This window comes from Myotis nattereri (genome assembly GCF_964212035.1).
Source record: "Myotis nattereri genome assembly, chromosome: 4".
Classification (NCBI taxonomy): domain Eukaryota; kingdom Metazoa; phylum Chordata; class Mammalia; order Chiroptera; family Vespertilionidae; genus Myotis; species Myotis nattereri.
This window is the reverse complement of record NC_138079.1, coordinates 4,591,663-4,874,677: the sequence shown is the minus strand read 5'-3', so window position 1 is coordinate 4,874,677 and position 283,015 is coordinate 4,591,663. Positions and strand designations below refer to the sequence as shown.

General features: G+C 47.6%; 4 protein-coding genes across 5 annotated transcripts; 1 reads left to right on the top strand and 3 right to left on the bottom strand.

Annotated features, from left to right (window-relative positions):
- Positions 1-10,352: 10,352 nt before the first annotated feature.
- DNAJC21 (DnaJ heat shock protein family (Hsp40) member C21) lies at positions 10,353-28,445 on the bottom strand. Its single transcript, XM_081090515.1, has 12 exons — positions 28,129-28,445; positions 23,587-23,680; positions 22,015-22,138; positions 21,371-21,493; positions 20,702-21,006; positions 19,713-19,864; positions 17,817-17,904; positions 15,292-15,450; positions 14,603-14,645; positions 13,566-13,738; positions 11,517-11,592; positions 10,353-11,016 (listed from the first exon to the last, which is right to left on the bottom strand). The coding sequence occupies exons 1-12, from the start codon at positions 28,223-28,225 to the stop codon at positions 10,852-10,854; spliced, it is 1,599 nt and encodes a 532-aa protein (XP_080946641.1). The 5' UTR covers positions 28,226-28,445; the 3' UTR covers positions 10,353-10,851.
- A 2,523-nt stretch (positions 28,446-30,968) lies between these two features.
- Positions 30,969-40,872, bottom strand: BRIX1 (biogenesis of ribosomes BRX1). 2 transcript variants are annotated; one of them, XM_081090513.1, is made up of 10 exons: positions 40,690-40,872; positions 37,690-37,801; positions 36,240-36,283; positions 34,098-34,168; positions 33,757-33,806; positions 33,581-33,654; positions 33,372-33,422; positions 33,133-33,234; positions 32,042-32,170; positions 30,969-31,780 (listed from the first exon to the last, which is right to left on the bottom strand). In XM_081090513.1, the coding sequence occupies exons 1-10, from the start codon at positions 40,846-40,848 to the stop codon at positions 31,511-31,513; spliced, it is 1,062 nt and encodes a 353-aa protein (XP_080946639.1). In that variant the 5' UTR covers positions 40,849-40,872; the 3' UTR covers positions 30,969-31,510. The 2 variants fall into 2 exon arrangements, with proteins under 2 accessions (XP_080946639.1, XP_080946640.1); XM_081090514.1 differs by having other exon boundaries at positions 30,996-31,780; positions 37,690-37,757; positions 40,690-40,853.
- Positions 40,873-41,015: 143 nt separating this feature from the next.
- Positions 41,016-48,071, top strand: RAD1 (RAD1 checkpoint DNA exonuclease). The gene is made up of 6 exons (XM_081088578.1): positions 41,016-41,141; positions 41,560-41,804; positions 43,240-43,348; positions 45,596-45,854; positions 46,557-46,655; positions 46,979-48,071. The coding sequence occupies exons 2-6, from the start codon at positions 41,610-41,612 to the stop codon at positions 47,160-47,162; spliced, it is 846 nt and encodes a 281-aa protein (XP_080944704.1). The 5' UTR covers positions 41,016-41,141; positions 41,560-41,609; the 3' UTR covers positions 47,163-48,071.
- A 24,968-nt stretch (positions 48,072-73,039) lies between these two features.
- RAI14 (retinoic acid induced 14) lies at positions 73,040-200,201 on the bottom strand. The gene is made up of 18 exons (XM_081090119.1): positions 200,102-200,201; positions 179,955-180,037; positions 122,967-123,097; positions 102,998-103,086; positions 97,442-97,506; positions 93,509-93,566; positions 92,741-92,811; positions 90,456-90,562; positions 88,856-89,034; positions 88,596-88,624; positions 87,484-87,570; positions 86,302-86,388; positions 84,780-84,834; positions 82,105-82,223; positions 79,886-81,427; positions 78,438-78,587; positions 75,501-75,566; positions 73,040-74,914 (listed from the first exon to the last, which is right to left on the bottom strand). The coding sequence occupies exons 2-18, from the start codon at positions 179,988-179,990 to the stop codon at positions 74,837-74,839; spliced, it is 2,949 nt and encodes a 982-aa protein (XP_080946245.1). The 5' UTR covers positions 179,991-180,037; positions 200,102-200,201; the 3' UTR covers positions 73,040-74,836.
- Between the last annotated feature and the right edge of the window lie 82,814 nt (positions 200,202-283,015).

Genomic DNA, 283,015 nt, shown 5'->3' with positions numbered 1-283,015 from the left:
CCACAGCATCGATGGAACTGGAGAGCGGATAAATACCACAAGATCTCACTTATTTGTGGAATATAATGAACAACATAAACTGATGAACAAGGACTGATCCAGAGACGGAGAGGCTTTGATTGGACTGTCGGGCCTTGGAGGGAAGGTAGGGGAGGGTGGGGGCAAGGGGGAAGGATCAACCAAAGGACTTATATGCAAGCATATAGGCCTAACCAATGGACACGGACAACGGGGGGTGGGGGTGGGGGGTGAGGGGATGAGCGGGGGGGGGGGGGGGGGGGTAGAGGGTACACATATGTAATATCTTAATCAATAAAAAAATATTAAAAAAATACATTTATGGTAAGCATTTAGAAATTTAGTAAAATATGAAGAAAAAAACAATAAAACACAAACTTAAATTGAGTTTTCATGCTGAGGCCAAGGTCCCTGCCACTACCAAGACATCCACCCCTAGAGGAAGGGGCTGAAGAATTTCACTGTTCAAATGAATCCATGGGACATATTCCTGGTGGCTTCCCCAGGCCTATGGGATCTTGTGTGTACCGAACAGTGTACCCCGGTAGTGTCTCACCTCGAGGGGGCATTGTACAGTGAAACTCAGCAGTGGAATTCCAAAAGGCAGCCCAGCCCTGGGTCTCATTCCTTGACCATGAGGGTTGCATGGCTCTGTCCTGGGCCTGTTGGTCAAGCCAAAGTGCTCCTCGTTCTTGACCAGCAGTTGGGGACTTAAGATGCGTAAGCCACCAGAGACATGGAGCAGGAAGGACAAAGATGGTGGCCACAGATCACGTATTTATCTCCTCCACTCACTAGTTCATAAACACGATGGTTTCCTATGGCTTTCCATGTGGAACCGTGGGCAGGAGGTTAACACCACCATTTCTCTCCCTCCCTCTTTCTGCGCTCCCCACGGGAGGTGGGAGGTGAGCCAGCTTGCATAAGACAAGGAGCCCACATTCTCGCCAAGCTTCATTTTATTTCCTCTCTTGTTAAAAACTGTCTAAAGTAAAGATAAGGAACACTCAGCTCAAGTAAACTTTTATCCACCCAAGGAACATATTGACAGTTAATCATGTGGTTAGAATACGACATTAAAATATTGGCAACTATTTAAAAACCCTTGGACTGACAATCCACTCAGGAGGGCCTAATTTTTTTAATCACATCAAGCTTGGTGATACCATTAGCACTTATTATTATAAAAAGATTTAAAATAACACTTAAAATTGTTAATACAGTAATAAGCTATGTTATCCTCTATTTGTGTTATAAAACTCCATCTTGCCTGGACAGTGTGGCTGTGGTTGAGCATTGACCTATGAACCAGGAGGTCACCCTTTGATTCCCAGTCAGGGCACATGCCCGGGTTTCGAGCTCGATCCCCAGTAGGGGGCGTGCAGGAGGCAGCGATAGATGATTCTCTCTCATCATTGATATTTCTATCTCCCTCTCCCTTCCTCTCTGAAATCAAAAAGAATATATTTTTTAAATAAAAACTCCACTTTACAAAAACTACATCAGTGTAGTTTTTAACTCTCCAGGAAGTCAAACTAACCTCCAAAAGTATGGGAGGACTTCATTCTTCTTCCACCTTCAGGTCTCACTCAAATCTCACCCTTCCTGCAAAGAACAATAAAAGAAAACTAAACACCATCGCCACCGTAGGGCATCATCATGGTAGCTCAGAAGCGGGTTTCATGGCCCTGCGAGCAGATGGCTCCGTTAATTCCAGCTGAAGCCTCACTTCCCACCGGTGCGAACAGTAAGAGCAGCACAGCTCCGGCTCCTTGAAGAACACCACGCCAGGAAGTACCTCACCAACACAAAGCTCCGCCCGGGTTAGGCCTGGAGACAGAAACAGAAGCTTCTTCTCCCCGTCCCTTTGGGCTAAGGCAGAAGCAGGCCAGCCTGGGCCTGCCGGTGGCAGGTGGAAGGGGCGCCCGGTGGGACGGAAGGCGCTGTGCCGGTCATCCGTGCCGGAGAACGGCCATGGAGAGACGTCAGGGACACGGTTTGATCAGCCTGGTTGGAGGGTCGCTGCAGAGCAGCTAATGAAAGCACGAGCTGGTCATTAGGTGGGACAACACCACGGATGGAGGGAGCCCCATGCGCTCTCCAGTTGATGCGTTTTGGGCAAATAGACTTCTCTGAGCTGAAGTTGCCTGGGGCCCGGTGGAAACCCCACAGAAACCTCGTGAGGATTTCCATGAGAAAATACATGGGCAGCTGCGCAATTAACATGAACTCTTTCCTTAGCGTCCCTTTCCCTTTGACATGGGACGTCCTTACGTGGCACTGGGTTCGCACCATCTTGGGCTCATGTTTCTTCTCCTGCGTACACCTCATCTCCCTAACCAGGCCCTGCACTGCTGGCAGGGCGACCCTGTCTTCTCCATCCTCACATGCTCAGGGCCTAACGCTGGGCTCCTCTCAGAAAGGCAAGAACTAGGTCCTCAGGCTGCTGTGTGCGTTTTACCCATAGATGCCACAACGTCACCAGCAGCTGAAGCCGCAAGTAGCACATCTGAAATAAACAACGATCCACCTGATACACCTTTGATATGTATGTGTGTGTCTATTCAGAAACACATATATTTACAATGGAGAATATATATTTAGAAACATAATATGTAACTGGAAACATATGCACTGCAATGTAAAAAAAGATACGTATTTAGAAATATTTAGACATCTCATGGATTGGTTTTTATGCAGTTTGCTTCCCGATGCTGGTGTGCCACAGAGATTTCCACCTTGACCTCTTTTGTTTCCCTCTCTGTATACTTTACCTGGGTGATTTCATCCATTAGGTAGGAGGGCTACAACCAGACGCTGAGGATTCCCAAACACATCTCCAGGGCAACCTCCTCCTGGCCTACAGACTCGCCTTTCAGCAGCTCCTGCGACACCTTGCCCTGGGCACCCACTGCATGCTCTTCCTCCTTCCTGGCGTGCACATGCCCTCCTGGGCGCAGGGAGTAGTATTTGAACCAAGTGCCTTCCTGCTGCAAGTGCCTGGTGCCAGGAATCCCCCACCCACCCAGCCAGTCTTAACCAAACTTCTGATTCTTGCTTGCCTCCCTGCCCTCCCTGTGAGCTGCCCCATCTACCTGCTGACCTCAGCTTTCTTATCTATTCTCATTGCCCCAGCCTGGCTTCAGGGCTGATGGGCAGTTCTGTTGCTGGCTCTTGGCACACTTTGAGACTCCTTGGTCCTGCTCTGCCCTGTTCCCTACCTTGTCCCACTGCCCAGACTGGACGGTCAAGATCCTCATCCAAGTGAGAGTGAGCCAGGGCTGTCCCTGTTATCTAACCCTCCGCTCTCGCTAAAAGCCCTGCTCACAGGCCTCATTGCTTGCTACATGAAGCAAACTTGAAAAAGCAAGAGGTGGGAGGGAAGAGTGTGGACATTGTGCCAGAAATAAAATAGTGTTAGGATGTGATGGTACTGGGGGTGAGGTAGGTCAATGTAGTGTGTGAACTCTAGCAGAGGTGGCATTAAGAACCAGTGTCCCGCTATGAGGGAAGGGGGTGGGGGTGAGAGGGTAAGAGATCAACCAAAGGACTTGTATGCATGCATGAGCATAACCAATGGACACAGACAGTAGGAGGGTGAGGGCATGTGCTGGGGGGTGGGGGCAGCCGGGGGGAGGTCAATGGGGGAAAAAGGCAACTTATGTAATACTTTAAACAATAAAGAATGTTAAAAAGAATAAATAAATAAATGCATACATACATACATACCAGTGTCCCAGCTGAGCTGGTCTCCAGCTAGTTCCATGCGGCACTACCACCACCAGGACCGGGTGCCGGGGCCTGGTCCACGCTCCTTGGGAGGTGCTGCCAGTTCCACCAACCTGGGCAGGAGGGCCCTTTATTCTCGGTAACATCCCTGGAATCAACTCCTGGACGCTGGGAACCAGCTCCAGGGAACTCCTGCTTCCTTTCTTAAAGCAATACCCTCTCTCGGCCCCCCCTTTCCTCCCCTAGAGCACTGCCTGCTCCTCTTCACATATTTCTCCAAATAGGATCTTTACACCCCAAATCCACTCCTCCCCTACTCCCCCAGCTCTTCCAGAGGGGCTGCGGAGGGAGGTGAGGGGGGAGGGGGGGAGCTTTGAAACAGGGAAGCAAGAAGTGTTTTCAATCCATCCTTCCAGCGCAGCAAAGACGGGAAGAATGTTGGGGGAGGGCATGACTGCATTCTCTCCCAAGGTGTGGCTGTGCTAATCCTGATGGGATGACAAGGAATTAAAGTTGAGTTAACTAAACTTTAAGTAAAATGAGACCTGGATCTAGCAAGCTGAAGTTTCCACTTGAAGATGGATCATGGGGTCAAAATAGAACAATTATGTACAGCTCGTATGAAATCCCAAAAGTATAAAAAGGTAGACAGTGAAGAGAGAGCCTCCAGCCTGACCTTTTCTGATAAGGGGCAAATATCCAGCATATATAAAGAACTCCTACAGCTTAACAACAAAACAGCCCTATTCACCTGGCTCACCTTCCTTCAACCATTATAGATCACAAATGCATTGGTTGGTTTGTTTAATTATTTTTAATGTATTTTTATTGATTTCAGAGAGGAAGGGAGAGGAAGAGATAGAAACATCGATGAGAGAGAATCATCGATTAGCTGCCTCCTGCACAGCCCCCACTGGGGATCAAGCTCACAACCCAGGCATGTGCCCTGACCGGGAATTGAACCCTGACCTCCTGGTTCACAGGTCGACACTGAACCACTGAGCCATGCTGGCTGGGCTGTTTTTTGTTTTGTTTTGTTTTACTTAACATGATATCTTACAGCTTATTTTGTACAGTAGTTTATTAGCTCCTAATGGATAGTGAGGTTATTTAGAATATTTTGCTTTTATCAAAAAAGGGGGGGGGGGAGGGCTGCAATTAAAACCTTTTTGTATAAGTGTGACTATAGCCCCAGAACACATTTCTGGAATTATCCATTTTAAATATATTCTTATTGATTTTTTGAGAGAGGACGGGGCTGCCGATGGGCTGCCTCCTGCATGTCCCCTACTGGGGTTTGAGCCTGCAACCTGGGCATGTGCCCTGACCAGGAACTGAACCGGCAGCACTGCTGCATGGAATGACGCCCAACCAACTGAGTCAGACCGGCTGGGGCCATGACATTTTAATGGCTATCCTTGTACTGGCCTTTACACTGCTTGCATTTTATTTCCCCCTTAGGATAAATTCCTAGAAGGGAAAGTGTTGAATCAAACGGATTCCCCATTTAAAGTGTCGATCCGCACTGCTGTGTTGCCTGCCCCAAAAGCGTGTCTGCTTGCATTCTAACCGCAGTGGAAAAGCAAGTTATAAAATGGTATCCAGAGGACAAGTTGTGTTTGAAAAGTACCTCTGCCTAGAAAGAGTCTTGGAAGTACACATTACAGCTGGGTCTGTGTGTGATTCTAGGTGAGGTCGCCTTTTTTAAATTTGATCTTAGAGAATGGGAAGGCGGGGGGGGGGGGGGGGGAGAGGAAGAGAGAGACATGGATTTGTTGTTGCATCCATTGGTTGCTTCTTGTACGCGCCCTGACCAGAGATCAAACCCACGACCGTGGTCCATCAGGATGGCACTCCAGGGCCTGGTCTTCTTTATATTATTCTGAATGTTTCCCCAAATTTTCTAATTCCATTATTAAAACACACACAATTTTCAAACTAAAATGAAATCAGGTTTTGAAAAACTATAGCTCCTTTCTGAACAATGAAGATTAAACTCCAAAGTAGAAACAGGACAAATTGCCCCTGACAAACTTGCCAGCAATACAAGAGCATGACTTGAAGACATCCAAAAGGGGAGGGGAGGGATTGACCAAAGAATGTATCTGCATATATGCATAATCCAGGAACACACAATAGTGAGGAGAAGGCCTGGGGAGGGGTGGGAGCAGAGTGGAGGGATGTCAATGGGGGAGGAAAAGGGGACATCTATCAGTGTTACTTTCAACAATAAAGATAATTTTTTTAAAAAAGTATTTCCCAAATTGTCAATCTGGCAGATTAGAACAAAAGCATCATTGTGGGAATTAAGAACAATTAAATCAGTGCACATGCAGACGTCCTAAAAACAAGGCTGCTAGTAGAATAGAGCTGCAAACTGCATCCGAGTCGCTGTGACAGGTGGACGCTGGCATGGGCCTAGCAGGAGGCGTGTCATCAAGCCTTTGGCTTCTCCAGAGCTGCCGGTAGCCCAGCCCAGGCCTGGCTGCCCTCAGGGCATCTCCCATGGTCCAGCATCCTCTGCGGCCCTTCTGATGGACTGCAGTTCCAGGAACAGGGAGCTCATTGCGTCCTTAGAGACTGACTCCCCTGCTGGGTGAAATGATTGACAATTCTGCTTCATAATATGCTGAGACTACTGGTACCTTTGGGCCACAAAAGTCTGAGTTCTTACTCAATTTGAAAAGAAGAAAAGTGCCCCAAAAGATATATAAACTATATACCATTTAATCTAAATGTTAAGACTATGACCTTTTCAGTTTTTGAAATTGTTAGAGCCTCTGACATTCATACGATTTGTAGGGCAAAGGATAATTGGAGCCTTTTCTGTTTTCATGAGGCACACGGTGTCCGAAAGGACATGAATGATGCTGGAGCTCTGACTGGTTTTTCACAGTAATTATCTGTACAAATGAACTGCACCTGTAGCTTAATTAGGGTCACCGACCTTCAAGACAGGTTCCACAGGCTGGGACGGTAATTAATATTCTAGTGGCTCTGTGCCCAACTGAAAATCAGAATTTGAAGAAGGTGAGAGTGGATATTGAGGAAGTGATAGCCTTTGCTACAATGCATTATGGAACATGCAGGAACAAAATGGAGATCTTAACCCTCCTATTTCCCCTTCTACGTGGGTGTATTTTGTTAGCAAAAGTTGGAACATTGATTTGTACTTCTGGATATTTGAAGTATTTCATGAAAACCGTGGTAGTCAACCCTCGTTACCCACCACCCAGAATTAACTAACACCTGCTAACATTTTCCTTCAAATCTTAAAAAAAAAAAAATTTGACTCAGATGAGGTCCCTTTTGTTGACACCCCCATTCCATTCCTCTCCCTTCCTTTCTAACTTTTCTGAATGACGATTTTCCCATTGATGCCTCTATATTTTCTCTTTACAAATAACTATTTTTAATTGCATAAATGGCATACATTTCATCTTCTGGCAGCTCATTCAATATTTTTCCAAGGGCTGGCCACTGACACCACAGCTCAAGCTCACCCATTTTAGCTGCTTGACCGTTTGGCATTTTATAAATAGGCCACGATTTATCCATTTTCTTGCTCAAACATTTAGGGAGTTTCCATCTTTTCGTGGATGCAAACAGTTCAGCTTTGAACATCCATATCAGGCTCCCTGCACATGTGGACACGGGTCCTCGACAGCCCTGCGTCTCAAGCCTGAAGCACGAGTGTGAATGCTGCACACTTTTGCAGCAAGCGTTCAGGATCTGGAGAAGGGGCTGACACACAAATGAAGACACTAGACCAGAAATATGAATTTAGAAATCATGGGGGAGCCAGGTGGAAACTTCTCTCTAGCGGAGAAGCTCCCCGAAGCCCTGAACTGATTAGCATTTATTCAATTTTAGATACACATCTTGCCCTCCGTTAGGCATGGCAATCCGGTAGCAGACAATCTCAAAGGTCAGTCAATATTAATAAAGATTTACTTTGAGACTATTAGGTCAGGAAATTGCTTTGAGCCACCACTATCTCGATAAAACAATCGGTGCATAGCTTTAGCTCTTGCTAAAGCTCAAGGTTCACCAGCCTTCCGAGTTCCTTGTTGCACTTTCATGATAGTGTTTGACAATAGATAGCTTCCGGCACATGAGTCTCCTGAGAACCTGTTAACCACAGACCTTCCCTCTGCAGGTCAGGGTGGGTCTTAGAGCTGCATTCTGACAGAGCCCCCAGGAAGCCCGTGCTGTGCGCACTGAGAGAAGTGACTGCAGGCATGACCTAGGGTTGCTGGGTCAACTTTCAAAAATCATCCAACGGAACCAGTTTTACTCCCAAAGAAATGAATGTGTTCTCTTTCCTCCACCCTCACCAACACTCGATCTTATCAGGACTTTTGCCTTTTGTCAATCAGAAAGCATGAAATGAGGACTCAATCCCATTTCCCTCATTATTAGTGACAATGACCACCATTTCAAGTTTGACCATTTAAGCTTTCTCTGTTCGTATATTTTATCCGTTTTTCAAATGCAGTAGTTCTGTTGTCTGAGGACCCTCAGGGCCCAGTGGGGAAGGGCGTCCACTAAGTCCCTCCTTTTCCAATTTCCCATCGTGTGACGTCCGATTTCCTTCATCTACTTTAACACAGTGACTGGCTGCAGAAGTGGATATGCGGATCCAGCTGTCTCCTGTTCAGCTAGACATTACAGAGGTTTTCAAACACGTGACATAAAGCCTCTTCTCATTAAAATTGTTTTGAAAAATAGCTGTTTTCTATCATTGTTATTTAACATGTATTTTTAAATAAATTATTTAAATTTAGTACTTTAATTTCTAATGAGTAAATACCAATAGAATACCAATAACCTACCACACAGAAACCCTTTGGGATTCTCAATTCTAAGAACATAGATGGGTCTTGAGACCAAGTCTGTGAACTGCTGCATGACTGCGCACTGTCACTCGGTCATTGGTTTGTAGGAGGTTCTTGTGTTGTAATGTATTCTGGACCCTAATCCTTTGTCAGTTACATGTATAGCAAACATTTCTCCCAGTCCGGGCTTGTCTTTTTATTTATGGTGCCTACTGTTCTACAGGACTTTTCATTTTGATTGAGTCCTATTTTCCTGTAGTGTTATACTTTTTCTAAGTACATTAGGAAGGAAATTCCTATAAAACTTTATGCACATTAAATGCAATATGTTCACTTCTGTCTACAAATATTTTAACTGAAAAAGATTTAACTCATTTCAAATCACCATTATGTAGAAAGCTTTTGTATTTAAAAAGCACTTTTATATGTGATTTTATTTGACCTTCAGAATAATCCTGCATGATAAATGGGGACAACATTATTATGGAAAGAACTGTCACAAACAAGGAAAATGAAGAGCTGAGAAGTGAAATGATTTCGCAGTGTCACGCACACAGGGTCAGCAATGAGACCTAACTTCCAGTCACAACTGATGAAGATCCCTTAAAAATTATGGCTGGTTTTTGTCAATCAGAATAAAAGTGACAAGTAACCACAATCAATGCTCACATGAAGCAGAAACAATTAAATGCCTGCATGGTTGGCACAGGGCAAGCAAGGGAGGTCTAGAGGGCATTTGTGGGACATTCAATGCCTTTCAAGATGATGTCCTACTTCTTACTGCATAATAACATGTGACTACATGCCTGCCTGCGCATTCATATTCCTATTTCATAACTACAGGCAATTCGTCTAGTTCAAGTTAGAGGAAGGTGGAGTGTTCAGATGGAGGCTGGGAGAAAGAGACCAAAGACAGAAAAGTGACCAGTATTTCCCACGAAGGGAGCAAGGAAGAGGGGGAAAAACAATTAGGAGGAAGTAGTGATAGAAGTTAGACACAGAAGGGGAGGAAGGTAAAGACATATATATCTAAGGGAAATAGACAAAAATGAAAGCGTAAGGAACGAAAGCACGGAGCCAAGACCAGCACAGATGTACCACATCCGTACAACCCCCGAGGCTGTCAGAAAGCCTCAGCATCAGGGGCTCGCTCTCCAGCTTACACGTAACTGAAGACTCCTTCCTTTGGAGACACAAAGAGAGAAATAAGTTCACTGAACGGAAAGTGAGGAGTTTGAAGCGACTTTCAAGACCAATGAAAAGAACTGCCTATTTATTTAATCCATCCTAAAACCGACTCATCACTGAACATGTTTGACCACACTCACTTGTAATGACTCTCCATATCTCTTTGGATTTAATATTCATCTTTGCTACAGAAGGCATAAATAGCAACTTTCTTAAAAAATCTTTCATTAAAAACGTTTTTCTCCATTGAATGATGTAAAAAAACAAAACAAAACATTTCTAAAAATAGTGATGAAAAAGCTCAAGGCAGAATATCCCTAGTTAATGTATCAGTATAAATTCTGCACCATCTGCTACACTTTCCAGCTGTCACTGTGCCTGAGGAGGAAGCGCCGTATAATTAATTTGCTTCCACCTCCACAATTCAAATCAAAGCAAGAAGCCAAGCTGCATGTCGATAATCACCAGTCAAATCTCAAACTGAATCAACATAGTCATACCTTGGAGAGACAGTATTCTTGAAACACAACCATATATGTTCACACAGTTTCTATCTTTCATTGTCCTTGAGGAGGAAAATATATAGTAATTAACAATAGGTTCTTTAGAAATAATTTTAAAATTAGAACCAGAGTCATGGTATCAGGTGGAAAAATAAATCTATGGAAATTTTAAAACAATCTGGAATCAATGACAAAAGCATTAAATCACATAAAAACACTTAATGAGAAATTCACAAAATGAAACAGAGAGGGGCATTTGTATGTGTTAAAATAATTTAATTCTCCCTGTACATTCTGTCCACATGAGCCAGCAGAAACCAAGAATATGCACTTTACAATATTTACCTGTTTTGAGATATTCAAGTCCGTTCAGATGGCAAAGTAGAATTCAATCACTAATGAAATGTTTAAAAATATATATATTAAACAGAAAAATGTTTTTACAAGATAAAAAATAATCTTCCACATGCAACAAATTGCAGATCACTGAGACTTTAACTCTTTAGATGATTTCAGTTCAGTTTTTGGTTTCAAAATCTAGAGACAATCAGAAAGAAAAGGCGTTGGCAGAATGTCTATCTGTTTTTGCGTTTGTCTTTCTTGCTTCGACTACTTGTTACACCATTTAAAGAAGACGACGAGGGTGCTCTTGCATGCCCCGTGGCCTTTAGATGGTCAAACAGTTTATTCCGGGATGGAAACTCGCTGTGGCAGGTGGTACAGCTGATCAGAACGTCACTCTGAGAGGGGGAAACCAATAATAGAAGCAAGTGTTATCTGAGAGCAGTATGTTTTCATGTCCTGATTAAATAGCAAACAATCGCAAAATAAAGATCTTTTAACAAAATGGACAACTACCAAGACAGGCTCAACAGGGGCAGCTGTTCCTGAAAGTTAAGTCCCATTAACCACCACCGTCAACCTTACGAGTTCTGAGCCATGCAATAGCCTGCCCCCCTCAGACTAGACCAAGGCTTTACAGTTCAGAGTAATGGGAACAGAGCAGGAACTGTTCACACAAGCTGGTATTTCCCATACGTGTCTTACTCCTTTAAAGGAAACAATGAGAGTGGCACAAGTCTAAACTCTACATTGTCCAGGGAAAGTGCGGACAGGCCCACACGTATCAGCAGGTGCAGAGGGCTCACCGAACACACACACACGTTCGGAAGTGGAACTAGGAATCTGGGCTACGGCGCTCAAACCCCGTACAGGCTTCCGCAGGCACACTGTGACCTACCAGGGTCTGCGGCCCAGCAGGCGCTCTGACAGATTTCTTCGGGTCTTTGGCTTTCTTTCCTCTGGGTGTAGGAACACTGGCAAATAAATGGAAGAATTCAGCATAATCCAGTAATTATCGTTTTGCTCCCAAGATGACCCAAATGAATGACATGCACTTTAATGGCTAATTCATTCATTTTAATGGCCATGTTAATTAATTTTCACATTTCAAATAAATAGCTTTAAAGAGCAACTTTAGAGATCACATTTTATATCAGGTTTGTCACAATTAAGAAATTTACCTAAAATGGTTGAAACATAAGCTAAAACGAGACATGTCAAATTCTCTAAATTTTCAGACTGTGTGTTTTTGTTAAAAAGCAAAGCACTTCATATTCCATTTGGTGAAGCAAACCATCGTCACTGCCAACCAGTACTCCTCACAGATAGTCTGTGACATTAAGTGTGGCTCCTACAAGTGCTACTTCTTGGACCAGATCCCGCCTGTGTCTCAATGAAGTGAAATGAGGAAAATGGCGACACTGTCATGCACTTTTCGTAAAGTTACATTTGTCCCACGGAGAGGATTTTCTTTTGTTAAGAGACCATGTCGTTTCTGCTGATTAGTGGGCTTCCCCGGACTCTTTCTCCCAGAAGCTGCCACCAGGACAGCCGTCCACTCCTGGTCCACTTTCACTCTGAGCTGTCCTCTTCCCAGCCCTTGAGGTGAATGGTAGCTTCCCCAGTTATTTCACACTCCCCTCATGTGTGCTAACCACGTTCTTAGGATAAAATCCAAGTGCAACTACACAGAACAGACAGCCTGGGTTACAGGGATGAGCTATGACAATGCTGCCCTACTATTCTTCAAGCAGAAACCAAGAGTCTATATTAAGTTAAATGGCCTATACAGGCACACATCATTCTATCGCACTTCACAGATGCTGTTTTTACAAACCGAAGTTAAGACCCTCCACAGCAAAAAGGTTACAACGGGCTTTACTGTGGTGGTCAGGAACCAGGCCCGCAATAGCGCTGATTAGGGTGTAACACAACATTGGCAGCATTCAGCCAGCTTTGAAAGCATCAAGGAAAGGACATAATGGCATACAGGCTACAGATTAAAAGTTACTAATTTACTAAGTATCATCATAGATATGCCACAAATATACCCAAGAGCACTTAGGGTGACATTCCTAGAGAACAATTTATCATGTTATGAAAGACAGCAGCTGCATCCCTGAAGCTCAAATTGAAGAGCTTTATTTTTTTTTAAAGGACTTTATATACATGAAGGTTTTTTAATGAACTTCTCACTAGGTTACCAGCATCACAGGGGCCCCAGAAAGGCAATGGACACCCGGGGGTATGTGTGAGGGTGTGTCTGTGTGAGAATGTGTGTATGTATGTGAGTGTGATTATGTGATTATGTGTGAGAGTGTGTGTATGTGACAGTGTGTGTGTGTGAGACGGTGTGTGTGTGTGTGGGTGAGAGTGTGTGTATGAGAATGTGTATGTTTGTGTGAGATTATGTGTGAGTGTGTGAGTGTGAGACTATGTATGTTTGTGTGAGGGACTAAGAGTGTGTGTGTGTGTGTGCATGTAAGAGTGTGAGACTGTGTGAGTGCGTGTGTATTCACACCCTAGCCCTGACACTCCTCAGCAGTGAAGCCAGTCAGACCAAGTCCTGAACAGAGAGCAGCTGTCACAGCCTGTGGATTCCGGCGGCGATGCTCCAGCTGAGTGGGCACAGCCTCGTCAGTAGCTTGATCGCACGGGAGCTCGGGGATGACTGACACAGGGATAAATACGCGCCTCAGCGGGATAAGGGAACAAAACTGGATCAAAGCGACTGCTTCGTGATTTCGGCCATTTGCTGAAATGGCTGTGAGCGCGTCCTCTGGCATTCTCTCCAACACCCTTCATCTGTATACACGTGCCTGGATATATACACACTGATAGACACATCCACTTCCCCCCACCCGTCATGGGAAAGAAGCTTCTACTTGACATATGACAAGATACCCGCACCACCAGGATGTAGACAACCACATGCACCTTGGCCTACCTTCTCGCTTCACTTTTCGGGTCCTCACACAGCTGACCGGCCTCTGGGACCCTGACACTCTCCTGGGGACCACCTTCTAATTCTTTGGCACTGTCTTGATTTAAGTTGGTATCTTCTGGATCAACTTTTACTCCTTCTCCTGTTCCATTTTCATTGCAATTATCATCATAATTCTAGGTTATAAACATGAGTGCATTACAAAATAAATACTTTAATAGTACTGGCTTCTTAGGTTATTCGGCCAAATAGTTAAAATAAACAATGACAATGTCCCAAGCCCCCTAGTAAGGGTGTATCTTCAGGCAATAAAAAGAAACAGATAATTTTAAAACATGAATGCTCTCCCTCTGGTATTTCACCATTTTCTTTATGCCATTCTATTTAAGGGACTTGAGCATCCATGCATTTTGGTATCTGGAGAGTCCTGGGACCAATCCCCCACAGACACCAAGAGAGAACGGCAATTCTTGAATTTGGACCCCAGGTATGAAAAACTTAAACTACTTAAATTTCTGAGTATATCAACATTCTTTCAATAACCACAATCATTGCAAGTTTCTAAACAAATGTTTCTTCTGTGAAATTTTAATTATGTTGTCAACAGAACAAACTTGATTATACAATGAGAAATCCCAGGGGTCACGTGTCCAGATATTTTTTTAAATATGGTCACTCAGCTAATTAGTATTAGGAGAATTCCACATGCAAAATTTTAAAACACCCTGACAATAATAATTAAATTAGCTGCATATATATAAGGGGGGGGGGGCTTAAAAAAGAAAACATTTTCAACTCCTTTTAATCGTTTTACAATTGACATGAAATTAGAGCAAAAGTCCTTCTCCTTAATACTATTCTCCTAATACTAAGGGTTTCGCTAACATTAAACAGCAAATCTAGAGTTGTAATGCTCTTGAATTTGGACCCCAGGAATGAAATATTTAAACTACTTAAGTTTCTGAGTATATCAACAATCTTTCAATAACCACAATCATTGCAAGTTTCTAACCAAAAGTGTTCTCCTAATACTAACATACCTGTGCTGGTCTCTGTTTCTTTTTCTTCTGTTTTTTAGAAAGCCTAAGAGCAAATATAAATCAAAACGTCAAACACTTGATTCTATAAAGATTTATGAAGTAAAAAGAAAAACAATTAAGCACTAGTGATACAGAGAGAAATAAAAAAAATTAAAATTATAAATATCATAAAGCATTAAAAGGAAAATGTTCACATTATTTTAGAATATTGTAAGTGGCTCAATTGACAGGAATTAGCATATCAATTACGTAGGTATAAAACTGCTTTTAAATATAGTCATAATATAGTGTGTAAAATTATATTTGACATCACGTCTTTAACCATTTCAATACTATAAAGTTCCCTTCACTAGAAGAAATGCAGAAAATACGAGCATAAGAGGCTGACTTCTTCGGGATGAAGCAGCCTCTACAGCAGTGGTTCTCAACCTTCTAATGTCACAACCCTTTACTACAGTTCCTCATGTTGTGGTGACCCCCAATTTCATTGTTACAAATTGAACATAATTAAAGCATAGTGATGAATCACAAAAACAATATGTAATTATTTATGTGTTTTCCGATGGTCTTAGGCAACCCCTGTGAAAGGGTCATTCGACCCCCAAAGGGGTCGCGACCCACAGGTTGAGAACCGCTGCTCTACAGGCAAGCCCAGGGTGGCAGTATGTCTATGAAATCTTTGGAAGTACCTTTGTTTGGGTGCATCCTCCACTTCTTCCTCAGAATTGGCATTCAGCAGATTTTCATCCGTCTGAGATCCTGAAAAACTTTCTTCCTCCTTCTCCAGCTGTTGTTTCAGCAAGGCCACCATTTCCCGGTGCCTCTTGGATTTTTCGTGATTCCGCATGCTGAAAGGACAGTGCAACTGAGTAACTGCAACAGGCTTACGTCAGATGTGCCAAGTGTGGCTGGGGGTGCGACTCAGTTAATGTTCTCCTTTCTGATCAACCAGGCAGACGTTCGTGACTACGGAGAGAGAGCACCCTGTCTTCTTAGACCTCGGACCCTAGGAACCCAGCACTCCATCCATGTTCCTGCACCCAGAATTCCCCCTCCTTCTGTCCTTTCATCTGTTCTCCCTTTTTTCCCCTCAAATTCTCTATTATTTTTATTTTCCAAGTCTTTAAATTCAAGCCTTCTCCTCTATTTCCCTTTAATCACTGATTACTTGCAGGGGCCTGGAGCGATGACTGGGAAAGTACAAAACCACATTGTAACTTTAAAAGGAGACACCCTGGATTTGAGAGACGGTGATGTGAGGCCGTGACGTCGAAGAGTTTACCTCCTCATGCTTTTTCCAGCAGCTGCCTTCACCTTGTCTAGAGGCATCCCCCTCTCACTCCACCACCGAAAAGTGAGTTCAGACACGTGTGCCCTGCACACTCTGTGCCCGTGGCCACTAAGTAACACTACACAACATGGAGTCGGCAACCCTTTGGCTGTGAGAGGAGCGACCCCTGAAAGCAGGAAGCTTGTGTCTCTGTCAACCTTCTCGCATCTGCTCAAATTCTCGTGTGCTGCTCTGCCCCCCACTAGTATCTCCTGCAGATCAAGGTTCCTTGGAGAAATGGGGACATTTCGTGCCAGATAGGAAGTGCTCGGCAATGACTGGGCATGTCAAGGACACAGGAGCAGGTGGAAGGACTCTCACTAACCACTGACGGGAAACTGGAGCAGGAAAAGGGCAGTAACAAAGAGAAAACACTGAAAAAGTCCCTAAACTCAGACTGACACAGACAGGCCCACGGGGAAGTGAGGCGCCTGTTTACAGCAGAAAGCCACATGCTGGTGACCGTGTGACACGTGTACCGCAGTACATGCCCCTCGACCGGGTCCCAGATCCAAGTGAGAAAGATGCCACACGGGACACGACGAGGATCACCTGACGAAAGTGGAAAACGGCAGGAAATGACAGACGTGCCGTGTCAGTGGCACCGTTTCCTCCCGCTGACAGCTGCACGCTGACTGTAAGAGAACGTGCCCAGGAGCACTGCACGTCCCGTACTCAGAACCGTGTGTAGCGGGACAAGCACACGCACATGGGGCAGCCTGGCAGCCGTGAGTGGCGGGCCCTACACGCTGTCCTCGCGACTGGTCTGAGTTCGATGTCACTTCCAAGTAAACAGGGCTTTTTAAACCTCCTTCCCTGCGGCTGCTTCCTGTGCTGCGTCTCCAGCTCGCCCACTCCTCACTGCTCCATGACCTCCGCGGGGCTCATCCCGACAGACCGTTTCTGACGCCCACATCCTCACTGTCATCCCTTGGTCCCCTTTTCTCCTTTCTGCACGTACTTTGCTGCTTTTTCCCTTGCTGGTTCTACATTCCCCCCTTATTCTTTACTCTCCTTATACCAGTAGCCGTTTCAATACTTCTGTCCCCACTGTTCCTGCAAGGGCAAGCCTCCGCGCTCTCCCGCCCGGGAGCAGGCCTGTGCTTTTCCTCGCCCCTCGCTCTTTCCCTCAGGTGTCGTACCTATGTCATGCTAAGCAAAATAAGCCGGTCGGAGGAAGATAAATATCACATGATCTCACTCATATGTGGGATACAATGATCAACATAATTCTATGAACAAGAATAGATCAGAGACAGATGGTAGGGGAGGGGGTGGGTTAGAGAGCAACCAAAGGACTTGTATGCATGCATATTAGCATAACCACTGGACACAGACACTGGGCGGTGGGGGGTTGCCCGGGGTGGGAACGGCTGGTGGTGGTGGTGGGGGGGTGGTCAACTGGGGAGAAAGGAGACATATGTAAAACTTTAGACATTATAATAATAAATAATTAAAAAACAATAAAAAATAAGAGATCAAGGAACCAATAAATAAAGCCCCTCCTCCCCTCAGGAAATGAGTAAATGTCCCCTTGAAGGACACGATGAAGCTCCTGGGTGGCAGCAATGGCAGCGATGGCTGGAAGTGAGTCTGCCACCAACAGAGAGAGATGGTGTAGCCTCTTGGCCCATATGACTGCACCTTCTTTGCCAAAAAAGCAACATTTCTTTCTGAAGACCACGTGCATGTTTACAAAGCAGCTGCCCACAGGAATGCTGGCATGACTGGTCACTCCAGGGGCTGACCTGCTGCTACAACGGCCTTCTCCCCAGGATGCTGTGAGGACTAGGGAGCTGCTACCAGCAGCATTTTCTTTTCAGGACTTGCAAAGCGTTACACTCGCCTCAAAAGAAAAGGTGAGTTCAAAGACCTCAAACTTACGCCTTTTCCGTCTTGAAAGATTTGTCACACGCTGGGCAGTACAGTCCCTCATAAAGCTCCACGCCATCGGCCTCGTCGCTGTCCTTCCCTGCAGGAAAGAGGTCGCAGTAAGAAGCCTGTGCCATTCGAACACAGACCCACAACATGCTAACATAACGTTTACTTCCTTACCAAGGAAAACAATGGCGTTAGAGGATTCGAGCTGACACTTTAAAAGCAACACTAAATTATAAGAGATGAAAAGTCCCTTTAACTTTCTATTTCTCTTTATAAGTCTACTCAAAAGACAAAAAATTCTCAGAACCCTGGGAGTGAGCAAAGTTCAGAAAACCAGATGTCCATAGTTCTACCACAAAGCAACTTTTTCAACAAGGTGTTTTTAACTTCCCTCTTGAGCAAGATTTGGTACAAACACATTTATATAACTGTACTCTATTCTTAAATGCTTAAATAAACTTAGCTCACAACATTCTGTCATTATTGGACAAGTCATAAAATAGCATACTACATGTAAAGTTTAACACTGTCTCTACAGACTATTTTTTATAAGCCTGAAGATTTATTACACTGGAATAATTACTACCTATACAGTCCAAAAATCTAAGCAATTAAAAAGTGCAATGAAGTCTTTGCACAATACCATCTTCTATCTTTATAGGAAATAATATTAAAAGTGATGTTAATATGGTTTTGAAGGACAATCTCATTAAAATCATAAATGATCAGAATACATGCAAAGTTCAGCATATGGTATTACTGTCTAATTAAGGGTACACTTTCAAGATATCATATACATGAAATAAGCTTTGATTAATCAAAGAGTTAATAAAGAATGCTGGATTTGAAGCCAAAATCTGGATTTAAAATGGTCATATACACCCAGGCATATGCCACAGCTTCTGTCTTAGTTTCTTCTTTAGGAAAATGCAGCCAATTATATGAGCAAAACCTACATTTAGGGGCTATTGTGGGAGGGCCAAGCAGCAAAATGATGTATGTGAAAGCATGTTATAAATTATTTAACTCTACGTAATTACACCACCTCACGTTTGTAGAGCGTTTATAATTTCCCAAACACTTTCACATTTACGTCTTATTTATTAATAAAACATTCCATTTCCTAGTCATTTTGATTAATTAAAAGTTGGTCATTTTATCACTTGGTTTATTAGTCTGAAACAGCACACCTGTAGGTATGTCAGTGCACCAAGCGCCTTCTATGAAGTCACAAATGAAAGGGAGAATCTACCATGTATACACACCACACAGGCTCCCACACAACAGCAGCTTTTCTGGAAAGAGCTGCTATGAAAACGTGACCTACTACTTAACTGCATTTTTTAAAATAACCAGTCTGCAGTCACGTCACACCTGTCAGCATGTCCACCTATTTATCAACATACTGGAGGCCCGATGCACGAAATTCGTGCAAGAGCAGGCCTTCCTTCCCCGGCTGCTGGCACCGGCTTCCCTCACAGCCCTGACTTTGTCCGGAAGGTCTTCCAGAGGACGTCCAGTCTAATTAGCATTATGCTTTTATAGATGTATACGGCCAGAAGCACAAATTGTTTAAAACAATTTGTCAGAAAAGAGTTTACCAGAATTAGCCAGCTTCAATAGACAACCTTTCCTTGGTCCATTCAGTATTGTTTTTCATGTTAATTATCTGTCACACTTAAAAACTGGGAGAGGTCACATAAAAATCCAAAGTCCCAGCTTCACTTAAACCAAACAGATGTGAAAACTCTGGCAACAGCTGCTGGAACAGGTGTCCCAGGTTCTCCTCCCTCCACGCTCCCATTCCACTGTCTTATCCCTTCCCAGGCCCCTGTGAGCACCCGAGTGCATCCTGTGCACAGAAACATGACTTCCCAGCGTCCCAGTGAGTGCAGTTACCATCCTGCCTGTCTCTGGGCTCGTGCTCCTCCGCTTCGTCTTCCTCGGAGCCGTCTCCGAACTCCTTCTCGTACCGCGCCTCCATCTCCCGGAGCTCCTTCTCCAGGTCGGCCAGCGCCATCCAGCTCTGCTCCTTGTACTGCTCGGCCAGTCTAGACACAGACAGCACAGTCTCCGCACTGCGCTCCCCGACCCTTCAGGCTCCGAGTCCATCCCCAGAGAGCTTCCTACCACCCCCACCCCACCCCCAACGCTGACACCCCAAGTTAAAGGGCAAAGTCACTGGAAAACTGTTAGCTGTCCTGGTTGATTTTAATTGTTCGACTAGATAATGGGTTTTGAAACATATAACTCTTAGCAACTCATTAAATGGTTTCAAGCGATGTTAAGTTGTAAGTGCTAATTTTCAAAAGTTGAGGGGTGGGGCAGGAAGAATTTTTAAGAAGTCGTTTTTTTTAGAGAATGCCGTAATGCTCTGGACACAATGCTTTTACAGTAACTCAAAAACAACAACCCTTTAAAGGCACTAGAAGAGACTAGATAGCTGAGAGTACACCGACTAAGAGGCAGTCCTGGGTGGCGGTTAAAAGCAAGGCCCTGGGCTGACTCCCCGGGTCCAAGCCCGCCTCTGCGATTCGCTGGCCGTGCGACCTCGGCCTGTCTGCCTCGCACCCGCAAAGGAACGAGGATACAAACCAGCACTTGCTCCCAGAACCGCTGGGAGAAAAGCCCGGACGGGGCCTTGTGCAGAGCGAGGGCTCGGGGCCTTAGTTACTCTTAACTTCCACAGGCGTCTGGAAAGGTCTCAGGTATAAAGGGCCTCGGAAGGACAACATCCAATTCAAACACCTTCTCGCAGATGAAAAAGCACTGTGCAACGTCAGGCTTTAAAAGGTGAAGCCAAGATGCCTCAACCCGATGTGGAGGCACACGGCAGGTACCTCCTGCTGTGGCCCTGGGCCCCCCGCGGCCAGGCCCCCGGCACGTACTTGGCCTGCTTCAGCTTCTGCTGCCGCCGCATCTCCTCGGCCTTGCGGGCCTTCTCGGCGTTCTGCTCCTCCACCAGCCGGCGATGCGCCTGCACCCTCTTGTCTCTCTTCCGAATGAAAGCCACCAGCTGGCGGACAAGCTCATTCTTCTCCTTCCTCGCCTTATCGCGAGTCTTCTTGTTTTCTTTCTCCATGGCGCGCTTCTCCCAGCGGTTGGAAGCCTGCCGGGTATCATATTCCTCTTTCCAAGCGAAGTTCTTCTGCGTGCAGAAGCTCTGCCAGTAGGCGTAGAAAGGGTGGACTACCTGGCGACAGAGAAAACAGGCAAAATGCTCGCCTCTATGTAGACTGGTTTCGGTCAGGCAGCAACGTTAGTGACGCAGAACATCTTTCGTATTTAAAACATTGCTATTAATCAAAGGAGAAGACAATCCTCTTAAGGCTTTAACAAAATCAATCTCTATTCAGCACGAATTTAATGAGGAAATGAATGGGATGGGACCACAGTCAATTAGGGGGGAAAGATCAAGAAAAGGGGAGGCTGCTGGGAAGAGAAAGGAAGCAAGTCACAGGATAGGAGCGAGAACTAGGATCCATTTGTACAAATAAACCAGGATGTGAGACGCACTGATCCACGCTAAGCATACAACGGCCGTGCACCCTCCTCACCGTGTCATAGTCGCTCTGGGAGTCCCCGAAGGTCGGGAAGTCCTCCGCATCCTCCTCCAGCACGGATTCCAGCTCTTCCTTCGCAATCATTTCAAACACATTCCGATACACCGCGTAAAAGCCCTAAAGCAGGAGACAGAAACACACATTCCCACACTTTATAGTCTAATCCAGCCGTGGGCAAACTACGACCCGCGGGCCGGAGCCGGCCCGTTTGAAATGAATAAAACTAAAAAAAAAAGACCGTACCCTTTTATGTAATGATGTTTACTTTGAATTTATATTAGTTCGCACAAACACTCCATCCATGCTTTTGTTCCGGCCCTCCGGTCCAGTTTAAGAACCCATTGTGGCCCTCGAGTCAAAAAGTTTGCCCACCCCTGGCCTAATCACAGAGTGAAATTTTAAAATGCAACGTGAAAAACTTTATTGCTAAAGGATGACAACCCCAAACTCTGTCCCTGTAAGTACATCTACGTTCCAATTGGAGGTTTTTAATATGCGGGTACTTTAAATATGAAGGCAATGGTGGCTTTTTGTTTGTTTTCAGAATGAACAGTTTCACTTTCGATTATAGAATTCTCTGCATTTGAGAGTCTCACTTAAGTGCTTGGTAAGAAATGGTAAGGGAGTCCACGCCTTACCTTCTCATCATCTCCATAGCCAGAGTAGCAGGTGACGGTGAAGAAGTGAAGCAAGTCTAAGCTGTCATCTTGATATTCCCCATCAAGCCCACCTTTGAGCAGAGCCTCTCTATGATTATCATACCTGAGCAGACGAAGAAATGAGCAGCGTCAGGGAAGGCGAAATGCATAAGAATTCAAAAGGACTTCTTACTCGGAAACAGCCAGAATGCTATTGCAGTCCATTTTAATGTGTCCAACCCACAACCAAAAAATTTTAAGAAAAAAATGTCAACATGAAAAGACAATCTATCGTAAAATTGCTGATTAAAACTCTGGCTAGGCCACTACCGGCATATACAGCACTAGGTCATGGGCACAAGGGACTGTCATGCGCCAGGGAATCTCCACATCACTCCCCGCAGGTGGCTGCAGTCCCAGGAAAGAAACATTCCTGAGCAGGACGGGGTGGACATAATCTCGTCCACAAACTACTTACACAGGTGGGATCTGAGAATTTAGCAGCATGTCTACATAAACAATGGAGTAGCTTCATGCACATGCAATTACCCACAGAACAACTCCGTAAAGTTTGCTACAACAGGAAGCTGAGGCTCAGGGACATTAAACAGCTTGTTGTCCACAATCATAAAGCCTGTAAGCAGCAAAGCTAGACGTCAGAGCCAGGTCGGAGCACCGGGAGGACTCAGAGGGCAGTGCCGCCTACACACAGCAGCAGAGGAGAAACATTAGGCCTCTCTCTGTGATTTCCATGTAAAAGGCGATTTTATAGGAACTTCCTTTACAACCATTCTCTCTGGAGGCCGGCCGTGGGCACACTGACCCCGAGGACAGGCACAGAGCATGCGCACCATCCGGGCTGCGGATGAGCAGCAGGTCCTGCAGTTGTAACAGGCTCAACACCTATCCCTCTGCAGCAAAAGTCCCAACACAGACACTGTTCGGAAATGATATTCAATGTCCAGGTCATCGTTAACAAAAGATGTAGAAGCTTAACTCGATTTCTTTATAGAGTGTAATTGTAGGGGAAATATTACAATTCTTGTATTAAAACACTGTACCTGTGTGTTAAAAAAAACAAAACACTCTGATTTTATTTATTTTAAATGATGAGAGAGAGTTGTCCCACATATTTCTGCATTCACTGGTTTATTTCTGCATGTGCCCTGACCGAGGATCGAACCCTCAACCTTGGTGTATCAGGATGATGCTTCAACCTACTGAGCAACCTGGCCAGGGCTGTACCTGTTTTTGAAAGACAAGTCAGCATGCTTCCGTGTCTGACATCAGAAAACTGTCACACACCAAAGAGACACCATTTAATGAGAAGTCACTTCATATATCAAAGTTAAAACTACCTTAACTGCCAAGCTTTCTGCATCAGGAGCTATAAAATCAGACAGTTGGAGTAGGAATTCCCTCCTACTCAAATACTGCATTTTATATGAGTAGGTGACATTAGTCTCAGAACACACCAAAAACCATTAACAATTCAAATGTTTTTAAAAACCCTCTATTGACAATTCTTCCCAACAACATACACAAGGACGAGAGGGACAGCGTGCTGCTCACCATGCTCTTTCCTGAGGGTCACTCAACACGTCATATGCTGCTTGGATTAATTTAAATTGTTCAGCTGCTTCTGCGGCGTTATCCAGATTTTTATCTGTGAAAATAAAGTCACAGAAATTCAGTCATCAAAAAAGTAGAACAAAATCTAAAAGGGAGCTCACCCATCACAAAGGCCAGAAACACATGAGGAGTGTGCAAAACAAAGGAAAAGGCAGAGATACTGGACGATGGTTAATAATCAGAACCTAAGTGTCTACTCGAGTAGAAAGCTCAGGCTTCCCTAAGCCTGGTGCCTCCCCGCACTCACCCTGAGCCCTCACCCTGGGTCCACAGATGGAAAACCCTGAGTAGCGTGCACCTTCTTTTTAGGAGAAACGAAATATACGTATATAGTTGTTAGGAAGAACTGCTATTATTTAGTGCTAGGTTATACTTTCTGTTCACAGCCTGTTTGTCTTCCTTATTAACATATACAAAAATAAAGTTTTAATTAGCTATACTAGTCTTCTTAGCTGTGTTTCCTTAACCATGGAATTCAGAAAGCAACTTTGCCTCAAGATGGCAGACACCTTCCAAGACGACCCCCAAGAACCCCCACCTCCTGGCATCACACCGTGTGGTCCCCAGGGGTGGTGTGTCTGGCCGACAGCAGGCAGCAGTGTGAGCAGTGACATGGGGGACGGCACGGTATGGTGCTTCTGAGATGTTCTGATGAAGACAGCAGTTTCCATCGCGGGCTCTCACTCCCTCTGGGCTCGCTGCCATGGCATGACGACACCCAGGTGGCGATGGAGAAGCCACGCGGTGAGAATGGAGGCCTCTGGCCGTGGCCAGCAGCGACTGAGGCCTGCCAACACCACGTGAGCGAGCTTGAAAACAGGTGTCCCAGACAGTGAAGACAGCCTCTTAAGAAACCCTGAGCCATCACCACCCAGCTAAGCTGTTCCCAGGCTCTGATCCTCAGAAGCTGTGTGAGTCCATCTGATGAATGTTTGCAGGGTTTGTTGTTTTAAGCCCTGAGTTTCTGGTAGTTGGTTACACAGCAATAGGTAACTAATATGCTCAGAAAGTAAACTATTTGAATCCACTGCAGAGCACACCAGTGCTCTTTAAACTATAGCTCCATAGTTGCCCTCTAAGAGGCGAGAGGAAAATATGACAGATGTGTATTCCCTACAATAGTCTGGCAGCCTCAGAGCAAGGCATCCTGCCTCCTCCTCTCAGGTACCATCGCACGGATCCCACGTCCTTCAGGTGGTTGGTTGTCTGCTCAACAACTGACAGTGACAACACTGTCTCAAGGCAGCAGTTGGCCATGGCTCTTTTTGCTAAGATGCTTTAGCACAAAAAGCTTTCAATATTATTTTAAAGCTAGAGTCCCGGTGCATGAATTCGTGCATGGGTGGAGTCCCTCAGCCTGGCCAGCAATCGGGGCCAATTGGGGCCGTCTCACCCAGTCCCGATCAGGGCCCCTCAGGGCCAACCAGCCGGGGGGGAGGGACCACGGGAGATTGGCCAGCCACAAGAGATTGGCTGTGGGAGTGCACTGACCACCAGGAGACAGCTCCTGCATTGAGCGTCATAGCTACTGGCTGGTCGTAATGTTCGCTTAGGCTTTTATATATATAGATCATGGTCCCTTAGTACTGAAAGGAGGACGAAAGTCCCCATCCCTGTTTGTGAGCATACAATGCAAGTCTAAATCCATGTCCACAGTGCAAGCCCATCTGAAGCAATAAACATCTCTTTGGGGCTACAATGCTTACACTTGGGGCAAGGACACAGCTGTATGGTCAGGAGGATGGAGCAGGTCTTTGAACGATTCATCAAGCAGCTGGAGCTATCAAGATGGGCCACCTCTGGATTCGCTGATATGTGAGATTAATAAATGGCTCTGGTTTAGCCACTGTAGGCAGCCTCCTGTCACCTGCAGCTAAACACAAGCCTGATACGCCCTGAGGGTGAGAGTCCAGCTAAAAACAGTCATGATTTCCAAGTCTTCCTCAAATCACTAATCAGAATCTTGTCAGATAAGTAAAAAGCACAGTTGAGATGGAGGCTGAATGGCAGAAAACGGCAGCAAAACAAAGCAGGTGATGCCTGGGAGTGGGGGTGGGTGGCTCTTCCTCACCTTTTAATCAGCCCCGCACTGGGTTGTCCTGCTTCTTCCCACTCCCTTCTCGCCTCCCCCAAAGAAGTCTGAAGAAAGCTAAAGCGTTTAAATGCATGAAACCCACTAATGTACCACCTGAAAATAAGATCTAAACTCTCACTGAAACATCTTTCTTAAATAATTTTTTTCTATCTGTCATATGGCTTTTTATTCCCGTTAAACATGCCTGACCTGGTTGACTAGCAGGTTGAGCTGAGATCCAAAAGCATGAGAGCGAGAAGTTAAAAAGCACTGATTTAAAAAATGGAAAGCCCACGTGATGTATTATTCACCAAGTGCAAAAAGCCACAGGCATCGCGAATCCAGCCATCACGGTTTAAAAGGCATTCATTCTCACATCATTCTCTGCTTTTCTCTTCACCCACTATGCTCTCTTTCACTCCCTTCCAAGCCTTTATACAGTGCCTTCTGGAAAATTCCATGGATCGTGCCACTTAAGCCAGGCTCCCTGAGAAGGCTGCTTGCTACCCTCTCAGACTCCTTCAGCCATAGCCTTCACAGGGCAGGTTGTGCGAGAGCTGGTGTCCCTCACTCAGACAAACTAGCATTGCTTCCTGATCCACTCATTGGCCATCCCTTCTTCCCCGCCTGTCTGCTCCCCTCCCAACCACTGCACTTACGCACGGAGAACCTAGCACCTGGCCAGGCTTCCACCCCAGGTCCTGGTGGCCATCCTGAGGACTGAATGTCCCTTGGCCTCCAGTCTTGCCTGCTCCAACCTACTGTCCCCACGACAGCCAGCGAGACACTTGAAAAACGCAAACCTACCATCTCGCCCTGCTTCCGGCACTTCACCGGCTTCCCAGCGCTCTCAGGTTAAAAGCCAATCCCTAGTCCAGCCCCCCCGCCTTCAGGACCTGGCCCGACTCCCCTGGCCGTCCTGGACTCGGCCATGCTGGCTTTCTCCTGCCCCCTCCGCCTGTCTTCTCTGTATTCCCGCATTAGGTCTCCACGGAGATGTCCATTCTAGGGAGGCCCATCTCTCCCACAAATACCAAAACCCAGTCCGGGTCGGTACCTGTGCTCAGGGGCACCTGTTATTTGCCTTCACGCTGCCCTTACCTCACCGGACTGACATCGCCCGTCTCCTCGCAGTGTCGCCCCGAAGACCGCATGGGCCAGCAGGGCAGGGACCACCACTCCTGTCTCTACCCACTGAGCCAAACTGGCTAAACCAACCCATGTTTTCAGACTTTGGTCCAGCTGTCCACTGGGCCACTTCTGTCCACCGCGTGCTCTTCCCCATTCGGTTCAGCTCACCCTTCCCAACTGCATCCTCGGGGACCCAGGATCCTGCTGAGGGGAAGCCTCACAGCCCCTCAGGCAGCGGTTCTCAACCTGTGGGTCGCGACTCCTTTGGGGGTGGAACGACCCTTTCACAGGAGTCACCTAAGACCATCGGAAAACACATATATAATTACATATTGTTTTTGTGATTAATCACTGTGCTTTAATTATGTTCAATTTGTAACAATGAAATTGGGGGTCACCACAACATGAGGAACTGTATTAAAGGGTCGCCGCGGCATTAGGGAGGTTGAGAACCACTGCCCTCAGGACCCAGGGGGGCTCCCTCTCCTCCTGCATTCCCGGGGGTCACCGGTTCCTCTATCAGTCCACTGACCAACTCCATCCGCTGTGCCCCCGTATGTAACTCTTTTCTGCGTGTGAGGCACGTTTTCCCAGCAAGACGGAGGCATTTCAGAACCCAGTGACTTGCCCATCCCGGAGGCTAGAAATGTGCTTATTGATCAGTGCCTATAGGAAAGCCCCTTATCAGCCTGGAGATGCCGAGATCCCACTCCTGCCCGAGCTCCCCGGGCTGGGAGATCACCAGGCCACAGTCACCCGGCCGGGGCTACGGTATGAAAACCGCGCCACTGAAGACACTTCTGGGTCAGACACAAACTTCCCGGGCAGAGGGGTCCTGGCCTCGGCCTTGATTTCAAGGGGACGGGAGCCATCGTTACACTAAGTGGCAGGGGCTCCGGGACCAGTTCAGGGAGGAGGAAGCACGAGGAACCTGGGCGCAGGGGACTCGGGGTCCGGGCGGGGCCAGGGCCGCCTCACCCCGCCGCCCGCCGCCCGGGATCCGGGGTCCGCGAGGCGCTGGGAGGAGCCGGCGAAGTCCCCGGGGCGCGGTCTCCCCACCCAGCGGCCATAGGGGCTGTGGGCACCGGCGGGGTGGCGCCTGGAAAGGACGGGGTGCCGGAGCTCGAGCGCAGCCTGGGTGGAGGGCTGCGTCCACCGGGGGCTGGGCGGGGGGACGGCGCAGGGGCCACCCGCCGGGCACCGGGGTCTCGGGCACGGGGTCCAGGGCGAAGGGGGTCCAGGGCGAAGGGAGTTACAGGGCGGGACGGCGGAGTTACCCGGGTGCCATTTCAGGGCCAGCTTCCGATAGGCCTTCCTGAGCTCCTCCTCGCTGGCGTCGCGCCGCACCCCCAGCGCCTCGTAGTGACACTTCATCGCCCGCGCGGGCGGGGGACCGGGGCCGGGGCCGGAGCCGGAGCCCGGGGCGGGGCAGGGACCCGGGCCCGGGCTGCAGTGGTGGTGGCAGCACTGACTGTCCGGACTGTCCTCTCTCGCGGCGGGAGCCGGACGCCACCACCGGGCCAGCCAGCGAGCGCGGCGGCGCGGGGCGGCGGAGGCGCGCGGCCGGGTCGGGCGGCGCGGGCTGCGGCACGCGGATGCGCGGAGGGGGCGGCGCCGGCGGCCGCGGCTCCGCATGGGAGGAGGGCGGGCTCTGCGCCGGAAAAAGCTGGGGGAAGGAGGCGGGGCCTTGGCGAGGAGGAGGTGGGGCCTCGGCGCGGAGGCGGCGGGGAGGCGGGGCCTCGGCGCGGAGGAGGCGGGGCCACGGCGGGCGGGAGGCGGGGCCACGTGGCTGTCATTGTGAGGGGCACAGAGGGCGGTCTGAGTGGCACTAACTGGGCGGCCGTCCTGGGGGTGAAATGGGTGGAAGAAAACTGGAAAACATCTGGTTGTGGTTCTGATGATAATTTCTTAACTGAGCCCCGTTTTTACAGACGAGGCGACTCATGCCGGAAGTAGTCCAGTAGTTTGCTCAAGCCTCCACAACTAACCAATGCCAGAATTCGGTTGGGCCGAACAATTAAGAAACACCAGTTTTTTAACTCTTCCATTCTCTTCAGCTGCCATTTAATGAGACCACTATTTCCCATTTTGACCAATAGGCATAGGAATAACATCAAATAAGATAACTTAAACTAAATTTGAGAGAAGCATCACTTTTTTAAAATAACATACTAAATGTTTAACCACCAGTAGGAATGAAATTGTACCGACCCCCCATCCATCACTCCTTAATCCTAACTTTCTAGCCTCTAAACCACATTTCCAAGATTGGTTTAGGTTAAGAATTGCAGTTAAAGCATAGTATTTAACTAGGTCTTCCTGATCTAACAGATACATTGTATTACAGGATGGAAGATCTGTACAACTGTTCCAATTTGGTAAGGTGTCAAAATAGTAACCTAATTCTCATTAAAATGCACCAACACAGCAACATATTTCACTGTAATGTGGAATGTTCACATACACCAGCTACTAGTAGGCTTTATTTGTAACTCACGTATCGTTAGAGAAGGGTGGGCTCCCCGACACTTATTTTAAAGTTGGGGTGCTGAAAGTTTAGGAAGATATATCCTGCTCCCTGCACAATCAAAACAAACCATCTCTAAACTTCACCAAGTTTATCCACACAGCACGATCCAATCAAACCTCTAACTTGTGCACTTGCCTGCTTTCCAAAGAAAGAAGGTACTATACAACCTTGGTTTTTAAATTGCTAGTGCATAGGAATTGAGAAGTTTGAAAGCAGGGAGAAATGGGAACATTCCCCCCTCTGAGAATGGAATTAGGTGTTGGGGGCGGGTGGGGAGGGAGTAACAAAGGGCTTTTTTCTTCCTTCAACTACATCTTATTTTGCTTACAACCTCTGAGTCACTTGCCTTTTTCCTTAAAGGGATCTATTTTTGCCTATAACATTGCATAGAAAATTCAACTATTACACTAGACATAAACTTCAGTCTAAAGGAATATCTTTATTAAACGGGTTGGCTTCTAAATGAACGTGGACTCGGGCGATGAGGAATTCTCAACCAAATGAGGTATTCATATAAATGACTGAAAGAGAATTTTGGCAAAGGAAAATGTGGAAACTGGTAAGTTATTAAATTGGAAAGCCCACAGAAAACTCTGCAACACACACATCAAAAAGTATTAAGTACTCAAACTCACATCTTATGTTCATAACCTGTAATTAACTTCTTGAGATGTGGGTGTTTTTTAAAAAAATCCTGAATACAGTTATTTTCATACAAGGCCAGATTTATCAAGATAACCTGACCTGAATTACCTGCATAATTTAGAAGACTTCAAGTAGCCTCATCATTTAGATTACTTTCAGATCAAGTAGCCTAATTATATACTCAGGAAGGTGTTTCTTAGTCGAAAACTAAGAGAAAATGAAATGAGGAAAAATTTATCATCCTGCCCATATATTTAAAAAAACAAAATTAAACTACAAATGAACCAGGAAAGTCATCTAGAATGAACTTACTATATAAGAGCTCTTACAAATTAGTAAAAAATAATAACCAACACCCCAAAACAAGATGTCATAAAAGAAAACCAACACCTAACCCCGCCACCCGCCCCCCCCCCCCCAAAAATAGTATTATTTTTAAACTATCCAATAGACAAAGGTTATTTCACCATTGCAAAGGTACAAGGAAATGAATGCTCTAACTTCTGGTGAGGTATATTTACGGAGGCAATCAGAATATTTTAGTGTTCTGACCCGAGTCCTACTACTTACAGGAACCCACAAATGTACAAAATAATTTGTGTATACTGCACAAATGTTTACTGCAAGCACCTCTACAAGAAAATATATAACTGAAATACTTAATAACAATAAAAAACTGATATATGATAGAGTGGAATACTGTACAATTACTAACCATATTGTAGAACACAGACATGGGAAAATGATTGTGAAATAAAGTGGATGACAGACCACCACATGCATGACCCAATTTTATTAGTTACTAGTATGTAGTATATATACTACTGCTGAGGATATATATATATATATATATATATATCCTTTTTGCTGCAAATCATTCATAAGGAGATTAATTCCAATATTCTAGTACCTTCTAACAACTGCCTTGTATTTCTTCCTTTTACTATCAGTAATTTATACCCACTGCTTCTAAAATGTTTGTAATTTACAAAATGCTTTCAATGCAAGTAATTTTTATTGCACCTTTTTGAGATGAGAAAACAAGATGAGAGGTTGGCTCGTCCAAGGCTCATTAACTGGTGACTCAGAGACTCAAAGCTCGTAAGACGCTCTCTTCCCTCCTGGTCAACCCTACCTCACCATTGGAAACGACTCTCAAAGCGCCTAATGCTTTGTTTTACTAGTAATGACCCAATAAATTTAAATTCCAGCTTTGCTAAACCAAAAAAAAAAAGTTTTTTTAATCCAAGAGGGCAGGCCTAACCCTTAAGCACTCTAAATTTTTAGTAATACCAAATAAGCTTTGAACAGAAATTGAGTTCTAGGGATATTTTATTTAGAAAAAGATACTCCCAAAGCCACAAGATTTTAATTTTTTCTTTTAAATGCCACACTAATTAGACGTTAGTCCTGAATAATAAAAGTATTTACACATTGAATACAAAATAAATATAAAATAACTGAAAAATTAGTTATCCAGTGATTCATTTTGCATTTCCACTGTTCACCTTCTGTTTCATTTTTCTTTGTCTTTTGTAAACCCTTTTCTTTCTTGCCTTCAAATCAACTTTTGGCTCTGGTTTTATCCACTGTATTTCTATAGGTTTTTCTTCAGCTGGTGTAACAAAAACATCTGCAGTGGGATCATGTGGAAGAATAGTCTTTGGTTCTTTCTTTCTCAGTTTTTGTGCCTCTTTAACCTGCTGTTTCTCCTTATATTTTGCAGCTGTGATGGATCTTATGACACGCCGATGCTAGAAACAAACAAAAAAAACACATTAGATGTTTCTGAAATGTGAACAAGCATTTTACATATGGTAGCAAGAACATAAACTTAGGACCTATTTCCCTTAAATCCTGGGAGCAATTTAAAAAAAAAAAAAAAGTAATTTGCAAGACTGTATGCAACAAAACCCAAAGTCAGTTTCACAGTTAACAGAATAGTAATTACCTGACAAAAATACTTTGGGCCAGACTTCTGGAACATAGAAGACCACTAAACAAAAACAGCTTACCATGTTTGGTGACTGGTAGTGAGGATTTTCATATAAAGTTGGTCCTCCAAAACTTCCCTGGAAAATCTTTATGAGATTTAAGACAAAGCGAGGTCCTATTTCTACAAGAGCAGCATCTTCTTCTATGATCTTTAATAAAAAGAAAACATTTCATTTTGGTTTGGATATACTATTCCTAAAAGGTATATTGGCTATAACCTCACTACAAATAAGCCTAAAAAACTGAAAATAAAATTAAGGTAGAGGTGAAACCTGGTAGGTGCCAAACCATCAGCATTTCTTGAAATATATTAGTTATAGTAATCAGGAAAAAATATAAAGGCTTTTAAGTATTCTTTTAAATCTGAGTAATTTAAATTTGGTTCATATCCTGCTTCTCACAATGCATGCATCCTTGAAAACCACTGGTTAAATGTTTTTAAAACTGCGGTTACTGTAATAACATGTATTGAAGCACACTACAGGGGACCCTTTAAAAACTGTAATCAATTCCTAAGTTTTTATAAACCTAATCAAATGAAGTTAAAGGTATATAAAAGTATAGTACAGGGTCAAATTTATTTTTGAATGGCTACTGATTGGGCCACTTCTGAACTACAAATATGAACACTGTATATTGTTTCAGATACGGCTGCCCTCAGAGGTTAGGGAGTTGAGCTCCCTTTGCAAGGTACCCGGTATAACAACCCATGAAGAGCCCAGTCTGCTTCACATGCTGCCTGAAACCTTGAATGTTTTTCCACCTCCCCACCTCTCTGCAGATTTATTATCATCCTGCCAAATTCCTTCTTCAAGATTTTCAGAATCACCTCTCCTCCTGAATGAGTCACTGTGTGACTCACCTAATAGGTCTCATTAAATGCCTTCTATGGAGGTTGTTTTTCTAAGTTTTAACCCTACCCCACGGAGATTCTAACTCCGCTTACATTGTACTGTGTCCTTTATAGCACATAGCACAAATTTAGAACTCAATTGCTTCGTGGATCTTCAGACTATCTCCTTTAAAAAAAACTAAGTATATGGTTAATATGTAGCGGTATTATTTGTCCCAATTTATTTCAAAATATAATTAAAAATTAATTAAAGCTAACCTGAAAGTTCCGAAACCATATCCTATTATCCAAAACAGTAAAAGTAAACACGTGGTCCACAAATGGTTGGCTTTTGGGATGGTAGCGTGGTGTACTAAAGATCTAGTGGGGGAAAAAAAGAGTATGTTAGTTCCTTATTCTACGATCCAAACCGTTTTAGTTTTAGATCGCTGAGTTAAGAAAAAGTCCAAAGGAAGATACCGATGTATAAAATATTACCAAAGGTACTTTCTACTTACCTGAATTAAGAGTTCTTTTAGCAAAGCATAATGTGGTGATTCATCAAAAGCCTATAAAAATAAAGTGAGCATATTAATTGTCAATAGCAAAGTGCTTTGTTTAAAACTGTTTTATGTTCACTAAACTGACCTATACAACTAACTATACCCTCGAGAAACCACCATGCAGAGTAAAAAGTTAGACTTCTTACACTAACTGCAAAACTTACAGGGTCAAAAGACAAAAGGGGCCGAGAACCTTTCAAACAGTTTCCAGTCATCTTTAGTTCAGCGAGGGTATGAACTAGAAAAGATTATATTGACAAGAAAAATAGTTATAATTTTAGCACAATTATTCCAAAAGTTTTTCAATGTTCTCATAAAATTTTAAACTGAGTCAACTTACTATTTTGAACTAGGAATTTAGCAGATGGTCCATGAGGTGAATTTGAAAGCCTGAAAAACAGGAAGAAAGCCTTTTAGTTACAATCTAAAATGTAGCAAATGTTTACTTTGTATTTATAGTTAAAAAGATACTATAATGTGCTCATAACATGCATACATTTAATTTATTTGAAGGTTTCAACTTTTGTGAAATGAGTTCACTTCATCCCCTGGCCCTGTCTTTTTACAAAAAAAAAAAAAAAAAAAAAAAAAAGCCTGAAAGGCATCTCTGTAAGAGGTACAAAGAATAAATCCATTTAAAGAACAAGTTTCACACCAATCTTACTTAATACATTCTCTTACCACATATAGAGATCTTGTTTCTTCTTAGCTTCAAAATAGATACATTTATTGCAGTTTTTCATCTCACAAACCTAAATGGAGCAAAGTATAAAGAAATGAAGTAGATAAAATGAGATCTACAGCAACTCAATGCAATGAATACCAATATTCTTCCAAAAAACTTAAGCAAATTAATGAGCTACAAAAGTCTAAATCTAGTAATTGTATTTACTCACAAAAAGAAACCTTTCCAATCCCTCTGGGTGCTCTGCCCAAGGTAAACTCGATTCTCTGCCTGCCTCTGATGTAAACATCTCCTCTTTCCGGCCCAGCATTTTAAAGTAAACGGGCCTCACTTCTGACTGCTGGGAACCTCTTCTTCTGATCAGTCATGTACAAGCTACAAAGACTGAAAACAGATGCCCTAGGGGTGCTGCACACGATAATGAGCCTCACTACAATGAGCCTCACTACTCGTAGGAAAATACAGTCCTTACGGAACCAAACACATACTTGGTAATGGTAATTCTGATTTTTAACTCTTTCATTTTTTTAATTTTAAGATCAAGAAACTTAGGTTTTTTTCTTCTTCATTTATACTATCATTTCTGTGGTTCGGTCCTGTAAAATCACTCAGGGATTGGTGAAAAACAGAAGTGTACAAACCCTATCTTAATCTGAATTAAACCTCAACATCTTGAAGGTTTACAAAGTCACACTTGAGAAATATACAAAAGCAAACAGGAATAAAGTCCTGTACTATTGTAGTAATTCATAAACTACCTGGTACCTGATGTAGTATTCATAAACTCTAAACTTTAAACCTAACAACTTAGAAAGTTCATAGGTCCAATGCTTTTCTTTCTGGTCTTGGAATGAACCCGGCAACACTACGTTGACCATTTCCCAGTCCAGCCTGAGCTGTGGGGAACCCAGGCCCTGCTTCAGTCTCCTGTGTTCACCACTATTCTAAGGCTCTGCATGGCCTGCCGCCCCCGTAGCAGGCAGCTCCACGGTGACAAGGGGGCTGCTCTGCAGACACTGTTTCCACAGCACCTAATGCCATGACCTCGCACAGGTTCAAAAACGTGTGCTGAATGGATCAAAAACCTAACAGCTAAAGAAAAGTATCTTTAAAAAATTCTTCTAAGTTTTAACCTCATTACTACTTTGTAGTATCTTAAGAGCAAGTACGACATACATCACTCTACTTAACACATTTCGTACCGCTCAGGAGTTTTCTCGTGTTTCGCGCACCATCTGTTAAGGACCGCTCACGAATGTTCTTGTTTTCACACCCATGGGAAAAGGAGTGAATCTAGATACTTATGTAAATTTTGTTTGGTCCCTCTTCATAGAGGAAAATGTTTTACGCAGTACCATACGTTAAAAAAGTACTAGGAACTTTAATTGTTTAATTGTTTTTGTAAATAAAAATGTTATAATTATTGAAAAACAACACCTAAAGCGCAGTATGATGATTTAAATAACGTGCAGTTTGCCCCAAAACGTGCGGTCCCTGGCGTATGTCTTAGAGATTTCTATGCGGTACGCAATGTGTTAACACTGGCAAAAAGCTTTCTACAATGTGGGGTTTTAAAAATACTTTTATTTTATCTTATACATGTTGACTGATAATTCTGTATGTGTACCCAAGTATGATAAAGAGAAGGATGACCAGGAAAGAATACAGAAGCACTAAACTATAAGACGCAGACAGTGAGCACTATTAACAATGTAGAACAGTGAAGGCGAACCTGTGACACGCGTGTCAGAGGTGACACACGAACTCATTTTTTTGTTGATTTTTCTTTGTTAAATGGCATTTAAATATATAAAACAAATTTCAAAAATATAAATTTTTCAAATTCCTGACAAAATGTTAACTGGAAAAATCTTGGCACTGAAAAAGATATTTTTACTATGGCTGCAAATATCAAAAAATTTCTGTCTGTGACACGGCACCAGAGTTAATTAAGTTACGGTTTTTCAAAATGCTGACACGCCGAGCTCAAAAGGTTCACCATCACTGATGTAGAAGGTAGATTATTGAAGATTTAATAAAATCTGAGTATCTTTTATAAAGCAATGTAAAAGTCATTGAATAATTGACTTCCTAAATATAGTGTTCCCAGCACATTTTACTTTACTTTCTAAAATTACCTCATTAATCACAAATAACTTATCTTTACGATCCATTTTAGTATCTATAAAAAGAAAAAAAGAAAAAGAAAGTAAATACAAGATTTCTAAGCACCTTCAATCAAATCACACATGCTTTCTAGAAAATTATTTCTAAAGTGTTTTTGTAATCTTTAATGCAATTTTGTCAATATTCAACATGATTAGATCTGAAAACACATAGCCTCTTGAAAATCTTGATTCTTTTTAAATGTGAAAATGAGTAATGAGTCCTGGCCAGGTGGCTGGATTGGCTGGAATGTCATCCCGTGCACCAAAAGGCAATGTGTTTGACTCAGGCGCAGGGCCCATGCAGGAGGCAACCACGTGATGTTTTTCTCTCACATCAATGTTTCTTTCTCTCTCTCTCTCTCTCTCTCTCTCTCTCTCTCTCTCTCTCTCTCTCTCCTCTCTTAAAAAAGTAAAAAAATTCTCAGAACTGAACACCATGTTCTACGACTCCAGTTTACAAAACACTCGAACTAAAATTTGAAGTAATGAAAATTTCTTTTAAATATGAATCACAGTTGCTAAAGGAAACTAGTAAAACAAAGAATTTCAAATTATCACAGGAAAAAAGAAAACTGATATAAATTAAAATTTTTTTCTTATTACTGTCAGAGATCTGAAGATGTAGTAGCAGACCCGAGTTCAAGTTTAAGAAACACTAATTAGTAAAGAAAGACCTAAGTTACTATCTAGAATCAACACAGACACAGACATAGCTCCATGATGGCGCTGGCCACAGTTCCAAACTTAAAACTAGATGTTCTTCACCTGCCGGTAAGATATCTCAGTGCTAAAAAGATTAGCTGGACACCGAGGAGGAGGAGGAGTCCCACCTAAAGGTGCCTGAAATCCTGCTCCAGGTCCATTAATCTGTAGATGGGGACAGTTGTTGTTTGTAATTTAATGCAGAAAGCAACACATGGCAGTCCTGAGTCATTTAAAGGACAAACCAGGACGGCTGAGAGCATTACTACGGAGGCATTTCTTCTGGACCTTCGAGAATGTTCCAGGAATCAGGATCTTTGCTTAAGAAAGTGAAGAGAATCTAAAATAATAAAAGCGTAATATGCTCATTAGACAGATGTCCTTCCTTCGGGACAAAACAGCAGCGGGCGGGGGGCACAGTGGGCAGGGGCCGAAGCAGAGGCAGCAGACGCCCCCGGCGGTGGTGGGACGGGGCCAGGGGGGCCCAGGCCCTTGCAAAAATTTCGTGCTTCGGGCCTCTAGTGTTCAATAAAGTTTGCAAAGAATTCCTGACAAAATGTTAACTGGGAAAATCTTGGCACTGAAAAAGATATACTTTTGAGAAAAGAGTACTGGTTCTTGACCTCACAAGATTGAAAAACTAATGTGTGACTTGAACTGGAAATATATAAATATGCACTTTTATGAACATGAAATTATAAGTTTAACATAAAGGCACCTGCTTTAGAATGAGGCATCAACATTCTTAAGTCTTGCATTAAATGTCTTGTTCTGAAATTTATTCCTCTGGAAGAAAAGATGAGAATCCGTTCCTTATTTTTCCACTTGCCCTAAAGAAAAATAAAATGTTAAAAGATTTTTAAATCTCAGAGTGAGCCTACCTTATTTGTTTAAAGCTTCCAAGTAGCAAGCCAACAATCCTGACCAAAACTTTAATTCAATCTCTCAGTAGCATTCAGACCTCAACTGCCACCCAGAAATCCTCTCCTTGGCTTCCTTCCCTTGTTTTCCTTCAGTGTCTAAAATTCCTCCTCCTCGCCGAAACCGGTATGGCTCAGTGGACAGAGCGTCGGCCTGCGGACTGAAGGGTCCCAGGTTCGATTCCGGTCAAGGGCATGTACTTGGGTTGCGGGCACATCTCCAGTGGGAGGTGTGCAGGAGGCAGCTGATCAATGTTTCTCTCTCATCGATGTTTCTAACTCTCTCTCTCCCTTCCTCTCTGTAAAAAATCAGTAAAATATATATTTAAATAAAAAATAAAAACAGCCCTTCTCACCCATTACATTTCTTGTTAAAAAAAAAAAAAATCCTCCTCCTGACTCTACAGATTCTTTCTTAGCTTCTTTTACTTCTGTCTCCCCAGATTTCTCATAATCATTCCCTTAGCATGAACTGTCAACTCTACAAAAGGGTAAAGAACTCCGTCCAGTCCTACTAACCTCAAACTCAAGTCTAGAATGCTAAATCTCAGATCTGGTCAATTCCCGTGTTCTTCCTTTTTCTGATGATGTCACCACCATCTCAGTCCCCCAGGCTTTGAATCTTCCTTGCCCTTATTCTTTCATCCCAGAAGCACTACTAAATGCTGTCAATTTCCTTTCCCTCACCCACTGCACTCCTTCAGACCCTCATAGTCCTATTCCTACTGCTAATCTCCTAACTGGCTAGCCTTCCTGGCCTGGAGCCCCTCCAATAGACAAGGCTGACAGCACCAGCCTAACCTTAAAGCTCAGCTCCCATCATCCTGCCTCCTAGGTTTTTCAAGACAAAGTCCAAAATGGCATAGCTTTCCAGTGGATTCTAAAACACATTTATATTTTCACCTCATATTGTCCCAAATCAACCCTACACTTTAGCCAATCGGGCTCTCCTTTTTTTTTTTTTTTTTTTGAGAGTGCGCTTATTACAGCTGCGGAGTAAAAGAAGGAAGGGCTTAAGGTAGACGAAGCTCTGGGAGAGAGACTGGGTGGAAATGCTTTGGCTCTCAAGAAACATTACGGGGAAAATACGAGCCGAGGTGGGGCCATGTGAGCTCACAGCCAGAGTCAGAGAAGGGGCCTTGCGACAGGTTCCGGGGTTGGCCCGGATGAGCTGTTGCTGCCCACTGCGCCCCTGGTTCAAGTCCCAGGGGGTCCCTGACAGTTCAGGAGATGTGTGCCTGAGGGAAGGGGGGAGGGGGGAGGGGGGAGGGGGGAGGGGGGAGGGGGGAGGGGGGAGGGGGGAGGGGGGAGGGGGGAGGTGGGAGGTGTGCTCCTGGAGAAAGAGAACCTGGATTAGTTGTTTTAATTCTCAGCGTTTCCCGCACTTCAACACCCCTGATGGGTTTTCTCTCTCTCTCCCCTGTACAGTTCCCTCTCATCGCTGAATATCAGAGTTCTGCCCTTACTTTGAGATCCAGCTCAAAGGCTAAATAATTCCTTTACGATCTCTTACCCTATATCATCCTCGGGTAAAAGTAACCTCTATCGTGTGTCCTTCAACGGCATTTTTCAAATCAAAACTCATTGATATCAGATTTCATATCAGATCACTGCGACTATCATATTCTTTCTTGGTCCTTAAGGAAGAATGAGAGCACTAACATTTACTGAAAATATACTACGCTCTTCACAACAAAAAAAGGCGATCACATTTCCTTCCTCTGAATAGGCAGATGAGAAAAAGAGTCCGGGATGTCACTGTAATTAATGACAAGGCTAGAACGTAAACTGGTCTTTTATTCCTCGGAGCTCCCTCCCTCCGCAGTGCCGGCCCCTGCACCACAGAGGGCACCTACTCACCACTGATTAGGGACTAATCACAGGACCGCTCGAAGCTCTCATTACTCTTTAGGGTACACGCTAAGCCGGGGGGCCCGGGAACTAACCAATCAAAAGCACTTCCTGTCTGCACAGTCTGCGATCTAGCGGCTCGCTTCCTTTAGAATAAAAACCACCAACTCAAATGAATTCTTTCTTGGGTCTCTGTCTAAACTCCAACGTTTCGGGGGGGAAAGGAAGAGGTCGCGGTCCAGCGCTGCCACCCGAGGCCGGGAACCTGACTCCGCACAGCGCCCGGCCCGCTGGCTGCGGAGTAAATCCCACCTCCCACCCTCGCTTCCGCCGGTTCCCCTCGAGCCACACACCCAGCAGGTCGGCGCCGGCCGGGGCAGCGCTGGTCCGAGCATCGTCCCGACCCCGAAGGGGCGGCGGCTCCCTTCCTGACGCGGAGCCGTAAGGGGGCACCGGGTCTATGTTTCCCTCGCATCGCTGTTCCTCTCTCTCCCTAAGAACCAACAAACATCCTCGGGTGAGGATTTAAAAAATACCTAAGTCCCGGTCCCAAGGACAGTCCTCTTCAAAGCACCACATGGGCTTCCGGACCCCAGCCGCTGGCGACGGCAGAACATGGGAAGACTAGTGACTGTTCAGGGATACGGCCAACATCTCGAAACAACTGTAAGGGGGGCGGGGGGCCTAGGAAACAGAACCGGAACCGAGTGCTCCCGAAGTCGTCGATTTCCCGCGGCCCCGTAAGAGCTCGGAAACCTGCACGGTCGCTCAGCCGGACGCCTCCCGGGGGCAGCCCCGTGCACGAGGGTCAGATGGGAACGCGGTGGCCGGTGCGGCCGGGAGAGCGGACACCCAGCTCCCGCAACACAGAGCCACTCGGCCGCGGCTGGGTCGGTGACCCCGGGGAAGATGCCGGCCGCCGGGGAAACCAGGGGGCAGCCCTCTACCTTGCAAACGGGGCCTGGGATGCGATTCCTGTCTTCTTCCTCCGCCTCCTCTGCCTTGTCGCGCGGCTTCGCTGGAGGCCTGGCATCTTTTCCGTTCTTTCTCGGCCTCTTCGCCGGGACCGCCAGGCCTCCACGCCGCTTCCTCTTGGTGGCCGCCATCTTGCCGCACCGCCCCCGCTCTGGGCCTTCCTTCCGGCAGTGCCGCTCGCGCCCCTTTCCCGTCTCTATGGTCCCGCGCGCTCGGCGCTGGGTCCTCCGCCAGCCTTTGGCGCCCTCTTCCGGTCGCCTCTCTAGGCCGCGCCCAGCTCTATGGTGACGGTGGCCGAGACGGCCCGGCGGTCTGAAAGCTGTGGCGGGAGCGGGTCCACTTCCTCCCCGTTTCCCCGGGAGCTGCACCTCGCCTACCCGGTGACCTGGGAAAGGCTCCCAGGCGTCCGGACCCCACTGCTAAGGTACGGTTTCCGCGCCTGGGACCCGGGGATCCCGGGGCCAGTGAGCAGATGCCCCGGCCCCCTCCATCCCCCCGCGGCGGGCTGGGGAGTCGAGTTGCCTGGGACTCAAGGGGGGTCCTCTGAGAAATCGGGGCCCGTCCCCGGGCAGCTCACACCGACTCGGTGGGGATCCTTGGCCCCGGTTCGACGTGGCGAACCTGGCCGTAAGAGCTGTTACCTTACCGGTTACCTATTTTCCCGGTTCACAACCTTTCGTGTATTACTGTCCTCTTACCAGAGACCAGGGAGCCGTCCGGCACTTCCCGCCAGTCACAGAGGCGGTGGGGTGGCAGGGATGGGGGGCAGCGCCCCTACCCCCCGGCGCAGCGGCGGCCGCGGGGGGTCGCGCCGGCGTTGACGGGTCTTGCGGGCCCCCCAGGTGCTGCGGGCCCCCGGGAGCCGGTGCGGGAGCCGGTGCGGCGCCGGACGATGCCCCTCGTCAGCCAGCGGGTCCCCGACGACGGCGGCTGCAGCCTGGTGGCCAGCCTGGACAACGTGAGGAACCTGTCCACGGTCCTGAAGGCCATTCATTTCCGGGATCACGCCACCTGTTTCGCCACCAAAAACGGCATCAAGGTGACGGTGGAAAATGCCAAGTGCGTGCAGGCGAATGCGTTCATCCAGGTAGGTCCGGGGACAGCTCCGAGCCGGTGCCGCGGGTACGCCGCGCCCAGATCAGTGAACCCCACGGCTCTGGCGGACGTCATCGAGCTGGAAAACAGCAGGGCGTTTGTTGGGCGTTTTTGTTTTTTTCTCTCCGTTACAAATTCTTTCCCCCGTGTTTTACAGAGATAATGGTTAAAGCTAATAATGTCCACGATTGATTAAGAGTCCACGCACTCTTGTGAGTGTTTTCTGTATTGAACTCGTCTAACCCTGGCAATGTCCTGCGAGGTGGGCTGCTATTCCCGTGTTCCGTGTGTGGACACTGGGGCGCAGCTTAAGTGCGCGGCCGACAGTCCCGGAGCTTGCAGGCGGCTGAGCTGGGAGGGGAACCCAGAACACTTGTCTGCAGAGTGTGTGCTCTGTACCACTCGTTCCCTTATTAAACACTAGTTTCCCTTTCATTGGTTATCATGTAACGTATTTGTTCTTACAAAGTTGCATCTGTATGGTTCAGATTTCAGATTTAATTGAGCGTGTTTTTGAACACCTCAGTGCATAGCATGACTTCAGGGATAAATGAGACATGGTTCTTGTTCTCAAAAGAAATTGAAAACTGTTACCCATGCATGATCAGATTGTTTGGCAGCTTTCCAGGTGACCTTAGCCGTATTGATGGCTCCAAAAAGGAGACTGGAGAATCCTGTGGGGGACAGTTTAGATCCAAGAAACTGGATGAAATGTTGCATGGACCTAAATCCCTGTTATACCGTTAACTATTGACTAGTGTTATTCTTTTATTTTTATTTTTATTTTATTTTATTTTTAAATAAATCCACTTTTCTTTTTTTAATATATTTTATTGATTTTTTACAGAGAGGAAGGGAGAGGGATAGAGAGTTAGAAACATCGATCAGCTGCCTCCTGCACACTCCCTACTGGTATGTTCCTGCAACCAAGGTACATGCCCTTGACTGGAATCGAACCTGGGACCCTTGAGTCCGCAGGCTGATGCTCTATCCACTGAGCCAAACCGGTTAGGGCTATTCTTTTTTAAAAAATATATTTTTATTGATTTCAGAGAAGAAGGGAGAGGGAAAGAGAGATAGAAACATCAATGATGAGAGAGAATCATTGATTGGCTGCCTCCTGCACGCCCCCTGCTGGGGATCCAGCCCGCAACCCAGGCATGTGCGGTTAACTAGAATCGATCCCAGGACCCTTCAGTTTGCAGGCTGATGCTCTATCCACTGAAACAAACCAGCTAGGGCTTGACTAATGTTATTCTAATGGATGATAGTTGAAAAAGCTTAAGATGTGTTGATTGATAATCAGAAATTATTTTCATGGGGTTAGCATAATATTTTTTTAAAAACATTAAAGTGAAATCTAGAACCTTATGTGAGGTCTCATTCTTAAGTATACTTATTTTTTCATGTTTATTTTTTTTTCATAGGCTGGAATATTTCAAGAGTTTAAAGTTCAGGAAGAGCCTGTTACTTTCCGAATTAATTTAACTGTCCTTTTAGACTGCTTATCTATTTTTGGATCAAGTCCTATGCCAGGTGAACCATTTAATTATCATTATAATAATTAACTATTTTTCTGGACATAGAATGGCCAGGAAACGTTATTAGAATATAAGTACATTGGGGCCTTGACTTACGAGTTTAATTCTTTCGGAGACCGAGCTTGTTAAGGAGCTCATTAACTCAAATTACTCTATCAACTCAATGCAAAAAATCTGCGGAGAGACAGCTAGTATCTCAAAAAGCTCGTTAGTCGGGACACTCGTAAGTCAAGGCCCCACTGTACTTGTAGGGAGCGGCTATAGGGTCAAGCCTGGGACTGACCTGTTGCAGGGCCACAAACAAGACCGTTTGGAGGGCAGAGCCCTCCTAGCATAATTAAGCTTAACCTTCTAGTCCTCTTTAGTTCCTTCCTAGGTAGCTGATGGGCTGTGGGAGGTGTAGCAAGTGCTGCCAAAACAAGTGAAACTCACAAAAACATTGTAAACTGTGTTGACCACTTCCCTTGTTTTGCTTTGTGTGCTCTGACTATAAAATAAAGCTTCGGCTTGCAGACGGTGTCTCTCTGTGTCCTCATCCAGGCTCAGGAGATCCAGTAGCCCCAGCTGTATTCTCTTTGTCTTGAATCCTTTACCATCCCTCCTCAGGCTCACTGAACCTGGCCGTGCTGGATGTGGTTCAAGTACTATCAGCATTTCTTTAGAAAATGAATTGTCAATTCATTTTTCAATGGTGAAGTCATGGATTCTGACTTTTTATAGTATTAATAGAAAGTGTGCTTATGGTTCTTTTCATATTTGCAAAAGTATTTACATTCATCTTTTTTCAACTTACAAAGCTTTTAAATTTGAACTAGTGCTTGTTTCAGCAGCACATTAAATTTGAACTAACCAAAAGAAGACTTGAACTTGTCTTAATTGTCTTTAACATTTGTGAAATGTTTTATTTGCTTCTCTTCCCTAACTTACAGTTAGTGGTAGAGTTACAGTTAGTGGTAGAGAAAAATAGAAACCAATTCTCCTGACTCTCAGTGTACTGCATTCAAAATGTTTTCCCTTTTCTCCCATTAACTCCTGTTTATAAATTGTCTATTTTCCTAAATGCTTTTCTTTAAAATATTTATGTTTTATTTGTTTAGGGATTGTTTTATGAATAGGGAATTTGGTTGCTATGGATATACTAGTAAAACTACAGGGAATTCCCAGAAGAATGATTTTATTTCATAAGAAAGGAATTGAGATTAACTCGAGAAAATTCAGTTATGATTCTCTAGAAAATATACTTTAATTTTATACTGATACTTCCATTGTTAATTATACATTTTCTTTTTTTAATCCTCACCCGAGGATATTTTTCCATTGAATTTTAGAGAGAGGGAAAGACAGAAATATCGATGTGAGAGAAACACATGGATTGGTTGCCCCCTGCACGAGCCCTGACCAGGGCCGGGACAGCGGAGGAGCCTGTAACCTAGGTACATGTCCTTGGCCGGAATTGAACCCAGGACCCTTTGGTCCGCAGGCCAAGGCCCAAACTGGCTAGGGCATTCGTTACATTTTTTTAATGCAGCTGGTTTTTCATAAAAGCATCTGCCTTCCCCCCTTCCTCATTGTGGCCCTCAGTCTTTCAGGAAGCTAGAGGAGCTAGAGTGTCCTGTCATACCCCTCTCTGTCTAATGGTTTGCAGTGTTAAAACCCTAACCACCATGAACCATCCTCTCTTTTTCTCCCAATTTGATCTTAAAATTTTGGAAAATGTAAGAATGTCTCCCAAAAGAAAAGATTGGAAGGATCCTTAAAGTCAAGCACGTCAAACTGGTGGCCTGCGAGCTGAGAGTTTGACATGCTTGCTTATAGTGAATACACTGGCATTTAGTACAGATAATATCAACGCAATCCACTGTTGTACAAATTAGACCTTCAAGAAACAGCATGGTCTATTCTGCAACAACTCTGTGACTTGCAGTATCAGACCATGTACTCTCCGTCCTGAAATTGTGTGTACATGTAATCAAGAAGGTATTTCAGAGGTGTTCTGCCAAGCTGTAAAAGGATTTCAGAGTTACATTACACTTTGTTCCCAATTTTCTTGCAATTATGTTTGGAACTTGCTGATGACAGCATGTACATCAGGAAAGATGTGATCCTTTCTTATAGAGACACACATTTATGCTGGAAATTGGGCAGGATAAAGTGTTCTTGAGGAGCCTTATGTGTCATTTGACAAAAACCTGAACCCAGAGGATTACAGCTAAGTCCAAAGTGTGATGCGTTTCCATTGCAGGGAATTTAACCGCACTTCAAATGCGTTACCAAGGTTATGGTTGCCCCTTGATGCTATTTCTGGAAGAAGGAGGAGTGGTGACCGTCTGTAAAATCAATACCCAGGAGCCTGAGGAAACTCTGGATTTTGATTTCTGCAGCACCAATGTGATTAACAAAATTATTCTGCAGTCAGAGGGGCTCCGTGAAGCATTTTCCGAATTGGACATGACGAGTGAGGTCCTGCAGATCACCATGTCTCCTGACAAGCCTTATTTCAGGTACTTAAAGGCAGTGCACTTCCAGCCCATGTCCTTTCCTCCTCCTTCCTATTTACACATTTGCTAAGGATGTAGGCCTTACATAGAGTGTTATCCAGGGTCCTAGAGTTTTCAGCACTTGAGCGAGCTTTTACTCCTCTCCCATACTTTTATTGATCAGGGCACTTAAGATCGGGAAAATTAACTCACGAGTTAATCTTCATGGCTGCATAGTTAGGCAATGTTGGTTTCTAGATGAGTAGCTTGGTCTCCTACTTTAAAAACTAGTGGTCTTTTCATTGTTGTACTACTTAAACTGGTGTAGAAATAATGTCAGAATATTAATGAGTAAAGGGTTTTAAATATCTACTTTAGAAGAACTGAAGGCCCCTCTCGTGGCATTAGGTAGTTAAATATTTGGCTCAAGGTCTATTAAAATATTAACCAAAATGCAAATCAGTGGAACCCTACTTAAACAGTGATATGAATTAAAATTCCAGGCACTTACTAGTAAACAGCGTATTTCAGAGGGACCCCACCTATATGATCTCGCTCAGCATGGGTAGCTGGAAGGTTCCTGGTTGTCTTTCATCTCCGCTGTGGGAAATGATTCCGTGGTGGAGACCCGAATGCACTTCTTAAGGCAGTGCCTTCTGTACTTGGATCCTGGTGTGGCTTACTGTTGGACCAATGAATAAATGACTTCCTCCTTTTCTACTGTAGGTTATCTACTTTTGGGAATGCAGGAAGCTCCCACCTTGACTATCCCAAAGATTCTGATTTGATGGAATCCTTTAATTGTAACGAAACCCAAGTTAACAGGTCAGTTCTGGTGATGAAGAGGTGGTAAAATACCAAATTTCTTTTAAATAAATTTTTAAAAAGTTTTAAAACTTTCGATCTGTTGAAAAAAAGTGTAGTATTTTTAAAAAATGATCAGTAAGTTCTGGGTTTACTTGGGGATTTGGGGTTATAGTGGATGAAATTACTTTTAATGAAGAGAAAACATTAGTAAATTGACTAGGTATTGGATTTTATTGTATTTGCTACTTGGAAGTTGTTGGCTAACTTTTGTTCTTTTCTTGGAGTTCTGAGCACAGTTGGGTGTGCGTCCAAATAACAGGTGTTTATTTATTCTCCTACAGATACAAGATTTCTCTACTGAAGCCCTCTACGAAGGCATTGGTCCTGTCATGCAAGGTGTCTATTCGGACAGATAACCGAGGCTTCCTCTCGTTACAGTATATGATTAGGAATGAAGATGGACAGATATGTTTTGTGGAGTATTACTGCTGCCCGGATGAAGAAGTTCCTGATTCAGAATCTTAAGTACGACTGTGCACTGTGACATTTTATGTCGACATTCACAATAGGTCATTCTCATTCTTATGATTTCATACTGCATTTCCCAAATGGAAGAGGCATGGAGGAGACTGGAGCAAGATCCCTGTGCCTAAGCCACTGTGGGAGTAGATGTTTCTTGTAGTCACAGATGACCCAGTACTGGACTCTCCTGTGGTCCTGTTTTTTGAACTCATAGGAATTATTATGAGCCATGATGAATAAGTTATATATTCTATTTAAGTAGGACATTTCAAAAGGCTGAAAATTTAAAGTTTGATGGAGCCATATGTGAAATGTTCTTTTATTTATTTATTAGAAAAAGCAAAGGCATATGAGTATTGCTTATTAGTTTGAATTCTGGAGAATATATCTTAAAGCAGTGGTTCTTAAAGGGCTACGCCCAGACCAGCACCATCAGCATCACCTAGAAACTTGTCAAAAACTCTGCGAGTTGCCCAGCAAAGCAAGCCCCTAACTCCGGAAATTCTGATGTATGCCAAAGTTTGAGAGCCACTATGTGAAAGGATACTTTAAAAAAAAAGCATTTGATTACATTGAAGTGATTGCTTTTCTTTGTGATTTCTCCACAAAATTTCTGAAACTTAGGCATCACCAAACAAGTCTGAATATATGACTTATTTTTAAAGTATTCATTTTGAAGACATGAACAAGATATAAAACAGTCTTCAGAGTTAGAGGTTTTCTTGTTCTCCAAACTACCCAGTATAGTGAGTCCTGCAGTGAGTACTTTATAATTCCTTCTATTTCCCTGTAAGCGTTTCTCAACCAAACCAAGGTGGACCAAGCCATTGCGTGATTTTGTATTTCTTGAGTAATTCACAATGAAATAATTTTGTGGGATGTAGATATTTAATAAAGTATAATACTGAAATTATCCGACCTGTTTTCTAGTAGGAAAAAACACGTATCTAAAGTGAAGTTTCTGTACCAGGCGACAACAGCTTCGTGTGTGTCCGTGGGAAGGCCTTTTGGGTGGGATGGTTCTAGAATCATGGGGAAAAACTCATCCCACTGCAGGATTCATCTAGCCTCCCTGGTCCTGACCTACTAAGGCTGTCGTTATGACCATCCTCCCCCCAAATAAAAGTGGCCCCTCCTATTGATGGTTGAGAACCACTAAATAATATTCACCACAACTGGAGGGTATATTTGGAATGCCATCCTTTAAAATGGGCCACACAGCATCCGGGAGATTGGTTTGGAGGGAATTGGAGCCAAGCACTTCAGAGAAAGGCCCCCTGGACAGCTGTGAGCACTGTTCCCAGACATATTCGCAGTCTGTATTGAGCCCAGGGTGAGTATGCACCAGCTAACACGTCCCCCAGGCAATCTCAGCATGCCTGGCAGGTAGGCACAAAAGAAGTTGGAGTTTTGTAAAGAATAGTATGTGTTCAAGAAGGAAGTGAATAAATCTAAATGTCCAAATATTTTTTGTTTAGATAAACACCAAGAACAGAACAAATTAAAACATAATTCACGTGCCTGGATTGCGGGCTTGATATCCAGTAGCGGGTGTGCAGGAGGCAGCCAATCAATGACACTCTCATCATTGGTGTTTCTATCTTTCTCCCTCTCCCTTCCTCTCTGAAATAAACAAACAAACATAATTATGAAACTGTTTCATCAATCAACATGTCAAGGACTACAGTTTCCCTTTAAATTGAAAACAGTGCGGTTATTTTTGATTTTTGTTCACTGGTATGTCACTAGAAAGGTGCCCAGCATATAACAGGCATTCAGTAAATATTAGATGATGAAAGAACTTCTACTTTCAGATTATTGTTTAGCATCTTATTAGTCACTACTTAATTCCCATTATTTAGCTCTGAATTTATTTTGGTCTAGTGTTTTTTTAAAAGTTGAACCTATGAAGAATTTAAAATATAAACTGGTTTAATAAGAGATTGGCATTTTTGCACATTTAAGACTTATTTTAGCTACATCTATCTTTAGCTATTTAGAATTTAGAAGCTAATGAATTTGATTCTTTTTTAAATCGCTAACATTGAGGTACTACTGATGTAATAAAGACTCCCCTATATGTGTGTTCTCTGTGACCTAGGAATTGGCTAGTTTAACTTCGTTCTAGCTCCTATGAAAGAGCACTAGGGGGAGCACTTCCTCAGTCAAATTCACATCAGACAGAGAAGAACATAATCTTACTTTTAAGACCTTTAGTTTTGCCTTTTTGAAGTTTATTTCATTTCCGTTTCAGTAAAATTGTGCTTATCATGAATGGGTCAGTACTGTTTTTCCATTTTTAATATGCTTATTCCCTATTTGATAATGTACTTACACCCAGAATCCTATATAATAAAAGGTTAATATGCAAATTGCCCCCTCAACCGGGAGTTCAACCTCATGTTCAACCAAGGGGCAGGGCCTTCAGCCCACGGCCCCTCCCCCTGGCCAGAGGGCTGGTCAGACCCCCCAACCCGTGCACAAATTTGTGCACCGGGCCTCTAGTAGATAAAATGATTCAAAATAATAAAAATCATTTGTTAAATTCTACTTTTTATAATAAAAATAAGTAACAATCATTTTATAAGAAGCCCTGGGATTTCTGTGGTGTCATCAAGTAGTCCTAGTGGGAGTTAGTCACAGTGACTGCCCAGCACATCTTCCCTGCGCTCCTTCCCTGTCCCACCTCCACACTGCCTGTGCCTACCCCTTCCCTGCCCTGCCCCACATTTCCTGTGCCTGCTCCCTGCCCAAAACAAAACGTTTGGGGTCCTGAGAAATTGGGAAATGGCATAGTCTTCTCCTTTTCCCAGTTATGTATTGGATGGGGTTTTATACCCGTGTCAGCTTACATGCTCCCCGCAGCAGTTGGCAGCTCTGCCATGGACTTCCTGCTCCAGGACTGGACAGCTGTGCTCTGACCAGAAACGCCACAGGCAGCTGCTCCAGGTGATCCTGGTGCCATGGATCCGTCACCGCCAGAGGCTTGGATAGTTAACAGAGCAAATGTTTGAAGTAGGTTTTCCTTTTGAAATTAGTAGTTTGTTGATCAATCTAGTAGATATTAGGAGTGACTCTCATTGGTAAAACTACAAGTATTCAGGGTATGTGAACTTAGTAAATTATTTCAGAGTAGTTCCCCATCCTTGCAGGAAAAGGAAATAAGGATGTAGTGAAGCCTGTAGCCCAAGCATGACAAACTCAAAGGCTAACATGGGCCAAATAAATGAGGCATGTGGCCCATGGGCCTCGAGTTTGACATGCTTGCTAGCCTGTACCTCAGGCCTCGTACCTGATGCTTGCCCCTAAAAGGTCTTGCTTCTTATCATGTTGTCCAAGGATTTCTGGTTGCTTCTTGTTGACGGTGTAGGACAGTGTCCTCCCTGGAATATTATCAAGTTCATCTTAAGTGGGCCTTTCCTAGACTGTGGTGAGTGAATGGAAACAGAGAAGGGCTTCACAAAGCACAGGACAGGTTGCTAATAAATGTCTATTAAAACCAGTGTGTGGAACAGTCTATTCTGGGCTTGGTTTTTGTTTTGTTTCTAATTTGGCACCGAGATTATAGGAAAATAGCTAACACTCATGACCTTAAAAATGTCAGTGCCATTAGCTGATTGAGAAGAATGTAAGAGTTCTGTGTAACAACATTGACTCAGCCAGTTAGAAACATCAGAGATTAGATTGGATTATCCAGGTTGCTCATTCCACTGAGTGGATGGAAAGTAACTTGGTTCCCATCTAATTTTCCCAGTGAGAATGCAAGTCTGCATTAGGTTGTAGTGTACTGAGCATTCTCATGTGGTTTCTTAAAAGTGGGGGACTCCATGCCCTAGCCAGTTTGGCTCAATGGATAGAGCATCGGCCTGCGGACTCAAGCGTCCCAGGTTCGATTCCAGTAAAGGGCATGTACCTTGGTTGCGGGCACATCCCCAGTGGGGAGTTTGCAGGAGGCAGCTGATCGATGTTTCTCTTTCATCGATGTTTCTAACTCTCTATCCCTCTCCCTTCCTCTCTGTAAAAAATTAATAAAATATATTTTTAAAAAATTTAGTGCCACCCAAAATGGAATCTGAATGGCCACTTTCTCTGGTACTTTGTTTTTCATCACAGTTATTGTTGAAACTTCATTTTCAACTGGATCTGTGAAAATGGAAACCACTCAGAATGTTCTGGGTAAGAAGAGCAGCCCTACCTCCAGGCAGGGATGCAATTAGTGTGACGTACTGGGCTCTGCCAGAAGGGCCATGGAATAAGCGCCCTTCAGCCGGGCTGCAACCGAGACCTGGGTCCTGGGGCCAAGCCTAGAGCATTCTGGGAAGTAGCGAAGGGAGAGCCATTGGTGAATTAGCGCGTTGTGCTTCCGCCACAGCAGAACACTGCTCAGCGCTATGCCCTGGGTGCTGACTGACTATTAGGTTTTACAGGCTGAACAAATGACTGAAATAAATTTCTTAAATGAAATACCAAAATGTGGTTAGATAAACACTGAGTGAATGAAATTGACATTTGGATCCCCAAAGACACAGGGACTTCCAGCTCTATTAAGTCAGGCCAGGTAACAGAGAAAGGCTGGAACGGGAGAAATACAAGTTTTTATAGTGTCACCGCAAAGGAATCTGATTTCTCCTTTGTCCCTGAACACACACAAAAAACGTAAAGGTCATAATTCGAGATTGCCAATTTTTCTTCTTCTAGATCAGCGTTTCTCAACCTGTGGGTCGCGACCCCTTTGGGGGTCAAACGACCCTTTCACAGGGGTCGCCTAAGACCATCGGAAAAACACATATATAATCACATATTGTTTTTGTGATTAATCACTATGCTTTAATTATGTTCAATTTGTAACAGTGAAAATACATCCTGCATATCAGATATTTACATTACGATTCATAACAGTAGCAAAATTACAGTTATGAAGTAGCAACAAAAATAATTTTATGGTTGGGGGTCACCACAACATGAGGAACTGTATTAAAGTGTCACAGCATTAGGAAGGTTGAGAACCACTGTTCTAGATACACACTTACTTGTTCAGGGGCTAAGAGTGTGTTTTTTTAAACAATCTCCATGAGCATTTCTTTCCTAAAACAGTGTATTTAATTCAGTTTTATGGGGTCAGTACAGTGGGATGGGAAGAGTATTCATCTGTGTGATCCAGGGAGTCGGCTTTGTAATCACCAGGCTGACCTTGAAGAAGCTGATCTCTCCCGTCCCTAGCTTCTTCATGGTTAAGAATCGAAAGCCCTGTATGACTGACATTGGATGACTTTAGTAAATCAGATCGGGGCAGGTGTTTAAGATTAAACAAAGCTGTTTTGCTGACCTCAAAATACTTTCAAATAGTATATTCAAATATTCACCAATAAACTACTTAGTTATTGTAGAATGTCTGAGAGAGAGAGAGAGAGGGAGAGAGAGAGAGAGAGGGAGAGAACTGAAAGGAATGGAATTAGAGTTAGAAAAAGGGAAATGGAAGGAAATGGAGTCCCAGTGAAAAGAAACTAACCCAAAGAAAGCGTGTGTCTAAAAACATACTGCTGTCCCGCAAATCACAGATCCGGTCCCTGGTTTCCAACAGCTCTGGGTCATTTCACCCGTAACGCTGCGGCGGCGGCTGCAGAGACCTCCTTTCCCTGGCGTCCTGAGCTCTGCTTTGATCCGCCTCTGCGCTCCGTGTTGACAGATACACGTTGTGGCCAAGGGTTTCTGGTACCGGCGAGGTTGGCTTTATCGGCGGCTGCCTTGTACAGAGGTTTCCTCTTTCTGCCACGAGAAGACGGTTAGTGCACGTTCTTTATAAGGTTCTGGCCTCCTCTTCCTCCTTCCCGCACCCAGTCGCTGCCTTGCAGAGCCTGAGGGCTGGATTCAGTCTGAGGCGGCTATTTCCCCAGGAGACCATACCTCTAAAATGCCAGCTCTTCTAAAAGGCCTCGGGAAGTGGTACTAGAGCAAGCATGTCAAACTCAAAGGCTAACACGGCCCAAATAAACGAGGCACGTGGCCCGAGGGCCTCAAGTCTGACCTGCTGTGCTAGTCTGGTTTTCTCCCTAAAGACCAGGGAGCTCTTTCCTTGACTTAGATGGCAAGCCAAGGGTATCTGAGCGGCCGCGTTACTTTGAATCACAGCTGCAGAACAAACATTTGATGTAGGGCCTTTTATCTAGTTCCTGATTTTCAGGTGATTTCTTCTCCGGAGCACAGAGATTCACAGCCGGGGCCTCAGAGGTGCTGAAAAGAGGATCCGTCTTCCCCGTCTCCAGTCATAAGGAGCTCTGGGCTCTGGGCTCCTGACACTGGAGGGCTGGCCTGGAGCCGCAGTAATCTGGTCCAGAAATACGGTTTCCATTAAGTGTTCCTCGGTCACCTCCTGTGGAGAGCTCAGGCTGCACAGTGCGGTCTTCATAGCCCTATTTGGGGAAACAGTCTGTCCCACAGAAATATGAGATACCAGGTTTTATGAACAACTTGAGGTTTTTTCATATGTAAAACCCACTAAGACTCGGATTCATTCTCTACTAAGATACAGAACCCTACCTGCCACTTTAACTTCCGTCTCAGTAAACCAAAAGGTCATGTGAATCCGTTTTGGAGAATGGGCACCAATGAAATCAATTGCCAGGGGCTCTCATCAAATCAGATGCAGGCCAAGGTCTGAGCGTGGCCCCTGGCGGGGACAGCAACTGGAGACGAGCCTTGGGCCTCTCCCACCACAAGATGGCAGGATGCCCTCGCCTAAAGCCCGCTGGTCCCTGGGAGGACACTAATTTCCACAGCGAATGTGTTATCTTCTGTGGATTCAAGTAACTGTGCCAGACGTCGTGTCCATGGGGCTCACTTCTGAGATGTCTCCCGTCAGTGTGGTGGTAGCTGTTCGTTTCCTAGCCTCTGTCTCCTTTGCTTCATACACCAGGGGTGTGACCAGAAGGTGGTAAAGTCAAACCCTGTGTCTCAGTAAAAATGAAAATAGCTGTTATCTGTTATGTGTTACATGACCACTATAGGGCCAGGCACTGTGCTAACTACATACATTATATCCTTCTCACAGCAACACGAAGAGGTAGTACTACTCTCAGCCCCAGCCTATGGATGAGGAAACCAGGATTACACGTAGCTACAAAGTGTTGGGACTGGGGTTTGATCCCAGGTTTGTCTGTCTCCAGAACGAGAGCTCTTCCCTACCAGGAACCTAAAGGAACACTCGCATACGGATGTGTTGAAGTCATGTTTTATGATCAGATAAAATAGTTTGCTGGTGAGATAGTCATTGGTCATAAAGACTTCGTTATGTGCTGAATTGGGGCCTAAATTCTTCACCAACCTATAAAAGTCTTCTTTTTCTAAATGTTGTTATTTATTGATTTTATAGAGAGAGAGGAAGAGAGGGAGGGAAGGAGAGAGAGAGAGAGAGAGAGATCGATTTGTTGTTCCACTTATTTATGCATTCATTAGTTGATTCTTGTATGTGCCCTGACTGGGGATCGAACTTGCAACCTTGGTGTAACAGGACAACACTCTAACCAACGGAGCTACCCGGCCAGGGCTCCAAAAGTATTCTTGCACCTTTAATGTAAGCATGTGCTACACCCCTTTGCATAAAACCGAACCTTAGGTAGCTTCTCTATGTTGGTTCTAAAGACAATGTAAGGTTTTATTTGCCAAAATTCAAATCTCTGACTATTTCTAAAAGAAATATATATATTTTTTAATTTTTAAAAAGCATATATGTATATACTAGTATATATGTGTGTATGTGTATATATATATTCATGCACTGGTAGGGTCCCTAGGCCTGGCCAGTGATCAGGGCCAATCGGGACCTTCCAGCTTCGCAGTGGCGGACAGGGCCTAAGGTGGAAGTGAGGCCCGCACTTTCCTGATTCCTGGTGCTTAGGAGGAGCTTGATATGTAAATGATTAAAACTGAAGAACTTGTCTGATTTAGGGAAAAGTTAGACTAATCTGTCTCAGAGTTTACTTCCACATCTGAGATTGTCGGCGCTGTTTCTATACAGTAAAATCCTACCTGAGGCCCCTGGAACCAGCATTTCACCTTGGGATGAACTCCTAGTCCAAGGGGCTTGTTCTGCTTGCTCTTCTGTGCAGAGGCTCCAGGAGACCATACCTGGGCTCCTGGCTGCTGAGAGTGCAGGAGGGCTGCCCTGGGCTGCAGAGGAGGCGGGGCAAAGCAGAGGAGGCGGGGCAAAGCAGAGGAGGCGGGACAAAGCAGAGCCAGTGGGGCAAAACGCACATGCTCACCTAGGGACCCAGCTGAGCTCAGGCCATCTGGGATGGATTATCCCAGGACACTCTGAAGCCAAGAGAACAATTCTGGTGCTGGTTTTCTTTCTTTCTTTCTTTCTTTCTTTCTTTCTTTCTTTCTTTCTTTCTTTCTTTCTTTCTTTCTTTCTTTCTTTCTTCTTCTTCTTCTTCTTCTTCTTCTTCTTCTTCTTCTTCTCTCTCTCTCTCTCTCTCTCTCTCTCTCTCTTCTCTCTTCTTTCCTTTCCTTTCCTTTCGTTCCTATCTTTCTATCTGGGCTTTGGCACAGACGCCTACAGGAAGTGGTACTAGAGCAAGCATGTCAAACTCAAAGGCTAACACAGGCCAAATAAACAAGGCATGTGGCCCGAGGGCCTCAAGTCTGACATGCTGTACTAGTCTGGTTTTCTCCCTAAAGACCAGGGAGCTCTTTCCTTGACTTAGATGGCAAGCCAAGGGTATCTGAGCTGCCGCATTACTTTGAATCACAGCTGCAAAACAAACATTTAATGTAGGGCCTTTTATCAAAATACCATGATTCTTCGTTGTAAAGCCCTTTATACTTGCTGAAGATCTAAGTCCATTGCCACATGGCTTTTTCCCTGCGCCCATGCAGTGGGCTCCCTCTCCCAGCACCGACGGGGTGGGGAGTTGGGAGGGGAAACGCTGCCTCCCATCAGGTCACGCAGCAGATGCACCACCCTGCGTCCCTGTCCTCTGCCCGGGCCCCTGAAGGCTGAGGAAGCGCTCCTGTGTGAATCTGGAGGGAAGTCGGGGTTAAAATGGAAACCAGTCCCACCCCTTGTTCTTCGCAGAAGCCTGAGCTTCCCTGGCCCTGGGAAGCAGGCCCAGGGCCAAACCAGCCATCTGGCTGGGGCTCCAGCCAGCCCACCAACCGGCAGCAAGTACTGGATGGCCTGGGCGGGGTCCTCCCTGCTGCTCCATCGGAGCCCTTTCCGCGGGTGGAGTGACCACAGGCGATGTCCTATCACCCTCTGCAGCAATAACCTTGCTAGTTGCCTTTGCGAAGTAGGCCAGAGCTAGGTTCCACCTGTGGGCGGCCAAGGACGCTCTCCGAGAAAAGGAACAAAGAGCCCTGGCCGGGTGGCTCAGTTGGTTGAGCTTTGTCCCATGCACTGAGAGGTTGCTGGTTCGATTCCCGGTCAGGGCACCTGCCCGGGTTGTGGGCTCAATCCCCAGCACGGGGCGTGCAAGAGGCAGCCAGTCATTGATTCATCATGTTTCTCTCTCATCCTTTCTAAATGCAATAAAACCATTTTTTTTTAAAAAAAGAAAAGGAATGAAGAGGGAATGTCAGAGAGGCCACTTGCTTTGCAAACAGAAAACTGATTCTAAGAACTAAACAATTTGGCCTTCATAGGCCAATCGTCTCTGTGGTTGGCTCAAAACCCAGCCTTGCTATAAACAAACACCAATTAACCTGCCTTCTACCCCCTGGATTCCACTGCCTGCCATTCATCAAACCCATTAATACGTCCTGCTGCAGCCTCATTTTATAAAAAGCAAATGGCAGAGACGACTTCCAGCAATTCACAAGACGGGACAATTTACCCACAAACATAAATTTTCTAAAATCAAAATAAAATTTTATTGCCTCTGGCTCCCTCTCTTCAGGCCTAAGAAAGTTTTGCTTTGTTTTGTTTGATTTAGCTTATTCCTCCTTCGTTTAAAATGAGAGGATAGAGAAAACATTGTAACTATCCTCCCCAACGGAGGAGGTTAAAGAAATCATGGTACATCGTCCAAGAAAGTACTTCAGACATTAAACATCATGTATTCTTCTTGGACTCAAAAATAAGGGGGTACATTCAAAATACACTAAGTTTAAAACAGTTATAAAACTGTACTTAAAATATGATATTGACATGCATATTTACATAACTGGTATGAACATTTTATATACATACACAGACATATATATACAGTGGGGCCTTGACTTACGAGTGTCCCGACTAATGAGTTTTTTGAGATACCAGCTGTCTCTCGGCCGATTTTTTGCATTGAGTTAATAGAGTAATTTGAGTTAACAAGCTCCTTAATAAGCTGCCGGGAGCCGGTCCATCCTTGCTGTTTCAAAGGACCTGGCATATATGGCATACTGTTCTTAAAATGTTTGCTCACCTTCTTGGCACTATGTGTTTTAACCAAGGTCTCCTCTCTGAGAAAGATTGTTTCCCCAGGTAGGGATTTTCCCCTGAAGTTAGGGAGGGAATAAAACCCTCAACTAAGTGCCAGGCGGGTAATTAATCACTTTAACTACGAACAATCATGCTTAAGCTACATAATCTTTACTCCCTGGAATGGAGATAAGAAACGCCCTAACCTTTGTAATAGAGATTGATAGGATTGAATCAACTGGTATAAATACAGATGTAACAAGACAGCAGGAGACAGAACTAAGAGACAGAATCTAGGCACAGAACCTACACAGAACGTTCTCTAGAGACAGAAGAACTTCGCTGGAGAGAACATGGCAAAAGATCCTGGACAGAAACTGGCCTCAGAACCTAGCGAGAGAACATGGCAAAAGATCCTGGACTGAACTTGACTACAGAAATTGGCAAGAGAACCTGACTAGAACCTGGTGACTGAACCTGGCTGGAGAACCTAACGAGGGAACTTGGCTACAGAACCTGGCTGGAGAACCTGGACAGAACCTGGCTGGAGAACCTAGCAAGAGACCATGGACACAGAACCTGGCTAGAGATCCTAACCAGAACTTCGCTGGAGATCCAGACCAGAACTTGGCTGGAGATCCTGGCTAGAGGTCCTGGCTAGGCTGCTGATCAACTGAACGCTGTCTCCATGTCATTCCTTCTTCGCCGACTCCGTCCACACCTTTGGGGACCCCTGGACCCGCTGGGGCTGGACTCCGGCAATAAGCTCCTTAACGAGCTCCGTCTCGGAACGAATTAAAATCGTAAGTCAAGGCCCCACTGTATGTATATAATGTTCATATAATTTATTTATGGGTGGTGATATTACAATTGATTTTTATTTTCTCTTTCATATCTGCCCAATTTTCAAGTTACCCCCCTAAAATGGGGAATGTAATATTTTAAATGAGAATAAGCTAGTATTTCAGTACGGTCTATCTTTCTAGAGATAGCATGGCACAATGAGAACATGAGGAGTTCAAAGCTGGTTTCCACAATTATTAGCTTTATTTTTTAAAATTTCTTTATTGATTAAGGTTTTACATATGTGTCCTTATCCCCCCATTGCCACCCCCGCACCCCCACTCATGCCCTCACCCCCCTGTTGTCTGTGTCCATTGGTTAGGCTTATATGCATACATACAAGTCCTTTGATCTCTCCCCCTTACCCCCACCCTCCCCTACCTTCCCTCTGAGGTTTGACGGTCTGATTGATGCTTCTCTGTCTCTGGATCTGTTTTTGTTCATCAGTTTATGTTGTTCATTATATTCCATAAATGAGTGAGATCATGTGATATTTATCTTTCTCTGACTGGCTTATTTCACTTAGCATAATGCTCTCCAGTTCCATCCATGCTGTTGCAAATGGTAAGAATTCCTTCCTTTTTACCGCAGTGTAGTATTCCATTGTGTAGATGTACCACAGTTTTCTAATCCACTCATCTGCTGATGGGCACTTAGGATGTTTCCAAATCTTATCTATTGTAAATCGTGCTGCTATTAACAGAGGGGTGCATTTATCCTTTCTGATTTGTGTTCCTAGTTCCATGGGATATAGTCCTAGAAGTGGGATCAAATACTCCATTTATGGTCAAACTCCAAGAGCCTACATTTCCTTCCAAACAAGGTTAAGAATACCTACATTGCTTCAAAGGTTGCTGTACAGATTAGATTAAAATTATGTGTAAAATCACCTACCATGCAGTAGATACACAGTCAATACTCCCCCATATCTTTATATTCCCAAGTTGAATTAAACATTTATGTGTATAAAATTGTGTATGTGTATAAAATTATCTTATGTAAGGCATTCTGCAGTAGTTACATTTATTTTAAGCGGAAAGGTTTCTCCTTTTCTGAAGATTACAATTAACAATCAAAAGATCACCAGCATGTTATCTGATAATTCTTTACAAAAATGTTTTTGACCAATCAGACCACTCATTCCCTTGACCATAAGAGCAGAAGTTAGAGAATGATAACACCTCTCGTCCAGAGCCTGCGGGGAGACGTCAGCCCAGTTGTCTGGCCTGAACAATGTTGCCTATTTCCCGCCTTCAGAACGGGACGTGTGATTTGCCCTCACCAGATATTTGGTCACCATTAAACATGACTCTGTGATACAGACAGTGAGCTACGGATTCAGATGACCCAATCCTGGCTCTTCTCTCCTTTAGCTCCATTACAATGAAAATACTAAACATGCCTCCTCCTAGGCTCATGGTGAGGACTCTATAGAATAAATTATGGAAAGCACTTAGAACAGCGCCCAGGATGCAGTGACACTTGGTTAACATTCAAACACTTAAGAACAGTGTATGCACAAACCTGGTACTCAATACATACTGTGGAATGAATGAATGAGTGAATGAATGAATGAATGAATGAAAAGTACACTAGTATTTATTCTGAAAAAGAAACTCGGCTATCTTTCACATTAGGCTCGGAAAGCTTAGGCAATGCCCTGTATGTCTGACAGTAGTAGACATTCACTAGGTGCTCATTTATGGCCGTGGACTTAGGTCGGTAGTTCGATTTAAGTCTGGACATTTAATCATCTCCCAGCCATTTCCCACTTGATTTCCAGACTCACGGCTGTTTGGAGAAGGCAGGCATGCCTCATGTGTTTCATTCACTTACTGTTCAGTCATCGACCCTACCGATGCCAAGTGCTTAGTTTTGGAAACAGATCACTTCTTAGGATGTGAAGATATTTGGAAATCTAGGGCACAAAACACCTTTCATTATTCTTTTCTTCTTCTGATAAGCTGATGGGACACTGTCATATCTAGATATTCTGATTCTCAGAGGATCCCTCACTCAAATGCAAAGCAGTTAAGTCTTGTTCGGGCATGAACAACTCCCAGGAACTTTGTTTCCACAAGGAACAGAGAACTTCCTTAAAAATGCACATGCTGGGCCTAGCTTTCACGGGCCGCCAAAAAATTGTCTTCATTAAGTGTTCCTTCCTCATCTTTTTAAAAAATCCTCACCCGAGGAGGTGTTTATTGATTTTTAGAGAGGGAGGGACAGGGAGAGAGAGAGAGAGAGAGAGAGAGCGAGCACATGTGCCCTGTCCAGGAATCAAACCCAAGACCTTTCGGTGTATGGGACGATGCTCCAACCAACTGAGCCTCATAGGTCAGGGCCGCCTCCTTCATCTTTTAATGACACGTGATGACAAAAGTAGGTGGCAATTCATTAAAGAAAAACACACATCATTTTAGAATAAAGGTAAGAGGCAGTATGCGGAAGGACTAAGGGTCCGTGAGGTCAGATCATGGACCCAACACTGAAGCCCACCCACTCAGTGCGCTCAAACCCAGCTTCAGTTTCCTTGCCTTCTCTCTAAGGCAGTAACAGCTGTACCAACGACCTCACCCGTGGTTCTGAGGGTTAAATGGGGTCGTGCACATAAAGCTCAGGCCCGGGTGTAAGCGTTTGGTAAATACAAACCTCTTTTATTATCATTTTAGTCTGTTTTTTTGTTTGTTCTCCCTGAATATTTTCCCACCAAACACAGAGCCCAGAACAACCATGCAGTTCCAGGCCTCAGCGTCTCTAAGCTCAGCTCTTAACTGCCAAAGCAAGTGTTAGGTCTTTCGCTGAGATGTGCAATCCACCAGGGCCTCCCTGATATAGTTCTTCCAGCTGCTTCCTGCTCCTCTCTGCTTCTGCAGGTGGAAATAGGCCCCGCTGCCAGTGAAAAGTCCAGCCCACAGACGCCCCCACTGCCCAGGGTCAGCAGGTGATAAGCAAACAGAAGGGCCCGTGGGAAAACACAGCAGCACTGGAAAATGGCGCTTCACTGTTCTCTGGTTCCCCTGCGTGCACATCGTCAAGAAGGGCGAGTTCTTCGGAAGAGGGTCAGGGCCTCGGGTTTCCTGTGGAGGTGGGGTGAAGCCAGGCTGGGGTGGCTGGAGAGCCTGGGAAGAGTGAACGGGAACTGGAAATTATACTAGATCTTCGCTAGAGGCGTCTCCTGCAGGGCAGCAGTTACTCTCGCTTCCCAAGTCGGATCCTATGATGGTCAGAGAGGAGCTCATTCTGCTGAAAGGGACTTTCGGGGTAATGTAGAAAGGCCAAGCAAAGCAGGTTTTTGGCGAGAGGCAAATAGCAGGAAAGAAAATCCCCGTAATTCCCAAACATCCTTCTATTTCCCACATTTTCAACAGCCCCCAGCTAAGGGCACATGGCAGATTCTGCAAGTTGAGCATCAGGCCAAAAAAGATAGGGGGACGTGTAGAGCTTAGAGGGACTGGGACACAGGGGCTCAGGGTGATCCGTGAACATGAGATACCCTTCACAGGCTTCGAGTGGCCCGAGAAATCATGGGGTCTGGCCCTGCCAAGGCATTAGGGGTGAGTTAGTTAAATGTTTGACCAAACACTGCACGCTATTTTTTTAAGTTGATACTTTTGTATGGCCTGCAAATCCTAAATAATAAAAGGGTAATATGCAAATAGACCGAACAGCAGAACAACCGAACAACCAATCAACGCATAATATGCTAATAAATGCCGAAACCGGTTTGGCTCAGTGGATAGAGCGTCGGCCTGCGGACTGAAAGGTCCCAGGTTCGATTCCGGTCAAGGGCATGTACCTGGGTTGCGGGCATATCCCCAGTGGGAGATGTGCAGGAGGCAGCTGATCGATGTTTCTCATCGATGTTTCTAACTCTCTATCTCTCTCCCTTCCTCTCTGTAAAAAATCAATAAAATATATATATTTTTAAAAAATATGCTAATAAATGCTAAGGCTGCTCAACAGCTTGCTATGATGTGCACTGACCACCAGGGGGAAGATGCTCTGACTGGTAGGTTAGCTTGCTGCTGGGGTCTGGTGGGTGGGGACTGAGGGAGATGGGCCGGACACACCCTGGAGCCTTCCCTTGGTCCCTCCCCAGCCTGACCATGCACTGGTGGGGTCCCTCAGCCTGGCCTGTGCCCTCTCGCAATCTGGGACCCCTCCGGGGATGTTGGAGAGCCAGTTTCAGCTCGATCCCACAGGCCACTCCCCTTGGGAGGGTGCTAGATGCAGGGCAGCAGCACTCACCTCTGCCGATGGGGGACTGATTGGGCTCGAACCCGTGGCAGGCACAGTGGGGCTGTGATGAGCGGGAGCAGCAGGTAGGAGCTGGAGGTGGCATTGGACTGCGGGTTCCAGCCTGATCCCTGCAGGCCATCCAGAGGGACCCCACCTGTGCATGAATTCGTGCACCGGGCCACTAGTGATGTTATAAATATCCAGATGGCCCTTGGCAGAAAAAAGGTTCCCCATGCCTGCTGTAGAGGCACGGGCTCCAGGAATCTCCCCAAGTGCTTCCTTGCAACCACCCAGCAACAGTCGGAGGCCTCTGTTTGAAAATCTCTGACAGACCGGAGTGGGAGCCGAGTATCCCACCCCCAATTCTGCCGCTGATGCCACGTGACTTTTTCAACCCACAAAGCTTCTCCATCCTCCAACTGTAAATGACAACAATACTCACAGAAGCTGTCCCTTTACAAAACGCACGGAGGTGGTCCAGGAAGGAGCCGGGCTAGGCCAGAGCGCTGTGTTTGAGCTTGCTGAGAAAGGCCCTCTGTAAGCACAGGCGCTTATGAGCACAACTACCTCCATCCGTTTCCACAGCCAGGTGGGCCCCGGGGAAGATGTCAGGAGGGAGCACAGGAACCAGACCGAGATGCCTCCCTGGGTCGGTGGGAAGGAGAATGGTGAACCTGGGCTCGTGAATGGAAACGAGGGAAGGCTGCTCTGGGCTCTGCACACCGGCCCCTCCGGCCCCCAGTGCCCGGTGCCCGCTGAGAGCCCAGGAGGAATACTTCTCCTCTGAGCTCAGCAGCTAACGAGTCCTGGAGTTCCTCGTCTCCACTAGACCGTGCCCACATTTGGGTCCTCCAGGTGAAGCGGAGCTGGTGACCAATGCGGCTTAAGCAAACCGAACGAGGATCTTGATTTAAAACAGCTCATTAAACTTTAAAGCCAGCCCCAAAGGGGGAAGTCAGTCCTTTCACCTCCCAGCACCCACCCTGGTCTGCAATGTGAGGTGCATATACGTCTGCAGGTGTGCCAGGTGCCACAGGTGCAGGGAAAGTCAACACTTCACTGCTACTCCCTTATCTTAGCTTTGTTTTTTATTTTTATGAATATTTACGTTACAGAATATATCAGTACCATTGTATGTCGTGAATACTGTACAGAGTGTGTTTGTTCAGGTTCTTTTTAGTGATAAGGAAGCTAATTCTCGTTTGGAGACCACTGCTCTAGACAAGTGTTTTCCAACCTTTGCAAAGAGCACTTTTTTACGCTTACAAAAATCTCACCTTGTGGTAATATTTTCATGGCATTTCCTACATGAGAAAGTTCATGGCAGTCTCAATACTCTGAAATGAATTTACTTTGTATTAATTTTAAGAAAACACCCTTTTTTTAATGGAAAAATACCAGTGCCTCTAAGTATATGTATGAGACTTTTTTCTCTCTCCAGACAAGATGCTCAGATTGGAGATCTGGTTCCCTAATCGCCTCCCAGTTCCACTGTCTGCTCCAAGATGAAGCAATTTTCCTCTCCTTGCCCTCCCAGGCTGGGGACACCCCCTCCTCCTGCACCTACAGTGCCGCAGTTCCCGAGGTGAAAGTCAGGGTGGCAGCGACGCCCGCGCTGCAGCCTGGGGTTCAGGACCCGCAGGGAGTATTGATGAGCTGGAAACGGGGTCCAGAGGCTGGCCACCCAGCATCGTTTGGCTTTAGTTTGGGATGTGATTCCGCCATTGATGCCTCTTACTCTGACTCAGGTCAGATGGGACCTGCCCAAGCCACCCAGTCTTCGCAGATTCTTACGTCATCTTTGACCATCATCTCCAGCGTGGCACGGAGATTGAAAGAACAGGCGGGAGAGCCAGACTTCCTGGGGACAGATCCTGGCTTAGCCACTGACTACTACCCATGTGGCCTTGACAAGTTCCTCTACCTATCTGTGCCTTATTCACTTATAAGATGGTAATGACAATACCTTCTGCATTGTATGGTTGTTGCAAGGATTCATTTCATTAATCCATGAGAAGGGATTAAATGGTGCCTGACACAAAGGAATGAAGAGTGGGTGCCTCCTGTCGTGGCTGTCCGTAGCTCACCTTCCGCATGAGCTTGTAAATTCTTTGAAGGCAGAGCCTGTGCCTCCTGTACCTTATACTCCGTTTCCCAAAGTGCTCTCCACAGAATTTCCTGTACGTACTTCAGTCTCTCACTCAATACTTGCTGGAAGACTGTTTATGGAGAGAAATCCGCCTTTTGGCTTGACCCCTAGACCCCAATGCTGGAAAAGTCTTGGGAAACGAGGCGAGCAGGACTGATGGCTATAAAACACACACATGTGCAGCAAGGCATGAACACACACAGACGCACACGTCCCGCCTACACAGAGAGCCGGCTCATAAATCCTGTCCGTTTTAAAGCAGTTGCAGGATTAATGGCAACAAAGCTAAGTGGAGCTCAGCAAGCACTTCATCCCTCTTGAAGGTTTGCAATTTTTCAAAGCTTTAGTTGTTTTAGCCCATTTTAGGCTTTAAAAGAATGAAGGGATGTCCTGGCCGGTGTGCTCAGTGGTTAGGGCATCAGCCTGAGCACCAAAGGTCACAGGTTTGATTCCTGATTCCTAGTCAAGGGCACGTACCTGGGTTGCAGGTTTGATCCCTGGCCTGGGTCAGGGCACGTTTGGGAGGCAACCAACCAATGTGCCTCTCTCACACTGACATTTCTCTCTCTCTGTCTCTCTCCCTCCTGCCTCCCTTCCACTCTCTCTAAAGATCAATGGAAATCCTCAGGTGAGGATGAAAAAAAAAAAGTAGGGTACCTTCATGTCCTTCAATCACCAACTAAGGCAGAGCTTCTCTAATCGTGGACATACTTTAAATGGAAACGAAAACACAGTGAGTTTTTATTTCACCATTTTTTCCCCTTAATCGGCTGAGCTATTGAAGAGCCATGCAGTGTAGGGTCTTCTCCTTGGCTTTCGTATCTTCAGTCTCTTTAGACCCAACTTGTGTTTGCTGGTGTGCTGGGATCTTGTTCTGCTGACTTGTGTGTCCAGAGAGACACGGAACCAGATTTGACCTTTGCATATATCAAGCAAGGGAAAATTGGAGGACACAGCTCTCCCGACCAGAGGCTGTGGATCTGATTTCTAAAATAACTGTGACGGAATAAAGCCACAGGCTGTAAACTCAGGTCACCCTCAACGCCCAGCATTAGGACGGCAATGTGGTGGTTCCGATTAAACAGGTTGGGTGAACCATCCACCTACATCAGGGCCACAGCCCCACTGTTTACTAAGCATGACCCTAAGCAAGTTATTGCTTGATTGCCTTCTCTAAAAATGAGTCAATACGAATACCTACCTGATGAGGTTATGGGATTAATCAGATAATACTTATAAACCACTGAGCATGGTACCTGCTATTAGTAACTGCTCTTTTAACATGGGCTATTATAGTTTTGATTAACTCCATGACTTGAGGGTGGTTGAACTGGACGATCTCGAAGATCCTTCATGTTATAAAATTCTGATCCAAACCAGGAAACAGATATAATGAAATAAGGTGAAGGGAGCTAACATTTTGAAGCTAGACTTCCCATGTCCTCTTTCCTATGTCTTAAAAGCTTCCACATGCAGTGGCCAACTAACTAAAGAGAATATTGTCCCACCAAGGAGAGGCAAGGGAACTCACACTGGGTCAAGTGCAGAGAACGGCCTCCTCAACTGTGTTAGAAACACAGGTGTTGAGAAAGAGCTGAGGGGGCTGAAAATCTTCCCTCTCTCCCCCTGCATTTCTCTCTCTCACACAAACACACGCGCCCACACACAACGTAGATGTCTGACTTCATTCTGAAACATAATTATGAATGGTAATTGAAATAGTAAACATAAAAGTCAAAAGAGCCCTGGCCATGTGGCTCAGTTGGTTGGAGCGTTGTCCTGGTCGCAGGTTTGATTCCCTGTCAGGGCACATACCCAGGTTGTGGGTTTGATCCCCATTTGGGGCCCATACCAGTTGGGTGAGAATTTTTTTTTTAAAGTCAAAAAAGTTAATTTTATACAATAAAAGAGATAACCCTATCTTAAAATGAACAGAAAAACCAATTAAGTGATGCGGAAGAAATAGAATTCTGAGAACTTAAGAGCAATAACAAAGGTTTTTAATTAATTATAATTAAGTCCCCCAAAGGAATCATCTTTGTATTCATAAAACAGCTTTTAAAAGTTCAACCACTGCATAGTTTTAAACAAACTTTTAACTTCCTTTTCCACTGATTAGATAAGTCACGAATGTTAACTGTTAAAAAAAAGTGTGTGTGTGTGTGGGGGGGGGGGGAATAAATGTCAAGTGTAATCTTTTATACCAGGTTTGAAAAATGGTATGACCAGCCATCCAGAGCCCTGTTCTAACCAATCCAGAGGCATTCTGGAAAACCAGGTGTGTTCTAACCTATCCAGAGGCATCCTGGAAAACCAGGTGACCAGGTTTGCCTCCAGTGGGAGGGCTGGATGTTTCATGTGAGTGAGTGAGTGTGATGTCAATGTCCTGTGGTCCATGCAGGGAGAAGCACAAGTCCCAATTAGTACCACTGCTCACAGCTGGGATTCCAGTGGGGTTAGCCCACACCTTCTTCCTACCAAGACTCACACGTGAAGTCGGCTTTGGAAGAGAGGGCTTAGAAGTTAGCTCTGTTTTCCCTGTGTTGGATGCTACTATTGACATGAAACTGTCCATACCAAACCCACAAACAGACTATTCACACTCAGGTACGGAGAACCGGGAAAGCAGAAATTAAAGACATTTGTCAAGTCTCTTAATTTAATATATTCCCCCTAATTGCTACTCCGCATTACCTCCAAAATTCCCCTTTTATACATCCTTAAAGCCAGTCCATTTACAGCCCCTGAGTCATAAAAACTCTGATCTCCTACTCAAGTCTGATATTGCTATTGCAGGTCTGAGAGCAAGATGGATCCAGGCAAAGCAATCAGCTCTCAGCGACTAAATAAGGTATGGCCAGTGCATTGGTTAATTCTCCTAATCCGCAGGCCATCCCACTATAAAGAGCTAAAACAACGTATATATATAGGGGTTGCTATCGTTAGCTGATGGAGTAAATGGTTGAAACTCATGACAAAAAATTTGATTTATAGTTATTTTTGAAATTCAACTCTCATGGCTATTCCTATCGCTTAAGTCAACCCCAGATAGAATACACAGTTATTTGTTAGACAATAACACCCCCAAGTCGCTCCCCATTTCCTGGAGCAGCCGGTCACGCACTCCCTGAGCGCTGAGTAGCTAGTTCTCTCTGACTCGGGCTCCAGAACATCTCCAATCCCAAAACCAGAAGGCAAGTTTCGTAATTTTTCTTGCTGCTCTCTACTTTCAAGCCTATGGCCAGGGCAAGGGGTTTTGACTCTCCAAACTCCTAAATTCTGTTGTTCGTGGGAGGTTCACCATGGCCCTGAATTATAACACCCAAACTTTGGCGCATCCGTCTCTCTCTCTCTCTCTCTCTCTCTCTCTCTCTCTCTCTCTCGCAAATCGCTCACTCCTTTTCCGCAGTTGTTTGGCCACGTGCCATTGGAAACCACATCCCATCCGAGATTCCCCAGGTTTCTCTCCTGCGGCTTGTACCCTGGCCACAGAGACTCACGCGGGAAAAGCCCGCGAGGGGACTTCAAGGCCAGCGTCCGGCAGCGGACCAGGCCGAGGGCGGAGAAGCCACGCCCGGAACCTGCCTTCCCGGCTCCCAGGCTGGCGGCTTCGCTCCCTTGGGCGGCGGCGGCGGCGGCAGCGGCGTCCAGGGCTGGGCGGACCTTGTTCGGGACGCTCAAGGGTCCTTTGCAGAAGCAAGACGCTCTGCGAGGTCGGCTTTCCTAGGCCGCCCGGGTTCCGGCTCCGGAGACGGGGTTGCCATGGGAACAGGACGCGGAGGACGCGCTGGAAGCGTCGGCGCCTGTAGCCCAGGCGACGCGGGGCACTTCCGGCCTCGTGGGATCCAGGCGGCTCTGGCTGCCCGCAGCTCCGCCCGCGCCCTCAGCCTTCCTGTCCCTGCGGGGGGCGTGACGCTCCCGACCTCAGGGTCGCTCCCAAACTTCCTGTTGTCTCAGAGATGAAGGCACAGGAAAAGGTGATCAATCCCATTGAAGGGTGGACAGGAGCGCTGCTCCAGGACCTGCCTGTTGAAAGCTGCGATGTCTGGGCTGTATTCAGGTACACCCTGCACCGCCCGTGCGCCCCTCTGCGCATCCTGCACCCCAGTTGCTCCCCGGGCATTCAGGCTCCACGACCCGGAGGAAAGGCTCAGAGGTAACTGCTGAGGGTGCTGGCTCCGGCTGTGTTGCCCCTCTGGGTAAGACTTGAGCCATCCTGTTAGGGAGGCGGAGTGTCAGGCTCGAGCAGCTAAAGAAAGGACCACTGCTTCTGCTTCCGCGTATGGTTAGCAGTTCAGAGAATATTTCGAGGGGAGAGTCACATTTGGCAAATATCACACAGCCCTAAATTTCGCAGCCACATATTCTTCTTAAAACATACCCTTATCCCAGGGTATGTTTTTGATTTGAGAGAGAGAAATTTCGATAGGTTGCCTCCTGTGCCACCTTTAGTCTACAGGATGAAGTTCCAATCAACTGAACCGCCGGGCCAGGGCCCAGGTATTCTCATACTACACCTTTCAGTGGCCCTAATTACACACAATAGTAACAGTAACACGTCTGCAGAGGCAACTGTGGCCAGCTCTGGCTCTGGCAGCCCCATGTTTAAGGGTGGTGTCATCATGAACCCTACAATGAATTAGGGCCTATGACAAGGCAAGTTGGAGTTGCTATGCCCGTCCCATTTTCAACAAACAAACAAACAAACAAACAAACAAACAAACAGGCTTGGTAGAGAGAGAAGGAAAATATTTACTAGGAACTTGAGAGATGGCGTTTACATTTGGTGTTTGTTCTTCCCAGCGTTAAGGCTGAAGTTTCATTGCAGATCCAGGACTGCCACGCTATCTAGCCCTTCTGAGTTGGGCTGGAGGAGTTACTTCTCTGAGTTGCTTAAATATATCTTGGGTAAAACTGGGAAGACCTATCGCTTAAGGTTTAAATCTGTACCCTAAGTTCCTGAGCCCACATGTTCTAAAGATCCCACGCCCTTTATCCACTGTTTCCAACGAGAATTCTCAGCATGGAACAATAATGAGAACATGAAGGTGCCTTCAAGACCTTATGGTTTAGGTTTTCACTGCGTGGTCTGGGGCAAGTCCCAGACTATGGGTCCTGATTTTCTTGCCTATCCATTGAGAGCATTTGTACCTCTTATTTCTAAAACCCTCCCCAGGTCCAGGATTCTGGGAGAGTAAAACTGCAGATGTTTGTGACTGTGAACAATATCTAACATCTATAATAATAAAAGGGTAATACGCTAATTAGACCGGACATCCTTCCTAACCAAGCCGGGCCGGAGGGAAGCCAGCCCCGGTCCTGGGTGCCTGTTGGTGGCCTGAGGAGGGAAGCCCGGGTCCCAGGTGCCAGAGGGAAGCCGGTGCCGGCAGCCGGGGAAAGGAAGGCCTACTCTTGCATGAATTTTCATGCGTCGGGCCTCTAGTGTATGGCAATAAAAAAGGAAGAATGGTTTCTTGTTCTCTAACACTATGTCCCTAACCCCTTAGGTTGCCCTTCATTAAACTGAAAGGGCCAGTGTCCTGTCATTTTAGGAAAGGGCCACGAGGATGTTTCTGTGTGTGTTTAGCGCAGCTCCCGTCCTGAATACCTGCTCGTGCCGAGCACTGTGCAGGGAAGTGCAGTACCAGGGCAGGCGCCGAATTCCCGTGGGACAGCGGGTGCTCTGCTTCCCCCTCCAGTTAACTAGCGCTGGCCAGAAGCACGTGGCCCTCCTCTGTAAAGGTAGAAACCAAAGTAGAAGGACTGTAAAGACGGAGAGGTCCAAATCTGGGTGGTACCTTTTCCTTTCCTTGCCATCTTCACCCTGCCCCCAAATGTAAGCCATATAGTAACTGTGCTTCAGGTTCGTTCGCTCACTCCGCAATGGGCTGCTAGCAATCTGGGTGGACAGTGGTTGTAGAGGGTGCTCACCCACCTTCCCTCGTGGATCCCGAGGTGGGAGAGGCAAGCGTGGCCATTGCAAAAGTCACATAGAGGAAGCATGTGTAGAGGGTACTTCTACTCTTCCAACCCCAAGGCAAATGTGATTATTTCCAAACTATTCCAGCCCCAGGAACTGTGACACTTAAGAACAAAGAAATCCAAATAAACTCTCTCTTGTGCAATTTCTTAAAACACATTTTTCTGGCCTCTCAAGACAGGACGAGTGTTGGGTCGCCACCCCCTTGGGAGCTTCCTGGGTGTAATCAGAAACAGGTCCCCATACTTGGAGGGCAGGGAGAGGCCAAAGAAAAAGGCAGATCACTCAGAGTGGGAAGGTGGTGGGTTTAATAAGCAAGGGAACTGACTCACCAGGCTCGTCTTGGGCAGCGGCAAGACCAGATTTCTGCACCTTAGAAGTTTATATGGAGGCCTTCCCTGGGTTCAGTCCAACTTAGTGACTTAACACAAATGTATCATCTCCTCGTCCTGGAGGTCAGAATCTGCAGTGGCTGCCGCTGGGCTGGAGACAAGATGGTTCTTCCTAGGGGCCCTGGGGCAGAATTTCATTTTCTTGCCTTTTTCAGCCTCTAGAGACCCCTACATTTCCCTGGTTCCAGGCCTCATCCTCCCCCTTCAGAGCCAGCAGTGCAGTATCTTTAACACGGACTCCTCCCACTTTGAAGACCCTTCTGCTCACCTCAGGCCCACCTGCACAACCAGGGTCATCTCGTCCTAAGGTCAGCTGATTGTGAACCTTAATTCTATTTGCAAATGTAATCCCCCTTTGCCACATATCAAATACTCACTGGTTCTGGGAATTAGGGCATGGACTTCTTTGGGGAGGGGAGGGATATTACTCTGCCTTCCAGAGTGGTTAACCTGAATTCAATGGCCCAGGTTTAAATACCTGGAGGTGACACATAGGGAACTGCCTATCTCTTCCCCTATTAAAATCTTAACATCATTTGGCTGACCTGCTCCTTTTTCTCCCCTACACATGCTCCATTTATAATCGGGTGCATCCAATCTCGAATATACTGTTTCTTCCCATTTGGGGGCCTGGTTTATAACGAATGTGCAGAATGTCTCTTTTCTTCCCTTTCACTCACCTCCATCTCTGGGGGGGGGATTTACTCCTCAGGGGACCCTTCCCACCAGCTGGAACCCACATGGATTGCTCCCTCTACCAGCTCCCATGGCTCACGTGTGGCAACAATCTTGTCCTGTCCCAAATATGCCGCCGACTCCCACGATGCTTGGCAGTTCTCTGCTGTGCTGGGGAACAGAAATCGCTACTCCACACGCCCGGGTCTGTTGCTTTTCCGGCTCTTTGTCCTGCCCGCTAACTTTGCTCAAAAAGTGTCACCCCGTCTCCGCTGGATAATGTTTCTGCTGCGATCAGCACCCGGCATGCACAGCTGTGTCGCATGGAGAAAGGCTGTGCTTCCGCATGTTGGGGAGCGTGCTCTCCACACAGTGCATCGTGTGTTTATCTTACGGAGGGTGGGGTTCATTGTTAAAAGCTGTGGAGTCCAGCTTAGGCTTAGGTTTATGTACGGAAAATAAATTGATGATTCTTAACCAGTGTGAAGAAAAAGGCCATTCTTTCTCACTCGCTGTGATGATGCATACACTGCCCCACTGCTTTTCCTCTGCGCTCCTGTATCACAGGGTGAGAGGGAGGGTGAAAATCCTCACGCGTATGCATAGATGTTTACAGATAGGACAGTCATCGCATCGTTGTCAGGGCTGTAAACTACTGGAAGCAGATTAAATGCCCATCAGCAAGGAGCTAGTTAAATAAAATATAGCACAATCAAAAAAAAAAATATAGCACAATCATACTATGACATATTATGCAACAGTTAGCAGGGGTGGGGAACGTCTGGCCCACGGGCTGTGTGAGGCCCGGGAAATCATTTGGTCTGGCCCTGCCAAGGCATTAGGATTGAGTTAAATAAATATTTGACCAAATACAGCAGGCTCATTTTTAAGTTGATAATTTTGTACGGCCCTCAAATAATGTTATAAAAATATTCCAAATGGCCCTTGGCAGGAAAGGGTTCCCCACGCCAGGTTTAAAAGCATGAGCTGTGTGTGCTGGCAGAGAGCAATCTCCAGGACGTTTAAGTGGAAAACCAAGGCGAGAAGAGGGTGTGAAGTATGCTTCTCCATTTAAAGGGGAAAGTAAAACACACGCCCCACGGACACTCCGACTCGGAAGGTCTCAGATCACACGAAAATAGCTGTGGCCTGTGGGGACGGGAACGCAGGGCTGGGGGAGCAACAAAAAGCAGCAGCAGAGATGCAAAATGGAACAGAAGTTTATTTCCGTCATACCTTCAGTACATCACAAAGGCAGAGTGCTACCCTACGGCACACGGCGTGCCAATATCTAACCGGAGTACTTGCAATAAATATGCATCCCGAGACGCGCTAGGAGGCGGCTGTGTCAAGCACCCTGCAGTCTCCCAGTCTCCCACTCCGCGGCGTTCTGTGCGGGGCGCGGGGGGTGTTCCGTGTCTCCGTAAGTGCTGTGACGGAAAGTCCTTTCACATTTCTTTGCAGCATTTTCGAAATTGCTTAACTATAAACAACTTAGGGAAAGGAACATGGAGCTGGGCAGCCGTCTCTGCTCGGCTGGCCTTGGTCGGCATCCAGTGCAGCCAAGCTCCCTCGGCCGGGGCGGCCCTGCGGTCCGGGCCCTGTCGGAGCAGGCCTGCGCTTTCAATTACACACTTGGCAGATTTCCGTTTTCTGTTTACATCCCTCAGGAAGATCCACGCTGACAGGGAAGTGGCAAGCAAGTTAGAAGCATTTTCTTTTTTTAACCTGAAAGGAAAGAAAGGGAACAGAAACATTTCCCCCCCAAAGACCTTTGCCATGCACCCCGATGTTTACCACATCGGGGTTTCTCGTCTCCAAGTTGAAACACGGACTGTTACTAACAGTTCTTGCAGAGATCCTCTCTGGGCGCTGGCAGAGCCGGGCATGCAGAAGTGTTCACCGGGTACAAGGAGGGTTCACTCTCTTCAGAAACGCGCTCCAGTGCTGAGGGTCTGGCAGCTCACACTGAGCTCGGAATATATAACTACCTTTTGCTATCGCTGAAAACGTTCAGGAAAAAGTCCTATTTCTAAAAAGTCTTAAGCATGGTTACCTAAAAAATATTTTGTTAATAGAGTCTCATGTGAATTTCACTTAAGGGGTTTAGATATGAAAACATCTTTAAGAGCCAATAAAAATACTGTAGAGAGAAAAAACACACACCACTTTTAAAAAATTGAGGTTAAGAACAATGAGGCATTTCTTTTGGCTGTAAACACGCAGTTTACTGTCCCTTGTTGAAACACGACTGTTTGGATTTCCTGAGCTTCGCGGGTAACGGCAGAAGGCAAGTTTGCATAGAGAATTTGCAACACGTCCACGATTTACTTAAAAACGTTTTAAGGGCAGCTTGCTTTTGTTTCCAAGCTTCATGTTTTAGTGAACGGTGCTCATCAAGCTCAGACTGACCAGCCGGTGACGAGCCACCTAAGGCAGATGGGGGGAAAGATGGGATTAAGAGTTTTCAAACCCACAGGACATCGGGTAAAGGGTCCTAGGCGGGCACCGCATCACTAACACTGCACTGATCTGCTTAGAAGTCAAATCATGTCTGCGGATTGGAAACCAGAGGCAAAGGGGGGCGGGGGGGCTCCCCTGCGCTGGCGGCCCAGCCAGCGCGGAGGAACCCGGCGGCATTCACTGCGCGGAGGTGTCCACAGGTCGCTCAGTGAGGGCGGAGCCACACAGCTGGTCAGGCGCCAGGCCGGGGCCCACGCACGCCCCAGCACCAGGCCCGGCTCCTGGGCACGGCCGACCCAGCTCTGGAATCAGAAGCGATGACAGCGCCTGTCCCCTCTGCCGCTGTTCAGTCTCCCCGCAGTTCTGAGGGGACAGTCTTCTCCCGGGGCCAGTCCTCAGAAAGCAGCCTTGCAAGGGCAGAAGCCAGGCCAGGACCCGGTGCACACCACGAACGAGAACAATGGCAGTGGTCGCCAGCAACCCCGGTCCAACCCCAAGGTGGACAGCGAGGGGCAGTGTCCCCGCAGGGAACCCACTCTACTTCTTCTGGGCCTGGGTCTTACACATGGTAAGGATCTGCTTCAGAACTTTCTGGACATCTTCATCCATCTGGCCCTAGAAGGTCGAACAGAAGACAGTCATTGGAACCTCAGTGAAGTCCTGTCTCGCCGAGGGAACGAGATGGCTGGCTGGGATGAAGCCCCGAGCCCCCGATCTTCCCAAGGAATGTTAGTTACCCCTAGCAATCCCCACATTTCTCTAGGGAACTGAGACCGGGAGGGCCCTGCTCTCGAACCCCTGGAGGATGACGAGGCCGAGACTGACAGAGCCCCAGCAAAGGGTGTCTGGGGTCTCCGTAGCACATATGAGCCCAGAGAGCCAAACCAGCGGCAGTGAAAATATGGACAAGCCTCGAACATCAAGCCCGGGCTCCCGATCCTGAGGGTGGGCAGCTGGCGGGTGGGGGAGCGGCAGCTGCGTCCTCCTGTTTCTCGAGAAATGCCGAGGTCACTCTCAGCAGTTAGGACAGGGTTCCCGACACAGAATCCAAAGCCGGGCGGAAGGCATTTGGAAGCTTTCCTAGGTACAGGGTTCTCCTCGAATTCTCATTCGTTCTGCTAGTGTGATGACGGGACTTGGGGCAACGTGGACTGCAGTATTTCTTGCAGGCATCCGGGCACTTCGCAGCGCGTTACCATACCTGCACAGCGTACAGAAGATGCATCCTGTAAACCGATATGACCTCCTGGTGTTGCTTCTTGCACTCCTAGGAAGAGGTGATTTTACTTGGTTACAGAGAGCTGTGGCCAAATGCTCCCCAAGCGACTCCCTCCATCCAATGCTCACATAGAAGCTTTTAGATTGTTGTGAGCTCACTGGCTTGTGTGTTTCTGAATACTTGTCAATATTCTCAGGGGGGAAAAAAATCTATTTTATGACTTTGTATGTCAACTCTAGAAGAAAATTCATGTAAGAAGTAGTTATTATAATCCCAAATTTGTTGCATATATATGTGTATATATGTATATATATACACACACAAACACACACACATATACATACCTTATGCAAATATACAGATACATTCACACAAGGTAAATAGTGCAAGGAAATATATCAAATGCAAAAAGTAATCATCTCTGAGTGGTTGAATAATTAGCAGTTTTTGGGGGGAACTTTTTCAGAGTTTTTCTACATTTTCTAACTTTTCTACAATAACCAAATATTTTAATTAAGAAATATATTTTTTCAAAGGGAGTTATTACCACCCACTCCATAGCTGGTACCATATACTCCCCGGGAAGCATGTTGATTGAGCTGTTGGGGCACCGAGGAGGAGTTGGGGCATCGATCTCCATGGTCCCTCAGCAGAGCTGCTAATGCTTCTACGTCTCCTTGTGGAGAGATCGTTCCAATTCCTCTCAGCGCCTACTTCAAGGAGCCTCACTTAGCTCTTAGCTCTTCTAAAAAGAGGCCGTTCCTCCTACTTCACTATGAAAACCGAGACTGCCGTAGATGGATCTCTTCAAAAAATCTGCACAAGTCTCCCAATACTCCTTGTTGTCGCCTTCCTATCATCGTTGACATGTGCCCTCCCTACTCAAAGAGAACCCTTCAACCTCAGCCCTTTGACGTTCATGCCATCAGAAGGCGTGCTTGGTATCTATCTGCTGTTTCCTCCCACCTTTCGGTTGCCTGCACGCAATCATTGATAACTCTCTCTGGTCACTGCCTTCCTTCCCATCCCGGCTTCTGTCAGCAGTGGGTTGACTGCAGCATCTGCATGGAGGAGCCACCTAACCCTGGCCTCCCAGTTCCTACACTTCAGCTTCAATGACTTGCTCCTCCTCCTTCCAGCCACTCACTCTCATGGTCATGGCCCTGCCTCTCTTACTGCCTCTGAAATCTCAACCGAGAGCATCGCACCCTCTGACCACCATCTCCTGTCCTTCTAGCAAACCTATCTCAGGCTTCCCCACCTCGCACTGGGATTCTTCAGCCCCAACGGACACCTCACCACTCACTCACTTCTCCAGCAGGCTGTGCAGATCTGGCTGCCACACCATTGAAGGTGTTCTCGCCAAGGCTACCCAGGCCACTAAATGCCACATCTCGGTCCTTGCTGCCTCCTACTCATCCCTTCGAGACTCAGCACGAGCACCACCTTCTGCAGGAAGCCTTTCGAGACTCACCCAGGCTGGGTAAGCACACATTTCTGCTGCCCTCAGCATGTTGGGCGTCTCTCTATCGATGAATGCTGACCACATCAGGAATCTGGCAAGCCATATTACATATCAACTGTGAGGGCAGGGGCTGTGTCTTATTCATCTTTATACCATCAGTACCTTGGACAATACCGACACAGAAGAACTCCTTAAACACATGTTGAGTAATTGTAAGAACGCCCGTTGAAACCATGAGCACTTTATCTACCCATCTGTGATCACCACTTTCTCAAAAAGTTACCCGCAGATCACAGTGGGGAGCATCTTCTTCTCCCCTGATTGCTCCTCCAGTGCTAGCGCTGGGAGCACAGAACAGCTGGTGTTGGCCTTGGTGGCCAGCCACACTCAGGACGGCAGAAATCTGAACTCACCAGTGCATCAACTGTGCCCTGAAGAAATCATAAAAGCCAGGTCCTGTTTGTAACAGGAAGCTAGCGATGGCCCAGGACAGACTAACCCTCGATTTCACATGGAAAACATATACCCTTGTCAACCGAAACCTTAACTGATCCTGCAATAACTAAACAATGGCCCTCCGAAGATGCCCACGTCCTAATCCTAGAGCCTGTTACCTACATGGTAAAGGGACCTTACAGTGTGACTAAGGATTGTGGGATGGAGAGAGAGTATCCTGATTATTTGGGTGCACCTTATGTAAATGCGATCACAAGGGTCCTTAAGAGAGAGAGAGCAAGGTCAAAGGTGGGAGAAGGAGATGGGAGGACAGAACCATGGGCTGAAGTGCTGTCCTTTGAACATGGCGGCATGGACTATGTGCCAAGGAATTCACGTGACCTCTAAAAGCTAGGAAGGGCAAGGAAGTGGATCTCCCCTAGAGCCTCCGGAGGGAACCAGCCCTGCTGACATCCTGACTTTAGTCCAGCAAGACTGGTGACCTCCAGAACTTTAAGATAATAAATATGTGTTGTTCTAAACCAAGTTTGTGCTGCTCTGTCATAGGAAATAGTCATCGGAAACTAATCCAGATATGAGAGGACTTTCCGGGTGAAAAGGGGGTGGGGCCAAGAAACGGCTTCAGACCCGTAGATATGCAACTACCAGAGATCCTGGCCCCTAGCAAGAAAAGTGCTTGCCACTGTGAGAGATGGTTATGGCTGTTGCAGAGAAATGGACAAGGGGCGATAAGCTGGTGGATGGAAGAACAGGCCTACTCCACTGTCCTGCCGGTTCCTCGTCCTCAGAGATACATCCCCCTAACTCACAGCAGATAATAAGTGGAAATTTGACAGTTCCTTCTTTTGCCCTCACCAAAGAGGGCACCAGTGAGTTGCTCCCTGAAGTACACGCTCCTTCAGGTTGGGACTCCGACCATGCCCACCTGCCCTCCTAGCGGAGTAGGCATGCAGTCCGCCTCGCCCTCCACCCCACCAGGCGGGGGCAAGCCCACTCACAGCCAGCTGGGTCTGGAGCTGCTTGACCTGCTGCTGCAGCCCGTCCAGCTGCTGGCTCTGCCTCTTGGAGGAGCTCGCCGAGTAGGACAGCTGTGAGAGGCTGTTCAGGGCCTCCTTCAGCTTGGTGACTTCCTTCGACATCTCGTTTATCTAGTGAAAAAGGAAAGCTATTACCAACAGGCAGGAACGTGCCTGCAGAAGCAAAATTCCAGGTATTCCTACGCCTTGAACACTGTTAGCCTCCAGGACTTGAGACTCTGGAACAATTCCTTTTATACATTTCAAAGAAAGCCCATAAAATGAAACACATAACAAAATCAGACAAACCCATGAGGCCTTCTAAGGCCATTATATTCAAACTAGAGGCTCAGTGCACGATTTCGTGCATGGGTGGGGTCTGGCCAGCCAGGCCCGGGGAGGGGATTCGGGAGGTTGGCCAGCCAGGGGGAGGGGCTGCGGGCCATTGGCCGGCTGGCCCCACCCTCTGGTTGAACTCCCAGTCAAATTCCTGGTAGAGGGGACAATTTGCATGTTAGCCTTTTATTATATAGGATAAGGGCCCCCAATTAAATACTCTGTTTTGATGTATAAAGATAAACACTATAACATTAATTTCCCTTTCTTGTTTTTTCTTAACAGAAACAGGATTTTAGGCATTCTTTATTTGCTGGCATGGGCGATTAGGAATAAGTTATAGAAACCCTGATATTTCTGGACATCTTGTCTTAAACACAATTTTCCCCCCTCCTTCTCCCACCTCCCTGCCCCCTTGGCTCTTGGAGCTCGTTGGAAGCATCCATCATCATAAAGGAATAAATGATCACCAGTGCTCTAGTCCATGCCACTCAGAGCATCCGGCCCAGGGGACTGGCAGCAAAGCAGATTTGGCACAGAACCATCCTCCGCTCCGCTCTCCCCTCTTCCTCAGGCCACGCCTAGTCTATCTCTCATCACCCACACCCCACATTCCTCCCCAGCTCCCCTCCCATGCACGGGTGAAAATGAGGGCCAGGAAAGGCAATTTTTATTCTGACTCGGGAAAGCCCATGGGGCTTAGGGAAGCGGGATTAAGTCTGGAAGTATTTGGGTTCCATATGACAGAGGAATCTGTCTGGATGCCAAGAGTTCAAGTTCAAGATCGGTCACAAGCGCTTTTCAGTTTGTGGGGTTACTTCTGAGCCCTGACACTTGGCAGAGCTTCTGTAAAGTCATTTCACAAGAAAAATTATGCACCACATATGTGAAAATGCTTTACGATAAGGGAAGTGTCGTTCTTTTAAATAAATGTCTAACCTACTACTCTAATGTGGCTTTGGGGACAGAGGGATTCCTGTGCCGAGCCTCTGGGCATTCGCAGCAAGTTAGTGTGAACAAATGGTAAACATGCGAACGACAGAAGGTCCCAGGGCTCACTAGCTAGAAGCTCAACAGCAAGGGCCCTCGCCCACCTTCCTGTCTTTGTCCTCCTCCAGCCGCGAAGAGCTCTCCGAGTGCCGCCTCAGCTCCGCCAGCTCCTCCTGCGCACGCTGCGACTTCTGCAGGAGTTCCCCGGCTTCTTGCTCTTTGGATCGCAAGAGAGTCTGAAGCGACTCCTTTTCCCTTTTCAACTGTGAGGCCTCACTTCTAACCTGGGCGACCTCCGACTGGGCCTTCTCTTTCTCTTTCGCGGAATCCTTTAATTTCGAGGCCAACGCGCTCACTTCACTCTCCAGCGACGCCTGGAGCTTTTCGTAGGCGGCCCTGGGCACCATGGCCTCGGTCAGCGCCGCCTTCTCTTCCACCAGCTGCTTCTCCAGCCTGGCCACCTCCACCTCCCTGCTGGCCAGGAGCTCCTGGAGACCGCCCAGCTTCGCCTCCATCTCCTTGGCGGCCGTCCGCAGCGTGGTGATCACCTGCAAGTGCTCGGCGATGGACACGGAGTTCTCCTTCTGGGCGTCGGCCAGCTGTTTGAGCTGACCCAACTCCTGCAGCGCCTTCGCATACTGGGACTTCATCTCGGACAGCGCCTCCTCCGCCTGGGCCCTGGACAGGCTGGCCACCTGCATCAGTTTCTCATGCTCCGCTTTGGGGACGTACTCGGCGGTGACGGTGACGTCTTCCAGAGACTTCCTCTTCCGGTAGTCCTCCAGCTCGGCCTGCGCCTCCTTGTACAGCTGGGACAGCTCGCTCACCTGCTTGTTGAGCTCATCGATCATCCTGTGCATGGTCTCTTTCATGTCCCCGGCGTCATCGCCGGGCTCCTGCGCCACCTGACTCTTCAGAGTATCTTTCAGTTGCAAGATTTCTTCTTGGGCCTCCTGGTATTTCTCGAGCAGAAACGCTTTCTCCTTGTTCATAGTCTCAATAACAGAGCAATAGGAACTTTTCATTGCCTCGTACTCTTCTGCGGGCGGCTGATTCCCCGCCCCCTTCTCCCTCTTGGCCAGTTTCTCCTCCAACTCCCTCACTTTCTCCTTGTTCCTCTCACTGTCTTCCAGTGCCTTCTGGAGGTCCTGCCTCAGCGCCCGTACCTCCTCCTCGGGGACCCTCGGCTCCCGGAGGTGAGAGTAAGAATCCGCGCCCTCGGGCGACACGAGGCCCAGCTTCATCTGCTTCTGCACGCTCAGGACTTCTTTCATCGCCTCCTCGTACTTGCTCTGAGTTTCTTTCAGTTTCTGGCTGAGGTCGGAGCCGTTCTCGGAAATGTCGGCGTTGTTCAAGCGCACGGGCTCTGGGCTCCGGGACTGGAGCTCGGCCTGCAGCTGCCGCCTCTCTGCCTCGGAGCTCTCCAGTCGCTTCTGCAGGTCCTGCAAGACCTCCTGCAGCTGCTGAAGCCTGACATCGCCGTCGACTGGGGGTGTACTCAGGGCATGGGCAGAGGCCGGTGGAGGGGATCTGGAGTTGGGGGGAGAGATTTCACTAGGTTTCCCGAGAGCCGGGGCCAAGTCAGTGTGAGTGGAGTGGAAGGAGTCAAAGCTCAGGTCCGCTTCTGCCTCTTTGGGGGTTTTGGCCTAAAAAAAAAAAGCAAGAATAATGAAATGGCACCCAAAGTGCGGTTCGGTGAGCAAGCACCTACAAGGAGAGCACACACCCAGAACCTACGTAGGGGCGAGCAGCGGGATCGTCTTGCGGGTGTACTCTCGCCTCAAAAAATATCACCTGAGACCCGGGAGTCAGATTACCGACACTAAGGCTACTATGCTCTGTTCGAACAGATTTTTAGCGCCACTTGAAAAACAGCAGATTTGCTTTGGCTGCAAAGCCTCCGGCTCAAAACTTCCCTTTATTTCTCATATTATTTGTGCTGAAATGGGCAATGAATGGGCTTAGTACAGTTACTTCTTAAATTTGCTAAGTGATCAACTTTACTAAATGAATGGCTAATCACGTCTTTACACTTATCTATCTATCTATCTATATAATTTGTCATATTATATATCATACTATGTATATAATTATACATAATTTACCAATTTAGAAACTTACAGAAATAGGGCTAATGAATAATTCTTTCAAAAAAGAAATAACTCGGAACTATAAAGGCTTGGATCTATATAGTTGAGGCTAACTATATTAAAAAAGAAGAAACGAATGTAGCTGTTTAAAATAAAATATCATCTGACTAACCCTGAAAAACCCAGTATCTTAACCCAACAGAATAGTCTGTGGTGGTGATGGATCTACCTACCTGCAATTTATCTTGTAATTCCTTATTGTGTAGAGTTAGAGATGCAACTTTTGCTTGTAATAGGACAAGAATATCTGGTTGGTCAGCTTCAGAACTGATATCCAGTAAGCTATCAGCACCTGGGGAAAGAGAAAGGCAATGCAAACTAATATTTAAAAATTAAACCGTTATTTCTCTGGCCTCTAACAAACCCCCTTTCTGCCCAATCCAGTTCTTCCTGGTCCTAAGAATGAGAGTCCCATCAGCTAGATAAGTAAACAGCAATTCTGGGTCCTGGGTTTCCTTACTGGGGTATCCCCAGCACAACCCTAGATGCCTGGATGCACAGCACCTCACCTGAAAATTGATGGATTTGATCATGCATTTTCCCATTCACTTGATTAAGTATAGCTTGTCTGCTTTTTGTCCCTCCCATACTTAATGAGCCCCATTTCTGTGACTCCTTTTAGAAACACGTCTGGAAGATGGCTCACTTCTTAACCCCACCGCCATTACACAGGTTCAAACGTAATCAGCTACTTTGAAACTTTGCAAACAGCTTCCAATAAATGTCTCTCTGCTCCCCCTCCCGCTCCCTCACCCTAGTAAAAATGTAGCCTGCACACCACTGTCCCACTAATCTCCCTAAAATATGCTTTGATCGGGCCATTCCTTCAGGTCAAGTGCTTTAACTGCTCTCCCTCCACATCTTCAAATCCCTTTATCTACATTAAGACCGCTATGATCTGGCCCCAATCTACTGTGTCAGGTTTATGACTCATGATTTCTTCCTCTGGTATCCCATACTCCTCCGATTCAAGGTTCCCATCAGACCCTCTATATTCTCAACACAAGGCTGCTTCTTTAATGCTTCATCCATACAACCGCCCTTGCAACATCTCTTTGGTTAGAAAACTCTTCGGCATCCTTCAGGAGAGCCATGTCAAACTCTGCCCCCTCCACAAAGTATCTGCTGACCACTGCAGCACGATACGGTCTTCTCCAAATCCGCAGTAAACAACCGTGGGCAAGCCACAACTTGGAGACATCCTACTGACCATCACGCTGCAATAGCATCGAAAGCAATGCCATTCACTGTGCTCACTGACGGAGACAAGGAACTTGCTCCAGGATATAATTCAATGTACCGCTTTCTTCACCTGGAAAGTCTTCTCATGAAAAAAAAACGTCAGCCGGACAAAACAGTATGCCTAGTGATATGGCTGATGATTGTCTGGTGCAGATTCCTTATGTTTATCGTGCAATGGCAGCAGTTTATAGGCTGATCGGAATAGCACTGATCTAAATGTTTTCCTGTTATTTAAAAATTTTTCACAGCCATTTAATGCCACGCAAAAGCTTTTCTCTTCATTTGAAAAGATACAAACTGACATTTCTTCATAGATACGCTCACTTCTGACGTCTAGTGCCCAACCTGCAGCTTTATGACATGCAGTCACGTGAGCATGGAATGAATCAGGGTATTGGGAGCAGGATTGTAATTCTAAGCAACAGAAATCACCTCTAAGATACAATGGATGAGTTTTAAAGTGTCCCATGTAACAACTGTTACAGTGATGTTAACATTGGTCTCTACTAGGAATAAGAAAGTTAATATTTATAAATTCTAAATGTTTTTTAATTGATTTGAGAGAGAGCAAGAGAGAAAGAAACATGAATGTGAGAGAGAAACATCAGCCGGCCGCCTCCTGCCCACCCCCTGCTGGGGATCGAGCCCCAAACCCAGGCAAGTGTCCTGATCGGGAATGGAACGGGCGGCCCCTTTGGTGCACAGGACAATGCTCAACCAACTGAGCTGCACCACCCAGGGCCAATGTTTCTCCTCTGTTTGTGAAAGGCTCCAAACACATGAAATGCTAAGACTAAGAAACTGAATACTGGAGCAAAAAAGGACCTTTGCAATAATCTATATTTTAAACTGATTCTAAAGGAACTACACTACATTCTTAGAGGACAAACCCGTAGGATGGACTCAACGCCATGAACGAAACCCTGACCCGATGAAGACAATCCGATTGTGTGGTTTCATCAGCACACCGTTTTGCGTGTGTCCACCGAAAACCCCACGTAGCGAGTCAGGCTGTGGCCGACACCGGGGGCTGGGCTGGCTCTCCCTTCAGGAAACCACCTGCTGCTCACCTTCCAGGAGAGCTGCCAGCTTGCAGCCCACGGACCTCATCTCAAAGCAAGCGCTTCAATACGCAACACAGAATAGGCAGCTACCGTAATTTAAGGACTTGTTTTGTGACAGAACGAATGACAAGATCTGGCAGCAGGGCTTGGGAGGCTACGATTTCTAGCAGGTACTGAGAATGCTATTTCAAGCAGCTGTAACAACAGCCAGGTGAGAGGACGCGGCCTGCGAAAGCTCTTGGTGTCCAAGTCCCTGGTCCGCCTATGCCACTTGGGTTCCTGTCTATGATCATAATTGCAGGACGTGCTAAAACTTAGTTTGGGACAAATGACCACAAAGATACATTTTTTTTCACATCCGGGCTCTGAGACGCCTTAAAATCCAGGTGAAGGTGCCTGAGGTACAGCGGGCCTGAGCCGTGTGGCAGTGGCAGCTCTGGGGGGGCACGCCGGGGTTCTCCGGCCTCCCACACAGAGGAGCCCCGCTCGGCCGCTGCGCTCATGGGACAGAGACGGACAGAGGCAGATGCCTCCCAGCTTACCTGCAGTGCTGTCACTCGGTCCGTCTTTGTTTTCCCGTATGGAGCTGATCTCGGCCTGCTAGAAGACAAAGATGACTTACAAGAGCGTTCCCGAATGTAACGTCCCGCAGAGGAATCAAGCAAAACTTCCTCGCTGGTGTTATCTTACTAGAAAGCCAGTGACCACATCTCAAGAAAAGAAGGTATACTGGTAAACGTTTGTGTGTAAGATTTTTCTGAGACATACATTTTAGTTTCTCATCGGTAAACATCTAGGAGTGGATGGCTAGATCATATGTTGAACTTTAAAAAAAACCTGTGGCCAACATTTTCCCAAATAGTTGTAACATTTGACATTTCCACCAAGAGCATCAGAGGTCTAATTCTCCGTCGTCGTCACCAACAATTGGTTTTTTTAACCTCTTTAAATTTTAGCCATCATACTGGTGTCACTTCTTATTTTCTTATGTTTTTTAAAGGTCTTTATGCACTCTATTTCAAAAAAATAACAATTGTGCTATTATTGCCTCGTTGGAGCCATAAGCATATGAGAAGATATTAGGGTATTAACTGTAAGAGTGTAACTTCCTTGCCTTGCATATGTATTCATCTTAAGAGTTTACTAGTAAAATCTAGTTAAAGTGAGGGAAATGATGGGTTGATAGAATATTTTTCAGATCAAAGTGCTTCCAAGTTAAAAGAAAATCTACCTTTAGTAACTCTTAAATGGGGGGAAATAAATATACAATTAAACCACTGAAATTTCATTTTAACATTAATAAACTACTTTCTTCCCAAGGGCAATTTTCTAGTGATTATTAGGTAAATAGATATTAAATACCCTCCCATTCCTAAAAATAATTTCCAACCACAAGTCTACAGAACCAGGTGGAATAAAACCTAGTGGATTTTTAAAATTTTTCTAAAATAAATATGTTACTATTATAGTCAGGAAAAAAGATTAATTAAAAACATACAATTACTTCTCAGTAAGACATCAGAGAACAACGTAACTTTTCATTTGATTGGCATTATATCAACTCAGTTTAGTAAGACTAGCCCTAACTGGTTTGGCTCAGTGGATAGAGCGTCGGCCTGCGGACTGAAGGGTCCCAGGTTCGATTCCCATCAAGGGCTTGTACCTCGGTTGCGGGCACATCCCCAGTGGGGGTTGTGTAGGAGGCAGCTGATGGATGTTTCTCTCTCATCGATGTTTCTGTCTATCCCTCTCCCTTCCTCTCTGTAAAATAATTCGATAAAATCTATTAAAAAAAAAAAGACGACTGATTGTCAGGTAAGCTTCACCTTTGTCCCTTTTTATTGAATGAAGAAATTAATTATTAGCTAATGCATGTAATGTACTCATCCTATTCTTTTGGGATGGAGTCCACGCCAGGAAAATAACCAAGGGTGCTTCGGGATGAGAAATTTGTAAACCACCCCCTGAGAAGTAATTCTGTTTTGCCCAGTGTCGCATAACTTAAAGCAAACGTACTATGTTTCATACAATTCAGTAGCCAAATTGAACACAGGAAGGAAATACCTTGAAGGGTGGTTCAGCAAAAAATGCTGATTCCTTTCCCGAAATTGGTGTTGAAGTTATTGATCTTGGGGAAGACACATCACTCAACTAAAAAGAGAAAATGAAAACCACCGGTGAAGGCTTCTTCAGAGTCTTTTCTCCATCGGTGTCAGAATTTCAGGAATGCAAACAAATCCAACAGTAATTCTCAGGTTCAATTATTTGGGTGGTAACAGATCTTCAGTGCGATTCAGAAACCTCAAATACTTTCTGAAAATTTGCAGGACATAGCTAAACGGCTTTGCTCCTATATGTACTAGAATCAATTTTAAAAATCGATGACTTATATGGCAGGTTGAGAACATTGTTAATGAACATGCTAACACAGTTAAAATTACTTATCAGATGAGATACTGCTCTCAACTATTTCAATATAGATTATTCTTTTTATGGCCCATGATTCTTTTAATAACAAACCCAGCCTGCTTTTATTGCCATTTCAAAGACATCTGCGCTTCCTCCCCTCTGCGGTAGTCACTATAACCAGAAATGAAAGCTGCTTGTAAGTCAACCTTAAATGTAATTAGAAAGGCAAATAGAATTTAACAGTATTTTCAGGAACCAATTACAATTCATTTTTAACTAACCGCTTCGCCAGCTACCCGTTCTCCTGCCCTGCACACTAGGGCTTGAGGGCCCAAAGGAACTGAACTTGTCAACTTCAGGAAAAAGTCTCCGTCATAAAGACGTTGAGAAATTTCCTTGAGGCTTAAAAAAAAAGGTACCGTTCGCCTGGCCAGTGTGGCTCAGTGGTTGAGCATTGACCTATGAACCAGGAGGTCCCTGTTCCATTCGGTTGGGGCACACGCCCGGGTTGTGGGCTCGATCCCCAGTAGGGTGCGTGCAGGAGGCAGCCAATCAATGATTCTCTCATCACTGATCTTTCTTCCTCTCTCCTCCTCCCTTCCTCTCTGAAATACATAAAAACATATTTAAAAAATAGATACGGCTCAACTTTTCCGTTTTGAAATAAGAATCAACCTTATTTCCATTCTAATCATTAAAAGCCTCCAGATCACAATTTGTAAAGAAAAATCTCCCATGTGCGCTGAAGGCTCAACTCTAAAACATTCTTTTGGCGACACACAGAACAAGACGGCGCCTCTGCCGGTGCGAGTTCCCGGCGGGCTGCGTGGTGTTTACCTGGGCAGGACTGATAGGAGGTGGTGGAGCTTTGCGTTTTTTTGGAGTTCCACTTCTCTCTGAGCTTATTTTAGACACTTGGTCATGCTGAAAGTTGTCACAGGCCAGAGAACGGAGGCGGGTTAGTGAGGTTAGTAAAGTCTGAGCACACAGCTTCATCAAACAGGCACAAACACCTCCACAGGTCATGCATTTCTCACGGTATCGAGATCAGAAATCTGCTCCCCACATACAAGTAAGGGATGCGCATGCTCACAGTTTCTCTCGGCAGCCCATGCTTTAATAGCAAGAACATAAAAACACAAGACGAAATCAGCTGACGGTGGTGTGGAAACTGGGGGAGAGGAGGGTGAGGAGCTGTGGGCCACCGTTTAGAACCCAGGATACAGTCCGTCTAGCTTTCGTCCCCCGCTCTGCGTCACCTCCACTCCTTTCCTCACAGAACGTAAACATGGGGGAAGGGAGAACCTCATCTCTAAAGGTTCTGGATGCATAAGTGACACAGTTAGTGCCTGAAACATCCAGTGTTGAGTTTGTGTTTATAATCTTTTCAAAAAACTCTGATGTGTAAATAAACAGCCAAAGATACATCTCGATAATAATAAACAATAGTGGCTATGCTTTTAGAAAAAACTCCAAAATATCAGGGCAAATTTCTCAATTTCGGTGTAACACTAATGACATTTTTAAGCAGCCCCAATTAAAAGGAAAAGCTAATCTATGATTTTCATTAACTATCTAACTTTGCCAGGGATGTGGCTCTATAATCCGTATGACAGCCCAAATATTTAAAATACTGTTAATCATTCTGAGCTTAAGCCACATCAAACATTTTCACAACAATAGGAAATATTAGTACATTTCAGAAAAAGATACATATATAAGCAGCAGGTTTAAAGTGACACGCTTTGGGAATAGGGTAAACCATTTAGAAAATATTTACCACCTTATAACGATGAATCATTTATGCTAAAGATATTTCACTCCTTAAATGTTCCCAACAGAGTCTTTATGACTTTGCTAGGACCACAGAGTGGTTTAATCAGAACATTTTTCAAATTCTCACAAGCAAAGATGAAAATAAAAAAATTCCCTCTCCCAAAGATAAATACCTGCTTTGGTTTTGTTGGTGTCTTTAAATCTATAGAGGAAAAAGTGGGGGGGAAAAAACGAATTGTAAGAGGCATAATAATTCATATCCACTTTGGGTGGAGGGGTACACACAATACACACAATACTTAGTACTTCATTTTTCTTCAAGAATATGCTTAAAAGAATAATAAAAGATATCATATTGCACAAATTCCTTTATCCTTTGGGGAAAATGGGGTGGACAAACTTAAAACAACACCGGCTATTTTCTTTCACATACCAGCATCCTGAGAGATTTTTGATAACAGAAGGCTTTGAATTCCTGCGTTTTCTGAGAGTTTGGAATAATGTAAGGCATTGTGTCCGAGAGAATCCACAAGGGTTAGGTCTGCACCCTTTTTAATTAAGGCCTCCACAACATGAGAGCTGCCGATCTCACAGGCCACCATCAGAGCAGTTCTAAAGAAAAGGCAAACACCAAGTTAGTACTAATTAGCATGGATTCCTGGGAAATCATTTCATTTGTCTTAAAAAAAGGGAAAAGAAGATTAGGTGACGTTAAAACTATGCTCTAAATCAGTGGTCCTCCACCTTCCTAATGCCGCGACCCTTTACTACAGTTCCTCATGTTGTGGTGACCCCCAATTTCATTGTTACAAATTGAACATAATGAAAGCATCGTGATGAATCACAAAAACAATATGTAATGATATATGTGTTTTCCGATGGTCTTAGGCGACCCCTGTGAAAGGGTTGTTCGACCCCCAAAGGGGCCGCGACCCACAGGTTGAGAACCACTGCTCTAAATGGACTCAGGACACTGGGGAGAGGGGTGAGAGCATGTGTCGGGGAGTAGGGGAGACTGGGGGAAGGTCCATGGGGAAAAAAAGGAGACATATGTACTAGTATTTGTAATACTTTAAACAATAAAATAAAATAAAAAAAGAAAGGAAAATTATGACCATAAAATATGGTATAAATTTAAGTGATAACCAAAAAAAAAGTATATATTAGTACATTTTGGTTTTTTTCTCTTGTATACCCCATTCCTAAACCCATTCCCCTTATCAACAAAGGCACTAAAACATTATTCAAATGAACCTTTTATATTTATTTATATAAAAAATGTGTCTGAAAAAACAACAACTGTGCTCTATGGGAATTCAAAATGGAATGCTATCAAGATAAAATTAGGTAGTTGTTTTTAAAACCTCAAATTCATTCAAAACATTAAGCCATATTAGGCCAAATAATATAGACAAAATCTTCTAAATATGATGGAATTTTATAGGACTGGCACAAATCTCATCATTTTTTTTCACCCCAAGCATTTCAAACTACCTATACATCGTTAGGGTTATTTTTAAAAAGAAACCAATAGCCCTAACCGGTTTGGCTCAGTGGATAGAGCGTCGGCCTGCGGACTGAAGGGTCCCAGGTTCGATTCCGGTCAAGGGCATGTACCTTGGTTGTGGGCACATCCCCAGTACAGAGTGTGCAGAAGGCAGCTGATCGATGTTTCTCTCTCATCGATGTTTCTAACTCTCTATCCCTCTCCCTTCCTCTCTGTAAAAAATAAATAAAATATTAAAAAAAAAATAGAAACCAATATGTTTACTTTAATTCTGCATGAAGAGGCATTAAAAATGGCTTATTCACTTTAGTACTTAATAATCTCATCACACATTCAATGATGTTCCCAGAGATCTGGGAAAATATTTTTATAAGTCGAAACAGATTCTTGATTACTAAGGCAGAAAATAAAAAAGCTAAGTTAAAAACCACTTCCTACAAATGGTCTAAAACTCTGCTCTGATATTTTGAAAGACTCTCAGGATGTGCATATCCCTGAAGTCACGTGGTTTCGCATTCTGTGGTACCTTCCATTTTTGTCCCTGGAATTTACATCCGCTCCATGATCCAGAAGAAAGCGACAGACCTCACTGTGGCCATTTTGCACTGCAAGAAGCAGGGGTATATTCCCATCCTAGGAGGCAAACTCAGAGTAAGATTTTTATTTTTTTAAAATATATTTTTATTGATTTCAGAGAGGGAGAGAGGGGGAGAGAGAGATAGAAACATCAGTGATGAGAGAGAATCATTGATCGGTTGCCTCCTGCACAGCCCACACTGGGGATCGAGCCCACAACCTGGGCAAGTGCCCTGACCAGGAATCGAACCGTGACCTCCCGGTTCATAGGTTGATGATCTACCACTGAGCCACGCCGATTAAGATTTTTAACGCTGACACCAATGCCAGAATTGCAAAGGTCCTTTTCTGTCTACATTTATTCCTGAATTGTCCTGTTGGTCTTATGGCTGACCCCTACCCCCCACCCCCGGGCGATAGTCTGTGCTCAGTTGGGCCCCTACATCTTAGTGTAACTCTTCTCATGGGATTTCACTCAGCTTTTCCTAGGAGCCTCCGCCTCCTGAGTCGCTTGTTCCTTGGGCCGAGAGAGAGAGAGAGAGAGAGAGAGAGAGAGAGAGAGAGAGAGAATGTTGAGGCTCCAGGCACGTACAGATCCCAGGTTTGCTGAGAGATGGTTCTAGACAAATGAAGGACTTGCTTCACAAGGCAGCTGGAGGTCCCACCGCCCTCCTGCAGCCTCCCTGAATGAACACATGGGTCCCCTGCCACTACTATGTCCTTGGAAGGCATCCTCTGTCATAATCTTACCAGGTACCAAGACATAACATGAAGGAAGAGTTTGTCCATCACTGACAGGACTAGATAAAGAGCTGGATGGAAGGAATGACTGGCTCAATATGCTACAATATGACAACTGGCAATTCCTAAAAAGAAAATTAGATCCCCAACTCATACACATACATTAAGAATTCAAACACGACAATATAAAGCAAATGGAAAAATACTAGAAGAATACATAAGCAACTATTTCCATAATCCCAGAGTGAAGGGGCTCGATTCAAATGACACGGACCACAAGAGAAGTTTTCCTTCTGAACTGGGGTCGACCGTCCTGTTCAAGGTAGATGTTTTCAAATAGGCAAAGGAGAAAGGTAAGTTACAATAGCGCCAGTTATTTTAACATGGGAATCTATAATAATAAAATGTAATATGCTAATTAGACCGGACGTCCTTCTGGACAACCTTCCGAACAAAGCTGGGGCTGCAAGGGAAGCTCAGGTCCGGGTGCCTGCTGGGGGCCGAAGGGAAGCCAGTGCTGGCAGCCGGGGGAAGGAAGGCCTACTCTTGCATGAATTTCGTGCATCGGGCCTCTAGTTTGTCATAATAGATTGCTGCTTAAGGATTAAGTTTCCTTTTAAAAGTAGAATTTCAGACACATTTCTAAAAAATTATCTCTGAGCAGTTATAACTCTTTCTGGTTATCAAGTACTGAAATCCAGGGAGTGTGAAATATGCACAGATTCCATATGCTCACTTCACAATATCTCCATGAGGTGTAGGTGTGCATATATCCATTCCCATGCAGCAGCAGGAAATGGAACCCTGTCAGCAGGAGCAACAGGCATGTGAACTGATTCTCCCAATAGCCCAGGAGGGTTAGGATCGGCTAGAAGTGGTCTTCACAGCAGGGAAACTCCGACCAGCAGTACCCGGTGATGCATGGACACCAAAGGAAAAGAATAAAACTCCTCCTCAGACTTATTTAAGACACTGCGCCTTATTAATATTTAAGTTGATGGGAGACCACATATATATCCTTAAATACAAATATGCACACATGGGAAGTGCATGCAGAAAACGTTTGATTTAGCCCTGGCCAGGGTGGCCCCATTGGTTGAAACATTGTCCCAGACACCGAAAGGTCACGGGTTCAATTCCCGGTCAGGGCACATGCTGAGGTTGCGGATTCGATCCCCAGTAGGGGTGCATGTGGGAGGCAGCTGATCCACGTTCTCTCTCTCTCTCTCTCTCTCTCTCTCTCTCTCTCTCTCTCTCTCTCTTTCTCTCTCTCCCCCCTCCCTCTCTCTAAAATCAATTTTAAAAACTGTTTTATGTATGATTTAGGGAACAATGGGGGATAATACTTACAGCCACTCTGCAGAAGAGTTAGGTTGAAAAGCCATGGAATTCGCCAAACACTGAGCTCTCTAAAGTGCCAGTGGCCTCCAGGAGCACCCACAGTGCCCCAGAAACCATGTCCACCTCCACCCCGCGTGGCCACCTGCCACTTACCAGATCCTTGAGGTTCACCGGGCTCTTGTGCTCGCACAGAACCTGCACAGCCTGGAGGCAGCCCTGCGCCGCTGAGGAAGGGAAAACAAACACCAGCTGATCACAAAGCCACACTCACAGCCTGGGCACCCCGCCCCCCTCGGGCAAGAGGTTGGGGTTCTACCCAGCTTGCCTCCCCTCACTCTGGCTGCATAGAAGAGAAATGGAACCAGGAAGGTAAAATTAGAGACGTTTTCAATGACTGTTTCATTTCAGTGTTAGCTGGCCCTGAAGCCAGCGACTGCCAGTTGCCTGGAGGCAAACATTGGCCCTAGCGTTTCCATAACCAGCCCTAAAAGAAGCCTGTCAATCTCATCATCCCAGAGCTCAGTGTCAACATTTTGCCACTTGAAGCTGAAAGACAGTTAGTAAAACAAAATGTTGACAAATGGATTGATGTTATTAATGAATGCCAAACAAAAGACTCTGTATCACACGTTACTTGAATTCTACAGATGTTTATGAATACCCCTCCGTTTAAAAAAGAACCTTTAAGTTAATTAAAATATAATTAAAACAATTTCTTTTTGGTTGTTTGGAGGGCAATGGGTGAATTCTAGGTTTATTCCTTGGTAACGCCACACACTTTGAAAGCTGAATAAAGTAGGAATGTCTAGGAATGATGACAGAAAACAGCACGAGGAATACTATAACATGGTCAGTGCAATGGCTTGAATCAGGAAGAGTTAGTGTGTCTACGGCAGAAGACAAACAAGGAATGGAAGTTACCTGCGTAATGTAGAGCTGTTTTCCCAAAGTTGTCAACGTTTTCAGCTGGGCATTTAGACTACAAGACAAAAATAAACATATCCATGGACTAGAGTTCAGTTCTACCCAGCTCATCTTTTTCCTGCAAAGCATGATGGGACTTATTGGGAAGAATATAAACATGAATGGGTCCCACCTGCCAAGCTCCAGGGTCTCCTAGTTTCTCATGGGGAAGGAGACTCACCTCCAAGTATTCAGGACCCAGCCACCCGTCCTGTCCCTTCCCCGTCACCGCATTCCTCCTGGACCCTCCCCACCAGCTAACACACGCTCTCGAATTTCTCATCTGATGCTCTCATCCCCCACCCAATTCCTGCCCTAGTGCTTGTCCCCTGTACAAAACCCCCTTCTTCTCAAGACCCGCCCCCACACAGTCCACGCTGCCTCACCTGCCATTCATTCCTGGACCCACAGCCCGGTGTTTCCCCCCAAGATTCCCCAGAAACGTCCTAGTCAGTCGCCAACAGTCCTCGCGCTTCCTGTGACAAGGAGCATTTCCATCCTCCGGCCAGCCTCTCACCTGCGACCCAGGCCCTCTCTCCTAGCCCTGACCGGCCCATCCAATCCCGGTTTCCCTCCCACTGCCCTGGCCACTCCTCCTCCCTCAGTGCTCGCTCCCTAAGCTCTCTCCCTCCCCAGTCTCGATCCACAGCCAGAACCTAATGACTCCCTAGTGCAGTGATGGCGAACCCATGACATGCGTGTCAGAGGTGACATGCGAACTCATTTTTCTGGTTGATTTTTCTTTGTTAAATGGCATTTAAATATATAAAATAAATGTCAAAAATAGAAGTCTTTGTTTTACTATGGTTGCAAATATCAAAAAATTTCTATATGTGACATGGCACCAGAGTTAAGTTAGGGTTTTTCAAAATGCTGACACGCCAAGCTCAAAAGGTTCGCCATCACTGCCCTAGTGCATAACTGACCAATGACAACAAAAATAGTGTGTAAGTATTAGCTGTTGTGTGCCAGGCATTGTTCGAAGAACTGTTGTCAGGCCCCTAACAGCCCTCGTTGGAGACTGTCATTCGGCCCCATTTCCAGATGAGGAAACGAAGGTACAAATCTGTTGGGGTCACAGTGAGCGGCAGAGCCGAGACTGGAGCCCAGACAGGCTGAGCTGGAGCCTGTGTACCCAAGAGAGGAAATCTCTGAGCGCCAGGCTGGCTCACCCCCTGCCCAGTTCCCATTTGGGTCCTGATGTCTCACAGGCACTCGAGCCTGGCAGAGCCAAAGCTCTGGTTCCTTCCCGCTCTCCTGTGCCTGATCCTCCGACACCTCCTCATCTGTCAAGCATGTCACATGAATCTAGTCAATGAGCCAGAAACCACGGCGCCATCTCCGATTTCTCCTCCACATCCTCCTTCCACCATGGCCTGTCAATTCTGCTCCCAAAGCTACCCCAGTTCTGCTGCCTCTGCTTCTCCATGACAGCCTAGCGTGAAACAGCACCTTCTCACCCGGGCAGGTCCGACGGCCTCCCTCCCGCAGGTCTCAATTCTGCGTTTTTCCCCCTTTAACCACCTCTGCACAATTAGCGCAACCTTTTGAATCTGTGACTATTGCTCTTTCCTTAAAAGCTCTTCACATTGCACGCTGTACTGAGTAATCACAGCCTACACATCATGACATGCAAGGCCCGTATCCTGTATCTTCATTTCTCCTCCTCAAGTGCTTTGCCCCAGGTCCTCTCAGTGGCTTTCTTTCCTCTCTGACAAGTGCCTTTCTCTCCTTAAGCCACTGGTACTTGCTGTTGTGTCTGCTTGGAATGCTTTCCCCTGGGCTGTTTGCATTGTTGAGTTCTCAGTTTGTCACCTCCTCCAGGAAGCCTTCCCTGAACACCACCCCTCACCTCTCTCAAGTGCCCGGTAGTTGCTTTTTAGTGCTGTGCAATTTTTAACGTGTATTTGTGTGCTTGTTTACCAGACTGTAATTTCCATCAGGATAGGGGCTGCTCTGTTCATGAGTAGATAGTATACGCAATGCTTGGGGCATGGTGCTCAGGGAACACTTGCTAGAAGAAAGAGTGGGGGGAATAGCGCTATCAGGGGAGGGAGAGAGCTTATTTGGAATTTGAAGGATTTCAGAGGCTCTGTTTGTACTCACTGCTTTGGGGATGTAGCCACTGGAGAGGGCAAGTGTCTCTAGCAGACAGATAGTAAGAGCCAAGGTCTTGAGGGCCCAGAGAGAGGAGTGACAGAGGGTGCAGGGGTGAGGAGTAGCAGGGGAACAGCATGGGTCACATCACAGAGGGTATGGGTTGCCAAGAGGGGAGGTGAAGATGACTAGAGAGGCACAGGCCCCAAGGGAAGCGCCCCATTAGGGGGACATCAAAGCCTCAGGTTTTAACTCCTGTCTACAAACAGCGTTCACACGAATGGTAAGTTAGGGGAGGCAAGAACAGGCAACATTAGAGGGAGATGCCTGCCTGCCCTTGGGGGGGGGAATGAAGGTCAAGTTACAACTTACCAGGCGGTGGCCTAATTTTAGAACAGCACAAGGAACTGTTTAAAGGCTTCAAAGGTTCCACAGAGAAACCAATCCATTTGCATAACCAGATATACGATTACATCAGGGGCTCGAATATCTGGTCCTTGCCCAGGAGGATCCCTGGCCTGTCAGCTTCATTCTCCTTAAAATCAGAGCCAGATGCGAAGTCTGGGTCTCCACGCCAGGGTGGGAGTGGAGATTTGAAACGCACGTAGGTTTTAAAAACCGAGATAAGACCAGGGCCTTCCTCGGGCTGGTCCGTGCCTCCCCCTGCCCGAGAGGAGGCGGACGGACAGGTCCTCTTCTCCCCGTTCTCAGGGAGAAGCCTCCTCATAAACATAGCAAGCAGCCCAGGTGCCGGCCAGCTTCCCTTGAATTCCGCGTCAGCCCCGGGAAGGCTAAGCATTCCTGGCGCTGGCGGCAGCTGGCACCACGTCAGGCAAGACAAGCAGCTGCGTGATCAGCAGAGCCGGGCAAGCTGAGGACTGTGAGCAGGTTTCTGCCCCAGAACCGCAAGGCCCGAGAAAGCAGGATGCGGGCCCCAGCGGGGCGCCCAGGGCGAGCCAGCCGGACGGACAGGACTCGGGGCGCCCGGTTTACTGCTCTCTGCTGTTCCTGGAAGCAGCCAGCTTGCCTCTGCCTGGCAGCAGCTGGATGTTTGGGAAGGGGGCTATTGGGATTGCACTAAATATTCACCTTTAAAGATCTCCGGAAGTCGTCACCCTAAGCGATCACTGTAAGCTTCCCGGCGAGGTTGTGGAACCAGGCACTTGGCTTAAAATTATTCCAAGGGTAAAACAAAGAACTTAAAACCTAAGAACTAACAACTCATCGAGTTACGCACAAGGAAGTAACGGCTGGGGTTTTGCTTGGCAAGAACTGCCGGGTACTGATGACTGGAGAGAGAGGACCAGGGGAGCGGAGGGCTTGTCCTGAGGGGACCCCCGCCAGCAGGGAGAAAGGTTTTTAAGGGATTCTGTAAAGGGCACAGGCCTTCAGAAAAGAAAACGAGGAGCTGACGAAAGGAAAGAAAAAGGCTGGATTCCAGGAAGACACTCCAAATCCCCGACCAGTGCCGTTGCTATGGAAACCATCTCCTCCTCCCTGTCATTTCACAGTGACTCTTCCCAGGAAACCCAAGGTCTGGGGTGGAGTTTAAAGGAGAAAGAAAGAGGGAGAGAGATGGTGAGAGGGAAAGGGGGGAGGGGGTGGTGAGGAGCAGAGGAAGGAGGCGAGGAGAGGAAGAGGGAGAGAGACAGTGAGAGGGAACGAGAGGGGGGGAGGAGGAGAGGAAGGAGGGAGCAAGAGGCAGGAGGAAGAGAATTTGTTCTTTCGCAGCTACGGTTACAGTCACACGTTGGAAGTGACAGGTGTGTCACGGTAAGCTGTTGCCTGTCTTACCTGAAGGAGCTTCCGGATGCACTCATGGTGGCTGTTCTTGGCGGCGAGGTGCAACGCACTGTGTCCTAAACAGATTTAAGGGGGGGGAATGGGGGGGAGAAAAGGCCACACGTGTTAAATCTCTTATCTCTGTAATGAAGACAACTATGAGGAGATACACTGTTCCCCAGCCAAGATGGGGCTGCTGTTCTTAAGAGTCAGGCCTCAGCTTCTTATCTGGGAAGTTCAGGGTGACAGCGGTGGGAGGACACAGCGCACCTGCCCCCCGGATGACACGCAGGCTCCGCGCTGTGCTCTGGTGTGACTCGGCTCTGGAAGTTCTGCTTTCAGCAGCCAGTACACACGCCAAAGGCCCCGTGTCCACAGCCCCGCCAGGCTGGGCACGCCACCGGCGAGGGCACCCCATGAAGGCCTCCAGCAACCGGCAGAGAGCACACTGACCTCTCGTTCTCTCCCCTCCGCTTCTCCTCCGGCCCTGAATGGGAGTGGCCGGGGTTCTCAGCGTCTAGGTCCCCGCGTAGGAGGAGGAGAAGCACATAAAGCACGCACATGACAGCAGGCTTCTCTCCATTTCCTTCAGGAGTGCAACCCCGAGGTGAGGCTGATGGCTGTGCACGGGGAACTGGGAACCCTGACCTGCACCCACCTCCTGCCACGGCCCAATGGGCCTATGGGATTCCTAGGGCAGAGGCTGAGGGGCAGCCTGGGGACCTGCCGGCCCAGCAGCGCCCCCTGGCATTCAGGGGTTGCTCTCGCTGCCTGGGCTCTCTGCCTCTGGGACAGCCACCCGCTTGCTCTCTCGCCCGCTCCGATGCCCCGGAACCACTGCCTTCTGATGAGGACCCTCCCGACCTCCCACTTGAACCCCGATTCCTCCCAGGCCTGTGACTCCTGCTCCCTGCGTCACAGGTCCTTCTTCACGGCACAGAACAGGTTCCCGGCTTCTTTCCACTGCCCCCCACCCCCATCTCTCCCCACAGCCACAGGGTTAGGTAGCTGACTGTTCTCCTTTCCCCTCTAGAACGTAAACTCGGTGACACAGGACTTGCCTCACTCCCTGCCGTACGCCTAGTGCCCACGGCACGGCCGGCACGGAGTGGGCTCTCCACACACGCGCGTCACTCTGAATTGTCGGGCGTGCGCATCACAAACGCCTGCGGAGGGAGCCAAGGTACCACCGGCCAACCTGGCACACGAGGAAGCTCTACCTCCTGCGCTTCCCCGACCCCCTGACCCAGCCACCCCCACCTGGCCCCTGGGCCTCAGCTCTGTTGGCACCTGACGCTGTGGGTGTTGTCTTGGGCCATGAAGGCTGCTAAGCAACATCTCTGCCTCTACCCATCAGATGCCCATGTCGGTTCATCAGAAATATCTCCAGACATTGCAAAATCTCCGGGGGGGAGGGGGGTGGGGTGAGGGGCATCAACCCCGGCTGAGAACCACTGGCTCAGAGGAACAATTTCTTTTACATGATGGTCCCGTCTCCAAATACCATTTCTCCTTTCTGAGCTAGTCTTCACTCCGCAACACTGAGCGGAAATCCCCTGATTACCAAAGGACGACATGTCTAGGAAACACCATGTTTAAAACCCGAGGGTTTAGGGTCACAGTGGACTGCACGAAGCCTGTGTAAGGTCCAAAGGTCAGGTTCCTGTTGTCTGATCTGAGCTGGACTGAGATTTGTTTGTTGTTTGTTAATCCTCAAGTGAGGATATTTTTCCATTGATTTTTAAAGAGAATGGAAGGGAGAGGGAGAGACAGAGAGACATCGACGTGAGAGAGCGAGACATCGATTGGCTACCTCCTGCATGCACCCTGACCAGGGCTGGGGAACCTGCAACCAAGGTACGTGCCCTTGACCAGAATCGAACCCGGGACCCTTCAGTCCGCAGGCCAACTCTCTATCCACTGAGCCCAACCGGCTAGGGCTGGACTGGGAGGTTTTAAGGGTATTTGGAGGGAGGCTGTTTTGTGGGGGTGGGACCTCAGAGGCGGGAATCCCTCCGTCCCCCATGAGGGTGAGGATGAGGAAGATCAGGAAACGAAGGAATGACTCTGGGAAGCAGGAGGACAAAGGTCTTCCTCTCCCCTTCCTACTCTTCCTGCACGAGCCCCTCCCAGGCTGTGGTGTGAGTGAGTTACGCTATCCGTTAAACAGGCTTTGGGGGGCTGCCTGGCTCCCAAGATCATGTGGACCAGAGTCTGCAAGGACAAGCACAGCCTGCATTTGAAACAGACGCTTTACAGATGAGCGTCTGGGGCCCATCCTGAGTGTCGGCAGAAGACGGTTCACGCTGCGTAGGCACGTGTTAACGATCGTCTGTGCCGCGGACCAAAGCTATTGCACATAAACAGCACCCCCTGCACACAGGCTCAGCTCCCCACACAGGGGGTAGGGGATGTCAACCACTCACCACAAACAAACGACGGCTTTCACTGAGCTCCCAGCGTCCCGGGCATGAGACCCGGAGAACGTGCTGTGCTTCTACAGAAACTAGATCCTTTCACTCCTTGGCCCCGGGATCTACTTTCCTAACCAGGAGCACGCAAGTATTTTTCATTTAAAATGGTCACAGAACTCGAATGATGCATCATTCCCTGGACAATATCCGAGGCAAGATGCCTCTCGGTGCTAATGTTAAAAAAAAAAATCTCTTCCCCAATGCTAAGTTTTCTGGAGAGAATATATGAGATTAGTGAGTCTCACGGGACCAAGACAGTGTGTACGTCTGGCCCATTCAGCTGTGGGTCTGGAATATCAGGAAGCAACTTCCCTGAGGCACATGGCGGGGCGATGCTAATTCAAGGGCATTGCAGCAGAACTTGGCTCTCAGGAAAAAGGCCAGTGTAACTTAGAAGGCAAGAGTCGTGGGCTGTTCCAGGGCTAGCTCCAGGGGGTGCCGGGATGAACAATGGCCATCTCTCAGGAATGGTACTGCAATACTGAGGCAGGTTGACTGCAAAGACCACTCCTGTGAGAGCCGGGCCTTTCGTGCAGACCTTCACCGTGCAAAAATGTTTTGGATGAATGATGAGCATGGAAGGCACAGTGACTCACGTCCTGGTCCTTGCCTGGGACTCTGATAGGCCTTCTTGAGAGGGAGAGATGGGGGCAGGAGTTTTAGCCGCAGGAAGGAGCTGGGCCTGGGCAGTCAACGCCATCACATTTATCTTGTCTGCTGTGACAGGAGAAAGGCCGTGTTGCTCTAGATAACACAGCAGACGTTGCCACGCACATCCTTTGCACCCAGCTTCTTCCTTCCTTTGTTCTTGGGCCTCTCGCAGGCTCTCAAGAAATCATGACAAATCAGCGCCTCATTCAGACGAATGTGAAACAGTAAGCCACGGACCAACGTGCTGACCTCGTTGCTAAAAATGCTGGGCGAGAGGGAAGGGACTGGCAGCTCTGAGATGTTTTCTACTCGCCTGGACGTCTGGCCAGCGTCCTGGGGCCACAGAGTGCCGTGGATTCCACCCGTTTCAATCGGGATGCAAGAAATGGACTCGCAGACCCCAGGGGCCGGCCCAGAGGCATAGCCAGGATGGGTCTGCCCCTCCAGTGCTGCTCCTTGGAGGCAGTGTCACTGCGGTGGACAGGGGTGCGCAGGGCGCACTGCCCAACGCTTCCCCAGGCTCTTAAAAGCGGAGTGAGGGCCCTGGTGGTGAATACAAACTCTACCCAAACGAACAAACCCAAACACATAAACCAACAAAATACCTACGCTTCTTAAGAGCTTTTACTAGAGGAAAGACTGCTGGTAAAATATTTTTTAAGGGGGGAGGGAGCAGGATGTAGAGTTTATTATCACATGTGATCTCAGCTATGTAAAAATGTGCCAGGAAAAAGCTGAAGGAAATACAGCAAAACAGTAAAATGTGCTTCTTCTTGGTAGCAGAAGCCCTGCTAATCTTCTTTAGTTTTCTGTCTCTCCCAGATTTCCTACAATGAGCACAAATCAGAGCACCTGATTCTCCCCGTAAGGAAAGACGGGGAGGGGAAGATGCTTGGCTCTGATGCAAATGACTAGACTCCCATCTGAAACCTATATCTTGGCATCAAATGCAGGGAAACCAAACTATTCCAGCTCCGATTCGTGCCCTTTAAAAGCTGATTCTTTCAGGTCATGGTTTCCTTGGAAGAAGCCTTGTTTATGTTAGAGGATGTCCCGTCCATCCAGGGGACCCTAGCTCTACATGTAACACGTCACCAGGGATCACAATGAACTTGAAAACCAAATCAGCGGGCTAGGGATTAAAGAGGACTCAAGTCAGTATGACATACATTAGCATTCCCTCCAGCAGGCACTTAAGGAAACCATTCATTCTTCTACTGGGATCGCCAATTCTCGAAGCATTCGGGGGGCATTTGGTGGCACTGCTCAGGGAAATCGTGCTGTTATTCCAATCATGCCCTATTTTCGACCTAAAATGGTTTTCCCAGTGGAACCGCACTCACCTGACTTGACTTCAAGTGGCTCTTGGCCTGTCCTAAAGGAACACATTTATTCAAAAAGAATAGAGATTCCTAATCACGGAGAATCTTCAAATTTGTTTAACAAGTGCCACAGACTTTTGGAAACAATTCTGAAACACAAGTTTTCCAACCAGTTTTTGAGGAATAATTCTTCTGTTTCCTGACTGGTGGCCCCTCCCTCCCCCCATAACTGTTCTGAGGAAGCCAGTGTTTGGGGCGGGGGTGGGGGCAATCCATTACGGATTAACAAAAAGACTATAGAGTCAGACTGATTTCATATCCCAGTAAGAACGAACGAAAGCCTTAGAATGAGGCAAAGAGGTTCAAGTTCAATAGAGAAATGGAGCCCTCAGGAGTTGCTCCGATCCTCCGGTGTGGCCAGCGGGGCAGAACCCAGGCCGGAGACCACAGCCAGCGGCTCTTTCCAGTGGAACGACGTTCATAAAAGATAGGCCTCCACTACCTTGTCTCTCACTCTGCTTTGTTCACCATTTGTCCACACTGGCTCCACATTAGAACCACATGGGGAACTTTAAAAATCATACCAGCTGTCTGGCAAACTCTAGACAATGGAATCTGAATCTCAAGAGGGTGTGCATACTGTTTATTCCTTCCTTTCCCTCCCTTCCTGCTCTCCTCGCTCACTCTCAACCTTCCTCCCAAGTTCCCAGGGGATGTGGAGGCACTGAAACACAGCAAGGGGGTGGCCCTGGGCAGCTGGTCCAGATGAGGACCACGGCCTCTGCCCACAGAGCGTATCTCAGTGGGCAAGATGAGCTTCCAAGCCACGCATTCCATTTCTCACCTCCCATCATGATTCCTCAAAACAAACGTAGAGAAGGTTGCATGGTCCCTACATACAATTTTGAAGGTAAGATTTTGCAAATGGGGGATGAGAAGCACGCAGTGTGCCCCCGACAAACCACATCTAAGACGAGGACGCCTGCAGCAGCACAAATGAGGAAACGCCCTCAGAGCCCAGTCCCTGGAGCTGGTCTACGTGCCTCCTCTCCACAGGGACCCAGCTCTGTGGCACCTGCTCTTGCGCCGGCCTGTTGACTTAAGAGATAAAAACCACATACCGGCAGTGTCTTGCGCTGTCACATCCACGCCGTGCGTAACCATGACCCTGAGACATTCCACGTGTCCTTTCGTAGCAGCGAGATGAAAGCTGGAAAAGAGGTAAACAGTCTCCTTCAGATTTCCCCTCTTTAGCGTTCATCCCCGACGTTTTTTGCCTCGTCGTGAACACTTACTTTCTCCCACTTGAGCTCCATAACCAGGGAGTAGGTATTTTTATCAACCTCATTTTAAGGATGAGGAAACTGAGGCTCCCCGTGGTCTGAGAATTTGCTCATGGACACTTTTTATTAAGGAGCAGGGGCTAGTCTTAGGTCTTCCAATCCAGAGACCAGGCTTGGAAAATAGTAAGATTCAACTGCATATTTGTCTCTTCCCAAAGCGAATGCTCAAAGACTTGCAACTAGATTCAATTCCTAAATAATAGGTACTTTAGCAACATTTTCTGTTGCCTAGTGCTTTCACTAAAGCCATTATTTCTAGGAAACATACTCTATAAGGAGAAAGGTATCCAACCCAACAATGGTCGTGACAACATCCATGTCAGGTCCATTGCTGTGTTGCAGCTGAATAACAATCATTGTACACAAGTTCTGTACTGTGTGCCATTACATTACCTCTTTTCATTCACATGACAGCCTTTTGAGGTGAAGCCTATACTGTCTCCATAGATGGCAGGTGTCTACACGCAGGTGCAAACAGCATGAACTAAAGCCCACAATTAAGCTCCAGAATTCAATAACATGTGGGAGTACAAGCCATGCCCAGCGTGTTTAGACTTGCCATGAAAAGAAGAGATGGCATCCACATGCCATACCAGTCATCCCTGCAGGTCCCAGAATGAAGGGCATTCCTACCGGCAGAAGGAAAGCCCAATTCCACAGAGCATTCAGGCCCAGAGGCCGAGGAGGCCCAAACCCTTGGGAAGGTCTCCGCCAAGAAGGCCTTCCCTCTTCTGTCTCCTTCGTTCAGGGAAGGAGTCACTGAACCTTCCCGTTATCCACCTGCCTTGGTTCTGTTCTAGGGAGTTGCCTTCTCGGGACACTTGCCATGCAGCACTGTAATGTCTGCAGCTCTGAATGAAGGCCCAGGCAATATGTTCTTCACAAACCAGGACTGGTACTGGGGCCCAGGGTCACACCCAACTAGCAAATCCAAGAGGTAAACCAACTCAAACCCGGGTCAGCTTGATCCCACGCCTCTGCTCCCGGAGATCTAGGCTGCGTGAAGATGGACAGAGAAGCAAAAGGAGATGTTTCCGTTCTGGTTGCCAAGGAACCATAAGTCAGCAAGGTACCTCTGGGAAGTCGGTTTAATCTCTCTGAGCCTACACTCCCTGCACTGGAGAACGTGGGGATTGAATCAGATGATATCGGATGCTTCCTGCAGCTCTAACAGACTATTATTTTATCCTACCTGGTTCTGATCACACCAACTATTTCCACGTTTGTGCAGCCATTCATATGCAATGTCTCTTTACAGTCAAGCTCTGCTTTGTAGATGATTTCACACAACTGTTAAACTTTGGCCATATGGAAATACTTGGAAATGTAGTGACTTATTTAAATGGAATTCCTGATTAAATACAGCCCAACCAAAAGAACCTCCCACCGGGCAGTACGAGTACACCTCTGTTTTTCATCATCCTGTCCTAACACAATTTTACAGTAAGTTCACCCTTAAGCAGCAACTTGTTTAACTGGCCTTGGGGAAAGGTCTCTAAATGCCCGCATCCTTCGTAACAGTACACGTTACACACGTTAATTGCTCTTGAGGACATGACATCGCCTAAGAGTCTCAATCACTGACCTCTGTCTTCAAGGCTATTCATCCACAAGCCCCAGATGAAGCCTTAATACTCATCTTCTTCTCTCTCCGTCTGTGCCTGTTTCTGAGCTGTTCTCTCTGCTACCTCCTATGGCCAGGGGAGAAAGCAAAACTGTCTGGACAAGAGAGCAGCCACATCCTGTCTTACAAGTAAGAGCACCGGGAGCAATGATTAGTGTACACACACACACACACACACACACACACACCATACACACACACACACACACACACACCATACACACCACACACACACACCCCCCCCCACACACACCACACACACACACCCCCCACACACACACCATACACACACCCCCACACACACCATACACACACACACACACACCATACACACACACACACCATACACACACACACACCATACACACACACCATACACACACACACCATACACACACACACACACCATACACACACACACACACACACCATACACACACACACACACCATACACACACACCCACACCCACACCCACACACCATACACACACACACACACACCATACACACACACACACACACACCACACACACACCACACACACACACCCCCCACACACACACCATACACCCCCCACACACACACCATACACACACACACACCATACACACACACACACCATACACACACACACACACCCCACACACACACCATACACACACACACACACACCATACACACACACCATACACACACACCCACACACCCACACACCATACACACACACACACCATACACACACACACACACACACCATACACACACCACACACACACACACACACACACACCTAGACATACAGGGTGGGGGCAAAAGGAGGGTTACAGTTGTGAGTACCCGAAACACAGAGTTTATTCTTGTTTAATATTTAGTATTTCTTGTTTATGATATTATTTGCCATGTAAACCACTATAAACCTATTTTCGCCCTGTCCTGTATAACTTTTGATTGAAGCATAACTTATGCAAAGAAAACCACATATCATAATTCTATAGCCTGCTCATTTTCACAAATGGAGCATGCCCACTTTATCTTCATACGAGTGAAGACGTGGCCAGGGACCCAAATGCCCTCCTCGTATCTCCCGCCAGCACCCAGAACCTCTCCATGTGCCCCCCCTTTACTATTGATATTTCCCCACTCAGACCGCTCAGGCGATCTCTGGACTGCAGACTGTTTATGGGGGTGAAGCTGCAGACACGTGGCAGGGAAGCATTTCTGCGCGCCATTTCTGTCCGTGGAGAAATGGAGTCTGACGTGGTTTCCGGGGCTGACCTGGGACTTGAAGGGTTTCGGGATCTCTATCTGGAAGGTCAATGAGGATTACAAGGCAGGAGAAGTGATGTGTTGGGACGTTGGACTCACTACCCAATCCTGCGATAAAGACTTTCTTACCAACAGAAACCGACCTGTGTTTGATGGCTGTAGTGCGTTTTATTGAGGGATCAGCTGCTTAAGGTTTCACTGTAAATGCTTTAATAAATTGTGTGTGTGTGTGTGTGTGTGTGTGTGTGTGTGTGTGAGAGAGAGAGAGAGAGAGAGAGAGAGAGAGAGAGAGAGATTGATTTTGTTTCATCTTTCCTCTCTTGGTAGAATTTGGATCAGGGAGTGACTTTTCCTCTATTCTGGGAACTCTGCAGAATATGTGTCCTGCTGAGAAAATAAAACGATGACAGTCTTTTCCAAATGCATAAATTTCTCACATATTTCACCTAAAACATCAGCATCAATGCTCTTCCAGATAAACAAAATACCAACAGATATACCTAGAAACTGCCAATTATATGAGGGCGGATATTGGGCTTGTCCTTGTACACTGCTTGACCTAACAGCATGCTTTCAGCTAATATCACTTTCACTGACGGGATTTGATTAAAGGTGTTTTTCAAATAAGACTCTACCAGGTGTCTGTTGTGTTTATATGGCACATAAAAGCAGTGGCTCTACTTTCTAAAACCCAGGAGCATGAGAGGAGGATATGCCTAAAAAGGAAGAGCTGGTCATTTTGCCAGAAGTTTCCGATTCATCTTCCCAGACAGACAAGGAACTCCCCTATGTGTCATCACGCCTTCTCCCGGGAGATGCATTTCCGGGAAATGGGAGCACAGTCAAGAAACACGCTATTTAGCCCTAACCAGTTTGGCTCAGTGGATAGAGCGTCGGCCTGCGGACTCAGGGGTCCCAGGTTCGATTCCGGTCAAGGGCATGTACCTTGGTTGCGGGCACATCCCCAGTAGGGGTTGTGCAGGAGGCAGCTGATCGATGTTTCTCTCTCATTGATGTTTCTAACTCTCTATCCCTCTTCCTTCCTCTCTCTAAAAAATCAATAATATTTAGAAAAAAAAAGCAGCACACTATTTAATGCGCCCATGCTGTGCTCTGCCTGCCCCTCCAGCCCTGCCCTCCACCTGTCCCCAGGGCTGCGGCCCAGGAGGCAGGCCTCTCCCGGACTCACCCAGTGGGCGGCCTTGTCCTTCAGCTTCTGGTTGGAAGACACAAGAGACAAGAGGATGAGAGACGAGTGCAGGGCATCACCCCTCCTCTCTCTCCACCAGGCCACACCCTGGCAGTGGCTGCCTCCTCTGGGAAGCCGACACTGTGTGCACCGGCTCTCCCTCGGCGTTTGGGAACTGCTCTCTCTCCTTGCGCCTTCAGATGGGAAGCGATGCTCACCATTACTTCTCAGGGCTGCTGTCCCACCTTGCTGGTTTAATCCACCACAAATGTGTAAGCAGTGCCTTTCTTCACCTCGAGTCACCCATCCCATGTGAGGGTGCTACCTGCTTCCCGCTAGGACCCTGAAGGCCACCCGTGTCGGGTATTTTGTGTACGACCACCCACAGGGTACATGGTTAGGTTCTGGTGGATATTATTTGATTATAAATATTTGTAAAGGAAAAGTGAGGCTTTAAAAAAAAGTCTCAACTCCACATATAACAGAGTTGATTATTTAAGACGTTTGGGTATTTTGGCTAAAACGCGTTGATGGGAGAATGTGCCAGATCACTTTAATTACATGGCATCTGACAAGTGACTTCTAAAAAGCTTTCTGATATAGTCTTAGGCCAAAATAGGAACCAATTTCAAAGGTTCAAGACTACATCTCTCCAAGGATAAGGAAAACAATTGATTTAATTGACAGCCAGCACCAGTCTAGACTGTCCCGCGGTGCAATAAAGAAATGCCAAAATTCAGACGTTAAACTGTGAATGAGGTCTTGAAGGAAGAACCAACACAGGAGCACACGCAGTTGTACGTGCCACTGTGCTCTGAAACGGAGACTCGTTAGTTCTGTGGGCATATTCCAGGGGATAACAAGCAAGACACGTTGGACTTCGTTTCAATGTCCAGAAGACAGGCTAGCAGACGTTGAATTAGAACCACCTCTGCTCAGGAAATGAAGGAGGGAGAAAAGAAAGAGGGAGAGAGAGAGGGTAGGAGGGAGGGAGGGAGGGAGGGAGGGAGGGAGGAAGAAAGGAGAGAGAATCAAAGCTAAATGCTCCCCCTAGCCCAGTGGTCGGCAAACTGCGGCTCGGCAAACCGTGGCTCGCGAACCACATGCGGCTCTTTGGCCCCTTGATTGTGGCTCTTCCACAAAATACTGGCTCTTCCACAAAATACCGACTTCTGCGCATGGGCCACGAAGTTTCTATCGCACTGTACGTGCGCACCCGCACGTGGTATTTTGTGGAAGAGCCACACTCAAGGGGCCAAAGAGCTGCATGTGGCTCACGAGCCGCGGTTTGTCGACCACGGCCCTAGCGGTGGTTTGCCGACCAGTTTGGCTCAGTGGACAGAGCATTGGCTTGTAGACCAAAGGGTCCTGGGTTCAACTCCGGTCAAGGGCATGTATCTTGGTTGCAGGCTCTTCCCCGGCCCAGGCCCTGGTTGGGGCATGTGCCGGAGGCAACCAATTGATGTGTTTCTCTCTGTTTTTCCCTCTCTCTTCCACTCTCCCTAAAAGATCAATGGGAACATATCCTTGGGTGAGGATTAACAACAACAACAAAAAGCTAAGTGCTTTGCCACTGAATGGAAACTCAGGAACAAAGTTGTAGACAGTTGCAGGCAACAAAATGCCCTCCACGCCTTGTCTCAAGCCCACACTGGAGCAGCTGGCTTTCTGGCACTGCTGGTGGAAGTGATAATCCCCACAGCAGGGCTCGGCAGCAGCGAGTCCTTACATTAGCCTCTGAAGGTGAGCGAGAACTGGAGCCAAGTTTTAATAGGACACTCAAGTGGAACGCTGGGTGTTGTCGGGTGGAAACACATGGTTAATCAGCGACAGAACCTGATTGCAGGTGGCAGGAGTAGATTTCCTTTCTCGTGCAGTGATTGATAGTGTGGGCATCTCAGTGGTGGTGTCCAGGTGACTGATGGGCTGGGGCGACCCCCGTCTGGATGGCAGACAGGCATCAGTGGGGCTGCCTCGGCTTAGGGACCAGATGTTGTCCCAGGTCAGCAACTACTAGCAAAGAGCATGGCCGGTGGCCCCTGGTGGCCTGTGTCCTGGAGAACTGTGAAAGGACACACCTGCATCTAGAGTTTGCAGACCGGGATGAGATGAGAGGCAAAGCAGTAGGTGGATGAATGCGTCCCCATCCTAGAACAAAGATACTGTTCTTGACCATGTTGATTCTAGGGTACTGAAACTAACCCAAGTCTGGGGAAGCTTTCCTATGTCTATAGTTGTGTATTTTTATAAGCACTGCTATAGCTACATATATCCGTTCCCTCCTCTGTTGCCTCTGAGACTGCGGTACTGATGTGCCAGGCACTGTTCTGAGCCCTGAGAAACATGTGGAGAAAACACAGCCCCTGCCTCGTGGGTCTCGGCTTTTAGTGGAGGATGGAAGACAAACCAGAGGTTCACTACTGGGGGTGAGGGTGCTGCCCTCCTCCTGCATGTCTGGCAATGTCTGGAGATATTTCTGATTATGTGAGGGAGAGGGGTGGGGGCATTCTACTGGCATTGAATGTCTAGGGGACAGAGATGCTGGCAAACACTCTACAATGCACCCCACAGCTCCCCACAACCACCACGTACCTTCCGAGTCCAAACTGTCCATAGTGCTGGGTTGAAACATTGACATTCTGATTGTCCATTAAAAACAAACTAGAGGCCTGGTGCACGAAATTCATGCACTGGGGGCGGGGGGGGGGGGAGTTAGGGAGGTCCCTCAACCCGGCCTGCACCCTATCGCAGTCCAGGAGCCCTCAGGGGATGTCTGACTGACAGCTCCTGCATTGAGCATATGCCCCCTGGTGGTCAGTGCACGTCATAGCGAACTGTCATTCCACCATTCAGTCGATTTGCATAATAGCCTTTTATTATACAGGATGTGTGATACTGAATATCATTCCATTAAGACCCATTAAAGACTGAAGAAGCAGGAGCACATTTTAGTCCTTGCATTGATAAAATTCATAGTTTAAAAATGCACAATTTTGTTATTTTTAGCATATTCACAAAGCTGTGCAACCAGCAGCACGCTCTAGCTCCAAAATATGTTCATCACCATAAAATACAAGACCCGTACCCATGAGCAGTCCTTGCTTTTCCCATGCCACCCCAGCCCCTGGCAATCCCCAATCTCCATGCTGCCTCTGCAAGCTTGCCCATTCTAGTCATGTCATAAAGATGGTATCATACAGGACATGGGCTTTTGTGTCTCACTTCTTCCCTTTGGCACGCTTTCAAGGTTCACCCGTGTTGTAGCATGTCTCAGCACTCCACTGTTTCCTTAAAAATATTCCATTGTATGCATACACCACATTTTGTGTATCCACTCATTGGCCATGGTCATTCAGATACTTTTGGGTTATTGGGAAGAATGCTGCTAAGCCGTTCACGTACAAGAGTCTGTGTGTTTAATTCCAGTGGGTAGGTACCTGGCAGAGGAACTGCCTGCCGAGCCATGCAGGGACCATGTTTAGCTGCGGAAAAGTGCTGAGCAGTTCTCTAAAGCCACTGCATCATCTCACATCCCAGCACGGACGCAGGAGGGCTCCGGGTTCTCCACATTGCAGCCAAGACTGGTTACCGTCGGCAGGCTTTCATTTAGGAGATGCGAATTTTAAATACAGTCTAAATCTTCCAGAAGGGAAACGCTCAAGTCTTTCTTAATAAACTCTTTTTGGTTCATTATCAGCTGAAATTTCCCCTTAGAAAGACATAAAAGAGTGAATGCAAAGCAAATTCAGAACATCTCTGGCTCTGGCTCTATAGGGGCTTTTATTCCTAATTTAAAAGTGTGGCCCTTCCTTTTTTAAAAAAATTTATCTGAAAGTATTTATTGTTGAAAAGATGTCCCCTGTTTCCTGATTAACCCCCTCCACTCTGCTCCTGTCCCCCACCCCTTCACCACACTATGGTCTGTGTCCATGGATTAATCTCTTCCCACCCACCCACCCCCACCTTCCCTCTGAGATCTGTCAGTCTGTTCCATGCTGCCATGTCTCTGGATCTGTTTTGTTCATCAGTTTATGTTGTTCATTAGAGTCTACATGTGAGTGAGATCACGTGACACTTGTCTTTCTCTGACCGGTTTATTTCGCTTTAGCAGAACACTCTCCAGGTCCCTCCACGCTGTCTCAAAGGGTAAGAGATCCTTCTTTTTCACAGCTGCATAATGTTCCATAAATGTACCACAGCTCCTTTATCCACTCATCTACTGTGGCCTTTCTTTCAAAGACAAGAAATGTCATTTAAGGGTCTATAATAGCAATGCACCTCACAAGAGGTTTTGTTGGCTTATCTTTGCCTTTAGGCAGGTCAAGAATGCAGTGGAGGAGGGAGGGGTATAAAAACCTTCTAACCACTCCTCTCACCCCAGGCCCAGGGCCAGGGAGGCTGGCCCCGGCCCGAGGATACAGCAGGCTGGCTCTCCAGACTCTACTGGAGCTCAGTGACAGCACTCTGATAGCTCGAGTCTTGTCTCCTCCAAGAGTGGCCCATGGACCAGGAGCTTGTTAGACATGCAGGCTCAGCCCAGCCAGTGTGGCTCAGGGCTTGAGCGTTGACCTATGAACCAAGAGTTCATGGTTTGATTCCTGATCAGGGCACATGCCGGGGTTGCGGGCTCGATCCCCAGTAGGGGGCTTGCAGGAGGCAGCCGATCAGTGATTCTCTCTCATCATTGATGTTTCTATCTCTATCCCTTCCTCTCTGAAATAAAAAAATATATATTGGGGAAAAGAAAGCAAAGCAAAGCAAAGCAGGCTCCATCCCCACCGCACGTGTACAAGGTTCCCAGCCGACGCACATCACATGGACACGAGGTTTGACAGCATCTCTCCGTGGATGACAAGTACAGATTGCCGCCATTATTCTTACCCAGGCACCTACTGTTTCAAGGTTCGTTTGAAAACATAATCCCCTTCGCCTTAAAGACAATCTCGTGATGTGTTCCACACAAAGGGAACCCACGCGGATTAAAGGGTCACTGCGATGGGGGATGTTTCGCTTTGCGTCTAAAGCTCGGCTGGGCCCTGAGACAGAGATGCATCTTAAAGGCACAAGCAGAGCAGCCTGAGGCTTACATAATACGACTTTGATCCCTTTGCCGCTTACCCATCGCTGGAATGTCTCTGCTTTTGTCACTTGGAAAGTTACCAAGGTTTCTGTGCTTAAGAGTTTTGTGGCTCCCCATCTCCCCACCCCGCTCTCTCACCCCCAAGAGAAGGTCATCTCCCTGATGTTCCCAGTAGCCCGATAGGCAGCCGGATGCCAGTGAAGGGGGTGGAGGAGCCAGCAGAGGGAGGGGAGTGGCCTGGAGGCCGGGTGCCATGCTGGGCTTGCGGCCTTGTTGCTCCCGCATCGTGGCTGAGGCACTGAACCTCAGCTCCCTCAGCTCTACAGCAAGGAAATTAAGGAATTCAAGGACATGAAATACCAACCTCATCAACAGTAACAGCAGCGGATCTATTAGAACTTGAGGCACTAGCTGCGTCTGAACTCATTACAATCCCAGCCAACCTACGGGAGGGGTCATGTTATCACCCCCATTTTACAGAGGAGGAAACTGAGGCACAGAGAAGTCTGGAAACATGTCCGAAGTCCCAGAACTAACAGGCAGGGAGCCTGGATCCTAACCTGGGCACCCTGCCCGCAGCGTTGGCCCTTCACCGCCGTGCCAGGCGATCGCTGCGCTTGTTAAATCTCTGCAGACTGGGCAGCGCTGCACAGTATCACTTACTGGCTGGGCAGCTCTCTAAAAAACAAAGTTTAAACTGGAAAAATGAAAGCCTCCGGCCAAAAAGCAAACACTGGCTTCTCACGGGGCCGCTGAGGCTCTCCCACGGGCAGGCAGGAGTGTAGCCGGAGCGCAGAGGCAAACAGAGCCTGCCCTGGAGGTCCCACTTCCTACCGGCCCTCGGCGCGTTGGGCAAACCTTCCCGACATCAGTGCTGTGGGGACGGGGCTGGGCTGTTTCTCCAGGCCCTTCACCCGAAGGGGACTCGCGCTGCGGCTACTCCAGAGCCGCGAGTGGCCGCCTGGAAAGTTCCTGCGATCTTGTGGAGCAATAACAAACAATCCCGGCTTCGGGTTGCCCGCTGAAGCACAGAGCTGGAGGCCAGACACACTCGCGGGGCTGCTTTGAAGAGACTTTGATTTTTCAGGCACATCCATTCACAGAAATTTCACTCGGACCAAACTCTTCCTGGTCCCCATCATCCGCTCCAGCTCCTGGTCCCAGAAGCGTTTGGCGGTGAAGTCAGGAATGAACAGGGGGCTGCCACGCCGGCGCTTCTAGTTCCTTCCACTGCCTCTGCACCCACATTCACTCCTCAAATCAGGCCAACCACACGCCCACACCAAGAAATGACCACGCACCGAACCCGACCCGGACTAACCAGGCCCAGATTCCCACAGTCAGGGGGTTCAGAAGGATAAACTCGTCTAACACCCCCAGTTCACAGATGAAGACAGTGAGGCCCACAGAGGTCAGGGACTGTGTCAAAGATCAGGGCCTGCATTCGCTGCCCTGACGCCAAGAGCAGCTTTTCCTGGATGTGCTTGTGTCTCCCTTCTTTCCTCTGAAAATCTCTTTCTACCCAAGGGAGGGGGTCCCTAGGGTAAGACTCTGAAATACTTCGTGCCAATAACCAGCTTTCAGGATCCCTTGAGAGCGCCAGCATTTCCCAAACACCTAACATCGCCTGCCCTTAAATTGCATTCCTTTTGTACGACATCTTTCTGAGGGGAGAACATGACATTAAATCATATTAAAAACAAATCAGGGAAATTAAGTACTTAAACTCAGGATTTAACCCAAATTCCCCCCCATGGCCCACAGGCTCCCGTCCAACCTCACCTTCCCGCTCTCTCCATTCACACCAAACACCCTCCCCCCTCGGGGCCTTTGCCTTGCTGTTCCCTCCACCAAGACAACAGCTCCAGGAAAGCACACAGCTCGGTCCCTCACTCCCTTCAGGAATCCGCTCACACGCAGGAGTCTGCTCAGAAGGCCCTTCGCTCCCACGTGCATTCAGAGTGGGGCTCCTGCCCTGACTCAGGGGTGGAGCCCAGCAATCTGGTCTAACACGCCTCCCAGGCGATTCTGATGCAGGTTCGCTTTTCCCACCACCGGCACAGTAGGAAGACGTAGGAACTAAAACCCAGCGTTCTTTGGCTTCGGTCTCAGCTCTGCCATCCCTCCTCTGTGACAACAAAGTCACTCAAGTTCACTGGCCTCAGTTTATTCACCTGTCCGTGTGGTCAGTGAGGCCTCTGCCAAGTTCTCAAAGTCAGTGCTGCACCGTGTACATTCTAATGAGGTCACCGAGCTCCGATGAGGCTCCGTCCACACCAAACATTTCAGCGGGACACCCCTTCATCCTGAAGGATCTGGGTTCCCATTTCAGATTGTAATCTGAGGGCAAGACAGGCAGTGCTGACTCTCTAAGAGCTTCTAGTTACAAAGCCTTGGAACTAAATTCTACTCCGCCAGCGGGGACCCACCCCATCAGCCCCGAGAGAAAGCGCCTGGGGAGCAGCGCCGGGGCTGCCGGGCTGCCAGTGATGTCAAAAGCAGGTGCAACCGAGGCTCCGTCGCTGCTTCTGCGAGGAACCCAAGTGGCAGGAAGGCTGAGAAATGGGACACTGGTTGCCCGTTCCTGCTCCGTGTTCCAGGTGGATATAATCAAAGGTGGCTGCATGAGAGAAAGCAAAGGCTGCAAAAATAGGATTCCTGTCTGAAGTGCTCACGACGGGCTCACAGAATCGGCAGGGCTACTTTCTGGGGACAGAGACCTCCTGGGGACAGGTGGGAGGAGACGAGGATGAAAGACGACATCTTCAGAACTAATAGACCCCACGGCATTGCAGCCGAGCGTTAGCTCTTCAGGATGGCCTGGCCTCAAAACGCCACCTGGAAATAGCCCTTGGGCTGCAGGAAATCTCCATCAGGGCAGAGGGAGAGGTTTGTCTCCTGTGGTCACGACAGACCCCCAGCCTCAGCACCGAGCTGAGAGCAGGTGACTTGTGCTAATTCCCGAACCGTGTTCACCCACCCATCCTTCTTCCTGAATTACTCCAGGGTGACTGAGGGCATCCGCTGAGAAACACCCCGGGGAAATGGACGGCCTTTAAAATGGGGAGAGAATGAACGAGGGTGTTGACCGACTGCGTCACACGGAGGAAGCCCCTAGCCCAGCAGCGGGGCACTCGGGATTAACATGATTCACAACGATTCCTTCCTCAATAACCGCCTGAGAATGAACTCTGACCCTGACAGTCTACTAACAGGGATGAGAGAAGGACACAGGCAACCGAGACCCATCAATCCCAGATGGCTCAGGAGACAGTGGCGACCACGAGTACAATTGCTTTGGAAAGTAGAAAGGGCTTCGTGGGGGAGACGGCAAGCGGGGCCTTGAATGGCATGCAAGACTCGGTGTGCGGAGCGGTGGCATCCGGGAAGGCAGGCATTCTGGGGACCCCGGGGAGGAGCAGGACTGTGTCTAAAGGACAGGCGTGTGCTAAGTGATCTGTGTGCGTGACCTTGACCTGCCTGGGTGCTGTCAGCGTGAGAACCGCCTGCTCCAGGAGCCCTCTCCTGTGGGGTTAGACGGAGTGGAGGTCACTGCCTGGTGGGTGGGACCCACGCCCATCCGCCCGGCTCTGCTCTCCATCACAGGCGCTACTACAGTTCCCAGGCTCCGCTGACCTCCGCCTGCGGGAGCGGGTCCAGCCAGCGGGGGGCACGCCAGAGGACGGAGGGAGGGGGAGAGGCAGTCTGCTTCAGCTCTGAACATGACCCATCTGAGTGTCTGAAGTCCTTCAGCCTCAATATACTTAATCTGGCTTTGAAAACAGTTTGAGAAGGAAAAATCCGGTGACCCACCAATACTTTCTAGTGTAGTTCTCAATTTCCCATTCAGTTCTCATCTATTTGCACCTCTTCTGTGGTTACAAGTCTACCCTCTAAAGCACAATTTTGCAGTAAGATCTGTTCAGCTTTAACATACCCTATTTCCCTTTAAAAAGCTCGTGACTGATATTACTTTGACATCATATACTTTAAGCCCAAATTTAGCTTTCATTTTAATTTTATTTTGTGCACAGCATTACACACACACACACACACACACACACACACACACACACACGGGCTCCCACCTCCCTCCGCCCACCTGTCAGCTCTCAGGGGGTGGGACCTGCTGGGAAGCTCTGGGCTGGGAAACCCAGGTCTCAACATACAGTGCCGCGGTTCTCGGTTTGGGCTGAGCATGCAAGTCACCTGGGTGCTTTGAAAATCCCCAGGCCCAGACTGCACCCCACGCTCACGACACAGGGATCTCTGAGGGGGCCACCCAGCATTTTTCAAAGCTGTCAGGTGATTCTAGTGGGAGTCAAGTTGAGAACCACTGGTCTAGTGTCCAGTGGGGCCCTGACCTTGAACTGCAATGACAAGCCCTTCAAGGAGAGAAGGAAACAATGGTCACAGTGTCGCTGTTTTTCCTTAGTTCGGGATGGCCTCATGCTGGGACCAGCACTAACACTGGCTTCTCTTCCCTGCACCCGCCCAGTCCTCCTGACCCACCCTGCAAGGCCCACCTCACAGCACACCTGGCCAGGAAGCATGCGCAGCTACCGCAGGGCGTCCCCGTCTCTCCCCTTCTTGCAACCCTTGCAGTTGAGGATTTTACAGTGAGCAGGACGGCCGTCGGTCTTGTCTCCTCGGCGAGATGCTGTGCATCTTCTAGACAAGGACCCCGTTTCCTCCTCCTGGGGCTGCACTTACAATAGGGTTTGGAACATTGCAGAGGCAGGGAGTCCTTCCCAACGGCTGGATTAACGCAACAAACATGTGGGCCCGTTGGCTGGTAGCAGCAGAGGTGCCATCACCTTCGAAAACCTCGCTGACCCACACCAGAGTGGCTTTGCTACAGCAGCAACTATATTATATCCTTCAGCGTATCCCTCTGTTCAATGGCAACAGGCCTTAGGACAGACAGGGTGACTCTGCCTGGAAGGGGATTTTGCAGGGAGGAAGGCTGCTGTTACACACAAAAGTCTAGCAGTTTTAGGTAAATTAACTTGGCAGCCAAATTGACTTGATTTCCAAGACTCAACGGCTGGAATGAAATACCCAATACGTCCTGTTCTGAGAAACAGCAACCAAGGGCACCAAGCCCCCAGCCAGAAAAACCCCTTGTCACATGACTTACACAATTCAAGGGCTCCCTCCCTCCCTCCCGTATTTCAGATTTAAGCTCCACAGAGTCATTTAAGAATCCCTGCACAGGTTCTTGCTTTCAAAGCCACAAAGATCAGGTTTCTGAAGCGTGGACCATGTGTGCAGACTGTATCTATCTCTCTGTCTATACACACAAGCCTGGGTGGTATTTCTTCAAATGCTACAGTCCCAGCAGTGATTTTATTTAGTCTGGTTGTTCCTAAGACAAACACACATAACGTTCACTGAACGCGCACCACATGCAGGGGAGACCATCTTGAAGCAATTAGACTGCTCCGTGGCCAGAAGTCTAGGGCCAGGGCGCCCTCCCACTTCCTCACCTCCACCGGGAACGGGAACAGATGGGCGGAGAGAAGCCAGGCCGGGCTCCGCAAACACAGCCTGCAGCTCAACTTTCTGCCCGACTCCCTTCTTCTACGCTTTCCGACACGAATTCCAGCCATTCGGTTGCTTTCACTCATTTTTGTAGCCCCTCTCTGATCAGCTTTAGAGGGAGGGAATTTTCAGGCAAGGTTTCTTATCCGCCCCTAAAGGCAGTGCTGCAGGGAGAGACGGGAAAGGCTGAAGAATGCCCAAACCACCCATCTGGTCGCTGACCTTGGGTTGGGAGGCTTCTGGAGAATGTCTGCCGACATGGCTGCCTCGGCCGCCTCATTCCCAGGGCTTTGGGGGTCATCTGGTGTTTAGGTAGGAAAGGCCGAGCATGTTCCTATTTAAACTGCACTGGAAGCTGGGGGAGCCGAGTGACGGGTTGGGACATTCACTAGGAAAGCCCTTTTCCTCTTGGACCCCAAGCTACTTCACCCCTAATGCATTCACCCAGGAGCTTTTCACCGGCAAAAAAGAGAGCGTGTTATCCTGAGAACCACCCTGAAAAGTCGTTCCCACAAATTCGGACCAAACGCCCCTCTGTGCTGAGGATCGTGGAAAAGACCAGCACAGCTGCAGACATCCCCTGGTCCTGTCCTCAGCGAGCTTCCCGTGCTGTGCGGGATGCAAGTCTCTCAGACAACGAAGGTTTGTCCTAAGCTCCTGAGTCTTTTGTGCTGTTGTTCCTGTTCTTTCAATGTAAGAAAACACATCAAATTCTAAACTAGGATTGCAGTGGCTTAAAGAGAAGAAAAGCCACAGAAGGACTGAGCACGTCGGAGAGGGAGGCGTCGGGACTGGACAGAGAAGCTGGGCCGCCACCTGGACCTTCTCACCTGAGGGGAGGGCCGGGCGCAGGCAGCCCCACCTCCGGTAAAGGCAAGTGCGAGCCAACACTGAGCCAAGTAGGGGCCGGGCCAGTGGGGGGCCCTTGAACGCCAACATCAGGGCTCCAGGTTGTCAGGCAACAGAGAAACACTGTGCGCCACTGAGCAAACTAGCCAAGTGGGCTTTCCCAAAAGCTCCTAAAATAGGCCTCCAGCCTCATTCTGACATGCAGGCGGCTAAATCACAGGGTAAACCCGAACAAGCAGGCCGAGAATGAGGCCACGTACCAACAAGGACCTAACTTTCAAGTGCGTGACCTGGCCTTGCCCTTAGGAGACAAATGCAAAACATTGCATGCACGCCCCAGGGACATGCTGGCCGTGTGGCCTGCACAGGGCCAGCGGGGCCAAGAGCTCCAGCGGAGGGGACATGCTGGGCTGGCCTGTCACACATGCAGAACCGCTCCCAGCAGGTCAGCAGTTCACGTGCTACCACACCAGCGGCCGTGGAAAGAACAGGCACAGGAACAGAAGAGTCTCCACAGCGGGAAGATGAAGCGAGGGAGACGATGCACAGGCAGGCAGGAGTGCACGGACCGCGCCAACTCCAGTGCAGACGTGCAGGCGGGCGAGGGGACAGGCTGCACCACGGGACCACACTGCCCGGGACTCGCTGTTGTAGAGCACCCTTGGCCTGGCTAACATCATTCCATGATGCCGGAAGGACAGGAGAGAGGGTTTCCAGCGACAGCCCCTCTCATTCTGCACACAAAGACCATGAGATTTGAAAGAAAATATGAAGCCAGGTAGATGTAATTCTGTGGTGCCTTTCACACTTAAATTCTTGTAGTTATCAGTCGGTAGCTGTCATCATCAAAAGAATATTCCAAGCAGAAAGATTAAATGTTAACAGATGAGTAGTTCTGGGAAACCGTGCACTGAAAAAATAAATACCCCCTTTCTCCCTTTTTCACGTAGTTCTAACTTTCCACGTAAGTGCCATCGAAGGGAAAAATGGCGGGCTTACACATGCAAAGGTGGGCGTGCTAGAACTAGTTGCTGAGTGAATGCAGCAAAGTCTGTATCACGTGGGTCTTCGTTTTACCATTTGCAAAATGGAGGTGGCCATTTTTGTATAACTGCTCTGTAAGAGAGTAAGATGAAGAAGTGATTCGTGCTACAGAGATGGACCTTGAAACCACTGTGCTAAGTGAAAGAAGCCAGAGACAAAGGCCCCACATTGTATGGTCCCATTTATATGAAATTAGAGGCCCGGTGCATGAAAATTCATGCACTGGAGGGGGGATTCGTCAGCCCAGCCTGCCCCCTCTCTCAGTCTGGGATCCCTCAGGGGCAAGCCTGGCCTTGCCGCACGCATGCCTGCTGCCCCGGCAGGGATGAGGGGACTGGGCACCACCATCTTTGAGGGAGTGGCAGTCAATTAGCATATTCCCTCCTTATTGGCTGTGGGTGCCCCCATCTTTGCAACGGCATGAGGGTTAATTAGTATATTCCCTTTTTATTAGATAGGATACCCAGAATAGGCACATGCATAGAGAAAAAGCAGACCAGTGGTTGCCATGGAGAGGGAGGGCGGGGAAAGAGGTTGGGAAGTGCCACTGCTTAATGGGTACAGGGTTTTACTTGGGATGATGAAAAATGTCTGGACATAGACAATGAAAATGGTTGTACATCATCATGAATGTGCTTAATGCTACTGAAATGTATCCTCTACTATGGTTAAAGTGGTAAAGCTTATATTATGTATATTATACCACAATATAAAGAAAAGAGAATAGAAAACAACCTTCTGATTGTGTCCTCTATACATCCTTATTAACAAAAGGAATAAATTTATTCAGCTGATCACAACCGTGGCTAAGCTGCTAATCTAAATGTTCTATTTTCATTTCAGTGGGTACTGTCTTAGACAAAACTATCATAAACCATTATCTCCCCTTTCCCTGGCACAGCTGTGAAAGGTGGTTTTATGCAGACACTTGCAAAGCTGGACTGGGAAGGAGGAGCCAAGAAAGCTGTGTAATGCTGCAAGAAGTGGCCCAAAAGCACCATGTCTAGCACCAAAAATCTCAGGATAGTGGCCTCCACCCTTGTCCATACAATAGCTCTGACTCCCCATGGGGCATGGTGGGAAAAGGTTAATTGACTCGTTCAACACATACTTTCTGGGTATCTACAACAAGCCCGGCGGTGGGCTAAACGGTGTAATTATAGCTGTGTACAGTTACAGTCCCTTCTATCCAGAGAATTTTAATCTAGAGGGCAAGAGGGATAAGCACCAACAATTACAGAAGGCTGGGAAGGCTCAACACATCAGCCAACAACCAAGGCCTGCCCACTATTGGGAGCCCTGGCTGTTAAGTCAGAGTTCACCGTGTTTGCGCCCCGTGCCCCACACCCCAGAGACAGGCCTCTGCAAAGGCAAAGTCAAACCAGAGCTGGGGGCGGGGGGCAGGGAGGGGGGTGACACTCAACCTGGGGCTTTGGCTGAGGACAAGCCCAGCTCCTAGAGGACCAGACAGGGACGGAGAGAGAACGCTTCTCCCTGAAACCACCAGCCTGTCCCTAGACAGAGCTCAGCACCCTGAGCTATCGTGTGGCTCCCTCAACACCAGGGTCGGCGTCTATGTTATGGGATCTAGTGGGTGTCAGGAAGAGGGTTTAGTTGGCAAAAGTTGCTAAAATGTGATGCCCAATCTTAGGAAAAAGTGCCCTTTATTCTCACTACCGATCCTTCAATCTAGAGTCAATCTAGTTTCTAGATGCTGGTTCTCTCTGGTTGACCCTACGTGCGACACCATCAAGTATTGATTCCTGGGCCTCTCCACAGACCAAGTGATACAGGACATCTGGGGTGGGCACGGCATCCGTATTTCTTAAAGCACCCCAGGCGATTCTAAAGGTGGCAGGGTTGAGAACCTCTCACCTAGGATAAGAAGCAAAGGGAACAGGCTTTATCAAGAGCCTACTATGGGCTGGGTACTGTGCTAGCTCCTTGCATACAGTGTCAGTCTCAATAGGTGCCCCACCAATTACCTTCTTGGATTTGTTCTGGCCATAAACATACGGTCCCTCAGAGCAGCACTCAACCTTGGAGGGACAGGAGATTAGGAAAAGATACCCCAGTTTCTGTACCCGCTGGGTGGGTAACTCTGAGGCACACTTCAAAGCTGGGTGAGCAAACTCTTTCTGTAAGAAGCCAGACAGTGAGTATGTTCGGCTTTATAGTCTGCCCTGACCACTCAAATCTGCCTCCACAGTGCAGAAGCAGCCATGGGCAATGATCAATAATGGACTTGGCTGCATTCCAGTAAAACTTTATTTACAAAGACAGACAGCAGGACATAGTTGGCCAACCCCTGCTCTAAGTCTAAACAGATTCCCAGAAGTTCTCAGTGAAAATGCATTCCAGTTGACCCTAGCAGTAACCTGCCAATAGCAGGCTACTTCATTCCCTCACTGCCCACTTCCTGGGGTCACTGGTGAGAAAAACTCCCTGCATTCAGATTCTTGTCTCAGAGCCTGCTCTGGGGGCGCCCACCCAGCATCGGTATCTTGTTTTAGACTCACAAATACTACGGAGTTGAATACACCATCTCCACTTTACAGTGAACAAACTGAGATCCCGGGACTGCAAAACTGATACGTGATAGAGTCCGTATTAGAAGTCTATTTGGCTCCAAAGTCAATGATTTCTCTACTGCACGACCAGAGTAAGGATGGAAACACACACACACACACACACACACACACACAATCAAGTAGCTTTAATTATGGCGAGCAAGATTCCTACTACCCATGTAATTACTGACCTATGTTAGAAACGGGTTAAAAAATAATAGAAGTAGTAAGGTTTCACGGTTATGAAAAAGTACTCTTTCTCTTTTATGCTGTATCTAGACCAGGATAGAACTCATTTCCCAGCTATCAGCTGGTTGCCATCCTGGTACTCTTTCTCCTCTGGTAGAATCTTTGGTTATACCTGGGAACAAATCCAGCCATTCAAGGTAAAACCCCCTGTGGCCCCTGGAGCCTGAAGAGAAAGAAACTAGATTGAAAGGCCCTCTTCCCTACAATAACATGGGGTGTGGGGACAGCAATTTCTCAAAGCCCCTTAAAGGCACTTGTGAAGGTCCCCTGCGATCCTAGGGGTTCCAGGGAACCGAGAGCCCACAGTCAGAAACCACTCGTCACAGCTTACGCGGTCTTGCCCTCGCTGTCCTGCTTGGTGGCACTGGCCCCCTTCTTGCCCAGCAGCGAGGCCACCTTCTCGGCATCTCCGTTCTCCACGGCCTGCAGCAGCCGGTCATCGTTCTTGTTCCACTCATTGGTCTGTGGAGCAAAAGGGAGACACGTGTCAGCAGACAGCAGTGGCCACGGCCGTGCTCACGGCAGACCCTCAGGCCTCCTGCTCCCATCCTTCCCTGCTGTTGCTCAAATGAAACTCTCCCCCCACAAACAGGCGCCTTAAAAATACCTTCCCCTTCACCATGGCGGCACTCAAGAAAGCCGGCTTCCCAAAAGGAAACATCAACAGTTTAATGAAATAGCAGCCGTCACCAAACTCTGCAATGAAAGTACTTGTTTGAACTGAAGTTGGGGAGATGAGGCAATTTACAAAGACCTCCGGGCCAGTTTACACATTAGCTTGCTTCCAGCTCAACCTGACAGCTGGCCTCTCGGGGCAGTGGCCTTTGACCTGGCCCACAGCTCACGGGGCCCACGGTGTTACAGAACCAAACCGCCAATGGCTCAAGGCTAGCTGAGGGTTTATAATACATGTAATTTTTTGTCTGCTTTTTGCCACTCTTTCCGGCCTGCTTACTGAGCCCTGAGTTTTGAGCTGTGTACTGATTTTAAGTAGTTGTCCAGGCTACCGACTCAACAAAGTGTCACCAGAAACAAAACTGCTTCCTGAGCGAGCTACTTAACATCAAAGAGCTCTGAGCAAACCTCCTGGGCCAAACCCCAGCCCCAGCAGAGCAATTATGCGAACACAGGGACAGCAAAGCTATCCTGTGCACAGAATTAGTTTTCACTCTTACAAAGGGAGGAGAGGATCCCTATGTCAAAGAAGATGGGCCTTGAGTACAAGACCAAGAAGTTTCAAAAGAGAAGGCAGCAAGCAGTGAGCCACTAACGGTCTGGAGCAGGGGAGTGCGGGGATAAAATCAGTGACTCGGGAAGTCATTGGGAAAGGTGAGGCCTATGGGATTAATGGGGGGAGAAAAGATCCTGGTCACCTCAAAGTCCATGGGTCACTCTGCAGGCCCCGTCATCTCCAGACTCCCCCTGCAAAGCCTGCTTTCTCGCCCCTATAGTTAAAGTTACCCCCTGCCCCCCCAGAGACTCCTCCTCACTCCCCAAACTCTCTATACACAGGTCTCCAGGGCTCTCTGCTTCCTTGTGGCCTCCAAAGAACCTCCAGAAATTTCGTACTAAAGGCTTTGCCATGGACCACTTCAGGGAAGGAGACAGAAGAGATACTGGAGATTAAAAAACTAACAGAAGGGAATTTTGCAGGACTATAGTCTTCCGTGGCCCCCGAGTGTTTCCAATCTCTCTGCGCTGAGGGAACTGGGAAGCCCAACAGGGCTCTGCCCTCTCACTGAGCAGGGGTGGGTCTACCAGATGTCCCCAGCCTGGAGGCAGGGCCTCAGGGAAATCACAGGCCATGGAGGAGTAAAACAGGTGTACCCAGGGTTCAAGTTAGGAATTTACTTCTCTGAGAGTCTCAGGACTGGACCCTCCCATCTTCAGGACTCTCCCCCACCCATCCCACCCACCCCTAAAGAACACAGAGAGAATGGTAAGCTTGAATGAAAACGAGACGTTTGTCCTCAAGGCTGCATGAACTTTAAGTCCACAACTCTCCATTGACACATGCTATGAACCTAGTCACTCAAAAACCTCTCTGTGCCTCAGTTTCCCAAGGCATTGGACTGGATGACCACACTGATCCCCTTAAAGCTCAAAAAACTTAATCTATAAAATGCCCCAAACCAAACTTTGCTAGGGATTTTTCTAGAACAGTTCTGTCTGCATTAATAGAAACATTCTATATCTGCACTGCCCAAAACCGTCCCCCTAGGCCAGGGGTGGGCAAACTTTTTGACTCGAGGGCCACAATGGGTTCTTAAACTGGACCCGAGGGCCGGAACAAAAGCATGGATGGAGTGTTTGTGTGAACTACTATAAATTCAAAGTAAACATCATTACATAAAAGGGTAGGGTCTTTTTGTTTTTTAGTTTTATTCATTTCAAACTGGCCGGATCCGGAGTTTGCCCATGGCTCCCCTAGGCAGTACTTCTCAACCAGGGGTGATTTTTGGCTATCTACACAGACATTTCTGATTGTCATGAATAGGGGGCGCTACTGGCATCTCGAGGCTGGGGTGCTGCTAAACATCCTTCAATGCATAGGACAGCTCCCTCCCTGCTACAAACAATCATCCGGCCCCAAATATCAAGATTGCATCCGCCTCGTGGAAGCATTGGAAATGTAGCTAGTGCAGCTGAGGAACTGGATTGTTAATGTGAATTCCAGACTTCGGTGCAGCTCTACGCGACGGTTTTCTAAACATTTCTAACCAAGTAGGAAGGTGTCTGGGCCAATCTCCTCTACACTCTCCGTCAACAATCAATTTGCTCGCAAAGAAGACATTAGGTTTCATCTTCAATTATAAATCGGGCTTTCTCTGGAAGGGGAGGGGAACACAAGACATAGACCACTCCAGGCACCAGCGTTTGTTAGTACAACAGGAAACTGTCCTGAAAAACAAAATGTAGCCAACACGAAGAAACAGCCTGCAGCGTATTTCCCCCAGAGTGCGTCTTTTTACAAGCCAAAACAAAACCAGCAAAGTTTATTGAAGTACATGTAGGACTCATGATTCCTACTTACATGATCCCATGCTCCGTTATTCATGTTGTCTTTTAAATCCTCCCCGGACCAAATTAAAACGGGATTGGGAAGATCAAAAGGCTATTAAATCTCAGGGGACATGATTGAAAATACTTAAGCGAAGAACGGCCACATGAAAGGGTTTTCCTTTTCAGTCTGTGCACTCAACTCGAGTCGAGAAAAATGTGATTGCAGGGATTTCTTAAAATTAGTTACATGTGGGTATGTAGGGAGTTCCATTTCTATAGCACCAAGCAGGACAGACTGCCCCTTCCCTTACTCTTTGGAGGACAAGGTCAACGGCAAATCCCCTGAGATCTAAAACTCTTCTCTTTTATCTCACCTCTCTTTTTCTCTTAGAGCACATGAGGCAAGAGAACATGCCCACCCCCACACAAAGATTTAATAATTGGCAACACCATTCAACCTGCATGTGCTGCAGATGCGGCTCACCAGAAGCAGCGAGAAGGGAAAGGATGGGTGGGTGCTGTATATGTTGGCCTTTGAGTCTGAGCCAAGAGAACAGTTCAGAACAAATTGGGAAGATCCTGGGGGGAAAGGAGACCATCAGTTGGGAAAAGTGGAGAGTTTTACTCTTAACGGTCTCACAAGTGTTCTACAAGTAGAGGCCAAGAAGGGTCCCAATTTAGACCTCCAACCAGGAATCCAGGTTCCGAACGTGAGTCTTCCGGGTGAAATGCCATGTGGCAGTGTAATGGGGCAGACACTCCATCTCTTTAACATGACCCTGTCTCCTTTCTGCCTGTCCACTCCCTTCTTCAGTCATCAAGCCCCTTGGACATCAGATTCTGGTCAGTGTCAATCTGTCTTGAGAACAAAGCCTCAAGCCTGCTGATCACAGAAACAGAGTTTCAGTCAAGTGAAAGATAACATCTAGACTTCAGTTGTGTTTCAGCCTCAGGCCCATGAAAGTAGAAGGACCCTACAGATCATCTCCTCACGAGACAAGACAGAATAATACCATGGCTGACATCAGGACCTGACACAATGGTCAGCTACTTTCTACCTGACTCCAACCAATCAGCAGAGACCATGGCCCCACTCCTGTAGCCGCCATGATGAATGACTTTCCCCCATACAGCCCATCCCTTGGAAGCCATCACCAGGGAGCCGGGTCTTTGAGCACTAGCTTACCTGGGACTCCGGGCTTGGTGCCATTTCCTCAACTAATAAAATTCTTTGCTGCAAACTCCTATTCACATCTGAGGGGGCTTTGATGGGGGCAGGTGAACAGACCCCTTTATTCTGGTAACAGCAGGGAACAGATGCTAATGTAACAGAGTTCTCCAGTCCTGGGCCAGGCCCATTCTTCTACTTGTAATTAGTTCTGCTATACACAACTGACCATAGCACGTGCCTCCCAGAAGCATGGCTTTCAAGATGCCAACACTTTCCTCTCCTAGACCTATCCCCGGACACATTCCCTCTATTTTCTCCTATGAAACTATTCGATTTACATTCTAAACCAAACATTCCATAGCTGATCACAAGATGAGACAAAACAGGTATCCATCCAAGTTACTGCTCTTGGGAATCCAGAAGCAAATTTCTCTCCCCCACTGCATCACCCTGCTGAGTGGTATTGAATTGAAATCAAGCATCAAAAGGAATCTTTAAGAAAAGCTATCTTGGCTAATCTACTGTCCAAAGGCAGCCCTGGAAAGAAGGGTTTTGTGTAAGAGGTAGATCATGTGATAGGTGAAGTTCGAAATTTTGCCATAACATCCCGAAGTAATTCACTTATACTTCTGCGGACCATCATCCCACCAACAATATCCCCTCTGCCCCCTTCCCACGGAAGCCCCCTCCACGGGGCAGGCTTAGCTCCGTCTCCACACTGGGCTCCTAGTCCCCTTAGAACGTTTTCAACCTATTAGTGGGTTAATCCAACACTTAAAAGAAAATAGAGAGAATAGAAACACCAGATACATCATATTTTAATGAGGTTAAATGTCTTTGTATGCGTGTACTGCATGGTGATTAAACCATATGTATTTTTCACTGGGGAAATCACAATAAAAAACATGGGGTGCCTCTGCTTTTGAATGCTCTCACCCCATCCGCCTAAGAAAGGGCTCTCTTCTAAGCCTCACTCAAGCCCCACAGACTCCTCAAGCCTTCCCTGCTGCCTGCTTCTGCTTCTCTCCCATCCTGTCCAGAGGTCGCCTACTCAGTGCTGGAGCCCATAGTCTAGACTTGAAATATTGTCCTGGCTTCATTCCGAGCTCCGTGCATGCTTGCTGTTTCCTTGTCTTCAGCTCCCTGAAGGCAGGGGCAGCCGCCTTCTTCTCACCCCCGTGTTGTCCCGCAAATGGATCTGCTGCTGATTTTAGCAGGAGTTTCTTCCTCTCGGTTAACCTGAATCTCACCTGACTTCGAAAATACTTTTTTTTCATCTACAAAACTCTCTCATTCTTTTGCAAACAACTATCTCATCATGTTTCCAATTTTTAAAAATCTTTATTGTTGAAAGTATTACCCATATGTCCCCTTTCTCACCCCCCCGCCCCCCGCCTCCATTGACCCCATCTAGGCTGCCCCCACCTCCTGCCCTAGGCCTGCAACATTTCCCATTTTTAAATAGGCTACATAAATCCTACTCCCTTAACTTTTCTACTCCCTTAACTTTGCTAAGGCCAATTTTCCAAGATTTTGATCACGGGTACATTTTTTCCGAATCTCTTCATGACTAAGCCTTGTCAGTTCGTCAGGGTGGAGCGGTGTCTCCCAGTCACCAGGCTCGCCTGGGTGCTTGTTAAGTATGCAGACTCCCAGGCCCCGTCCTGGAGATTTCGGCCCCCACCTCCATCCCCCTACTGATTCTTGTGACAAGTCTGGGGGAAACTGGAACCTATGCAAAGGCTAACCACAGAATCCCTTGAAAGGAAGTTCTTCCTTCACGAGGCATTATTAAGGAATAAGAATAAAATGTCTTCGCCTTTTGTTGGAGATCTAGGTATTCTGTCTCCCACAAAAGCTTAATCAATATTGGGTTTCCCTTAGGAAACGTATACATATGTGCAACCCTATGCATAAGAATTTTAAAAAGCACTGCTCACAATGGTCAAAATTTATAAATAATCAAATATCCAATAAAAGAAGATAGATAATTACAATATGATCAAGCAACAGAATACCACACAGCAATGAAAATGAACACATTACAACCACATGCAATATGGACAGGTATGGAAAACAATGCTGCTGAAGGAAGCAGGACACAAAGGAACACAGGATGACTGCATGCATATAAAGATGAAAACAAGAAGATGGACCCATATTCTTTAGGGATATATGCACAGATGGTCAAACTATAAAGGAAAGCAAGGACACGGTCACCCTCAGAGTCAGGAGAGCGCCTGGGGTCAGGGGGTGGCATCTGGTCAGGAAGGGCCACCTGGGAACACTCCAGGGTCCTGTGCCCTGTTGCATGACCTGGTTAGTGGCTCCCCAGATGTTCACTTGTTAGACGCGACGTTCCTTTTATGCACTTTTCTCTACATGTGACGTATTATTCACACACACACACACACACACACACACACACACACACACACAGTTTAGAAAGAATCTGTGGTTCACTTTCTGGTCAAATCAAAACCAAGTGCCTTTCCTTAATTTGCATTCTCACTTGCTGCTTCCTTGTCTGTAAAATGAAGGTAGGGTGGTGACAAAATCTGGTTCTTAGGAGCCTCAAAACCCCCTGGAGAATGTGAGAAAGTGATGATCTTCCCTCAGAGCAATGCACATACACACAAAAGCTTGCATACAATTTCAGAGCGTTCTATGACTCAAACCTTCTACCTCCAGCCCACCCACTCAAACCCAAGTTAAGGACTCTTGGTCTAGACCCGTGGTTCTCAACCTTCAGGTCCTTTAAATACAGTTCCTCATGTGACTCAACCATAAAATTATTTTCGTTGCTACTTCATAACTGTAATGTTGCTACTGTCATGAATCGTCACGTAAATATCTGATATGCAGGATGGTCTTAGGCGAACCCTGTGAAAGGGTCGTTCGACTGCCAAAGGGGTCGCGACCCACAGGTTGAGAACCGCTGGTCTAGACGAAGAAACAAGCTGCAGTTTAGTGCTTCTGAGCTGAAATTCCAGCTCCACCGCCTCCCGGTTAGTCTTAAGCAGGGTATCCACAGCTCTGGTCTCCACACCCTTATCTGTAAAACGGGGGGCCCTACTTTCTTTCAGTTATCCAGAGAATTAAATGCAATGCACATGAAGTGCCTGGCACTCAAAAAATGGTGATTATTATTATTCAACTAGGTCTGCACTCTACCTTCATAATTAAGCTCTATAAATATTTCAATATTTACAATGTATGACTGGTGGCATTACCCCTTCAGAGGTAAATAACACCTTAAATTTTAATTTGCAAATTTTCCACTGTGCTCCTTAAAAAAAAAAATCACAATTTAGAGGGCTCAGGAGAAAACACTCAGAGACATGGAATTAACTATCTTATTGAACATGGTCCTTTTCCAGGAGGCTGTGTAAACAGACGGTATTTCAACAGAGCGCAGGCCACATTGGCAAGTTCAGGAAGCCATATGCGACGCTCCGGAGACATGTGTAATGTGTCAGCTATGAAGGGCAGCGTGTGGGAAAGGCAGCCCTCACCTTCCATGTGGGCTCCAGGCCTTCCCGCTCATACCGCACAAACGAGACGCTCAGTGGCTGGCCGGTACGCCTCCTATTCATCAAATCGTTTCCAAACGACACCCACTGGGTGCAGAGCTTTCCCTTGAATCCCGGCCTTTGGAAAGCACAGCCTGCCCCTCGTAGGGTAGCAGACACGTTGAGCATGTGATGAGCGCCGGGCTTTGGCAGCTGGCAACGTCTGCCCTTGGCCAGACATGGCATCACCTTCTTTTATTTTGGTTTAATCACTGGGAACTGAAAGCCCAGTGGAAACTCGGTGGCCACAGACATCTGGTTAGTGGGCAGCTCTGAGTTTGGGAATATATCAACCCAACGAGAATAATCCAGTGGCGAGAGCAATCCCGGGGCGAGTTTCTCTGACCTTCTTCAGGACAGATGCTAACACCCCAAGCAGCACCGGCCTGGCGGTGCGGGCGCCGAGCAGCCGTCTGGGGGGGCTATACGGGAGACGGTCTTTGGGAGGCTGCACTGCTGCCTCATTTATGGAGAGCAGGTCGTTTTGCCAACATAAGCGGGAAGGCTGAGACGAAGGTTAAAGTAGACAGTGCTTTCACTGAGAAGCTTTCAGAGTCACACCATCCAGCAAAAAGTAAAGAGCACACACCTCATATTTTAAGACAGAAGACAAGAAGCAGGCAAGCTTCCGGCCCCGCCGATGTTCTCCCCTGTGAACTGTAAGCCAGGGCTTTTTAGGTATGTATCTGCGAGGCACACAGCAGAACAGAAAATGCTGTGCATGTTACTTTCAAATGTTTACTCACTCATTCAGCAAATATTTACCGAATGCTTCTCATATGGCTGGCTTCATCCTTACTGAATTTTCTGTCTTGCTGTGGAGCTAAAGTACAGCAACCTGAGAAACAGGCCAACAACACAAACCAGGACAACGGAGAGCGGTCAACTAAGCCAAACGGTGAATCGGCAACTACCAGCTAGGCAGGGCGGCAAGGTTTTACGATTTGCATAATGAGCGAGAACTTGCAGTGAGAATACTTAGGAGGGAAGACAAGATACGACAACGGAAAAGTGCCAGATGTATTCCGTGACTAGTGAGTTGATCCAAGTCTAGCCTTACAAGACTCTCCCTGGTGTGCATGGGAAACGCAGAAGATTACCAGCATTTCATGACAAACATTTGACCATTCCCCGAGTTTTAACAAGACCAGCAGTTTCAGAAAGAGCTCTCCGTAAACTGTTCACTATTTTAAACCAATACATGATAAGTTCATCTAAAACGAGTTCCTCCTTTCCATACAGTTGTTTTAAATCCTCACCCAAGGATTTTTATTGATTTTGAGAGAGAGAGAGAGAGAGAGAGAAACATTGATCAATTGCCTCCCGTAAGCACCCCGACCAGAGATCAAACCCGAAGCCCAGGTATGTGCACTGACCTGGAATCAAACCCTCAACTCTTTGGTGCACAGGGCTGTGTTCCAACCCACTGAGCCACCAGGCCAGGCCCCTCTCGCTGCGTTTTCAGTTCCGATTACTCACACAGGCAGGTTGCAGCGTCTCTCCTCCCTGAAACCCATCGCCCTCCCTTTAACGGGCTGCGTCAGTAATTCCTGAAGCCCTTTCACATGATGCTGAATGCTGTGCCACGGACATAACCCATAATTATAAACACCTCCTTCCAGAAGCAGGCTGGTCCTCTGCCCTCCCCGCTTCAAGCGCTATTTAGTCATTGCTCCCTGTGCCCCCAGGACGAGTCAGTTCCCCTCCTGAGGCCCCCCGCATCCCCCATGCTGCTCTTCCACAGCACATGACACCATTATCATTTAAATAGCTCTTCTAAAGTATCTTTAAAGGTCTGCCGACCTCCCACTGGACTTGGAGTTTCAGGGCATGGCCAATGGCCACCATCTGTCTCGTTCAGCACTGAGATGCCGGCCCCTGGCCCACTGCCCACCAGATGGTAGGGACTCAATTCAGAGCGGTTCATTCAATAGCTTTATTTTTCTTCCTTCTCCCTTGGGAGCCACTATTGATTAACCCTTTCTCCGCTGATGCCTTTGTCTCCATCTACAAATGGACTTAAAGCCTCCATAATCCTACCAAATTCCTTTCTCTGATGATGCTGATCAATATAAAGCATTACTCACTATTTAAAAACCTCATCCCACGAGGAAGGATAGATCAAGCCAACGTTACCTTCCAGGGAGAAAAATGGTTCCATCTAATGGGATTCAAGCCCTCATTTGCTTAGTCTTTATACCTATGAGGGACGGTGCAACATCCCAGGGATAAAAAGATGGATAGGAAATGACCTTGGCCCATAAGGAGTTCACAGACGTCTGAAGACAGAAGCACACCCAGTACTTACTTACATTATTATCTGTCGGTGCTAGGCCAGCGCTGTGAACTAAGACCTGTCAAAGTCCAGAGAGGATACTATTACTATTTTTAAAAAATCACTAAAAGCATAAGCTGTGTTACAGATGAGGAAACTGAGACCCAGAAAGGTTAAGAAACGTGTGTAAAGTTACTCCATATACCACTGGAGAACGCTAAAGCAATTTAAAGGAAAATCAAGAAACTTTTCAGGTGAGCAAGATTTAAGTTATGTTTATAGACTGAGGCCAGCAAAGGAGTCAATAGAAAGAAACGGAATGACACGTACCAGGGGTGAGGGTGTGAACTGAGAATGCGGCCCAGGCGGAAGGCTGACCTTAGTAAATTAGAGTCAGGGTCTTTCTCTGAAGGTGAGCAGGGACAGGAGAGGAAGTCAGTTTGTGTTTTATGCTTCTGTTTTCTTCAGGAAGCGGGAGGCAATGTACACAGAGCCAGTGGTGGGCTGAGGAGCTTTAAGAATGTGTTGAAGAGTTACTGTTTCTAATAGCTCCTGGGGTAAAAGAGAAAGGAAACCCACTAGAAACGAGGGAAGGGGTTTTCAAGCAGCCCAGAAAGTCCAGCTGAGAGTAGGAATTATAACTCCATAAAAAATCCATTTGGAAGTGTCGTGTGATTTTTCACGGGAAGCACTGGGTAGGATACCAGCAAAGGGGGGGTTCCCTTGATTGACAAATGGAGGCGGGAAAGTCAGGTAAAACAGAGATTCCAGGCTTAGGAGGATGGGCTGTGCCAGTGAGCAGGTATTTGAAATGATTGTGGGGTTAGGGATGGGTAGGGGTAAGGAATAGGGCATAGTCCTATAGATCAAAGGAAGGTTGTTGGATGGGTCATTTACAGGAAGGTTAAGAGTTCCCAGGATGATGGGAGAGAGGAAAAATGGGAGCTGGGAGTCAAAATCCTGGAGAAATATCAGGGAGCGACCTAGAGACCCAGCACAACCAAAGAGCAGTGATGCCAACTGAGAAAGGAGTGATGAGGTCAGAGAGCAAATGGGCCAAGCCTTCTGAAGAAGTGGCTCCTGTGATTTACTGAGTTCCTACCGTGCTTATCTCTTGTGAGTGTCGTAACTGATTTCATTTACGTCACTGTAACCACCTATGCTAAGGTTGGATAGTGTCCCCACAAAATTCATGTCCTGCCTGAATGTCAGAATGTGACCTTATTTTGAAACTAGAGGCCCGGTGCATGAAATTCATGCACAGGGGAGGAGAGGTCCCTCAGTCTGGCCTGCACCCTCTCCAATCTGGGATCCCTCTTGCAATCTGGGACTGGTGGCTCCTAACTGCTCACCTGCCTGCTTGCCTGATCACCCCTAACCGCCTCTGCCTGCCCGCCTGATGCCCCTAACTGCTCTCCTGCAGTCTAATCTCCCCTAACAGCTCTCCCCTGCTAGCCTGATCGCCCCTAACCACCTCTGCCTCAGCCCCCGCCACCATGGCTTTGTCCGGAAGGATACCCAGAAGGACGTCTGGTCTATCAGGTCTAATTAGCATATTACCCTTTTATTAGTATAGATAGGGTCTTTGCACATGTAATCAAGTTAAGATGAGGTCACACTGGATTAGGGTGGGCCCAAGTCTAATGACTAGTGTCCTTAGAAGAGGAGAGATGTGAAGACACGGAAGAGAACAGGGATGAAGAGCATATGATGGTGGAGGCAGAGACTGGCGTTATGCCGCCATCAACCGAAGAAGGACAAAGATTGCTGGCAACCACCAGAAACTAGGAGAGACAAGGACCCTTCCTTAGAGCTTTGGAGGGAGGATGGCCCTGTGACAGCTTGATTTGGATTTCTAGCCTCCAGATCTGTGAGAGGATACATGTCTCACATCTGTTCAAAACCAATCTGTGATAATTTGTTACAACAGCCCTAGGAAGTGAATACATCACCCTGTGAGATAGGTATTATTATTCTCATTTTAGCGATGAGGAAACTGAGGTTCAGGAAATGTAAGTACCTTGTTCAAAGTTACAAGGCTAGACAGAGAGTCGGGATTCAAACCCCAGACCTGTGGTATCCTTTCCACTGCACAGTCCTGCCCCCACAAAGGCCCCACAGCTGAGGAAGACCAGGCAGAGCCAGAGCACAGCGTGATGGGCCACGCGGGGCAGAGGGACACACCTCACTCTACGGCCTCTACTGAGATTGGAAACTCTGAGCTCCAAGTCCCTTTTAAATGCAGGAACTGCACCCAAAGCAGTCATATATGAAATCTGTAGTTATACACAGGCATGTAACGCATGATCATTTACAAGCATGTTCACAGGACGGCCTCTCTGAACAGAAAGCTCTTGAAGAATAAGTTCTTATAAGTATTCAAAGGAATAGTCATTGTTTACAGGGAGGGACATGGTAACAATGAATATCTCAAGGTCTGAGCGAGGCTTTCCTTGCACACAGACAGGACACTTGGAGGCATGCCTGGCTACAGTCCAAGCACACACACCAAAAGTATGTCTGGCACGCATTTCAGCGTAAGCAGCCACAGCCTGAGCTTTGCTCTTTACCCAAGTGGCACCATATAGATTTCACATGAAATACCCAGACGAAATAATTTCATCCACAAAGTCCCAAGTCAAATGCTTAACTAAGTGCATTTGAAGTGTCTACATGGTCAGAGGGAGGTCTCTGTCCCGATCATGCCTAGGCCCCATGCCTTTACAAATGCTAAATGATTACAAGGGGACAAAAGGGTTGCTAGAGAACTTGAAAAGCAATGAAAACCCTTCTTGAAGTTACAGATTCTAGGGGAGATTTGCTTGCTCTGGATTTTCTGTTGTCTTCCGCCACCTGCACCAAAACCCAAACTCAAACCCACACTCACAAGTACGCATACACACACAAACACACACTCCCTCCTGGAACCAGTTAGTTCAACAGGTGGAAGCTGGGGTAGGGTTCAACCCCACTGAAGGAGGGTATCTCCATGGCCTATGACTGGTTTTCTTGTTTTGGGACTAAGGAAACCTTTGACACTGCTGGTGCTGCCTCTCTGGTTCCCCTTGCATTGACAGGGCTTCCATTCCTACAGCCAATGCCTTTATTTAATCCTGTTCAGTCCAACAGCACCTTTTGGGTTCCTACTTTTGCCAGGCATCATGCCAGACACTTCCAATGGGGCCTCCTCTCTGCCAAGCTGCTGGAGACAGATACTCAGAGACCCAGGGAAGAGGCTGACGCTGATCGTTGTTTACCTGGGGCATTTGGATAGTTCCTTAACTGGCTTTTCTACTCCCAGTTTCCTCCCTTCCCTCTCCCATGCCAACTGCCTTGCTGGTGAAATATTCTTGCCTACTGTTCTGGCTCTCTCCTATACAAATCATCCATGGCCATCCGGGGCCAACAAGAGGCCCTTACGCTTCAGCAACCCTCCACCCCTCACACACAATTAATCCAGTTTCGAACCTTAAACTCCACTCTGCCCAGCTCTCCCTCTGGCCCATGCCACCCCCACCCCACTGGAGCATGGGGCTCTGGCCAAGCTCTTGGCTCCAGAATCCAAGTTATTCTTTCTTCTTCTGCTTTGCAACTACTCAAATGATTGTCCCATCTCTCTGCCAGCAAGGGTGAAAGCTGCTCCCTGCCTTCCAGTTTAAGAAAGTTTTACACTGACATTCGAAGTATATGGCTTTCCCATTTCATGGGAGGCGCTACTGTGTAGGGCAGCCGTGGGCAAACTACGGCCCGTGGGCCGGATCCGGCCCGTTCGGCTGTTCTATCAGGCCCGCGGAGCTGAGAGAGCGGAGGGTTCTCTTGCTCTCCCCTCCGCTCCTTCACCAGCAGCAGCGTTAACATGGCAACGTCGGGAAACACGGCCACAGCTCCTTCTTCTGAGTCCAGTTTAAGAACCCATTGTGGCCCTCGAGTCAAAAAGTTTGCCCATCCCTGGTGTAGGGCAAGGAGCCTGGATTCTGGGTTCTGGGTCTACATCCTGGCTCTACCAAATCCCAGCTGTGTGACCCAGAGAAGTTATTTAGCTTCATATGTCTCCTTTTCTCACCTGCCAAATAGAAGATAACAGCACTTTGAAATATTTGAATTCCCAAACAGACTGTACTTGATGCAAAAACTTTTGTCTTCCTCATAATGTCCTTCCATAGATATCCAGATGCCTTTTATGAATCAATACAGTAAAATAAACTTGCTCCAGATCGGAGGAAAGACTGTAGTGCTCCAACTCATCAATACCCTTTTGATTTTCTCTCTGTGCTGCAACTGGGTTGGGAAGCCTCGAAAAACATAAAGTCACTGAAATAATCAAAACACTACGTGTATAAAAGCATGCTGCCTCATGTTATCAGAGGTTAATTTTAAATAGTCTGGACATTTTAATATATTTGCGATAAGAGACGCCACTGATGTATTTATACCCAAACTCTTGTAGTTCTCAAGACAGGGCATATCTGTTAGAGCCTTTCTACACGCCTGCAATAGCAAATCCAAAATAAACTCCAACATCCTCCCACAGGGGACAAATCTGGTTCCAGAACGGATTCTGCCTGGCGTCTGAAGGCAGAGGGCGGCGTTTTCTAGGGACGAGGTGAGGGGCCGTGGTGTCCACCAGGGTCAGGTCTTTCTGAGGCCTCCCACCAGCACGTGCACAGATGACCTCGACACCGTCTCTCCCCAGGCCCCAGATCACACGGGCCCCAGGGAAAGCCAGGAAGGCTCACCCTGGAACTGCTTATTCCCAACGAGCAACAGAAAAGCCCAAACCAAGGACACAGCAGATCCGGAAAACTATGGAAAACTCATCGAGGTTCCCCTAATCCGTGGTCGGCAACCTCATTAGTCAACAGAGCCAAATATCAACAGGACAACGTCTGAAATTTCTTCTGAGAGCCACATTTTTTAAACTTAAACTATATAGGTAGGTACATTGTTATTAACTTAATTAGGGGACTCCTAAGGCTTAGGAAGGGCCACACTCAAGGGGACAAAGAGCCGCATGTGGCTCGCAAGCCGCAGTTTGCAGACCACGGCCCTAAGTGAAGTCTCATTCATTTCCCTGCAGAGGTTCTCAACCTGTGGGTCGCGAACAATGAAAATACATCCTGCATATCAGATATTTACATTACGATTCATAACAGTAGCAAAACTGCAGTTATGAAGTAGCAACGAAAATAATTTTATGGTTGGGGGTCACCACAACATGAAGAACTGTATTAGGGGGTCGCGGCATTAGGAAGGTTGAGAACCACTAGAGGCTACAGGAGAGTCCCCCAAAATGTCTCGCCTGAGAAGCTTATGGCTCAGCTAGATGCCGAGTGCCAAGTAAAGTTCCACAAAAATCACCGAAAGGAGGGAAATTCTAGTTCAGCAACATTGGAACTTGGGCTACGGATTTTGTGTGATCTTGGGCTATGGATTTTGACCTTAACTAATATAAATGCCAGGGATCTGCAGTTTGAACACACACGCTGAAAATTAATGTTAAAACAATGAAATAGTAATAGAAAACATGAATGCTTGTGACATTCTGAAACTCCATTTTCTAGGGCAGGCTACACAGAACTTCTATCGCTTAGAGACCATTTCTACTGTAAGTCCCTTGGTGTTCATGTCGTGGTGTCCCACAGGCGGCGAGTTCTAGGGCAGGGCTCTGGCTTTTACACCTGCATCCCTAGCCCCAGCACAGGGACTGACATATGGCCTGTGTGGAATACATGTTTGTTGAGTGAATGAATGTTTGCCTGAGGAAAAGATGCTAGCAGAGCACTGGGCATCTTTAAACATAAGGTTGCTACAAAAGCCACTGAGGAAGTAGCCAGCTGTCACGATGCCCCCAAGGCAGCCTCCTCTTCTCCGATGCAACTATTTGAATATCATTATCATGACATTTACATCTTGACACCCCCCTGTGCTGCTGGGCATCAGCTGGCTCCCTTCTGTCTATGTTATCAAATCCAAACTCTTTACAGCCTCGGATCTCCAACCCCATCCCCACTTACTGAAACGCAGCATAACAGGTTGCTTTCAAGCATGGACCCAAAGCCAGGCTGCCTGGGTGCACAGACAGCTTCCTCACCGTGACCTTGGGCAAGTTACTTGGCTCCTGTGTGCCTCAACTGTAAGATGGGAGATATCAAAAGTAACTTCTACCAGAGTTGTGGTGAGAATGAAATGAATCACGTTTGCAGAACATTTAGATCAGTGTCTGGCACACGGTGAGAATTCAGTAAGCGTGAGCTCACACGCTTCTTACTCACGCTCCTAAGGGAAAGCCCACGTGTTATTGTGAACAGTGGTTCTTTCCTCTAGGACTGGCCGATGTCCACATTCACAACCTACTCCCATGGCCAAGGCCACACTCCCTGGCTGGCTTCGGCACAGATGAGACCGTATGCAAATCCAGAGGTTCCGGCTGCAACTCTCCCTCAAGTGAAGCTAAGTTACTAAAGTGATTTGGACCTCGGGAAAATGCATCAGTGCCTCAAGTATCTTGAACAAGTTTATCACTGTCCCATTAACATGAACTGCAGAAAATCAAATTAAAGGAAAACGTGTATCTGCCCATGAAACTATGGGAAGATGATACCCACAAGCCAGAAACTTCAGGACATTCCTTGTAGTTTTAGGTCAGCGGGCCAATCAGACCACTGGTGGAGATGAGCTGTCCTCTGGGCCGCCGGGAAAATGCCTGGAAGAGATCCCAACACAACTCCATTCCCGGTGCCTAAGTCAGAGGGATGCAGGGTGACGGGGAGGGTGGGTCACTGAGAAACCACGGGAGGCCAACAGTGGCTGGCATGGTGGGCAGCGCCTAAGGAAGGAGACTGTGCCCAGCCCAGAAGGGCCTCGGCCCCAGTGAATGCCAGGCTGCCACTGAGGCTGCCCTCTGGCACAGAGGGGACCTCCTGCTGCCATCACTTTGGATTCTTACGCTCCCCAGGCTGTGGGCCTCTGAACCTGTGAAGCACAGAATGACAACCCCAGGTTCCCCTCCGCTCTTTTTTTTCCCCCCGATGGAAGAGCAGACGAGGGACCTTCTAATATCTGATAGAACCATTCATTCCTCAATTCAGAGGAGCGCAGCCCCCTCGAACAGTGCAGGCCCAGGGAAGGCTCAGTGCTCCAAGAGAAGGGAGTCACGTCAGGACCAGAGCGCATCTGTGCCCGAGAAACAGAACTGCTCCTCAGAACCCAGAGAGGGGGCCCACCGGGCTGGCCACCGGGTCCAGGAGAAAAGCGTGTCTCCGAAGCTGCTCCACAGGAGAATCCGGAATCAAAGCAAACCATATGGAGACGCCACGTTCAAAACGTGCTGCGAGCAGCGAGCAGCACACGGAGGCATCTAGGAAATCGGGAGTTAAAGTAAAAGACATGTTGGCATCCTTAACTAAAAGGAAAAGGAAAAAGACAGTAAAAAAGTGAGGGGAAAAAGATATAAGAAAAGGATCCAGGCAATATCATCTATGATGCAGATATCTAAGCAAAAAAAAAAAAAAAAAAAGCAAACTACCCTGAGCTAAAGAGAAATTTGCCTATAAAATTAAATGACTCTCTAAGTAACAGAATCAGTGAGGGGGTCAGCTGGGGGAAGAGACCAGTATCTTGTGACAAATTTCACAGAGATACTTTAAGTTTGAAGAATAAAGAAAAAAGTCCGTTTTTTTCAACAGGTTATTTTCAAAGGCTCCCCATTCAGGCTGGTTCAGATTTCTCCGAAACACTGACCTCCAGCAGGCAGTGCCCATCAGCAACAGAGTTTTGAGAGGCACCGAGCATCGCGCAGCGGTTCTACCCGATAAGATGTGCGGGAAACAGAAACGCATCCTCCGACACACAAGACTGGCCAGCCCTTACCTAAATGCTCCTTCAGAACGTTCCAAGGCGTGGTCCAACTGACCAAGAGAAGGACCACAACAAGAACGCCAAAACCTAGTGCTACTGGCTGGTGTCCATGTTGTGTAGCAAAAGAAGGAAAATTGTGAATACATCCATAAAGCACGAAGACGTAAAGTAAACTTGGAACTTGAACCCGGGGACGCAGGCGTGACTGCCGTCGCTCTAGATCAGCGGTTCTCAACCTGTGGGTCGCGACCCCTTTGGGGGTCGAACAACCCTTTCGCAGGGGTCGCCTAAGACCATCGGAAAACACATATAATAATTACATATTGTTTTTGTGATTAATCACTATGCTTTAATTATGTTCAATTTGTAACAATGAAATTGGGGGTCACCACCACATGAGGAACTGTATTAAAGGGTCGTGGCATTAGGAAGGTTGAGAACCACTGCTCTAGATGAAACAGGCAGTGTGGGAGGGTCCCGATGGAGGAGGGCATATTTCCTCCCAGTGCTTCCCTTACAGACAGAACCTTGCGCAGCAGGGTGCCCATCCTCTTGGGACGAGTGACTGGCATTAATTCAGAGGCCCCCAGGATTCCTCACTGTATCTTTTTTTTTAACCAAACCATTCTCAAAACCTGGAGAAAGAGCTCAACAAAGCTCCGAGCCAGCTGTTGGCCTAATAGCCCGACCAGCAAGAAGAGGACAACACTAGCACCCAACTAACCATAGAGATGCTCACCTTCCCTGCCCTCCCTGTGTCCCCAACCTTCCTCTCTGCCGCCAACATCCAGGGGACCAGACCCCGAAATAAGGAAGGGGCAAAGGAGTTGAAGGGCAGAACAGCCCATCCCTCCCCCACTCTGGGTGCTCTGAGACAGGGTCAAGCTGCATGGAGAAAGGGAATATTTAAGTCAAGCTGGAGGTTGACTTTGCAAGCTGGATTCGTCTCTAGAAGTTTATGGAAGTTGCATGTTGAGAAGGGTCAGGAAAGGGAGATTCGATGTGGCATGGCTGAAGGCCATGACTGAAGAGAAACAGAAACCCTTTCAAAGTGACGCCTCAAGCACTTGAGACAGCTCAATGCAGCAACTACATCTCTAATACAGTTAAAGGCCCGTGTTCTATAGGGGCATGATAGTACTGACCTAGACCTGGGCTCAGACCCCTGTCTTGGCCCATTCATCCATTCATTCATTCATTCGTTCAGCAGATGTTGACTAGGCACCTCTGTGCACAGGACAGAGCTGTGAACAAGACCGATAGAGGCCCTGTGTTGTGGGAAGTTGAATTCCAGGCACCTGTGTGATTCTGGGAACTTCCTTAACCTTCCTGGGACTCAGATTCCTCAGAGTCTCATTCTCATATTCCTCCAACTTAATTTCTCAGGATCCTGGAAATTTAGTGTCACAAAACAATCTATTTTTAACTTTAGCAACACACACATCACACAACTAAACTGAGATGAACAGCTTGTGTTTTAGAAACGCAAGCACAAGCCACATGGAGGCTTCTAAACATAGAGAAGTTACTCCGACTCTCAGAATAGATGGAGGGCAACTGGCTGAGGGAGGAAGCCAGTCATAGCTTGCCTCATGTGTCAATTATAGTCTTATTATCCTTGTGTCTAGATATAAGGGGGGAAACCCTCTAAACATAAAAAAAAATCTATATTGATGACTTTAAATATGTGACAGGGTAAAGACTTTGCAAAAACTAGCACTTCTGTAAGGTAGAGAGACGCAGAACTGTTTGCAATGGTGATTCGGCACACCCAGTACTACTGCTGCCTCTACACAAACTATCAAATCCACGGCCACATGTTTTGGTTACTTAGAGAGAGTCAGACCCCTCTGGGCACTGGTCCATGGGCTGCAGTTCAGGTTCCCTGCAGAGTAGAGAGAGCACCTGCCACCTGCCCCAAGGCCACTTCGCCTGGCAGAGGGCAGCCCTGGGAGCTGAAGCCTCAGGCCGCAGGCCTCGTGGGCAGTCCCCGGAAGGCTGGCTGGCCCTGAGCTGGCCCTGAGCTGGCCCTGTGTGCACTCTGCTCTCCTAAGCCATCTCCAGAGCCACTGGCACCTGGTCTTTCCTTGCCTCGGCTTTAGGAGACGGAAAACAGGTGGCAGAGCATGGCACACCTGCTCCCCTCTCCCCCACCTCTGGTCCTGTAGGGCAGCAGGCCACCTCGGCCATGTCTGACTTCCAGAAGGTCAGGCTGTTCATCATTCGGGTCAATCCCCAACCTGCCCAGCGGTGCAGTCCCAGGTGTTCAGCTGTCCTCTGTCAACACAGGAACTCAAATGACTCAGTTTACCCCAAAGTTCACCAGAGTAGCAACAGCTTACCTAGTCATTGTCTGGAGTAATTCTTCACCAAACTATTTCTAAAATGGCACTTACTATTTCTTTTTCTTTTTTTTTCTTTCTCTTCTTGAGCCTAAAAAAGGGAAGCACTCAGGTAGTTGAGTGCTGGGACAGTGGAAAAGCAACATGAGGGACAACTTTGCCAACAGCCTCCATGTGTTCAAGTCAGAAAATGCAAAGCCTCCACAGGCCAACAGCACCAAGGCTATTTCCTCTGGCGTGTTCGAAAATAAATAAGTAAATGGATAAACATACAAATGATAAACAAACGTCTTAGAGAAGAGTTTGTGTAGGGTATGTAACTACAAAACAATTTGCTGCGCACTCAAAGTATAAAATAAACCCCTGAGACATTACTTTGTTAAATAAAGAGAATATTTTTCGTTTAGGCGAAGATAAACAATGTAGTTTAAATATATGTATGGGAGTGTATTATCTCAGTTTACAACATTACACGTTTTTGCTGACCTTAAGGTTTTAAAAACAAAATATAACCACAAAATAGAAAAGCATAAAACGAGGGACAAGAGGAACATCCACACTCCTTGTGTGTCACTCTGTCAAAAACAAGGTGAAACATGTAGCTCTATTTCCTTCTAGGCAATTGCCCCAAGTCTCTCTTTCTAGCATAACTGCTGTATGCCCTGCTTTCTTTCACACTAATATATTAAAGTCACCGTATGGGGCAAAATACACTGATATTCTATAGGATCCCCATAATTGCATAAATTATTTTCCAACAGTTACTCAACTTAACATCCCTTTGTTGTTTAGCATTTAGTTTGTTCTCAGGAAAGAACACAGCCAGCAGCTTACCTGTGCATGTTTTAAAGAACATCTTAGGTAACGCTGCTTCCCATGCGGGCACACGCTGACTATGAGGAAACCAGATCTCATCACCGAGCGAAATGTTTACAGTGATCTAACAATGCGCAGAAACGGGCAATTTTTAGATTATGGGAATATTGAAGCATATCCAAGAGTAGGGGGAATAACTCATCGCCCTCAGTGACTGTTCACGGGTGCCCGTCTCATTTCAGTCATATCCCCATGTTAGTTCCCACCGGGTCGTCTGAGCAAACCCCAGGCCACCCAGCAGAGCTTCAATACAGGCTCCGGGCTGTGTCTCTGAATGTAAGGACTTTTTTTTTTTTCTTTTCTTTTTTTAAATGAGCACAAGACCACATCACATCTAAAAAAAACACACCAAGATTTAATCCAGCAGATATCCAGCCAGGATCCCAGTGTTCCCAGTTGTTGTCCCATAAATTTTTCCTGGTTTGTGGGAATCAGGATACAAACAAGGTGCTCACATTGCAAAAGGCAGCCCCATCTCTCCAGGTTCTTGGTCTGTAGGTTCCCGTCTTCCCACCTCCCTTTTAATTTACCTGTTGACTGAAATGAGGTCCATTTTCCTACAGCGTGTGTACTAACTGCACCTCCTAATGCATTCAGCGCGTTCCTCTACCTCCGTTTCCTGCAAATTCTAATGGAACCTAAAGGCTTGATCAGATTCAAGTTAATGGGGGTGGGGGGGTGGTGGTGGGGGAGAAACAATAAATCCTTCACTGGAGGTGCCCTGTGCGGGGTACTCCCACCAGAAGGCATGGATGTCGGGCTGCCTCTCTCTTTTTTAAGTTATAAAGCATTTGGGTTTAATATTTTTAATGAAAAATTCCCAAATGTTTTATTATTTAAAAAATCAAGCAAAAGGAGAGAAAAGAACATAATGAATCCACATCCACCCATCATGCAGCCTTGATAAATGTCAACTCCCTCTCCCTCATTTCACTGGATCTATGCCTCATTCACTCACCCTCTCTTCCCAACCCAGGCAACTTTGAACCACGTTCCAGACACCATATAATGTCATCTCTCAAGATTTCAGTGTCTCTCTCTCTAAAAAACAGGAATTTAAAAATTGTAACACCTAAAACTTTTTAAATAATTCCTTAACACCTTCAAATAGCTGATCAGCACTCACATTTCATTGATTGTATTAGAAGATATTTCTGGTATTTGATTTTCATTTGCAGCATTTGATTACTGGCAAGAACATTCTGCCCTGTTCAGGTTCTGATTGTGAATTATATCCTGGTGCCTGCATTTGTTTTGCTTTTCATTGAGCTGGTGGGCTGACAATAATAAAGAGTGACGGCTGTTTTTGCTACAAATATCTTCTCAGTCTGGTATTTGTCCACGAATGGGAGGTGGGGTGGATGGGGCAGTCTGCCTTCCGTCTAGGTACTACCCGGTGAACTTAAGCTTTCTCATTTCAGTGCACTTCCTGATTCCTTCTATTGCTTCCAAGCTCAGAATGCCTTCCTTTCTTCAAATATAATGAATATTCGATTGTATTTTTCAATAGATTTTTCTCAGTAATCTATGTTGTTCATTACATTCAGGTCTTATATACTTAGAAAGCTATTTGGGTTGTATAAGACCACAGAATTTATATCCATGACCTGTAAGTCATAGATATTGAAAGAAAAGAGTGTATTCTGTAATAGTGGTGTATTTCTAAATGATTTAAATCCTTTTGCAGACTGCCCATAAATACATTTCCTTTTGCTCCCAAAGGAAAAATTCCAATCCCTTCTAGAGAAAGGGGGGGCCCTTGTTACTGGGGTTGAAAGCACTCGAAATAATGAGGGTGTTAATGAGTTCTATGCAAGAATGAAAAGTGGGGATTAATTTAAATCACAATGAGGCTGGCCGTGGAGGGGTTTAATGGGTTCTTCTTTAACAGTTACCAACACATTTCAAATAGGCACAGGGCCTTTTAACAGGAGGGCATTGGTGCTGCACAAGCCCAGTTACCGTGGAGACCCCCCTCCCCATCCTCCCAGAGCCTGTGGTCCTGGAAAGGCAGCTTCAGCTGAATGGATGGCCCGTTTTCCCAGCCTCAGCTGAATGGACAGGAGTAACAGAAGAAAAGCAAAGCTCAACGATCACCTCAACTATAGTCCTAGATTTTTTTAAGTGGAATTCTCACGGTAGCGAAGTAGGATTATAACGCAAAGTTCCAAGTAAAACTAAACGACTCGTTTTCTATGTTCCGACTAAGACACCAAGGCTAAAAAATGTAGACCAAGTGCAGCAAGAAGTGTGGAAACTTTGAAGCACTTTGTAAAAACCAGTCCCCAGTCTATATCACACTTAACCCGTTGCGGTCCAATGTTATTTTTGGAATTCAAACAGTCTGGTCCAAATTAATTGACGGGATTGAATGTTGAACTTTTTAATGTTCTTATTGCTTGACGTTGGACCTGCTCCTAGTGCCTGGTCTGTTGAGTCAGCCTCGAGGTTGGACCAAAAAGGGATAATGGTTGTTTCATCAACAGAAATTTAAGGGTAATGAATTCATTATGATTGAATGTGCTCAACTCACTCCTGCATTTAAAGGTCCTTTGAAAGGATCAGGTGAGGTTATACATACACAAGCAATGCATTATTAATATCTAGAGGCCCGTCTTTCTGCCTTCCCACGCTGCCCAGAGGCCCGGAACTGCCATCTTTGTTGGGTTAATTTGCATACTCACTCCTGATTGGCTGGTGGGCATTGCAAAGGTACAGTCAATTTGCATCTTTCTGTTTTATTAGTGTAGATACCATTTGAAAGTTAGCTTTTACTAAACCAGCTTCTGAAATCCCACTTTTCTTATAAAATGAACCCAGGCTATCGCTTTGTGTTACCACCACATGATGGTTAGTTTTATGTGTCAATTCATTGTTTGGTCAAACACCAATCTAGATGTTGCAGTGCAGGTATTTTTCAGACGGGATCAATATTTAAGTCGGTGGACTGAGAAAAGCAGGTCACCTTCCATAAGGTGGGTGGGCCTCATCCATCAGTTGAAGACACAAAAGGAAAGACTCAGATTCCCCATGAAAAGGAATTCCACCTCCAGACTACCTTCAGACTTGGAACTGCAATTTCAACCCTTCCCTGGTCTCCAGCCTGCAGGCCTGCCCTGTGGATTTCAAACTTGCCAGCCCCAGAATTCCTTAGACTATCTAGATAGGTAGTAGGTAGGTAGAAACAGATCTATAGAGATACAGACATAGGCATCCTACTGGTTCTTTGGAGCGCCCTAACATACACATCACCATCACTCTACAGCTGAGCTATAAAAGTGAAATTAACTTTGTCTTATTCTGGTTGTTTCCACATTGCACAAACATGGCCTTACAAATCTTCACTAAAATTAGGAGGCATATTAGTTTGCGAGGGCTGTCGTAACAAAATACCATGGACTGGGTGGCCTAAACAACAGCAATTTCTTTTCTCACAGTTCTGGAGGCTGGGAAGTCAGAGATCAAGGGCCAATAGGTTTGGTTTCTTCTGAGGCCTCTCTCCTTGGCTTACAAGATGGCCGCCTTCTTGCCATGTCCTTACATGGGGTCTCTCGTGTACATGTGCACTCCTAGTGTCTCCAAACACAGTCACAGTCTGAGGTACTTGGGGTTAGGACTTCAACATATGAATGGGGGGTGGGGATGCACAATTCAGCCCATAACAGAAGGTCTAGTTGGAAAAATCTGATTCAATACACATCCTACAGGGCATATAAGACACTCACTTTGGGCGGGAAGCACTTAAGGAAGAGCTCTTCTCTAGGGCAGTCAGAAGTGTCCAATCAAGAAAAACATGTCAATATACTTAGACACCGATTGGCAGAGAAAAACAAGATATGATTTTGAATAAGAGCCCCAAATCCAAGGCAAAAATGCAGACACGGAATGTCTAGGCATTGGCTTGGCACATGGACCATATTTTGTGTCCTGCTCAGGTGTAGACAGCAATGAGAAGTTACCCATTGGAGCTCGGAGAATGATCCCCCCCCACCCACACACATAGGCCGGATGGTCATCATAAAATCAGTTACCTCTTAAGTCCGGGGCTGGGCATGATGGGAAATCCTTGTAAAAACATGTTAAAGGCATTGTTTTGACCACAAGCTGCTCAGCGCCTGATCTGACAGCAATGTCTGTAGTGTCAATAGAAGACTGAAGGCCTCCGGGAAGACAGAGGAAGAAAAACGGAAAGGAGGAAGGTAAAGAGGCTAGGGAGGAGAGGGAGGGAGAGGAGAGGAGAGGAAAGGAGTGGGGAGGGGAGAGGAGGGGAGGGGAGGGGAAGGGAGGGAGGAAGAGAAGGAGGAAGGTAAAGAGGCAAAGAGGAGAGGAGAGGGGAGGGGAAGGAGGGGAGGGGAGGGGAGGGGAGGGAAGAAGAGAAGGAGGGAGGGAGGGAGGGAGGGAAGGAGGGAATAGGAAAGGAAAAGCTCTCAGGAAGGGATTTTCTGCCCCTCCTCTCTCAGTGGCATTGCCCCATGTCAGAGTCCCACCGCTGCCTAATAAAAAATGCCAGAATTTCACACGTGTAGAGCACGCGTACATTTCCGAGACTTCTCACCTGTTCTCCCTGGTGTACCCCAAACAGCCTGGTGAGACCTCATGGAGGGACTGTTATTTTTATTTGGCAGATTTTTTAAAAATCTGAGAAAAAGTCATTAAAGGGACAGAGTCGGGAGCAGTTGAACATTTTATAAAGTAACTCTACTCCATAGAAATGATAAACTACAATTATTTTCCATTTCACTACCCCTCCCTCAAACTTTCTGGTTTGTACATAATCAAATTACATGTTCTGCATGTCTATTTTTAAAATTCTGTGTTCATGATTCGTCTACAAACTTTCTCTTTAGCCTAAGAGTTTAGTTTGTTCAACTTTAAGGATATCTCACTTGCTAAAAAGCTCTGTGAGAAAAGTGATAGAAAAATGATTACTTATTGGGGAAAATAAAAGTGATTACCAACACTAGAAGAAAGAACTCTTATCCTAAGTCGATTCTTCTCCTCCAGAGGTGACCTTCCAAACACTACAACTTTTCTAGAACAATCTAAGTGAGTTAAAAATAAATCCCAGGGGGAAAAATGTAACTGATGATCTTTTATTAATGGGGCAAGGTGGGGTACAGGTAACATGGCTCTTGTCATAAAAGAAAATGAGGTTATGGCACCAGGAGAAGGAACGAGCCGGCCCCTGGCTCCCCGTGTGTGCCTGACACCTCGGGGCCCAGTTACCAACAGGCTGGTGACAACCGGCCATTTCAGTGGCTTTCGGACGAAAACCCAGGCTCAGGTTCAAAGCTGGAAGGTGATACATGTCCTGGGACAGAGTTCAAAGTGCTGTCCTCCAGGCCCTCATGTTAAGGTCTTGGCTTTTGGTAAGGGCTGGCAAGTTCTGGCAGGCCACTTCAGTAACCCAAGTACCAGAACATTCTGGGAGCTCTTCTGCCTATGAACTTAGAAACTGCTCATCTCCTCAGGCAGAGTAGAGTTTCCCAAAACGGCACAGCCAGATTTCTGGTCCCACATGCCCTTCCAGAACCTCGCCGCCTGCATGGAGAGGAGCGTCGATTCCCTCCCCTCGGGTCTGGGCAGGACTTCCTGACAGTTTCCCCTGCAGGAATGTGGCCGAAGTGACACCATGCAACAGCCACAGCGAGGTCACAAAGGGGTGCCGTTCCCACGGGGCTATTGGGATGCGTGGAACCCAGCTGCCACGTATGAGAAAGCCCAGGCCACAGGAGGGGACATGAGCCTTTTGGCCAAAAGCTTCAGCTAAGGTCTTAGGGGAGCGCAAGCCTTGAGCGCCAGTGGGTGAATGAGCCGCCAGGTGATTCCAGCCCCAGCTGCGGGCCCCACATCATGGATCAGAGACAGGCTGTCCCCATGGTACCCTGACCAGAGAACTTGTGAGCATAATAAATGCTCTTATGCCACTAAGTTTAGTAACTAGAACATACATTGCAGTTCAAGTTAACACCAAGGGCAGAAAGAACGAACCGAGCATGGTCTCCAACTTATGATGGGTCTGTTTACGACTTTACGATGGTAGACAGGTGATAAACATTCAGTAGAAACTGTACTTCGGATTTTGAATTAGATCTTTTCCCGGACTAGCAATCTATGGTAGGCTGCTCTCATGATGCTGGGTGACGAGAGCGAGCTGCAGCCAGCTGCCAGTGGGCCATGCGACCACAGGGTACATCGCCAACACCTACAGGAAATTCACTGAGCTCGGTGATTCTGCCCAACTGTGGGCTGGTGGAGTGTTCTGAGCACATTTAAGGTAAGCTAAGCTAAGCTAAGCTAAGCGCTGATGCCGGGTAGCTTAGGTATATTAAATGCATTTTCAGCTCACAATGGGTTTATCAAGATGTAACCCTAAGGTAGTAACTTATCCAAGAAAATATAGGAAGTGGTAGAATTGAAATTTGATCCCCAGATCTGCCTGACTCCACAATCACAATTTTTTAATTCTCCCAATAGAGCCCAACCTGGGGGTTTTGGTCCTGGATTGGGAAGTTGGGAAGTTGGGGGGTGGGAAGGTGTGAAATGTGGGGAATGAGAAAATTCGATTAATCCATGAGCATTAGTCATTGTTTGTAACTATACACACACACACACACACACACACACACACACGGAGTTTTCAAATGCACTAAATTCCATAATAATTACAACTCAAATACATTTCACACATTACTGATCTTGTTTTTGATTATAATCTTGGTATTGATTATGTGTCTTCTCAGTCAACAGATGATAACAGAATACTAGTAGCTACTAAAAGTTAAAGGTCCGTGAACTTTCCATATGAGAACGGGATGTTCATACTTAAAAACACTGGGAACCACCAGCTACATGCCTCCTTGTTATGTAATGAACATTCATGCTTGGTAAGGTGGACAACTGTGTTACCACAGGGAAACACGAGAGTTGCGAATGATCAACATCCCATCTGTGTTTAGTTAATAACGGCACTTACCAGGGGGTTCTTAAATAGTGGCGTTGAGGGGAGAGGTCCCTCAGCCGCAATTCATTAATTTGCTAATTGCTCTTCCCACTGAGCCCTGGGCAGCTTCTGCGTTTGCCTAGTGGTGGTCTTTGTGCCTTTCCACTTTCCACAGCAAGTGACAGCGACGGTGACAGAGGCGGCGGGCAGGGAAGAATGAGCCTTCCTGTCCCCTCCCTGCCCTGCCTCTGTCCTTCAGGATACCCTCCCGAGCAAGCACTCCACTCACCCCACGGTGGGAGGAAGAGGCGGTGACAGATGTGGGAACAGCTCATTACCCACCTGGAACGGAGAGCAAGTTCACTGCCTCCTTGAGAAACGGGAGCCACCTCATGAGGCCTTCCAAAGCCTTCTTGCCGCGACACTGACAACTTCGCCAGGATCCTTTGCTCTCACGTCACACGGGATGCTGAGTAAAATGCACAGGGCCACCCCAGCCTTGACGGAGGGGCACAACCCTCTGCCGGGCTGTGCTCCAAGCAGTCACCCAGTTCACCGCCTGCAGAAGGCCTGGCTGGGGGCACCGATGCCACCCTGTGAGGGCCCAGGCTCCTCGCCTCTGAATCCACTGCCTTCCACGGCATATGTTTCTTCCCCAAATGGGGAGATGAGGGGAGAGATTACACTCGCTAATGAAGTTGGTTTGTGTCAAAACAACTACAGACTTTCAATCCATAACACCATTATTTATTAAAATTGCACCGGGAGATAGCCATGACTCGTATTTGTGAGCTATTCAGCTCTGGTAAATGGGGAAAGAAGAAAAATAAAAGAAATGTGCTTTTAAACATCTTGATTCTTATTAACATCAACTTGAGGCATTTAAAGATACTCTAAAATAAACATGGTCTTAAAATGAACCACAAATTAACTACTGTTTAATTCATAAATGGAAAAAAATGCATGTTTTTCATCTAATTAAGTGCACAAGAAGAATTCATCTCACACACACACACACACACACACACACACACACACACGCACACGCACGCACAACAGACAACGTTAAGATTCACACATTGGCCACCAGTAGTTAGAGAACATTTCCACCAACTACGGAGAGGCAGCATTTCATCCGTCACACGAAGTAGATGGCTGAGTACAGGAGAAGGACGAAGCTTTGGCCTGGACGGTCCCCATTCTCCCTGTGACCCTTCCCAAGCTCCCAGCCGCGGGGGGAGGCAGAAGAGGCCCAGTCTCCTGGACAGGTATCTGGTCTAACCGGGCTTTCTCCCTGTACTTTTGTTAAAGGGAAAACCATAGGCCCAAGATGGTGTCACTTGTGCTAGAGCCCATGATACCAAACCTAGATTTAATATCTGACCCAATGGCTCCTTTAACGATTGCCAGAAAAATAATCTTAACCTGTCTGGAACGTTCTGGTCACCAGCAATGAGCCAATCTGTCACGTGAGCTCTCTCTATCCCCCCCTCCACGCAATAGAAAGAAGAGACAATCGTCATGATGAAAACAAAAATAATAATAAATAAAACACCCTGCCATTACCTTCCCCCCCAAAAAGATGTCCTCGTAAAAAATATTTTTTTCTTCCTCTTATAGCTCCCTTGCCCCACCCTTCTCCGGATAAACACCTTCCATTCTGTACAGCGCCTCCGAGAGCCTTACTAATTGCTCGATGGGATGTTGCCCAATTCATGAGTTGCTTAACAGAGACAATTAGATCTTCAAATTTAATCTGTTAAATTTTGTTCTTTACCACTTTTATGGAAAACAGACCCAGAAAGCAGGAGGAGGAAGTGGAAGGGCAGAAGAGGCAGGAGGAGATATTTAAAGCAATTCACCCACAATTCATAGCTCGCTAGCCACGTGGCAAAAGATGCTGACCATCCTGACTTCCCCAGGGCATTTTCTGAATGGGGGCAGAACTGCTGCCCCAGGAGGTACAGGAGAATGGCCCCCATGGAGCTGGTCACAGCCAGGGAACCTCTGCCCCATCTGAATTATAAGATCCAAATTCCCTCTTATCTCAAAAGATGGGGCATGTGAATCCACCAATACTCATCCTTCAAACAATGCCTTTCCCATAACACAGAATATTTGCCTATTGCTACAAACAACTCCAGATGTGAGTTATCAGGCATCTCCAAGGTCAGAGTTCTTTAGAGATTTCAAATTCCTGGAGGACAGGAAATATGGTTGTTTTGGACTGCAACTGCCCAAATACTGCATACATAAATTCATGCCAGGAAATCCCTTTTGGTAAATTCTCATTTCCTTTCAAGTGTCTGGCCTTGTAAGAATTCTGGGAAGACTGACGATAACCCGTCTTTAATTTATAACTAAAGTAACTGTGATTCATTCATCCACTTATTCATTCATTCAACAAAGATTTATTGAGCACCTCTTAGGTGCCAGGCTGGGAATTCAGCAGTGAACTAGCCAGAGCCTATGGCCTCACAGGGCTGCTACTCTGGGCAGGGGACAGATCATAAAAATATAAATACATCAGAAATAAAAAGGTATGGTGTCAAGGAAGATGAGTATTTTAAAGGTTGAAAGGAGGACAGAACCAGGAAGTGATAGGAGTGTGCGATTTTCTGTAGAGGGAGAGGCAGTTGCCACATCCACATAATGGCAGACCTTTCTGCGAGACATCTGAGCAGAGCACCTGAAGGAGGGGAGCCCTGCAGATGCCTGGAGAAGAGCATTCCAGGCTGGGAACAGCCAGTGAAGCCCTGAGGCCGAGGTGGGCTGAGGGGGCTCAAGGAACCACTAGCGAGCAAACCAGAGGACTCGGAGTCAGAGAGGGGCTTGGAGACCACCGGGTAAGGACTTGGCTTTTGCTGACTGGGCTGGGGAGCCACTAGGGGACTCTGAGCAGAGGAGTGACAGAAAGGACCACTCTCGGTGCTGGGAATAACAGTAGAAGCAGGCAGACCAAGGCTGACAAGACATGCTTGTTGCCTGGACCAGGTGGTAGCAGTCAGGACAATGGGAGACAGTCCCTGGACCGACTTTGCAGATAAAACGATCATGCTTTGCCGATGTGACACAGAGATTATGGCTAGAATCCAATCCCAGCTCTGCCACCTACCAGCTGTGTGACTGTGGGAAAAAGGTTTAATTTCTCTGCGTCTCAGTTTCTTCTGTAAAATGAGGATAATACCATCTTTGCTGCCAAGGTAGAAACACAACATCTAAGTACCTATTGCAACACCTGGGAGCTATTATTTGGAAAGTACATTTAAAAGTCTTTTGAAATCCTCTTTCATCTTTGGTTAACCCACGTACCCCTGGCCCTCAACAAAGCAACAGTCTCCTGGGGAGCTGCTGGCAGAGTTTTCGTGGGGCCACATGCTCCTTCTCTGCTCTATCCGCTCTCCGATGGCCTCACGCATTGATTCTTTCAGCGTGGCTGTCGTTTTCGAGGTTAGGTGATAGCAGTTCTAATCCTAACAGAACCGGCAAATGCCATCCATGCCCCTTATCAGAGAGGTGGGCAGGAACAGTAAATGGAGAACAGAATCCTGGGGCTAAGCATTTCTGACAATGCCAGGAAGGTATGTGGACATAGTATTTTAATTGCATAATAAAGACTCCTCCTCTTGTACTCAATAAAAGAAGCCGAATTATTATTATACATTATTGGGTTCTAAAGCTGGGTATTCTTGCCTCCTTTCCTGTCCAATCATTACAGTTAGGCCAATAGTTCTTACTGATGGCAACATGTGCTCACAATCATCATATGACCTTGAGTCCAGCAAGGAGTGAAACCACCGACTGAGCCCTAAAAATCAAAGAGAAAATCTCTCTGTCCTCTCAGCTGGAATGCCCAACAGAAGATACATATACATAATTGTGGTTCCCTCCACTTCCCTTTCCCCTTCCCAATGAATCCAATGTCACATTTACATGGTTGCCTCTCTAAATATTTGAAATTATTTTGTCAATCTCTCTCTCTCTCTCTCTCTCTCTCTCTCTCTCTCTCTCTCTCTCTCTTTCTCTCTCTCTCTCTCTCTCAAATCAATAAAGACATTTAAAAAAGGAAAATGGCAAGGAATCTGATCATGGAGCCCTTATAGTTGAAACCTAGAAATCTATGTGAAGAATTTAAATACAGTCTTAATAGAACTATAACCCCTTACTAGAAAATAAAAAATCAAATAGAGCCATTTAGATCTGAATAGCAGGACTAGCTCAGGAAATTCCACCTAGAGACACGGAAACATATAAAAGTTCCCATTAAGCTGATTCTCAATAGAAAAAGGAGTGAAGTCTGAAGGTCTTCCCTTTTTAAACTTTTGTTTTCTAGTGCCAGTATTAGAAAGTACTTCTTTGCAGTGTTTTATCATATTTATGTTCTTTTCAAAATACGAGTTCAAGTAAGCCTCTTACTATTGTTCACAGAAATAGCACAGCAGTAGTAGTCAGAGTTCAGAAGCTCTAACATCCAGACCTCATCTTCATTAACTCTCATAATGACCCAAGAGGCAAAGATATTAAGTCAATAAGCCAAGTTTACTGCAGAGCTTGTCGAAAAAACCCCTGAGCCCAATTGCTCTACTTCCCTGCTCCTTCTTTAAGGCATAAGCCATGGCCAAACCCTATTCTGCCACCCCCTATTCTGCCACCCCCTATTCAGCTTCTCCTCCTCCTCTTATCACCTGCCCCCATCTCCGGGAATCTTTCTCTCTGTCTCTCTCATCTGGGCATGTAGAGAGTTTTCAAGCCTACTTCCAACATGCCTCTTGAGCCTACCCCTCCTTTCTATCCATGTTTTACTTTCTTTTGGGGGGGGGGGCCTTTATCCCTTCTCACCTAAATAATCACCTGCTCACCCATTCTACCCACTGCCAGACCTAATACTGTCCAAGTCGCCCTCCATTCAATTTCCTAAAGTCAAGTACCTGAGCAGGTACTTACTAAAAAGCCTTCAGTGACTCCCCAGTGCTTAATAAATTAAGCACAATCCTTTTATCCCAGGGATCATAAACCTGGATGTTACCACGTCACTTCTCTCCCCTATCTTCCCAAAAGGCCACCTTACCACAGATAGAGTGGGCCACATGGGCACACGCTCTGCATTCCACCCCCACACCTTTGTGAAGGCTCGAGTTGACTTCATCAGGAACGACCTCAATCCCATCTCTCCTGGAATTCTGCCCATCTGCAGCATCCTTCCTGCAGTGAGGCTTTCCTTCCCTCCCTAAGCCCCTCCTTTGGGAGGAAAAGGTTTTCTTCTTTCAAACTCCTGACAGCTGCCTTTGTTCTCCAGTTTCACTCGTGTCATCATGTCCCGTATGCTGACCCACCACTATCGTCACCCCTACATCACAGGCTCTCCGATGACAAGGATGGGGTCCTGCTCACCCTACCGTCTTCTGAGGCACTCCCTGAAGATGTTCAGAAAACGCTTACTCCATTCATCTTTAAATCTATCTTGCAGGGATGGGACTTCCCTCTGAACCTTCAAAGCATGTATTTGATATCACTTATGCAGCACTTAAATTCTGTCCTGAATAGTCATTCTTTCCACATACGAATGTCCTATTTAGCCAATGAACAGAGTAGGCTCCATAAAGGCAAGAACCATGTCTCCCAGTTTATGTGTGGATTGAGGACCTTGCCTCCAGTAGGTACTAAACATGTATTCTTACATATTTACGTGTTTTCCCCTGGAAGGCTGCATTTCTCCAAGGTTATGTTCCTCAAGATGCACACCCAAGGGTTGTGCTGTAAAAAAACATTACCATGTGGCATAAATACTTCCCCTCGCCCTATACAACCTTCTCGTTCTTAGATACTTGCAATGTGCATTAATACATTAAAGGCACTCAGCAGTCCTGTAATAAAGAAACCTACTTATTCTGTCAAACAGGACATTTTTCCAAACTTAGTTGACACAAGGAAATATTTACTGCTTATAACACTTACTGACATCCATCAGTACCACTTGGAGAAACTCTTCTAAAATATCTGAAACAACTTCCTATATATAACTCAGTGCTCAGTAGACAACACAGGTAAGACATTTTATAGTCTACAAAGCACTTCTAACACATTATTACAACCAAACATCCTCAACAGACAGACTTGTAATAGGAAATGATAAAGGAGGGACAGTCTGTCTTGCTTTCCTCCAATCCCTCCACTCCTCACTCAGCATTCCTTCCTTAAAGCATCAACTGAAAACTCCTTTCCTTCAGTCACCTTGAGACACCAAGGACACAATGCGACTCAACTCCCTCCTCCATCAAGGGACTGTTCCAGACTCTTGGAACTGACGGGGTCCTCAGGTATAAACTCCAAGCTGTTCCTTTTTCTACGGAGAAGGAAAAGTAGGTTACAGGTTCAAGAACTCTACCTTGAAGATGCAGAGACATTAGAAGAATGGTTTTAGCTTAATGGAAACTCGTAACATTCCAAATTTAGAGATATATCCATGAGGAATAGGTTCAGTGGTATATAAAAGGAAACCCCAAATAGCAGTGGCTTGCTCACACAAGATATGTCTCTACATATAAATAGAGTCTAAGAGGAGTCAGTCCAAAGCCGACAGGACAACCTAAGGACCATTGAGATTGGGGCTCCCTCTGTCTGTTCTACCAACCTAACACAAGGCTTCCACCTTTAAGATCACCGCAGGGCCCCAAATGGCAGCTGGATGCTAAGCATCACATCCTCATCCTAGGCAGAAAAGGGAAAAGATGATGGAATAGGTACATAACGTGTAGCTTTCAGCAGAGTGACAGGTCCCTGTATGGAGACTTTCCCCAGTCCCCTTGTCACTTCTCATTGACCAGGACCTGGTCACACAGGCAAAGCCAGCTCAAAGGAGGCTGGGAAATGTGGTCTTTTAGCTGACTGCATTGCATCCCAAATTCTAAATAAGGAGTTCTAGTGCTAACAAAGAAGCTCATAATAATGGTGAGAAGTCATTTGGTCCAGGGTTTCTCAAGCTCACTCATCAATCAGAATCACTTGCATGGGGTGGAGGGGGGTGAGGGGGCATGGCAGGGGAGATCCTCATTGAAATACAGATTCCCAGGCTCCACCCAGACCTCCTCAACCAGAATCTCCAGGGTGAGGACGTGGGGAACCCTGTTTTTAACAAGCACCCTAGGCGATTCTTATCAACAAGCAAGTTTGGGAAACACTGAAATCTAATCTCCCACCCAGTTTGGCAGTCTCAGCACAATCCGGAACCTGGGGCGTTGGAGGCGATCAGTCCCCCCTGAAGCAGCAGGAGACGTGGGAGTTCTCTCTCATCCTGAGCCCGCTTCTGCCAGAGAGCCTACCCCACGGGAAGAGACCAAGGGGACCTTCGCCATAAAGGAATTGCGAACATAATTATGAATCGGACAAACCAGTGCTTTAACCAGCCAGTTCCAACACATCAACAAGTATGATCAGATCAAAGTCAGCCCGCGTCCATAGAGAAAGCTTTCAGAGGACTGTTCCCTACTTTTTCTATCTTACTTTACCAACAAGGACATACGTTCGACAAGTGGTGCAGTAAGGTTGCCTGGAGTTGGCTGAAGGCCTGTAGCCTGTGAGCGGATGGGTTTTTCTTCGAGGGTTAAAGTAAAAAAACTACAGAGGGAACGGTGTACTGTACCGGGTGACATTTAGAAGTCACCTGTCTTGTACTCCTGTATCCCTGCCCATTTCACATTTCTTTCCTCAAACAAATGTACTGGGGGCTGTGTTACCTATAGTCTGCCACCCTAGCAGCTCTAGAGCCAAGGGCAACCTAAGGACAAAGGTGAGGAATCAGTGAACTCTAGGACTGAGGTAGGATTGTGACGTCAGGTGCTATTTTGCCCAGGCTAACACTGAGAAAGTCTGGTGGGTACAGGGGTGGAGGGGCTCAATTATACCAGAAACTGCTTATATCTGGCATGACCTCTCCACAGGGGGAAATGATTCTGACTTATATTTAACTTGTTGTTTCTTTATGATTGAAGAACTAAACCCTCAGAATAAAATGAATAAAATAATGCAGTAAACACATTAAGGGAGACTCTTGTTCGTGTATTGGTGTTGTCGTTCTGTGGTAGGCAGTGAGACAGACATGAGCAGAGCCAGGACGATGGCCAGGATACTGAAGGTCACCAGAGTGGACAGCCCCAGGTGACTAGAAAGGACAGTTGTAGGGTGGTGTGGGCCCCTGGCTTCAGGTGACCTTTCCTCCCCTGGCACATGGCTAGTCATGCAGTTTAGACCCTCTTGGAGGAGGAACAAGGGGCCAAAGAATGGCCTCATGGGACGCCATGCGGGCCCTTGTACAATCACTCCCTTAAGCATTAACCCCTAGAGATAGCATCTAGGCTTCAGTTGTATTTTAGCTCCAGGCCCAGAAAAGCAGCAAAACCAGACCAGCAATGCCATGGCTGACCTCAGGACCTCCTGCCCTGGCACCCTACCCTGAAAGAACACACCTGAAAAGCTGATGACTATTCTATTGAGATCCTCCCCTGGGACTGCCCCTAAAACCCCTATATATAAAAGCCCTTAGAAGGGAGGACCCAGCTTGCTTTCCCTCCCAGGAGCACTCCCACACCTTTCCCCTCCCCCTCTTTCCTATACCTCCCCCCGGGGCACATTACCTTTACCAGTTCTTTCTCCTAAACTCCAAAAACCCTTCTTTTGCCTCTGTAACGTGTTTCCTGAACACATTTCTTCTACATCTCACTTTTTCTACTTCTATGACTTTTTAAATAAACTTTCTCTATAGTTTGAGTCTTGGCTCTGAATTTTTTCGTGGCCAAAACTCAAGTACCGAGGTTGCTAAACCCAGACCCTGTCTGACTCCATTGGTCTAACACCTGGTGCCATGCCCCCCACTGCCAACAGCTCTAGGCAGGTGCTCAGGCATCAGTTTTATCTATGGCATAATAGTCTTTCATAGTCAGTCCCGGTCTCCACTGTGCTAATAGAAAGTAAAATTTTATCGCAGGTGAAAACAAACAAAAAAACCAACTACCGATATTTCCACCATTGCAACTTGGCAAAAATATCCAAGTATCTAAATCCAAAGATACTCGCCACCTATGAAATATGTTCTAAATAAATTTAAGAAAAGTTGGTGTGGTTTTTTACAATTAGCAAGATAATTACTTGTTAACAATTGACATGTCTGCACAGTCAGAACTTTGCAAACTTCTTAAAGACATGTCTTTCTTCCTACGTAGCTGTTTTGTTACTTAAGTGTAGTTCTAAAGAGCACATTAAAGTATATCTTCAATTATACGTAGATAAATCTCAGGAGCAGCTTGGCCTTTACACTACCTCATTTTTTTAGTAAGATAACCTTTCCTTAAGTCACTTCAGAAACAAATACAAATTCCTACTACAGTAGCCATAAAGGGCCCTTTCTTCCTCCTTCTCTCTCTTTCTCTCTCCCTGCCCCTATCTCAATTTCTGTCTCCTTTCCCCATTTTTCAGAGCTTTGATTCTCCCCTTGGAGAGGTCAGAGCCTCGGAGTTTCCTGTCTACAGCTCTGCGTTGTGCTGAAGGAAATGCGAAGAACGGCTTGCATATTTCAAGGGAAGGTCATTCCAATCACTGTACACACAGGACCACATTCTTTCCTCCCTATTTGTTCTTCATCAGGACAGAAGACAAGGAACCTTCATCACGGGCAGGAGGAAGGAGGAGGCCTTCTGACCAGGTTCCGAGGGAGACTTCAACACACTCCTGTTGCAATGTCTATTCTCTTCCAGGTGCCCCGGGACTTGGCAGTAAAAACACATGAACTGCTTTCTGACTCTTACAGACACAAGTGCCAGTGGGCCTGAGAGGGGTGGGAGCCCGAGGGGCTGGAAAGAGACCTGAACAGGAAATACCGGCCTTTAAAGCTTAAAGAGTTTCCAGAGCACCTTGTTTTACCCACGTGGAACGCTGGGGAGGTGCACTGACTTGGGGGTGTCTCAGGGCTAAGATCAGTAAACGTAGCCGCTGTACTGTCCACAAAATCGTCCGCCAACTCTTGGCACCACCAGGAAGAAACGGCAAGACACAGAACCAGCCTCTCTGCCTCTCCGGCCGGTTTTACATATTTATCATCTCTTGATATGTTCTAGTTGGCAGAGGCCGGGGTGCTGTGAGAGTTGGAGGTCTTGATTGAGTTACTGCCTCCCAGTAAGAGGATGAAAAGCTTTTCTGGAGTGGAAAAAGTTTATTTCTCATGAAATGCAATCTCCCTCCAAAGTTCAAGGTCAAAGAACCACCCGGTGTGCAGAGGGGCCCACGCGCTACTTCTGTGCCCATCAGATGGCACGGATAACCTGGCCTTTCAGCTGAGAAAAACACTTCTGCTGTAACAGGAGCCAGGACAGGGCACTGCCAGATTAGGAGGGAAAGCTTGCAGAGGCGGGTGATAGAGCAAAATTATACCGCAGGCCCCACACCAATGCAGTGTCCTCCTGAAATGAAAAATCGCTTCCATAATTCCACGGCTCAGGCTTTATCTTTTTTTTTTTTTTTAAAAAAATGTCTTTATTGATTTCAGAGAGGAAGGGAGAGAAAGAGACAGAAATGTCAATGATGAGAGAGAATCATGGATCGGCTGCCTCCTATACACCCTCTACCGGGGATTGAGCCCAAATCCCAGGTATGCGCCCTGACCTGGAGTCGAACCATCTCCTCCTGGACCAATGCTCAACCACTGAGCCACACAGGCCAGGATCAAGCATTATCTTCAAAATGTCCACGTAAGTGTCTAAATATCAGACTCAAGTCCATTACTCAGCCTGAGATATTCTGGGGGTAAGGGCCACCAAATACAAGAAAAACCATGTAAAGGCAGAAAATAGTCACCCTTAAGTGACATTATATGTATGTTTACCGTCTAAGAAGTCTTCATTGTGCTCAGTTTAATGAGTAACTGTTAATATGGGAAGATAAACACATTCCAGGGGTCAGATAAAGCCACAGCTGCTGAATGAGCGACTTAACATTTCAAGGAGAAGTATGAATTATGTCGGGGTCAAGTCCCTTTTTGAAAAGTATGGTAGGAGGCATTGCAAAAATAAGGAAGTGGTTATAAATCTGAGTTCCAGGAATGGCAACTCCCTTGTATGGACAGAGAAAAACAATTGCATTCCTGTGCTACGAGAACACCCTCGGACAACACACACAGAAGCCCAAATCACAGCATTACAAAAATGGACTTACTGAAATTCGTGTTGTTCAATCAGCAGCTACGGCTCAAATTCCCCTTCAGTTCAGAGGGCAAGAAAAGTATCCAAATACAGTAGGACAGCACGTATTTAAATTGAGCCTATTTGCACAGATTCCTTTGAAAGTGGCTATAAATTGATCCCACAAAGGAGGACCTAAGTGGCCGACAGCTCCCACGCGTTGACACTCAGACCCGATTGTGAAGAAATGGCTGCGGTGACTTTACCTTCAGTCTCACAGACATGAGGTTTACTTTTTCAATTTTATTGTTTTCACGACAGGGTCTAACAGCATATGCAAGAGAAATACCACGCAAGCCCGTTTATATGTTCAGATAGCCACATCTTCAAAAAGGAAAAAGAAGCAGATGAAGTTATTTATAATATTTTATAGAACCCAACACAACCAAATATTATCATTTCAGCATGGAATCAACATGAAAACTACTAGGAGGGTGTTTTACATTCTTATTTCATACCAAGTATTCACAATCCTGCATACGTACATCACATCTCAATTCCGATGCTACATTTTTATTGGAAATGATGGACGTGTATTTAGATTTCATGAAATTTACACTTGGAAAAATAAATTCACACATTCAAGTTGTGTTCAACTTCTCCAATACTTGACTAGAGTATCCATTTAAAAATATTTAATTTGTTTGTTAATCCTCACCCAAGGGTATTTTTTCCATTGATTTTTAGAAAGAGTGGAAGGGCAAGAGGAAGGGGGAGAGGGAGAGAGAGAAAGGAAAAAACATCGATGTGAGAGAGGAACATTGATGGGTTGCCTCCTGCACGTGCCCCAACCATGACCAGGGACAGAACATGCAACCCAGGTACATGCCCTTGACAGGGATTCAAACCCACGACACCTCATGGCGCAGGCTGATGCTCTAACCACTGAGAAACACCGAACAGGGCTACCTTTAAATTTATTAAAATAAATAAAACCTAAAAATTCAGCTCCTTGTTGCTGTAGCCACCTTTCAAGTGCTTCACAGACGCGTGGGCCGGTGGCTACAGGAGACAGCGTGAGTCTAACGCATCCTTGCCCACCTCACAGAGGCGGCGTTTCTGTGTCTAACTTCCCCTGGAATATGAATCAGGCGATGGGCAAACCTGGAAGTCAGTCCACAGGGAGCTAAGTCATCTTTTCGTGATCTGAAAGATTTAGAAAATGCAGCTGATGGAATGAAAAATGAAAGAAATGTTGATCGAGGAGGCCTATAACTAGGGATAGAATTAGAAAGTATTTGGAAAAGGGAAGCGAGTACCTTGGGCATTTCTTAGATCCTCCCTTATTCAATCCTCACAATAGCCTAGCAGGGAGGGACTTTTCTAAAATTCCCATTTCACCGAGTCGGAAAGAGAGGCTCAGAGAAGTCAGAGACCGTAAGTGGCGCACACAGAATGTGAGCTGAACTAATGCATGAACTTAACTCTTGGGGGGTAGTTTCTGGCTTCTGTGCACAGGACACTGCCCAGCCGGAGAAGTGATCATGGCTGCCGAGTCCCTCCCAGGTCTGGCCACCCTTACTAAACGCTATTCTTGCTACACGTGAGCATGGAACACAGTATTTTGCAGACCAGCTGCAAACAGGATAAGCTTGACGGGAACCCAAACTGGTAAGTATGGTCAACTATAAAGAAATCAACATGCAACTGGCCTACTGTGGACATAAGCAATGGCTAAGCCTCCCTTGGAGAGACAGGGCTTGGAATGTGAATCCCGTCTCCTCTACTCGCTGCAAGTCATACCACTACCTCGAGCCAACCACGCCTCCTGACACCCAAGCTGCTAAGCCCAGTAACAATAGGACAAAGAATCTCCGAGTGGCTCTTAGTCATCAGTAGTTGGAAAAGCTTGCCAGGCTGACTGTAGAGCGAGGGCTGACAACGACAGAGCAGATGGAACCTCACACTTTAGGTTGCACCAGAATCGCCTGGAGTGGGGGGCTCTGCTGGGCCCCACTCCCAGAATTTCTGGTTAGGTGAATCTGGGGGAGCCCAGGAATGTGCATTTCTAATAAGAACCCAGGAGGCTGATGGTTCAGGAATTGCATTCTGGAAAATGACTGAAGAAAGGAACCGCTACACGTTCTCCAAAGAATCAGCTCATCGGGGCAATTTAGTGGCCTTGCCACGGCCTCCAAAGGCCACCAGGTCACTGCTGGAGCCGGAGAGGTGCCACAGGTTGCCGCCTTCTCCCACTTTGGGGTCAGAAAGTGCAAAACTATGGGCCCGGGCGCCAGAGGCTGCCTCGCCCCTGAAGCTTACTCCTCGGCTCCCCTTCACTTGGCTGGGTCTCTCCAGAGCCTTGCCACATGCTCGCATTTTTCTTTCCTGTAAAATCTGTAACGTAGAATCTTCTGGTGTTTTTAAAGGAAAGATTCCCATATATTTCTGCATAACACTCAGGCCCCACAACACTTGGATCTGCCCTTGGAGACCTCCTGCTCCTGTTTATATTCCGGAATCTCTTCTAGGAAGAGAAAAACATTAAGAAACTTCAAACATCACAAACATGCTTAGAACTTGCTTTTGTTATTTAATAATACTAATAAATGAAACAGCTTTCTTTACTAGATGTCTGTTTTTATGGCTTTATAATACGTACCCCAAAAATATACTCAGCCAATTTTTTTACTATGGACTTAAGTGGTTTCCGGTTTTTATGTATTTAAAAGTGTCACCATAGAGAATAGCCTTAAAGTTAAGCACTTTTGCCCATCCTATTTCCTCAGTTCTCTTTTAAGTAGCAGTGTTGATAAGTAGCATATGAGTCTGTTTTTCACTTTTTGCATTATAATGTAATTATAATATTATAATATGAAAATTATAATGCATTATAATTTTGCAACTTAAATCTCTCTCCACTTAATTCATTATACGCACTTTCCCAGTTGCTGCATAATTTTTAACCTTAACATTTTTTTAAAATATATTTTTATTGATTTCAGAGAGGAAGGGAGTGGGAGAAGAGAGAAACATCACAGATGAGAGAGAATCACTGATTGGCTGCCTCCTGCACACCCACTACTGGGGATTGAGCCTGCAACCCAGGCAAGTGCCCTGATGAGGAATTTTTAATGACTCTAGAACTTTCTTCACTATGGATGTAACATCATTTATTTGCCTACTCCTCCAAATTATGAGTTACTCTTCATTTCCCAATAATACAGATAAATACAAAAACTCCATTTTTAAGATTATTTTCTTCACGTAGCTTCCCTTAAGTGGCCAAAAATGGTAACGGGTAACCCAACAGCACTGTTTATACAACACAGGTTTGTGGCAAAGAAATGAAATGCGTGACCAGGATTTGCAATGGGCTGGAAGGTATCTGAGCCGCGAACATTCTCGAAGATCATGAACTAAGGCCATGAACTAAGGTCATAAACATGTCAGTTCTGAAGGCTCACGTGACCATTCTGGAGAATTCTTCCCCAGCTACGGTAAGAGCAAGTTGCCCCGAATCTTTGACGAACTTCGGCTAACTGACTCACAGATGTGGAAAACTGAATGGTGATGACCTCTGGTGCCTTCCAATGAGGTTGAATCAGCTGCCCCATCACACCAGGGCCCAGGCGCTGCTTGGTTTCCGGGACGGGGGGGAGGGGAGGGGGGGCTGTGTTCCTAATCAGTAACTTTCGGGCCCTTTTATGGCCAAAGGGAGATGCAGCTGTCAGTTGGTAAACTGGGTCTAAGTTTAGAAGTCTGCCCATGGAGCACAGGCCAGTTAACTAGCCTGCGCCAGGTCCGCGTTCAGGACTGGCCCGGCTAGCGCGGTTCTCCCACCACGTAAGCTAACGAGCTACCCATTGATACAAAATAATCTCACAGCCTGCGTGCGAAACAGGGACACAGGTGGGCTGCACATAAGCCAGGCCCCCAACCATGCTCATTCTTGTTCCATAACACCATCACGAGTGGCCAGGAGGACAGGCAGGCAGACACCCTAAAGGAAACCCACCCAGCAGCCCCTCTGAGGGAAGCTGTCAACACTGAGCAGAGGGGCAGAGGCAGAGGCAGAGGGAGCGACGAGCTGTCAGCTTTGCACGCTGCCCCTAGTCATTCATTCAGCACAGTGCCTGGTGCGGGCGCTGGATGCTGCAGATACAGCAGGGGCGATGATCTCATCCTGCCCACCAGGACCCCGCCTGCCCCTGCCACCTCGATCCATGTGCTCCTGGTGGGGGGAGGGCGGGGTGGCTTTCCAAATGCCCTGGAAAGGGCAGGACCCACAGGACCAGGCTCCCAGGACTGCGGGACATGCCTGCCTGCTGAACACTCCGCTTCCAGCGACTCCCAGGGCACAGCCAGTGCCCTCAGACCTGTCCCGGGGCCAAAGCCACCACCCAGGGGACAGCTGTGCCCGAAACCTTCAGAAGCACAGCCAGCCTGGGCCAAGCCATGCCCTTCGTTATTGCAAAAACAGAAAACAATACAAACATTCCTGAAGTGTCAGGTCCCAATTTGCATTCCAGGTCCTCCTCTCCCCAAACAGGTCTAACCGCTTTGCTTTCCATATCCTTCCCCCTCCCCACCCCCCTCTCGGGCACAGAGGCTCCCAGGGATCCCTGCGAACCTGGCACCGGGCTGGGCTGAAGCCTGCTGCGGTCAAAGTGCACCAGCGAGTCTCCTGGCCAGTGGCCACTGGAAATTGTGGGAAGGGTTTGAAAGCCGGCTCCGGCCTCTAGGGGCTGGGCTGGAACCTCGTGTGTCCCCCCAGCGAACACCTGGGCACACCAGCAGCCGCTGTCCTTGTGTGAAGGCGTGGCTTCTGGAACCAGAGTCCCCGGCACAAGTCCTGCTTCCCACTTCACCTTCGAGATCTGGACGTGTGTCGTGGGTTGAAATGTGTCATCCCATAATTCAGCTGTTCAAGGCCTTACCCTCCAGCACCTCAGAATGTGACTTTATTTAGAGATAGGGGCATTGTAATTAGTTAAGATCAAGTTATTCTGGAGAAAGGTGGGCCCCGAATCCAGTACCGATACCGTGAATAGCCTGGTTATTATTAACAGGAAAGGAGCAAAGGGGAGACTAGGTGATATAGGCATGCCATTTGTACAGCGCTGCCAGGAAGCGCAGTTAGCATCTCCAAGTCTATCCCCACAGGCCGCTGGGGGAAGGGACTGGACAATGGGCGCGTGCCCAGTGAGGTCTGGGTGACATGGGGAAATGCCTACCTATTGGTCACACCTGGGAGCGAGTCAGTGGCCAAAATAGGCCTGGCCGCTGCAAGGGCTTGAAACCTGACATGCTTAACTCCTGAACAAAGAATTAATCGCTCTCTCTCTCTCTCTCTCTCTCTCTCTCTCTCTCTCTCTGCTCTCACCTAGCTCCTGGCTTGTGGGGGCTCCCATGCCCTGCATTCGCCCACGTGGCTCACGCCCTGTGGGACCCACACAGTGGACTGATGGACTTAACTCCCCCTGGAACAGAACTCAGGATGCTGGTTTTGCTTTTAGTTCTACTAAAGCCCCAGCTACATATTTTCCAGGACTGGCTTAAGGACAACCCGAGGACTACCACTCCATGAAAATAAGGCCTTTTCCTGCATCTCATCCTCCTGTGGGGGCCTCCGGAAGTGCTCATTCCAGTGGCACCCTAAGAACCCCACTCCCACTAGTGAAAGGGGAATCTCACTCGTATAATCCTCCAATAGCAATATGACTGGTGTCCTTGTAAACAGGGGAAATTTGGACAGAGAGACCCGCACAGGAGAATGTCAGGTAAAGATGAAGACAGATCTGGTGATGCATCTTTAAGCCAAAGAACTCCGCAGACTCCCAGCAAACCACAGAGCGAGGAGAGGGGCTTGGAATAGTGTCCCTCACAGCTCAGAGCCACTGACCACCTGATCTGGGACCCCATCCTCCAGGACAGTGACGCCCTAGAGCTCTGCTGTTTCAGCCACTCCGTTTACCCACCTTTCTTACAATAGTGATGACGAGCTGACAGCAGGTTACTATGTCAGTTTTCTCATCTGTGAAGTGGGGATAAGAATGGCACTTCTCTAATAGGAATAAATACATTCCAATGTGTTACCTTGGTTAGAATGACACCTGGCACACACAGAAGTGCATGTGAATGCTAAATAAATATTCTCCAAACCTTTCTTAATGAAATAGATTCCTTCTTTCTCTTTCTCTCTCTCTCTCCCTCTTCCTCTCTCTCTCTCTCTCTCTCTCTCTCTCTCTCTCTCTCTCTCTCTCTCTCTCTCTCTCTCTCTCTCTCTCTCTCTCTCTCTCTCCCCCCCCCCCCCCCCAATGACTCTTCCCACCGAGTTGCTTGTTGACAAGCAGGCGCTATCAGAAGCCCACACCCGATTTCTCAGGAGATGAAGGGCACGTCCACGGGCTGGCACGCCCAGAGCAGGCTGTGGCCTCTGTGTATCAGCAGGAATCTGGATTTCCTCCCTGCTCTTCATCCCACACCCACTCCCAGCGCCACATCCTTCCCCTCCCCAGAGCAGCCACCACCCTAGCCTTGGCCCGAGTCCTAGCCCTTTTCTCTGCGCTGTCTCTCAAAATCCCCAAACCAACCTATTGCCCACAATGCAATCTTCAGCGCTCCCCCCTCCCCCTCCCCCATTCGCCCCATCCGCCCCCAGCTTCCAATGCTGTGCGGAGAAGTCCACCCCACCCCACCCCCCAATCTGGCTTCATTTCCTATTACTTTTTCATGGGCATCTCCCTTGTCACTGCATGTCCTCCCCTCACCTCCACTCGTGACCTTCCCTCACCAGGACTGGTTTCCTCTGTTAATCCCAAATGACCCAATCAAGTGTGCCCGCCCCAAACGACACTTTTCTTGGAAGCCCTCTTTAAACGCCCACGGTATTTATCGCCTGGGCTCCTGACTTTGTTTGGAATGACACAAGCCCTGTATTGCTTTAATTGTTTCATGCATGTTAATCACAGTGTCTCAACTTTTTGAGACCATTCATTCATCACACGTTACAGAAAACCTACTAATGCCAGGCATCGTGCAAGCCATCGGGGTAACAGGTATCCTTAGCTGCCATTTATGGAGAATTCACTGTGTGCCAGATTTAACCCTAATCCTTATGACGATGCTGTGAGAGAGGCTGGTCCCACCCTGGTTTACAGATAAGAAAACCAAAAATGAGAGAGATTATGTAACCTGCCCAACATCACAGAGGTGAGAAGAGACAGAACTAGGACAAGCTAGAAAACAGGGCTGAGAAGCAGTATAACTGATGAGCCAGAACCAGACCCCAAGGAATGAGGACTGAAGCGCAGCCCATTTGGGAGCATACAAATAATTACATGGCATATATATGTATAAAATATGTGACAATGTCATCCACATAATACATATATAAAAACCATATTACAAAATAATATCTATCTGAAGGCAAAGCTGTTCAATGCACTCATAAATGAGTTGGATTAGGTAGGGATGCTTACCAAGTTTGTGGATGACTCAATGTGATCAAGAGTTAGAATTTAAAATGATGCAAAAACCAGAGCAATATACTATTTACCGAACAAAATTAAATGTAACACATTTAACTAACAAAATAAAAGCTAACCAAGATAGCGCCCTGCATTTGGGTTCAAATATCCAACAGCACAAGCACACAGAGAAAGGCAGGGCCCCGCCAGCATCAGTAGAAAAGAACCCACAATGAACCCAGCATGAATCAAGAGGGAACGTGGCTACAGAAAAGAACAGTGCCATCGTAGGTTACAGTAATAAAGCAACATGTCTGGGAAGTGGAAATGCCACTATTTTAAGGTGTGGGTTTTGGTGTTTTTTTGCAACAAATATAATGTTTTGCTGAGAATTCTAAGCCCCACAATTTTAGTGTCAAACTAGCACATATCTTCAAATAAAGTCGATATAATTAGGAATCTTCGTATTTCACAATTTCATAAGCTGTGTGTTGACAGAACACCCCCCCCCCACACACACACACACCCAATGTAACCTATAACTAAGTCTGTAATGTATCCTTCCAAGGCTAGTATCAGCCCCAGCCGTGGTATGAAGGTGTGGGATCAGGTCACCACAGTCTCTACCCGTGTGAGCAATCCCAAAACGACGACTGCAAATGGTGTTAACGTCACGTCCTATCAAACCAGGTCACCTAACCTATTCCTGGATGAAAAGGAAAAGGCTCAGGATAACCTAATGTCACCAGGTGGTGACAGGCAGGAGCAGTTTCCATTTCGAACCCGGAAAAGGCCTTTAACTTCACCCTAATCAGCATGCTGCAATGGGCATCCGCCAACAGGACAATGGGGAACTGGCCAATATTCACTTCTGGGGTACAAGTAATACAACCAACAGCACTTGGCACGTCTTGGTCCTCCAACTCTCAGATGAGACTCATTGTGGAAACCGCCAGTAACTAAATGCATTCGTTTCCTGAGGCTGTCACAATAAAGTACCACCAACTGGGTGGGTTAAACAACAAAAATGGATCGTCTCCCCGCTCTGGCAGCTGGAAGTCCAAGATCAAGGTGTCAAATGGGTTGGTTCCCCCTGAGGGCTGTGAGGAAGTGTCTGCTCCATGCCCTTTTCCCAGCTTCTGGTGGTTTGCTGGCCCTCCTGGTGTTCCTTGGCGTACAGCTACATCACCCAGAGCTCTGCCTTCATCTTCTGCTACATTCTCCCCAACTCTTCACATAGTTTCCCCTCTGTGCATGTGTCTGTGTCCAAATTTCCACCTTTTATAAGGACACAGGTCATATTGGATTAGAGCTCACCTTAATGACCTCATTTTAACTTGATTTCCTCTGTAAAGACCCTACTTCTAAATAAGGTCACATTCGAAGGTACAAAGAAGTTAGGACTTCAATATGTCTTTTGAGGGGCGGGTGGCAATTCAACCCCTAACACTGAGCTTATCTTCAGTATCCATCCCTCCTTCTCCTGGAGGTTTACCTGGTTTCATGGCTGCCAGGTAGAGAAAATGTTTTCCTGACTCCCTTGCAGCTAGGCAGGGGCATGTGCCCAAGTTCCAGTCAGTTCCATGAAGAACACCCTAGACCAGCACTGTCCAAAAGAATTCTAATGCAAGATTTTGAAGTTTTAATTAAAAAAATTAAAAGGAACAGATGAAATTAACTTTAATATATTTATTTAACCCAACATGTCCAGAATATGAATACTGCAATGTGTACTTATAAAAAAATTATTACGATGTCTTCCTCTTTTGCGGGGGATGTTAAATCTTTGAAAACTGGTGTGTATTTTATTCATATAGAACATCTCCATTTGGACTCGCCACATTTCAATGCTTCAAGGCCACAGGGGGTGACTGGCCACAGCAATGCCCAGTGCAGTGCCGGAGGGCAGCAGAAGGGCATCGCAGAGGGACCTGGTCCTGGACGAATCTACGGAGAATGCTGTCCCGCTGGTCCTCGCATGCTTGAAACTTTTACTCAAGACGAAAACAACTGCTATCTTACTTGATTTCAGGTGTTTTGTTATAATAGCTTATCCTGTATCTCCATAAATATGCCCACTGGGACCTCACAGGAGGAGCGTGCGGCTGCTCAGTTATGAAACACCCCTTCGAAGAGCGGGCGGCTTCATGAGGTCCCACCGACTCCCGTGAAAAAACCCTCCACAAATGTAGCCAAGTTTGAAATAACTGCCATAGAAACAGTCTCAGCGCTGGGAAATGCAGCACCAAAGACACCCACCCAAGGAGATGTGGACCCTCCGCCTTTTCTTCTATTCTTCTACCCACAGTTTAAATCTCTATGCTTCCCGACCAGCTAGCCCACGGGACAGCCCAGGGGGAAGGAGGGAGTAAAGACCATCAGATCATTTGCCCTCGTGAGAAAATGAAAAATAAAATCTTCCCAGGCAGTGCTTCCCAAGAAGTGAAAATAATTTCTTTAACGTGATAAAACTAATAACTGGATAATCAAGTTGATCAAAATATGCTGACTTTCCTTGTATAAAAGGAGGTAGGGACTCAAACACAAGGAAAGTCAAAGCCAGTCACTACTGCCATCTTCACAGACAGAGCTGGCCTTTCTATAGCAAAGATCTCTGAGTAGAAACCCCGCTGAAAATCTCCAGAGTAAACTCAGAAGCAATTTCTATTTCGCTCCCTAGGAGAAGTTACATACAAGAATTTGTCAAAACAAAAAACACCCAGGTCAGCAACAGTTTGAAATGATTAGGAGGTAATTAATTCAGGGGGGAGAGATAAGAGGTAATAACCTAGATGATTCACTGCCGTGCGGATGATTAGATTTCCCACGTTTAGGTACCAGATTCCGAGTTTCACATTGGCCTCTGCTGCCGCTGGAATGGAATCAGGTTTAACCAAGAATTCCTGGAATGAGGGTCTAGGGCAGTGGTCGGCAAACTCATTAGTTAACAGAGTCAAATATCAACAGTACAAGGATTGAAATTTCTTTTGAGAGCCAAATCTTTTAGACGTAAACTATATAGGTAGGTACATGGTTATTAACTTAATTAGGGTATGCCTAAGGCTTAGGAAGAGCCACACTCAAGGGGCCAAAGAGCCGCATGTGGCTCGCGAGCTGCAGTTTGCCGACCACGGGTCTAGGCTAACTAGAAAGAAGCTGTGACCCAGCGAGCTCCATTCAGAAACAGGTTTTAGGAGCTCAGGTGGAAGAACAGAAGTAGCATGTGCTCTCTCGTACTTAAGTCTGAAGTGCATTTACCTTCCAGGAAACAAACAGCCCGAGTTTCCCAGCCCCGCCCCTGCCACGGGGAAGGACAGCGATGGTGAGCTGGGCCACTCCGGAGAGCACTCCCCATGATGCAAAACCATTGCCTGGGTCTCCACACGGAGGACGATAGGACAGAATTCATTGGATTCCGTTTGAAGCTTTGGATTCAGGGATGCGGGTGCCCTGTGTCAGCAGGTGTGTGCGTGGTGAGCGAGTGGAGGCTGGTGTCAAGGAAAGTCCCGGGTTCCGATCTCGCTGCCATTTATCAAATGTGTGACTTTGGCCAAATGACTTCTCTTCGCTTGGACTTTAATGTCTTCCTCTAGAGCTGCTATGATAACAATACTCTTCACGGGGTTGAGTTTTGTAAACATCACATGACAGAGAGCACACCAAGGCTCGGTGCAGCGCCTGGCACATAGTAAACATCCACTCAGTGAGAGCTCTTCTTATTTGTGGGGTAGCAGGTCAGCGGTCAATGCGTGCTCACTCTTGCTATGTCAGGGTCACCTGCTGGGGTCCAACCCCAGCAGGTCCAGGGGTCCCCAAAGGTGTGGACGGAGTCGGCGAAGAAGGAATGACATGGAGACAGCGTTCAGTTGATCAGCAGCCTAGCCAGGATCTCCAGCCAGGATCTCCAGCCAAGTTCTGTTCAGGATCTCCAGCGAAGTTCTGGTTAGAATCTCTAGCCAGGTTCTGGTCACCAGGTTCTAGTCAGGTTCTCTTGCCATGTTCTATCCAGGTTCTGTAGCCAGGTTCTGTCTCTAGGTTCTTCAGCCAAGTTCTGTAGCCAGGTTCTGTCCAGGGTCTTTTGCCATGTTCTCTCGCTAGGTTCTATCTCTAGGTTCTGTCTCCAGTTTCTGTCCAGGATCTTTTGCCATGTTCTCTCCAGCGAAGCTCTTCTGTCTCTAGGTTCTGTGTAGGTTCTGTGTCTAGGTTCTGTGTCTAGGTTCTGTGTGGGTTCTGTGTCTAGGTTCTATGTAGGTTCTGTCTAGGTTCTGTGTAGGTTCTGTGTCTAGGTTCTGAGTCTAGGTTCTGTCTCTAGGTTCTGTGGCCAGTTTCTGTCCAGGATCTTTTGCCATGTTATCTCACTAGGTTCTGTCTCTAGGTTCTGTGTCTAGGTTCTGTCCAGGATCTTTAGCCAGGATCGCCAGCCAAGTTCTGGTTAGGATCTCCAGCCAGGTTCTGTGTCCATGTTCTCTTGCTAGGTTCTCCAGCCAGGTTCAGTCACCAGGTTCTAGTCAGGTTCTCTTGCCATGTTCTATCCAGGTTCTGTAGCCAGGTTCTCTCTCTAGGTTCTTCGGCCAGGTTCTCTCGCTAGGTTCTGTGTCTAGGTTCTGTCTCTAGGTTCTGAGGCCAGTTTCTGTCCAGGATCTTTTGCCATGTTCTCTCACTAGGTTCTGTCTCTAGGTTCTGTGGCCAGTTTCTGACCAGGATCTTTTGCCATGTTCTCTCCAGCGAAGTTCTTCTGTCTCTAGGTTCTGTGTAGGTTCTGTGTCTAGGTTCTGTGTCTAGGTTCTGTGTCCTGTTGTCTTGTTACATCTGTATTTATACCAGTTGATTCCAATCCTATCAATCTCTATTCCAAAGGTTAGGGTGTTTCTTATCTCCATTCCAGGGAGTAAAGATTATGTAGCTTAAGCATGATTGTTCGTAGTTAAAGTGATCAATTACCCGCCTGGCACTTAGTTAAGGGGTTTTATTCCCTCCCTAACTTCAGGGGAAAATCCCTACCTGGGGAAACAACCTTTCTCAGAGAGGTGACCTTGGTTAAAACACATAGTGCCAAGAAAGTGAGCAAACATATTAAGAACAGTATGCCATATATGCCAGGTCCCTTGAAACAGCAAGGATGGACCGGCTCCCAGCAGTCACCCACTGGAAATCTGTGGTATCCTGGTCTCTCTCTAGCAGACACTGAAGACAGCCCCAGGGAGCTGAAGTCCATCGGTGCGCATGCTCAGTGGGGCGGGGGGGGGGGGGGGGGGAAGAACCAGGGCTTCGGAGAACCTGCTCTAGGATGAAGGCATGGAGGTATATTTGGGGTTGAATTGTGCCCCTGTCCCGGACAAAACTTGAAGTCTTGCATACCCCAGAATACGACCTGACGTGGAGATGGGGTCTCTACGGAGGTGATCGAGTTAAAATGAGGTTGACAGAGGGGGCCCTAATCCAGTAGGGCTGGTGCCCTTTGGAAAAGGGGAAATTTGAAGACAGGATTGCCAGCCAACCACCAGAAGTTGGGGAGACTGGGACAGATTCGCCCTCAAAGCCTTGCCAAGAACCAACCCTGCCAACACCTCGGCCCCCAACTTCTAGCCGCCAGAGCTGTGAGACAACACATTCCTGCTGTTTGAGCAGCGAGGCTTACATCTCCGGCAGCCCTAAGCAACTACGCAAGGGGAAGTCAGGCAGCAAACACATTCCCCACGGAAGAAGGGCTGACGGGCCCCGGAAAGTATGCGTCGTGACACAGACCTGCCCGAATGCCTCTCCAGAAGCTGAGCCTCATGCCTCTACCCGATAAGGTCACCCCTGATGCAGCCGGAAATCAGGTCTAAGACAAAGGGGCTGAGCTTTACAAGAGAATGGGCACGGGCTCCTCTGTCAACGGGCACACTTGGATTTTCAGCCCTCCCGTCTTCCTGCGTGTGTGGGGTGGGGGAGGGAGGCTTGGGCATCTGTAAGAACTTATTAGAAAGGACTAAATCTTCTAGAAAACAAATAAATTGGCAGAGATGTCGATTATTGACCTTCATGAGAGCTGCTCTCCCAACAGGCCAGGAACTGAAGCGCCTGTCTGAGCAGGATGTGTCTGGTCCCTGGGGATCCACGGGCTGTGTGCACGTCTCGGCTGGAGGCTGCACCGGTTAATGACTGCTGCGTAAAGAGTACCATCAACCGCATCTCTCAGGAGCCAGCCATTTGTAACTGGCTGCTTTGATTTTTTTTTTTTTTTAAGGAATGTCCGGTGCTTCCCTATTACAACGGAAAACATAACTGGGAACCAATCTTTCATCCAATTAAACGCACACCCGCAAAGTCACCTCTGAAGGCCTCGGTCGTGTCTGAGAGGCAAAGCTCAAGATTTGTGACCAAGATCTTCCCACCCCATTTCCCATGCCTCAACCTCCACCCATTTCACTCACGGCACCAAAAATTGGCATTTACCAAGAAATTCCAGAAGCCTGAGCTTTTATTAGCCAAGGGAAATCCCAGCCTTCTTGGCCTGCTGGCTCATGCTGACAGCTCATTTTTCCATGTGGAACCACGTCCTAGTTGCTGCAGACATTTAAAGAGGTAAAGAACTCACTTTCAAACTGTTGCCATAAGAGAGATAAATAATGATGATTTAGAACTCTGTGCTCATTTTATAAGCATCGAAGTCAAGTACACCCCTTCTTAAAACGAGAATGAAATATTCATCGTGTTCTTATGAAAAGACTCAGAGCCATGCCCTGGGCACGCTCCTGGGCTCCTGAAGTATGACAATGTCAAGGGCAGAATGTTAAGGCGCCACGTGCTGCATGGCTGGCTCCATGCACTCCGCTCCCCTCCTCTCCCACTCACCCTTCCAAATCCTGCCCGTCCTCCACGGAAGGAAGCCTCCTCAGAAAGCTCTCCTGTCCCCAGTGATTCTCTGAAATCCCACAGCACTGACCACCGAGACCCCACAATTTAACAACTGGCTTCTACCATCCGGACGGTCCCTTTAAAACCTATATTCTACACAATTGGAATTCTGCCTTGGTTATTTCTTCCATGTACTTTCCCTCCTCCCACCTCCCTTCATGAGCTTCTTCAAGACAAGAACCATACTTCACATTCCTCTTGCATTCTCTCTAGTATCTAACCCCCGTTTAAGGATGCCCAGAATAAAGTCATAAAGGGGGCCTGGAAAACGCCATCCACGGGAGAAGGACCCATGTGCAGCTCCATACCTCTCTTTTGGGGAGTTCTCTGCAGGCTCCCAAATACGTTCAGGGATTAAAGCAACTAGACCAGTGGTTCTCAGCCTTCCTAATGCCGTGACCCTTTAATACAGTTCCTCATGTGGTGGTGACCCCCAATTTCATTGTTACAAATTGAACATAATGAAAGCATCGTGATTCATCACAAAAACAATATGTAATTATATATGTGTTTTCCGATGGTCTTAGGCGACCCCTGTGAAAGGGTCGTTCGACCGCCAAAGGGGTCGTGACCCACAGGTTGAGAACCGCTGATCTAGACCATGACATTATGTAACCACAGTCCACAGGATCGGGTCATTCCCCTGTCACACTCCCATAAACCTGCCCTTCAGGCGGTGGTCGTCTGAGTCAACTGTTCCAGAAAGCTCACTGGGATGACCTCTCGCGCACGATGGGCCTGGAGCGGCAGAGGGACCTGAAGCCCACCCCCGGGGCTCCTCGGGGCCACGTGTGTCCTTCACTCCTGGGTTTTGCTCTGGCGGCCGTGAGCCGGCCAGGCTGCGACAGCCAGGCACAGGGCTGAAACACGATCACAGCAGCGGGTCACCTGCCTTCTTTCTGAAAGCACCAACAGGAGCTGCTGTCCCTTCTTCCTACCTGCCCCCCCCCCCCCCGGCCCCCGGAAACACAAAGAGCCCTTTCTCCCAGCTGCTCCGCTCAGCCTCACACGGAAAGTTTGATGGCTGATGGTTTGGGTTCATGCTTTGAGAGAGACCACTCACTCCAGGTAAAGAAGATTATCACTGGGCTCATTTAACTGAACATAAACTGTTTAACGTTTACTTTTCTTGTAACAAGTGATTACATGTATGTGCATATACATAACACAAAAAGAGTCAGACCGGCAGGCACCCATCGAAAAGCAGGCCTCCCTCCCCGGCCCACCCCCAGCTGTATCCCGGATCTTCAGGGGCAGCAACTGGTACCTCATTACTCGACCCCCCAGACCTTAGATACTTTCCCGATCCCCCATTTTATCACCGGGTTTCTGATGAAGAGAAAAGGATAAATATTCACCGAGCATCTCCTGACGCCAGGTCCTAAGATGTGTATTTTACTTACATGAGAACATTTAACCTTCACAACAAGTTTTTTTTTTTAGAGAAAATATCAGCCTGAAAAAGCAGTTGTTTCATGACAACAGCTTTTTCAGGCTGATACTTTCTCTACTTTTCAGAGGAGGAACTTGAGGTTCAGCAAAGGTAAGAGACTTGCCCAAGGCCACACAGCGAGGCCCAGAGTCGCTTTCCCAAATGACTGCCTGGATTGTCCTGTTTCGTAAAATCAAGTCTCCTGCCAGGTCTGTTCCTTCAGGGAACCTGGGCTCTGGAAGCCGCGACTTTGGCACAAAAAACTGGTTGGTTGTATGACACAAAACTCTAAGAAGCCAGACCAGTTCCTGTGCCTTCCTGGGCCTCAGCTTCTTCATCTGTAAAGTGCGCCTAACAAGAATGCCTACCACGCAAGGTCACGGCAAGGTTAAATGAGTTCCCGCCGTACAGCGAACACTCTAATGGTTAGTGGCTACGGTCAGATGGCTCAGGAGCAAACTGGGGTCTGCAAGGGCTTTCTTTCTTGTTTGTATGCCCTGCCTTTGGCTGCACAGTTGTGTGGCTCTGGGAAGCAACTTGGGGTGCATTTGGGGAGCCCCTGGCTATTTTCTGGCCCCATCATACCGATTTCCTCCCTCCCTCCCCGAAGCTCGCTGCACTCACATTTCCTCTCAGCGCGCACGGCCAAGTGCACAGCGCTTCTGCTGCCAAATCCCAGAAGCTTTTAATAGTATTATTACCGTGATTCCACGTTATCAGGGAAATAGTTCCGTGTTCATTCAAAAACTAGAATCCAGCAACACCCTCCCTGTTGCCGCAGGTTTTAATTGTTTAAGCCCAAAGTGTATGTGTGTCTCATTTCCCCCTGCCCCTGTCCGGGTAGCATGGAACGCCAGACCGATTCAATTTCGCTCACGCACTCTCAGCCGGTATAGATGGGAGCCCCCAGACTCTCCTGGAACAGAAAAGACATTTGCTAATCTGGCCACACAGTTTTCACATCCATATCCGCTCAACTGGGCAGCATTTTCCACTTAAGTGCCTTTTCCTCCCGAGCAGAAAGCCAACTGCAATCTATAGGCTCCAGGGTTGTATGGCCAGCAGAGGAGGGGGCTGAGGGAGTTTCTCGGGGGGGGGGGGGGGGAAGGAAGGGGGAGGGGGAGAAGTGCCTGAGGAAGTCAACGACCCAGGCTGTCCCTGGCCAAAGGCTGGCTGGATGCCTCTGTCCCAGTCACTCACATTCTGAGTGCCGGTCAGCTTACCTGAAGAACGAGAAGATGAGGCCAACTTCTCCCTGAGAAACCTTTCTAGGTCTGACTTCCTTCAGGCAAGATAAGAGTCTGCAATCATCCCGCAAGCGTCTCCTCTGGTTTGGGTCTTATCAGGGCAGTAAGTTAATGTCATGATGCAACCTCAGGAGATAAGCTTCAGCCAAAAGGAGGGTGTGTGTGTGTGTGTGTGTGCGCGTGTGCGTGTGCGTGTGCGTGTGTTAGCCATAACAGTCGCAGCCTCTACTTATCGCAAGAAAGTGTGGTTGGGCCCAGCTGTCATAGAATTCATGGCAAAGCAATAAAATCCAGGTTCACTTTTAATTACCTAATGTTAAAGGACAGCCAAGCAAGCCCATTATGAAAATGGTGCAGCTAGAATTCCATCAAAACCCTTCCATGAATTCCTCCCGCTCAACAATTCTGCTGGAAGCATCTGGAATGCGGCTAATACCAAGCTGGGATTTCGGCAGGGCTTATGAGGCAACCTTTTAAGATAGCATTGTGTATCATCCCTCTGCTATGCTATATTTCTCCATATTCTCCTCTGGGAGGCTGTGTTTCACAACGCTGACATCACAGCCGGTTCCTCCAATCCAAAGCCTTTTATGATGAATAACAAATGAGTAAGAAGCCCAGGAATTCAGGGGGAGTGAAGGTAAAGCAGCACTAGATATTGTTTTTACCATAAAAGCCCTAACAGGAAGTTCAGAAGAGTTTCCTAAGGCTCAACACGAACCATGCTAAGACGTAATTCTTTAACCACCCTCCTAAGACTAGCTTCCTCTGAAAATCGGATTTGGGGGACTTTAGAAATGCTGAGGTTTTTACTGATTTCTTTCCTTAAGATGTGCAATTCGTTCCTTTCTTTAGTGGACCCAGACCCCAGGAATTTAAAAATGTCATTTTGGAAAGCTATACACACACACAGCAAGGAACCCAGAGCTGGCCATTCCCGAGAGCCACCTGAGCTGGGCCCAGAGATATCGGCTGTGGCTGCCCGACCCAGCACCTCAGCAGTAAGAGCGGAGGCTGTTTCTGATTTCCAGGCCCCTCCAGAGCGTGCGTCACCGTGTACTTACGTCGCTCTTTCTGAACTTGGCTTTCAAGCTCTTCATGTTCAGTCCATTCAGCTTCCAAAGCTCTAGGGGAGACTGCTCAACACCTATGAGAGAGAGAAAGAAAGAGATCAAGGATCGAGGTTTCCAAATAACCCCACAGGCACTCCCTCCTGAGGGGATACTCCCTCCTGAAGGGATACTCCCTCCAGAGGGGATACTCCCTCCTGAGGGAACTACAACTTTGCACCATGTGCAGGAGCTTGGGGCTGAGTTAGGAAGGCAGTCAGAGCTAAGATGTGGGGAAGGACATGTTTCCACCCATGACAGACTACTTACACCCTGGAACCTTCTGACATTTTCAAGTGAACCAAATCTTGACATGTTACCCAACTTCCCAAACATTAAGAGGAGAACAACTTTAACTACTCGGCTGTCACTGTACAACCCACAGTGTGTGTAGACTGGACTCATTCCTCCACACCCTCCGTGTGATCACTACACCATCCACCGCCTTTCGAAGGGTCACCACAGCGCAGACCGATAAGGAGGCAGTGGTTCATACCCCAGATGCCACGCATTCCCTGTTTATTTTCCTCAGTGTGGTTTCCCCCCTCACGGGGCAGCCATCGGAAAAAATGCCAGGAACAACAAAACCTCCCTCAGCAAATACCTCGCCCCTCCGGAGGCCACTTGAAACAACGAAAAAGACTCCCCAGGGCCTGTGGGACCCAGGCATTCCCAGGTGGAGCTGAAAAGGTCTTAAAAAATCCCCTTATTTCCGAGGGGTCTGTGGCCCCTGGAAAGTGCATGTAACTTTAAGTATGTGTGTACTTTCTTCAGGGAAGAAAACAGTTTTCATCAGACTCTGCACGGGGGTTGCCACCCTTCAAAAGTTAAGACCACGGATGGGGTCTGAGCCCCTCGCTCTCCAGAAGCAGAGCCTCGGAGAAGGCAGGACCTTGCCGCAGCCGCAGCGCCCGCTGGTGCTAGAGCTCAGGGCCAGACCCCAAGTCTGCTCATGGAACGCTTTTCCCGCCGCCCTCTCACTTTAACACTAACACCGAGAGGCAGAATCCTGCGCTAAAATATGGTCTGGGCTTTGTTAAACGTGGAAAATGCACAACGTGCGGAACCTTTGCGTTTCAGTCAAAAAGGCAAGGACATCTGTGCGCAGGTTCCCATCAATGCGGCCGTGAGCGCTCTATGAATGGCACTTCAAGCCTCAACTGTCCGCCAGTGAGAGCAGGTGAACCTCGCCAGCACCATCCATTTGAGAACCAAGGAAAGGGGGTCGAATGCTGACTACAGCTGCCATCGTGTCTCTAAAGCTTCGCAAGGTTGTCTCTTGTTCCTCCCTGTCCTGATCGTGCTGGACCAGACTGCTCTGCGGAGACAGAGGGGGGGAATGCAAGCAGCTGAATGGCTGTGCTCATCCCTCCTCGGGTCTGCCTTGCTGGCTGCCAATGTGTTCACTTTCATTGCTGCTGCACCATTCAGCGGGGTCCGTGGATGAATGGTGTGAACCCAGTCATCACAGAGCACTCAGTGACACTCATCTGGAGGTCACACCGTTCCTCAGCCTCCCTGTGGTCCCTTTTCCATCTACCCAGCTTGGTAGGTAGAAGTGACAAAATGCACGTTGCCTTGGGAACTGTACACGCTGTAATTACACTTCGGTAATTGCCAAGCATGTAACCACAGAGAAGGCAAGGCTGGTATGTGAACAGCAAAGTGCAAATTCGGGGACTGTGTTTCTCAAGGTTGGCCCCTAATTAATCTGAATCAGAAGGACCTGGAGACAATTGGCTGAATGCACAACCCTAGTCCACACCCCATGGAAACTGAATCTTAGGGAGCAGGGCCCCGGAATTTACTTGGTTCGATCTTTTGCGCACTGACGTTTGAGAACCTAGGATTGAGGTAGATACACAGGGAATGGAACACACTTGTCTGAATCGCACTGGTTTATAAACAGCCCCCCTTCCTGCCAACACAAACCACCTTCAGATGAATGCAAGTGGAAGTAATGATAATGGGATAGTCCCAAGCTGCCATTGGCTCATGGTCCTCCACCCACTACAGCTAGAGAATGGAAATCATCCTTGGAGTTCAAGTTCTTCCACCCTCTGGGCGAAGTGCTAATAACCAAACAAAGAGGCCAAATCCATGCAACAGGAGAGGGAGAGAAGAGAGGCCCCGGCTTGGATAATCCACAAACCGTGTAGCCCACCAAGGCAGAGCCACCCACAGCACTCCTTCCGTCACGGCGGGAAGACTTCTGTTTGAGGTCATGGTGGATTTTCACAGGCGTTGTACTAGTTGTGTATGTGTGTGCTTGCCTTTGGCTTCATTTTTTATTAAAGCATGCCGGTGAGAAGTATGCAAACTCTTATTTGAAGAAACTTAAGTAAACAAAGCAACTAATTCCCAAAATTCCCAGGGGAAGGGATTCTTTGTGAAATGGTTGTCTTCCTGGAATCATGGCTCTGGGTGTGAGACAGCTGGGTGGTCCATGGGCAGAGAACTTCAGGATGATAGAGACAGGGGTCAAGGGAAGCCTCCAGGAGAGTAACTTCAAAAACAAGAATGGTCGCTGGGGGTAACTGAAGTTAGGAATGGATCACTGCTTTCCTGGTATTTGTAAAAGACTCTAACACATGGGAGCCATGACTAGAGGGAAGTAACCTGGCCCTGAGAAGAGGCTGGGCTCCCTCTGCCTCAGCATCTCCTCGTCCCCAAGAGGACCTACAAGTAAATCAGGCTCCCTTGCCTTCGCTGGGTCAGCTGGAATCTCACAGCTCCCATTCCCAAATCCAAACTTCCAAAGCCCGAACTGGGCTGCCAGCTATCGTGAGTAAGGGGACCTCCATTACTTTATCAGCAAGGCTCCACTACCAGCAGTCCGTGGGCATGTCACTTAATCAAGATGCTTCATTCACAAAAAATGCAGTGACATCGAAGAAACTGCTCAGCAGCCTAGTCTGGACAGTACAAAAAGAGGACGAAGCGTTACACCTACGTGGGCAACGTTGAACTAAATTCTTCCATTTCAAGCAGAGTAAAGCACTTCCACACACTGAGCAGGAATATTAGTTTACTTCCTGCTCGGGCCAAAATAAGTCACTGAAACATGGCTTCCATCGTTGGTCACCAGTCATCACGTGACACTGCGTCAGCCGTGCTTGCGTCCACCAGGATGGAGCAGTGCAGAGGTGCAAGCCTGGGTGCCTTCTCATCTGAGACACTGGGTCCCACAAACAGGCGTTACTTATAATCCATTTTTCCTTTAAAAATAATGTAGCTCTCCATCAAAGCTTAACATGAACTACCCTTATCTGATGTAAGTCTAGCCTGAATCAAAAAAACCTATTAGCCTATTGAGCTTTATTATAAACTAATAAGTTAGAGTTCGTTGAGTATTACAAGTAACTTATAATGGATATGGGGTTTCCTTTCGGGGGGAGGAGGGCTGCACAACCTGTGATCATACCAAAACCATTCAGTTGTACACGTCAAGTAGGTGGCTTGAATAGGATGTAAATTATATCTCAAAAAAAGCTGTTTTTTTCTAATAGCTTAATAATCTCCATTACCTTCCTTACAGTTAGGAAAATTCCAGGTTAGAAACCTCCGCACTGACTGAAAGAAACTTTAAAGGAACAGAGATGAACAATAATGCCCTTCCCGCTAGTATGTGGTTGCTCCTAGTATTTCTTCCTTTCACAATTTCTATACCACAACGCACCTCTTGCATCTTCAGACTACGGCTGCCCCCCACTCATACCCCCCCCCATGACCCCAGGATTATTTTTAAGGCCAGGCTGCCAATTATGTCAGCACTGAGGGTTCTCTGGGGGCCCAGCCAGGTATTCTGATCCTGTCATCCGAGGGGAGGCTCAGGAATCTGGAATTTTTGGTTTAACTCCTCGGTGATTTGGATGCTCCGCTAGATTGGGGGACCCACTGTCCTAGACACAATGCTATACCTGTAACTGACACTTCATTAAAAAATAACGTAGAGCCGAAACCGGTTTGGCTCAGTGGATAGAGCGTCAGCCTGCGGACTGAAAGGTCCCAGGTTTGATTCCGGTCAAGGGCATGTACCTAGGTTGCGGGCACATCCCCAGTAGGAGATGTGCAGGAGGCAGCTGGATCGATGTTTCTCATCGATGTTTCTAACTCTCTATCTCTCTCCCTTCCTCTCTGTAAAAAATCAATAAAATATAAAAAAAAAATGTAGAGACATTGTACAGATAGATATGATAGATCAACATCTTCAAGCATTGACTTTGCTCGACTTTCACAATATTGGGGGATAGGGAGTTGGGAGGGGAGCCCTTTGAGCAACTAGCTGGTTCTCCATGGCTACGAGGGACCAGTACTAACTGGCAAAGGCAAATGGTAGCTCTGCATTTTCCTGAATCACAAGCATCCGTGAGCATCCATCTGAAAGGAGTCAAGGGCAGGGAAGTCCCTGTGACCACACAGCACTGCGGGAGCAGAGGCAATGCCAACGTCCTCTCACTAGCTCATCCTTCCACCCTGGGATTGGGAGCACTTCTCCGGAGTCCTCGGCAACACCAGGACACTCACGTGCGCCCCACACAGGCTCCCTAGTTAATGCATAAAAAGATCCAGCCGCATTGTCACAAAGGGCAGTGTTTCATCTTTCTTATGGCTGACAGAACGCCACTGTATATGTGCACGGAAAAAAATTCAAACACGTACGGACATTCAGGTTATGGGAACACTGGGCAGGCACTATGGAGGATGTGAATAGAGACCAAGCGTCTGAGAAGAAAATGATACAAAACTCTCTAATAATTAGCTGTCAGATAATACAGAAATTCCGAGAGTAGAAATCTTTGGGGGCTGGGAAAAAATCAGAGAAGTCTTCACAAGAGGGGTGGGGGCCTCGCTAGCCGTGAAGCAAACACTGAGAGGAAAGGGCATCTCGTCAGTCCCCTCCCACAAGAGGGGACTTGCCCATCTCAGATTGTCCAGGCAAGGGTCAGACCCCTGTCCAGGCTTGTTAAGCCATCCTCTAGAACAGCGGTACTCAACCTGTGGGTCGCGACCCCTTTGGGGGTCAGACGACCCTTTCACAGGGGTCGCCTAAGACCATCGGGAAACACATATATCATTACATATTGTTTTTGTGATGAATCACTATGCTTTCATTATGTTCAATTTGTCACAATGAAATCGGGGGTCACCACAACATGAGGGTCGCGGCATTAGGAAGATTGAGAACCACTGCGCTAGAAGCTTCTCTCAGGAGGTTGAGTAGAAGTGGTGGGAATCACTGCACAGTTCTCTCCAAAGATCCTCCCCCAACCTGCACACACTCTGGCCCTTTTTCAGACCCTGCGTGTGAGCGAGGTCAGGAGCCCTGCTAGCACTTCGCTCAGCAAACCTGAAAACGTGCATCTCTGTCTGTGTGCTCTGGAACGGCGGGTCTTCAGGTTGGGATTTCACTTCGCTTTCATTTCTCTAGGGTGCTGGCCATTGGCATACGATCAATAAATGTTTCATGCATTAACGTGTGAGACAAAGATTGGGTTGGGACCCTGGATAGCCTTTAGACCTCACCTTTGACCTCAGCAAGACTGTCTTTGCCAAGTGCACTGGGTTAGCTGCACTGGATCTAAGGAAATGCAACATAATGATTAGGTTTTACCACATACATAAAAAAGCACTAAAGGAGTTAGAAATAAGTAAATAAAAACCCAACTCATAGGGCCTACGAAGTCTTACCCGGTGGCCCCTCCTTTCCCTCCAGCCCGCCCCCCTCCCCGCTTGGCTCCTCATGCATCACCACCTCCCCCACACACTGAGCTGAGCCAAGGGAGCGGACCACTCTGAATAATGGAATGTGAGAGTCAACAGAGAGCAAGGACCGGCAAACAGAAACCCGAGGGGTCAGAAGGTACAAACCTCCAGCTATAAAACAAGCCGCGCACAGCTTGGCGGCCACAGTTGACAGTACTGTGCTGCATATCTGAAAGTTGCTAAGAGAGATCTTCTTGTTTATCTTTATCACTGAAAGTATTACATATGTCCCCCTTTCCTCCCATTGACCACTTCCAGCCCACCTGCCGCCCCCCACCCTGTTAGGTTAGGTGGCTCAGGAGGCGGTGTAAGAAATAAAGAGTCCAGTGAATCAGAAAGAAAGAAAAGGAAAGGTTTATGGCGTCCCCGGGAGACCCATGTACCCCAAAGACAGGGCACGTGGATTCACGCCAACAGAGAGGGGGGGCGCTTTTTCTATACTGCGTTTGGGTGCGGGGCGGGGACATGAGCTGAGGTATTCAGCTGAGGAAGTTTCAGCTGCAGGGGGTCAGCAAGGTATTCAGGAAGGAGTCAGTCTCTGTGTGGGGGTCGTGTTGATCCAGGGAGAGGCCAGTGTCTGTGTCTGGCACGCTGATCTGTCCATTATCTCGTCACATGTCTGCATGTATCCGATCCTGGGCTCTCTTTGACGTAACACACCCCAGGGCTCCACCACCCTATGTCTGTGTCCATGGGTCATGCATATATGCACACAAGTTCTTTGTATGATCACCTCCCGCCCACCCACCCCCTGCCTTCCCTCTGAGATTTGACCATCTGTTGCATGCTTCTATGTCTCTGGATCTATGTTGTTCAGGAGATTCCACATATGAGAGAGATCATGTGATACTTGTCTTTCTCTCACTGGCTTATTTCACTTAGCATAATACTAAGTGAGTAGATCTTAAAAGTTCTCATCACAAAAAAAAAATTCTGTAACTATGTGAGGTGAGGGATGTCACCTAAGACTCACTGTGGTGATCACTTTGCAATATATACAAATATCAAATCATTATGCAGTACACCTGAAACTAGATGTGTGATATATCAATAAATTATTACATATCAATTTTACCTTAATTTCTAAAAAGTATTTAGCAATTGAAATTGACTATAGAATTTTTTATACTAAAGACTAATCAGAAAAGTCATAGCTTTTATCCAGAGGCAAAGAATTCACTTAATACATTTTAAAGAGATAGTGCGACATAAGACAGAGCTGTTCTATGGTTACATCTTAGGAGGCTACGTACTCAGCAAACCAGATACACATGAATAAATGAATGGATGGATGAATAAACACACAAGCAAACTCTGCTGGGCATTAATGATGGGATGGGTGCTTTCACAGATGTCATCTTTTTTATGCGTTAACTAAGGAGCAGGTGTGTGAAAGATTTCCCAGACGATAAAGTAGAGAAAAGTAAAGGGGGGAAAGATAAAAGCAGCAGCTTCATTGTGGCAGTGGATACTTTCTAAAACACTCTAACCATTTTTCTTTTCTTTTCTTTTTTGGCAAAGAAATGACCACATTCTTCTTAAGCTGCAAATGTCATTCAGATATTGCATCATCCTAATCATGTAGTAAAACTCCCTTGAGAACATCAGCCTCCCTCCCTCAATTCAGAGCCTGCCATTAGCCAGGGGATGACAGTTCTCCTGAGAAGCAAACACGTCCTTCCGTAAAGAGGAAGGCCTGCCATCCACCAGGACCGACCTCGGCCCGTGAAGCAGCGAGAGCCACGAGCGCCATGAAAAAACCAGCCCAGGCGCTGACCGTGCTGCTATCTGATCTGTCTAATGTGCTGCGCACAGGCTCCCATCAGCCTACCGGAGCAGAGCCCTGAGGTTACCTCCTGCCCTAAATCCATCCCATTTCACAAGGCCTGGGCTTAATCAAAACAAGCTACCTCTGGGATATAAAAGTCATCCCAGGCCTCCGGAACGCCACATGGTGAGCCGCTCTGAGTTATTTTAAAGATGACCTCTAAAGGTTCCTTCTGTTTCCACATCTTCGGATGCCAATGTCAACAGCACCATCTACCCTAACCGCAGTGCTCACCCCGCAGAAGAGACGCTGCCCTGCGGGTACCTGCCCTCAACCCCGAACGGCAAGGCGCCCGCGCCGTGTGCCTCAGCTGCTTCCTTCCAAGGCCATTCCGTGGGTTTCCCCTAGTGCTATCCTCAGACCCACGAGAGCCGATCCGTTTTAGAAACACAGGCCCAACCAATCCGCAAAGATTACTGGTGGAAGTAAACAATGTGGAAGCAAAAAGTCACCGAGGAAAGCATATTGGCGGTTTCCGAGAAGTTCCACAGAAATTCACCATCTAACCCAGCAATGCCACACCCAGTGTCTTGCCAAGAGAAATGAAAACATGATGTCCACGCAAACATTTGCACATGAATGTCTATATGCCAGCAGTGTCCATAACTGCACCACCGTGGCCACTACGGAAAGATCCGCCACCTAGGTAAAGGCAATGGGGCATTGCCAGGCAGCGGAACGCCATCCAGCGCCAAAAAGGAAGGAAACACCAAGATACCGCAGCATGCACGGAGCTCCAACCACTGTGCTAAGTGAAGGGCACACAAAAGACGACAGACTCTGAGATTCCATTTGGGAGACACATGTAGGCCAGGCACATTATAGAGACAGGAAGTAGGGTAGGGGCTGTCTAGGGCTGGGAATGGTAGCAGAGAGATTGCAAATAGGCACGAGGGAATTTTGGGGGTGAGAGAAGTGTTTTAAAACCAGATTGGGGCAGGGGTGAGGTGGTCTAGAAGGGGTCAATCGAGAAAAAGGGGGACTATCTGTAATACTTTCAACAATAAAGATAAATATACATATATATATACGCACATGCACATACATGTGTATGTATATGTATGCATATGTTAGCCCTAAACACACACACACACACACAAAGATTGTGGGGGTGATTACACAACTCTATAGATTTCCTAAAAATTATTGAACTGTATACTAAAATTGGTGAATTTCTGGGATGTAAATCATGCCTCAAGGAAGCCGTGTTTTAAAAGATCAAACACAGAAAGAGGAAAGGAGGTCACGTGCCACGCTGTTAGGTGATGACAAACACCTTTGGAGCGAGGTGCTAGGCTCCGCGTACGACGACAGACTGGATGGCCAGCCGTTTGCCTACTGGGGATCACTTGGGCTCCCCACCTTCCGGAGTGCTGCAGATGGCCTTCGCCATGATCACAGTGGCTCTGCTTGGCCTGCTGGCTCTCTCTACCCGCTCACCCAGCGTCTCACACACTTTTCAGAATAAGAGAGAAGTCACTGAAACAGACTGTGAACTCTGATGCCCTGGAACACGAGGGAGTGGACGGAGGACACAGAAATTCCTTCTGCTGCCCCACCTACTACCTACCGTGTTCGGATGTCACTCAGCTACCATGTGCACATACAAGCATGTGTCTCCCCCCCCCCCCGGGCCTGCGGAGAGGGGCAGCTAGCTGGCTGTGAGGCAGGTCGCCGCATCTCCGTTCGCGTCTGACCTCAGCCTGCATGCCCTGGAGGACCCAGGCTGTTTGGTTTGGTCCTCAGTGTCCGCCACCTTCTGATAACTGGACCTCCTCCTGTTAGAAAACTACCCTCCCTCCCCCACCCCCACCCCCACCCCAATAATCTGACTGTAGCTGTCCCCTGAGAGGTGGGTGTGTGTCCCCTGAGAGGTGGGTGTGTGTCCCCTGAGAGGTGGGTGTGTGTCCCTGGGGAGCAAGGCGATTCAGAGACTCTCCCTGGGATTTTTGGAGCTGGGAGATAGAAGGGGGGTGGGGGGGGGTGAGACAGAAAAGGACTGGAGGGAGAGGAGAATGGAAGGGGACAAGGGAGGAGGGGTAAGAGGCGGAGAAAGGGGGAAGAGGAAGAAAAGGCCTTCCTTGCTGGTGGAGAAACTGGGAAATGTGGGTCTGGCAGCTGCCCAAACCTGTGCAGAGGGCTGGTTTGAGAGAGGGCACGGGGGAGGCCGACTCCAGGCTCTGCTGTGGGCAGCCCAGGCTGTGGGGTCACATAACGAAGGCACTCCCCTTCTCCCTCAGCTCGTTCACGCTGGGCTCCTGTCACCTGGGAGGAACGGGACAGGACGACCGGCAGTGCCCTCTGAGCCTGCAGGGTAGGCAGGGCCTATTCTTCATTCATTTGTTTGACCCCTCGCTGCTCCTGGATCTATTCCGCCCCAGACCTCATGCCTGGTCCCCACCGCCTCCAAAGCGCTCCATTCGCGATTCACCTCTATCATTGCAGCCAGTGCAGAAGCCCTGGCTGGCCAGCCCCTGGGGGTCTTCTGGGCCATTTGCACCCTGAAAGGTCCAGGCTGCTCCCTCTGCCTCTCCTGCACGAACCAGCCCACAATGAATGCAACTGCAATTCTCGAAATGAAGAGGGTTAGGCTGTTATAAAACTCTCCCGAAAGAAACAGCCACTGTAAAAGCTGGGTCCACAGGGAGTCAGGGTGGACCGTCCCACCTCTGCTCCCCAGGGGCCTGGGCTCCACAGAGCTTAGGGGGACAAGGAAGCTGCTGCAGGAGGAGCCAAGGCTAAGGATGAAGAAGGGAAACCCTCAGGATAGGAGGGAACAAAGAGACGGGGCTGGGGGTGGGGTGCTGGGGCTCAGCTGGACCAGGAGGCCTCAAGGCCCATGGATAATCCTCTGGGCAGTTAATCCTTGAATAGCCCTGAAGATGTGATATGCAAACCCGCTGTCACTCGCCCCAATTTATTCTAAACAAGACACCTGGAAGAGAAGCCTAAACACTGGCTCAGGCAACAAGGCATCACTCCCCCGGGGCTGTGCCAGCCAGGATCTGCCACGCTGTTGCCCTGGCAGTGCCAATGGAGAGCCCTTCAGACCTTTTCCCACTAGAAGGCCCAGGCTGCCCAGGCCTGTGCTCTACGGGGGCCTAGAGCCGCCCACCCAGGGGAGACAAACCCCTGTGAGCTGATGCCCAGGACCCCTTCCTGTGTGTCGGGCTCAGAAACAAAGCGCATTAACATGAAGGACGGGAAGGTTTCATTAACAGGAATAAAGATTTACTATGCTCCTCCCACTCCGCACGCACACCCACACATACCTGGCACCTGATGCCAGGAGGGTTTACAGAGTAAAGATAGCACAGCTACTCAAGAACTGGCAGCTTAAGAGGAAAAATAAGACACCTATCCTGTTCTAATTACTCATATGCTCTGAATACCAACTATGAGACACGCAAACATGTGGACCACACACAACCCCTGCCTACAAAAACCAGTTTCACTTTGTTAAAAAAAAAAAAAAAAGAGAAAAAGTCCATGTAGATTACATGTACAAAAGCAGAGATATGGATCTGTAAACCAAAACCACAAATGTCCATTATGCCATGTAATCAGTCTGTGATGAAGTTATTGTATTTCTCTAAAGAAATGCTTAAAGCTGTGAGCAAAATCCCTGGTAACTGAGTAAAGACACAGGGAAACATATCAAATGTGCATTTATTGAGGGTTTCAGGTGGTACTGGGGTTCCAAGACTGACAAGGTAACATGTTATTTAGACTGATGCTGTCCAATACGTCAGCCATTGGCCACATGCGAACCGTGATCAGCCATTAGCCACATGTGAACGGTGACCAGCCATTGGCCACATGCGAACGGTGACCAGCCATTGGCCACATGCGAACGGTGACCAGCACAAATTGACAAGTACTGTAAGTAGAAAATACACAGTGATTTGAAAGATTTACTATGGAAAAAGAATGTCAACTATACCACTGATAAGTTTTCTATTAAGTACATGTTGATAAGATTTTTGGATCTACTATGTAGAATAAAACATATCATTACAATTAATTTCATTTGTTTCTCCCTTTTTTGCGGCTACTAGAAAACCTAAAATGACCTCTATGGCTTGCTTGTATTTCTATAAGATGGTGAAAGTTTAGATTTTTTCTTCTAAGACTGGGATGACAGCGTCCATTTAGCAGGAACAGCAGCAAGGCAAGTATAAAATTAAGCATAAAATTGTATTTTACCATCTTTACTGTTCACTTACTATCATAAACCATAAAACTCAGACCTAGTTTAAGATCTAGGTTAACTGCACGTTAATGATCAAGAAAGGTGTAGTTTTAAAGGTTTAGTCTGCCACATGCAAAAGAAGGAATGATTAACCAACAGTGTTATTTCACTTAAGACTGACACACTTATAGGCCAAGTCAACTACTGCTCTGTTACATACAGTTCAGAAAGCACGTGTGTATTTTTGTCTATCAACAAATGGACACTTTTCCAAAGGATCCAGTAGGAAATTTAACTCCCTCTCACTCATTCTAAGCGCCACCATTTCATTTTGGTTTTCTTTTGTTTGTTTTGTTTTTGTTCGCTTGTGTGTTTGTTTCCTCCATCTTCATTTTGAAGGAGACTTTATTGTTCTGGGCCTAGATTATGACTGAAACGAGTTGTCTGGCGAAACAGGAACATGTCAATGCAGTTTCCAATAAGATGGGTCACCACTAAAGGAAACATGTCTTTGCTGGTATGATAACAGAACTGAATGAGGGAATGACGACAATACAGGGAAAATCGTTGTGAACTACACAGATGTGTTGCAATGACTGACATATGGGCCAACCCTTGTTATTGCTATAGGTTATAATGGCAGGTATAATCACATTGACCAATGTAGCAGCAGTTCTTGCAAGGTAGGTGGATGCACAACATGGTAACACTGGCAATATAGCAACAGTCGCCATAGCAATCACTTACTTAATTTTTATCTTATTTTGCACATTTTTATTTTTTCCGACTATTTTGTTACACATGAGTATCCTAGCACTTCACGCTCACACCGCTTCAGGTTAGATGCTGTTGTTATTCCCAGGGTCCGGGTTGGAAAATGGCAGCGTAGGGTGTTTATCTGGCCCAGGGGCACCCTTTCTAAGTGGAGGAGGCTGGGTTTAAATTCAGGCTTGGCTCCTGAGACCAAAACCCACTCCCAGGCTGCCTATGAGACAACACCACTAATAATTTTTAAAAGTCTGGCCAACAGACCAACATTTTTATTACTTCAAAGAAGTCCAGTTGCCCTTACTGATGGGGCAGTCCTCGCTCCATCGGCTGCTGGCACACCCCGGCTCCCTCTAGGAAGTGTGAATGGACCAATTTGAAAAAAGGCATCCCTGGGGTGGGGTGCCCGCACTCACACATCCCTGCCTCGTTCCAGGGGAGGGTCACTTCTAACTTCCTTGTCGTTTTCATATGCACAGCATATGCCTAATGAAAAAAAGTTATAGAACTCATAAGTCAAATATTCCTCTTCCACAGAGCTTTGTTGAAGACACCAAGTTATAACAAAATGTAAAGATAGACAAGTGAGGTGGCTATTTTTACACTCAGCTGAGCTGGTGTGGTAAGGATCTGGAAAAGCAAAACTTCCAGACACTCAGCTGCTTCCTTCTCATCAGAACATCTCTGTACCTTGAGCAAGTATTCTGATACCCTGTATAACACTCTGTCCGAGCTGTAAGAAGTGAAATACATGTACTACAATTCTTCAGGACAATTAAAAGCACCGAGATTATGCCTGGGCAGAGTGGCTCAGTGGTTGAGCATCCACCTATGAACCAGGAGGTCACAGTTCGATTCCCGGTCAGGGCACATGTGGGCTGGATCCCCAGTGGGGGAGAGGGGGGTGCAGGAGGCAAATGATCAATGATTCTCTCATCTTCCTGATGTTTCTATCTTTCTCTCACTCTCCCTTCCTCTCTGAAATCAATAAAAATACATATTTTTTAAAAAGCATTGAGATTATAATGAAGTGGCATCCTAAGATACATCACCCAGTGAGGCAGGCCTGGGCAGGGGATCTGGAAGCCACACACACACACACACACACACACACACACACACACACACAGAAGCAGCCCGGCCGGCAGGCTGCCACCCACGCCTAGAGCCGATATCAGCAGGATAGGGTGCCTGCTCCTTCTGTTTCCTTTGCCACCGTGGATACAAACACCCGCTTGCCATGCAATGAGAATCAAATGCGCTTTGTTCCAAGGGGTACGCACCTCAAATAATCAGGGGTTGTTTCAAAGGAGAGGAAGAAAGCAAGCTGTTGTCAAACAAGGCACAAGCGGTGACACAGCCGTCCACAGGCTGGCCCAGAGACAGCTGGGATGGGAGGCACTCGGAGGAAACCCGTCTGGCTTTGAGAGACTCCAGAAGAAAAGCAATAGCAAAAGTAAACACAGAGCATGCCCAACGTGGTGTGAAGCTGAACAGCATAGAAACAATCTAGTGAGGAGTTGATCACGATTGCTGGCGGGACACACATACTGTTAGTAGCAGAAATGGTTTTTCCTTAAAAAACAAACAAACAAACAAACAAAAAACTCCTAGGAAACCCTGGATGCCTTACAGATATCAGGCAATAGTTTCTATGCCTATATTTTGAATAGTTTCTACCAATTTTAAAGAGACATACAAGAAAGAAATGTGAAACATGTTTCCCTCAAAGCAGAACAATGATTTGGTGCCTCCTCTTAAAAAAAAAATCTAAAGAGGTTTTTGTTTTTTTAACAAACATCCAAGGAAGTTCTGCCCAGCCGGAGTGGCTGTTGTTGAGGGTCGACCTGTGAACCAGGAGGTCATGGTTCGATTCCTGGTTGGGGCACGTGCCCAGGTTGCGGGCTCGATCCTCAGTGTGAGGCGTGCAGGAGGCAGCGGATCCATGATTCTCTCTCATCACTGATGTTTCTATGTCTCCCTCTCCCTTCCTCCCTGAAATCAATATATATATATATATATATATATATATATATATATATATATATATGTTTTTTTTGTTTTGTTTTTTTTTAAAAAAAAGGATCCAAGAAGGCTCTGAGAGCATATGTATCAACTGTCAGCCGTGATGAAGGTGGACTGGGCCTGAAAGCAGACTGGCTCAGAGAGAGCGGCAGAGTCCCCACCACCCAGCCCTGGGTGCACACCTCCTCACATGGCTCAAGGCAGGACCCCGGGCGCCACTCTGTGTGGCTGGGCCATAGCTTGTACTCTCCTCTGCCTTTCATAACAAAGAAAAAAAAAAAGGCAACGACTGGCCTGGCTGGTGTGGCTCAGTTGGTTGAGCATCCCGTGTACCTACCAAAAGGTTGCTGGTTCAATTCCCAGGTCAGGGCACACGCCCAGGTTGCAGGTTCCACCCCCAGTTGGGGATGCGCGCAGGAGACAACTGATGGATGTTTCTCTCTCGCATCAGTGTTTCTCTCTCTCTCTCCCACCTCCCCCTCCCTCTCCCTAAAGTCAATAAAGACATATAAAAAATAAGAGAAAAGGCAACCCACTGTCCACGAGCTTACTGGCTCACAAGTTCCCACATCTTTGGGGTGGCTGGGAAGAGGCCACCGTGCCTGGGCAGCTTCTCCCAACAGCGGGATGACTGGGTCCTATTCGTCCACCGCAAGTCAGGGCTCCCTTTCATCTCTGAAAAGTGATCAACCACGAGTATGCCACCTTTCATAGGCGATGCTCCAATTCCATGAGCCTTCCTGTCAAACTGAGAGTCTTGCCCCAGAATCTGTGAGCTCACTGACAAAACTTGACCAACAGATGTGCTGATGTGGCTCTCACTCAGCAGATGCCAAGGGCCCGGGTTCCAGATCCTTCTCTGATCTTCACATCCATCCTCAATGCCACCTGCCTCACCTGGGACTCCCCACTACACTCCTTTCCCCTATCACCCATTTAAAATACACCCAAGAGGCCATTAATATGTTTAGCTTTGCTTTGTCAACTCCTGTATTCATCACGCAAGGTCGAGAAAATCCATTTGGCTTCTAGCGAAATAACGCACCGCACTCCAACAGCGAATGTTTTCAGTACCGTGAGTTGAAGATTTTATGATGTGCCCATTCTTAGAGTGCTTCTAGGCACCCTCCTGCATCCTGGCTGCTCCTGGATCTTTAGAATAAGGTCATCAGCCCCACCACCCTCAAAAAGAAAGCCTCACAGATGAATGCACAAAGTCAGGGCAACCATGAGTGCCCCCCCCAACTTAGAGAAATACAAGCTCTCATCCGCTCTGGCCCTGGAAACTCCGTGCAGCTGGCACTGTTGAGACCTGTTGAGACGGTCGCTGGCCGGTCTGCACAGACACTGTGTGGACAGGAGAATCAGGGTCCCTTTCTGCACCTTCCACATGTGAGATGTTGAAAAGCTAAGTTATCCAGAAAAGGGAAGGCGGGTGCACTTCTGAGCATCGAGTTACTTAGGTTTTCCTCTGAATCCAGGGTTAGGCAAATGGTGGCAAAAAAAAACCTGAAGACGAGTGTTTTGAGGGATAAGTCACATGAATATAAGTAGAGTGCTTTCTTTAGAAGATACTGTTTTTTATCCAGATGGAACCTGCAAATGTGGCCCTCGGGCACCAATTGCAGCATTTAGGATGCCCAAGGTGTGCTGAAAGAGCAAGTCTACGAGGAAAACCACAACAGAAAGCATTATAGTCATCCGACAAACATCCGAATACCTACCATATGCCAACACTGTTCTAGACACAAGGGATACAGCAGTGAACAGTGCACAGGAGACAAAACCCCTCTTTTCTCGGCATTTCTAACCTAGAATGAAAGGCAGCCTGCTGATGTAAATTAAAGCCCGTGCCAAGCTGGAAGGTAGTAAGTACCACGGATGAAAAGAAAGCAGAGAAGAGGAGCGAGGTGCGCTGGAAGGGGTGGCGGGGGAAGGTGAGGTCTGAGTCAAGATCTGAGGGGCCCGGGGGCCCAGGCATGTAGACCTCCAGGGGAGGAGCGTTCCAGCCAGTGGGAACAGCGAATGCAATGGCTCTGAAGCAGGAATGTACCTGGCAATTTGGAGGAATAAGGAGGAAGCCAATGTATTTAAATGCCTTCAACTGCTTCCAGATTAAGGGATTACAATGAGGGGCCAAATGTCACGAACGCAGCCACATTTTCACAAACTCTTGGAAGCAAGAATGTGCCTCTGTAAATGCTTACTCAAACCCCTTAATCTCACCACGAAATGAGAGAAGGCCGAGTGAGTCATCCGAGGTGACACCACCAGGGACTGACTGGCTGAGAAAGGCTTCGGCACAAGTAGCCCCTGTCCGCGCCGCAGTTTGTCTCCTGCTCCAACTTTGTAAGTAAGAGGTATTTTTCTTACTTAAAAAAACAAATTAACGAAACAGCAACAGAGTCCGGTCAACTAACATAATCTTCTTGGAGCTAAAAGTTGGTCAATTTTACTTCTTCATTCAACAAATAACCAAGAGGGCCCTACATATCCACCCTAAATGTTTGTTGAGACGTGAAAGAAATAATAAATGTAGCATTCCCTAGACCGCACTGCCCAGCTATGAATGGCGTACGTGTGTATCACAGCAGCTTGTGCCTAGGGAAACACGCCTCAGATGTTTATTGTGGCACTATTTATCATAGCAAAAAAGAAGTGGAAACGGGGCAAATGTCCTCAGCAGAAACAGTGTTCATAGTAAAAAACTGGGAACGCTCTAGTTTTCTCTTGGCGAGGGAGTGAGCATAAGCCAACGTATTCATACACTGGAATTCTCTGTAGCAGCTACAGAAAGTTCTACATGTACCTCAAAAACACAAGGACAGCCCTGACCAGTTTGGCTCAGTGGCTACAGCTTCGGCCTCTGAACTAGGGAGTCCCAGGTTCGATTCTGGTCAAGGGCATGTACCTTGGTTGCAGGCACATCCCCAGTGGGGGGTGTGCAGGAGACAGCTGGTCAATGTTTCTCTCTCATGGATGTTTCTCACTCTCTATCCCTCTCCCTTCCTCTCTGTGAAAAATCAATAAAATATATTTTTTTAAAAAAACAACACAAGGACAAATGAAAAAATGCAAGTTGTCTGTATAGAGAAGGATACCATGTATATAAAATGCGAAACACACAAGCTCGCAGGTAGTTTGTGAACAGGTAAGATCCAGAAGTACCAGACATGTGAGAAGACTTCATATGTGAACTTCACAGTAGTAGGCACCTGAGGGTGAAGGCAAAGGAGGAGGGACGGATAAAGTATTTCGGCCGTCGTTTATTTTTATGAGGGGGGTAGAAAGCAAATACGGAAAGATTAGCAACTCCTAAAGGTAGGTAGTGGGGGGAAATGGAAGCTTGACTCTTTTGATACTGGAATATTGGAAATATTTCATCCTTTTACTTTTTTTGAAAGGAAGGGAGAGGGACAAAACTCCTCCATCCCATTCCCTGAATTCCAAGGCCCAGTTTCTTTAACCTCAGTTTCTTCACCTTTAAAACATGAGTGAGAGTGAGTGTACCTGCCTCAACGCTGCTCTGAGAAGCGGCCGTCGGAGACAGCTGCATGGCCAGGTACAGGTACTCTGCCCGAGCAGGGACACTGTGCCAGGCCCGCACTGGGTGGCCAGGGCCTGGCAACCATTCTTTTTATTCAGTTTCACAGATAATAGTAATAAGATGTTTCAACGGGGTTGTGCTCACCACTCCTACCACCAAAAAGCCATAAAACAAATCTAAGGAATGTAGATGATACAAGAAATTCATTAATGAAGCATCTCAATGAATGGAAATGACCCCCGCCCCCCAACAGCCCAGCACTGACAGCCCCTCCCAATCCATGTTATGCAAGCACTGGTTACAAATGGTAAGAACTGGATAGATGTCCTCACGTGAAATCTATCTTACAAGCCCAAGAGCAAAAATGTGACACTGGTTAGGCATCATTAAGAAACGATGACCAGCCCTGGCCAGTTTGGCTCAGTGGATAGAGCGTCGGCCTGCGGACTGAAGGGTCCCAGGTTTGATTCCAGCATGTACCGTGGTTGCGGGCACATCCCCAGTAGGGGGTGTGCAGGAGGCAGCTGATTGATATTTCTAACTCTCTATCCCTCTCCCTTCCTCTCTGCAAAATATCAATAAAATATATATTTTTTAAAAAGAAAGAAAGAAACGATGACCAGATTACACTCGGCGGGAATAAAACTCCCAGCCGCACCGGAAACAGGGGCCTGCAGCCTGGGGGCAGAGCAATCACAACCCCGCACCCAGGGATGCACTGTGTCTCCCCAACTCTGTCCAAGCCTCCAGCAGGTGAGGCTCTCCTGCTGCGCGCGCTGAGCTTCTGCAAAAGCGGCTGCTCCCCCTGCCAGACCCTGACAGCCCGGAGTTCACGTTCCCCGGGGAACTGGCCATGGTTCCCCATCCCAGGCGGCTGGGCATTCTCCTCTCCTGGAAGGAGAACGCAGATCCATCCAAGTCACCTGGGAGCCTGCGGCCCAGCAAAGCCGCTGGTCCGGGAGCGAGCGCCTGGAGCCCGCGGGTCTGCCCCAACCGTCCCTGGAAGGAAAGTTGCGCTGAGCGGGCTCCGTGGAGGAGCGCAAGCAGGATGCACAGCCCCGGCCCCCGGGGTGTCTCGAAACTCCTCACTTTACACGGGGCTCCATCTGCCCGTCGGCTGCCTCGCCGAGCTCTGAGCACCCCCCCCCCCTCCCCGCTCCCGACACTGCACAAAAGGGTTAAGCGAGGTCCAAGCGCAAAGGAGAGTGTGAGACAGGGGCTAGCTGATGAGCCCTGCAAAGTGTGGAAACTAAACCGCGGGCACAAACCGGCCCACGCCGGCAGTGACGGGGAGGTGGGCTGGGGAGGAGACCCCCCCCCGGGCAGACGTTGGGGTACGCGGCGCCCCGCGCCCCTCTCGCGGCTCCACATCTTCCCTAAGTCCCCGCTGCCCCGAGCCGCCCGAACTCCAGCATCCCGCCTTCCCCATCTCCGGGCAGCGGCGGGAACGGGGCAGGGAGGACCGGGAGCGGGCAGCGGGAGGCAGTCTCGGGCCGGGGCGTGGGGGGGCCTCGCCTGCACCCCGGGCCAGCCGGCGGGCTCCCGGAGTCAGAGGGAACAATAGCGGACCCGCTCCCGCCTTCCGCCTCAGCGCCTCCAAGTTCCCCGCGGAGACCCGAGGGAGCGGCCGCGGCCGGCCGGCAGGTGGGAGGGGGCAGCCTCGAGGGCGCCCCGCCGGGCCGGCCATTCATCGCCACCCGCGCTCCCGCTCCGCGGCCCGCGCCTGCCCCGCCGGCCGGCGAGTGGCGAGGCGGAGCCCCTCTCCGGACTGGCGCGGTCCCCCCTCTCCACTCGGACCCCGCCATCCTCCGTGCCCACACCGCCCTCCCTCCGCGGCGGGCCGGCGAGGGACCGGGGAGCTGGGCGGGACGCTCCCCCGCGCGCCCCAGCGCCCGGCGCCGCCGGAGCCCAGACACAAAGGCGGGACGCGCCGGGACCCCGCGCCGGGAGCCTCCGAGTCGGCGCCGCGCACTCACCCCATCCAGGCGGCGGCTCCCGGGCCCGCTGGCTGCTCCGCCCCGCCCGCCGCTTCCCCAGGAAAACGCGGCCGCCGGGCTCGCTTCCTGCCTGGCTTCCTGCGCCTGGATCCCTCCTCCCGGTCCTCCTCCTCCTCCTCCTCCTCCTCCTCCTCCCGCTCCGCCGCGGGGGTCAGTGGGCGCCGGCGCCCGGGCTGGGCTGCGGGGCGGGGGCAGCGGCAGCACCACCACGTGGCTGCCCGGCGCCGGCCCCGCCGGCCGGATCCCGGGAGCGGGAAGGGAGGTGCTAACCATTCCCCTCCCCTTCCACCCGCGCGGCCCGAAATTCCGCGAGTCAGGTGACCCGGCCCGCGCTCCGGCCAGACCTGCGGAAGGTGCTCCCCGCGGGGCGGCGCCCCATCCCCTGGGCACGCGCTCCGGGCGGCCGTGGCCTGGGCCGTGGATCGTGGGATCCTCCCCCCCGGACGCGTCTCAGCATCTTCGCCTAAAGTTATGGAAAGGGCGGGCGCTGGGGCCCCGGGCTCAGGACGGATGAGTTCCTGAATAGCATTCATTTCGGGGCAACTTCCAAAGTCGCTCGTGGTCGTGGGGGGTGGGGGTAGTCAGTGAGCCAAGCGCCTTCCGAGCAGACTCGCGTGGGTTAGGTTTTCCCAGATGAACTGAAAGTAAACGAGGAGGTGCTCGCGGTCTCTGGCTGAGCTAGTTGGTTGCAGGGACAGTTGGCTACACTCCCCAGGTGACCACAGAAGAGCAGCCCCGCGCAGGGTGGCTGTGCTCCCGCGTCGGGGGAAGCCACCGCCTGAGCTGGGAGGCGCGAACGGGGCGCGCCCCCAAAGCAGTGCCTGGGAAGCCAAGGGGGGCGGCGTCCTCCCCAGGACCCCTGAGCGTCCCCCCTCCTCCAGCAGGCTGAGACCGGCCAGAGTCGCGGTGGATTCCTTTACTTCCAAGGATTTCAAAGCCCTCCACCCGCTTTAATTTGGGGAGGCTTTTCCATTCATTCTAGTCATGCAAACCAGCTGTGGCTGAGTCTTTATTCACCAAAGCCCCTCCTCGCCCGGCTCGGGTCGGGGTGAGCTCCGCGTCTTTGGCGATGGCGGGAAGCTTTCTGGGTTAAAGAAGTGGGATGTGTCCTTTTTTGGTGGGAGCCATTATAAAAAAAAAACAAAAATAAATAAAAAATCAAAGGTGAGATTCGCCCTAACAGAGTTCAGTCTATAACGTCTTGGCCAGATCTTGACATGGACAGGTCAGACTTGATCTGCACCCCATCTTCCACCTCCACCCCCTCCTTACAAGCCAAGGAAGCAGCCTGTCTTAGCTTTAACAAGTGACTTAGCAAATAGGGAGCAAGAGCTATGTAGCCAGTTGCAGGGTCTTCCCTTTCTCACTGATACCCCAAAGGTTCCTTGGAAAAGTGATGAACGGCCAGTTCAAAACCAGATGTAGACCCCTCTTCCTGTCTCATCCCTTTCACATAAACCCGCCTCGAAAGGAAATGCGACCTGGTGAAGGTTTTCTTTGGTTTAATGCCAGCAATTTCTGCAGGAGGGTTTCCGTTGTGGTTCGTGTTAATGGTGTGCTGTCGGGGATTTGGGGGGAATGGCCCTGCCACTTGTGACGTTTGGGTTCTGCTGCTGCCTTGGAAAATTAACATGAGCATGTTCTGTAGTTGAAGGAGTTAAAACATCAAACATTAAACAATCATTGTAGAAGGCTAGGTCAGTGGTCGGCAAACTCATTAGTCAACAGAGCCAAATATCAACAGTACAACGTCTGAAATTTCTTTTGAGAGCCAAATTTTTTAAACTTAAACTATATAGGTAGGTACATTGTTAACTTAATTAGGGTACTCCTAAGGCTTAGGAAGAGCCACACTCAAGGGGCCAAAGAGCCACATGTGGCTCGCGAGCCGCAGTTTGCCGACCACGGGCTAGGTCATCAGCCTTTTATCCACAGAAGGCCTGTCACTTCTTTTTTTCTTTTCTTTTTTTTTCTCTTTTACACTGGGGGGGGGGGGGGGTGTGCCCCAGCCACCTGCCTATGAGCCCACCTGCCCTGGGCTCTCCAGGTGGCTTGTGTATTTATTCTTCCCAGTTTAGAATCCCACCCTCTAACACCAGCAATTCTGCGTGAGGGATTGCCGAGGAGGAAAGGACTCTTAGAGTTAGTCCAATGTGCCAAGACCCTTTTCCAAACCGCCCCCTCTCCTGAAACTCAGACCATAGCTCAAGTTCAGCCGCCTGCGGGGGACTGGTAGTGGAGTACGGGATTGAACAGGTCTTTTAGGAATGCTAATTGGATTTAGCATTCATTGAGCACCACCCCTGGATGGAGGTCAGGCCCAGGTAAAAGTGTTTGAGAGAAGAAAACACAGATAAAATAACCGCCCCACCTGCATAAAGTTGGTAAAAACTTTCTGTCAATAGAAAAATTACCCTTAAATCCAGTCACTGTGGTGTGATATGTCGTAGTAGGAGCAATAAGAACAGGTTTTACTAACCTGCCACTTGAACTTCACCAAGTGTTTGAATGTTTCCTGGTCCCACTTACCTCGTCAGTAAACGAGAACATCAAATTGCATGACCTCGGAACTGTTCCCGCTCCAGCTTTCTAAGCCCATGCTGATGGCCTCAAGAGCCCTCACAAGCAATGTTGTCCTACATTCCACAACACAGCCTTGCTCTCCGGTTGTCCTGGCAGGCCAGTCTTGCCATTCCAGTAACATCCTAAACTCCTAAGAGCGTTGCCATTCAGGACTTAGAGGATCTGTAAATGAAATTCATTCATTGGTGGGGCCAAGTTTTCATTTTCAGAGTTAAATATTACATCCCTTCTTTCTCGCTCCATTTCTCATCTGTCTTCCAGAGGATGAACTTCTTAAGTCGGGGTTACCAAAGCTAAGACTTTGTTGGGGTCACAAGAAACTGTCCCGGAAGGAGGAAACAGAGATAGTATCACACGAAGGCCAAAAAGTAACGCTCCACGCGATTGGGTGTTTGGTCAGGTTCCGACTGCACTTCTGGGTCTACTTGGAGGCAGTGTGATTTAGAGAAATGTGGCAACATTGGGCCAGGCCCGAGAACGGAACAAAAACGCCATCGGGAGGTTGGAGGGAGATAACCCGCAGAGAAAAATAAAGCCCAACTACTGATAGAAAAACCGCTTTTTTGTATTTTCTTGGGAATGTTTCAAATAGGCGGAAACTGTGACCTGGGAGAAATTGACAAGGTAACTTTAACCTTGCTTTTCATAGTTTAATAAGATCATAGTAATAAAGCGGCCTGCAAACCCTGATTGGGTTTTCCACTTGCTGGGAAGCCAGCAGAGAGTTGTTTTAAGGGTAGGTTACTACACTGTCCTTCTCAGTGACCTTGGACATCTGCTCAGGAGGAGAGGCTAAGATGCTTGGCAACAATCCTATCCAAAGCTCTGCACCGGAGCCCTGCGTGGAGGAGTATGGGAGAGAAGCTAAGCAACTCAACCTTGACATTACAGAGGAGAACTTCTTAAGACTGGCCCATCATCCCACAGGGGGGATGTGAAGTCTGCAGAACTGTGCTGTCCAGGGGGTCGCCACCAGCCACATGTCAGCACCAGAAATGTCACGAGTCTACTAGGCCACTGAGCACTTGAAATGCCATGAGTCCAAAGTGAGATGTGCAATAAATGCAAAAATACACACAATTTTCAGAGGCTTAGGAAGGGGAAGAAAGAAAAATGTCTCTCTAATTTTTTAAAAATATATTTTTATTGATTTCAGAGAGGAAGGGAGCAGGAGATAGAGATAGAAACATCAATGATGGAAACACCCCACACTGGGGATTGAGCCCATAACCCAGGCATGTGCCCTGACCAGGAACCATCTGAGACCACCTGGTTCATAGGGTAGATGCTCAACCACTGAGCCACACTGGCCAGGCTCTCTCTCACTAATGTTTATAGTGGTTACATACTGAAATGTTAATATTTTGAACATACTCGGTTAAATATATTATTGACACTGATTTCAGCTGTATTTTTACTTTTTAAAGTATGGTTAACTAGAAAATTAGAAAGTAGTATCTGGCTTGCATTACATTCCTATTGGATAGCACTGCTCTAGGGGCTAACATTAGCATCTAACACACATTCACCATCGACTCCATACCAGGCACTTTGCTAAGTGATTATACATGAACTGCCATGGCCATATAGTTAAGTATCCAATCTGGAGCACCGTTGACACTTTTGATGGTGAAACGGGGCAGGCAAATTCTAAACCAGCCAAGATTCTAGACAGGAGGCATAAACTAGACCCGTTCTGAGCAAACTGAGATGTCAGGCCACCCTAATGGCAGGTCGTTTGATCCTTATTCAACCCTATATTATTTTCCCCTTTCCACACATGAGGGAACTGGGCGCAGGGAAATAAAGTAGCTGCTACGGAAGTGCTGGGATTGAAACTTGGGCAGTCTGCAGCCCTGCCTCCTTAAGAGCTAATAAGGACTGCGGATTTAGTAGATGTAGTCTCTCTTATTCCTCACAGCAACTTACTTTTACAGGCGCTGAAACTGAGTTTCGAATAGACCGCCCAAATCATAGGACCAGAAAGAGGCCATGAATCAAAGCTTGGGATGCCCAGCTCCAGAGTGGTCTTCTTACCCAGCACCCTGTGCTGCCTTCAGGCCACCTCTGTTTCTAAAGACTCTCATGTTGACCGCAGTGCTCCCGCCACCTCTGGCGCAGGACTGGGTCAGAGAGGAATAGAGCTCAGGTGTTGTTACCATGGGACAGGCAATGGACACGGACAGCTCCATCGTGGTGGCCACTCCATCTGCAAAAAGAACGTTCTCAGATCATCCGAATGGCCACTGTGCTGGCAGGTTGGTTGTTCTGTTATGCATGTCAGAAATTCCAGAAAATGTTCTCCCACTGAATGGGGGCAGGAGGGCATGATGAGGGTCTCATGAACATCCAGAAGGGAGTTAGTTGTATCAAAAGGCTCAGAGAAGGGGCTTCCACAAAGCCCCACACTCAGAAGCAATAACTTGTCATGGAGATCCATGAGTGCGCCAGGCACAGCTTTCGTGCATCCTCTGAGCGGGTCATGCTCTTGGCCACCCATTAAAGTCACCTGCCTTTAAAAATCACCACTTGGCCCGGCCAGTGTAGCTCAGTGGTTGAATGCTGACCCATGAACCAAGAAGTCGCTGGTTCAATTCCCGGTCAGGGAATATGCCAGGCTTGCAGGCTCGATCCCCAGTAGGGGGTGACTCTCTCTCTCTCATCTTTGACGTTTCTATCTCTCTCTCTTCCCCCCCCCCCTTCCTCTCTGAAACCAATAAAAACATGTTTGCTTTTTTAAAACCACCACTTGCCTTGGCCCCATCCCGTAGAATACTGATTGAAGTGGGCTGGTGTGGGGGCCAGGATCGGCATGTTATACCCTCTCCCTAGATCTTGATGGCGTGGGACCATGCTTTACTGTCTGCCCCTGCCATGCCCGGAGCATCTGCTTCTGGATTTAGCAAAGCGAGGTTAGGTGACGAGGGTGGGGCGCTGCTCCCAAAGGCCCTTGCAAAAGTCATTGCTCCAGAATGGTTTATTGCTAGAGTGATTCTAAAGCGAGCTGCTGCTTGTGTTGGCTGGTGCACTTGTTTTCTGTTAGGGCGTTTAACCTGAGCTCTGAGTCTTTTGTCTTCTTGGCTGAGATCAACTTCTGCCTGGGAGATATTTTCGGTCGTGTTTTCCCCCTACCCGAGCAGTGCACCCATAATAAACGCGTATGCTACTGTTGCGGATGGGTTACTTCGCATCTGTTCTGGCTTCTTGTATATGTGTTTCAAAGGTTTTGTAGCCATTTAGCTTCTGTCATTCATTGTCGCTTTTCCATTTTTGTCGCTCTCTTTAAAGTCATCAGTAGGCCACCTGAAGTAGATTGCTGGTCCTTTTCAGAATTGGTCTTTCAACTCTGCGAGTGAACACATTTTTAAGAAACACTTTCCACAGCAGATTGTTAGTGCTTAAGATATATGACTGCACTGTGAAGATATTTAACAAAATTCCAGAAGTCCTCTGTTTGTTTTGCCTGAACACAAATTCCTCAGCTCTCCAAGTATGCGCCTTAAGCAGGTTTCTCACATTCAGGACGGAGGTTCTTCTAAGGTAAAGTTGTGATTCCTCCACTGCCTTTGCTGTCAGAGACAGTCCTGTAATTGATCGTTCTCACTCCCTGAGTTTCAGAACAAGAAGATGAGGAGTGTGAGCACGTTGCTGACTGCCCGGTGGCAAGCCAGAAGAGACAGAATTGGAGGAGCCAGAGAGATCCCTGCGAAAACAGTCCTTCCACAGAGCTGCGTGGACCAGGAGGCCACAGAGGCTGCAGAAGCAGGAAGAGAGGCCGAGGTGACTTCCTCTCGTGATTCCTAGAACCCTTAGAACACAGATGCCAAGAAGATGAACTGGCTTCACAGTAATAGACGGATAAAAGGGAGGGTGCAGGGTTCTGGTGTGAAGTATATGGAGGTCACTCTTGGCCAACCAGAGGGGAACTTGTCCTGTCAAATTATGTAACAGGGGAGTGAGTTGGGAGGCCCTTTGAGAAGACTCATTTGGCACTGAGTTGGTCTGGGAGAGTTGGAGGTCTGAGTGGGTCTCATACTTGCTTTGTGGACTTCTGGGAAGTCTTTGAAAACATTTCAATTTAAACTGTGTGCCTTAAGAGGACTCTCCATTCACATCCAACATCGCACACTCATATTAAGAAATATAAACGATGAGAACATCCGGTGTGTTCTTTCTCATGCTGATCCTCGCTCCCTGGCCACACGGCCTTCTGCTCCAGGTCTGGGCGTTCTTACTTGCATGCTCCGCTCAAAGGGGATGGGAAGTGATCCGAGGTTAGATGGGCATTTTGGAGAAAGTTTAGAATAGTAGGTGTGAGGCCAGTTCTGCCGAGAATCAGAAAGGCTGGTATCTGGGCAGGAGTCCTCCAGGTGTGGCCTAAAGGGGGCGCTTCTCCAGCCCGAAGAGGTTGTCGGCTACTGGGCAGCCATCACGATGGACTCTCTCTTATTTTCGCTTCCTTATTGAACATGGAGTAAACACGAGAGCTGAAAGAAAGAAGGGAAGAATGAAAGAAAGACAAGAAAAGACATTGTCAGGTGGTGTGTTTGACTTCTCCACTTCCTGCAATTCCGGGTAATCTCTCTTGGCCTCCGTTTCTTCATCTGCAAAACAGGACAAATATTAGTACCTGACTCTTGGGTTATTCTGGAGACTAAATAATTAAATCATGTGAAGCATGTACAATAGTAGTGCCTGGCACAAGAAAAAGGTAAATACATAATATTGGTGATTATTACTAATATGGAGAAGCATAAGAGATTCATAGAATCTGGGGAGAAATCGTGCTATATAGTGAAATCAATTCAACTGTTATTAAAAATGTCATAAGTGCCCTGGCTTAGTTGGTTGGGCATCACCAGTGCACCTAAACTTTGCCGGTTTGATTCCCAGCCAGTTCGATGGCCAGGTTGCAGGCTCAATCCCCAGTAAGGAGTGGGCAAGAGGCAACCAGTTGATGTTTTGCTCTCATATCAATGTCGCCCTCTCTCTCTTTCTCTCTAAAAACCAATAAGAATATATTTTAAATGTCATAAACTAGAGTTTAAACATTTCTAGGATACTATTTGCTAAGTCTTATATGGACACTTACCAACTAATATATAAGGTACGGCACTCAACACAGATAGACGTAAGAAATGAGACGTTCTCAACCTGCAAGGAGCTCCCAAACTATTTGGGGAGACGGCCTATAGACACACATGAACCAAGAGTCCCCAAAAGGACACAGCAAATGACCCCCTGTTGCTTTCTAGTTCTTTAGCACGGTTCTGCAGCTTTGCAAAGCCATATTGCAAGGCGTGCTTTGCTCTTGAAAATGGAAGGCATACTTTTCTGCAGAAGTCTGGTGGAGCAGTGTGCTGTGGGAACCTAAATATAAGTAAATTCCTCCCCGCCCGCAGAGATTCCTATTCACATGTGCAGCCTGGGTTAGAATGACGACACCGGGCAGCTCCCGTGCCAGTAAAGAATGTTGCAATTGAAGCTTCATGGGTGTTGGCATCAGCTGCCTGTGACAGTGATAACAATGCCTGTTCATAATGGCTGTAACAAAATGAGGCTTGTTTTCTTCAGATCTTGAAAAGTTGCTTGCTTCGGATCAGTGGCTGAAGGATGTCAGGCCTGGGGTCTTTGTGATTCTCTAGAATTTTCCCTCATTGGGCGAAGATGCTCGCTCACCTACAGCATCACATCTGTGTTCCAGGCAGGAAGAAGGGACCAGTGGATAGGCCTGTGCTATGTGCCCTCTTAGGGGGATTTTCTGAAAGCCCCACCTAATCTCTTAATTTTATTGGCCCAAACTGTGTCACGTGGTCACTTCCAGCTGAAAGGAAGGGAAGGAAGTAAAGATTTTTAGTTGGGCACATTGCATACCAAATAAAATCGGGATTTTGCTAATGGGGAAAAAGAGAGAATTAATACTAGTTTTATCTGTTGCTGTAAAACAGTCTCACAATCTAGTGATCTAAAACAATAGAATTTATTATCTCTATATACAAAAGGCTAATATGCAAAGTATCCCCTCAGGCGTTTGACTGGGAGACCGGGCGTTCGATTGCTCGCTATGATGTGCGCTGACCACCAGGGGCAGTGTGGAATGAAGGAAGGCCCTGGCCGGCAGCCGGAAGGCCCCGATCAGTTCTGATTGCCGGCCAGGCCTAGAGATCCTATCTGTGCACGAATTTCGTGCACCAGGCCTCTAGTTTACCTTCTAATAATAGAATTTATTATTTCTCATGATTCTGTGGTTTGACCAGATGATTCTGCTTCATGTGGTGTGTGCTGAGGCACTGAAATGGCCAAATGATCTGCAATGGCCTCGCTGCTAGAGCCAGTAGGAGTGGTGTTGGCCCCTGTCGGGAGCTCAGCCAGAGACTGTTGGCTGGGACCTCCGTTCTCCTTCACGTGGCTGCCTGAGCTTCCTTGTGGACTGGCGGCTGGCTTCCCAGGAGAATTCCAAGAGAAGGAGCCCCAGTGTGCACGTGCTCATCAAGCCTCCACTTACCTCATGCAGGCCATGCTACCACTGGTCAAAGCTAATCGCATGGCCATGTCCAGAGTCCAAGTGGGCAGGGATTACACAAAGGCATGAGTGCGGGGAAGCTCAACTCACTGGGCCCACCAGAGTACCAGCTCACCATAGACCAGCATCTAGCCATCTCTGCCAAAGCATTTTTGATAACACGTTAAAATCTATCAGTGCTTATTTTTCAGCAGAATACTTTTCAAGCATTAACTCTGAAAATGCAACAACTTGATGGGGTAGGTATTGTGGGGGAGGAAAAGTAGATTCTCCTCCTACTTTTCTCACTTCTTCTGGTTGGAGTAATAATCTAGTTAATTATGAGACAGATTAACAGGAAAACATGACCAAATGTATTCTATACTAGAGGCTGGCTGCACAAAAATCTTGCAGGGTAGGGTCCCTAGGCCTGGCTTCCCTGCCTCCCTGCTTCCTCCTTCCCTCCCTCCCTCAGCGTCCCACTGCCCCGCTGGTCACCCACCATGTTCCACACCACCCCCTGGTGGTCAGTACACATCATAACGAGTGATCGAACTCCTGCTCTCCCAGTTGAACTCCTGAGCAGACAATTTGCATATTAGCTTTTTATATATCTAGATGTACATACAGGGGTTCCATAAGGATATGAGGCCCCAGCACTGGTCCGACATAAGTTGAAGCTTATATGCCATCTTGGGCCAAGGACAAGGGGGTGGGGGTGAAGGTGGGGTTGTGGATTGGGATTTCAAAGGGTAGAAAGGCAATTCACATGTAGCAGGAAAAGCAAATGTTTGGTAAATGCAAGTTTGCTGAACCATCTTGAACACTTTGGCCCAGAGAGGACTGTGATCAAACCTCTGTGTATCTCACACTCGGTTGCATTACACGATAGTTATCTATGATGCGATCTCCCTTCTGGAGCAGGAGGTCTAGTTAAATTCTCATAGGCATTTAGGGAGAAGGTCAGAGGTTTTTCCTGAGTCCTGTGTGTGTGTGTGTGTGTGTGTGTGTGTGTGTGTGTGTGTGTATGTGTTTAACCAGCTTAAAATAATCATATTTTAAGTCATATTTTGGATGACAAACTCTGCTTCCCCTCAATACTCTGATTTTTTCCACTTAGAGTTGAGGAAATAGATTAGGGAAGATTACGAAATTTGCCCAAGAAAACATCCAGGCTGCAACTTGAACCCAAACTGGACACTCCGCTTGAACAGGAGTTTGTGAGCACATTCTGGGTGCAGGGTGCTGGGAGGTCATGAAGTGACAGGGATCTAATAAAATAGATAATAACTTCCCAAACTTTGCTGGGCTTGCATTGGGGTCCACCCCCTCGCCAGTCTTCTTGTGCCCAGGTTAGATGGACAGGCTTCTAGGGTCAGGCACCTCCTTCTGTGCCATTTGGACTTGGTTGCGCAGGTGTTTACCTCCCCCTCTTCCTGTCCCTCCCCCCAGGGACCTGTGGAGGAATGGACTGGTGGGTCCCTGGAGGGAGTGTGAAGCTGTCGCCTCCTGGGGAAGCCAACAGGCCTCTGCTTCCTAGCTGACCAAGCTCAGCCATGTCCCTGTTAGGTTTGATCAAGCAGTTGAATTGATGCCCCTCCCCCAGGAACCGGCTTTTCAGGTCATTTGCTATGGACATTCCCTTTGCTGAAACCACATTTCACTTCCTGTGACCACATTCCATGATCTCCCCTCAGGGTCTGCATAAAGAAGGCTCTGCCCAGAAAAAAAAGCCCGCCAAAAATCCTTTAAAAGCCACTGACTCCCACCACTGGGGACCGGAGCCATCCAGGCTCAGCCACCTGGTGTGTGGATGATCGAATAAATTGGTAATCCCTCACCCCTCTGGCCTCATGCATTCCTCCTTCGGCCACCTAACAGTCTCCCCCTTTGCTTCCCTTCCCATCAGGAATTAGCTAACTATGGCAGCACTCAGAAATGTTCAGAGCGACTCCCCTGGTCAAGGTGAGACAGATGGACAGGTGCGACAGGGAACAGTTACAAAGGTGTTTTCCTCTGGGGCAAGGAGCTCAGATGATGTTGTTAAACAGAAAATGACAGTCCCCCAATGGCATCACTTATGCTAAAAACCCCTGATCCCAAACCTAGATTTAATACCTGATCTAATCTTAGTTCCAGCGGCTCCCAGAAACATCATCTTAGTCAACTAGTCTGGAATTTCCTGATTAAACACGAGTAAGGTGACCTCTCAAGTGGGGTGTCTTCATCACCCCCTTCTCCCAACACACACACACACACACACACACACACACACACACACACACACACACACCATAGGAAGAAGAGAAAATCTGCATAATAAAAACCCTTGCGGTTCCCTTCTCCCAAAGCAAAGATGCCCAGGCCCAATATAATCCTTTCTTTTCTTTTGTTAATATATCCCCTTGCCCCACCCTTCCCCCTATAAAAACTCCTATTTGGTTCAGCCCTCAAAGAGCCTAGCTTCTAGGTGCTATAGCTGGGGTGCTGCTTGATTCATGAATGGCTTGATAGAGCCAATTAGATCTTCCACTTTACTCGGTTGAATTTTGTTTTTTAACAATGTGAAAAAACTCAAAAGAGTGAGATAGATCCAAAGACATGGAACTGAATGAACACAAATATTTAGATAGGCTGAAGTCCCGAGATGCAAGAATATACAACTTGTACTTAAGAGGGTTTTTTCCATCCCTTGCTTTTTACTGTGGAATTGTGTTGTTTATAAGTGGAAGGAAGATACTAGTAGTATATACACTATGTGCCAGCTCCCTAAAAGCTTTTTGTAACCCTCGCAAATGCATCTGGACACCCTCCCTGGGCAGATGCCTCCCAGAAGCAGCTCATCGGAGCGCAGTGCATCCACCTTCGTAAGGCGGGCTCCAGGCTGTCACTCAGTTACAGAGTGACCTTGTGTTAGCCAAGGACTTTCACACCCACTTGTCACATTTTAACCGTCTCAATTATAAAAAAAAAAATAAATAAGCAAAGCAATAATCACTCTCCTATTTCACAGATTAAAAAACTAAGTTACACAGAGTTTTAAAGATTTGTCTAAGGGGCAGAGTCAAAAAGGAGAGCCCCAGTTTTCTGGGCCCCAGGCCCAGGATCTGGTTGCTACAATATTCCCATGGGTTGACAGAACCTCCCACACAGAGGCACAAAGGCAAGAGCAGTCTTAGCTGAAGGACTCCGTGGTGGCAGAAGCCCCAGCCTCCAGAGCTGGGAATGGACTGCTGCCTCTAGTAACACGGCTGAGTGGAAATTCTGAGAAAATTTCCATTACAAATACCTGAAACACTGGATAATATACATCAGACATTCGGTTAAAAACACAGCTAAACTTATAAGAAACTTACATTCACGGGGCGGCGGGGGTTGGGGGTGGAGGATTAAACCAGAGTGATTAGCAAACTCTTGTCAATGCAAGAAGCATTAGACCCTACATGTGGGCATAGCATAGTCAACAATAACATGATAACAATAACAATGAGAGGATCTGTGGTCTCTGCTCTGGGGCTGTGGTTGTGCCCTGAGGGGGGGGGGGGAGGGAGGAAATTATCCTAGCATGCCAAAGGTATTTATCCTAGATGCAAGAAGACAATAGACAGGTTCAGTTAAGGAAAAGATTGACCTTTGTCCGGGAAGATACTGGCCTAGGACATGACTACTTGTCCTGACTCACTTTTAGCTAGAAAGCTTGCATGCAGACCATCCTGTGTGTTTGCTGTAGGTCTTTGGGGTTGTAAGGCCACCACACAGGCCTCATCTGAGCTTGTCAGGCTTAGCCTGTGGCCCCTTTTTCGTCTACATCCTGAAGCCTAGGTTTGCTTTGGGACTTTGCTGATCCTGGGAGCTGGGCGCTCTGTAGGGAAAGTAGAGCCAAGGCCTGTGGGAATGAGCACTGAGTTTCTGAAAAAAAAAAAAGCTAAGGTTCTCAAACATCTACACCCTCAAAATCAAAAACAAAGCAAACAAACAAAACCGGAAACAAACACAAAACCATCTATATTCTCAAGTAAAAAGTTGGTTAGGAAAAACAAATCCATCCTCCGGCAGAAGGAAGTCAATGAGGAAATGTGTTTGCCTCAGGCCTTGGTCAAAGGGATGAAAAACAACATAACTGAAGGGGCAAGGGCTGCGCCCTCCATCTTACCTTGGCCATGTGTTCGGCAAAGGCTTCTTCCCAGAAGCCCAAGCCTCTGCTTCTCTGCTAGCCACACCCAGGACTTCTGTAAACTAGCCAGTGACGGTCAAGGGAGGTGCGCACCATGGATATGACCACATCCTGTGTGGCGGGACCCAACTTGCGCCTGGCCAATCAGCAGGGCCCACGGTCACCTCTCCTCCCCTCACTCTACCCACCTATAAAACTCCTTCCCACCCGGCTAGCCCTCTCTCTGCCACTTGGCTTACCGTTGGGTCGTTGGGTCGGTGAGTGTGGTCGGGGAGCCGAACTAGTTCGAATAAAGACTCTCTGCTTTTGCATCGGATTTTGCTGGCTCCCTGTTGGTCTATCGGGAATCTTGAAATATGGGCATAACAATAACAATCTCCCCTGAGAATTTACAGTCCTCATGGAGGTTTAGTGTTTACCCTACTTGCATGGTTCGGGAAACTCCAGGTAGAAAAAGTACTTTTAAAATGCTTCCAGCTCAACACACCAAGCCACCTGGTATATGGAAAGAGGCACCTTCCTTAGTGTAAGGAGCTAGTAATTCATATAGGAAGGGAGCAAAAGGAATCACACATTAAGCCCAATAAACTCAGGAATTGAATGGGACTTTAAGCCTCATTCACTAGGAAGTCCCAGCATTCACAGGCTGCCCAGGACATCTAACAGCAGGACATCTAACAGTCTCAGTTCATCTCCCCCACCCCTCAACCCCTCTTCCCACCCCCTGCAAGTCTAGGTGGGGGTCAGCAGACTTTTCCTAAAAGAGCCAGATAGTAAATAATTTTAGACTGCAGACCCTATGGTCTCTCTTGCAACTACTCAACTCTTCCACTAGAGCTCAAGCATGGCCATGGACAATGGGGGAAGTAATGGGTGCGGCTTTGTTTCGGTAATACTTTATTCTACCCCTAGTCTAGGGCATGGAGACCAGTATGTGACCCTCCGAATCTCCAAACCCCTGCCAACCGATCTTTCCCACCCTGCCCGCACCCCAGCATTAGTGAGATACAGTTGACATATGACATTGTGTAAGTTTAAGGTGTATAACATGTTGATTTGATACACTTACATATTGCAAAATGATTACCATCATTAGCTAAGACCTCCATCACATTGCATAATAACCATTTCCTTTTTGTGCTGAGGACATTGTGAGGAGCGGGCCTAAGCTGTCAGTCAGACATCCCCTGAGGGCTCCTAGACTTCAAAAGGGTGCAGGCCGGGCTGAGGGATCCTCCCCCCAGTGCAAAAATGTCATGCACCGGGCCTCTAGTTGACCATAATCACCATAGTATACATTAGATCCCCAGAACTTATTCACCTAATAACTTGTAATCTTTGACCAATATCTCCCCATTTCCCCCATCCTGCAGCCCCGTGGTAGTCACCGCTCTGCTCTATTGTTCTATGAGTTTGGCTTTTAGATTCCACAAGTAAGTGACATCATACAGTATTTGTCTTTGTCTGCCTCATTTCACTTAGCACAATGCCCTCAGCTATGTTGTCACAAATGGTACAATTTGCTTCTTTCTTATGGACACTTAGTTTCTTTCCATATCTTGACTATTGTGAGTAATGCTGCAATCAACATGGAAGTGCAGATATATTTTCAAGATTCTATTTTCGTTTCCTTTTGATATATATACCCAGAGTGGGATTGCTTGATCATTTGGTAGTTCTATTTTTGAGAAGCCTCCATATCCTTTTCTATAGTGGCTGCACCAATTTACATTACCACCAACAGTGCACACGAGTTCTCTATTCTCTCCATCTTTGCTGACACTTGTTATTTTGATGAAAGTCATTCTAACAGGTGTGAATTGATATCTCCGTATGGTTTTTATTTTCACTTCCCTGATAATTAGTGGTTTTGAGTACCTTTTTATATACTTCTGCTATTTTATGTCTTTTTTTTTTATTGCAGTATAATTGACACATAACATTGTTACTTTTTGTGAGTGGGGTAAGATAGGGGCCCAATTTTATTCTTCTGCAGGAGGGTATCCAGTTTGCCCTGGATTTATTTAAATTAAGAGTCAGACTACCCTTTCCCCATTGAATATCCTCGACTCCCTTGTCAAATATTACTTGACTGTACATGTCCTATGAAACACTCGTGAGGAACTAAGTCAGGCAGTCAAATATATTCACTGACTCATTCATTCACTCAACAACGACACTCTGATAAACCTTCTATGTTCTAGGCCAGTGGTCGGTAAACGGCGGCCCCTTGAGTGTGGCTCTTCCACAAAATACCACGTGCGGGCCCGCACGGACAGTGCGATTGAAACTTCGTGGCCACACTCAAGGGGCCAAAGAGCCGCATGTGGCTTGCGAGCCGCGGTTTGCTGACCACGGTCCTAGGCAGTGTGTTAGGCCCCGGACACAGAGGAGAAAATAAATCTGACAAGATGCCTGCTCTCACAGTGGTTGGAGAAAAATGCAGGGGAACACAGAATAAGGAGGCAGGTAAGATAATTTATGGTAATAAGTGCTGTGGACAAAATAAAACAGCATAATGTGACAGGAGGCCAGCATCAGACCAAGGTCATGGAAGGACTGTCCGAAGAGGTGACATTGGAGCTGGGACTTTCAGGGCCAGCTAGATAAGCCGGACTAAATTGATTCTAGGCTCCAACTCCTTCCGCCTAAAACCAGGCTCGCGGTATCTGAAACTCCTTACCCACAGTGGGGAGAAGCAGACTTAAGATGCGAACACGTGGTGGAGGTCATGTTTTAGTGTGAATAAGCGTTGTTTGAGCTGTGATTGGCCAATCCGCCCATCAGTGTGAACGACTGGTTATCACACTCTGTTTTGACTGAGGGGCGGGGAAGGAGTGTCTAGGACAGTGATGGCGAACCTATGACACGGTGTCACCTCGGACACGCGAACTCATTTTTTTGGGTTGACTTTTCTTTGTTAAATGGCATTTAAATATATAAAATGAATATCAGAAATATAAGTCTTTGTTTTACTAGGGTTGCAAAGATCAAAAAATTTCTATATGTGACACGGCACCAGAGTTCAGTTAGGGTTTTCCAAAATGCTGGCACGCCGAGCTCACAAGGTTCGCCATCACTGGCCTAGGACGTCTGTAAGTCCTGGCTGGAGTCAGAGCCCGTGGAGGGAGTTCGTTTCCCTCTGCGTTCCCTGCTCCTTGGCCAGAGCAGCAGGAGCCACTGCAGTCTGTTGAGTGAAAGAGAAAGTGAAGAGAAGTTGAGAGAGGCTGTCTCCCCTGGGGAGGAAAGGACCCCCCAAAACTTGGCCACATCCCTTTAATGTTGTTTCCTACCCTTCGGCAGATTCCCCAGCCCAGTTTATGTAGGATTTTTGTTTGTTTCTTTGCTTTTACAGGGTTTAGTTCCCAGGGGTCTGCGCAGCTAGGCACTTAGTAAGTGCTCAATAAATGCATGCCACGGATCGCTGTCCTTGGTAATTATGCTCCAGAAATAGAAGTTCGTTACTGAACCGCCTTATTATTTTCCTCCCCACCACAGGCTTCCGTGCCTCGCAAACACTTACGGTTAACCAAAGAAAGGGAGAATCGAATAGGATGTTTTGTTTGTTTTTCTCTAAATGTCATTTTAACATTTGTCTAAATGCATGCGAAAAAGACATTTGATTGAAGGGTTTTGCTTGGAAAGTGGGGAGGGCGTCTTTTCCACAGGGTCTCATTCACTGCCCACTCGCTGGGCCGCTCTGAGCGACAGGAAGAAAGAGCTGAAATGGCTGCCTCGGTCCACCACTAAGGAGAGGCCTGGTTTTGGATGGAACTGCTGTCTTCCCTCCAAACCCTGGCTGGCTGGGCTAAGGAGGCCTCCTGTTTATTTGTGGGACAAAAGGCATTTTGAAAGTCTGAGCCTCACATGCCTCTGATGTTTTAAGCTGGCCATTCTGGAAAACAGGGACCGCTTGTATCTGCTGAGAACACTGGCCAACCTACTCATTCCTTTCTTTTCTTTTTTAAAAATATATTTTATTGATTTTTACAGAGAGGAAGGGAGAGGGATAGAGAGTTAGAAACATTGATGAGAGGGAAACACCGATCATCTGCCTCCTGCATACCCCCTACTGGGGATGTGTCGCCAAACAAGGTACATGCCCTTGACCGGAATTGAACCTGGGACCCTTCAGTCCTCAGGCTGACGCTCTATCCACTGAGCCAAACCGGTTAGGGCCATGCTATTCATTCTTAACTGGTGTAAGTGGAGCATCACAGAGCCCCTATTTCTCATGAGATCCTTCCCAACCACGCCTCCATACATGTCATCAGGTTATCTTTTGTTTTGGAAAAATGGCTTCTGGGAAATTATGGTAAGTAGTCAGAGGCCAGCTATCCCAGGTGATAACAAGGATGAAGTGTGGCGCCAGGCTCTGTGGCTTTGAATCCCAGTGCCACCACTTTCTGGCTAGGGGACCCTGAGCAAGTCCACTCGCCTCGCAGGGTCTCAGTTTCTCATCTGTACAATGGGACCAGTGACAGTGCCGTCCTCCTTGGGGAATGTGTGAGAATTAACGAGAAGATGCAAGTAAAGCACCCTGCCCAGTGCCCCCCACACAGGAAGCCTTCTGGGTCAGCAGTGGTTCTAATCTATGACTGGTCATCGAACAACTTTTGATAAATCATTCTAGCAAGATGATTATGTTTCCTCCTCCCTTTCTGAAACACAGAGACTTGCTGAACCCTAAACACTGTGGCTGAAGGGCAATTTGGAATGAAAAAGTCTCTAGGCCTCCCTCATCCTTCTCGGCCTCTAAGCTTCAGCCCCAGTTTTCCAAAACCACTTTTAAATCATGGGGCATTTCAGTTGTAGCATAATACGCCAGACTTTAAGGAGCAGAGAGGTTACCAGATGTGGGATTCAGTTACCTATTTACGTGTGATGTACAGAAAGCAGCTATTCTTTTCCTAGGGGGGCGGGGGGTGGGCCTATTCCTGGCTTATAAATCAGTTTCCTCTTCCTATTCAAGCAGTTCACATTCCTGCATAACTTTAGGGTTATTGGTGTTTCTGTGGAAACAACCACCTAGGAAGTGGTATTTCCCAGGCTGAGAGCTTCACATGACATTTTCTTGGCAAAATGAGAGGAGGGCGTTTCAGGCCTATAAAACCCATCATTTGAGCCCGATCATCAGATAATAAGGATAATAGTAGAGCTGTGGGCCTTTAGAACAAGGAGAACATGAGATCCCATCGAGGCCAACCCTCTCATTTTACAGATGAGTAAATGCCTTCTGCTTGAACCATGTTTTGTAGTTCTAAAAGGGTTTTCAAGAAGATTGTATCATGTGCCTTCCCAACAAACCTTAGAGGTAGTCAGCAGGTAGGTATTATTTATCGCCCCTTTGAAGATGAAGGAAAGGAGGCTTTGGGAGGCTACGTGTTGTGCCCCAGCTATGGAAGGATCAGTGGACACTTCTACATACAACATCACCAGCCTCTGCTCCTCTGACATTTGCTGTGTCTGTTCCCCGGGTTTAGTAACTTATCCTGCCCTGAGCTGTGTTGTGAAAGGCAGTTCTCTCTTTGGTATCTTAGTAACAAAGCATAACGCAGCTTCACTCCCTAGTGGGTGCCTTGTTGTCTTGAATCTAGTACAGTGATGGCAAACCTATGACACTCATTTTTTTTGGTTGATTTTTCTTTGTTAAATGACATTTAAATATATAAAATAAATATCAAAAATATAAATCTTTGTTTTACTATGGTTGCAAATATCAAAAAATTTCTAGCCTGACTGGTTTGGCTCAGTCGGCCTGTGGACTGAACGGTCCCAGGTTCGATTCCAGTCAAGGGCATGTACCTTGGTTGCGGGCTCATCCCCAGTGGGGGGTGTGCAGGAGGCAGCTGATCGATGTTTCTAACTCTCTATCCCTCTCCCTTCCTCTCTGTAAAGAAATCAATAAAACAGGTTTTTAAAAAAATTCTATATGGGACATGGCACCAGAGTTAAGTTAGGGTTTTTCAAAATGCTGACACACTGAGCTCAAAAGGTTCGCCATCACTGACCTAGTAACACGCTTGTTATTTTGTGAGAAAATATAGGACTGTGGTCATTCCTCCAGTGAAAAATAGCTGCGTTCTGTTGGGTGATGATGGAACTGGGTTCGCTCATTCCAGATCCCGCAAGACCTTTTGTAAGGAAGTTAAAATGAGCTGACGCACACGAGAGAGTCCTGATAAGCATTTTGGGCTGATGGGAAATTTTTGAGCGAGGTTCTTCTGGATGGTCTAATAATCAAACAGATGAGCAATAAAAAATAACCAAGTTTAGCACACATCTACGAGCGAGCGGGAGCCCTGCATGCACGTGAGTCAGCGACAGAAAAAGACATCCTGAGCTGAGGGTGAGGGAAGGGGCCTTAGGGACCAAAGGCCATCGCAGGATGTTACGAGGAGGAAACCTTTAGCAAACAGAAGTCTGTCTTGCCCCATAGATTGGCCCAAAGAAGTTCTCTCTAATCATCTTTTAAGGGCCAGGCCTCTAATTCAAAGTCTTCAAGGTAGTTTCAAGAAGGGGCAGAAGTTTCTCTGGAGCCCGTGGCTAAAGTTGCCTTTCGCTCAAAACAATCTGGGTACCACAGAGGCACATCTTGGGGTGACTTGTTCTGGACCCCCACACTAGGACAGTTGAAGAAGGAAATATCAGCTATAAGTATCAATGAATGAACAAACAGAAGCAATTCGGAAACCGACCATCTAGTTCTCCTGGTTTTTGGAGTCTCACACACTGGGATGCTGGAAGGAATATCAAAGGATTGGAAAGGAAGGCCCAGTCCCACTTCTAGGGCCTGTGGTTTAAGGTTCAGACAGTGGGGTGCGTGTGTGTGTGTGTGTGTGTGTGTGTGTGTGTGTGTGTCCCCTGCTTTCCAAAGGCAGAAATGAGCCCTTGGTAACTCTTCTTCTACAGGGAGGCTCGGGGATAAGAAATCTCAAGACTGAAGCCCTTAATTACAACCAGGCCAAGGAAGGAGGGCCGAGCGCGGCTGTGCTGTGGGAATCCCTCCTGCAGAGGGGGCGGCTCCTTCCAAGTGCCCTACGCGATCAGCTCAGCGAGGAGCTGGGCTTTGTCATGTCTGGGGGCAGAGAGACGTTCAATGTAAAGCACCAGGCTCATCTATGCCTTAAAAGCAGATGGGTTCCGGCTGCCGCCCCGCTGAGCGTGGAGGCCGCTGAAGGATCTTAGAGCTTTCGTACGGACGGAATTCCACGACGGGGGAAAGTATTTCAGTCATTTCCCGAACTCTAATAGTTTCCATCCAAAACCTCAGAAAGGAAGGTAGCAAATAGCGAACGGGGGCGATGGGGGCGCTGCTCCCGAGGCTGAGCCAGGAGGGATGGCGCCCACTCACCCTCTCTCTCACCTGCCTGACACCACAGCCAAAGCCATCTCCCGGCATCAGAACCCATTTCCTGCTGCCACCATCCCCGTGGCTCCCCTTGGGCTCAGAATCCAACCCAGACCCCTGGCTTCAGCCTGCAAGGCCCGCCAGCTGTGCGCTCACCCAACCCTCCACCCCTTCTCCCCAGCCTCTGCCGTGGCCACCGGCCTCCAGCCAGAGCTACTTCTCTCTCTTCCCTGCAGGGGCCACGCGCAGCCCCCTCGGGGCCCTGCACTTGCTGTTCCCTCTGCCTGGACAAGCATTCCCAGCATTCCCTCGGTCCTGACTGTTTTCGTCCTCCAGGTCTCCATTCTTCTCAGGCAGTCCTTCCCATACCCCCTCTCCCCCATTGGATGTGGCACCCCCCCCCCCCATCATTTTCTATCTCCAAGCCTCTCACCTGTTTATTTGTTTGTTGGTTTTTTCTGGTTTATCTCTCCTAACAGAATGTCAGGTCATGAGATGGGGATTTTATTTTGATCAGCACAGTGTCATTAGCATGGTGCTGGCACATAGTAGGTAGTCAAGAAATATTTGTTGGCTGACTGGGTTCCATCAGGTATTTGGCCCTTGGCCACCCAGAACTGAAGAAGGCTGACACCCTCTGCTTCAGGGCCGGGCTGTGCGTCCATGCCTCCCACCCCCAGCCCCATTCTTCATGAGTCCCTCCCGCAAATTCCTTCCAGCTCTCGAGAGGAGTGTGTCCCAAACAGGGCCTGGCACATCACGAGGACTTCCCAGGGCCAAATGATAAACGGGAAGCAATGGCCATGCTTTGCCGGGAGGGTGGCCTTTCGTCCGTCCGGCTGCGGCGCCCATGTGCCCTGTCCAGCGGAGTTGGAGGCACAACTCGTTCTTTGGCTCTCTCTTTTTTGTTTTTTATTTGTTAGATCACTGAACACCAGGCTCACCACTCTCCCTCTAGCCCCTCTGTTGGTCCTTGCGACAGGATCTGACATAAGCCCAGCACTCCAAAATCTGTCCTCTGGCCCTTATTGCTAGAAGCACCAAGTTCCAGAGCTACAGGTCACCTCGGGAGGAACTTAAATGGCTTTCACTCACCTGACGCTTCTCAGTCATCAAATGTGAGACCCATTTCCTTCGTGTCCACTCTCTATACCTGTGCTCACAGTTCACAGCATGCATCTCCCTTGCTGATCGCATTGACTCCGCACGACCTGTGGAGTGTGTCAGAGAAGAAACGCCCCCATCTTCCCAGGAAGAAGCCAGCTCGGGGGCCTTGGGATCCCAAACCGGGGCCAGCTGACCAGCCCGAGGCCTTTGGGCCGGAGCCCTCACTCCTCACTGCCCCCAGGTGGCTTCTGTGCTGAGACCAAGCAACCCTTCAGCGTGATCACCACGAGGCTGATGAAGTTGCGTTCCGAGCAGACGAGGACAGTTCGCACACTGCGGAAGAGCTGGGTTTTCTTCATCTAGAACCGCGGTTTCTGAGGTTTTACCCCCAGAGACCCCTTTCACTTCTTTCCAGTGTGGGGTCCCCAGACACGGAGCATCCAACGGCCAGCCCGTCTCTGCGGCTCTTTAGACAGCTGGCATTTTAGTGCCGAGTCCACACGGATCCAGTCAGGAGCGATGGATCTCCATGTCCCACTTCACTTGTGTAGCCCCAGCCCAGGCTGATGTGGTGTTTACCCCACAGGTTTTTAAACGTTTAAGCGTCCCCCTTAACATGACCCCCGAGGACTCTCAGTGACCCCGGGATCATGAGTGTAGGCCCGGAGCATGCGGTGTCAAGGTCTGCTCCTGGGAAAGGAGCCTGGGAAAACCAGGCTGAGCATCAGTGAGGTCGTATGGGAGGGCCTGCCCGATGCCTTCTCCTGCGATGCAGTTTGGAGTAGAAATCACTACCTGAAATACATGGCTGCCGCTCCGGGTCGGCCATCTTTTCTGTAATCCACGGTTTACTACAATAATACCTAAAGTGGAGGGTGTCATGAGGCTTGTCCAATTTCTAGAACAAAAGACAGTCAGATGATTTTGGCTGAAGGATCCAGGGGACATGGGTTTCCTTTTTAAAGAAACATTTTGTCCAGATTATACACTGTGGACCTAGATACAGGAAGGCAAGCTACTTCCTTCTAAATGAAAACAGGACATCTATTCAGTACCTGGTCACTTGCCCCCTGTTGTATATCCAATGGCTATTATTTGGGGCAATAACCCACTCATAACTATGATCTAGTGTACGCTTTAAAGAAAAGTTCTCTGTACAGTTTACAGTTTACAAAGTTCTCTGCATTACTTTGTTTTGTTTTACTCTCCCCATAATGCTGTGAGCATTATCTTTGCCTACAATTGGGAGACCAAGACACAGAGCGATGAAGGGGCTTTCCCCAGACCACCCAGCGTGTGGGTAACAGGAAGAACTCTGCCTGCAGACCCCACACGGCTGGCTTCTCACCACCGCCTGCCACTGGCAGGAGCTGGCACCGTCCTCACAGGTCCTGGCGCCCTTTGTGGGATCCTATTGGTAGAGCTTCCGGAAACATTCAAATTGGAGAAAGAGAACGTGCTAATCGCATAATATCCCTTTGAGCTCTAAGTTCCTGGGAACCAATGTCTAAGTTGACTTGTTAATGAATTGGCCCAGATAATCCTCCTCTTTGGTAATGAGCTGCTAACTAATTGGGAGTTAGCTGCTGTAATGTCAAGGTCATGTGATGTCCATGCCTGGCCATTCACGGGAGAAAAGGAAGCTGGTTTGGTCATGGCGAGGTTTTCCTCGTCTCTCCCCTCCTTCCATTTGGACACAGACGCACTCTGAAACCACGTGGCCATGATTACAACACGATGAGACAGAATTCGGTCCTCGACAGTCACCTTGGCCCTGTGTAAATGGCCTCCCTTTCTGGGGTCACATTTTCAGGGCCAGGACCAGACTAATCTGCCCGCACTTTCCAGCTGAACAAACTCGAGTAAGAAATGAGGAGGCGGGTGCCAGCTGGCGGCCTGGACGCGCGGCCCGCGCAGTTACACCGGGTCCCTGCAGCAGTGGCACCTGCTCTTGTTAACGTTCTGCTATTGCTGCTGTGAGATTCTTAATTCGTTGTGAACAAGGGACTCTGCATTTTTAATTTGCATAGAGTCCCGCAAATTATGCAGCCCATCAGGATGTTAGTCTCTGAGACAGTCATCCAGCCAGCTCAGGGCCCCGCCAGGATTTTAGGTCTCCCAGGGAAGGCGGGGGATAGGCCAACCCACTGCCGACAGATCCCCAAGAGTGTGGGGTCAGGACTTCCTGGGGCCTCAGAGCCCCCATGCTCAGTGAGGACAGAGGGGGCTGTTCGTCACTAGGCAGAAGTTCCATTGGAAGCCAATGAGGCGGAAGCCTGGTGCCCACCCCAAACGCCAAGAAGCTATGGCGTGTCCCCAAGAATAATAGTTGTCTTTTGTTCAGGGCCCTTTCCCCACATTCCAGCTTAACCTACTTAGAACTTGGGTCAGATGAAAAACAGGTTCGATATTTAACAGGCTACACGCTTTTGGATTTTTTTAACCCTTTTATTTTAGAAAGCATTTTTATTTTGAAAAATTTAATCTTTTTTTTACTTATTATAAAGTCATATTCATTGACAAACACAACATTTCATTAATGATGAGCAAAAAAAATCACTCACAGTCCCACTCCCCAGTGTTGACCATTATTAATGTGTTTTTAAAATATATTTTTATTGATTTCAGAGAGGAAAGGAGAGGGAGAGAGAGCTAGAAACATCAATGATGAGAGAGAATCATTGATTGGCTGCCTCCTGCAGGCTCCCTACTAGGGATCAAGCTCACAACCCAGCATGTGCCCTTGGCTGGAATCAAACCCAGGACCCTTTAGTTCATAGGCCGATGCTCTATCCACTGAGCCATATCAGCTAGGGCCATTACTAATGTTTTAATGCACATATATGCATACAGGTACTTTAAAAAACCATAATAGGATTATACTGTACATGGAATCATAATTGCTTTTCTTTCATTTAATATTTTGAGAACATGGTCCCACGTCAGTATATATTCTGCTACTTCATCACATTCATCTACCATGATTTTAACTGAATTTCCAGTTTGTTGAACTAACCTATGTGGATTGAGATTTAGATTGAGTCTCGTTTCTTGCTGTTTCAAACAGTGCCCTGATGAACAGGCATGTGGCTACATTTTTGCAATCACTCATGACTTTGCTTTAGCATAATTTTCTAGAGTTGAATTTTTTGAGAGCTACTGGACCAATCGCCTCGAAGGACTGTTGTACCCATGTCCGAACCTATCAGCAGTGTGGACGAGTTTAGGAAGTGTTCCTGCAGTCCTGTGGAGACTCAGTTTTGGGGGTGGGTGGGAGGTTGTGATTCACACCCAGAAGAAACTCCTTCCAGACTCTCGCATCATTTCCAGAGTGACAAAGGGTCAATCGCATGGGGATGTAAGGAGTGCTCGTTTTTTTATGATTTGTAGTCCAGGCAACTAGTGGTGGGTGAAAATTATCCTAAAGACATAACTGCCAAGGGGCCGCCCAAATATTCTACTTGCCTGTAATCACACCTTCTAATTATATGTAATCACATGGTGCTGAATCTAGGATTTATGTACAGGACACTCATGTAATTTGAAAAAACAAAACAAAACAAAACAAGACTCCGTTTGCTCCTCATTCAATCATCAGTAATTTGGGGGCTGCAGGGATCCCCTGCCTCTCTCCCCTCCCAGCTCCTGGTCGCCTGGAGAAGAGAGGTCATGCCCTATGTCTGACCATCAGCGAGTTCCTTAATCTTCAGCTTCCTTTGTGAAGGAACATTTCAGCTACATCTTCCATGTCTGTGAATGCCCAGCTTCATCACCCCAAGTCCCTGTTTGCATCCGATTTCCTCTTAGGGATCCATACGCAATCTTTCCCCAGGCCGGCATCTGGGCTTTGGGGGAAAAATCTACGAGAGGGAAACACAAGTAAACCTCCCAGAAGCGCAGCTAAAATTTAGAGGCTCAGTCAATCGAGGGAGCTGTCACGTTTATTATTATTTTCAATCACAAAAATTGTATTTGTACTAGCAGGGTGATAGATGTAGAATAAAATCAGAATTAACTGTTACCGATCACGCAGAGACTTTGTCGTAAGTGGGTGTGTGATGGATGACATGCTTTGAAGGTAAGTCCCCCTGCGGGTTACCGCCCCAGGCATACATGCGAATGTCACGAAGAACCACTGCCACGCTGGACTCATTTTCAGTGGCCAGCGGCTGGGCCCTGTGGTTTTGTTTCTTTCCCTACACAAAAATGCAATGGCTCATACAGCCTCTGCCGTGGGCAGTCTTAGCATTCCCATGGCACAGTGGCTCATTCTTTTAAAAATGCATTAAATATGAATTAGCCATTTATCAGTAATAATAGCATACATTATTTTCTTGCTCCGTCTCTTCTTTCTCTTTCTTTTCCACTTGCCCTGGCTTTCTGTTCCCAGCTCCTCGCCTGCATTAATTTTCTGCGCTTTCAGAACTGACTCACACGTCTCTTTCCAGTTTCTTTTGTAACAACTCCAACACCTTCCCTTTCGCATTTGTGATTTCTGCTTAGCTTTTCTCCCTTGTTTTTCTTCCCACCACCAAACCTCGTTTATTTTCGTTTTTCTCCCAATGGTCTAATCTTTCTCCACGCCTGTCACTTTTAATTGAGGTTGGCTTCATGGTTAAGATGAAAAAAGTCTTTCTCTTTTCATGCTCTTAAAGGAGCCAGCCCCTCTATAGCTCCAGCCTCCCCGAGATCACTGCCTCTCTTGGATGGGATCCCCAGCTCCCTCTTTCATAAACGCCATCAGAGGACAACAGCTTTGTGCTCTGTGGGATACACCAGGCCATGAAGCTTCCAGATCTGTTGTTCTGAATTCTCGGTGTTGCTTTCTTTACAAAAAAAATTTTTTTTTATTGATTTCAGAGAGAAAGGGAGAGGGGGAGAGAGAGAGAAACATCAGTGATGACGGAATCAGTGATTGGCTGCCTCCTGCATGCCCCACAGTGGGGGTCAAGTCCACAACCCAACTAGGAATCAAACTGTGACCTCCTGGTTCATAGGTCAATGCTCAACCACTGGGCTATGCAGGCTGGCTCCGTGCTGCTGTCTTAAGCATTGTGGAGCAGCCTTGCTATAGCTTCACCCCTTTCTCTCTCAGTGCTTCTGCTATGTATGGGTGCTTTGAGCTGGCATCACCCTTCTTGTCAAAGGGGAAATTGGTAACCCTAAACTCACTAATCAGAATGTAAAAATGTTTAAAGAGAGGTGTGAGACTCAAATTACCACCCTAACAGGCTCTCTTGTTTGTGGAATAAGAAGAACTTGAGCCCTGACCGGTTTGGCTCAGTGGATAGAGCATCGGCCTGCGGACTGAAGGGTCCCAGGCTCGATTCCAGTCAAGGGCATGTACCTGGGTTGCGGGCACATCCCCAGTGAGGGATGTGCAGGAGGCAGCTGATCGATGTTTCTAACCCTGTATCCCTCTCCCTTCCTCTCTGTGAAAAATCAATAAAATATATTTTTTTAAAAAAGAAGAACTTGAAAGGACATGGAAAATTCTGGAACAATAGTGATGAGATATGGTTTGCATGGGGAACAGTTCACTCTGCCTCTGAATCCTTATCACAGGACGTGTTTCTCTCTTCGGGAGACTCCCTGGAACATCATATCCACATGACAGGAACGTCTTAGACTTTTTTTTGAGGTCTTGCTCAAGTCCATTCTTAAATGAGTGTGTGTGTGTAGGATAATATGAATTCTAAAATGTAGAATATCTCAGACTCTCCACTGAGTCATTTCCTTATTTTTATTAATTGGCTTAGACCCAACTACAGAACGAAAAGCTATTTTTATGCATTTGCTCACAACTGAGAGATCTAACACAAGATTTGAGCAACGCAAGCTGCCAGTTTAAAAAGGGAGAAAAACGCCTTAGTATATCCCATTAGAGTAGGCTGGCAATATGTTTCACATTTTGAGATCATCTTTGCCTTCTAACACTTTTATAAATAGGTTCAGAAAAACCTATAGGTTAAAATTAACCACGGGGGGATGTAGCACTGCTTGCAGATAAAGGGGACTCTCTCTATCACGTTCCCTCTACTGTGGCTTCCTGGGATATGTTTTCTTTGTGCTTGACTTCTGCATGGGGTGATGGATTGAAACTCTGTCAGACACAAGCGCCGTGTAATAAAATGTGACTCACGTCTCCACTCCATTGCAAAAGTCATAAAGTCAGTAACTCGACATGAGGCTGACTCAGTAATTGCCCAGAATCATCTTTATTGAAATTATCCTTCAATCTAGAAGTGAGAAGTGAAATAAGCCTTGAAGTCATCCTCACCCATTCTGGACCAGGTTAAGAGTCCTTTTTCATGACTCTCTCAATTTAGCTTTATGATCATCAGTCATGCAATAGCCCTGATCATTAATTTGACAGATTTCTATTCTAAGTAGCTGCAAAACTATAGAACATATATATCACGAAGAAGAATAGCATATGCCCTGAGATAAAGAAGCATTTACTTTGCAAGGAAATCACAGTCCATAAAACTCAGGAAAACCTGGAGGTAGGTTAAGGAGGTTTTTCTTGAAGTCTAATCTTGTTGGTGTCCAGGCGGTGGAGGAGCAAGGTTGGCCGGTGGATGGAATTTGTCCGGGTGTGGCTCCTGGGGCAGTGGAGAGAGGTCTATATGTCCGAGGGACGGGACTGCCTGCTGAGTCATCGTCTCCCTTCTAGCTGTCAATGGCCCATGGGAAGACAAGAAGCAGACAAGAAAGGGAGCTGGGTTAGGTGGGTTGGGCCGAGTAGACAGTGCAGTGGCTCCAAGGGGCATCAGTTCTAGAAATGCAGGTTTGATTGTGGCTCTCCATCCCTAGAAGGGGATCTCCAATCTCTTAGCAGAAGCATGGCAACAATCTCTTAGCATGGCAAAAATACGGCCAGCAAGGCTCCACTCATCCTCTGCGTCTGCTTTACTCTTAACTCCCTGGCCAGTCTGTTCTCTCTCTCTGGAATACCCTAATCTCTTATCTACCTGGAATATTTGGATTTGTTTTAGAAAACTCAATTTATCTCCCCCCTGCCCCCAGGAAGTTTTCACTGACTCCAGAGATGGAGTCCTTAACTCTCTTTATCAAGTGCATGCTTCTATTGATTTATGTATCCAAAGCAGCACAACTTACTTGTTTGTTTGATTTATTTATCAGCTTCCTCTAATGAACTGAGATCCCTGAGGATAAACCTGTCTCCTTCATTCATGCTTGGATCTGCTGTGCTTAGCGCAGAACCTAGCACACAGTAGGAGCTCATTGCAGTCATGTAGAGCAGCGGTTCTCAACCTGTGGGTCGCGCCCCCTTTGGGGGTCGAACGACCCTTTCACAGGGGTTGCCTAAGACCATCGGAAAACACATATATATATTCACATATTGTTTTTGTGATTAATCACTATGCTTTAATTATGTTCAATTTGTAACAATGAAATTGGGGGTCACCACCACATGAAGAAATGTATTAAAGGGTCGCGGCATGAGGATGGTTGAGAACCACTGATGTAGAGTGAGTTGAATGAAAGAATGAATGAGAGAAGAGACACATTCAGGGTATTGTGAATCTAGGAGGTGGAACAACCACAGATGCCAGTGTGGGAGAGTCTGAAGTAAATGTTTCTGAGATAGTGCCATGAATCAAAGCGCTCTCCTGGCTTTGAAGGGCTCACAGATTCAGCACAGAGGAAAATTAGAAATCATCTAGCCCCACACCCCACTTCTAGGGCATTAGTGACAGAGGAGCAGATGGCCTGCATTTGAATACCCCAGGGCAGTCGCTTACCAGGCAGCCCATGCTAGTCTCAGATGGCTATGTGGTTTTTTTTCATGATTTCCCCGCATAATTTACTTCTTTGGCGCCTTCATCTGAATAAGCTCGCAGTAAAATTTAGCTATTATTATTGTCTGTTTTTTCATCATGAAAAACACTTAAAGGTTGTTATTAACTTTCCCATCTGTTCCCAAGGCTAATTTCCCTAATTTCATAAACCATGACTTGGGTTCCAGATCCCTCACCATTCTGGTCCCTGTCATCTCACTAGCCATGCAGCTCACCAGCCACCAGGGCAGTGACCAGCGTGCTTCTGGTGACCTGCTCTCTGACACCTTCCAGCTCCATTCATTCCAGAGAAAGGCCCCTTTCATTCCTCTCATCTGTGCTTATCAGAGACCAGTGCCCAGAGCAGAAAGTCAACATTGTGATTGCTCAGTGTGGGTGAAAAAAAAAAATATGGGCACATAAAGAAGGATCAAACCCAGTGTGGCTTTCATTTACCGAAGGAGAGCTGGGGTCTGGAACGTGATTTTAAATAAGTGATCAGGGACACGGCAAGCGCATATTTAGAAAGACTCTGATAATATGAAACAGAAATTATAGAAGAAAGCAAGCTTCCTTCCTGTATTATTTATTTGCACATTGCTATTTGCTCATCAAAAAGGCAAAATAAAATAACCTTTATTTCTTGGAAGCAAAATCATTCCTAACTCAAATAAATTGAAATGGGAGAGAATAAGAGACAGGTGGAAGATTAAAAATAGGCTGTGAGTTTTTAAGTTCTTTTAGAATGGTTTTGGGGGAAAACACAGACAAAGAATCTGATTCTCCTTTCTTGACGCAGGCAACACAAGAATGAAAGCAACAAGAAGGTGGAAAACTCTTCTATACTCAAGTTATCGGCGGTAAAGAAATAATTTCTGAATGATGATGATGATACGGGCCTAGTGTAAACCAACACCTATAAGGATTTCCTAACTAGTAGCCTGCATTTGTGTGACGTGGTTTTTATTGGTGATTCTTCTGCACAGAGATCACTATTCTCTTACCCTCTGGTTCACAATGGTACATCTTTGCCAAGTGGTTGCCTGGGGAGAGGGCTGTTACATCTCTGCAGAGCAACTGAGATCTGAATGCTAGTTGAGTAGAAGATGCTGGTTGTGTCAAAAGATGCAGCTGAACAGGGGTGGGGCCATGGCCATAGGGAAGAGAAGACACAAGCTGGAGGAGACTGCCCGTTCCAGGTGAGTCAGCGCAGGGAAACTGGAGTTTTGTGATAGGACTCTTTATTGCGGATGCAAAGATTGCTTTTACCGGTGGCTCCTAGACTAGCAACCCTCAGAGTCTACATTCACGGTGAAATTCAGGAATGTGGTCCATAGAAAGCCAGTGAGCAAGCTGCAGCAGCAGACATTGTCTGTTCCTTTTCTCCCCTTCCTTCTTCCGCACAGGACCCTGGTCTTCTGCAAGTATCTCCTTTTTCTTTAAAGCAACACTGTGCTCACCAGGACGCTGGCCTCTCCCCACAGGGGATGAATTGTTATTAGCCCAAGCTAAGCATGGCAGTCTGTCTTGCTGGTGATTAGTTTAAGCATCTGCACATGAGGATCTGGCCAGTGAGAAAAGAGAAGTCTATGCTGGGTTCTTTTGAAAAAGATTGTAAGGAGAGACACACAGGAAGAGACAGTTTATTATTCTACTAAGCATATCACATCTGGATGTGATGCCGTCAATGACGGGAACTAGCCTGAGGATACGGCCCAGATGTTGAAGATGACTCATCAGAGGCTGTACCTGAAACACTGAATGAACCAACCACAGAGCTGCCGGTTACAGACTGAATGTTGTGTCTCTCCAAAATTCATGTTGAAGTTTTAACTCCCAGTGCCTTAAAATAGGGCCTTTAACGAGATAATTGAGGTCCATTGCAGTCATTGGGTGGTCCCTAAAACATCTATTGTCCACTCTGACCAGCGTCTTGATGAGGTGTGGAGATTGGGACATACAGAGAGAGGGAGAGGGAGTGGAGAGGGAGAGAGAGAGGGAGAGGGAGATGGAGAGGGAGAGGGAGTGGAGAGGGAGAGGGAGAGGGAGAGAGAGAGGGAGAGGGAGAGGGAGAGGGAGAGGGAGTGGAGAGGGAGAGAGAGAGGGAGAGGGAGAAGGACCAGAGATGCATAAGCAAATAGAAGGAGCCCATCTGCAAGCCAAGGAGAGAGGCCAGGAGAAACCAAACCTCCCACACCTTGATCTCAGACGTTAGCCTCCAGAAGTGCGAGAAAATAAATTTCTGTGGTTTAACTCCTCCCCAACCCCTCCACCAAGTCTGTGGTATTTTGTTATGGCAGCCCTAGGTTGGGCCTTCTTGATATAAAAAGCCATACAATTTTTTTATTTGTTTAAGTCACTTGACTAGTGTTTTCTGTTCTGAGTTGTTAAAAACACACACACGCAAATAGATTGTAGCAGTATGATCCTATTGCAAGTGTCGACAAGTCTGAGGACAGGAGATGCAGAGAGAACATGTGCCAAACAAGGTCAGAAGACCACAGAAGATTATTCTGAGTAACACTGTCACAGACACAAGGAGTAGCAGGTCATCTCATGACCAGGAGGAAGCTGAACATGTTGGAGGAGTGGTTGCATTTTTCCCCATATGCTGGGATAGGGCTTTGGTCTCTGCTCTCCCAACCCTCCCATGGCTGGACCTGAGGATGGAGCCTCATGAGGCTATGGTTTGTGGCCACAGGAAAGAGTGATGCTGACTGTCCCATGTGTGGCCTCAGACCAACAACTATGACCTCAGCTAACCAATCAAGTTAACTAGCAACAGATGAGAAACAAATTTTGACCAGCTTCAGGGAATGAACATGTATAACGTCCTATGTACTAGTTAGAGGAGGATGGCATGGAACCTACTTCATTTCATGGGTTCCCCCTGCTGATTTAGGTTAACCCAAGTTCTAACTTCAAAGCAAGAATTTGGCAACCACTGGATAAAATGAGATCCATTGCCAACATTTAAGGAACACATATGTTATCCAATAGCTCAGGTTTGGCTCTGAGCCATGAAATAAGAAATGTTCTTCCCATGACTACCTCCAAAGTTATATTTGTTGAGCCAAGTATATTTTCTAGGGAATAGTGGTCAGGTTGGCCACAGTCACATTATTTCAAGCTTTCAATGCTTAGATTCAAATAGCTTCTCTTTGGTCTTCCTGCCTCCAGAATCTTCCCTTCTAAGCCATTCTGCTCCCTGGTGAAGCTTCCCAAGATTACTTTCATTTCTTCCCCCACCTCCAGAACATCCATTTGGCTCTAAAGCTATTGGAGATCTCCTTTAGTGCGTCTGCCCAGGCTGCAGTCCTATATTCCTGCTCTAAGAGTTGCTTTGTCCTAGAGGTGGGGCCCAGAATCCAAGTTTATTCAATATGACATCACTCCTATTATGTAGTTGGAATAGCACTCGGATTCACTTTCACAGAAATTTGGAATTGGAAGTCGAAAATGCTGGTAGCTTCTGCTGGTCATTTGAACTGAGACGTAGATGTGTGAGCTGTGGAGTGGATTGTTTTATACCATATTCATAGGGCACAGAATACTCTACTGAGCAGAGAAGAAAGGCTGAGGTAGACGTGCAGAGAGAAGCTGAGGTGATAACGTACATGACTGGGGTGGCGTTGGGGGTCAAGACTAGGAAACTAGCTCCTGATAGCTTTTCATTCCTGATTCCAGACCTGCTCATTCTGCCGTGGAGTTCCCCCAGATGCTTTTGTTCTGAAGTCCTCTCACCCGCTTTGGTTTATACTGCTTTGAGTGGCTTTCAAAACCCCTAGGTCAAGACAAAGGTGAAGTTCAAATCCTTGGCTTGGTATTCAACACCATCCCAAATTTAGCCATTATATATTGTTTTCATCTTCCTATCCCTCTGCTATCCTACATGGAGCTTCATTCACACCAGTCCACGTTCCCCCTCCTCTCACACCTTATACATTTCTGGCTCATTCCTTGTTTCACATCATTTCCTCTAACTACAATGCCTTTCTTCCTCTTCTTGGATGACTTGAACTCTGCACATTTTTAAAGATCAACTCAAATGTGTTCTTTTATGTAAAGTCTTCTACAAGTTCCCCAGCCCATAACAATGTCTCCTTCCTTTAGATTTCTCTAGAGCTCATTGTTGCTGTTTTAATTAAAACAACCGTTTTAATGTAATAATAGTTTGTGGTAATGCAAAAAAAATAGGTTGGTTTCAGAGAGACACCTTGATGACAGAAACTCTAATACCAAGAATTTGGAAATACTATGAGAGACCAAGGAAAGTATTTTAGGATGTCCGAATAGGAGGGTGGTGGCAAAAATGTATTTAAGTATTACCATTAGTAAACTAATAACCAATCTGTTGGAAAACACAACATGTGCATGTTCATATGCCTTTTATTATGTAGCTTAATCAATAACACTCTCGTTGAGTATGATAAACAATGAGCTGAGAGGAGATAGAGATGGAAAAAGAAGCGGACATAAAAGAGAAGATGGATACTGCAGTGCTGGAGAAGATGGAGACTGAAGGAAGAGGAGTTGATAAAACAGAGCGGTTGGAAGAGAGAGGAGGAGATGATGGTGGACCCTCTTCCTTCTCCTCTTGTCTCAGGTAAAATAAACTTTAACCTTGACTCTGACACCACCTTCTTTCTCAGGGAGGAAAAGGGATAGGAAGAGAAGTAAATAAAAAACAGTAGGATGACCAGGAGGACAAACACAAAAGCTTCCCCCAGACAAGGTAGATCATAATCCTTAGCCTCTAACCCAGGGTGGGATATTCCAGTCTTAATGACAAGAATTCACCTGTAGTGAAAAATTAGTATTTTCAATAATGAACATGTGAATTCAATTTGTATGGCCCTGCTCATTCCACAACATTCACTCAACAAATATTTATTGCACTTTCTGTTATCAGATGATTCATTAACATATGAAGTAGTTACACCCATCACTCATTGTATATTGCAGAAACCAACAACCAACATCTGATAGTTCTGCAAATAAATGTGGATGAGGCTGTCTCATTGACTCACTAATCATCCTTCCTCTATGAGAGCTTCCCCACCCCGGCTGCCTCGGGGGTTTTCCAAGGCTGATGAGCCATGATTTGTAGCTGGGCTTGGGTGTTTTGTTTTGTTTTGTTTTCTCTTTTTCTTTTCTCATACCCACTCCCAAAAGCTGCTTAAGATAACTAATGGCATGAGCCTGCTTAGGCTTGTCCCCTGGTTGACATCGAGACAGTGCTCTAAAAAGCCCAGAACACATCACACCTTGTGTCTAGCTCCTCTCTTCTCATATTTGTGTTCAGTTGCAACAGAACATCAAAGGCAATCTGAAGGGGAAAGATGTTCCATGCTGATTTCAGCCTGTTCATGGGATGTTGAGAAGACACTGCATTTCATTTGTTCTTTCTTCCAGTCTAATCTCATTTGGAGGCCAACTCTCTACCAACATTGATCTTGAGTAACCCAGAGCCTAATGGGAAAGCAACCTGGAGAACTTAGACATTGTATACGTGATACTAACCCCTGTGTGTTTGGAACTACAGAGAAAGAGCTACCTTCTCCATCAACTCCCTATTCCTACCCCACCCCCCATATTTGCCCTAATTCTCCTCATTGTACTTTACAGATGGCATGAGCTAGTGCTGTAAAGGTAGGTATGTTGGGTGTGCGTGTCTGTGTGTGTGTGAATATGTAACCAGGAGAGAAGCTTTCTGATCTAATGGTTTGTTTTTAAGAAAATAAAAACCATCCCATACCACGGAGCTATGCTGCTAGATTCTGCCCCATTTAATCCTTTTAAATTCCAGCCAAACATGTAAGCCCCACTTAGCCTCGCTTCTTTCGGCTAAGAAATTAGCATGTGCCGACGGATGTCTGTTTGGGAGGGACCTTTTGTTCAAGATGATCCTCTACTTGTAGAAGAGCAAGAAGCATTTCTCAGGGTTGCACATAGTCTGAGGCTACCGTCAGGATGTGTTGGAAGCAGTCCCGTCTTTTCTGATGCCTGACAGAGTCATGTTTTCCTTAAGGAAATAAATCTATGTTCTGTTTTCACTCCACCCTCCATCAAGCTCACAGCACACCCACTGAGTGCCAACCCTTATCTTGAGGAGGTAATAGTTCTGGGTGCCTCCTTGTCCTTTCAATGTCATAGACTTGGGATCTTGGAGAAGACAAGTGCCATCCCTCAGACCATACTGGACTTGGTATGATGTTCCCGGACTTTAAAATCCTTTAGTTAAAGGATTTTAGCCGTCAGTTTATCTAATTGAGTTTATATGATTCACTGTCCAAAATTCAAGTCACAGTTCTGTGATGAAATAGGAAACTGATTTTTTTCCCCAAAGACTTGGATGCCACAGATCTGACTACAAGGTTCAGGGCAAGGTCAGTTCCAGTCCTGTCACATGCTGGTCACTAGCCCTGGAATCGCAAAGCAGGAAATGGAGGGTTCAAAGAGGAATTGGCACGATGCCTAACACATACCAGCTTTGGGGCAGATAGTTGTTAATTGATGAAAGCAGTCTTACCACCAGATGCTGTGTGTTCAGAGTCTCGTTTTCCTTTGGCTAGATCCTGCTAAACCCATGGCTGATTCAAAAAGTCATGATTAGTTACAGAGAAGCATCAAGGACTTGAACATAAGGTGACCCTTCCTCCCAGGCTGGCTGTGAACTTGTGGAGCCCAGTGCAAAATGAAAAGGCACGACTCCGACTTTAAAAATGATTAAGAATTTCAAGGTGCAACGGTGGAGCATTTAACCATGTGGGGCCCCTTCAAAGTACATATTGCACCCCTGGGAAGCCGGCCCTGACCGCCCCCCCCCCATTTAATTAACATGTCCGAGTCCCGACAGTTTAACAGGCGTTGTGCCTGTCCTTGTCACACACATCGTCTTCTATCATTCTCACAGCAACCATAGGAGCCTCTCTGGGAGATTTCTTAATTTGCTCAAGATCATCCACAGAAGACTGTCTACAATGCCCCTTCCCCAGCCTCCCCTCCCCCTTATCTAGATAGAACGTTTGTCAATTCTGAGCAATGCCATTTCCCATAGGCTGTCTGGTACAATCTTTCCTCATGTAGTTATGTAGGCGGTGATCATTAACATGAATGGAGAACATACCATATGTCCGGCTTTGTTCTGGTGCTTTATACATGTTCACTCCTGTGACGCCTAGCAGTGCATTCACACCTCCCTGGTCAGGATGTGGCAGACAGCCGAAAGCAGAGCCCAAGGGATCAACTGAAGGGATTTCATGAAGGGCCACTTCCAGGGCTGTGGGTGGGAGTGAGAGGATCCTCACGGAATAGAAGTGCATCTGGCACCAGCAGGAACCAGCGGGAGGAGCAGGGGGAAGACAGACGCACCAGCACAGGGTGACATCTCGGGCCATGGCAGACAGGCTACTTGTTAGGCACAGCGGCCACGGTAAAGGCGGCCAGCCCTCGCCAAGATCCTGGTTAGGAGGAAGGATGTGGAGAACAAAGGCTCCAACCGACCTTCCTGTCACCCTCGATCTGCCCAGGGTCTCTCGGTGGCTTAACCCAGGAAAGCCCAGGGGTGGTGTCTGCAGAGCTCACATCCTGGGACATGGAGCAGAACACCGCAGAGGCAACTGGAGAGCAAACCAGAATAACGCCTGTGCCCATTTCACAGGCGCTGACCTGGAGACAGAGGGGCTCAGTGGCTCACTCTAAATCACACGGGTAGTAAGTAAGTACAAAGCCAGGATTCAGGCTTGGGGAGCCTCAGTGCAGCAGGCAGCTCTCACCACCGGGCCTTAGAATCCATGGCCGCAACGGGGAGAGGAGCTGGGTGAGTGGCCACAAACTACTACTAAACTCTCGGCTTGAAATGGTGAAGTCAGAGAAAGACAGCCTGGACCAATGGAACTGGGTTTTTAATTATTTGTCAATTGGACTACCTTCCAGACGCAGAGTGATGAGCGCTATTGCAAAGCATTGCCTGGGGGACGGTTTGGGGGACTTGGCGGTAAGACTTAATGCTAGTTGCATTAATTTCTAAGAAATCGGGTAATTCTGAAACAGTGTCAAGAGCACTTGAAAGTTTAATTTCTTAAATAGGGTGCATATTCTTCCCAAATTTATACCCTTTGCAGCTTGTTTAGCTTGAGCATCCGTTCCATGGCTGTGTGTGAAGAGCCGCCGGCGTCATTCTAGATGCTGGGAAACCGCTATGGACAGCAGATGAAATCGCTATTCTCGAGGCACTTAAACGCTAGTGACAGGAGACAGACAATAAACAAATAATGAAGCAATGCAGGGTAGTGCTATTCAGACGAATCACACAGAATAAGAGGCTAGAGCAGCGGTTCTCAACCTGTGGATCGCGACCCATTTGGGGGTCAAACGACCCTTTCACAGAGGTCGCCTAAGACCATCGGAAAACACATATATAATTACATATTGTTTTTGTGATTCATCACTATGCTTTAATTATGTTCAATTTGTAACAATGAAAATACATCCTGCATATCAGATATGTACATGACGATTCATAACAGTGGCAAAATGACAGTTATGAAGTAGCAACGAAAATAATATTATGGTTGGGGGTCACCACCACATGAGGAACTGTATTAAAGGGTCGCGGCATCAGGAAGGCTGAGAACCACTGGGCTAGAGAGGGAAGAAGGAGAGAGACACTGTTATCTCTAGAATTCCCAAGAGCGCTCTCTGAGAGGGAGACATTTGAGCAGAGAAGTGAAGGACACCTGTGTCACTGGTGGTGCCGCAGGGAGCCGTAGCCCCGTTCCATGGAGGGGAATTTTAGATGTGGAAGGGACCGCAGAGACCTCGCATTCTGTGATTGAAGAAACTGGGGACCAGGGGTGCAGTCCTTGGTCCAGAGCCATATTGTGAACACTGGTTAGTGAAGCTTGAGCCAAACGTCACATACTGGAACTCTCATTCTGTCATTCAACAAACATTCTCCAGCCCGCATTATGTGCTGGGCACCCAGCCTCGGGCTTTTTGCACTGGATTCTGTTGTTTACTGATTCAGAATCAATTTCAAGTTAATGAGTGTTTGCTGTGATTTCGGCTTCAGCTGCCTTGAGCTGTGGGTTGACTTTGTGTGGTGTGTCCAGATGCCCTGAAAGATACATGAGGCCCTGGCAGTTGTTGCTGTGGGTCGATGTGACTTGCAAACTGTACCTACCCCCCCTTTCCTCCCCCAATTGAATTGTTATTACTTTGTAACTTGAAAATTAGGCTTTGGTAGTTCAAGTGAGCTGGCTGAAAATCAGGCTCTCTCCTTCATATCTTTGACCTATATTAATACAAAATCCACGACAGTGGAGTTATTGTCCTAGTGTGGGAGGCTGGGCAAAGGGAAAGGAATTCAGGCAGGAAGAGAGCCAGGATGTTCAAGCTCAAGCCAGAGGGCAAAGTTGGAGCCTCAAGGGAGCAGCAGTATGAGAACGTGACCTAATATGTTCTCAGGTGTTACTCCAAAGGCAGGTGTAAACAGAGGAACAAGGTCAGTGTCTAAAGTGAAGGGGTGACGATCTGGACGGAGCCCAGGCCGGGAGCTAAAGGTGAGGACGACCAGAGTTTAGCCAGGCCAGGTGTCAGGACCAGAGTGATTCTCACAGATGCATTTCTCCAAAATATGCATTCAAGCGCTCAGGTACAATATCTTGCAGAGTTGATAATTATTTTTAATATAAACTCCTTTTAAATAGCATTTTCAACTTCAAAACCTCTTCATATATATATATATTATCTAATCAGTAAGGTAATGGATGAAGGTATTTTATCCATATTTTATGGATGGGAGAATTGAGGTCCAGAGAGGCTGAGAAAGGGACCCAATGTCTGATGATGCGTTGATGGCAGAGCAGGGATTAGAACTCAGGTCTTCCAACCTCCACACCTCATACAGCTTTGCCTCAGACTACATGGCTGTGTGATGGGGACATAGAGAAGAAATATGAGTGGCAAGGCTAGGAAATTACATTAAGGCTGTGGGACCTGTCCCACAGTGGAAATTCAGATGTCGTGAGAGAAGGTAATTTGCTTATGTAATTTTCCCCTCTTCTTTTCTGGGAGGCCAGCTACCTTAGTTACAAAGGCAGACAATCTCATGGCTTTGGTTCTTAACTTGAAACATTCAACCTAGTTGAACTTGAAAACTACCAAGAGTTGTCTTACCCTGGGCTCCCGAATGTGAAGTCCCACATTAGTTTTTGTGGTGTGAATGTAGATCCTAAAGGAGAGTGTACACCAATATCAACAACAACAATAACAGCTATCATTTATTGACTGCTCACTATGGCAGACGCTGGTCCATACACTTTAGAACCTCCCATTTAGTCTCCAGTGTGACCCTAGGTAGGGAACACTATTATTAGCCTTGCATAGGGGAACCGAAACACTTAGAGCAGTGGTTCTCAACCTTCTGGCCCTTTAAATACAGTTCCCCATGTTGTGACCCAGCCATAAAATTGTTTTCCTTGCTACTTCATAATTGTAATGTTGCTACTGTTATGAATCGTAATGTAAATATCTGATATGCAGGATGGTCTTAGGCGACCCCTGTGAAAGTGTCGTTCGACCGCCAAAGGGGTCGCGACCCACAGGTTGAGAACCGCTGACTTAGAGGATAAGTAACTTGACCAAAGTCTGACAGGTCACTGCTTCCTACCCTTAGACTCAGTTCCCATATTTGACAGTAGCTTCTGCTGGAAGCTCCTGGGACTCTCTACCAGAGGGCTTTCGGAGCAGGCTTTGCCCAAGCACAGAGACCATTGGAAATTCTAGGAAATTAATGTCCCTGGGGACAGGCCTCAACCAATGAAACTGGTGAATAAGTACCTGAGCATCCTTTCCTCTTAACTAGGGCTCTTCATGCTCCCAGAGGTCCTTGTTGGGACTGAGTCCCAGTTTCCCACCAAGTTAAAATGCTCCTTAACACACATTATACTTGCTGTCTTCCATTCCATCTATCATTCTCTAGCTTAGGCTTCCTGCTGTCGTTTCCCAAACAAAGTATTTCCACCCAAATCCTTGTCTCAGGACCTGTTTCTGGAGACTCAAATCAAACACAATTGGAAGAATTGAGAGTGGCCCTAGAAACAGATCCACAAATGGGATTTGGATCTGGCTAGTTCGCTGGTCAGAGGTAGCAAGGATCCTTTTTTGGAGCTAAGTGAGGTGATGTTGGAACATTACAGGCACTAAGACTCTCACCTGCGGGAACTGGGATGGAGTGCAGATGGAAAGGGATATCCCGGCTTGTGCAATAGGGCTAGCATTTGAGAGATTTGGGGAAACGGTAACTACAAAGATTGAGAAGCTGGCTGGCTGTTATTAAATGCAGTAGTAACTCTAAAGAAAGAAAATTGCAGGTTCCTATCAGTGCACAGTGAGAAGGGAAAGGGTCCTTAAGGCTAGCATACACAGAGGTACCTCTTCTGCAGCTGGAGGGAAGACTGCTGCAAATCAGGCTTATTCGCGGATGATAAGAATGACAAGGATGGAGGCTTGGATCCTTCTCAAGACTGGTGTAACCACTGCTGCATCTGAATGCCTGATGTATTAACAATAGGGACCGATGCTGAGCTCTCGATTTTGTACCATCCCTCCAACAGTCAACCCACCACTTGGCAGAGAGTTGGTTATATTGGACTCCTTCCACTCAGAAGGAGACAGGCTCATGGTTACGAGGGATGGCTTACCTTCCCCGTCCATAGTGCTTCTGCCAGCATCTTTATCCGAGGACTCACAGAGTATCCGGTTTACTAACATGGGAATCCATGTAACATCACCTGAGACCAAAGGAGCCACTTCACCTCACGGTTAGAGACAATGGCTATGCCACCAGAAGATCTATTGATCCTATCACCCACCACATCATTTGGAAGGTGCTGGCTTGGTAGGATTTTGGAATGCCTCATAAAGGCGTAGCTAAAGATGTCAGCTGGGGGTGACACACCATGGGGTTGGGACACTGGTGTTCAAGGTGCAGACCAAGCGTCGAGTCATTATCTGGTGTTTGTGTCCCTGGTAGGTAGAATACACAGATCCAGGAAATAAAACTAGGAAGTGGCCTTCTCACCATCATTCCTAAAGACCTACTTGGGAAGTTTGTGCTTCTTGTTTCTGCAGGTTTGGTTTCTACAACACTAACCTGGTTCCTGAAGTGAGTGGGGTTGGCGTGGGAGGAGTGTCTATGCAAAGGACCATAGTCAGGATTTTACTACATCTAAAGTTATTTCTCCTACTCACACATTTTAAACTCCTTAGGCTAGTAAATCAGCAAGCAAAAGAAACGAGGTTCTATGCTGGCAAGATCATTGACCCTGATCATCCCTAGGAGGCAGGTTTATCTATACACTGAGTAGCCAGATTATTATGACCACCTGACGTTTGTAGGCAAATCAGCTATAATTTCACGCCGAAGTTGCTAGAGGGCCAGACCTTATAAATAGGGAAGCAGGTTGTTTACCACGACAGTAGAAGTGAGTTTTTTCTGAAGATATGGGTAAACAACACGATTTAACAGCCTTTGACAGTGGGATATATATATATATATATATATATATATATATATATATATATATATATGGGATATATATATATATATATATTAGAGGCCTAGTGCACAAAAATTTGTGTACTTGGGGAGAAGGGGAGTCCCTCAGCCTGGCCTGTGCCCTCTAGCAGTCTGGGACCCCTCGGGAGATAACAACCTGCTGGCTTAGGCTTGCTCCTGGGTGGCAGAGGGCAGGCCCAATCCCTAGGTGCAACCCCTGGTCGGGCTCAGAACAGGGCTGATTGGGGAGTTGGGGCGCCACCCCTGTCATGCACAGAGGAGGGCGGATCGGGAGGTTGCGATGCCACCCTCAGTCACACTCAGGGTAGGGCTGATTGGGGGGTTGGGGCACCGCCACCTGTCACACTCAAGGCAGGGTCGATGGGCAGGTTGCGGCGCCACCCCCTGTCACGTACAGAGCAGGGCCAATCAGGGGGTTGGGGCGCTGCCCCCTGTCACGCACAGAGCAGGGTCTATCAGGGGGTTGGGAAGCTCCCCCCTGTCACGCACAGAGCAGGGCCCATTAGAGGGTTGGGGAGCTCCTCCCTGTCATTCACAGAGTAGGGCCGATAGGGGAGTTGGGGTGCTGCCCCCTGTCACTCACAGAGCAGGGCCCATCAGGGGGTTGTGGCCCCACCCCCTGTCACACACAGAGCCGCAGGGCGTTCCGGGGGTTTGGGCGCTGCCCCCTGTCATGCTGATCCCAGTGCTGGGAGGCATATTACCCTTTTACTATATAGGATAGAGGCCTGGTGCACGGGTGGGGGCCAGCTGGTTTGCCCTGAAGGGTGTCTTGGATCAGGGTGGGGGTCCCCACTGGGGTGCCTGGCCAGCCTGGATGAGGGGATGATGGCTGTTTGCAGCTGGTCACACACCGTTCAAAGTAGGGGTCCCCGCTGGGGTGCCTGGCCAGTCTGGGTGAGGGGCTGAGGGCTGTTTTCAGGCTGGCTGGTGACTGAAGCTCCCAACCGCTTCTTTTTTTCTTTTTTTCTTTTTTTTTATTCTGGGCCAGCTTTAGCTCTGAGGCTCCAGCTCTTAGGCCTCCGCTGCTGAAAGCAGGTTTCTGGCCTTTGTTTACCTTCTGTATTTGAAACAATGTTGCGATCCTGCTGGCTGAAGCCCAGTGACTAAAGCAGGTTTCTGGGGTTTTGTTTAGCTTCTATATTTGTAACATAGTTGCTTAGAGTTGCAGCTCAGAGGCCTGCAGCGGCAGGTGGGGAACATTGGAGTCCTCCGTCACTGAAGCAAGCAAGCCTCATGTTCCCTTCCAGCTGCCTGGCTGCTGGCCGCCATCTTGGCTGGCAGTTAATTTGCATATCACCCTGATTAGCCAATGGGAAGGGTAGTGGTCGTATGCTAATTACCATGTTTCTCTTTTATTAGATATATATATATACCTAAGCGACTGTTCGACCAGTAACTATGACATGCACTGACCACCATGAGGCAGACACTCAATGCATAGGCATGGAAACATGGAACAGACTGATGAATCTCAGAGGGAAAGGAGGTGGGTGGAGGGCGGGAAGAGATTAACCAAAGATCTTATATGTATACTAGAGGCCCGGTGCATGGATCCATACACCAGTTGAGTCCCTCAGCCTGGCCTGTGCCCTCTCACAATCTGGGACCCCTCCAGGGATGTCGGAGAGCCGGTTTTGGGCCCAATCCCCACAGGTCAGGCCAAGGGACCCAACTGGTGCACAATTTCATGCACTGGGCCTCTAGTTTCTATGTAATGGAAACAGGAAGAAGCATGTTTGGAACTCAGGGGACCTCCTGGATCCTTCTTAATGCTTCTATGCTGTGAATGCACAATTGCAACCACCACAGCCTGATGAGGTCATACAAACCTGGGGTTCAGACCCCTTGGGGATGAAGGTCCAGCTTGTCTCACTGGGCACACAACCTAGACCAGCAGAAGAACTGGCTGAGAGTCAGGGGAATCCAGGGTGGTGGGTAGAGGAGCCAGAAGATGAAGAGCAGAATTAGAGCCTTAGGACTGACTGTGGCAGGAGGGACTGTAGCTTGTCTTGCTAATATGGCTGGTATTAGCCTTTTTTCCCCCTCCCCTTTGGAAATTATGACCAGCTACCTTGAAAACTCAGTGACAATACAGAAGCCTGAGTGAATTGGGTGGATGGGTGGGCTGTAACAGATGCTGTTGGTCCTGCACTCACATCCTTTTGGTGCTCACTGGTCCCTGTCAGGCAAGCAGGTCCCCACTCTTGCCTGAGGGCTTCTTTGGCCATAGGAGCAAGCTTGGCTTCCAAAGGGAGAGGCCAGAAATCCCAGGAAATAGGGGTAGCCCTCAACTAATGAAGAATGGCAGTTGGTAGATAATCACCAGCTCCCTGGCCCATTGAGTGCCGTGTCCCTGAAGTATATTCTCTACAGACTCCCAGAGAATGCCAGCAGAATGGAATCCCAGATATTTAGGTGGCCTGCTCCTTCACACACATTGTGATTGATGTCTTTCTGCCTCTACGGCAGTGGTTCTCAACCGTGGCTGCACGTTAGAATCACCTGGGAATCTTTTTAAAATCCTGATTTCTGGGCCTCCTCCTCCGGAAATTCTGTTTCTTTGTTACTAATGTTGTGGTCCCACCCCATCACAAAGAAACAGAATTTCCGGAGGATGAGGCCCAGAAATCAGGATTTTAAAAAGATTCCCAGGTGATTCTAATGTGCAGCCAAGGTTGAGAACCACTGCTCTACGGCAGGGGTCCTCAAACTACAGCCCGCGGGCCACATGCGGCCCGCCGAAAACATTTATCTGGCCTGCCGGGTGTTTTTGCCGCCCTGTGTGCATAGGAATTTGTTCATAGTTTTTTTTTAAACTATAGTCCGGCCCTTCAATGGTCTGAGGGACAGTGAACTGGCCCCCTGTTTAAAAAGTTTGAGGACCCCTGCCCTACGGCATCACTTACCGATGCTTTTTGACATTAACTCTCGTAATTAAGCCACGTGCACCCAAATCCTTATCTCAGGTCCAGCTTCTGGGTGAACTCAAACTCAGAAAGTGGTCAAGCCAGAATATGAATCCAAATAGTTTGGCTCCAGAGCTCCTGCCTTTGACCACTAGGAATTAAAGCATTATTCCATAAATACAAAGGGTGCCAAAGAGGAGGAAAGGGTCCAAAGACCTTCAAAGGCAGTCTCAAAATCAAATTACTCCAACTTCACAAGCACTTACAGCCAAGTGTTAATTTTTCACAGCTGCACTTCATTTGGTATCGGCCCCTGTGGGAGAGTTAGTAAACACTCATCTGAACATCTCTTTTCCCCCAGTAAGATGTGAATCCATCCATTTAACATTTTATTTATTCTTCCACATTTGAGGAAAATGTAATTGCATGACACTCAAAGAGGAGACCACTGTTGCTCAAAACAACAAAAATGGCAGGCATGTGAAACAAAATGGTGCGTATTCTTTATTTGTTTCTACCAACCAAGTGAGACGTTGCGCCCAGGCCCCCTACACTCCACCTCAGAGCAAAAGACTTGTTCCTCCGCATGCCAAGCTTCATCAGGGTATTTGTGAATGGTCCTCATCCACGGAGGGAGGAAAGGAGATTATGAGGGAGCAGGAAAGGACCACATGTCTACCTCTTTGCAATAGGCCTGGGCGGCTCTGGCATTCTTCCGCTCTGCCCACCCTCTGTCCTCTGTCCACCTCCTTCTGAAGCCTTGCCGTCCAATTTGGAGTCTGAACTGGGGTGACCAAGAGCCACTCTGGATAGACAGTGGCCTGGGAAGGGGTTTGCACTTTTCTTAGAGAAGGAGGAAACCGCCTGTGAGGTACGACATCCAGAATCTGAGCCTGCTGGCCCGGAGTAGTGAGCAGTGGCCAGACTGACCCGCGGGGGTGGCTGGCAGGTGTGAAAGTACAAAGCTGCACTCACCGGTCTCTTTCTGGGTTACTGCTTGGTTAACTCCATACACGATGTTGGCAGGAGAATGTAAATCCCAACTCTGGGACCAGGTTAGCTGGTATTACTTGACTTCTCTGGGCTGCAGTATCACCATCTGTAAAAGGGCAATACTTATATCAGTTAGGGTCCCAGCAGGAAACGGATCTATTTTCAAATTGAGAAGAGTTGAATGAAGAGAATCCTGATCAGAGTGGGCAGGATTGGGGACACCAACAAGGGGCAGGGAGGTACTCCTGAGCTGGCAACATCAGGGAGCCACGACTGTCCCTAGGCCATGGGGAGTGACCGGAAGGGAGAGTACAGGAATTAGGATTTGCCTGGGGAGGGGTGGGGGCTGTGTGACAGAGCTGTGGCTCTCCGCAGAGGCCGCTGCCATTGCCATCACTCAACCCTGATGTGATTATTCCCATTCCCGGATGCTAGTGCCTCCTGCTGGAGCCCCAGTGGCCGAACCACCTGGAATCTAGAGAATCAGGGAGCCAGGCGAAGGCCAGCCCCCAAAGCCAGCCTCCCAGGCACAGAGCAGAGTGCAGAAGGGCAGAGAATAGACCCAGAGGGGTAGGAAGAGACCGTCCAGCTCAATATGAGCGCATTATTATATCAAATCAGCGACTACATATGAATTCTTAGAGCCACGCAGGCACGTAGTGTGCTCTGTATAACCCAGCACGAACGTTATACCCGCATATTTGTCTGTGACGCTCAGCATCCAGGTTGCTGCAGGACGGATGGAGCCTGCCTTATAGGTCCAGCCTGACTCCTGCTGCCTGGAGAGCCTCTCTGCCAAGGCCAAATGCCTGCTTCTCATCCGGGCGTGTGTTCTTCCGGGGAAATGTGGACTGACCTCCACACCTGGCCCTGCATTAGCTCTGAGGCGAGGAGCTCTGGAGTTGGGCTCAGGGAATGAGCCTCATCTGGACAGCCTCACTCCCCCACCTCTTAAAGTCAACATCCTCCAGACCGTTACCACACGTCAGCCACGTCGTCAGCCACGTCGGGGCTGAGCAGATAGTGAGCCTGCACTGGCTTCCTCTCTCCCTATCAGTTAGGGATGGATGGTCAAGGCTCTCCTGCAGAGTCCCACTCCCTTCCAGAATTGAATCCTGCCACCTACCTCTTCTAGGGTTTGGGAATAATAGAGATGGCCACCATCTATTGGCTAAACCAGTGGTTCTCAACCTTCTGGCCCCTTAAATACAGTTCCTCATGTTGTGACCCAACCATAAGATTATTTTAGTTGCTACTTCATCACTGTAATGTTGCTACTGTTATGAATCATAATGTAAATATCTGATATGCAGGATGGTCTTAGGCGACCCCCGTGAAAGGGTCGTTCAACCGCCAAAGGGGTCGCGACCCACAGGTTGAGAACCGCTGGGCTAAACAGTGCATAAGAAGCTCTACATACTTTATGACATTTAATACCTACAGCAACTGTGCCAAGTATTAGTGTCCCATTTTATAAACGAGGACACTAAGACTCACAAGTTTCACCTAAACAGTGAGGAGGTGGCAGCATCCAAATTAGTCTGTCTGCCTCCAAAGGCTTTTTCATTATAGAATAACTCCCATGGATTCAAACTGAACCATGCATTGTTATTGAAACTTTTCTACAATCACACGTGAGCAGAGGAAAGAGATGTCCTGTCCTTGAAAAACTTACCGTGTTGGTGTAAGACAAGATTATAGACATGGAGCAGTCTGAAAATGCTCCAAACGTGTTTCAAATCATGTGCTAACCTGAGACCACGCGTTCTGCGTGTTGGAGGAGCACTGGGAAAGGGAGGAGTGTGGGAAGTAATAGTGAAGGGGGGCTGGGAGGGGAGGCACGCTCTGCCGGGAGACGTAAGGAATGTCCATGGAGGGGAAATCAACAGAGAAAGAGAAGGAAGACAGGAGCAAGGCCGGCCAGTGGGAGAGAACACTGACCCAGCTAAAGAGGAAGGAGTAGAAAGTAGCAGAAACTGAGGTGGAACGAGAAAGTCCTTGTGAGCTATGAAGAGGCATTTAGACCCAACGAGGAAGCAAAAGGAACTCGTGATAGCTGTGGAGGGGCAGGGGCAAATAGACGACACAGAGTGTTCGGAAGGCTAAGACTTCAGGAGTAAAGGCAGGGCCTGAGGGGAAGGAGATGAAAGTTGAAGCCACCCTTGGAGAGAAGAACTGGCCAGAGTTGGTGACGAAATAGAGCAGCCGAGACAAGGAAGACTCCCTTTCCATCAGGTTCAATAAAGGGGGTGGGGAATCGCTGGGGGGGGAGGGGGGGGTGGAGTCAACTGTAAGTCCAGCTCATTTAAACAGCTGGATTGGAGGTTTTTCCTAAAGGAAATTAACACCGGCCCTCTGATCAGAGAAACAAAATGTATCGTGTGTTTTTTTGGCTGAGGATGGGGATCTCCCCTCCTGATGGTTTAGAGAAAGCTTTGACTAAATGCCTCTCAACTTAGAGGTCCCCTCTGCCTGTCCTGAGCTGTGTGTGACTTCAGGGTCAGGGCTCAGGGGTTGGGGAACGGAGGGAAGAAGGGCCTCTCCCTCCTCCCAGTGGGGGAGGTGTGTCAACGTGTTCTTGATGGTCCAAAGGAGAAATCTAAACAAATCCAATTTGTTGTCTGGTTAAATCTCGAGGAATTCAAAATACGTTGTTATTAGCCAACCAGTCAAACACTGTTTACTCATTGAGCGAAAGTCCCGATCTCCTTCGACCCTGTAAAGATTTTATGCTCATCACTCCCCTTGGTCTATCTTTATGAAAACACACACTTCCCTTTTTGTGACGACGTCCAAGGAATTGTTTCCAATAACTGTTCCCACGAGTGAATTGTGAGCTCTATAATCTCTCCATGAAGATCTTGTCTTTCCTTGACAACTAGCCCTTGTTGTAAATGTAGGTGCTTCCCTGCAAAATTAATTCGTTAATTAATTAAACTTTGACTCTGATAAGTGGGTCAGTTTTCGTTTCCTTTTGGGGAAGCCACATTCCACATTGTTAAAGGCACTTGATTTATAGACGACTCTTCTCCCTACTCCTCTCCGCTTCCCCATTTATTGAGCACCAGATAAGAGCTGGATTTATTTGTTCTTACAAGCCCTTTAAATATTTGTCTCTATGCATATAAATTAAGGGAAACTGTTCTTCTGCCTTGATAACAAACAACATACTTCAGGTCTAAAGTATGCCTCATGTTGTGTAACCTTTCCTCCAAAGAATTTGTGTGTGTGTGTGTGTCTGTGTGTGTGTCTGTGTGTGCTGGAGGTGGGGGTGGGAGAGCAGAGTGGGCAGAGGAATGGGAGGCGTGATGTAAAGTTTCTTTGGAACCTGATGCTGGTGGATGTTTGGTGTCAGCGCTTGAAGAAATAACATGTGCTCCCTTTGAAATGACTGCTCCCATCTAGTCTTAGCCTCTCTCAGACCTGGGAAGAGGTTGCAACACCATCACACGGGGCATTTCCTAATCAGCTGTCAGTCATACCACGTGTGCCCAGACATGAACCACAGCCCCTGTTTGCACATTCCCTCTCACAGCAGGAGCCTGGCCCCATCGCCCAGGCTCTGCCAGCCATCAGGAGAGGGGGTGTGGGCCTCCTGAGGGACGTTGGCCTGAATGTTCGACTGGGCAGAGACAGAGCCTGGCATCAGAACGAGAATCTATCAGGTATCTGGTGGGTTTTATGGGCCACAGAGCCCAGTCAAGAAATGCAGCTCCATGGTGAAAGGGGAGGTAAGGAGTGGACCATGGCTTGCCCTCATGTGCGAGGGCTTCTAGAAGCCCCTGGGTCATCTGACTAGAGGAAGGGGCCCGGTGCTCTTGACCCCTGGCCTGATTAGCCTTACACTCCCCTTCACTTCTTCCCAACGAGATGCTGCCATGTGCCTTTCTTACCTTGTCGTGGGTGGGGAAGCAGCTTCCTGTGTCGGCAGGAAGTGCGTAGACAGCTCCTAACTGGACTGGAAACTTGGCTCAGTTTCATGCTCGCTGTGCGGCTCCTTCGTGTGTATAGCCTTGCACAGGTTCCCTCCTGCCTTCAGATCCACTGCTCCCGACCGACAACGAGTGGCTTTTACAACCGACTTGGATTCACGACCCACATGTTGGTAGGGTGCCTAAGTCTGGCTCACCTTTCTTGGCCCAGGACTGCCTCTCCCGGGAAAGCCCAGCTTCCGTCATGGCAAACGGGACACCCCTTTCTCTAAGTCCAGGCTGTCCTACCCAGAATGTATGTGCGATCAGGGAAGCAGAGATTCTGGGAAAGGAAGGGAAGGGCTGTGACATGCAGGATGCGCTCCGGGCAGCACCTTGTAGAGGAAGCTCCTGGCGAGGCTGCCTGCCAAGGACACGCTCCCTGGTGCTGTCCAAGGTCACACAGCACGCTGTGTCATTGACTACAGATCCATTTGTGTGAACTTGGACTCTCTTTGGAAAGCGCTGTACCAGTCCTCTGGGAGGGGGTGTCAGGTCTCCATCAGATCTAGATGAGAGGCAAGGGGGTTGATCTAATCTTGCCCAGCTGGGATGAGTTGCACCTAGAGAAGGGGAGCTCTGGGATGAGGGGTGGGATGGGGCGTGTAGGGAGCAAATGTAAAGGTGGGAATCTTTTATTTTTTATTTTATTTTACTAGAGGCTCAGTGCACAAAATTCGTGCACTGGGGTGGGGGGTCCTTCAGCCCAGCCTGCACCCTCTCCAATCTGGGACATCCCTCTCACAATCTGGGACTGCTGGCTCCCAACTGCTCACCTGCCTGCCTGCCTGCCTGATTGTCCCTAACTGCTTCTGCCTGCCAGCCTGATCACCCCCTAACCACTCCCCTGCCAGCCTGATAAACACCTAACTGCTCCCCTGCTGGCCCAATTGCCCCCAACTGCCCTCCCCTGCTGTCCAGTTGCCCCAACTGCCCTCCCCTGCTAGCCTGGTTCCCCCCCAACTGCCCTCTCCTGCAGGCCGTCTTGTAGTGGCCATCTTGTAACCACATGGGGGCGGCCATCATGTGCGAGGACATGACGGTCAATATGCATATTACTGCTTTATTGTATAGGATTATTATATAGGATGTTTTAAATATATTTTTATTGGTTTTAGAGAGTAAGGGGGGTGGGGGAGAGAGAGACATCAATGATGAGAGAGAATCATTGATTGACTACCTCCTGCACACCCCCTACTGGGGATCAACAAGCACACAACTTGGGCATGTGCCCTTGACTGGAATCAAACCTGGGACCCTTCAGTCCGCAGGCCAATGTTCTATCCACTGAGCCAAACCAGCTAGGGCTGGGAGTCTTAGGTATAGGACCCATGTGGATGGCTGTCTTATTGAAGCTCTTAGCATATCATAAGACTGCTTGATACGGAGGCTCAGAGGGTAGGAGATGAATGGGCAAGAAATAAAAATATTCATCTGCTTCAAAAGTTTATCTTGGCTGGTCCAGCTCTCAGGCAAGGAAGAGAGAGCTACATGTAGCTGGAGTAAAGGAGTCACTGCTTAACCCCTTTGACAGCAGTTTCCTGTCCCTTCAATTCAGCTCGCTCACTCCTGCCAATTTTACTCTCCTAACTTGTTCTTCATGGCACTCCCTTGCTCAAGAACATACCATGACTCCCTATTACCATTTGGACCAAGTTCATTATCCTCATTAAGTTTTAAAATAATCTGACTCTCACCTTAAATTTTAGACTCTTTTACCTAGAATCTAAAAGTCAAGGTCAATGTCATTGGACGCTTTCTTTCCACATTATAAGAATGGAAACCCTGAGGAGGGGGTCATGTTCCTAAGACATCCATCATGATCTTTGTGTGCCTTACAACCTTTACTGCTATGGGTGAATCGGTTCAAAATGTTGGAAGGCACCGGTCTTCAGAATGAGTTTGCCAAACGTGAAAAATGTATCTTTCAAAATACGACGAAAACGCAATCCCTGTGAGCAGGAAAGCTCTCCTCTGGCAGGTCTTTTTCTCTTTCACCTCCATTGCTTTTTCGCCGTCTCACAGGAACTGTGGGTGTCCTTGTTCATTAAAGAGGCCGAGGCTCGCTGAGGCCCCCTGTGTGCCAGGACAGAGAGGGGAGCAGGGCTTGATGGCCATCCTCTGGTCAGTGTTCTTCACACAGCACTGTCCGTCTGTCCCTACAAAGTCCTGTCCTGTTAACACGTGAGATGAAAAGTCAGATCTGCTTGCTCTTCTGTCAAAGGCAGCACCACTCTGGGCACCTGAGGGCCCCACACTGCCGGGCCTCACCCTCGTGAGTGGTTTAGGGGGCGCGTGTCCAGCCCTGAGTACTCCCAGACACAGCCCCTCAGAGCTCCCAGGGCACACAACGACTTCTGTCTCATCCTGTGTCCCTGGGCTTTCCATCAACTTGTCCCTGTTCACCAATCCACCAAGTCCAGGCCTAGACCTCTCCCCAACCAAACAAAACACCAGTGAAGGCAACTCTCTCACGAAAGTCCCCGAATCACAAGCTCAGAGAGGGCCAGGGAGGGTGTGGGGAAAGGGAAAGAGAGGAGGAAAGAAGAAAAAAAAAAGCAAGCTGGAAAGAAATATCCAAGAACTTACTTTTCATGCCAAGGAGTCGCAAAGAATGGTGGCCCTCAGAGCCAGTGACACCTTTTTGGATGAGTCAGCCACTCCCTGCCCAGCAAGGCAATAACTCCGCGCCTCTGGAAAGGGTCCTTTACGAAATCACAGGTCCGGGGAGCACGTGCGGAAAGTTAATTGAAACGCTTCCCACAGGTGCCTACACGGGGCGGTGCCTGAGCGTGGCCATGGAGGCCGGCCCCCGCCCAGGGCCCTGCGGCTGGCTGCTGTGCCCACAGGCTCCCAGGCCCCAGGGCCGGGCCACCGGGCACAGGAGGCGTAGCTGGCCGCTGCCCTCCGACGAACCGCTGCCTGCTCTCCCGCCAGCACGGCTCCATTCCTTTGCATTTACAAGGTATTTCTGGTACTTTCGAGCTCCGAATTAGCATTCCCGCAGCCCGGCGAGGGGCCACGTCTTCCATGCTGATGAAGCAATGCCTGTGCTTTTAGTTTATATTTTAGGAAGAGTTACGAGTGCCTGAGGGTGGGGGAGGAGAGGGGCCACCTGAGAAAAGGACAGAAAGGATTGCACGTGAGGACGAGAGAAGACAGGGTGGCCATTGGTGGGCAGGGGACCAGGACCGAGGCCTCACTAGGCGGGCCTGCGGTGGGACCGTCTGTGCCGTGGGACCCTCGGCGGCCTGGGGAAGCCTGAGGGCCCTTCTCAGAATAATGTTTTTAACGCAAATAAAACTCATTGGTTTACAGAGCAGACCTGTTATGTGGAAATAAGGTTAGCAAAGTTCTTGAAAGACAAATTTGCGATGTAATAATATATGTGCTTTTGGGCTCATGCATTAAGTGAGATCCAGTGGTGGGTCTGCCAATGGTCTTATTTTAGAGGCAGGGGTGTTAGTAGATGCTGTTTCAAGACAAGTGCAATGACTCTCATTCGATATGAAATACCTTTGATTTTTACTGGTTAAAAAAGCTGTAGGGACTTCTCTAAGTGGTGTGGTTTGTTGCCAAGCTTTATAATCGAAGGAAATGCTAACTACCCATGGGAGGTTAGTGAGAGAAAGCTGTAGGTGTTTTTATTCGGCTTTATGAACATGCTGAGTTCTCTCTGTGGGTCTGTCGGCCCCCAGATGAAGGACCTGGGCCAACCCAGAGGGGGAAGAAGGCTGGGGCCCCAGACCCGGTACATCACCCGGACCACTTGGCTGGTGGTTGTTAATTGCTGTTGATGAGAGGCTTGGGCAGAGAGTTCTCGATTGATTTCTTGCGCTGGTTGTAACGCTCATTACTTAAAGCTCATTGAGACATGCCCGTGGATCGCAGATCGCACAGCTGAATTCGCTGAAAAGATGGTTGATTGGAAAGCTGCCCGGGAGAGGAGGAGGGCTGTCGTGGCGCATCCGCAGGGTGTTGGGAGGAGGGCGCTGCTCCTTGGGGGCCTCCTGGGCTGGTCTCCAGCCGCGTGGGGGGGGGGGGGGCGGTCACCTGAGAGTGTGGCATCAGGCTGTGCTTTCCTGTGGGCGTGGAGGGAGACGGTAGCCCACCAGGCTCAGAGGGCAAAGGCTCCCGGGGGGCAGTTTTCTCCTCACATTGTTTTGCTGCCCCGTTTGGGCTTCTCCCAACTCTTTCAACAGGTAACTCCTCTCCTCGGCTCTGCCAGCCACCTAACTCCACCTGCCTCTCGGGGGCACCGGGAAGGGTGTGGAGCAGGCGGAACTCTGCCAGTGCAGGGTCCTGAAGTCAACAGCTGTTGCTCCTAAGTTGCCAAGGCAACTTGTTCTTGGTGACCATACTGGTGGCAGGAGAGAGGCGAGGCATGGACTCTCCCTCAGAGGCCCCAGGAGTCAGCCTGGCTGACCCCCCACCTCAGACCTCCTGCCTCTGGAACCCGGACAAGTCATTGCTGTGCTTGGAAGCCACCCAGGCTGCAGTGCCGTTCCAGCGCCAGGAGCCAGCACCCCTCCCCTCCCCTCCCCTCCCCGCCCCTGCTCCCCGCGCAGATGACTCCGAAGCCCAGGCATCCCGGTTTGGGGAGGGGGCCGGCTAGCGTTGCATGAGCTCATTTCCTTCTTCTCTGAGTAACCCTCCTAGAGAAGCAGCCCGCTCGGATTCAGAGAGAACGGCTGGTCCCGGGGGCATTATCTGTGGGTGAAGTAACACCAGTCCCCAAAGGCGGGCCCTGAGGACCATCGTCTTTCACCAGCCAGGAGGCTGCGGGGTGCAAAGTGCACATCCTTCTGCCTGTGCTCTTGGATGGGGGTGGGAGGGGTTAGAGAGAGGTCATCCCATCCCGCCTGAGCGTTTGAGTTGGGCTGTGAAAGGAAAGTGTGAGCTGTGATCCCAGACGCCTGCTCTGATGCTGGGGGGGCGAGGGAGGGGGAGGAACGGAGGGGGCGGGGTGCTGGGTTCCATGGCCTGTGCAGCAGAGCATGTGAGCATCTGCAAAGGTACGCGCTGCAGTCCAGGCTCGGGAAGGGGCCGGAGGCTGTGCAGTCCTTGGCCTGGCTGGGAAGAAGGACGTTTGCTTAGAGATGCCAAGGGGCAGGGAGCGAGGAGCGGAGTGAGATGGGAGAGGCCCGGACTCCACCCAGAGGGGCCACCTGGCAGCCCTCGGTTGCGGGCCTGACCAAGGGGCTTCTAGGAAGAGGCGTGGCTGGTAGTGATGGTTGAATTGTACACTCAATGAGAGATGGTGCTGTGACGGCCCACTCTGGTTGCTAAATCTTCAGCAAACGTGCGTACACAGCCCTGCATGCATCGCGCTTTGGGGGAAAGAAGGCAGCGTCCTGCGAGGTGTGCTGGGAGTGGGCACACGGAAGAGGGAAGAGAGCCGCACAGGTAGGAAGGTCTCGATGGGGGAGCAAGCGGGGAGCTTCACAGCTTCAGAAAGAAGAAAGAAAGAGAAGAGAAAGAGCACTTCTGGCCAGAGCGATCCAGCAGGCAAATGAGATACATAAGCTGAACTCCCAGCAGGTGGAGCAGAGGTGTGCGTGCGTGCGTGCGTGTGTGCGTGCGGGTGTGCGTGCACGCCCCCATACCCCTGAGTTGTGCTATGGCCGATTCTCTTAAGATGTGGAGGGAGCTCCCAGAGGAGCCCACATCTTGCAGCTCTATTCTTCTCCATGAAGCAGGAGAGGGGCAATGAAGAGGGGGCTGGTACTTTCAGGAGAGGAGCAGTGGAGAGGGGGCTGGTACTTGCAGGAGAGGGGCAGTGGAGAGGGGGCTGGTACTTACAGGAGAGGGGCAGTGGAGCGGGGACTGGTGCTTGCAAGCATAGGAAGTATTTGTCAGCAAAAGATGTGGACAATGGCCCTGGCTGGTGTGACTCAGTTGGTTGGAACCTCGTCTCATACACTGGAAGGTGGTGGGTTTGATCCCCGGTGCAGGAGGCAACCGATGGATGTATCTCTCTCATATTAATGTTTCTCTCTCTCTCTCTCTCTCTCTCTCTCTTCCTCCCTCTCTAGAGGAAGGAAGGAAGGAAGGAAGGAAAGAAAGAAAGAAAGAAAGAAAGAAAGAAAGAAAGAAAGAAAGATAGATAGATAGAAAGAAAGGAAATATGTGGACAATAAAAGTGAATGTAAAGCAACCCAAATGTGGGGGTGCAGGAGGAGCTCTGACAGATCTGCTGTGGGGAGGAGAGGGGCAGGACTTTGGTGTTTCCTGCGGGGGGGGGGGGGTGCGAGGAGGGGGGTTCTAAGGTCTGGACTAGTTTCCTAGGGCTGCTATGATAAACCACCACAAACTTAGTGGCTTAAATGACAGAGAGTTATTTTTTTGCTCTTCTGGAAGCCAGAAGTTTGAAAGCAGTCTCACTGGGCTAAAATTGAGGTGTCAGCAGGGTCATGTTCCCTCCAGAAGTCCTAAGAGGGGATCTGTTCCAGCCTCTCATGACTCCTGAGGCTGCCAGAATTCCTTGGGTTGTGGCCACATCACCACAGTCTCGGCCTTCGTGGTGACATTGCCTCCTTCTCTTCTGTCTGTGTGTAGTGAAATCTCCTTCTGTTTCCCTCCTGGAGGGATACTTGTGATTGCATTAAGGCCCCTGCAGGTAATCTGTACTAATAAAAGGGTAATATGCTAATTAGACCGGATGTCTTCTGGACATCATTCCGGACGTCCTTCCTGACAAAGCTGGGGCCTGGGGGAAGCCAGCCCGGGTCCCAAGTAATTGCAGGCGGCCCAGGCGAAGCCAGCCGGGGTCCCGGGTGCCTGCGGGCAGTGGGAGGAGGAAAGCCCAGGTCCCGGGTGCCGGAGGGAAGCTGTCCTGGCAGCCAGGGGGAAGGAAGGCCTACTCTTGCACAAATTTTTGTGTATCGGGCCTCTAGTCTAGAATAATGTCCTCATCTCAACATCTTTAACTGAATCACATCTGCCAAGACCACTTTTTCTGTACATTGATATTCATAAGTTCCAGAGATTCAGACCTGATATCGTGGGCACCATTGGTGAGCCTATTATAGGTCTTTTGAGGCAGAAAAAGCAGGGAAGTAAAGACCACAGAAGCTGGAGACAGGCACCTAGACTTGGTATCTAGGCTGATGTGAAGCCACTAGAGATAAAACCTTCACAAAGGGTAGCTTGTGGGGACAGGTAGACAACACGGCCAGGGCCGGCCTCCTGGGCACCTGCAATTGCGGCCACCCTACCTTTTTCTGAATTCCTACAAAGCCATCTTTCTCTAAATGCCTTGCCAGTTTCACAAGGCACTCATATGCAAAACAGAAAGGAAGATGCAGAAAAAGCAGCCCTCTTTGGTCATGAATTTGAAAGGCTTAGCTACAAATGTAGTGTGAAATCGCCTGAAATTCCTGGCAGCAGACATGAGTCACATATTACTGTCTGACATTTGCAGAACATTCTTCACAGCAGTTTCTAGACCCTGTTAAGAGAGAGATACTGGATTTGTTAAGTGACAGAACCAGTATCCAAAGACCTTCTTGTTAGAGCAGTGGGTCAAACCCAAGAAGATGAAAGGTTATAGGCATGAATGAAAGGCCCTGTGCTTGGCCCACGGAGCCAACTGAACAAATTCTACAAGAAGAAGGAGAGTTGGCCGAGTAGCAGCACATGCAAATACTTGCTCTCAATAATAACCTCACAATAAATCAAGAACATGTGATGAGGGTACCGTAAAAAAAGTGGTGCCTACAAGACCCCCAAAACCAGTGTTATCTTGGGCTGCATTAATAGAAAATAGAATAGAAAATAAGGAAGATAGCCGAAACCAGTTTGGCTCAGTGGATAGAGCATCGGCCTGCGGACTGAAAGGTCCCGGGTTCGATTCCGGTCAGGGGCATGTACCTGGGTTGCGGGCATATCCCCAGTGGGAGATGTGCAGGAAGCAGCTGATCGATGTTTCTCTCTCATCGATGTTTCTGACTCTCTATCTCTCTCCCTTCCTCTCTGTAAAAAATCAATAAAATATATTTTTAAAAAAATAAAGAAAATAAGGAAGATAATTCCAAAACTGCCAAAGGGAGAACAAATTAATTGAGTATCCAAATCCACTGCTTTCATAGAATGTGCCTGAATCTGGGACTGACACTTCCTGAAAACACATATTTGACCTTATATAGGCTGTAGGCAGCTGGCTTTGAAGAGAGACAGCATTAGTGGAAAGTTGAGGATGAAATGGAAGACATGGGTAGATTCAAGGTAGACTGTGGAAGAAGGTATCTGAAGGAGAATAATATCACTAGTGATCTTTAAAAGCTCACTAGAATTATTAAACATTTTCTGGTAAATATAGGGTGTCCCAAAAATATATACGCACACACACTTTGAATAATTATAAAGGCAGTGTTTATTCCATTTCATTTTCAAAATTGAGCTACCAACTGTTGAAGTGTGTCTACATTTTGGGGGGAATATATATATCTATATATCTATCTATATCTATATCTATATATATAAACATATATATAAATATATATATAAATACATATATATATATAATTTCTTTTGTAACTAAAACTAGCTTAACTTAGATTAAAATAAGGGAAGCAATAGTTGCATTCTGTGCTATACTGGCAAAACCATACTAGAAGCATGAATTTAGTGGACACCAGGCATAAAAAACTGGAGGACATTGGGAAAAGAATAGCTAAAATAGTGCAAGTTTTCACCATCATGTGAAGACAGAGACAAGATTGGGCTTAACTTGGAGAAAAAGCTTTTCAATGACTGGAATGGCCCTTTTTGGAAGAGAACATCCACTTATTCTAGGTGATCCAAGCAACGTTAGAATCATAATTAAAAAGGACAATTTAAAGAATAAGGTTTCTAATAGTTTCTTGGAAAATAATGTCCCCATTTATTGAAACTTTGACCACTGGAAAGTGGTCAGGCTCCATACACTCTGCAGGGACCTTGGACCCTAAGGTACTGAGGCAGAGGCTGCCGAGGGTCCACCAGGGCCATCCCCCCCTTCTTCTTTAGGGAGTGTGTTCAGGAAAGAAAGCCCAGCCCCCACCTCTGGGGCCAGGGGGTGGGAGGAAGGTACACCTTGATTGTCTCAGTCAAGTATGAATCTTCGGTCCCTTTACCAGCGATTGGTCCAGCGTCAGGCATATAAGTAGTGATGGCCAGTAAGAGGTGGGGGAGTCAGATGGGGCTGTTTCTGGGGATTTCCCCCCTTAAAGAGAGGTTGGGCCAGCAGCGCCTGTTGGGGGGAAGGGGGGTTGGATTTGGGCAAGGGGAGGAGCTGAGCGGTGCTCAGTGTGACCGCGGCCTCCTGCAGGGAGCTCTAGAGCTGCATGGCCTGCAGAGCTGCCCAGCTGAGCGAGGGCACAGGGCTGTGTACCGTGGCCTTTGGGTGCAGGCTGCCCCCGAGGAAACTGGCAGAAGGCCATTCCTGCAGAGGGACTGAGCTGTGAGCTGTCAGGAGCCGACAGTCCCGCAGTTGGGGTGAGTGTGTGGGTCCTGAGGGGCCTGCGGGCGCACATCCTGGTGTTGAGCCACCTCTCCAGCTGAATGCCCGGGCCGGCTGCCAGGCAGAGCCCTCCCGCTTCCTCGGGGAGAGCGCTGTCGGCACATGACAAGGTCCCTGTGGCTGAACGAACGCCCCAGAGCACAGACGCTCTCTGGGGAAGGAAGTGGAGCCTCAAGGGGGCACCTGGCAGGACTGGCTCCCCACCCCCCCCCACACACACACACCCCTCCGCTCAGCTGGGGCTGAGGCAGACCCTGCCCTGGTGAAGGCCGATGCTTCGCGCAAGCTGAACACCCTGTGGCCTCAGAGGAGCCGCAGGCTGGCGCCCCGGCTGGGAGAGGGGCGCGCTGTCCGACGGAAACACCATGTGTTATCAACGCCGGGCAGGGTTTGAGTCATGGGTTTGGAAGACGAGGTGAGCCCCCGCCAAAAGCTGTGCGTCAGACACACTGACCAGCACGCCCAGGATCAACATCCTCCGGGAGAGGACAAACCCGAACCAGGGCATTCTCGGTTTCCTTGACGGGGTTGGGGGCGGGGGAAGGGAGATCACACACACACACACACACACACACACACACACACACACACACACACCCACCCACCCACCCACCCACCCACCCACCCACCCACCCACCCACCACTGCCTGGATGTGGCCTGGAGCCCGCCTCAGCCTTCATGTGGCCTGTCTCTCGGCCGCCTCTGGGCTGCCTGACACACGCCCTGTCTTGTCTCTTAACTGCATCGTGGGGACCGTGTCCCTTCTCACCTGTAGACTCTGCTGCCCCAGGAGTTCCTCTTGCTCCTGTGCCTCTGCCCAGCACCCGCCACTACCACGAAGGTTCATGTCAGGGCTTGTGGCAGACTTTCTGCTTCCATATCCCCTCCCTCCCACACAGAGTGACCACGATTAGTCACAAGGAAACAGATTTTGTTTTAAATAGAGTGATGGGGGCAGGGGGGAGCACAAAATCCCCCAACTCTTCGCTGAGCGACTGGCACACAGGGGAACCAATCGGAGGCCCCCCGCCACGGAGGACTGGGACTTGTTTGTGGAGGGCGGCTGTGCTTTCTCAGCATCTCAGCATTTCCGATTCCCCCCAGGGGCTGGGGGACTCGGGCAGAGATGAGGACCTGAGTCACTCCCTGGGCTGCCTAACCCGCGTTCCTGGTATGCACCAGGTGCCACCATGCAGCTGAGGTGGCGACTGTTGGCATTTTCATTTTGGAGATGAGGTTCAGGGAACCTGAGGCTGGAGCTGGGGCTGTGAGGCTCGGGACTGCTCAAAGCCACCAGATGGAGTCACAGGGGTAGTTCCTGGCCAAGCATCTTCCTCTTCCTTTCCAGGCACTAATCCCATGCTGGGGCCCCAACCTCATGACCTCATGACCTCATGACCTCATCTAAACCTGATTACCCCCAATAGCCCCATCTCCAAATACCATCACACTGGAGATTAAGGCTTCAGCATATGACACAAACATTCAGTTCCTAATAGCAACCTTGTACAGTAAGATGGTCTCTTGGCAAGAATCAGAACAGGAGCCACACTGGGAAGGGGGTTATTCGGTGAGCACTGATGTGGGCCCACGGATGCGGACGGGGAGGCTGGCAGCCCGAGACTGAGGGGAAAGGACGCAGAGATGAACGGGATGCTGTCCCCGCACCCATGCAGTCCTGCTCCTGTTCACACCATTTCTGAGAATCCGCTCTCAGGGGTTTGCTCCCACATCCAAGTGTTTGTGTGGCTCCTGCTAAAGGGCTCCTATCACAGGCAGAGGGCCTGGTTCAGGCCTGATCTGCATGGCCTGGGTCTCACACACACACACACACACACACTCACACACTCACACACACACTCACACTCACACACACACACTGACACACACACACTGACACACACACACACACACTCACATGTGCCAGCTCCATCAGTCCCCCTCCCTCTGCCTCAGCTACTTCATGCCTTTATCATCTTGAACTATAATGGCCATCTCATGTCCCGGCCACCTCTGTTTTGCAGCCAGAATAACCCGTCTCTGTCCATGGGGGTCCTCACAGTGGGGGGGAGGAAGGCCAGAATCGTGCTCAGCTGGTTCAATTGAAGGGCTTTAATGAAGTCAGGGCCATGGGCATGGACAGGGCTATGGGGGACAGGTTCTGGCCTGAAAAGCAAAGAACTGAAGAAGGGAGGGCCTGCGCTGTGGAGGGGAGAGTGGCCCAGCAGGAACTGTTTGGCAAATACATGAAGGCTTCTGTGTCGCTGTCACAGGCCCTCACCGCCCTGCGGTCTCGGCTGCAGCTGCAGGTCCTGTCCCAGGAGCTGTGCACAGAGGGAGGCAGTGCCCCACGGATGCTGCGGCCTCTCGGCAGCACCAGCTTGGCTTGCAGGGAAGTGCCCTGGAAAGCGGAGGATGAGCTTGAAGCCTCCACCCGCGGACAGAGCTCCCAGGGGCATCCTGTTCTGCCTCAGCGGCCTGCAGAGGACAGGAGGTGACACAGCGACCTTAGTCCCACTGTTTCCTCCCTCCCCCAGCAGCCCTCCCAGCCCTGGAATCACCTTCCAATTGCTCTCTGAACCCCAAGTCCAGGCCTCGGGCTCTGCTCTCAGGGGAGCCCATCCCAGACACAGAGTCACAGGCAGGATGGACAGCAGCCCTGACTCGGGAGAACTGAGCCCTGAAATCCCTGACCAACCTCTCTTCTCTGTGCTGCCAACTCTGGCTGCGCCTCCTCTTGGCTCCATCAGCCGAAGCCGGCAGGCCAGGGAGCCTGGAGGTGCCGTTTGGGCGTTAGCCTCCCGGGACCCAGCAGGGCAGGGATAGAGAGCAAATGCAGCTGGTGGGGCCCAAGGAGAATGCCAGGTTTTCTAAGACACAGAGCTTGCCACATCACTCCTTTATTTATTTTTAATTTTATTTTATTATTTAAAGTATTACAAATAGTTGTACATATGTCTCCTTTTTTTTCCCCATTGACCTTCCCCCGGCCTCCCCTTCCTGCTGGCACATGCCCTCACCCCCTGCTTCCCCCCAGTGGCTTGTGTCCATTGGTTATGCTCATCTGCATGCATACAAGTCCTTCGGTTGAACTCTCACCTCCCCCCGCCCCAACCCTCCCCGGCTTTTCTGCTGTAGTTTGACAGTCTGTTCGATGCTTCTCTGCCTCTGTATCTATTTTTGTTCATCAGTTTATAATGTTCTTTATTATCCATAAATGAGTGAGATCATGTGGTATTTTTCTTTCACTGACTGGCTTATTTCACTTAGCATAATGCTCTCCAGGTCCATCCATGCTGTTGCAAATGGTAAGAATTCCTTCCTTTTTACCGCAGCATAGTATTCCATCGTGTAGATGTACCACAGTTTTCTAATCCATTCATCTACTGATGGGCACTTAGGCTGTTTCCAGATCTTAGCTATTGTAAACTGTGCTGCTATGAACATAGGGGTGCATAGATCCTTTCTGATTGGTGTTCCTGTTTTCTTGGGATATATTCCTAGAAGTGGGGTCAAATGGGAGTTCCATTTTTAGTTTTTTGAGGAAACTCCATACTGTCTTCCATAGTGGCTGCACCAGTCTGCATTCCCACCAGCAGTTCAGGAGGGTTCCTTTTTCTCCGCATCCTTGCCAGCACTTGTTGTTTGTTGACTTGTTGATGATAGCCATTCTGACAGGCGTGAGATGGTACCTCATTATTGTTTTGATTTGCATCTCTCGGATGATTAGTGACTTTGAGCATGTTTTCATTATATCACTCCTTTAATAACGACAACGATGATGATGAGAATGCTCATACATGGCATTTCTTAAAGCCTCAAGTGCATAGAGTTTGCATAATGACCTCGTTCAATCTGGGGAACTCCTCTGTGAGGTAGGTGTATCCTAATCCTGGTTTCCCAATGAGGAAACTGATGCCTGGAGAAGTTCATTCATCTGGGGCCCTGCCACTAGGATGAGGGGTCTGGGGCAGCCTGAGGTCACTCCATGACCTTCACAGTGAATGAAGTTCAGCGCAAACTCCTTTGTGTACCACTTGTGTCTCTACAGTTAGCTCATGGCTTACCTTCTCCCAGATTCCAGCATTTGGACCAATCCTTCGCCACCCCAAACAACTTGGTGTTTCCAAACTGTGACCTGGACTGCCAGGCCCCCTCGCTAGCCTGCCTCTGTGGGCCTTAAAGTCTCAGCTCCAGTATCATTTCTTGCTGGATGCTGTGGCCCCCTACAGAATGCTTTTATTTTAACGTGCAGTGTGTGTGTGTGTGTGGGGGGGGGGGGGGGGGGGGCGAAGATGAAGTAATAATTTCCCCCATCACCAACTTTAGATACTTTTAAAATGAATTTGGGTATTTGACTTCTCTAGTGAGAAATACCATATTCTTAACTACTGTGTAAGAAAACTGCCTCGTTATCCCAAATAAATGGTCATTCCAGCTTCCTAAGCATGCAGATAACTTTCCGAAATCTTTCCAACTGTCCCAACCCTGACTTCTTCTGGAAAGAAACCAAAAGGTTCTTGTTAAAAGGACCCAGAAGGAAAAGCATGCTGTGCTAACACGAAAAGGAAGATGAGTTTGTTGGGAAATCTCTCCGCCCAGGAATGGACGTTTCTGGGCCAGCTCCTAGGCTCGACAGCTCCTGCGCCCAGCATTGCTGTGCTCTCAGGCACCCCAAGTGGGAATTTCTGTGCCTGGGATGCATCCTCTGTCTCCATGACAGTTTATCCCAGCAGGAGAGAGCACTCCAGTGACTGCTAAGGAGACAAAGGCAGCTTGAGATTTATGACAACTAATCCATGTAGAACATTTAGAGTAGAAGATGACATCATGGAGCGTGGAGAGTTTACAAAGTCCTGAAAATGCCCTTGAGTCCAAAACGAAGCATGAGTCCAATCCACAAGTAATTGCTGCATCTCTTTTTCCGCCCTCCCCTCCCTTTTTCCTTCTCTCTTGGCTGCTAGGAAGAGTGAGGGTGACTCAGAGATGACGTCTAACACTTAAATAAGAGGCGCCGGGTCTGAAGGATTGGATCCACACAGACCTGGCTGACTGCTGTCCACTGGTCAAGGCTGATGGGAGGCAGGGAAAGCTGTAAAGCAGTGATTCTCAACCTTGGCTGCACATTAGAATCACCTAGGGATCTTTTTAAAATCCTGATTTCTGGGCCTCATCTTCCGGAAATTCTGTTTCTTTGTTATGGGGTGGGGCCACAACATTAGTAACAAAGAAACAGAATTTCCGGAGGATGAGGCCCAGAAATCAGGATTTTAAAAAGATCCCCAGGTGATTCTAATGTGCAGCCAACGTTGAGAACCACTGCTGTAAAGCAAGCATGTCAAACTCGCAGCCCACAACAAATATTTTTGTGGCCCAGCCAATATAACGACAGTATGTAAGAAATATTTTAATACAAACTTTGTGACTTAATTTTTGCTGTATCCTGTTATACATAATTATTGATAACGAACTACAATGTTCGCTAATGACTGATTACAATAATTGTGTTGCATTCATTTTCCTTATGCGCTTTATGCGCCTTACACGCAGGCGCACCTTTTCTCTCCACTAATACCAGCAGCGAATATTTTAGCAGCCGATGGCCACGTCATTAGTCTTGGACTGACTTGTTTGGTGTGCGCAACAGGGAATATTTCACTTTCGGAGAACAAAAAAAATAGGTTTATTTGCATTATGCTTGTTAATTTGTGCAGTTATTCAGTGTCTGGTAAGTTAATGTTCAAGAAAAAATATTAATTTTTATTAAAATGTGTTATTATTTTATGTTAATGATGACTCATTTATTTCAGCCCTTTGCATACAGCATGTCTCTATGGAAATAAACCTACGTTTCTATGAAAATTGAAGCTTTTTTAAACCTTGTTGTCTTTTTCATTTCTTTATTGATTAAGTTATTACATATGTGTTCTTATCCCCCCATTGCCCCCCCCCCCGCCTCCCACTCACGCCCTCACCCCCCTGGTGTCTGTGTCCATTGTTAGGCCTATATGCCTGCATACAAGCCCTTTGGTTGGTCTCTCCTCCTTACCCCCGCCCTCCCCTACCTTCCCTCTGAGGTTTGACGGTCTGATTGATGCTTCTCTGTCTCTGGATCTGTTTTTGTTCATCAGTTTATGTTGTTCATTATATTCCATAAATGAGTGAGATCATGTGATATTTATCTTTCTCTGACTGGCTTATTTTACTTAGTATAAAGTTCTCCCATTCCATCCATGCTGTTGCAAATGGTAAGAACTCCTTCTTTTTTACCGCAGCACAGTATTCCATTGTGTAGATGTAAAGCTTTTGTTTCTTTGCTGCCCACATACACTTAAACCTTGTTGATTTGGCCTGTGCTAGCCTTTGAGTTTGACATGCTTGCTGTGAAGGGAGCAAGGGGAGCCCTAGCCAGGCGGCTCAGTTGGTTGAGCGTTGTTTTATCCACCAAAGGTTGCAGTTTCCATCCCCAGGAGGGGCTCATGACCGCTGTTTCTCTCTTACATTGATCTCTCTCTCTTTTCCTCTCTCTTTAAAATCAATGAACAAATAACCTTGGGTGAGGATTAACAGGAAACAATACTAGTAAAGGGAGGGAAGGGAGAGGAGATGTGCTGGAGCTAACAGTGCATTAGAGGCGCATTCTCACTGCCAGGCTGGTGGTGGGATGGTGTGGAAGGTGGAGGCCCCTTCCTCCCAGACCCTAGAGCAGCGGTTCTCAACCTGTGGGTCGCGACCCCTTTGGGGGTCGAACGACTCTTTCACAGGGGTCGCCTAAGACCATCGGAAAACATATATAATTACATATTGTTTTTGTGATGAATCACTATGCTTTAATTATGTTCAATTTGTAACAATGAAATTGGGGGTCACCACAACATGAGGAACTGTATTAAAGGGACGCGGCATTAGGAAGGTTGAGAACCACTGCCCTAGAGGCTGCCTCCAGTCCTCACCTGGGCCCAGGATTCTTGAGTTCTAGCTTTTGCTTTCTTGGGCTCCAGGCCTCCAGAAAGAAGAGCAGTGTTGGTGGCAAAATGACAGTCACTGAGGCGGACAGACATATGGACATGATGCACAAGGACAGAGTGGATGACCTGCAGAATCGCTTGCATTTGTCTTTTGGCTTCCCTCTCCCCAACTCTCTCTCCTCCCCCATTTTTCCCTCTTCTCCTCTCTCAGTGCAGCCCCGGCCCAGGAGTCCAGCCAGAGTCTGCTTCTGGTCTCAGCTCCGAGACTTCCTGGCTGGCACTAGGGGAGTCATCTCATCTCTCTGAGCCCTAACATCACACCATGTAAAAAGAGATAACCGTATCTTGACGGCTTCATATGTTTTTTTACGAGATAAAAGGAGATAACATTTTTGAATGAGGTCATCTACAGGGTGGGGCAGAAGTAGCTTTACCGCTGTTCGTATACAATACTTAATGACGAATAATACAATAATTCGTCATTGTCTTTCGTGTACTCACAACTGTAAACTTACTTTTGCCCCACCCTGTATTTCTAATTGCTTTATAAACTGAAAAGTGCTGTAGGGGTTTAGGTATTAGGTTTGAAGCTTCCTGAAATCAATGTTATGGCTGGTTACTAGATCAAGCACTCATAGACCTCCCGGCCTTGGCCTTGGGCCAATGTGTCCGAGTCTACATGGAGATTTCTGGTGTCTCAGAAGCCATCATAGGACATCAGAGCTGGGAGAGTAAGATAGTGCGTCTCAGAATAGTGTGAAGGTAAGCTTTTCTTGAGGGCAGAATGAAGGACCACCAGGCAGAAGTCTCCAGCACTGCCTGTAGCTTGTGTAGCTGTTAAATAAATGACTCGTCTTCCTTTTCCTGGGACTCCTCGGAACAATGAATAGGCTAAATTGTGCTCTCCAAGGAAAGGGAATTAGTCTTTAGTGTTTTTAAAATTATTTGACCAGCGAACCTATTAATACCTTCCCCAGTTAGGGACACCTTTTAGAATTCCTGGTGGCATTTGTTGTTTTTATTAGCTTATTAGGTAAGTTGTAAAGTCATAGCAAGCTGAGAGTACTACCCCACAGGCTGAGAGCAGATGGACCATGTTTGATGGAAGAAGGGCAGGCTGGGTGATGGGGTAAGAGCTGGTGGGTCCTGGCTGGGCCTGCCGACTCCGGGGAAGCCCTGGGACCCTAGGGGCTGGTGAAGGGCTCTGTGGGACCAGACTGGACTGGTGGAGGGAAGAAATGAACCAGGAGTATGATTTCCTACACTGTTTCATTTACCCTTCTCAACAGTGTTCTGAAGAAGACAGCACAGATTCGTGTTTTCAATAGGGAGTTCCTCTAGGTGCCCGCAGTGACACAGTGGTCAGTGGTGGAACTGGGACTTGACTCCAGGTCAACCTGCTCCTAAGCCCATTCTCCTTCCAGAATAAGATCCAGCCCCACCAAAGGCCGGAAGGAGAGGAAGACAAGCCTTGCTTGCTTACAAATATGTGGTAATAATTGTGCAGAGGCAGCTGTTGTAGCCACCGAAGGCCATGGTCGGGTTCAGGAAATACGAGCCTCCAAGTTCTCCTTGGGGGAAAAAATCCTGTTACTCTGGGTGTGCAGTTTAAACTCAAGGAACACTGAAAGGGATCCGAGGGGGGGCGGCTGGGCTCCATAAAAATCACTACCTTTATGGTTAAAGATTTATTCAGTGACCACAATGTGCCGGGCATATCAATAGACTCGCCCTTTGCCCTCAGGGAACCCAGAGTAAATACACAGGATTTACAGCCAGAGTGTGTCACGGGCAGACTTGATGTTTTATGACCCTACGCATTCCAGGATCCTACTCAGCAGCTGAAAAAATGTGGCCTGGAAGGAAATTTGAAATGGAGGAAGGCATCCAAGTTTTTCAGTCACATCCACATGGGCTCCTGTCTTCTGGCTAGCCCTGTGAGTTAGAATAAGGGTCTCCGTTTCTCCAAACCTCGACTTCCTTCCCACCGACTGTGGATGATAACACTTGTCTCCTAGGGTGAATATAATGTGTAAGTTAAATAATGTGTGCAAACCCAGGGACACTGGGTGTGCTAAATGAATGACAGCTATGGTTAGGAAGATTTCCCAGGTTGTCCCTGGGAAACACATCCATGCTCTGCTCCCTGCTACATAAAGCTTCCCGTAGTCTAACACCCACTTACCTGTCCAGCCTTTCCTCTTGCTCGCCTCCAACATCTATGAGCATCATTTCATGATGTCTTGTCACAGTCTTCCCTCCCTTCAAGGTTAGAACTGTTCTCAGAGTTTCTCTGTGGACCCCTGAGAGGACCCAAGATTTTCAGAGGGTCCTGAGGTCAAAATTATTTCCTTAGGAATGCTAAGACAGTCTTAGTTTTTTCACTCTGTTGACATTGGCACCGATGGTATACAAGCACTGGTGGGTGAAGGTAAAAGATGACTAGTAATTGTATTTATTACCTCCACCTACTTGTAGCAAAACCCCACCGGTTTCACCTAAGAACGTTTATAATGAAAAAGTATTCATTGCCCTGAACCTTGCCCTGGGGCACACATGTTTTTATCTGTGGGGTGCCATGGGAAGCAGGCCTGAGGCCCGCCGGCTGCCTACTGACATGCCCTGGTTGTGCAGATGGAAGGCGTTTGTGCAACGGAACTGTGAGCCGAACTGCCACTTTTTCCATAAAACAGCATTTTTATTTGAAAGAATAATTAATGGACAAACTCCAGTTATTCAGACTTGGGTAGTTGGCTAGCATTTTCTCAAAAATGAACTGAATCCGTCACTCCAAGGAAAACAACTGGCGATACATGTTGCCAATGATAACATGCGGGCTTTCCAACAAAAGTTAGAATTTTGGAAAATGTGTGTCGACTACTGTGAACTTGACAGATTCCCAACAATTGAAGACTTTTTTGATGAGATCAATGGTAATATTAACAAATGTGATTTTTTGATATTGTATTATAAAATGTCTCAATAGTTTGAAGATCAAAATTTTCCAAAGGACCAGTGCATGACGTTAGAAAACCAGGCCTGGGTAAAAGATACATCTGAAGAATATGTCGGCCAGTGGATTTCAATGTAACAGAGGACAAAGTTGACTGATGTAATTTTAGATTCCAAATTGCAACTAACCCTTAGGAAATTACTACTTGTTAGATCTGGTGTTTTAACAAAGAAAAAACATACCCAGGATTGTCTGAAAAAGGCTATATATTTTTTCCAACTACACGTTCTGTATGAAGCTGGATTTTATTCATATACTTCAACCCAAACAACATGTCTCAACAGATTGAATACAGAAAAAATAAGAGAACCCAGCTGTATTTTATTAAACCAGTCATTAAAAAGAGATTTGCAGAATTAAAACAATATCATTCTTCTCTCTAATTTTTCTTTTGTTTTAGAAGATAAAGTTTTTTTCATAAAATATGTTAATGTTAGCATGTAATTGGTTTTACTAATGTTATTTTAAAATGATTTGATAAACAAATATTTAAACGTTTTTCTGCTTGTTTCTACTTGGATAAGTACATATATATTATAGCTATATCTATCTATTTCTATATCTATATATCTATCTCTATATATCTATATCTATATCTATATCTATATCTCTATATCTATATCTATATCTATCTATATCTATATCTATATCAAGTAAAAGCTCTTTGCTGTCGTCAGTAATTCTCAAGAGTATAAAGAAATTCTGAGGCCAAAAGGTGAGCACTCTGGCTTAGGGGAAAAGTGTCACCACTTTCCAGGAAACTGTTCAACCATCCAAATTCGAGTGAGGAACATTTTCTGGAATTCCTGTAAACTTTCAGTGTGTACCACTCATCTACACTTGACATTATCTTGTCTCTTCAGTCTATGCTCTAAAATACATTTTAAAAAATTCGTCATATGTCTTACAAGCTTCACCAGCCAGAATTCTGTCTGGTTGCATTTGGGAGAGAACGTGAGGGGTGTTCCTAGTACATGCCTGCTGGGGGTAGGGTAGCATGATAGTGAAGCTCCCTCTTTCTTTCTTTTTTTTCTTTTTATATTTTTATTGACTTTTTACAGAGAGGAAGGGAGAGGGATAGAGAGTTAGAAACATCAATGAGAAAGAAACATCGATCAGCTGCCTCCTGCACACCCCCTACTGGGGATGTGCCTGCAACCAAGGTACATGCCCTTGACTGGAATCGAACCTGGGACCCTTGAGTCCACAGGCCGACGCTCTATCCACTGAGCCAAATCAGTTAGGGCGAAGCTCCCTCTTTCACCAGCACCGTTGTTTTGATGCTGTTGCAAACAAGGCCGGACCTCACTAACCTACTAATGCTGGTGCAAACAATAGTCTGAATTAGGGCGAAATCAGAATTCCAAACATACTTACATATTTTATGTTCTTCATATTTTTCATTCAGGTAAGACTAAAGCATACTCATGGCAGAAATTTTGTAAATTTGAATGAATGAATGAATGAACGGACATGTAGACACTGCTGGTGGAGACAGAAGCTTGCTGACATGTAGAGGATTCATTCCGTTTCATGAATCTTGTCACTAGGAGTGATATATACAGTTTGGAGACATTCATTGTACCATGTTCTTCACCTTTCATCCCATCCATTTTTTTAGTGTTAAAAGGTAAACTGAGGCATATTAAAAATTATGTGTGTTTATTTAAGCAAACATTGATTTGCATTGGGCAGCCCAAGCCAGAAGTGGTGAGGAGCACTCCCCTGACAGGAGCTGGGGCAAGACTTTTACAGAGAAGACAGGGAGCAGAGCCAGGGAATGATCTGATTGGCTACAGCTTACGCAGGTGCCTTCTTGGGGAAAGCCTATTGGCTGTTTGGGATTGGTTGTCCTTAGGTTTCAATGGTGTAACCTTGAGGCATTGATGGGCTTAGGCTTTGGTTTGCGTATGTGGGCAGCTGAGGCATCAGAGCTACCTCAGATAATGGCCTCTTTGTCTAATTAATTCCATAGGGGGAGTGTCCCAGGCCACCTGTTCTCTGTCTTTTTAATTCCCAAGAAAGAATGGAGAGCATTGGCTTTTAAGGACATTCTCTCACCAGGTGAGATACCATCATTTCCAGACAGAAAAAGTCCCACAGGCCTGAGCCTTTGGGCCCCCTGGGCAGAAATGGGAGGCTTTTCGGAAGGGCGCTGCCCAGGCAGAGAGGGTGACACAGGAGGGCACAGGCATTCTGGAGTCATGTTTCTAGGCATGCGATCCTGTCCCCTTGTATACCACTCCACGCCTGCACACTCTCTGAAATAATTTGTAAAATGGAAGACTTGGCTGTGTTTGTAGATGGGAGACAGCGTTTGAGTAAGAAGCTGGTTCTGAGTGAATCTGATTTTCCAAGTCCGACTTCCATCAGGAGAAAAGGCGACACCGTTTAACAGATGATGTCATCTCCTGGAACCACCAAAGCCTGAGGACCAGGGAGGCTGCCTGGCTTCTTCCAGGAGTTTGCCCAGCGGTGAAGTGGAGCCATGCGGAGCGATGGCTTGGGGTGGTGTCTGGCCAGGCACCCGGATGTCCGAGGACCCTTGCTTTCCAGGACCCTTAAGGCTACTTGCTTTAAAGACACACAGGTCTCTCTCTCTCTCTCCTACCCTGTATCCATGTCTTTTCTTTCCTAAATAGATCACTTCTAGCCGCAGATATTGCAAATAGACATTATGGTTCCTTCACACATATGAGATGCCATATGCTAACTCGCAGCAGGACTTAGAGTGAGAAATCAGGGGAGTGAAACACTTCCCTCTTTGGCTCCCTGAGGCCCCCAGCCTCACCCCCAGCTGTCTAGGGTGGAGAACAGCTTGCCTAATACGCATTGCCAATCCCAGCGGGAGCTGACAGGAGGCATCCTCTGACTGCTCTGCCGAGAACCTGCTCTGTGTCCCCAGATCTGTCACGTCATTGGTGCTCGGTGCCAGCAAACCAGCCACTTTTGAGGTACGACACGCCTCCTCCTCCTCGTCACCCCGTAGTGTTGGAGTTGCTGCCAGTCACGCTCCTCCTGGGAGCAGGCAGATGGGCTGTGTCTCTTTGGGCTGATGAAGATGTAGATGCTCTAAGCCCGGAGGTAAAAATCCAGCAAGTAACACAGTTGTACTGGATCCTCTAGTGCCGTGGTCGGCAAACCGCGGCTCGCGAGCCACATGCGGCTCTTTGGCCCCTTGAGTGTGGCTCTTCCTAAGCCTTAGGAGAACCCTAATAAGTTAATAACAATGTACCTACCTATACAGTTTAAGTTTAAAAAATTTGGCTCTCAAAAGAAATTTCAATTGTTGTCCTGTTGATATTTGGCTCTGTTGACTAATGAGTTAGCCGACCATGGCCCTAGTGCAGGGGTGGGCAAACTTTTTGACTCGAGGGCCACAATGGGTTCTTAAACTGGACCGGAGGGCCGGAACAAAAGCATGGATGGAGTGTTTGTGTGAACTAATATAAATTCAAAGTAAACATCATTACATAAAAGGGTACGGTCTTTTTTTTTTTTTTTTTTTTTTTTAGTTTTATTCATTTCAAACGGGCCGGATCCGGCCCGCGGGCCGTAGTTTGCCCACAGCTGCCCTAGTGCATTCTAGCCCTGATTGCCCCTGTATTCCCTGAGGTTCTAGCACAGAGTCCTGGCCATAGGGAGCAGGTAGCAAATATTAATAACTCGAGTGTTCCTAGGCTGAAGGCATCTAAACACAGGGCAACAATGGCAAACATTTGCTGAGTCTGAGTACTTACTGCGTACCAGGCACCATCCTGGTTAGCACCTTAAATGTATGATCAGGTCAGTTCTCACAGCAATGCCATGAGGATTTTAGAGAGGAAGGGAGAGGGAGAGAGAGAAAGAAACATCACTGATGAGAGAATCGTTGATCCGCTGCCTCCTGCACACCCACCACTGGGTTCCAAGCCTGCAACCTGGGCATGTGCCCTGACCGGGAATTGAACTGTTGACCTCCTGGTTCATAGGTTGATGCTCCAACACTGAGCCACACTGGCCAGGCACTGCTCCTATTTTAGAGAGGGGCAGCCGAGGCACCATCTGCATTGAACTGGCCCAGGGTTGCCGTTTGTAAGAGGCAGAGCTGTGACCTGAACCATGGCTGGCCCACTTCACAGCCCACGGTCCTCAGCAATAACAACTAGTGCTAACATGTCCTCAGTGTGAGAGGCACTGGGCTGAGGATGCTGTTAAACCGGCTTCTGTCGTCTCCACTACAATGGGAGAGAAGCACTATTCGTCCACCTTTCACAGATGAGGGAACTCTGACACACAGAGACACTGAGGAACTAGCTCAAGGTCACACAGCACATAATGGGCAGAGCTGGGACTTGAACCCAGGTTTCAGAGGATGCACTTTCCTGGGTTTAGCGACCGCTGACCATGAACTCTGCCTCCTCCCCTGGCAGGAAGGAGAACGCAGCTTTCTCCCAAGCTGTTTGGTCTGAATCTGCGATCGGTTTTTGGGTTACGCTGTCAGCACCTGCATGGACGTTCCCCCTCCTCCCACGCACAGATGGCTTTCCTGGGTGGTCCGATGGCCTACAGCTTTCCTGAATATTTCCGAGAAAGTAGGAAGAGTGTGGTTTGTCTTTACGTGGAGGTCCTCCCCAGGGGTGGACCGATGGTCCCAAGTGCAAGACCTGGGCTGGGGAGACTCCGAAGGGCCAAGCGCCTGGGAGCGGTTACGGGATGAGTCCCCGCGACTGCAGATTCGCTGCAAACAGTGCCTGTCCCCGGCGGACAGTTCCGGCAGGCTGACCCCTACCCCACCTCCGCACGCACTGCCCGCCCAGGTGGCTCTGTGTTGATCTGTTTTATGCTGATCTGTTTTTCCAAGAAAAGTTTTGTTTGAAGCGAGGGTTCTGCTAAAAAAAACATTTCCGTCCAGAAAACACTAAAGGGTCTCCCAGTTTCCTTTGCGTTCTAAGATTCCCTGTTCCCTGTAAAAGCAGTTCCAGTCCTTTACCATTTTCACTCTCTGCCTTTCAGAAAGTGGATTTGATTAGCCACGTAGGAGCCAGTGCACTAACAATGGATGACGGTGTGGCGACCATGTTCAGTTTTGGCTGAGACTGGACTCCGGGTGGGAGACCGTGAGCCGCCGGGCGGGCGGGCGGGCGGGCGGGCGGACGCTGCGTCTTAGCGGAGGGCACAGGCTCGGCCGTGGGCGGGAGGGCCCTGCTTCTCCGGGAAAAAGTGCTGGTCCCCACTCTGAAGTCTGCCTGCACTTAATTTCTGTTTTCATTTTGCAGCTTCTGTAAACAATCAACTTACCTCAATGCACTTTTTTTTTTTTTGGTAATTTTTAGAGTTCACAGATCAACATTTTTATTCCACGTCCTATAAACAGAATTAATCTGTGTCAGGGAACACTCTGGAAGGCAGGGGTCATGCCATTCTCCATTCTCTCCCCTTGGTCCCTGCCACACTTCAAGGCCTATGTCGCATTAACGTTATAACCCGCTCCCGGCGACGGCTCTCTCCAATTCATTCTCTGCGCTGCTGCCCGTATTCTGTGCCTAAAAACATGAATCGGATGGTTTCCTTCTGCATTATCTTCCCCTGGTCTCGGAGCCTGACTATCTGCCAGCAAGCAGCACAGGTCACGTCCTGCACATTCGGACCTTCTCTCACCTTCCTGCCCTGCAAAGTCCTCCCTCCCCGAGCAGACCTCTACCACGTGCAACCGCGACAACAAAGCCTCTCCCAGCCCCCCAAGAGAACCAGCTTCCTCCCTCGCTCCTTCCTGGCGCATCTGTCTTTCCAGGGCTCCACATCTGGCAACAGCAGCATCCTCCAGGCCCCCGGGATGTTTGGGAACCATATTAAATTCTTCAAACTACAATTTCAAGTTCATTCTGTTTACAGCCTGTGAGTGCCTGGACACAGCTATGTGACTCAAAGAAAGATCTTTTTTTTTTTTTTTTAAAAAATATATTTCATTGATTTTTCACAGAGAGGAAGGGAGAGAGATAGAGAGTTAGAAACATCGATGAGAGAGAAACATCGATCAGCTGCCTCCCGCACATCCCCCACTGGGGATATGCCCGCAACCCAGGTACATGCCCTTGACCGGAATTGAACCCGGGACCCTTCAGTCCGCAGGCCGACGCTCTATCCACTGAGCCAAACTGGTTTTGGCAGAAAGATCTTTTTTACGTTCCTCCTGATGTTTAGGCAGCATTTTCTCCCCACCGTCCACAGAGGCCTTCTCAGCCCCGGCAGCAGGCTGTGCAGGCACGGGGGGAGCTGGCCGGCTGCGGGGCGGTCGGATGGCGCTCAGATGACCGTGCGTTCTTGTGAGGCATTTAATTGTGACCACGTGGGTGTCGGTTCAGTCTGAGGGAAGGCTGCTTTCCCCCTGGAAGTGAGAGCTAACATTTAGCGTTACTTTCTTTTTGGAACAAAATCTCCAAAACTTGACCAACTTGTAAAACAAACAAACAAGCAAACAAACAAAACGAAACAAAACACCGCAACTAACTAAGCCAGGCTCTTTTCTTCAGAGAAGCCAGGACACCTCCATGTAATTGCCGAGCTGTGTTTGTATTGTTTGGTTTTGTTCCGGTCGGACCAAATGCCGCAGCTAACCGCCAGCTGCTTCCCCGGGGTCCAGGAAGACTTCCTGTGCCATCCCCACCCTGCAAACCCCCTATTTACTTTAGTTTAAGAAATAATTTCCATTTCATCTTTCTTGTAATAGTTGCTAACTCTGTTAGGTAGCTTTCTTAAGCGGCTAAATCACATCGTTGTTCTGTTTTGCCAGAAGATATTTTATTATGTCATCGGTATAAATGGTAACGTTTGAATGGTTTTTACCCGGGTCATTTGTCTAATGAGTTTAACAAGTTATTTTCACTGTGGAAAAATGAGTAGAGAAATGGCCCTTCCCCTTCCAAAACAAAACCGACAGAGAGATGTGCGGAAGCTGTAGGATTGAAAAGCACGGTGGCTTCTCTCTTGCCATGAAAGGGGCAGCCGGACCCACAGGTTTCACTCCGCCAGTGGGCCCACAGGCAAGCCAGGCATCGATACTGGAGCAGGATAATTCCAGCCTGGAGCATTCAGCACCCCCTGGGTAGGACCCACTGGGCTCATCACATTATACAACCGACTTTGATTATTTTGATATGGGCTACTGGTTACTAAGGGCAGCTAATATGTGGTTAGGACATTTTAAAAACAAAACATTTCAGGCGTAATTAAGAATTTAATTTTGTGTCTTTTTTCCCCCCCCCACTTGAATTTTTGCTCCTAAAGAAGTGGGAATGAGCACGGCCTGTGTGGCTCAGTGGTTGAGCGTCGACCTAGGAACCAGGAGGTCATGGTTCGATTCCCCGTCAGGGTACATGACTGGGTTGCAGGCTCCATCCCGTGTGGGGCCTGCAGGAGGCAGCCGATCAATGATTCTTTCTCATCATTGATGTTTCTATCTCTCCCTCTCCCTTCTTCTCTGAAATCAATAAAAACATATTTTTTTAAATGTGGAAATGGCTGGTATGCATGATTTTAAGGTTGTATGTACTGACTAAGCAAAACAAAATGTGAGAACCTCCCTTGTAAACCTGCCACGCATGCTGGAGGCGACAGGACAGTGCCAGCACCTTCGAGCCAAACCCCACCACCTCCTGTGCAGATCAAGCCCCTTTCCCACAGGTCGCCCCTCACTGAACCCCTCCATGGCCACCTCCTCTTCCCCTTCAACAGAAGCACCTCCCTCATCCCTGGGCTCCCGTTGCCTTAAAAACCCCTCTCACCGGCTCCATCACCAGGCATTGGGGTTTCTTGTTGGTTTGTTCATTGACACCTTCAGGTTTGTTTACAAGGGATCTGGAGCAATCGATGGTGCTTGTCGCTATCTCCGCTGTTTGACTGTGGATCCCCGAGCAGAGGCCATCCTGTTCCTCCCTCTCTCACCACACCAGCCTCCAAAGACCTAATGAACGAAGAAATGGTTGGATGTCCGGGGGGGAAGTCCCCTAACATTAGTCACCCAACGTAGGCTGACTTTACCTGGATCAGTCCATGGCTGCTCACTGCTTCAGTGGCTGTTATTCCGCCCAAAAGGAACCGCGTGAACTCTGCTGGATGTCTGCAGGTTACTTTCTAAGTCCTGCTGCAGTTTTCCGTCCGGTAAAAAGAATGGCTCTGGATCAGTTAGCTCAGGCTACCGTAACCAGGCACCACAAACGGAGTGCCTCAAAGACAGAAATGTATGCTCTCATAGTTCTGGAGGCTGAAAGCCCAAGATCGAGGTATTGGCAGGTTTAGTTTCTTTTTTTTCTTTTTTTTTTTTATATTTTATTGATTTTTCACAGAGAGGAAGGGAGAGAGATAGAGAGAGTTAGAAACATTGATGAGAGAGAAACATCGATCAGCTGCCTCCTGCACATCCCCCACCGGGGATGTGCCCGCAACCCAGGTACATGCCCTTGACCGGAATCGAACCCGGGACCTCTCTGTCCGCAGGCCGACACTCTATCCACTGAGCCAAACCGGCTTCGGCAGGTTTAGTTTCTTTTAAGACATGTTTCATTGGCTTTCAGATGGACTTCTTCTCGCCGAGACCTCATGTGGCCTGTTCTCTGTGTGTGTGTCCCTGGGGTCAATCCCTCTTCTTATAAAGACACCAATCAAGTTGGATTAGGGCCCCACCCAAAAGGCCTCCTTTTTTTTTTTTTCTTAACTACCTCTTTGTAGGGCCTTATCTCTAAATATAGTTATATTCTGAGGCACTGGGAGATTGGGACTTCAACATATGAATCTTGGGGGGGGGACACAATTCAGCCCATACCAGCCCTGACACAGTTATCCATTTACTGTCACTCGGTAGACTTACAAAGGTCCCATTCTAGAATAGAGAGAGCTGTTTGCCTTGGGAATCAGCGGGAGGCCCATCTGAGGGACCTTTCCGGGGGCTCATGATTCTCATGTTGAGATTCATTAGTGCATCCCCCCAGGATCATGTCGTGGGGCCAGAGCTTAGGCTGACGGCAGTGGCAGGTGGGACAGTTGGGATGAAGAATGTGTAGAAAAAAACGTTGTGCTTCATTAAAAAGCTATGCATTGTTTTCTAGAGCAGGGATTGGCAAGCGTTTGCTGTAAAGAGCCAGGTCATAATTATTTCCATCTTTGCTGGCCACACAGAATCTCTTGCTGCTCTTCAAGAATGTCATTGTGGCTGGAGAGCAGCCATACGCAAGCCTAAACAAACGGGCGGGGCCATGTTCCAATAAACTTTATTTACAGAAACAGGTGGCTCGCTGAATTGGGCCCGCAGGCCGCAGGGCACCCCGGTTGAGCACACCACCCCACCCACCCCCACCCCCCGGTGATCTGACTTTGATTTACCTGGATTGGAGACTGTCATTTGAGCTATTTAACAACTCAATAGTACAGCATGGACAATTACAGCAACACAAAATAATTCCTGACTCTAGAGATGAAATTTTCGATCCTGGGACTTTCAGTTGACTTCCTTCTCACACTTTAGCAGAAGCCAGCCTTGCCTGAATGTGCACATTTCTTTCAATATTTCTGATCTATAAACTTTCCTTGGAATCTTTAGTTCTATTCTCTCATTAATAATGAGCCGAATAAAACCTTTAACATGCATTCATTTTACATCAATGTGAGAGTCATGATTTTACATATACATACAGGGTTGGCAAAAGTAGGCTTACAGGTGTGAGTATGCAAAACAGCTTATTCTTGAATTATTATTCATGAATTATTGTATTAGTTGTATCACAACTGTAAACCTACTTTTGCCCATATATTTATAGATTTTATTTTTTTGAAAGTTATCTTTTAACAAACTGGACACTGTTAAGAGCACTGGGGTTCTGCCCCCTGGGACAATGGTCTTTAAACTTTTGGTCTCACACTTTTGTCGGCAAATATTTTTAGCCACCTGATATCTATAATAATAAAGCGTAATATGCTAATTAGACCAGACAGCTGAACGACCTTCCGGACGTCATTCTGGATGTCCTTCCTGATGAAGCTGTGGCACAGGGAGCCGAGGCAGAAGCAGTTACGGACGATCAGGCAGGCAGGCAGAGTGGTTAGGGGCAATCAGGCAGGCAGGCAGAATGGTTAGGAGCCAGCAGTCCCAGATTGTGAGAGGGATGTACCCCAAAGGGTCCTGCGAGAGGATGCAGGCCAGGCTGAGGGATCCCGGCCCCTGTGCACGAATTTCATGCACCGGGCCTCTAGTCCTATATAATAAAGAGCTAATATGCTAATTAGACCAAACCTAAGACAGTTGAAGGAAAGGTTTTCCATTCCTATACAAGGAGGAAAGAAATTTCCATTTTCAATGGCTGGGATAATGAAAGTGGCATTAGATAAAACAGGCAATTTAGGAATGTGATCAGGTTTGGAAGAAAAATGGCAGGGACAATTCATCCAATTTTGTCCTTTTTGGTGTACTTGAGAATAGTCAAGGGGTTAATTTACCTTATGATTAAATCCACTCAGTCTTCTCCCACATTGCTCACCTCTCACCCTAGTGTTTTCTCCTTCCTCCTCTTATACTCATATTTTTCTTGACAGTGTCTCCTTCAAGCACAGGCAGAAGCCACGGCACAGTGGCTAAGGCATGGGACCTGGCACCCTGCCCTGGCTAACTACCCATGCCACTTCCCTTCCAACTTTCCACTGAGTTTGCAGTCTTCTCCATGTGGGGCTTTCCAGGCCTAAGAACGGCTCACATCCATCCGGGAGACGGCTCTTGAGTCTCTGGTTCCTTCCCACTTGGCCATTTCTCAAGCTCTCCTTGGGACAAATTATTTTTAGTTATATCTTCTTTTAGAGAAAAATCACCTTCATTAGCATTCCATTGGAAACCTCCCAACCCCCCACCCCCCCATAGGTCGAGGACAATTTCAAGGGTTTCATCTCTAAATAATACTTTTCTACCTGTTTCCTGTCCCTGTGATTTCTACTGTTCACTGCCTCTGAGGGCTGATGGCATGTCCCCAGGTTATTGCCCCTTGCTTTGTTCTCAAATTGCCTCACAAGTTTAATATTTGCCTCTCACTCTTCAAGAAAAGGAGTCATTTCAACATTTCAAATGGCATTTCCTACAGCTCAATTCATCACTGGGAGCATAATTAATATGACGCAGAATCAAATTAGAGTTATGTGAATTTTTATATTTGCTCAAATTGCTTTTTTAATTGAAACTATAAACCCAAAGTTGCCGTCTTCATGACTTTCTCCACATATACATTCTTTCGCGGTCTGTGCTCGGAGGGCACCCAGGGGCCCATGAGAAGGAATGGAGGCCCTGAGGCCACAATGTGATTTTTGTTGTTGGCCATGACTCTGGGAGTCAGGAATGTTCAGTCAATACACATTCCAGCGTTCCGGGCCTACACATTCTGGCCTGCTTTCAGCATGCTGACTCTATCAATGGATACTTGAAATATGACCCATTTTCCATTTTTTTATGCCATTGCCTTAGGCTGACATTTTCTTTGCTCTTCCCACCAGAACCTGTGCCGCTTCAGCCCCAGCGTGTACAGACCAGCTCGCTCTGTGCACCCCGAGCTCTAGGACTTCCTGCGCTTGCCCACCTGGCGCGTCCAGGGCGGCATCTGGGCCGTTGTCTTTTCTTAGAGGGCAGGCGCAAAGGCCGAGGAGTGGGAAAGCAGGATGGGAGGTTTCAGCGTTTCAAAAAGAGGGAGTCCTGGCTGGTTCGGCTCAGTGGCTAGAGTGTCAGCCTGTGGACTGGAAGGTCCCGGGTTAGGCTCCAGTTGAGGGCAAGTACTTAGGTTGTGGGCTCGATCCCTGGCCCTGGTCAGGGCAGGTTTGGGAGGCAACCAATCAACGTGTCTCTCTCACATCGATGTTTCTCTCTCTCTGTTTCTTCCCCTCCCTTCCATTCTCTCTAAAAAATCAGTGGAAAAATATCCTCGGGTGAGGATTTAAAAAAATAAAAGAGGGAAAGCTTTGAGCCATGTAATACATATAAATATACCCGTGTGCAAAACGCCTGGGAGAAAGTCCAGGTGTCAGTTTTCAGCGCAAACCGTCCAGCTTATGCAAAGTAGCTCAGATCTTACGCCTGCCCAGGAAGTCGGGACTGGCCGGTGACTTCATACTGAAATCATGCAAGACCCATGAGCTCATGAGCTGGGAGACGAAACCGGATGAGACGCAGATGGCTCCGAGGGAGCTTGCAGTCAGTCTGTGCAAGGTCCTTCCAACCTGAGGAGGCGAACGTGGCTGAGAGCGGGCCGCTGGGGCTTGGAGACTTCCTTGCAGAGACTTGCAGTGAAATGAAACTGCTTGGTGTCAGCCAAGCCCGTGAGAGATTCTCAGAGAAACCGGAGAAGAACTTGGAAGCCCAGGAACGCATTCTGTTGGCTTTGTGCTATCTCTGGCCTCAGTGAGTGCTGTTCTCAGTGCTTCCCGGGGTCACCACGGCCACGCCTATTGGACTGTCCTTCCTGCCCTCTATGCATGTGCATTCTCATCGTGCACAGTCCCAGGGACCATCTTCAAATGGCTTTCGTGGGGCTGTGCTACATCAGCCTCGACATATCTCTCTGGTCTACCTGAGATGGGCCCTGGGTGCTGCTAGGCCTGCTCCAGGGTCCCAGAAGCCCACGTGGGGTGGGGTGGTGTTGGGATTGGTGCCCTGGCTTTGGTGGCACCAAGAAGCACTGAGAGACATTCTCAGGAACCACACCCACCCAGGCCAGGCAGACGGAGGGAGCAGAGGTGTTGATCCGAAGGAAGAATCATAGGTTGAATCCAGGTTCAGGACCAAAGCTGAGAAACCGTTACCCCCAAAGGGGATGAGTTCAATGGAGCAAGGAGGCCCCAGAATGTAGCCAAAGGAGCTTGTCCTGATACCAGAACCTGGTCGTGGAGGGAGGCTCAGTGCTTCACATAGGTCAGTTGTGTAGAACAGAATCCATTCTAGTTGTTTCATGCGGCTTATAGGATCATGGAGGGGGTTTGAGAAGCAGGGTCCAATTTAAGGACTCAGGGGCAAGTCCCTAAGTGACACCCAAGAACCAGGCCACCAAAGGAGCCGTGGTTGCTTCTGCATTTGGAGCAGTGGTTCTCAACCTTCTGGCCCTTTAAACACAGTTCCTCATGTTGTGACCCAACCATAACATTATTTTCATTGCTACTTCATAACTGTAATGTTGCTACTGTGATGAATCGCAATGTAAATATCTGATATGCAGGATGGTCTTAGGCGACCCCTGTGAAAGGGTCGTTCGACAGCCAAAGGGGTCGCGACCCACAGGTTGAGAACCGCTGATTTGGAGGCTGTTTTTGAAATTAGGGACCTGGCTACAGAGCCCCTAGCCCAGCTGTGGGCAAACTACGGCCCGCGGGCTGAATCCGGCCCGTTTGAAATGAATAAAACTAAAAAAAAAAAAGACCGTACCCTTTTAT

What these genes read in the sequence shown, in the direction of transcription:
- DNAJC21 (XM_081090515.1), bottom strand. Translation starts at nt 28,225, where the DNA reads ATGAAGTGTCACTACGAGGCGCTGGGGGTGCGGCGCGACGCCAGCGAG. An exon ending in GCTATGGAGATGATGAGAAG is followed by an intron (nt 21,494 to 22,014) that starts GTAAGGCGTGGA and finishes CTCCTGCTTTAG; the next exon opens with GGCTTTTACGCGGTGTATCG. An exon ending in CCGAAAAGTGAAGCGAGAAG is followed by an intron (nt 11,593 to 13,565) that starts GTAGGCCAAGGT and finishes TTTATTTGCCAG; the next exon opens with TGTTCCTACACCCAGAGGAA.
- RAD1 (XM_081088578.1), top strand. Translation starts at nt 41,610, where the DNA reads ATGCCCCTCGTCAGCCAGCGGGTCCCCGACGACGGCGGCTGCAGCCTG. An exon ending in AGGCGAATGCGTTCATCCAG is followed by an intron (nt 41,805 to 43,239) that starts GTAGGTCCGGGG and finishes TTTTTTTCATAG; the next exon opens with GCTGGAATATTTCAAGAGTT. An exon ending in AACGAAACCCAAGTTAACAG is followed by an intron (nt 46,656 to 46,978) that starts GTCAGTTCTGGT and finishes ATTCTCCTACAG; the next exon opens with ATACAAGATTTCTCTACTGA.
- BRIX1 (XM_081090513.1), bottom strand. Translation starts at nt 40,848, where the DNA reads ATGGCGGCCACCAAGAGGAAGCGGCGTGGAGGCCTGGCGGTCCCGGCG. An exon ending in AAACAAGATCTCTATATGTG is followed by an intron (nt 33,807 to 34,097) that starts GTAAGAGAATGT and finishes CCTGTTTTTCAG; the next exon opens with GCTTTCAAATTCACCTCATG. An exon ending in TAAAAGAACTCTTAATTCAG is followed by an intron (nt 33,235 to 33,371) that starts GTAAGTAGAAAG and finishes TTCCCCCACTAG; the next exon opens with ATCTTTAGTACACCACGCTA.
- RAI14 (XM_081090119.1), bottom strand. Translation starts at nt 179,990, where the DNA reads ATGAAGAGCTTGAAAGCCAAGTTCAGAAAGAGCGAC. An exon ending in CCAAGTTCAGAAAGAGCGAC is followed by an intron (nt 123,098 to 179,954) that starts GTAAGTACACGG and finishes TTTGCTCCACAG; the next exon opens with ACCAATGAGTGGAACAAGAA. An exon ending in GACAGCGCAAGACACTGCCG is followed by an intron (nt 97,507 to 102,997) that starts GTATGTGGTTTT and finishes AAATCTGTTTAG; the next exon opens with GACACAGTGCGTTGCACCTC.